Here is a 260,484-nt window from a genome sequence, read left to right as displayed (position 1 = left end):
ATCTTACCTGAGGGCTGGCGGTGGCAGAGCAGGGTCACAAGAGGCATGGTGTCGGCAGAGGTGGGGTGATGCGGTACGGCGTGCACCTGAGCAGGGTCCCTTCCTGCTTAGGTGGGCGACGCCACGGCCTGGTGTCCATGGGAGGGTTGCAGCAGTGGTTACCGGCACAGGTGCTGGGATGAGGAGGAGCAGTGAGAGGTATGGCGTGAGAGGGGTCACTTTCCCCGGTGAGGTGATGCAGCAGCCCGGTAATGCAGCAGAGCCGGGTGAATCCTGTTGTTACCGGTGGTGGCGGCCATCTTCCTGAGGCCGCCCGTGCGCAGATGGAGCGCTCTGCTGCCCGGGGCTTCAGGAAAATGGCCGCGGGATGCCGCGCGTGCGCAGATGGGGATCGCTGCGGCCATTTTCCTTAAGCCGAGTTCGCATCTTGGCTTCAGGAAAATGGCCGCCGCGATCCCCATCTGCGCACGCGCGGCATCCCGCGGCCATTTTCCTGAAGCCCCGGGCAGCAGAGCGCTCCCATCTGCGCACGCGCGGCCTCAGGAAGATGGCCGCCACCACCGGTAACAACAGGATTCACCCGGCTCTGCTGCATTACCGGGCTGCTGCATCACCTCACCGGGGAAAGGGACCCCGCTCACTGCGCCTCCTCATCCCCGCACCTCTGCCGCCGCACCTCTGCCGCCACGGTAAGCCTGCATTGCAACTATTAGACGCACCCCCCATTTTCCCCCCTTTTTTTGGGGGGAAAAAGTGCGTCTTGTAGTCCGAAAAATACGGTAGATTATACTCACCCAGGGGCGGTCCGGTTCTGGTCCGATGGGTGTCGCGGTCCGGGGTCTCCCATCATCTTATGATGACGTCCTCTCCTTGTCTTCAAGCTCTGGCGCAGGTGTACTTTGTCTGCCCTGTTGAGGGCAGAGCAAAGTACTGCAGTGCGCAGGGGCTGGGAAAGGTCGGAGAGGCCCAGTGCCTGCGCACTGCAGTACTTTGCTCTGCCCTCAACAGGGCAGACAAAGTACACCTGCGCCGTAGCCGCAGTGTGAATACAAGAGGACGTCATCGTAATAAGATGGGAGGCCCCGGACCGGACCGTGACGCCTATCAGACCGGGGCCGCCCCTGGGTGAGTATAATCTAACCTCTTTTTCTCATCTTTCAGGATACCTTGGGGGCTTATCTACAGCATTACAGAATGCTGTAGATAAGCCCCTGATGCTGGTGGGCTTAGCTCACCTTCGATTTTGGGGGTGACAGGTTCCCTTTAATATTTGGTACAGAAACCTTTGTTTGCAATTACAGTGGTCAGTTGTCTTCAGTAGTCCTTGACCAAGTTTGCACACACTGCAGTAGGGATTTTTGCCCACTCCTCCATACAGATGTTCTCCAGCTCTTTCAGGTTTCAGGGCTGTCGCTGGGCAACATTGTGTTTCCGCTCCCTCCAAAGATTTTCTAATAGGTTCAGGTCTGGAGACTGGCTAGGCCACTCCAGAACCTTGAAATGCTTCTTAAGGAGCCACTCATTAGTTGTCCTGGCTGTGTGTTTCGGGTCATTGTCATGCTGGAAGATTCAACCATGACCCACCTTCAGTGCTCTTGCTGAAGGATGGAGGTGGTTGGCCAAATTCTTGCAACACATGACCCCATCCATCCTCCCTTCAATACGATGCAGTCGCCCTGCTCCCATTGTAGAAAATAAACCCCCAAAGTATGATGTTTTTCCAACCATCCTTCACGGTTGGGATTGTGTTTTGGTGTTGTACTTATCCTTTTTCTTCCTCCAAACACGTTGAGTGGAGTTGATGCTAAAAAGTTCTATTTTTATCTCATCTAACCACATGACTTTCTCTCATGCCTCCTCTGGATCATTCAGATGGGCATTTGGAACTTCAAACTAGCCTGGACATGTGCTGGCGTGAGCAGGGGGACCTTGTGTGCCCTGCAGGATTTTAATCCAAGAATGCTTAGTGTGTTACTAACAGTAAGGGTACTGTCACACTCTGCAACTTTCCAACGATCACGACCAGCGATACGACCTGGCCGTGATCGTTGGAAAGTCGTTGTGTGGTCGCTGGGGAGCTGTCACACAGACAGCTCTCCAGCGACCAACGATGCCGAGGTCCCGGGTAACCAGGGTAAACATCGGGTTACTAAGCGCAGGGCCGCGCTTAGTAACCCGATGTTTACCGTGGTTACCAGCGTAAAAGTAAAAAAAATCAAACAGTACATACTCACATTCCGGTGTCCTTCAGGTCCCTTGCCGTCTGCTTCCCGCTCTGACTGAGTGCCGCCGTAAAGTGAAAGCAGATCACAGCGGTGACGTCGCCGCTGTGCTCTGCTCTTCTTACTTTCCGGCCGGCAGTCAGTCAGAGCGGGAAGCAGACGGCAAGGGACCTGAAGGACACCGGAATGTGAGTATGTACTGTTTGTTTGTTTTTTACTTTTACGCTGGTAACCACGGTAAACATCGGGTTACAAAGCGCGGCCCTGCGCTTAGTAACCCGATGTTTACCCTGGTTACAAGCGAACGCATAGCTGGATCGCTGTCACACACAACGATCCAGCGATGACAGCGGGAGATCCAGCAACGAAATAAAGTTCCAAACGATCTGCTACGACGTACGATTCTCAGCGGGGTCCCTGATCACAGTAGCGTGTCAGACACTGCGATATCGTATGGATATCGCTGGAACGTCACGGATCGTACCGTCATAGCGACCAAAGTGCCACTGTGTGACAGTACCCTAATGTTTGAGACTGTTGTCCCAGCTCTCTTAAGGTCATTGACCACATCCTCCCATGTAGTGCTGGGCTGATTCCTGGCCTTTCTCAGAATTATCCTTGCCTCACAACAACGCAAGATCTTGCATGGAGCCCCAGAACGAGGAAGATTGACAGTCATCTTGCGTTTCTTCTATTTTGTAATAATTGTGCCAACAGTTGTTGCCTTCTTACCAAGCTCCTTGCCTATTGTCCTGTAGCCCACTCCAGCTTTGTGCAGTTCTACAATTTTGTCCCTGGTGTCCTTAGACACCTTTTTGGTCTTGACCATGTGGATAGGTTGGAGTGTGATTGTGTGTGGATTTCTTTGGCAATGGATGTGCAGCATTGAAAATCTGATTATGCCTGGTGAGATGGAGATAATCTGAAACCATGTAGCGCGGTAGTTTCCAATGCTTAGGATAGGGTGAGTGCCTTTCTTTTCTTAGTTTAAGGGTGTTCTGACTATTGTTATATGTTTTTAGGATAGACCCAAGAAAGTGATAACAAAAATTTAAGAATAAGGAATGTTCCTTCTGCAGGGAAGCGTTAACCCAACTGTTATAGTAGAAAACTTTGCCACTTACATATAGACAAAAGTGTGATGGGAGAGTCCCCTTCTTTTTCAAGAAATTAGAACGGTAATCAAGGATGAAGTTAAGAATATGGTTAAGAGAGAAATTCGTCATACCCGAGGCACTTCCACTTCCTCCGATTTGCATCACATACTTTCAGATGTCCGGGGAAGAAGTCGAGGAGTCCAGAGAATTAGTTGATTCAAATTGCTCAGATTCATACTCTTCTGATGGTGAATATGGTCATACTTTCCGGTGGAAGACACAAGGAACTTACTAAAGATTATCAGGTCTACTATGGGAGTAGAAACTCCTAAAGAGCGTATGTTGGTACAGGATTCCATGATTAGTAACCTGAACCCTGATAAAAAACCAGGTGAATATACCTTTAAATCCCTACAGGGGGTAAAAAACGGAGAAAGATCAGGCACAGATCCCCTACACCAGAATCCAATGACTCCGATAGTAAAGAAGGGGACTCAGATACTTCCAGTTCTTCCTCCACCTCATCTTCCTCCGGAGGTCGTAGCTGCTTTCCCATAGAAGAAACTGATAGCCTTATTAAAGCAGTCAGAAACACTATGGGGCTGACCGACCGTCATCCAAAAAAGTCAGTACAGGACATCATGTTTGGGGGTCTTGAGCAAAAGAGAAGAAGGGCCTTTCCACTTAACAAAAAAATCCAGGCCCTGATTAAAAAAAGAGTGGAAAAAGCCCATAAGGAAAGCTCTACTCACACCAAAAAGGAAGTACCCCTTCGATGACCAATCCTGCTCTTTCTGGGAAAAAGCTCCCAAACTAGATGTCGCTATAGCCAAAGCCTCAAAAAAGTATGCCCTGCCATTAGAGGACATGGGAGTCCTTAAGGATCCCATGGACAAAAAAGCAGACGCATTCCTAAAAAGCTCATGGGAGGCAGCTGGGGGAGGATTAAAACCAGCAGTGGCCGCTGCATGCACTTCCCATTCCCTAATGGTCTGGCTTGACCAACTAGAAAGTGACGTTAAAAATAGATCATCTCGAGACTCCATCCTAAATACCTTACCAGTAATGCCGGGGGCCGCCGCTTTTTTAGCAGATGCGTCTGCAGACTCAATCAGACTAGCAGCTAGATCGGCGGTTTTCTCTAACGTGGCTAGATGGGCTCTCTGGCTAAAGTGTTGGCCAGGGGACCTTCAAACAAAGTCCAAGCTGTGTACCATCCCCTGTGAAGGAGAATTTTTATTTGGGCCCACTCTAGATGACATCCTGGATAAGGCGGGAGATAAGAAGAAATCATTTCCTACCCTCGCTTACCCCTCCTACAGGAGGCCCTTTCGGAATAAGAGGTTTATCCATAGGAAGCGGGAAGAACCAGGATAGGTGGGAAGATAAGAAAAATAAAAATAAGGGGTTCATGTTTAACAAAAGCCCCACTGATAACAAAAAACCCGCCCAATGAACTTTTGCCCCAGGTCGGGGGAAGACTGTCCTTATTCTTCCCAGCCTGGGAAAAAATTACCAGCAGTCCATGGATATTGGACATAATCAAATCAGGACTGAAACTACGTTTTCAAAAAATTCCTCATCCCTCCTACATGGCAACATCTCTCAGATCGTCGGCAGAGGAACATCTCGCGCTAGAGCAGGAAATAATGACACTAGCACAAAGAGCAGTTCTTCTGGAAGTCGTCCCCCCCCCCCCCCCCCCCGGGAAAGAGGGAAAGGATTCTATTCCCCCCTCTTTCTGAGGAAGAAACCAGATGGGTCCTACAGGACGATTATAAATCTGAAAAACCTAAACAAGTACCTAAATGTGCAGACTTTCAAGATGGAAACAGTAGAAACATCAATAAAAATGTTGTTCCCACTTTGTTTTATGGCAGTTCTAGACTTGAGGGATGCATATTACCACGTCCCCTATTCACAAAGACCACAAAAAATTCCTCAGAATTGCGGTCCACATAGGGGGAGGTGGTAGGACACTTCCAATTTGCGGCCCTCCCTGTCGGGCTAGCCATAGCTCCCCGAGTTTTTACCAAACTGATAGCTCACCTAAGGGAGCAGGACACCTTAATCGTGCCATATCTCGACGATTTCCTGGTAATCGGCAACTCCCCCCAACATTGCGAGAGACAGTTAAAAAAGATTATGCAGTCTCTAGAGAACCTGGGCTGGCTGGTGAACTTGGCAAAGTCCAAGTTAATACCATGCCAAGTCCAGGAATATCTGGGCGTCACATTGGACTCCGTCAGGCAGGATTGCCGCCTTCCTTACGCGAAAGTGCAAAAAATTATCAGCCAAATCTCCAGAATGAGGGATCTCCCCTCCATATCCCTGCGTCAAGCAATATCCCTCCTGGGGTCCATGACGGCTTGCATCCCTGCAGTCCAATGGGCTCATCTCCATTCAAGGGATCTTCAATGGCAAATTTTGTCAGAAGAAGTTTCTCTAGGAGGAAATTTAGAAGGTCGGTTCAGTTTGTCTCCAAACACAATACTCTCCCTAGATTGGTGGACGTCATGGGACAATCTGTCATGTGGGGTCCCCTGGGTAACCCCGGTCTCAAAAATAGTTACCACAGATGCAAGTCCCTGTGGGTGGGGGGCCCATCTGGACGATCTCATGACCCAGGGGATATGGCCAGACAACCTAAAGGGGGCATCCTCCAACATGAAGGAACTTCTGGCAGTCAAATTTGCCCTCTTAGAGTTCATAAATCCCCTTCATTCCCATCACGTCAGAGTCATGTCAGACAACAGAGTGGTGGTAGCATATCTGAATCACCAGGGGGGTACCCGTTCCCGATCCCTAATGGAGGTGGCAAAATCAATCTTCCAGATAGGAGAAAAAAACCTTCAGTCCTTGACAGGCCTTCACATAAAAGGAGTAGACAATCACAGAGCGGACTTTCTGAGTCGGTCCTGCCTGAAACAAGGGGAATGGGAACTAAATCCGGCTGTATTCAATTAGATCTCGGAGAGGTGGGGAGTGCCTCATATAGACCTCTTTGCGAACAATCTGAACAAAAAGGTAGACACATTTTGCTCCATAACACCACTGGGGTACCCAGTAGCATTGAACGCATTCCTAATTCCCTGGAACCACCCACTAGCTTATGCTTTTCCCCCACTAGCTCTAATTCCAGCAGTCCTGAGGAAAATTCGGGAAGACAGAGCTCGTGTAATCCTGATAGCTCCATTCTGGCCGAAAAGGCCATGGTTTGCCTGGATGAGGAGGATGTCCATCTCCATCCCCTGGGTACTTCCGGATATTCCCGATCTCCTCCAGGGACCAGTACAACACCCACAGGTTGCAAGTTTACACTTGACAGCCTGGAATTTGAAAGGGGGCTATTAGAACACAGAGGGTTTTCATCAGTACTAGTATCTACCCTACTACAAAGTAGAAAACCTGTAACAACTAAACAATACGGGAAAATCTGGGAAAAATTCCTTTCATCCTCAGGCGCCACAATAAGTGAAGAAATTCCCCTGAATGCCATTCCAGAGTTTCTACAAAAGGGATTAGAAATGGGTCTGGCCACAAGCACCCTAAAAGTACTTATAGCAGCTTTAGGGGCACTGTTTAATTACGACTTGGCAGGGAATCGTTGGGTTTCCATGTTTGTCAGAGCAGCAGGGAGGTCAAGACCTCTAGCCTCATGCAGCACCCCTCAGTGGGATCTAAATCTAGTCCTTACTGCCCTGACTAAACCTCCCTTCGAACCCTTACCAGTTGTCCCATTAAAAACCTTATCTCTTAAAACTTCACTATTGGTCGACCTCACCTCAGCCCGTAGGGTCAGTGACATGTGCAGCGCCCCAGAGTCCTGGTCGTTGCAGTACTGTGGATCCGCCACTATGGGGAGCCATGGTGCGTTCGATGGCACTGAAGGAGTTCATCTGACCAGGTATCACAGACACCAATATGTTTCACAGCAGGGCCTCCGGGGGGAGCTAAGGGTTCTATTCATTAGGCCACTCCCCACCATAGTGGGTAAACTGGGGGTCAGGCAGGAAGTTAGAGGAGAAAGCTGACTGGATTGAACGAAGCAACACCTTGTGGCAGAGGGTGTTGTGGAGGAAGAGACAGTAGGGTCTCTGTCAGGGGTGGGATCCTGACAGAGGCTTGGCATTAGAAAGAACGTAACGGGACCGTGCCTGCTCAGCATAGCGGCGGTGCCCAAGAAAGGACTAGAAGCGAGATAGATTGTGCTGAGTGAGAAACGAGATCAAGCAAAAAGGAGAATACCAGTAGGGGTCATGCTGTAGGACCAGAGCAACATCCTACTGAGGCGCATTACCAGTGGCCGGAACGCCGAGGGAGTGGAATAGCATACAGCTTCAAGCCATACTCCAAACAGCGGCAGGGCAGTCAGTTTAAGGCGGGCTGTCTACCACATATCACCTATGAAGTCTTGGGGGGCAATTGCGGGAGAGGGGCGTCTCTAGGGTCCCGGAAGAACTCCAGGCCTACCTGACAAACGGGTGCCGTTCCAACCTGAATAACAGGGAGGGATGGAATACGAGAAGAACATCAGTGAATCGAGTTGTGAGGGAACTTAAGAAACAGACACAACAGTTGTGGGGTACTTTCCGTGAGCACAGCAGGGAAGGACTACAACACATAGCGCTAAGAAGGAGGGCACTGATTTCCACCTGTGAGGAGAACTCTGGAAGTGCCATCGGACCGACCGGACTTGCGCAGCCTGGTGAACCGTATTCTGGACTGCGGACTGAGAGATCTCCAGTAAAGAGGTAAAGAGACTGCAACCTGGTGTCCTCGTTATTTACCGCGACCTGCACCCCACAACTGCACTGCTACACCACCGTTACTGCACCATCATCATCACTTATTCTACCGGACGTCCCCCACTGACAGACAGGGCCACGGACCGGGTCTAGCCACCGTGACAACCCCAGGACTGAGACCCAGAGGCCCGGCTCCGGGTACCCCTAGGCCCTGCGGCGGTGTGGGGGCGCTCCACATACAAACTTTATCTGTCAACCCCCTTTCACTCAAATCCTGGACGACAGGGTAGTTCTCAAAACCGATCCAGCCTACCTCCCAAAAGTAGCTTCTCGATTCCATAGAGCACAGGAGATATCCCTTCCCTTCTTTTGCCCTAACCCCAAAATCGAACAGGAAAAATCCTTACACACATTGGACGTTAGGAGATGCTTGATACACTATATTGAAGCCACTAGGGAGTGTAGGGAGGATGGATCTCTTTTTGTCTGTTTCCAGGGTCCCCGAAAGGGGAAGAAAGCATCAAAAAGCACCCTAGCAAGATGGATCAGAGATGCCATCAGCCTATCGTATTCATCAAGTGGGGTACCAATCCCGGGAGAAATCAGAGCACACTCAACGAGAGCCGTTGCGACCTCCTGGGCGGAGAGGGCCAGTGCTTCAATTGATCAGATATGTAGAGCTGCTACCTGGTCTTCACCCTCAAAATTCTATAAGCACTATAGATTGGACCTTATCTCTTCCTCAGATCTCACCTTCGGGAAAAGGGTTCTGGAAGCAGTGGTCCCTCCCTAAATGTACAGTCTCTGCAATTCTCTCCTTGGTGCCGTCATGGGAGACAGAGAAAAATGTAGTTACTTACCGATAACGGTATTTCTCAGCCCATGACGGCACTTGTACATTCCCTCCCTTCACATAAGAGTGCGCACATTGATAGCATGTACCTATGCTAAACACCTAAAGTAAATAACCACGTGGTATCTCGGTTAAAGTCTTCAAGTAATGTTGATTTAGATTCTGTTTTAACTTAAGCTCCCATCATGCTCTGTAAACAACTGATGCAGGAGAGAGGTACCGCCTTTTTATCTGTAGGTTTCCTGTCCTTGGTGGGCGGATGCCCTCTCCGTGGTGCCGTCATGGGCTCAGAGAAATACCGTTATCGGTTAGTAACTACATTTTTTTACTACTTGTTGGATTTTCCTGGGATGGCAGCCATGCACAGAGTGGACAGGTGAGCTGAAAAAGACTTTTTTACTTACCCAAGTCACTCAAAGCAAGAGTTCGTTGCCACTTTACGTACCAATGCCCATTTACAGGAGCTACCAGCCTTTGCTAAAAATTAAAAGGTATTCTGGAATCTAGGGAGGCTGTACCAGGAGACTAAAGAAAACAAGAATGCAATGATTTGGAAATCTCTTATAACCATATTTCACAAGAGAGCATAGATCAAAAGTTGGAAGTTGGACAGTTTTCGATTTCATAAAAAAAAAATAAAATTGGTAGCAGTAAATCTTGGGGCTGTAAAAATAATTGGTGCTAATGAAAAACAGCTGAATGGTCAATTTTCAACTAAGTCGCATGACTGTATATATACGTATGTATGTTAGAGAGGCAGAGTCTTTCAGAAGCAAAGTCAGAGGCTCACCAATCTGTGAACAACTGCATGTAAAAATTGTGGAACAATTCCAGAAAAGTATTGAACATAAAATTGCAAAAATTTTGAATATCTCATTATCTACAATACATAATGAATCTACATCACATCATTTACAGTAAACAAATTTACAATGACAGACTGGTACAGAGGGGAGAGGACCCTGTTCTTGCGGACTTGCGTTTTACGGGGGGATAATGGGGAAGAGACAGAAGGTCAGGGATGCGGCAGCTCTGGTGGTGGTGAAGCGGCAGCTCTGGTGGTGGTGAGGCGGCAGCTCGGGTGGTGGTGAGGCGGCAGAATGGTTATTGCAGGCTGTAGGCTTTCCTGAAGAGATGGGTTTTTAGGTTCCATCTGAAGGATCCAAGGGTGGTGGATAATCGGACGTGTTGAGGCGTGGAATTCCAGAGGATGGGGGATATTCGGGAGAAATCTTGGAGGCAGTTGTGTGAGTAACGAATAAGTGTGGAGGAGAGTAGGAGGTCTTGGGAGGATCGAAGATTACATGAGGGAAGATATTGGGAGGTTAGTTCAGAGATATAGGGAGGAGACAGGTTGTGGATGGCTTTGTAGATCAGTGTTAGTTTGAACTGGATTCGTTGGGGAATTGGGAGCCAGTGGAGGGATTTGCAGAGGGGAGAAACAGGGGAGTAGCAAGGAGAGGTGGATTAGCCGGGCAGCAGAGTTGAGGACAGACTGGAGTGGTGCAAGAGAGTTAGCAGGGAGGCCAGAGACGAGGGTGTTGCAGTAGTCGAGGCGGGAGATGATGAAGGCATGCACAAGAGTTTTAGTAGATTGTAGGATGAGGAAGGGACGGATTCTGGAGAAATCCATGTACACAAACAACAATGCAACAGGTCAGTATTGGACTTTCATGATTTACGCACTTCAAAGTGAAACTGCAATAAAAACAGGCATGGATCACTCATGCAGATCACTGGAAGGGCTCCGTAATATATCCAGGAATCATTGTCTGTGAAGGAGCCATATATCAACACAATCCAAAAATGATGTCTTCTTTGGGCCAAAGCTCATTTAAAATTGACTGAGGCAAAAGGGAAAAAATGTTCTGTGGACAGATGAATTAAAATGGGAGATTCTTTATGGACCCCACGTACGCTGTTTCCTGCCAACTCAAGAGGAGAGGGACCATCTAGCTTGTTATCAGCGCACAGTTCCTGCATCTCTGATAGCATTGAGTTCTGTCAGGGGACGCAACTTCTCAGCCTCCAATTGTCAGGGCAATTATGCAATTGACTGACGAGTAATAGACAAAGCCGTGGCTGTTCTCCCTACTAGTACAATTACTGAAGAACTCACAGTGAGCATATGGTACACCTCTGATTCCAATGCATGGAATATATATTTATACCCCAAGAGATTTACTGCTGACTCAACAAAAACTAAAGGAATTAGCTGCCACCACCACTTGTTTATTAAGGCCGATTGGACACCTGTTGAGAGAGCGCATTCCTTTAAGGGTGCGGTTTACAGAACAAGAGGAACAGAGCTATTACATTTTTATATACAGTGGCTTGCAAAACTAATCATCTCCCTTGGCCTTTTTTTATGTTTTGCTACCTCACAACCTGGAATTTCACTTTTTTTTTTTTAGGGTTTGCATCAATTCATATTAAAAAAATGCCTACAACTGTGAACATTTGGTTTTCTTTTTATTGTGAAGCAAACAACAAATAGGATAAAATGATTGAAAAACTTTAATGTGCTGAACTATTCACCCCCCCTTAAGTCAGTACTTTGTAGCTTTCCATTTCTTGCCACTTGGATTTTTGCAAATTCCTCAAGGCAAAACTGCTCCAGCTTATTAAAGTTAGAGGATTTCCTCTGATGAACAGCAATCTTCAAGTCTCATCACAGAATCTCAATCGGATTAAGGTCTGAGCTTTGACTAGGCCACTCGAAAACATTTACACATCTTCCCTTAAACCACTGGACTGTTGCTTTAGCAGTATGCTTTGTGTCATTGTCTTGTTGGAAGGTGAATAGTGATGAGCGAGCATACTCGTTGCTCGGATTTTTCCAGGTGGTCTCCGAGTATTTGTGACTGCTGGGAGATTTAGTTTTTGTTGACACAGCTGCATGATTTACAGCTGCTAGCCAGCCTGAGTACATGTGGGGGTTGCCTGGTTGCTAGGGAATCCCCACATGTAATCAAGCTGTCTAGTAGCCGCAAATCATGCAGCTGCGGCAAGGAAAACTAAATCTCCGAGCAGTCACAAATACTCTGAGACCACCGAGCGTGCTCAGGAAAACCCGAGCAACGAGTATACTCGCTCATTACTAAAGGTGAACCTAATATCTACGGAGCAGTGCTAATTATGGGGCAGCTACCACCAGCCATATCACTCCATCGTGACACTCGCCAGCTCCATGGGACCACCTACTTCACTTGCCCCATGCTTGTTCCCAAAGCTTTGCTTCATAGCCCCGGGATAAAGTAGCGAGTCCACTGGTCATCAGGCAACAGGTACTGTCTGCAGGCCTCTTCAAGCCCCCTCAAAAATTGTCCAGATCCATGTACCTGTCTATGACAGGAAAATGCTCAGGACAAGGTTTAAAAGTGTTGACATTACTGGACTCACTGTTAAATGGGGTAGATTGTTCCTTCTGGAGCCGTATTAACTCCAGCTGGTGGTCTCTGTTAGCCTGTCTCTCTCACACAACTCAATTCGGCCTAGGCCTGTCGCTTGGCTATTTCAGCCGGTTGCTCAGCAAACTCGCATTCTGCTTTGCGTTCTTGTGGCACAAGCTGCATTCACATTTCAGGGTCACATCCTCTCAATTGCTGCAGAATGAGTGGCAAGCAAGAGTCCATTCCACTCTGGGAGCAATGGCTGCTGGCCCTTCTGAGTCGGACAGTTCTGGAACCGGATCCACAACTGGGCATCCTTAAGCTCAATTCATTCTGGGCTCTGGTGCCATATCATGTTGGTGCCTGGCATCATCTTCAACCAAGACACAGATCAACATCTCTTTGGTTTTGTCTGACCAATCGAGACCACACTCCTCACTCAAACAGATCAACATGGCTTTCTCTTGCTTCTTATAACCAGCTGCCATCATAGCAGTTACTCGCCAAATAAAAGATAGAACAGAAAAACAAGAGAGGGGGGAGGCATGTAATTGCTACACATACAATATTGTCCCATGTATAAATAAACACTGAGTCTAACTCGTAAAACTCTGCACATAATCCTCAAAAGGACCATGCAAGTTTAGTGAGAGGAATGATTTCTCAAACCAGATCATTTATGCGCTTATTCCCCACCATTGCCACCAATTTGTCAAGGGATGCAACTCCACTGCCTAGTCCTCCTGCAGCTGCCCGTGGTCTACACACTGCTCGCAGATCCCCGGGCACTGTGTTTAGGGCCTGCACACTCACGGTCCCTTCCTCTTAAAGGGACAGCGTGCCCGCTGTCCTACAGTGTCCCTAGCCAATGGCTTGGGAGCACTTATTATTTAAGGCACCTCCACCCTGTGGGAAGAGCCTGTGTAACACTGTAAGTTTGTTCCTACCACTCTTGTCAGTTCTCAAGTCCCAGTGCTCGTATTCCCTTTTACCTGCCTATCTATCAGCCGTGCCCGACTACCTGTGTATCTGCTGTGACCGCCTGCCTGTCTAACAACCGGTCCAGTTTGCACCTGCTAGTGGCAATGTTCATATTAGCCGGTCTGTCTGCACCCCTGGTATTTGTGTTCTTACAGCGACTGCCTGTATCCACTGAACATTCCTTCAAGATGCCCCAGCTACCCTTTCCTAGGGGGTCAGCTGCCATTTAGCCAAGGTCAGTTGTGGAGTAGCACCTGGACCACCTCCCTTGTCTCTCCTCGGATCTCGGTATCGTATGCTGCTGCGTACCAGAGGTCAGATTGGGTGAGGCTTCTAGTCACGCCCCTCCAGGCCTTCCTTGGGCTTCAGCACAGTGGTTCCACCACCCAGCTGTTACATATTGTTTATGAAAAATATACAAAGATATTACAAAAAGGGAGCAAAACAATACGGTATATACAATCGCATAGAGTAAAAGTGATCACAAAATAAAGTACTAAACCTGTGTCACTGAAATGGCTCAGAACTTTGTGGAGGGAAGCACTACTTAGAGCAACGGACAGGAGCACAGAGCACTTTCTCTTCCAGATCTGACAAATGACAAAAACTCAAACTCTGATTTATATTAGATCAAAATTGCACCCGCATAACTTCCTTTGGTGAGCTCATATTGAGGACTGGTTGTGGGATGTGCTAGGTGTTTATGAGATCCTCAACTTTTAGGATATCTTCGCCACTGGAGGTGCCAGATGTGAGATATTGTTGTTATGTTTCCTATCACAATTTTATCTTTCTATCGAGATGAAACTTGGCATGGATAGCATCTTCCATCTTACCTATATTAAGTTGGATGTGTTAGGCCGGCCTTACGGTGATGTGAGTGAATGCATTATGTTTGTCACTTCGCCATGGCACTGAAAATATATCTCCCATAAAAATCGGATCAATGCAAACCTCAATATTCATCACTGACCACTGTCAGAATGTCAGAGACAATTTCTTTGAGTAGATTGTATAGAAAAAAAGTCTTGAGGGCACGACAAATAGTCAGGGGATCACTGACCACACACTGTTAAATTATTAGAAGGACAAGAAAAAAAGTGTGTATATACTGGTCAAGATCACCCAAAATAGTATGTAAAATACAATCTATATTTTACAACACAAGTGAACAATATGTAGATAAAAACAATTAAAAAAGCCAAAAAATGGCAAAACATAACCACTGGACAGCCCGTATAATGACCATACATTAACCTCCTCCAAAGTGCTAGCTGCAGGCAGACTGAATAAAGTTTTTCTGCTTAATGATGATCTAGGTTAATTATGCCAAAAAAAGGGGGAGGTCATGTTGTCTTATGCTAAAGAGGATATGCACTTGAAATGGTTTTTTCAACAAGACAACGACCCTAAACACACCAGTAAATGAGCAAACTCTTGGTTCCAGCCCAATAAAATTGAGGTAATGGAGTGGCCACTCAATCAGCGGACAATAATCCAATAGAACACTTGTGGGGTGACATCAAAAAGCCGTTTCTGAGGCAAAGCCAACAAAAGCCAAAAAATTGTGGATGTAGTCCAAGCATCCTGGGCTGGAATAACAGTTGACAGGTGCCAGAAGTTGGTTGATTATATGCAACATAGATGTGAAGCAGTTCCAAAAAACTGTGAGTATACAACTAAATATTAGGTTAGTGATTCACAGGAATGCTAAATCGTCATAAAAAATAATACATATTGTGAGTTTGCAAAGACAAATGCAGACACTGCTATTTTTTGAAAAACCCAATTTTCATTTTTTGTTATTTTCTGTAAAGTATTTAAAAATTATATACATTTTTCTTCATGTTTAAATTACAAAACTGTGTGCAATGTTCTAATTGCATGGAAATAAAAACCAGTATAAAGATTTTACGATTAGCTCATGTTTTGACCACACTGCTATTATTTTGAACACTACTGTAAGAGATTTTCAAATCAATACATTATTGTTTTCCTTACATTTTACACAGCGCTCCAACTTTTTTGGAATTGGATTATAGAATACAAGGCATATAATAGGCAGATAGAGTGTTATACCTCATGTACACATACAGGGGTTGGAACAAAATAATGGAAACACCTAACGTTTTGGCATCATAATCTTCGAACATGTGATAAACATGCAAACCGTGACATATGGTAATGTTTTGCAGTTGATTAATTGTGCTATGTGATATGTGTACAGTATGTAAATTAACTGTTTGTTTTGCATAATTGTAAGAACATTGATGAGAACCTGATACCAATGGCAGACCTCTCGGATTTTCAAAGAGGCCAAATTGTTGGTGCTCGTATGGCAGGCACTAGTGTAACAGAAAGTGCCCGAATGCTTAGCGTGTCAAGAGGTACTGTCTCCAAAGTAATGACTGCGTTTGAAAGAGAAGGAAAAACATCCGCAGCAAAGCACAGGTCCGGCCGAAAGTCAAAGTTGACTGAGAGAGACCGTCGGACTCTAAAGCGAATTGTGAGAGAGGATCGCAAGACCACGGCTCCGAAACTCACTGCTGAGCTCAATGAACACCTACAGAACCCAGTTTCCACGAAAACTGTTCGTCAAGAGCTGCTCAAATATGGATTCCAGGGAAGAGCTCCAATTAGAAAACCGCTGCTCTCAATTACAAATGTTTCCTAGCGTTTAGAGTGGTGTAGAAACCTCCAGAATTGGTCCCTCGTGCAGTGGAAACGTGATATTCTCAGACGAATCATCGTTTAGCCTATTTCCGACCTCCGGACGAGTGTATGCTTGGAGACAGCTGAAAGAAGCATTCCATCCAGACTGCCTTCTCCCAACCGTAAAACATGGTGGAGGTTCTGTGATGATCTGGGGTGCTATTTCGTGGATATCCGCCTGGCCAATGATATCCCTTCATGGAAGAATTAACAGCCAAGATTATTTAGGCATTTTGGGTGACCAAGTGCATCCAATGGTTCAAGCACTGTTCCCGGAGGGGAACGCCATCTTTCAAGATGATAATGCACCAATTCATACAGCTAGAATCATTAAAGCATGGCACGAGAAACATTCTGAAGAAGTTGAGCATCTCATCTGGCCCCCACAATCCCCAGACCTCAACATTATTGAGCATTTATGGTCGATTTTCGAGATTCAAGTTAGACGTCGATTTCCGCCGCCATCATCGCTCAAAGAACTGGAGGGCGTTTTAACTGCAGAATGGGCTAAAATTCCTTTGGAAACAATTCACACCTTGTATGAATCCAAACCTTGGAGAATTGAGGCTGTAATCTCTGCAAAAGGTGGACCTACACCATATTAGGCTAACTTTTGTTGATGTTTCCAGGTGTTTCCATTATTTTGTCCAACCCCTGTATGTGACGTAATTGAAGAGAAGATCCAGCTCAGAAAGTATTTAAAGATAAAAAAATTTTATTCCAAAAATTATTAAAAATGGAAACACTGCATGTCAAAATCAGCGAAAAACATTTTTACAGAGGGACATCCATGAAATAGCTGAACGCGTTTCGAACACTCTCGGTGTGCTTAGTTCATAGCAAGTGATCCGAATGAGAAGTTTGTTCATATATCATATCCACCATTACTCCAAAGCAACATGCCCGCTGCCTTGGGGTCATCCTTGATTCCGAGCTTTCATTCACCCCCACATCCGATCACTGGCTCGCTCTTCTTATCTGCATCTCAAAAACATTTCTAGAATTCGCCCTTTTCTTACTTTCGACTCTGCAAAAACTCTTACTGTTTCACTTATTCATTCTCGTCTGGACTATTTAACTTTCTACTAATCGGCCTCCCTCTTACCAAACTCTCCCCACTCCAATTTGTCCTAAATGATGCAGCCAGGATCATATTCCTCACCAAGCGTTACACTGATGCCTCTACCCTGTGCCAGTCATTACACTGGCTACCCATCCATTCCAGAATCCAGTACAAAACTACTACCCTCATCCACAAAGCACTCCATGGCTTAGCACCACCCTACATCTTTCTGGTCTCAGCCTACCACCCTACCCGTGCTCTCCGTTCTGCTAATGACCTGAGGTTAGCATCCTCAATAATCAGAACCTCCCACTCCCGTCTCCAAGACTTTTCACGTGCTGCGCCAATTCTTTGGAATGCACTACCCAGGTTAATACGATTAGTCCCCAATCCCCACAGTTTTAAGCGTGCCCTAAAAACGCATTTGTTCAGATCGGCCTACCGCCTCAACGCATTAACCTAACTATCCCTGTGTGGCCCATTAAAAAAAAAACAAAAAAACAATCAGGTTCCTAGCATCATGTTCTCATACACTTTATGCAGTTAATAGCCCTCTGTGTCTGTACTGCTACATACTTAGGCAGTTAACTGGTTCATGCAGCTTTACATGAACACCCGAGCCTTAGGGTACCGTCACACAATGCCATTTTGATCGCTACGACGGCACGATCCGTGACGTCGCAGCGATCGTATGATTATCGCTCCAGCGTCGTAGACTGCGGTCACACTTTGCAATCACGGCGCTGGAGCGATGCCGAAGTCCCCGGGTAACCAGGGTAAACATCGGGTTACTAAGCGCAGGGCCGCGCTTAGTAACCCGATGTTTACCCTGGTTACCAGCGTAAACGTAAAAAAAACAAACAGTACATACTTACATTCCGGTGTCTGTCCTCCGGCGTCTCAGCTTCCCTGCACTGTGTAAGCACAGCGGCCGGAAAGCAGAGCGGTGACGTCAGACGTCACCGCTGTGCTCGCTTTCCGGCTTGCCGGCGCTCACAGTGCAGAGAAGCTGAGACGCCGGAGGACAGACACCGGAATGTAAGTATGTACTGTTTGTTTTTTTTACTTTTACGCTGGTAACCACGGTAAACATCGGGTTACTAAGCGCGGCCCTGCGCTTAGTTACCCGATGTTTACCCTGGTTACAAGCGAACACATCGCTGGATCGCTGTCACACACACCGATCCAGCGATGACAGCGGGAGATCCAGCGACGAAAGAAAGTTCCATACGATCTGCTACGACGTACGATTCTCAGCAGGATCCCTGATCGCTGCTGCGTGTCAGACACAGCGATATCGCATGGATATCGCTGGAACGTCACGGATCGTACGGTCGTAGCGATCAAAGTGTGACTGTGTGACGGTACCCTTACACTATGGCTGGTCCGAATAACTAAAGCAATTGTTACCATCCACCTCTCGTGTCTCCCCTTTTCCTCATAGTTTGTAAGCTTGCGAGCAGGGCCCTCATTCCTCTTGTATCTATTTTGAACTGTGATTTCTGTTATGCTGTAATGTCTATTGTCTGTACAAGTCCCCTCTATAATTTGTAAAGCGCTGTGGAGTATGTTGGCGCTATATAAATAAAATTATTATTATTATTATTATATCTAAACACCACAAGCAAGTTCCTAATCTGACCCTGATTAAACTCCTAATCTGACCCTAATCTAACCGCAGAAGTTGGCACCCTAAAATTACCATATTTTTCGGACTATAAGGCTGGTTTCACATTTGCGTTTTTTGCCGCTGCGTTTTAGCGCAAAAAAGTGCATGCGGTTTTTTTCCTATATTTAACATTAAAAACGCATGCGTTTTTTTTGTATGCGTTTTGCCGCGTTTGACAGCGCATGCGTCGTTTCTATGCTTGCGTTTTGTTGCAGAAATGCAACATGTAGTAAATTCTAGAGGCGTTTTTTTGCCGCAAAAAAACGCATGCGTTTTTTGCGGCAAAAAAAGTATTGCTGTCTATGTAAACGCATGCTTTTTTAAGCACATGCGTTTGGTTGCGTTTTAAACGCATGCGTTTCAATAGAAAAAAACAAGAATACACACTGATAAGCCACCCCCCACCATCAAGGTGATAAACGGATCCAAACCCTAACCCTACCCCTAACCCTAGGGATCCTAACCCTAACCCTAGGGATCCTAACCCTAACCCTAGGGATCCTAACCCTTACCCTAACCCTACCCCTAACCCTAGGGATCCTAACCCTAACCCTAGTGATCCTAACCCTAACCCTAGGGATCCTAACCCTTACCCTAACCTTAACCCTAACCCTAGGGATCCTAACCGTAACCCTACCCCTAACCCCAACCCTAGCTATTACTATTTATAGTGGGATTTCTAGATGATTTTGATGATTGGCAGCTGTCACACACTTCTCAGCATGCATTTCAAAAACGCAAACGCAGGAAAAAACGCATGTAAACGCGTCAAAACGCCGCATTTTTTTTACCGCATGAGAAAACGCATGCGTCTAAAAAAACGCAGCGTTTGCATGCGTTTACATGTGTTTTTTTCACCACCTGCGTTTACGTTTTAAACGCTGCGTTTTTAAACGAAAATGTGAAACTAGCCTAAGGGCTCATACTCACTTGCGCGAGATTCAGATGAGTCTCGCAGGCAATACCCGGCGCTGCTGCTAGCACTCAGATCGGAGCGTGCGGCCGCATAGGAATAGATGCAGCCGCACGCTCCGCTCCTCTGTGACAGGTTCAGTGCCAGGTATTGCCGTGCGAGACTCATCCGCGTCTCGCGCAAGTGAGTATGAGCCCTTAGATGCACTGGACCATAAGAGGCACCCCAAATTTTCAGAAGGAAAATGGGGGTCTGTCTTACAGTCCTGAATTCAGCTTACCTTCAGGGGATCAGCAACACTGGTGGAGCGGAGTCACAGGGGGTGTTTGGTGGTCCGGTGATGATATGACCCAGACTGGTGCGGCAGGTTTGGTGGTGCTGGGGCTCCGCCGACATTTTGTGAAAGCCCGGAACCCCACGCTTCCATTGCTTCAATTCTGCGGCCTCTGGGAAAATGGCCACCAGACGGAGGCTGTGCATGCGCAGATTGAGATCTCGGCAACGAAATCTCGTCTCCTGAGATCTCCGGACGATATCTCGTTGCCGAAATCTCAATCTGCGCATGCGCCGCCTCTGGCAGCCATTTTCCAGAGGCCACAGCATCAAGGCAATGGAAGTGCGGGGCTTCGTGCCTTCACAAGTTGTTTACAGAATGAGTTATTCCTCCTGTCAGGATAGGATTTGTTCCCGGATGGAAGTTACAAAAATTGCAAAACTCACATTGGTAACTACCTTTTAAAGTGAAATTATTTTAAAATTTTAAGCAATTTTTTACGAGATTATCTTTAAGATTAGAACAAGATCTATACGTGATTAAAGGTCTCATTATAATCTGCTGTGGATTCTATAATTTGCATCATTTCTTTAAGCATCACAATCTATTAGAATCAGTTCACATTGTGCTGCCACCAGGGGCATTAATAGGAATCATGGGGACCCATAGCAAATTTTCTAATTTGACCACCCCCCCCCGAAAAAAAATTGTTGGAGTAGGTAGGATCATATCTCTCAACTTTTATAGACATGGAGATGGATATGTATTATAGCACATACGCAATAATTATGCCCTTCTTGAAGCCACTTAGTGTTTTTACCTATATTACCCCTCTCGTGGCATGATAAGAGTATGATTCTACTAAAATTGACCCCACAACCCACAAGAATATGATATTTTTTCCAGAAAGTACCTTGGAACCGCGGAAGTGCTTGCAGCACGAAACGGCAGTCGTCCTACGTTGTCTCCACTTCTTCTCCCGCACCGTAATGTTTGATGTCCTTATTTAGTATGATATCCCCACAGACCTCCGTACAGTATGATGACCTCTCAGTATGATGCTCCCACAGCCTCTACTCAATATGATGATCCCTCTCTCAGTATGATCGCTACTACTTAATATAATGCCCCCCACACTCACCCACTCAGTATGATGGCCTCCACTGGGAATGAAGGACCCCACAGTCCCCCACTCAGTAGGTTGGCTCCCACAATCCTACATTCAGTATGGTGGCTTCCACAGACAGTATAATGGCTTCCACAGTTCCCCAATCAGTATAATGGCTCCCACAGTCCCGCACTCAGTATTATGGCCTCCACAGTCCCCCACTCAGTATTATGGCCTCCACAGTCCCCCACTCAGTATGATGGCCCCACAGCTGCTCACTCACTAAGATGGCCCACACTGTCCCTCACTCACTACAATGACACCCACAATTCCCTTGTCAGTGTGATGCCCTCAACATCCCACTCCCCTACTCATTATACATCAAGAAAAGAACGGAAGCTTTTTACCAATAAAAACAATTATTTTTTATTAATCACAAAAAAATATAAAATCTTTAACAAGTCCAATAGCAATCAGTGAAGATACATATGACAGAATATACTGTCTGCATAAGGGAAATACACCACAAAGACCTATAGTGATCAAACTATCCAAAAAATGCCTAAACAAGCTCAGCAATATATATGTAAAGCACTTACATGATGTGAATTAACATACCGTACAAAGCCCAACCTCTATCAGTTAGAAAAAAACGGCTAATAAACTAAGGCACATAGCTAGTGTATATATACATCAAATTATACTGTCATAGTATGTCACAGTGGACAAATAGAAGAGTATATATTATATAAAAAGCGCCATAGTGCCATAAGCATGAGGGCCATAGATTATTAATGTGCCTAGAGCATGTTATAAGCAACAGTATACATGAGCTGTAGCCCAAAAGTGAAAATGAAAAATGAAAAGGGTCCATACAATGGGATAAAGTGTATGGCAAAAAAAATGCCTAAAGTGCTTAGCAGGACCCTTTTAATCCTAAATGAACCAGTAAGCACAAATGTGCAACAGCTAGAAAAGTGCATATAGTGCAAAGTGCAAAGCCTAGAGGAGAGGCATGGGTGTATTTACCTAAGAATGCAGGTCAGTAGAAGGACCCCTACTCATCATGTTGCCTCCCACAGCCCACACCTACTCAGTATAATGCCCCCCCCAAACAATCCACCACTCAGAATTATGGCCCCCCAGCCCTTCACTCAGTATGATGGCCCCCACAGTTCCCCACTAAGTATTGTGTTCCCTCCCCACTCAGTATGATGGTCCCTCCCTACTCAGTATGATGGTCCCCTGTTGTGAACTCTGTGTTCAGGCTCCCTCTTGTGGTCACTGGTGGTATGGTGTGACTTTTGCTTTGGGCTCCCCCTGGTGGCTTTGCCTGTTATCCTGCTGGTCTCTGGCTATCAGCTGGTTCGTTATCCTCTGGGAGGTTCCTATATAGCTCTGTTTTACTTCCACTTGTTGCCGGCTGTCGATGTAATCAGTTCTACTCAGATTCCTTCTGACTACCTTGCTCCCAGTCCATCCAGGATAAGCTAAGTTTTGTTTGCTCATTTTTTGATCAGCAGTGTTTTTCATGTTTTCTGTTCCAGCTTGCTAAAATGTAATTCCCTCGCTTGCTGGTTGCTCTAGTGAGCTGAGTTTCTCCCCACACACCGTTAGTTGGTGTGTGGGTTCTTGAAATCTCAGGATGGATATTTTGTAAGGGTTTTTTATTGATCGCATAGACCCCTGATCTATTTTCTGCTTTCTAGTACTAGTGGGCCTCTTTTGCTGAATCTGATTTCATCCCTATGTATGTGCCTTCTTCTTACTTCACCGTTAATATTTGTTGGGGGCTTCTATATCTTTGGGGATTATTTCTCTGGAGGCAAGCGAGGTCTTTCTTTCTCTTTAGGGGTAGCTAGTTCCTCAGGCTGGCTCGAGACGTCTAGGAATTTTTTAGGCACTTTCACCGGCTACCTCTAGTTGTTTTGGATAGGTTCAGATTTGCGATCAGTCCAGTTACCATCTCCCTAGAGCTCGTCCTTAGTTTAATCACTTGCTGATCTATTTGTGATCCTCAGCCACTAGGGATCATAACAGTACAGCCGGCCCGCAAAGTGTTAATTGCATGGCAGAAGCAGGAGAAAAGAAGCCTTGAGAAATTTTTTTTTTTTCTTGTTGTTGCCGTGTGTCTAGCTGCTGTGCTAGCTTCTCTCCTCTTAATCTTGGTGTGGCTCTGAGTTCAGCTGCTGACATGGATGTCCAGAGCTTGGCTTCCAGTCTGGATCATCTTGCTGCTAGAGTTCAGAGTATTCAGGATTTTGTTGTTCACAGTCCTATGTCTGAGCCTAGGATACCTATTCCGGAGTTGTTTTCTGGAGATAGATCTAGGTTCCTAAATTTTAAGAACAATTGTAAGTTGTTTCTTTCTTTGAAACCTCGTTCCTCTGGTGATGCCGTTCAGCAAGTTAGGATTATTATTTCCCTTTTGCGTGGTGACCCTCAAGATTGGGCCTTTGCATTGGCGCCAGGGGATCCTGCATTGCTCAGTGTGGATGCGTTTTTTCTGGCCCTTGGATTGCTCTATGAGGAACCTAATCTTGAGAACCAGGCTGAAAAAGCGTTATTGGCCCTCTCGCAGGGGCAAGATGAAGCAGAGGTGTACTGCCAGAAATTTCGGAAATGGTCGGTGCTTACTCTGGAATGAGTGTGCCCTGGCTGCAAATTTCAGAGAAGGTCTTTCTGAAGCCATTAAGAATGTCATGGTGGGGTTCCCTACGCCTGCAGGTCTGAATGAGTCAATGACTCTGGCCATTCAGATTGATCGGCGGTTGCGGGAGCGCAAACCTGTGCACCATTTGGCGGTGTCTTCTGAACAGACACCTGAATCTATGCAATGTGACAGAATTCTGACCAGAAGTGAACGGCAAAATTATAGACGGCAAAATGGGTTGTGCTTTTACTGTGGTGACTCAGCTCATGTTATCTCAGCATGCTCTAAGCGCAAAAAAAAGGTTGATAAATCTGTCACCATTGGTACTTTACAGCCTAAGTTCATTTTGTCTGTTACCCTGATTTGTTCCCTGTCATCTTACCCGGTTAATGCCTTTGTAGATTCAGGTGCTGCCCTGAGTCTGATGGATTGGTCATTTGCCAGGCGCTGTGGTTTTGATTTGGAGCCTTTAAAATTCCCTATTCCACTAAGGGGAATTGACTCTACGCCATTGGCTACGAATAGACCTCAGTACTGGACACAAGTGACCATGTGCATGACTCCTGTTCATCAGGAGGTGATTCGCTTTCTTGTATTGCATAATTTGCATGATGTTGTCGTGTTGGGTCTACCATGGTTGCAGACTCATAATCCAGTCCTGGATTGGAAAGCTATGTCTGTGTCAAGTTGGGGTTGTCAGGGAATTCATGGTGACGCGCCTGTGGTCTCAATTGCTTCGTCCACTCCTTCTGAAGTCCCTACGTTTTTGTCAGACTACCAGGATGTATTTGAGGAGCCCAAACTCAATTCTCTACCTCCTCATAGGGACTGTGATTGTGCTATAGATTTGATTCCTGGTAGTAAGTTTCCTAAGGGACGACTTTTCAATTTATCTGTGCCGGAGCATGCTGCCATGCGGAGTTATATAAAGGAGTCTTTGGAGAAGGGACATATTCACCCGTCCTCTTCCCCTCTTGGTGCGGGATTCTTTTTTGTGGCTAAGAAGGATGGTTCCCTGAGACCTTGTATTGATTATCGCCTTTTGAATAAAATCACGGTCAAATTTCAGTATCCTTTGCCATTGTTAACTGATTTGTTTGCTCGCATTAGGGGGTCTAGTTGGTTCACCAAGATAGATCTTCGTGGTGCGTATAACCTTGTGCGTATAAAACAGGGTGATGAATGGAAAACTGCATTTAATACGCCTGAAGGCCATTTTGAGTACCTGGTGATGCCTTTTGGACTTTCTAATGCTCCTTCAGTCTTTCAGTCCTTTATGCACGACATCTTCCGTGAATATCTGGATAAGTTTATGATTGTGTATCTGGATGATATTCTGTTTTTTTCGGATGATTGGGAGTCTCATGTTAAGCAGGTCAGGATGGTCTTTCAGGTCCTGCGTGACAATGCTTTATTTGTGAAGGGCTCAAAATGTCTTTTTGGAGTCCAGAAGATTTCTTTTTTGGGTTTCATTTTTTCTCCTTCTACTATTGAGATGGACCCAGTCAAGGTTCAGGCTATTCATGACTGGACGCAGCCTACATCGGTTAAGAGTCTTCAGAAGTTCTTGGGTTTTGCTAATTTTTACTGTCGCTTCATAGCTAATTTTTCTGGTGTTGTTAAGCCTTTGACGGATTTGACCAAGAAAGGTTCTGATGTGACTAATTGGTCCTCTGCGGCTGTGGAGGCCTTTCGGGAGCTGAAGCGCCGGTTTTCTTCGGCTCCGGTCTTATGTCAGCCAGATGTCTCACTTCCCTTCCAGGTGGAGGTTGATGCTTCCGAGATTGGAGCGGGGGCTGTTTTGTCGCAGAGAAGCTCCGATGACTCTGTGATGAAGCCATGTGCTTTCTTTTCAAGAAAGTTTTCGCCTGCCGAGCGGAATTATGATGTCGGTAATCGGGAGTTGTTGGCTATGAAGTGGGCATTTGAGGAGTGGCGACATTGGCTCGAGGGAGCTAAGCATCGTGTGGTGGTCTTGACTGATCACAAGAATTTGATTTATCTCGAGTCGGCCAAGCGGCTGAATCCCAGACAGGCTCGTTGGTCGTTGTTTTTCTCTCGTTTTGATTTCGTGGTTTCGTACCTGCCTGGTTCGAAGAATGTGAAGGCTGATGCTCTTTCTAGGAGTTTTGTGCCTGACTCTCCTGGAGATTCAGAGCCGGCTGGTATTCTTAGAGAAGGGGTGATTTTGTCTGCCATCTCCCCAGATTTGCGACGTGTGCTGCAAGAGTTTCAGGCGGATAGACCTGATCGCTGTCCACCGGAGAGACTGTTTGTCCTGGATAGATGGACCAACAGAGTCATCTCCGAGGTTCATTCTTCGGTGTTGGCGGGCCATCCTGGAATATTTGGTACCAGAGACTTGGTGGCCAGGTCTTTTTGGTGGCCTTCCTTGTCGCGGGATGTGCGTTCCTTTGTGCAGTCTTGTGGAATTTGTGCTCGGGCTAAGCCTTGCTGTTCTCGAGCCAGTGGTTTGCTGTTACCCTTGCCTGTCCCGAAGAGGCCTTGGACGCACATTTCCATGGATTTTATTTCAGATCTCCCTGTCTCTCAGAGAATGTCTGTCATCTGGGTGGTGTGTGATCGTTTTTCTAAGATGGTCCATTTGGTGCCCTTGCCTAAGTTGCCTTCCTCCTCCGAGTTGGTTCCACTGTTTTTTCAAAATGTGGTTCGTTTGCATGGGATTCCTGAGAACATTGTGTTACAGACGCCGCCCTCCTGCGGCGCCGTCCTCACCACTCTGTTCCCGGCGCTGCGCTCCTGCGTTCTCACTCCACCGCTGCACCGCCCGGGTCCCGCCGCTCTCACCGCTCTATTCCTGGCGCTGCGCTCCTGCGTCCTCGCTCGGTCCCGGCACCTGCTTCCGTCTGCTCTGCTCCTGGTCCTGTGATCGCCGGGTCTTCCTTCCCTGCTGCTGCATGTCCCCGGCTATCCATGTCCGGGTCCGCGCGCTCCTCTGCTTCCCTGGCACTTCCGGTGTCCAGGTCCTCAGCAGGTATTCTCTCTTTGCGCAGGCGCTCTAGCTTCCCTCAGGGACGCAGGCTCAGCTTCTCTGTTACCTCTTCCTGAGGTCATGAGGTCATCTGTCTCTCACCCAATCCCGTTCCTGCCTCTACTATAAGAGGTAGGTCTTCCTGCTCTCTGGTGCCTGATTGTTTTAGCATTTCTGCTATTGCGTTTGGCCCTTCACTGTTTCTCTGCTCAGCGTTCGTACTCCGTACTAGTCCGTGCCAACCTTGTCTTCTATTCCGTTCCCTCCTTTGTTTTTACCCCTCAGTTCCTGGTTACCCGTTCCTGTTGTTTACCTATTGTTTTGTTTTGCTTTTTCCCTCAGCGGTCTCTCCGTTCCGGCTTCCCAGTCCTCCTGGTTCTCCCGCTGTTTTCCGTATTTCTCTTCAGTATCCAGCCTTCTTCCTGGAGCCGTCCCTCCTGGTATCTCACCGTGGGTAAGTGACCTCTGGGCTTGCTCCTTGCGGTCCCTGTATAGGGGTCGTTTCTCACCTAGGCCGCTCGCCCAGGGGTAGGTCTCCCCACGGTCCAGAGGGTCCACTCTAGTTTCCTCTAGTCCGCTAAACATTGTTTCTGACAGAGGATCCCAGTTTGTGTCTAGATTTTGGCGGACCTTTTGTGCTAAATTGGGCATTGATTTGTCTTATTCGTCGGCCTTCCATCCTCAGACGAATGGCCAAACCGAGCGAACTAATCAGACCTTGGAGACTTATTTAAGATGTTTTGTTTCTGCTGATCAGGACGACTGGGTTACTTTTTTGCCGTTGGCTGAGTTTGCCCTTAATAATCGGGCTAGTTCTGCTACTTTGGTTTCTCCTTTCTTTTGTAATTCGGGGTTTCATCCTCGTTTTTCCTCGGGTCAGGTGGAGCCTTCTGACTGTCCTGGAGTGGATGTTGTGGTTGATAGGTTGTATCAGATTTGGAATCATGTGGTGGACAATTTGAAGCTGTCTCAAGAGAAGGCTCAGCTCTTTGCCAACCGCCGTCGCTGTGTGGGTCCCCGACTTTGCGTTGGGGACTTGGTGTGGTTGTCTTCTCGCTTCGTTCCTATGAAGGTCTCCTCTCCTAAGTTCAAGCCTCGGTTTATCGGTCCTTATAAGATTCTGGAAGTCCTTGGCCCTGTGTCATTTCGTCTGGACCTCCCAGCATCATTTGCTATTCATAATGTGTTCCATCGCTCGTTGTTGTGGAGGTATGTGGTGCCTGTGGTTCCTCCGGTTGAGCCTCCTGCCCCGGTGCTGGTTGAGGGAGAATTGGAATACGTGGTGGAGAAGATCTTGGATTCTCGTATTTCTAGACGGAGGCTCCAGTATTTGGTTAAATGGAAGGGCTATGGTCAGGAGGATAATTCTTGGGTTGTCGCCTCTGATGTTCATGCAGCCGATTTGGTTCGTGCCTTCCATGTGGCTCATCCTGATCACCCTGGTGGTTTTCATGAGGGTTCGGTGACCCCTCCTCAAGGGGGGGTACTGTTGTGAACTCTGTGTTCAGGCTCCCTCTTGTGGTCACTGGTGGTATGGTGTGACTTTTGCTTTGGGCTCCCCCTGGTGGCTTTGCCTGTTATCCTGCTGGTCTCTGGCTATCAGCTGGTTCGTTATCCTCTGGGAGGTTCCTATATAGCTCTGTTTTACTTCCACTTGTTGCCGGCTGTCGATGTAATCAGTTCTATTCAGATTCCTTCTGACTACCTTGCTCCCAGTCCATCCAGGATAAGCTAAGTTTTGTTTGTTCATTTTTTGATCAGCAGTGTTTTTCATGTTTTCTGTTCCAGCTTGCTAAAATGTAATTCCCTCGCTTGCTGGTTGCTCTAGTGGGCTGAGTTTCTCCCCACACACCGTTAGTTGGTGTGTGGGTTCTTGAAATCTCAGGATGGATATTTTGTAAGGGTTTTTTATTGATCGCATAGACCCCTGCTCTATTTTCTGCTTTCTAGTAGTGTTGAGCGATACCGTCCGATACTTGAAAGTATCGGTATCGGAAAGTATCGGCCAATACCGGCAAAGTATCGGATCTAATCCGATACCGATACCCGATACCAATACAAGTCAATGGGACTCATGTATCGGACGGTATTCCTGATGGTTCCCAGGGTCTGAAGGAGAGGAAACTCTCCTTCAGGCCCTGGGAACCATATTAATGTGTAAAATAAAGAATTAAAATAAAAAATATTGCTAGCAAGCCGTGACGTAATTTTAGGTCCTTCAGGATTTTAAAATTAAGTTCTGGCTTGTGATTGGTCGCGTCGCGGCCACATGGGCGGCACGCGACCAATCACAAGCTGGGACTTCAAGTAAGGAAGTAAACGCGCAAATTTTAAGCAAACAACGCTGCCGGTTCTCTCGCGGACGTCCAGGCTGCGTCGGAGAGGTGAGTATAGCAATATTTTTTATTTTAATTCTTAATTTTACACATTAATGTTGTTTCGATACCGATACCCGATACCACAAAAGTATCGGATCTCGGTATCGGAATTCCGATACCCGCAAGTATCGGCCGATACCCGATACTTGCGGTATCGGAATGCTCAACACTACTTTCTAGTACTAGTGGGCCTCTTTTGCTGAATCTGATTTCATCCCTATGTATGTGCCTTCTTCTTACTTCACCGTTAATATTTGTTGGGGGCTTCTATATCTTTGGGGATTATTTCTCTGGAGGCAAGCGAGGTCTTTCTTTCTCTTTAGGGGTAGCTAGTTCCTCAGGCTGGCTCGAGACGTCTAGGAATTTTTTAGGCACGTTCACCGGCTACCTCTAGTTGTTTTGGATAGGTTCAGATTTGCGATCAGTCCAGTTACCATCTCCCTAGAGCTCGTCCTTAGTTTAATCACTTGCTGATCTATTTGTGATCCTCAGCCACTAGGGATCATAACAGTCCCCACAGCAACTCACTCATATATGATGGCCCCCACACAGTATGAAGCCCCCCACAGGCCACACCTACTCAATATTATACTCCCCACAAACAACCCTTCACTCAATATGCTGGCCCCCACAGCGCTTCACTCAATATGATGGCTCCCACAGTCCCCCATTCAGTATGATGGCCTCACAGCCAGTCACTCACTACGATGGCCCACACAGACCCTCATTCACTGTGATGGCCCCCACAATCGCCCACTCAATGTGATACCCACAACATTCCACCCCCACTCAGCATGATGCCACCCACAAAAAAACCCTCATTCAATAGGATGTTCCTCACTGCCCTTCACTCAGTATGATGGCCCCACACTTCTTCACTCATTTTAATGGCCCACACAGTTCCCTACTAAATATCATGTTTCCTCCCCATTCAGTATGATAGCCTCCACAGCCACTCACTCATATATGATGGTCCCGACTCAGTATGATAGCCACCACAGTCCCTCACTCATTATGATGGCCCCCACAGTTCCCCACTAAATATGATCCCTACCCAATCAGTATGATGGCCCCCACAGCCACTCACTCATATGATGGCCCCCACTCAGCATGATGCCCCCCACAGCACACACCTAGTCAGTATGATGCCCCCACAAACGTCCCGTCATTCAGTATGATGGACCCCACAGCCCTTCACAGTACCTCACTCATGATGGCCCCCACAGTTCCCCACTAAATCTGATGGTTTCTTCCCAGTCATGATAGCCCCCACATCCACCCACTCATTATGATAGTCTCCCTCACTCATTATGATGACACCACAGCCTATCCCCAAGTGCTGAAATTTAAAACAAAATAAAACACTACTTACCTACCCATGTTCCCCTTGTGTGCTTCTCAGGTTTGTGCAGTGTGAGGACTGAGTCTCCACACTGCTGGTGTGATGTAGTCACATCATCACACTTACAGTCTATGATTCATAGATGAAGGCTAAATTTTGGATCAGGGAATTGTTGGCTCCCTGATCCACCATTCCATTAAACAGTATGCACATCCTAAGGATGCAAATACTAATAAAATCGTAACGGCGGATGAGGGGAGAACACAAGGTTCCCTGACTCATGGGCTCCATAGTGGCCATGTGTTCTGCCTCTATGGGTAGTACGCCCCATGTCGCTACCTACTGCTACCTACCTCTGTGTGATGCTGTAAACCGACCATTTCCTCTGCATCTTTCCTCCTGGTTCAGCAGCTTCCGGTGTGTCAAGCTTCGTTGCTGTTTCACATGCTTTTCAGCCTGCTCTATAACTGCTCTGGGTCTGTGTGTTCACCCTGAACTGTGGTTTCAGTTGCAGATGGATATAAAGAATTTTTCTGGACTGGTTTCTACTTGCGGTGAGCGAACAGAAGTTTCTAAGCCCATATGGATGCACTGACTAATACTTCTGCAGTTTCACCACTGGCTTTGCAACAACTGCCATAGTCAAATTATTACCAGGAACATCTCCACAATTACCTACTCTTGGCTCTTAAGATGGAGATCCTAAATCCTATTGGGGTTTTGTGAACCAATGCATCGTACACTTTGAGCTTTGACTCCAGCAATTTTTTCTGACTTTTTCAAAGTGGAATTTATTTTTTTGCTATGTGGAGATGCTTTGGTGTGGGTTGCACCATTAAGGCTGCTTTCACTCATCAGGTTTTTGCGGTCAGGCTCAATCTGGCGAATTTTGAAAAAAGCGGAAACGGCGAATGATGCCGTCTGAACCGTTTTTTTCTCATAGACTTGTATTAGCGCCGGATTGCGCCGGATGGCCTCACGTTGCATCCGGCGAAAATTGTTTGTCCGGCGTCAGGAAAAAACGTACAAAGTAACGTTTTTGTCTGCGGCAAAAAAACAGTGCCAAATCTGGCGCCGTCCAGCTTTTGCTACAATGGAAGCCTATGGGCGCCAGATGCGACACATGACAGAATCCGGCACAGGATTCTGTTTTTTTAATCCCTTTCTGACTTCAGACGGGATAGTACATCTGAGGTCAGATCCCCTGCTTTGTTGCGGGCTCCGGCTGTGAGCCCGCATCAAAGCCGGGACATGTCAGCTGTTTTGAACAGCGGCATTTAACTAGTGCTTCCAGCCATCTGGCCGGAAAGGCGCGCATCGCTGACCTCCGTCACGTGATCGGGGGTCAGCGATGCGTCGACATGACAACCACAGGTCTATTGAAGACCTCTATGGTTGTTGTTGCCGGATTGCTGTGAGTGCCACCCTGTGGTCGGTGCTCATAGCAATGCAACAATTCTACTAGATAGGAGCTATCTGAGCTTCGCTCCTATGTAGCAGAGCCGATCGAGTTGTGCCAGCTTCTAGCCTCCCATGGAGGCTATTGAAGCATGGCAAAAGTTGAAAAAAAATGTTTTAAAAAATATGAAAAAAATAATATAAAAGTTTAAATCACCCCCCTTTCGCCCCATTCAAAATAAAACAATAAAAAAAACAAATGCAGCGCCCCAGAGTCCTGGTCGTTGCAGTACTGTGGCTCCGCCACTATGGGGAGCTATAGTGCATCCGATGGCACTGAAGGAGTTCATCTGATCAGGTATCACAGACACCAATACATTTCACAGCCGGGCCTCCGGGGGGAGCTAAGGGTGCTATTCATTAGGCCACTCCCCACCATAGTGGGTAAACTGGGGGTCAGGCAGGAAGTTAGATCAGAAAGCTGACTGGGTTGGAACCAGGCAACACCTTGTGGCAGAGGGTGTTGTAGGGGAAGATACAGTAGGGTCTCTGTCAGGGGTGGGATCCTGACAGAGGCTTGGCAACGAGAACGAACGTAACGGGACCGTGCCTGCTCCGGGTAGCGGCGGTGCCCAAGAAAGGATTAGAAGAGAGATAGATTGTGCTGAGTGAGAAACGGGATCACGCAAAGGAGAAATACCAGTAGGAGTCGTGCTGTAAGACCGAAGCAACATCCTACTGAGGCGCAATACCGGTGGCCAGAACGCCGAGGGAGTAGAACAACATTCAGCTTCAAGCAATACTCCAAACAGCGGCAGGACAGTCAGTCTCAGGCGGGCTGTCTAACTCAAATCACCTATGAAGTCTTGGGAGGCAACTGCGGGAGAGGGGCGTCTCTAGGGTCCCGGAAGAACTCCAGGCCTACCCGTCAAACGGGTGCCGTTCCTACCCGAACCTCAGGGAGGGACGGAGGATTAGCAGAACATCATCTAGTCGAGTTGTGAGGGAACATCAGAAACAGACACAACAGTTGTGGGGTACTTTCCGTAAGCACAGCAGAGAAGGACTACAACACATAGCGCTAGGGGGAAGGCACAGATTTCCTCCTGTGAAGAGAACTCTGGAAGTGTCATTGGACCGGCCGGACTTGCGCAGCCTGGTGAGCCGTATTCTGGATTGAGGACCCAGAGATCTTCAGTAAAGAGGTAAAGAGACTGCAACCTGGTGTCCTCATTATTTATCGCGACCTGCACCCCACAACTGCACCGTTACAACACCACTTATTGCACCGGACGTCCCCCACTGACAGACAGGGCCACGGACCGGGTCTAGCCACCGTGACAACCCCAGAACTGAGATCCCAGAGGCCCGGCTCCGGGTACCCCTCGGCCCTGCGGCGGTGTGGGGGCGCTCCAAACTTGGCGTCACGAACAGGATCTACTTAAGCCTGAAGAATCAGGTCATGTGTGCCTTGGAACTGTGATTTATCGTGCTTGGACTGTGCTTTATTGCAAGGACTGTGTGTTGCCACTTGCCGCCAGAAGTTCCCGCCAAAACCGCCACCATTACAGCGCTAAGGAGAGCGCAGGAGAAGAAGAAGGGCGTGGAAGTGGGCGTGAACAAGCTGAAGAGCGCGAAAGACAATGGCCGCCCAGTCTAAATATCTCGGCCCCTTGAGGACGTGTCCGTCAGCAGCCGAGATCCGCCTCCTGATCCTTAATGGTGGGCAGAGACAACGAAAACGAAACCGCCCACGAAGAAGAGAGCGGGAAAAGGACCAGGAAGAAGAAGTGAGCGACATGGAGGAAGCCATGGCGAGCCGCCCGGAGCCGGAGCGTGGGGTCGGAGCAGAAGATTCCCCCAGCCACCCGGAGGGGCACCGCAACCAGGCCTCCACCGCTGATGCTGAATTCCTGCAGGCCGGAGTGGACGAGCTCAGCGACCGACCCCGGCGGACGCAGCTGAGCACCGAGGCCGGGTGGAAGAAGGCCATCATCAGGAGCCTCACCGGACATCTGTCGGCAGCCTCATCTGGTCCGGAGCAGGAAAGAAGTTCCAGCGCTCCGAAGCCAGAAAGCAAGGCCCTGCCGGAAAGTGAGATGCTGCGAGCAGAGATGACAACGTCGCAGCACGAGGCCCTGCAGCCAGCATTCCAGACCCCAGCGGAGGCCGAGCAGACCGGCACCGGAGGAACCGCATCTGAAGCAGGTATGAAGGACGACCCTGCCCTGACGACCGACACCCCTCCAGTGACTGCTAGTGCCACAGCTGCTGACTCCGTTCCAGTGACTGATCTTGCAGCAGCCGCTACCTCTGCTGCAGCAGATGCCCATACTCAAGCTGCGCAGACCTCCATCGCTGCGCATGATTTAATCGTACATGAAAGACGGATTAACGGCGTTTGTCCAGCACTGGGTGTAACCCTGGACCTCACTTTGCCCAGGCCAAGAAGGGTTAAGTGCCAGGTGCAGCCCTGGAAGCCGTCCAACTAAGCCTCGGAAACCTGAAACTGTAAATAGTTAACTGTTTATTTCCTTGCTATTTTGCTGCTGAAACCCGTCCTGGGTTAACTCTTAAAGGGATCCCTTTGTTTACCCGGGATCCCTATTGCTTTTTATTTTTGCTTTCACTTTCATTTTTGCTTTTTTGTTCCACAATGTTATAAGAACTGCCGTAATCATGAACAGTGCATGATACAAACTTCCTGTATATAGTTTGCACCTTCTTAAAGGCGCTTCCTACTGGTCTTACTTGGAAAGAGACTCTTTGCGAAGATACCATACCGGAGCCTTTGCTGAGTTTGGACTGGTAGCTAGAGAACAAATGCTACCTCCTAAAGACTTGGTCCCTTCTTAAAGGGGACATCCACGTGTGTATTTGAAGAACCGTATTGCTTTAAGATTGATGGATAGCAATAATGTCTTGATGAGAGAAAAGTGATGATAATGTTGTACGAGAAAGTTATATGTGTTTAATTAGTTAAATGTGAAGAAATACTGATGATGTGCTCTGAGAAGTAAAAAGGTGAAAGGTAGAAGAAGGATGCAGTGGACCCGTAGGGATAGACGTGGAGTCCAGCATGCATGATAGAAAGAAAGATAATGAGAAGGCTTAATGTTCAGAAGAAAATGCTTGATAATGTTGATAGATAGTTAGGATAGAAGGTAAACCCTGAGTCCTCATAGGAGTCATGTAGAGATGGCTCAGTGCTCTTAAACTGAAAGTAATGTTATGTTCTATACTGTGTATAGTAGTTGAAAAGGCAGTAGGTCTGGTGCCGATAGGACAGGCGGTCCTGCAGATTTAAAGAAGGAGAATGAAAAAGTTAAAATACCTTATAATGTGATTATAGGAAGGTCTTTAGTGGACTAAGAGTGTATGTCCTTAAAGGCAAGGTTAAATTATTGTTCAACAAATTTTTGCACTTAGTAGAATACCCGGTTGGGTAAGGAAAGTTAATTATAGCATGTTGCTATGATATTTAACCATGTTTTGTAACGTTCAAGTGTCCTCACCTCCCATAAAGGGAAGCTTGTTCAAGTATACTTATTGTTATTTGCACTCAACAAAAATTGTATGTCTTTTTGCTAAACTTGTATTGTTGTTTTCTTCTCAGTCCCGGAGTACTGTGTTTAACCAGGGGGGAGTGCAGCGCCCCAGAGTCCTGGTCGTTGCAGTACTGTGGCTCCGCCACTATGGGGAGCTATGGTGCGTCCGATGGCACTGAAGGAGTTCATCTGATCAGGTATCACAGACACCAATACATTTCACAGCCGGGCCTCCGGGGGGAGGTAAGGGTGCTATTCATTAGGCCACTCCCCACCATAGTGGGTAAACTGGGGGTCAGGCAGGAAGTTAGATCAGAAAGCTGACTGGGTTGGAACCAGGCAACACCTTGTGGCAGAGGGTGTTGTAGGGGAAGATACAGTAGGGTCTCTGTCAGGGGTGGGATCCTGACAGAGGCTTGGCAACGAGAACGAACGTAACGGGACCGTGCCTGCTCCGGGTAGCGGCGGTGCCCAAGAAAGGATTAGAAGAGAGATAGATTGTGCTGAGTGAGAAACGGGATCACGCAAAGGAGAAATACCAGTAGGAGTTGTGCTGTAAGACCGAAGCAACATCCTACTGAGGCGCAATACCGGTGGCCGGAACGCCGAGGGAGTAGAACAACATTCAGCTTCAAGCAATACTCCAAACAGCGGCAGGACAGTCAGTCTCAGGCGGGCTGTCTAACTCAAATCACCTATGAAGTCTTGGGAGGCAACTGCGGGAGAGGGGCGTCTCTAGGGTCCCGGAAGAACTCCAGGCCTACCCGTCAAACGGGTGCCGTTCCTACCCGAACCTCAGGGAGGGACGGAGGATTAGCAGAACATCATCTAGTCGAGTTGTGAGGGAACATCAGAAACAGACACAACAGTTGTGGGGTACTTTCCGTAAGCACAGCAGGGAAGGACTACAACACATAGCGCTAGGGGGAAGGCACAGATTTCCTTCTGTGAAGAGAACTCTGGAAGTGTCATTGGACCGGCTGGACTTGCGCAGCCTGGTGAGCCGTATTCTGGATTGAGGACCCAGAGATCTTCAGTAAAGAGGTAAAGAGACTGCAACCTGGTGTCCTCATTATTTATCGCGACCTGCACCCCACAACTGCACCGTTACAACACCACTTATTGCACCGGACGTCCCCCACTGACAGACAGGGCCACGGACCGGGTCTAGCCACCGTGACAACCCCAGAACTGAGATCCCAGAGGCCCGGCTCCGGGTACCCCTCGGCCCTGCGGCGGTGTGGGGGCGCTCCACAAATATGCACATATTTGGTATTGACGAGTTCAGAATCGCCCGATCTATCAATAGAAAAAAGGAATAACCTGATGGCTAAATGGCGTAACGGGAAAAAAATTTGAAACGCCATAATTGTTTTTTTGGTCACCACGACATTGCATTAAAATGCAATAACGGTCGATCAAAAGAACGTATCTGCACCAAAATGGTATAACTAAAAAACGTCAGCTCGGCACACAAAAAATAAGCCCTCACCCGACCCCAGATCACAAAAAATGGAGACGCTACGAGTATTGGAAAATGGTGCAAGTTCTTTTTTGTCAGCAAAGTTTGGATTTTTTTTTTCACCACTTAGATAAAAGAGAACCTAGACATGTTTGGTGTCCATGAACTCGTAATGACACAGAGAATCATAATGGCAGGTCAGTTTTAGCATTTAGTGAACCTAGCAAAAAATCCAAACAAAAAAACAGTATGGGATTGCACTTTGTTTGTATTTTCACAGCACTTGGAATTTTTTTCCCATTTTCTAGTACACGACATGCTAAAACCAACGATGTCGTTCAAAAGTACAGCTCATTCCGCAAAAGTAAGCCCTCACATGGCCATATTGATGGAAAAATGAAAAAAGCTATGGCTCTGGGAAGGAGAGGAGCGAAAAACAAAAACGAAAATACCCCAGGTCATGAAGGGGTTAAACTGAGCATGCTCCAATTTTTTTAGGATCCAATTAGCTGGATCAGCTAGTCAGATCATCGCATCAGTTTTTCATAATCTGCGCCGGATCCCTTTTTTTCAACATTCGACGGATTGTGCCTGATGACAAAAACCTGATGTGTGAAAGCAGCCTAAAGGTACCGTCACATTAAGCGACGCTGCAGCGATAGCGACAACGATGCCGATCGCTGCAGCGTCGCTGTTTGATCGCTGGAGAGCTGTCACACAGACCGCTCTCCAGCGACCAACGATGCCGAGGTCCCCGGGTAACCAGGGTAAACATCGGGTTGCTAAGCGCAGGGCCGCGCTTAGTAACCCGATGTTTACCCTGGTTACCAGCGTAAAAGTAAAAAAAACAAACAGTACATGCTCACCTGTGCGTCTCCCAGCGTCTGCTTCCTGACACTGACTGAGCTCCGGCCCTAACAGCAGAGCGGTGACGTCACCGCTGTGCTTTCACTTTCACTTTAGGGCCGGATCTCAGTCAGAGCAGGAAGCAGACGCTGGGAGACGCGCAGGTGAGCATGTACTGTTTGTTTTTTTTACTTTTACACTGGTAACCAGGGTAAACATCGGGTTACTAAGCACGGCCCTGCGCTTAGTAACCCGATGTTTACCCTGGTTACCAGTGTAAAACATCGCTGGTATCGTTGCTTTTGGTGTCAAACACAACGATACACGGCGATCGGACGACCAAATAAAGTTCTGGACTTTATTCAGCGACCAGCGACATCACAGCAGGATCCTGATCGCTGCTGCGTGTCAAACTAAACGATATCGCTAGCGAGGACGCTGCAACGTCACGGATCGCTAGCGATATCGTTTAGTGTGACGGTACCTTAAGGAAGCAGGATGATCCTATGATGCATTATCTACCATCTTTACTGCCTTCCAATCAGGTTGTGGCTACTCAGCTGCTAATTACACAAAAATCTCAAATTTCATCAGTCAGCCCACTCTTCCAATCTTCAGCTTCTTCTGTTGCTATTGCCTCCTCAGACTTCTGTAATTTCTGCAGTGAATTCTATAACTTGCATCTATTCTCCCATCATCTGACACCTACAGCTCCTAATTACAGTGAGAGCAGGAGCAGCGGATTGGGGTATTCATCTGCCGCTCCTGCGCTATAAATATATATTTTTTTAAATGTCGTGGGTTCCCCCGCAGCTCCATGTATTGCTGTGCGGCCGCACGCTCCACTCTGGAGTGCTGGCGCCAGAGCAGGGTTTTTACCTGCGAGACTCGGACTTATTTCTCGCAAGTGAGAAGGAGCCCTAATTTTGATAACCAGCCAGACAAAACTCACAGCTGGGGGCTGCAACCCCCAGTTATAAGCTTCAGCAAGGCTAGTTATCAAGAATAGAGGGGTCCTCACGCTTTTTTAAAAATTATTTAAATAAATAATTTAAAAAAACAGCGTTGGGTCCCCCCCATTTTTGACAACCAGCCTTGCTAAAGCTCACAGCTGGGGGCTGGTCTTCTCAGACTGGTAAGGGGCCATTGATATAGTCCCCCCAGTCTAAAAACAGCAGCCCCCAGCTGCCTAGAAAAGGCGCATCTATTAGATGAACCAATTCTGGCGCTTTTCCCTGCTCTTCCCACTTGCCCTGTAGTGGTGGCAAGCGGGGTAATGAGGGGTTAATGTCACCTTCCTATTGGAAGGTGGCATTAAGCCGGCTTAGTAATGGAGAGGCGTCAATAAGACACCTATCCATTACTAATCCTATAGTAATTAAAGGGTTAAATAAAACACCACACCGTTTTGCAATCTTTTTAGTATTTTGCCATTCCAAGGGAAGCCATCAATCTTCTGTAATAAAAATAAAATAAAAAAGCAAAAGTATACTTCCTGATCCGCCGCAGTCCAATATACCGAGTGTCCCATGCAGTATCTGAGGGAAATAAAGCTTACAACTGGGAGCACTGCTAATGCGACCGCTCCCAGCTGTAAGCTACTGGGGAATGAATGAGACGGAGCGGGCGCAGGCTCAGTAACTAGCGGTGACGTCACTGAGCCTGCGCTCCCTCACAGCCTGACCGGAGGTAACCTCTACACCGTGTGAAAATGCCGGGGAAGAGGATACCGCAGGTAAACTATCTATTCTATTCTATCTTCATTCTATCTATCTATCAATCTATCTATTCATTCTATCTATCTACAGGAAGTTTTGTTTTTTTCTCTGTGTGCACTCAACTTTATTGGCATGCACAAAGAGAAAAAAGCGCATGAAAGAAACGCACCAAAAACACACCTAAAACTGCGTTTTTGGGGCAGTTTCTTTTCTGCCAAGATGATCAGGTTTTGCTGCAGAAAAAAATGCAGCAAAAACCCTGTGTGAACACACTAAGGGGGATGATGAGACAGCAGGTACCTACGTGACGGGTCCGGAACTAGAGAGGCTGCATTCATTGTTCCCGGGGGGAAGCATTAGTAAGGTGGACCTTCCCCTGCTGCCTGAGGGAAGCGCTAGTGATGGGCACCTTCCTGCTGACCGAAGGGGGCGGAGAAAGAGGAAAAAGAAGTGTACGCAGCAGAGCAATTTGGGTGCGAACTGAGGGCAGCGAGCAGTCAGGGGAGCGGTGCGCTCCGCTCCCCTCCCCGTCCCCACACAGAGTACCAGCGCTGTGACAGGCAGTGCTGCAGCAGACCAGAAGAACAGGGACTGCTGCACTGAGGGGAGCAGTGTGCCCTGCAGCAATCCAGAGAGAGGGACCGCTGCAGAGTGTGCAGAGCCACGTGTGCGCAGCAGTAGCCAGGAAAAGACGTGCTCCGTCCCGGGAGCATCAGCATTACACAGGCCTGCGTCCGTACAGCAGCCCCGCCGCCAGCAGTGGGGACCAGAGAGCAAGAGGGAAGTGCAGTGTATGCCAGGTGGCTAATCAGGAGAAAGGTGCCGCACGCTGAGTGTCCATGAGTACTGCACACGCGCCACATAAGAGGGACCGCATACAAGACTGACACTTGCCCGCTGACTTTGATAGCGAATATTTGCCCAGACACTTGTGACCTGACTTCACCTGAAATATAGTTGCAGAGCCACGTTTGGCTCGTACAGTATTGTGGCCTGTACCCTTGTCGGCCACGCCGGACTGGCCATCGGGCACTTCTGGCAAATGCCAGAAGGGCCGGTGCCAGTAGTGGGCCGCTCGATCCGCCTCCCCCCACCGCTGCCGACTCCCCCCCCCCCCCCCCCCGTCTACAGACGCTCCCTCTCCCATCATTCCCAGCTCTGCCTCTGACACTGCGGGTGCACGATGACGTCATATCATCGCGGGCAGACTGCAGCCGCTGAGACAGGAGCAGGAAGCAAAGCGGGGCAAGAGGAGAGGTGAGGAGAGTGTTGTTTTTTTTTACTGGACTGTGGGGCCATTCTCGGGGGGGAGGAGGAGAAGAGATGCGGGCTGTGGTGTATACTACTGTGTGGGCTGTGCTGTATATAGTACTGTGTGGGCAGTGCTGTATATACTACTGTGTGGGCAGTGCTGTATATACTACTGTGTGGGCTGTGCTGTATACTACTGTGTGGGCTGTGCTATATATACTACTGTGTGGGCTGTGCTATATATACTACTGTGTGGGCTGTGCTGTATATACTACTGTGTGGGCTGTGCTGTATATACTACTGTGTGGACTGTGCTGTATATACTACTGTGTGGGCTGTGCTGTATACTACTACTTGGGCTGTGCTGTACACTACTACGCGGGCTGTGCTGTATACTACTATGCGGGCTGTGCTGTATACTACTACGCGGGCTGTGCTGTATACTACTGTGTGGTCTGTGCTGTATACTACTGTGTGGGCTGTGCTGTATACTGCTGTGTGGGCTGTGTTATCTACTACGCGGGCTGTGCTATATTATGCAGGCTGTGCTATACACTATGCGGGTTGTGCTATATACTATGTGGGCTTTGCTATATACTATGGGGAGTATATTATATTCTATGGGGGAGGCCATGTTATGTACTATGTGGCTGTGTTATATACTATTGTGGGGGTATATTATTGATATGGAAATTTGGATTGGATAAATTTATCCCTGTGTGTGCTGCGGCCGCTCCCAATAAGACTGAGTATTTTGAGCACTCAAGGAATGAGACTGCACACCATTGTTGTGTCAATAACATTCCATCAATACTGATACTTTATTGTACATACATAGTTTTATAATTTCATATAAAAAGGAGTGGTTAGGGGTTGTTAGGGGTGGTTAGTTAATTACCATATTGTCTAGCTCCTCTGTCATTATTTATCTAAACATATATGGAATATTGTGATTAATGCACATATGACTGCTGATTAAGCAACTAAAATTGAGCTCTCTGCATCTAGGACAGAGTTGAGAAATCTGATCAGCACTTAATACATCTGACACTGTTGGTCTGCCATTTCAGCAAGATTCAGCGATATTCTAGACATTATTTCAGGACATCTGGCCTAAGTTCCTGTTTTTTATTTTGGAAAACCCCATACAGTTTGGCTTATATCAGTTCATGTCAGCCATTTTAAGCCATTGATTATAATGTACATATTAGCTGTGGATAAATGAGTATATATACAGTAATTATAGAGGAGTATACATGCAAGTGAGATCTACATGATATATATATTTCTATCACATATTCTATGGGGGAGGCTGTGTTATATACTATGGGGGGCTGCATTATATTCTATGGGGGGCTACATTATATATTATGGGGAGGTGAGCTGTATTATAATCTATGGGGGTTACACTATACTCTGGGGTGGCTGCATTATACTCTGTGGGGTGGCTGCATTATACTCTGGGGTGGCTGCATTATACTCTGTGGGGTGACTGCATTATACTCTGGGGTGGCTGCATTATACTCTGTGGGGTGGCTGTATTATACTCTGGGGTGGGTGCATTATACTCTGTAGGGTGGTGGCTGCATTATACTATATGTGGGCTGCATTATACTGTATCGAGGACTATCGGGAATACGTTATGCTATATGAAGAACTATGGGGTGCATTGTACTATGGGAAGTGAATTGTACTACATGGATGACTATGGCGGTGCATTATACTATATGGAGCACTATGAGGCGTGTATTATGTTATATGGAGAACTATGAGGAGTGTATTATACTATGTGGAGGACTGAGCAGTGTATTTTAATATATGGAGGACTATAGGGCGTGTATTATACTATATGGAGGACTGTGGAGCACATTATAATATATGGAGGACTATGGGGTGTATTTTACTAAACAAGTAAAATGCTGCATATTCAGATTGTTTTTGCCGGAACAAAAATCATTGTTCTCAGCAGCACATCGCCGGTGTAAACTGTAGATGTGCTGCTGATAACATGATACTGTATGGTGATCTGTTAGTGATCTATTAGTGATCGTTCTGTCCCATCATTATTCCTCAGCTGGTGGAAAGAGGCCGGTAAACAAGCGTTGAACAACTTCAGTATTGTCGATCAAACTCATTTAGCGGCCTGAACTCAGCACTTGTAAATACAACCGAAATGCTTTTGTGTGATGTGCAATATGTTAGCATTTGGGGACACATTTTATACTTTGTCTAGGGCCCCACTTTGCCTAAAACCGGCCCTGCCTACAAGTGTACAAAGATATTATACAGTCACCATGTGACAAGTGGGCCTGTGTGACTTCAAATGCCAGGGCTGAATTTTAGTCCCAGTCTGGCCCTGCAGCCACGGCAGTTTATGGACTAGGCCCAGTGGAAGGTACCGGAGACCGACCACTGCCGCCAGAAGACGGGGCATTGATGCCCACAGGACTTTTTTGGAAAAGACACCGCGCCAGCCGTTGCCGGCGCCATTGAGTTCTCAGCAGGAGTTACAATTGGCGGAATTCCTGACACAAGTGCTTCACAAGAACTGCCATTATCTGGACCATCGTTCTTCTACTTACAATATCCTTTTGCCATCTAAACTGTTGAATCCCCTTTACCTCCCAACATCCTTTTCCCTTTATACTGTTTAACCCTTTACCTCCCTGCGTGGAGTATTCCCGTTATTAAACTTGTTAACCCTTGCTCTGCCTCCTGTCTGTCACTGCATCCCGCGTTCCTGAGATTCTTACATAAGCATCACAAAGTGTTATTGGTGTCAGTTCACATCACGTTGCCACCTACTGTGACCTTGCTACCTTTATCTGTGTGTTGCTTCAAACAAGCTGTTTTCCTCTGCATCTGACCTTTTGATTACATGCAGAGGCGCAGCTAGGGTTTTGTTTCAGGGGGGGCGAAACTTCTCAGTGGGCCCCTAACCAGGTTACCTTGATTACAACTCGGTGATGCACCCTAATAGTGAAGGAGGACCTCAGCAGATGACCGCACTGTTACTGAAAATAATCTCTATACAAAAACCAACATGGATATCCCTGCCATATGGTCAGTGGTAGATACCAGCCCTGCAGAATATACAGTGCCTTGCGAAAGTATTTGGCTCCCTGGAACTTTTCAACCTTTTCCCACATATCATGCTTCAAACATACAGATACCAAATGTAAATTTTTGGTGAAGAATCAACAACAAGTGGAACACAATTGTGAAGTTTAACAAAATTTATTGGCTATTTTAAATTTTTGTGGAAAATCAAAAACTGAAAAGTGGGGCGCGCAATATTATTCGGCCCCTTTAACTTAATACTTTGTTGCACCACCTTTTACTGCGATTATAGCTGCAAGTCGCTTGGGGTATGTCTCTATCAGTTTTGTACATCGAGAGATTGAAATTTTTGCCCATTCTTCCTTGGCAAACAGCTCGAGCTCAGTGAGGCTTGATGGAGATCGTTTGTGAACAGCAGTTTTCAGCTCTTTCCACAGATTCTCGATTGGATTGAGGTCTGGACTATGACTTGGCCATTCTAACACCTGGATACGTTTATTCGTGAACCATTCCATTGCAGATTTTGCTTTATGTTTGGGATCATTGTCTTTTTGGAAGACAAATCTCCATCCCAGTCTCAAGTCTTTTGCAGACTCCAACAGATTTTCTTCAAGAATGGTCCTGTATTTGGCTCCAACCATCTTCCCATCAATTTTAACCATCTTCCCTGTCCCTGCTGAAGAAAAGCAGGCCCAAACCATGATGTTGCCATCACCATGTTTGACAGTGGGGATGGTGTGTTCAGGGTGATGAGCAGTGTTGCCTTTATGCCAAATGTATCATTTGGCATTGTTGCCAAAAAGTTCGATTTTGGTTTCATTTGACCAGAGCACCTTCTTCCACATGTTTGGTGTGTCTCCCAGGTGGGTTGTTGCAAACTTTAAACAACTCTTTTTATGGATTTCTTTGAGAAATGGCTTTTTTCTTGCCACTCTTCCATAAAGGCCAGATTTGTGCAGTGTATGACTGATTGTTGTCCTATGGACAGACTGTCCCACCTCAGCTGTAGATCTGTGCAGTTCATCCAGAGTGATCAAGGGCCTCTTGGCTGCATCTCTGATCAGTCTTCTCTTTGTTTGAGATGAAAGTTTAGAGGGACGGCCGGGTCTTGGTAGATTTGCAGTGGTATGATACTCCTATTTCAATATGATTGCTTGCACAGTGCTCCTTGGGATGTTTAAAGTTTTGGAAATCATTTTGTATCCAAATCTGGCTTTAAACTTCTCCACAACAGTATCACGGACCTGCCTGTTGTGTTCCTTGGTCTTCATGATGCTCTCTGTGCTTCAAACAGAACCATGAGACTATCACAGAGCAGGTGCATTTAAATGGAGACTTGATTACACACAGGTGGATTATATTCATCATCATTAGGCATTTAGGACAACATTGGATCATTCAGAGATCCACAATGAACTTCTGGAGTGAGTTTGCTGCACTGAAAGTAAAGGGGCCGAATAACATTGTACGCCCCACTTTTCAGTTTTTAATTTTCAACAAAAATTTAAAATAAGCAATACATTTCGTTCACTTTTATAAATGTGTTCCACTTGTTGTTGATTCTTCACCAAAAATTTACATTTGGTATATTTATGTTTGAAGCATGATATGTGGGAAAAGGTTGAAAAGTTCCAGGGAGCCGAATACTTTCGCGAGGCACTGTATAAGTGATCACAGCACAGTTACAAATAGTGACTTACTGCTGACGTTCTTTCTGATGGAATTGGTCATTTTTTCCGTCTTTTCCATCTGGACCAGACCGACTTGACAACTTCTTCCAGCCAGGACTCAGCTGCAGAGAATATAACATAGACACATTTCACTTCTCATATTCCAGCCCCATCACTATCTATTCACAACCTGCACAAACTCCTCATCCTGCTGATATCCCAATACTGAGCCGCTGCTGCCGTATGTGTCCCTATCTGCACCTGCTGTGTGGCTCTCTGCCTTCTAAGTTCTAAAGCACCTCTCTATAATACAGTAATGTCGGGTGCAAGTGCCCTAGAAAACAGCCCACATTTTGCCCCCTAGAAAATAATAATGCCCTCTGTGTGCCCCTTTGATAGTCACAGTAACCTGAGTTCCCCTATAACAATAAGTACACATTTTACATTTAATAATGTCCCAAGTCTCCCCCCTGTACAGTTCCCCTATACACATTATGATGGTCTCTTATACACAGAATAATGCCCACACACTGTATAGTACAACCCACACAGTATACTGCCCCATTAGTAGCCCCCAAACTGTTTGATGGCTCCTACACTGTATGATGGCCCCCTCACTGTAATCTCCACACTGTATGATGGCTCCCTAGATAGCCTTCATATAGTATAATGCACCAGATAGTCCTCAATATAGTATAATGCACTCCCCATAGGCCTCCATATAGTATAATGCACTCCCCATATGCATCCACATAGTATACTGCACCAGATAGTCCTCAATATAGTATAATTCACTCCCCATATGCCTTCATATAGTATAACTAGATGGTGGCCCGATTCTAACGCATCGGGTATTCTAGAATATGTATATAGCAGCCACATAGTATATAGCACAAGCCACATAGTATATAGGAGCCATGTAGTATATACACTCACCGGCCACTTTATTAGGTACACCATGCTAGTAACGGGTTGGACCCCTTTTGCCTTCAGAACTGCCTCAATTCTTCGTGGCATAGATTCAACAAGGTGCTGGAAGCATTCCTCAGAGATTTTGGTCCATATTGACATGATGGCATCACACAGTTGCCGCAGATTTGTCGGCTGCACATCCCAAAGATGCTCCATACAAGGCAGGATAGATCCATGCTTTCATGTTGTTTACGCCAAATTCTGACCCTACCATCCGAATGTCGCAGCAGAAATCGAGACTCATCAGACCAAGCAACGTTTTTCCAATCTTCTACTGTCCAATTTCGATGAGCTTGTACAAATTGTAGCCTCAGTTTCCTGTTCTTAGCTGAAAGGAGTGGTACCCGGTGTGGTCTTCTGCTGCTGTAGCCCATCTGCCTCAAAGTTCGACGCACTGTGCGTTCATAGATGCTCTTAGGCCTACCTTGGTTGTAACGGGTGGCGATTTGAGTCACTGTTGCCTTTCTATCAGCTCGAACCAGTCTGCCCATTCTCCTCTGACCTCTGGCATCAACAAGGCATTTCCGCCCACAGAACTGCCGCTCACTGGATTTTTTTTCTTTTTCGGACCATTCTCTGTAAACCCTAGAGATGGTTGTGCGTGAAAATCCCAGTAGATCAGCAGTTTCTGAAATACTCAGACCAGCCCTTCTGGCACCAACAACCATGCCACGTTCAAAGGCACTCAAATCACCTTTCTTCCCCATACTGATGCTCGGTTTGAACTGCAGGAGATTGTCTTGACCATGTCTACATGCCTAAATGCACTGAGTTGCCGCCATGTGATTGGCTGATTAGAAATTAAGTGTTAACAAGAAGTTGGACAGGTGTACCTAATAAAGTGGCCAGTGAGTGTAGCAGACATGCAGTATATAACACAGCCACGTAGTATATAACACAGCCCACGTAATATATAGCACAGCCCACGCAGTATATAACACAGTATATAACACAGCCCACGCAGTATATAACACAGCCCACGCAGTATATAACACAGGCCACACAGAATATAACAGGCCACGCAGAATATAACAGGCCACGCAGTATATAACACTGCCCACGTATATAACACAGCCCACGCAGTATATAACAGCCCACGTAATATATAGCACAGCCCACACAGTATATAACACAGCCCACGCAGTATATAACACAGGCCATGCAGTATATAACACTGGCCATGCAGTATATAACACAGGCCACGCAGTATATAATACAGGCCACGCAGTATATAACACAGGCCATGCAGTATATAATACAGGCCACGCAGTATATAACACTGCCCACGTAGTATATAACACAGCCCACGCAGTATATAACACAGCCCACGCAGTATATTGTTGTGAATTCTGCTTTTGGGTTCCCTCCGGTGGTAGTAGGTGGTAATGCAGTGGTCCCTGGGTTGCAGTCCTGGTCTGGTGTGTCTGCTGATTGTAGTTCTGACTGGGGTATTTAGGTGTGCAGGATTCATTAGTCCTTGCCAGTTGTCAATTGTTGTTGGGAGGTGTTGGACCTCTGCCTGTTCCTCCTGCCTTTCTGCCATATCAGCAAAGATAAGTGTCTGGGTTTTTTTCTGTGGCACACATGCTGTGTGCTTCATAATTCAGTGCTATTCTTTTGTGTTTTTTTTGTCCAGCTTAGATTGTGTCAGTATTTTCTCAGTCTTGTTGGATTCTCTGGGGTTGCAGATATTCATTCCACATCTTTAGTTAGTTTGTGGAATTTTTTGTATTATCTGCGGTGGATATTTTTGGAAGGGTTTTATTACTGACCGCCTAGTATTCTGTCCTATCCTTTCCTATTTAGCTAGAGTGGCCTCTTTTGCTAAATCCTGTTTTCTACCTGCGTGTGTCTTTTCTTCTCCTACTCACAGTCATTATTCGCGGGGGGCTGCCTATCCTTTGTGGTTCTGCTCTGAGGCAAGGTAGTATTCCTATTTCCATCTATAGGGGTATTTAGTCCTCCGGCTGTGTCGAGGTGTCTAGGGTTTTGTTAGGCACACCCCACGGCTACTTCTAGTTGCGGTGTTAGTTCAGGATTTGCGGTCAGTACAGTTTCCACCTACTCCAGAGAAAGTTTCATGCGGCTCCAAGGTCACCGGATCATAACAGTACAACTGGCCAATAATGAGTTAAATGCATCTCAGAAGAAGGGAAGAAAGGTGTTGAGCCATTTTTTTTTCTGCAGCCTGCTTTGTCTTTCCTTCCCTCTTTATCTATGGGTGGCTGAGGAGTCTTGTGCTAGCATGGATGTTCAGGAATTAGCTTCTCGTGTAGACCAGCTTGCTGCTAGGGTACAGGGTATTTCTGATTATATTGTTCAGACTCCTGTTTTAGAGCCGAAGATTCCTACTCCTGATTTGTTTTTTGGTGACAGGTCCAAATTTTTGAGTTTTAAAAACAATTGTAAACTGTTTTTTACTCTGAGACCTCCATCATCTGGTGATTCCATTCAGCAGGTTAAAATCGTCATCTCCCTGCTGCGTGGCGATCCACAGGATTGGGCATTTTCCCTGGAATCTGGGAATCCGGCCTTGCTTAATGTAGACTCCTTTTTTCAGTCTTTAGGATTATTATATGATGAAACGAATTCTGTGGATCAAGCGGAGAAGACCTTGTTGGCCCTGTCTCAGGGTCAAGAGGCGGCAGAATTGTATTGTCAGAAATTTAGAAAATGGTCTGTGTTGACTAAATGGAATGATGATGCTTTGGCGGCAATTTTCAGAAAGGGTCTTTCTGAATCCGTTAAAGATGTTATGGTGGGGTTTCCCACGCCTTCCGGTCTGAGTGATTCTATGTCTCTAGCCATTCAGATTGATCGGTGCTTGCGGGAGCGTCGAACTGTACGCGCTGTGGCGTCGTCCTTTGAGCAAAGTCCTGAGCCAATGCAGTGTGATAAGATTTTTTCTAGAACGGAACGACAAGGATTCAGACGTCAGAATAGGTTGTGTTATTATTGTGGCGACGCTTCTCATGTCATTTCAGTCTGCCCTAAGCGGACAAAAAGGATCGCTAGTTCATTTACCATCAGTACTGTACAACCTAAATTTCTGTTATCGGTGTCCTTGATCTGCTCATTGTCATCATTTTCTGTCATGGCGTTTGTGGATTCAGGCGCCGCCTTGAACTTAATGGATTTTGAGTTTGCCAGGTGTTGTGGTTTTCCCTTGCAGCCTTTGCAGAACCCTATTCCTTTAAGGGGGATTGATGCTACACCTTTGGCTAAAAATAAGCCCCAGTTTTGGACACAGGTGACCATGCACATGGCGCCAGCCCATCAGGAAGATTGTCGAATTCTGGTGTTGCATAATTTGCATGATGTTATCGTGCTGGGTTTTCCGTGGTTGCAGGTACATAATCCTGTGTTGGATTGAAGTCTATGTCTGTGACTAGTTGGGTTTGTCAGGGGGTTCATAATGATGTTCCTTTGATGTCAATCTCTTCTTCTTCCTCTTCTGAAATTCCAGAGTTTTTGTCTGATTTTCAGGATGTATTCGATGAGCCCAAGTCCAGTTCCCTTCCACCGCACAGGGACTGTGATTGTGCTATTGACTTGATTCCAGGCAGTAAGTTTCCTAAGGGCTGACTTTTCAACCTGTCTGTGTCTGAACATACCGCCATGCGGAGTTATGTTAAGGAGTCTTTGGAGAAAGGGCATATTCGGCCATCTTCTTCACCGTTGGGAGCAGGTTTTTTTTTTGTTGCTAAGAAGGATGGCTCCTTGAGACCTTGTATTGATTATCGCCTCTTGAATAAGATCACGGTCAAGTTTCAATACCCTTTACCTTTGCTTTCCGATTTGTTTGCTAGGATTAAGGGGGCTAGTTGGTTTACGAAGATTGACCTTCGGGGGGCATATAATCTTGTTCGTATTAAGCAGGGTGATGAATGGAAAACTGCGTTTAATACGCCCGAAGGCCATTTTGAATACCTTGTGATGCCATTCGGGCTCACTAATGCTCCATCTGTTTTTCAATCCTTCATGCATGATATCTTCCGGACTTTTATTGATAAATTCTTGATTGTATATTTGGACGATATTTTGATTTTTTCCGATGATTGGGAGTCTCATGTGGAACAGGTCAGGATGGTATTTCAGATCCTTCGTGACAATGCTTTGTTTGTGAAGGGGTCTAAATGTCTCTTTGGGGTGCAGAAGGTTTCTTTTTTGGGCTTTATTTTTTCTCCCTCATCTATGGAGATGGATCCGGTTAAGGTTTAGGCCATTTATGATTGGATTCAACCCACATCCGTGAAGAGCCTTCAGAAATTTTGGGGTTTTGCAAATTTTTATCGCCATTTCATTGCTAACTTCTCCAGCGTGGTTAAACCCTTGACCGATTTGACGAAGAAAGGCGCTGATGTGGCGAATTGGTCCTCTGCGGCTGTCTCTGCCTTTCAGGAGCTTAAACGCCGATTTACTTCTGCTCCGGTGTTGCGTCAACCAGATGTTTCTCTTCCGTTTCAGGTTGAGATTGACGCTTCTGAGATTGGGGCAGGGGCCGTTTTGTCTCAGAGGGATTCTGTTGGTTCCTTGATGAAACCGTGTGCCTTCTTCTCCCGCAAGTTTTCGCCTGCTGAATGCAATTATGATGTCGGCAATCGGGAGTTGTTGGCTATGAAGTGGGCGTTTGAGGAGTGGTGACATTGGCTTGAGGGAGCTAAGCACCGTATTGTGGTCCTGACCGATCATAAGAATCTGATTTACCTCGAGTCTGCCAAACGGCTGAGTCCTAGACAGGCTCGATGGTCCTTGTTTTTTTCCCATTTTGATTTCGTGGTTTCGTATCTTCCGGATTCTAAGAATATTAAGGCTGATGCCCTTTCTAGGAGTTTGCCTGATTCTCCTGAGGTCCTTGAACCGGTCGGCATTCTGAAAGAAGGGGTGGTCCTTTCTGCCATTTCCCCTGATTTACGGCTGGTTCTTCAGGAATTTCAGGCTGATAGACCTGACCGCTGTCCTGTGGGGAAATTGTTTGTTCTTGACAGATGGACTAGTAGAGTGATTTCTGAGGTTCACTGTTCTGTGTTGGCTGGTCATCCTGGTATTTTTGGTACCAGAGATTTGGTTGGTAGGTCCTTTTGGTGGCCTTCTTTGTCACGTGATGTGCGTTCTTTTGTGCAGTCATGTGGGACTTGTGCGCGGGCCAAGCCTTGTTGTTCCCGTGCTAGTGGGTTTCTTTTGCCATTGCCGGTCCCTAAGAGGCCCTGGACGCATATTTCTATGGATTTTATTTCTGATCTTCCGGTTTCCCAGAGGATGTCGGTTATCTGGGTTGTTTGTGACCGGTTTTCTAAGATGGTTCATTTGGTGCCTTTGCCTAAATTGCCTTCCTCTTCAGAGTTGGTTCCGTTGTTTTTTCAGCATGTGGTTCGTTTGCATGGTATTCCGGAGAATATTGTGTCCAACAGAGGTTCCCAGTTTGTTTCTAGGTTTTGGCGGGCCTTTTGTGCTAGGCTGGGCATTGATTTGTCTTTTTCCTCTGCATTTCATCCTCAGACAAATGGCCAGACCGAGCGAACTAATCAGACTTTGGAGACTTATTTGAGATGCTTTGTGTCTGATGATCAGGATGATTGGGTGGCCTTTTTGCCATTGGCCGAGTTTGCCCTTAATAATCGGGCTAGTTCGGCTACTTTGGTTTCGCCTTTTTTTTGTAATTTTGGTTTTCATCCTCGTTTTTCTTCTGGGCAGGTTGAGCCTTCTGACCGTCCTGGTGTGGATTCTGTGGTTGACAGGTTGCAGCAGATTTGGGCTCATGTGGTGGACAATTTGGTGTTGTCTCAGGAGGAGGCCCAACGTTTTGCTAACCGTCGTCGGTGTGTTGGTTCCCGGCTTCGGGTTGGGGATCTGGTTTGGTTGTCTTCCCGTCATGTTCCTATGAAGGTTTCTTCCCCTAAGTTTAAGCCTCGGTTTATTGGTCCTTATAGGATTTCTGGGATTATTAATCCGGTGTCTTTTCGATTGGTGCTTCCGGCCTCTTTTGCTATCCATAATGTCTTCCATAGATCTTTATTGCGGAAATATGTGGTGCCCGTTGTTCCCTCTGTTGATCCTCTGGCCCCTGTGTTGGTTGATGGGGAGTTGGAGTATGTGGTTGAGAAGATTTTGGATTCTCGTTTTTCGAGGCGGAGGCTTCAGTACCTTGTCAAATGGAAGGGTTATGGCCAGGAGGATAATTCTTGGGTTTTTGCTTCTGATGTCCATGCTGCTGATTTGGTCCGTGCCTTTCATCTGGCTCATCCTGATCGGCCTGGGGGCGCTGGTGAGGGTTCGTTGACCCCTCCTCAAAGGGGGGGTACTGTTGTGAATTCTGCCTTTGGGTTCCCTCCGGTGGTAGTAGGTGGTAATGCAGTGGTCCCTGGGTTGCAGTCCTGGTCAGGTGTGTCTGCTGATTGTAGTTCTGACTGGGGTATTTAGGTGTGCAGGATTCATTACTCCTTGCCAGTTGTCAATTGTTGTTGGGAGGTGTTGGACCTCTGCCTGATCCTCCTGCCTTTCTGCCATATCAGCAAAGATAAGTGTCTGGTTTTGTTTCTGTGGCACACATGCTGTGTGCTTCATAATTCAGTGCTATTCTTTTGTGTTTTTTTGTCCAGCTTAGATTGTGTCAGTATTTTCTCAGTCTTGTTGGATTCTCTGGGGTTGCAGATATTCATTCCACATCTTTAGTTAGTTTGTGGAATTTTTTGTATTATCTGCGGTGGATATTTTTGGAAGGGTTTTATTACTGACCGCCTAGTATTCTGTCCTATCCTTTCCTATTTAGCTAGAGTGGCCTCTTTTGCTAAATCCTGTTTTCTACCTGCGTGTGTCTTTTCTTCTCCTACTCACAGTCATTATTCGTGGGGGGCTGCCTATCCTTTGGGGTTCTGCTCTGAGGCAAGGTAGTATTCCTATTTCCATCTATAGGGGTATTTAGTCCTCCGGCTGTGTCGAGGTGTCTAGGGTTTTGTTAGGCACACCCCACGGCTACTTCTAGTTGCGGTGTTAGTTCAGGATTTGCAGTCAGTACAGTTTCCACCTACTCCAGAGAAAGTTTCATGCGGCTCCAAGGTCACCGGATCATAACAGTATATAACACAGCCACATAGTATATAACACAGCCCACACAGTATATAACACAGCCCACGCAGTATATAACACAGCCCACGTAGTATATAGCAGCCATGCAGTATATAACATGGCCCACGTAATATATAGCACAGCCCAAGCAGTATATAACACTGCCCACGTAGTATATAACACAGCCCACGCAGTACATAACACAGCCCACGCAGTATATAACACTGGCCACGTAGTATATAGCAACCACAGTATATAACACAGCCCACGTAGTATATAGCAGTGTGGGCACCATATCCCTGTTAAAAAAAATAATTAAAATAAAAAATAGTTATACTCACCCGCCGGCGTCCAGCGAAGCTGTCCCGATGCGCGTGGCTGCCGCCAGCTTCCATTCCCAGTGATGCATTGCGAAATTACCCAGATGACTTAGCGGTCTCGCGGCAGCCGCGCGCGCTTCTGCGGACGACGGAAGGTGAGAATAGCAGGTTTTTTGTTTTTTTATTATTTTTAACATTAGATCTCTTTACTATTGATGCTGCATAGGCAGGATCAATAGTAAAAAGTTGGTCACACAGGGTTAATAGCAGCGTTAACGGAGTGCGTTACCCGCAGCATAACGCGGTCCTTTAACGCTGCCATTAACCCTGTGTGAGCGCTGACTGGAGGGGAGTATGGAGCGGGCACCGGGCACTGACTGTACGGAAGTAGGGAGGGACTAATTCTCGGCTGGACTGTGCCCGTCGCTGAGTGGTCGCGGCCTGGCGGCCACGACCAACCAGCGACACGGGATTTCCGTTACAGACACAGACAGACGGAAGTACCCCTTAGACAATTATATATATAGATGCACATAGGCTTACTCTATATTGTATAATGCACCCCCATAGGAAGACTATAGCATAAGGCAGCCCTCATAGGCAGACTCTATAGCATAGGGCAGCCCCCATAGGCAGACTCTATAGCATAAGGTAGCCCCCATAGGCAGACTCTATAGCAGAAGGCATCCCCCATAGGCAGACTCTATAGTATAAGGAAGCACCCCAGGCAGACTCTGTAGTATAAAGCAGCCCCCATAAAAATAAATAAATAAAAACTCACCTCTCTTCTTCCTGGTTCCCCCGCTGCTCTGAGCGCCTGCACATCTCCGGACTGTGGGCACCGAATAGTGACGTCATCTCGCCCGCTGTCAGTGTCGGTGACATCAGATGCTGACAGGGGGATGTGTTATGACCCCAATGGCAGAGGGTCTCAGAAATAATTACTAAGTCTGCAAACACTAAAAACCAGCTCATAGGGCAGTGGTAACTGAGCTGACCATATATCTAATCCTAGCACCACAAATAGCAGCAGCCGGGGAACGTGCCTACGTTGGTTCTAGACGTCTCGCGCCAGCCGGAGAACTAACTAACCCTAGAAGGGAAAAGAAAGACCTTTCTTGCCTCCAGAGAAAAGACCCCAAAAGTTGGATACAAGCCCCCAACAAATAATAACGGTGAGGTAAGAGGAAAAGACAAACGTAAGAATGAGCTAGGTATTTAGCAAAGAGAGGCCCACTAGCTAATAGCAGAATATAGTAAGATGACTTATATGGTCAGCAAAAACCCTATCAAAATATCCACGCTGGATATTCAAGAACCCCCGAACCGTCTAACGGCCCGGGGGGAGAACACCAGCCCCCTAGAGCTTCCAGCAAAGTCAGGAATCACATTTAGTACAAGCTGGACAAAAATAAGAGCAAAGCAAATAACCAAAAAACAAAGAAGCAGGACTTAGCTTAATTTTGCACGAACCGGACCAGCAAACAGGAGCAAACAGAAAGGATCTGAATACAACGATGCCAGGCACTGGACTAAGGATCCAGGAAGTTTATATAGCAACACCCCTGGACTAACGACCCAGGTGGGTGCCAAACTGAGGAAAGACAATCCCAGAGTCATATCACAAGTAACCACAAGAGGGAGCCAAAAAGTCTAATTCACAACAGGGATGATGGGAGAAGGAGCGTAGCGCTCCTTCTCTCATCAATGCAGGCAGCTGTATCAGCATGTAGCCGATACAGCTAAACCTGCGATGACAGGCGGGAGGCCCACTACTGGCACCAGGCCCCCTGCCTGCTCACGGGCCCCATAGCGGCTGGAGGCTGAGCAGGGAGATCGATTCTCCCTGCTCTGCTGCAGAATGTAACTGTATCTGCACGCTGTGCGCACACCGATATAGTTACAGTAGCATAGCTCCAGGTGGGCCCCCTCAGAGCACGGGGCCCAGGGTGATGGCCCCGTCTGCCCCCCTGGTAGCTATGCTACTGGTTACATGTCTTTTGGAGTATCCTGCTTTGCTTGTTTAGTTAGATGTAGCATTGTAAGGTGGATTTAATGACACATCATGTATTGTCACGATTCCTCTGCTCAGAGTGTCTGGGCCTCGGTGATGGACAGCTCTGTCATCCTATCCTGTGCTGGGGCATGAGCTGTCGGTGCTTTGATTGACAGTTCGGTTGACCTATCTGAGACTGGAAGGTGCAGAGATTTCCACAGGTGCTCCATGTTCTTGGTAATTGTCCTGCTAATTAGGTGAGCTGTCTGGCCCAGATCACTGCCAATTAAAAGCTTGTGCTAAGCTTGTGCTCCCTGGTGTGTGTTCGTCTGTTCCCTGTGCTGTAAGTTCTGATCTGCTGCTGCTGACCTTTGGACCTGGTTCTGACTACCCATTTGTATTTGCCCCTTTGCATCTGATATTCTGCTGCTGACCTTTGGCCTGTGTTCAGACTGCCCGTTTGTTATTGCCCCTTTGTATCTGATATTGTATTGCTGACCTTTGGCCTGTGTTCAGACTGCCCATTTGTTATTGCCCCTTTGTATCTGATATTGTATTGCTGACCTTTGGACCATATTCTGATTACCCGCTAGTTATTGCCCCTTTGCTTATCCACTATTTCTCTGGTATTCTGACCCTGGCATGTACCTGACTTACGATTTTGTATTTTTCCTCGGTTTACTATGTGATCTTTTAGTATTGACACCGGAACGTCTGACTTCGCTGACTCACGGCCTGTCCGTGGGTTGTGACTTGTCACATGTATGACTACATTTCATGCTACACCAATGTATTGATTGCTTTATATTCAAATGTATAATTTTGCGTTCATTAGGCTGAGATGCAAAATAGCAATGTGGGACATAATGACATACTAAGCATTTGTTGGGGTCTACTATGACAAGTGCTAATGAGGACCCAGAAGAAAACTTATTTCCTCTGTTAAATGCTTTAGATTACATTGTTTCTATGGACCATGGCATCTACAAGATTAAAATGTTGGGATCAAAGTGTTTCCTGCTATTGCAGCATGATTTTGCAGTTATGTTATGTTGTTGTGGACTATAATTTTGCTTTTATTTTTTCATCACAACCTTCTTATAGGCATGACTTCTTTATATTATTCATCAATGAACCTCTATGAGGGCTTGTTTTATACAGGATGAAGTATAGCTTTAATTGGTAACATTTTGGCTGATACACAACTTTTTGAATGCTCTTTATTTCATTTTTTGGGAGGCAAGGTGACCGAAAACCAGCAATTCTGGATGGTTGGAGCTATAATAGTTCAGACTTGATCTTTCTTTTCTTTGATATCTCAATTCTTTTTGTTTTAATATTTAACAAATATGAAAAGGGAGCGAGGGGTGACTTATACAGAGTGGGCCAAGTTGGATCCAAAATGGCATACTTCAAAATGGCCGCCATGGTCACCACTCATCTTGAAAAGTTTTCTCCCTCCCATATACTAATGTGCCATAAGCAGGAAGTTGATATCACCAACCATTCCCATTTTATTTAGGTGTATCCATATACATGGCCCACCCTGTACTTACATTTTGTTTACAAAAATGTTTAAAGGGAACCTGTCACCCCAAAATCGAAGGTGAGCTAAGCCCACCGGCATCAGGGGCTTATCTACAGCATTCTGTAAAGATGAGAAAAAGAGGTTAGATTATACTCACCCAGGGGCGGTCCGATCCGATGGGCGTTGCGGTCCGGTCCGGGGCCTCCCATCTTCTTATGATGACGTCCTCTTCTTGTCTTCACGCTGCGGCTCCAGTGCAGGCTTACTTTGTCTGCCCTGTTGAGGGCAGAGCAAAGTACTGCAGTGCGCAGGCACTGGGCCTCTCTGACCTTACTCGGCGCCTGCGCACTGCAGTACTTTGCTCTGCCCTCAACAGGATAGACAAAGTATGCCTACGCCGGAGCCGCAGCGTGAAAACAAGAAGAGGACGTCATCGTAAGAGGATGGGAGGCCCCGGACCGGACCGCAACACCCATCGGACTGGACCGCAGCGGGACCGCCCCTGGGTGAGTATAATATAACTAGTGATGAGCGAACGTGTTCACTCGAACCTGGTGTTCGATCGGACATTAGGGCGTTCGAAGGTGTTCGGTATTCGGCCGAACATCTCGCGGTACTCGAGTGAAATCTCGTTTTTGTTTTTCTCATTTTTGGCGGTTTTTCAAGGAGCCAATCATGTTAGGTGAGCCTTCTAAGCTACTAGCATGACGTAGGGACATGTACAAGACGAGAGCAGTGAGTGGCTGGCCAGATCAGGTGACCTGACCAGCCAATAGACTGCTTTCATTATGTTCGGCGCTTTCAGCCATTTGCAGTGTGAAAGAGCATAGGGACAGACGTGCTGGGGGGACTGGGAATTGATAGGGACTAGAGCAGGGACAAAGACCAGAATTAATCAGGCAGGCAGGGTGCAGAAATCAACAGCCCTTGTCAGGGCTAATCTACGTTTACTACTACTAGTCCTCTCTTGTATTTGCTGGCTAGCTGTGTGGCAGCTGGGACCAGGAGTGCAGCGGCCGCCATCTTAGCTGCGCACTCACTGTCTCAGTGCCAAGTCTCAATCTCAGTCTCCAAGTCAATCTTTATAGGCATTAGGCATTAGGCAGGGATCGTGTGTGCATTAGGCTGGGCTTTATAGTGCGGCGTCCGCCATTTTGGGCGAACGCCGCACTATTAGAATATCGGCTGCTGGATGTTCCTCAGACTCCATTTAGCCTCCAGCACACGCTGTCTGTAACCTCATTTGTGCTGCTGTCTGGGACTTGTAGTGCCTCAGACTCCAGCACACGCTGTAACCTCATTTGTGCTGCTGTCTGGGACTTGTAGTGCCTCAGACTCCAGCACACGCTGTAACCTCATTTGTGCTGCTGTCTGGGACTTGTAGTGCCTCAGACTCCGTAGAGTGGTACAGCACACGCTGTCACCTCATTTAATAATAATAATATTAATTAATAACAATAATTAATAAATTAAAAAAGGAAATATTTGCGGCCTAAAAATAAAACCGCATAAGATATAAAAATGCATTTTTGAGTGATACAGATATACCACACCTGGCCCAAAAATATTTGTTTAGCGTACACATAAGCGCAGTGTACAGAATACGCAATTCTGCCACATATATAGTATATATATATAGTATAGAATACCCTACATTCTAATCCAAGGTTTTGTGTGTCCAAAAAACCGCATTAGATAAAAATTGCATTTTTATAGCACGCCATATCTAATAGTTAAAGAAATAAAGGGTATTTGATGTGAAGAAATACCACAAATATAAACACAGTTTTATATCTGTTACTGGTACCCAAGTTTTGTGGTTCAAAAATACGCTCTGTATTTAGTGACTAGGCCTGTTGCCAGATTTGTGCACGCCATATCTAATAGTTAAAGAAATAAAGGGTATTTGATGTGAAGAAATACCACAAATATAAACACAGTTTTATATCTGTTACTGGTACCCAAGTTTTGTGGTTCAAAAATACGCTCTGTATTTAGTGACTAGGCCTGTTGCCAGATTTGTGCACGCCATATCTAATAGTTAAAGAAATAAAGGGTATTTGATGTGAAGAAATACCACAAATATAAACACAGTTTTATATCTGTTACTGGTACCCAAGTTTTGTGGTTCAAAAATACGCTCTGTATTTAGTGACTAGGCCTGTTGCCAGATTTGTGCACGCCATATCTAATAGTTAAAGAAATAAAGGGTATTTGATGTGAAGAAATACCACAAATATAAACACAGTTTTATATCTGTTACTGGTACCCAAGTTTTGTGGTCCAAAAATAAGCTCTGTATTTAGTGACTAGGCCTGTGGCCAGTTTTGTGCACGCCATATCTAATAGTTACATAAAGAAGGGGTATTTGATCTGAAGAAATACCACAAATATAAAACACAGTTTTATATCTGTTACTGATACACATCAGTTTGCTGTAAACCAAGGTTTGGTTGCATAAAATACGCTCTTTACCGAATAGTCCTTTTTGCAACACGCAATATATCCTCTGTTTGGACAAATAGAGTGTATTTCACCTTCATAACTAGCTTTTCTAGCATAACCTTTACAATGGTGAACCCCAGGGGTAAGGGACGAGGACGAGGACGTGGTCGTGGGCGTCAAAGTGAGGTTGCAGGCAGAGGCCGTAGTCCTGGGCAGGGTGACACAGTACCTGCTTCTGATGGAGCACTGGAACGCCGCAGAGTACCCTTTTCTAGCTTCCTGTCCCAATTTACAGTGTCACGTGGCACACCCCTATTGGATCCCCAGCAGTGCGAACAGGTGATCAACTGGATAGCGGATAATGCATCCAGTAGTTTATCCACCGCCCAGTCTTCCACGCAGTCCACCAACGCTAGCCAAGGGAGTGGACCTCAGGATCTTTCAGCTCAACCTCCTCCCGCCCAGCCTGGCCCCTCCTTGGAAATTAGTGATTCAAATCCTGCATACTCCCAGGAACTGTTTTCCCAACCCTTCCTAGATTCACAAAGCACTGCTGAGCAGCAACCTGACCAGTGGGTCTGTCCCGATGCCCAAAATAGAGAGCTTTCCCAGTCTGTGGGTGATGAAAGTGGGGATTTACAAATAGTCTGTGGAGAGGTGTCTGAGGATGAGACACGGGTGTCAGACAGTGAGGTGCTTGTCAGTGCAGTAATTCCCAGGGGGGAGCAGGCTGATGAATGGGAGGAGGAGGAGCCGGTGGATGATGAGGTGACTGACCCCAGCTGGGTTGTTAGGCCTAGTCAAGAGAGTGCTTCGGAGGGGGAGGCAAGTGTAACATCAGAAAACGTTGCAAGAGGTAGACGTGCGACCAGAGGGAGAGGCAGGGCCAGAGTAATTTCATCAGACAGAGGTTCAACAAGTGAACCAGTTTGGTCGAGGCCTCGGTGTTCTAAAGTCTGGAGCTTCTTTAAAGAAAGTGAGGAGGACCGACGGACTGTGTTGTGCAACCTGTGCCACACCAAGCTCAGTAGGGGAGCCACCACTAGCAACCTAAGCACTACCAGCATGCGCAGGCATATGAGTGCTAAACACCCAACTCATTGGAATCAAGGCCGTTCACCTCCTTCTGGTCGCACCGCTGCTCCTTCCCCTGTGTCACATGCTGGCTCTGCCAGTAACTCCCCAGCCCAGGAGCCCGGCACCAGCGACTCCCGCCATGCAACCACCCCTGCACCTTCACCATCCCCCCCACAATCCACCAATGTGTCCCAGCGCAGTGTTCAGCTGTCTTTGCATGAAACATTTGAGCGCAAGCGCAAATATGCCTCCACCCACCCACATGCACAGGCCTTAAATGTCCACGTCTCCAAACTCCTGAGTTTGGAGATGCTGCCCTACAGGCTGGTGGAGACGGAGGCATTCCGCAACCTGATGGCGGTGGCTGCCCCTCGCTACTCCGTCCCAAGCCGCCACTATTTTTCTCGATGTGCCGTCCCAGCACTACACCAGCACGTGTCTCAGAACATCAACCGTGCCCTGACCAACGCGGTTACAGAAAAGGTCCACTTAACCACGGACACGTGGACCAGTGCTGGGGGGCAGGGACACTATATCTCCCTGACGGCACATTGGATTAATTTGGTTGAGGCTGGGACAGAGTCTGAACCGGGGTCAGCTCATGTGTTGCCCACACCCAGGATTGCGGGGCCTACCTCGGTGACTGTTTCCCAGGATTACTATACTTCTCCCCCCTCCTCCTCCTCCTCCTCCTCCACAAACACCACTTGTAAATTTCCATCCGTGGACACGCCACCTTCAGTCGGCAGCTGCAGTCGCAGCAGGACCGCAGTGGGCAAGCGCCAGCAGGCGGTGCTAAAACTGCTGAGCTTAGGTAACAAGAGGCACACTGCCCAGGAGCTGTTACAGGGCATGACGGCTCAGACGGATCTTTGGCTGGCGCCGCTGAACCTGAAAGCAGGCATGGTCGTGTGTGACAACGGGCGTAATCTGGTGGCGGCTCTGCAACTGGGCAGACTCACACACGTTCCATGCCTTGCCCACGTGTTCAATCTGGTGGTTCAGCGGTTCCTCAAGACCTACCCCAATCTGTCAGATTTGCTCACCAAGGTGAGACGCATCTGTGCCCATTTCCGCAAATCCACCACTGATGCTGCCACCCTGAGGGCAGTGCAACGGCGCTTACAACTGCCAGCTCACCGACTGTTGTGCGACGTGCCAACGAGATGGAATTCCACCCTACACATGTTAAACAGGGTTTACCAGCAGCGCAGAGCCATTGTAGACTGTCAGATGACCACTTCCACCAGAACCGGTAGTCAAGTTAGTCAGCTTCCTCAAATCTACAATGAGGAGTGGACGTGGATGTCTGATATATGTAAGGTGTTAAGCCACTTTGACGAGTCAACACTGATGGTCAGCGGGGATGACGCCATAATCAGCGTCACCATCCCGCTGCTTTGTCTGCTGAAAAAATCATTGCTCAGCATGAAGTCTGAGGCGCATCGATTGTCACAGGAGATGGGGGAAGAAGAGTTGACTGAGAGCCAGAACACCAGCCAGTCTGTTTCTCAGAGTGTAACTGAGGAGGGGGAGGAGGAAGATGAGGATGAAGAGGAGGAGACTGTGGGCGAGACTGAAGACGGTACCCATTCCCTCTTCTCAGTTCAGCGTGTTTGGGCTGAGGAGGAGGAGTTGGAGGAGGAGGAGGAGGAGGAAATGGAGAGTCGGCCTGTTGCGGAGGGGGAATTCTTACGTGTTGGGACTCTGGCGCACATGGCTGACTTCATGTTAGGCTGCCTTTCCCGTGACCCTCGCGTGAGAAAAATATTTTCCACCAGCGATTACTGGGTGTTCACCCTCTTGGACCCCCGGTACAAGCACAACTTTTCCACTCTAATTCCTATAGAGGAAAGGAGTATGAGACTGCATCAATACCAACTGGCCCTGGTGCACAAGCTGAAAATAGCCTTCCCATCTGACACCGCTAGCGGCAGAGGACGTGGTTCTGAGGGCCAACAAGCGAGGGAGAGGAGGGGAGCAGGCAGCTTGTCAAGCGCTGGCAGAGGATCAATCTCCAAGGCCTTTGCCAGTTTTATGTCACCCATGCAAGAGTATGCCACCAATCCTCAGTCTAGACAGAGTAGAGGCGAGATTTACAGAAAGATGGTGAAGGACTACCTAGGTGACCATACCAACGTCCTGCATGATCACTCTGCTCCATACAACTACTGGGTTTCAAAGCTGGACACGTGGCCAGAACTGGCACTGTACGCCTTGGAGGTGCTGGCTTGCCCTGCCGCTAGCGTGTTGTCAGAGCGGGTCTTCAGTGCAGCTGGTGGCATCATCACCGATAAGCGTACACGCCTGTCAACTGACAGCGCTGACAGGCTGACGCTTATCAAGATGAATAAAGCATGGATTTCTACAGATTTCCACTCGCCACCGTGTTAAAGCAGCTCAAACTGAAGTCTGTCATGTCACCGTGCCACTCTCCGTGCTGACGCTGCTGACGCCTCCACATGCTGGGTCTTCGCTACCTCCAAACTATGTAATTGTGCCACTCTGTGGCCTCAATGTGTAAGGAATGATGCTGCTGCCGCCTCCTCAAGGGTCCGTCACCGTGCCACTCTCCGTGCTGACGCCTCCACATGCTGGGTCTTCGCTACCTCCAAACTATGTAAATGTGCCACTCTGTGGCCTCAATGTGAAAGGAATGATGCTGCTGCCGCCTCCTCAAGGGTCCGTCACCGTGCCACTCTCCGTGCTGACGCCTCCACATGCTGGGTCTTCGCTACCTCCAAACTATGTAATTGTGCCACTCTGTGGCCTCAATGTGTAAGGATTAAGGAATGATGCTGCTGCCGCCTTCTCAAGGGTCCGTCACCGTGCCACTCTCCGTGCTGACGCCTCCACATGCTGGGTCTTCGCTACCTCCAAACTATGTAATTGTGCCACTCTGTGGCCTCAATGTGTAAGGAATGATGCTGCTGCCGCCTCCTCAAGGGTCCGTCACTGTGCCGCTCTCCGGCCTGATGCTGCCTCCGCATGCCGTGCCCATAGCTGCCATGCTGTGTCAGGCTCAATTTCGGTGTGTTTCACCTGCTACCTCATCAAAGTGGGTCACTCTGTCACCACAAAGCTGTTGGCCATAATTTGGCGTAATGGTGCATTTGGGCAGCCTCAGAGGCAACTATGCATGCTGCCCCTGCTGTTTCCTGTCCATTCCAGTGTTGTTTCCATCATTTTCTGAGCTTCCCAGGTTTTTAGGCGACCTTCCCTGTGCAGAGCTTTGGTCCCGCTGAAAAATGTTCGAGTCTCCCATTGACTACAATGGGGTTCGTTATTCGAAACGAACACTCGAACATCGGGAGATGTTCGACTCGAACAACGAGCACCCGAACATTTTAGTGTTCGCTCATCACTAAATATAACCTGTTTTTCTTCCCTTTCAGGATACATCGGGGGCTTATCTACAGCATTCCAGAATCCTGTAGATAAGCCCCTGATGCTGGTGGGCTTAGCTCACCTTCGATTTTGGGGGTGACAGGTTCCTTTAAACTATTTTCTATATTTTTCATCCAAGTAGAAGACTAACCTGTGATCACTTGATTGCTGGCACAATGCACTAAATTACTTCATTATTGCAATGTATTCTCTAGCCAGCGATTTCCTAGTAAGCCATGGTTTTGATGATGAGTTAATCGCTTAGATGCCACAGTCACCGCAGCATCTAAACCTGAGCTGGCTCCAATAGAAGCAGTTACAAAAATGTGCGGTCTGCACATCACAGATGGCTCCTCCAGGTTAAGGAGCTGGCTCATCAGCTGAGCGCCTAATCTAATGGATAGGAGATCGCTTCCAAATCTGAGTTTATTACTTACTTTTTAATGTTTGTTCTCGTCTTCAAAAGTTTTGATTCTCTGTACAAGTTAGTGAATTTTTCTACCTTCTAGAAAGCCTCAAAAATTAGCTGCAGGGCTTAAATCCACATTAGTAAGGACCTATGTCCTACTCTCCAATGGTGCCATTTTGCCAGGAACCACATGGCTCCGTAACCACTGTCAGCTTGCACAAAGTGAAAATAAATTGAAACACTTATTGTTGTTTTCTATTCAGGGACTGAGGCACAGAAATGCTAATGCAAGACTCTAGGGGAAATAAAACTCTCCTGCATATTTGAGAAAATGTGAAGCCCATTCAATGAAATCTAATAAACATAATAATCACAGGTTGCTGACACCAAAGAAAAAGGACCTCATTCGACTTTTCTTTTTTTGCAGCGATTTACTGGTCCCCACTGATTACAAAATTGGATCAGAGCAGTAAATTATCCATACCACTAGCTGGCAACGTAAGTTCAGGGATCCATATTTGTGGAGCGTTGTGCTTAAATCAGCAAAAATGATACATTTGACGGTACAAAATTGGAAATATCAGGGGCTTTCTAGCGTGATTGAGGTAAATATCGGCTTTACTTGCAATTTGGAGTTGCCCTTTTTTGCAGCATTTGCTTTGTATGGTAAATAATATTTCAAGACAAATTAAATTGCTTTGCTTCTGTGCTGGGCAGTTGTACTCAGGATTTATTGATGTGGAGAAAATGAAACTGCTTAATCTAATTTCTGCTCATAATATTTGGGGTGAGTTTATTGAGATTTATTTACTGAGGTTTTTATCTATGTAAAAAGTTAATGCTGACAAGTTAAAAAAAACTCATATGCTTTGAAATATATAATTTGCTATAGTGTTTGTTTTTTTTTTATTTCTACTAGACTTGTGCTCCACATGACAGGTTAACATTAGCTGAAATAATGCATGATGTTACACTGTGATAAAACATTGCAAAGTGCAATAATTGCAGCACTGTGTTAGCACCATGCCGGATCTCTGATCTGACAGGCAGGCTCTTCGGTGTGTTTCTTCACTCACCCATGCTGCAGACAGTTCTTCCCTTCCCCATGCTCATCATGCTTCCTGACGGTTTTCTAGCCATGTCCTTAGGGCATGCACGCATGTGCTCACGCCCTCTTAAAGGGTCAGCGCGTGTACTTTCTATTTCCTCCCCAGCCAATGGCTGTGGGACATTATGTATATATTGCTTCCTCCCCACTGGGGAAGTGCCTGAGCAACTTTCTTGTTTACAGTCTATGTTGTGCAAGGTTGCATACCAGTGCAAGCGCTGCACGCTAGTGCAAATCCTGTCTGCTGCACTCTGATGCAAATCCTGCCTGCTGCACTCTGATGCAATTCCTGCCTGCTGCACTCTGATGCAATTCCTGCCTGCTGCACTCTAGTGCAATTCCTGACTGCTGCACTCTGATGCAGACCCTGTCTGCTGCACTCTGATGCAAACTCTGTCTGCTGCACTCTGACACAAACTTCTGCACTCGGATATGAACATGGTCAGCTGCACGCTGATGCAAGCTCTGCCTACTGCTCCATCCAGTCTGTCCTTCTGGGTCCAGCTGCTGTGGAACCGTTGGTCTGTCCTGGTGTGGCACCTGGCGTTCATCGGTAGCCAAGTCTAACCTCACCATCAGAGGCTCTAGTGAATAGTCAGGTGATCACTTAGTCACGCTGTGGAGAAACGGGGTCAGTGGGTGCTCTCGTCCGCTGGCCCGGCTTTCTTTAGCAAGACTGCATGGACCACGGCTCATACCACTGGACGCCCGCTCTATCTCCCCGTGGGCAATACACTACACAGACAACACAGGGTTAAGGTAAAACAGTGTGGCAATACTTTATTGAACCACAACACACAATAGCAAACAGAACAATCTCACCATGGCTGGAATTGTTTGGTTACATGGGCGCATATAAAATATCACTGCGTCTCTACGTGTTTCCAGTATGACACGATGTCAGGGCTCCCAGGGTCACATAGGCGCATATAAAAGATCACTGCGTCTCCATGTATTTCCAGTATGACATGATGTCAGAGCTCCCAGGGTCGCTACTCCATCTGTGGATGAACGCACAGAGAAGGGGTAACGACAAGCATAGGGAGATGGCCAAGAACTGTCCATAGAGTCCATACAAGGTCCAAAACCAGTTGACACGAGAGTCACCACCTGGCTTATCTGACCATCTCCATGGAACCAGGCGACCAGCGGGTCCCAAACCTGGCTTTCCCCAAACAGATCCATGGTTCAGAGATGGTCACTGGATCAGATCTGTGTCCTTCCAACTGGAGCCGACAACCCCTAGGTTGTTTCCTATAGAATCATAGATCAGTGTCCCTCGTGATGGTGCCATGATGAAATAGTCCTTTCTCTTGTCTGTTGGGTGGTTTGCAGAATGTCTGGCTGGTAACTCTGTATTACTTCAGTCCCCCAGGATGTGAACTCTGAGTCATTTTATACCCAAGGCATGTAAGCTATTTTTAGAATTACCCAGGGTCTTTCAGTCCAACATCAAGATAAGGTAAACAATGGTGATGGGATTAAGTAGCACTATTAGCATATAAGCACACATCAATAAACAAAGCTTAACCCACTCAATGTACAGTCAATATTACAGACTTAAGGTACCGTCACACTAAACGATATCGCTAGCGATCCGTGACGTTGCAGCGTCCTCGCTAGCGATATCGTTTAGTTTGACACGCAGCAGCGATCAGGATCCTGCTGTGATGTCGCTGGTCGCTGAATAAAGTCCAGAACTTTATTTGGTCGTCCGATCGCCGTGTATCGTTGTGTTTGACACCAAAAGCAACGATACCAGCGATGTTTTACACTGGTAACCAGGGTAAACATCGGGTTACTAAGCGCAGGGCCGCGCTTAGTAACCCGATGTTTACCCTGGTTACCAGCGTAAAAGTAAAAAAAACAAACAGTACATGCTCACCTGCGCGTCTTCCAGCGTCTGCTTCCTGCTCTGACTGAGATCCGGCCCTAAAGTGAAAGTGAAAGCACAGCGGTGACGTCACCGCTGTGCTGTTAGGGCCGGAGCTCAGTCAGTGTCAGGAAGCAGAAGCTGGGGGACGCGCAGGTGAGCATGTACTGTTTGTTTTTTTTTACTTTTAAGCTGGTAACCAAGGTAAACATCGGGTTACTAAGCGCGGCCCTGCGCTTAGCAACCCGATGTTTACCCTGGTTACCCGGGACCTCGGCATCGTTGGTCGCTGGAGAGCGGTCTGTGTGACAGCTCTCCAGCGATCAAACAGCGACGCTGCAGCGATCGACATCGTTGTCGCTATCGCTGCAGCGTCGCTTAATGTGACGGTACCTTTACACAGTATGTTAGATAGTATATCGGTGGGCAAGTCTGTCTTCTTGACCCACCAGACATAAACACTTAAATTCAGAAGCCAATATACAGATAAAAAGCCAGTTCTTTTGTTTTTGCAAAACATGGTTGTCTGGGAAATTAAGATACAATCTGGTTTCTTCACACACGCCCCTCCAGGCTCTCCAGGGTTCCTGGCACAGTGGTTCCACAAACCACTTCTGTGACACACTGGAAGTCAACATGGAGTCTAAAATACTAATAATGTCAGTCAGAGGAGAACACCGGGGAGATCCCACAGCTGCCACCAATTTGTCAGGGGTCGCAACTCCGCTGCTTCCAATCGTCAAGACAATTACGCAATTGACTGACAAGTGATGGACTAGACCTCGGCTGTTTCCACTACAGGCCAGTTAGTGGGAAACAGTGAGCATATGGTATATACAACTCCAATTCCAACACATGAAATACATATACCCCGATATGATCAATATCAACTACACAATAACTAAAAGAACAACTAGCTGCCACCGCCAATCATTTATTAAGGCCGATTAGACTCCTGTTACAGGTAGCATATGACTTCATGGGAGCGATTTACAGAGCAAGAGGAACAGAGCTATAAAATGTTATATATTTAATTCGGAATGGTAGGCGGTGTTTATAAAAAAAAATATAGAAATATGTTACAAAATAGGAACAAAACAATACGATATATACTGTACAATCACACAGAATAAAAGGGATAACAAAAGAAAAAGTAATAAATCTGTGTTACAGAAGTAGCTCAGAGCTTAGCGGACGGTGGTACTCCTTTGTGAAACGAACAGAACTACAGCAAGCTGTACCTTCCAGGACTGACAAAATACAATCCTGATCGCCTCCACGCCACGCCGCATTGATGCAGTAATTGATGCAAAAGGAGCCCCCGACCAAGTATCGAGTGCATTTACTGAACATACATTTCAGTAGGCCAACATTTCAGATTTTAAAATCATTTTTCAAGCTTTGAGTTATAAAGTATTCTAATTTACTGAGATAATGACTTTTGGGTTTTCATCGGCTGTAAGCCATAATCATCAACATTAACAGAAATAAACACTAGAAATAGATCACTCTGTTTGTAATGACTCTATATAATATATGAGTTTCACTTTTTTATATTGAAGAACTGAAATAAATTAACTTTTTTATGACATTCTAATTTTGTGAGAAGCACCTGGAAGTGTTTTGCTTTATTCAAGCTAAGCGTTTCAGAGCTGGTCTAGCCCTCAGGCTTATACAGACAAATAATACGGCCTGTTTATATTGTCCACAAAGCAGATTAATTAGTTGCCACATGTAATACAAAATGCTAAAAAAAATCAACAATTAATGTTAGATATATATATCAATAGAAATATAAAATTCATACTCAAAGCATACTATGAACATTTACCGTATATATTCGAGTATAAGCCGACCCCCCTAATTTTGCCACAAAAAACTGGGAAAACTTATTGACTCATTGACTCGAGTATAAGCCTAGGGTGGGAAATGCAGCAGCTACTGGTAAATTTCAACAATAAAAATAGATACCAATAAAAGATAAATTAATTGAGACATCAGTAGTTTAAGTGTTTTTGAATATCCATATTGAATCAGGAGCCCCATATAATGCTCCATACAGTTCATGATGGGCCCTGTTGTGAACTCTGTGTTCAGGCTCCCTCTTGTGGTCACTGGTGGTATGGTGTGACTTTTGCTTTGGACTCCCCCTGGTGGCTTTGCCTGATATCCTGCTAGTCTCTGGCTATCAGCTGGTTCGTTATTCTCTGGGAGGTTCCTATATAGCTCTGTTTTACTTCCACTTGTTGCCGGCTGTCGATGTAATCAGTGCTACTCAGATTCCTTCTGACTACCTTGCTCCCAGTCCATCCAGGATAAGCTAAGTTTTGTTTGCTCATTTTTTGATCAGCAGTGTTTATCATGTTTTCTGTTCCAGCTTGCTAAAATGTAATTCCCTCGCTTGCTGGTTGCTCTAGTGGGCTGAGTTTCTCCCCACACACCGTTAGTTGGTGTGTGGGTTCTTGAAATCTCAGGATGGATATTTTGTAAGGGTTTTTTATTGATCGCATAGACCCCTGCTCTATTTTCTGCTTTCTAGTACTAGTGGGCCTCTTTTGCTGAATCTGATTTCATCCCTATGTATGTGCCTTCTTCTTACTTCACCATTAATATTTGTTGGGGGCTTCTATATCTTTGGGGATTATTTCTCTGGAGGCAAGCGAGGTCTTTCTTTCTCTTTAGGGGTAGCTAGTTCCTCAGGCTGGCTCGAGACGTCAAGGAATTTTTTAGGCACGTTCACCGGCTACCTCTAGTTGTTTTGGATAGGTTCAGATTTGCGATCAGTCCAGTTACCATCTCCCTAGAGCTCGTCCTTAGTTTAATCACTTGCTGATCTATTTGTGATCCTCAGCCACTAGGGATCATAACAGTACAGCCGGCCCGCAAAGTGTTAATTGCATGGCAGAAGCAGGAGAAAAGAAGCCTTGAGAATTTTTTTTTTTTTTTTTTGCCGTGTGTCTAGCTGCTGTGGCTAGCTTCTCTCCTCCTCTTAATCTTGGTGTGGCTCTGAGTTCAGCTGCTGACATGGATGTCCAGAACTTGGCTTCCAGTCTGAATCATCTTGCTGCTAGAGTTCAGAGTATTCAGGATTTTGTTGTTCACAGTCCTATGTCTGAGCCTAGGATACCTATTCCGGAGTTGTTTTCTGGAGATAGATCTAGGTTCCTAAATTTTAAGAACAATTGTAAGTTGTTTCTTTCTTTGAAACCTCGTTCCTCTGGTGATGCCGTTCAGCAAGTTAGGATTATTATTTCCTTTTTGCGTGGTGACCCTCAAGATTGGGCCTTCGCATTGGCGCCAGGGGATCCTGCATTGCTCAGTGTGGATGCGTTTTTTCTGGCCCTTGGATTGCTCTATGAGGAACCTAATCTTGAGAACCAGGCTGAAAAAGCGTTATTGGCCCTCTCGCAGGGGCAAGATGAAGCAGAGGTGTACTGCCAGAAATTTCGGAAATGGTCGGTGCTTACTCAGTGGAATGAGTGTGCCCTGGCTGCAAATTTCAGAGAAGGTCTTTCTGAAGCCATTAAGAATGTCATGGTGGGGTTCCCTACGCCTGCAGGTCTGAATGAGTCAATGACTCTGGCCATTCAGATTGATCGGCGGTTGCGGGAGCGCAAACCTGTGCACCATTTGGCGGTGTCTTCTGAACAGACACCTGAATCTATGCAATGTGACACAATTCTGACCAGAAGTGAACGGCAAAATTATAGACGGCAAAATGGGTTGTGCTTTTACTGTGGTGACTCAGCTCATGTTATCTCAGCATGCTCTAAGCGCAAAAAAAAGGTTGATAAATCTGTCACCATTGGTACTTTACAGCCTAAGTTCATTTTGTCTGTTACCCTGATTTGTTCCCTGTTATGACCCCAATGGCGAGGGTCTCAGAGAAATAGGTAAGTCTGCGAAGTACAAAAATCCAGCTCATAGGGCAGTGGTAACTGGGTTGACCATATATCTACTCCTAACGCCAACACTAGAAGTAGCCGGGGAACATGCCTACGTTGGTCGCTAGATGTCTCGCGCCAGCCGGAGAACTAACTACCCCTAGAAGAGGAAAACAAAGACCTCTCTTGCCTCCAGAGAAAGGACCCCAAAAGTAGGATACAAGCCCCCCACAAATAATAACGGTGAGGTAAGAGGAAATGACAAACATAGAAATGAACTAGGTTTAGCAAAGAGAGGCCCGCTTACTAATAGCAGAATGTAGTAAGATAACTTATATGGTCAACAAAAACCCTATCAAACATCCACGCTGGAAATTCAAGAACCCCCGAACCGTCTAACGGCCCGGGGGGAGAACACCAGCTCCCTAGAGCTTCCAGCAAGGACAGGATACAGATTAAGTACAAGCTGGACAAAAATGCAAACAAAAACAAATAGCAAAAAGCAAGAAAGCAGACTTAGCTTAATCTAGCAGGAACCAGGATCAGTAGACAAGAGCACAACAGATTAGCTCTGATTACAACGTTGCCAGGTATTGAACTGAAGGTCCAGGGAGCTTATATAGCAACACCCCTGAACCCCAGGTGAGCATACAAGGGATGACTGACATACCCAGAGTCAAATCACTAGTAACCACTAGAGGGAGCCAAAAAACAAATTCACAACAGTACCCCCCCCCTTAGTGAGGGGTCACCGAACCCTCACCAAGACCACCAGGGCGATCAGGATGAGCGGCGTGAAAGGCCCGAACTAAATCGGCCGCATGCACATCAGAGGCGACCACCCAGGAATTATCCTCCTGACCATAGCCCTTCCACTTGACCAGGTACTGAAGCCTCCGCCTGGAGAGACGAGAATCTAAGATCTTCTCCACCACGTACTCCAACTCGCCCTCAACCAACACCGGAGCAGGAGGCTCAGCAGAAGGAACCACAGGCACAACGTACTGCCGCAACAAGGACCTATGAAATACGTTGTGAATGGCAAACGACACCGGAAGATCCAGGCGAAAGGACACAGGATTAAGGATTTCCAATATCTTGTACGGACCAATGAAGCGAGGCTTAAATTTGGGAGAGGAGACCTTCATAGGAACAAATCGAGAAGACAGCCATACCAAATCCCCAACACGAAGTCGGGGACCCACACCGCGGCGGCGGTTGGCAAAACGCTGAGCCTTCTCCTGTGACAACTTCAAGTTGTCCACCACATGATTCCAGATCTGCTGCAACCTATCTACCACAGAATCCACCCCAGGACAGTCAGAAGGCTCCACATGTCCCGAGGAAAAACGAGGATGGAAACCAGAGTTGCAGAAAAATGGCGAAACCAAGGTGGCGGAACTAGCCCGATTATTAAGGGCAAATTCAGCCAACGGCAAGAAGGTCACCCAATCATCCTGATCAGAAGAGACAAAACACCTCAAATAAGCCTCCAGAGTCTGATTAGTTCGCTCCGTTTGTCCATTAGTCTGTGGATGAAAAGTGGACGAAAACGACAAATCAATGCCCATCCTACCACAAAAGGATCGCCAGAACCTGGAAACAAACTGGGATCCTCTGTCCGACACAATATTCTCAGGAATGCCGTGTAAACGGACCACGTTCTGGAGGAACACAGGAACCAGATCGGAAGAGGAAGGCAGCTTAGGCAAAGGAACCAAATGGACCATCTTGGAGAAACGATCACATATCACCCAGATGACAGACATGCCCCGAGACACCGGAAGATCAGAAATGAAATCCATAGAGATGTGTGTCCAAGGTCTCTTCGGGACAGGCAAGGGCAAGAGCAACCCGCTGGCACGAGAACAGCAAGGCTTAGCTCGAGCACAAGTCCCACAGGACTGCACAAAAGACCGCACATCCCTTGACAAGGACGGCCACCAAAAGGACCTGGCCACCAGATCCCTGGTGCCAAAAATTCCCGGGTGCCCTGCCAACACCGAGGAATGAACCTCGGAAATGACTCTACTGGTCCACCTAGCAGGCACAAACAATCTGTCAGGTGGACAAGAGTCAGGCCTACCAGCCTGAAATCTCTGCAACACACGTCGCAGATCCGGAGAAATAGCTGACAAGATAACTCCTTCCCTAAGAATACCCACAGGTTCAGCGACTCCAGGAGCATCAGGCACAAAGCTCCTAGACAGAGCATCGGCCTTCACATTCTTCGAACCTGGTAAATACGAGACCACAAAGTCAAAACGGGAGAAAAACAATGACCAGCGGGCCTGTCTAGGATTCAGGCGTTTAGCAGACTCGAGATACATCAGATTTTTGTGATCAGTCAAAACCACCACACGATGCTTAGCACCCTCGAGCCAATGACGCCACTCCTCAAATGCCCACTTCATGGCCAACAACTCCCGATTGCCCACATCATAATTTCGCTCTGCAGGCGAAAACTTCCTAGAGAAAAAGGCACAAGGTCTCATAGTAGAGCAACCAGGACCTCTCTGAGACAAAACGGCCCCTGCCCCAATCTCCGAAGCATCCACCTCAACCTGAAAGGGCAGTGAGACATCAGGCTGGCACAAAACAGGCGCCGAAGTAAACCGGCGTTTCAACTCCTGGAAAGCCTCCACGGCAGCAGGAGCCCAGTTAGCTACATCAGAGCCTTTCTTGGTCATATCCGTCAAAGGTTTAACAACGCTAGAAAAATTAGCGATAAAACGACGGTAAAAGTTAGCAAAACCCAAGAACTTCTGAAGACTCTTAACTGACGAGGGCTGAGTCCAATCATGAATAGCTCGGACCTTGACTGGGTCCATCTCCACAGCAGAAGGGGAAAAAATGAACCCTAAAAAGGGAACCTTCTGTACACCAAAGAGACACTTTGAGCCTTTAACAAACAAAGAATTTTCACGCAAAATCTTGAAAACCATCCTGACCTGTTCTACATGCGAGTCCCAATCATCAGAAAAAAACAGAATATCGTCCAGATAAACGATCAAAAATTTATCCAGATACTTCCGGAAAATGTCATGCATTAAGGACTGAAAAACTGAAGGAGCATTAGAGAGCCCAAAAGGCATCACCAAGTACTCAAAATGACCTTCGGGCGTATTGAATGCGGTTTTCCATTCATCTCCTTGCTTAATGCGCACAAGGTTGTACGCACCACGAAGATCTATCTTGATGAACCACTTGGCACCTTTAATCCGGGCAAACAAGTCTGACAACAGCGGCAAAGGATACTGAAATTTGACAGTGATCTTATTTAAGAGCCGATAGTCAATACAAGGCCTCAAAGATCCGTCCTTTTTGGCCACAAAAAAGAATCCCGCACCAAGAGGGGAAGAAGAAGGACGGATATGCCCCTTCTCCAGAGACTCTCTAATATATGAACGCATAGCGGTATGTTCAGGTACCGACAGGTTAAATAATCTTCCCTTAGGAAACTTACTGCCTGGAATCAACTCTATTGCGCAGTCACACTCCCTATGAGGAGGCAGTGCACTGGACCTGGACTCGCTGAAAACATCCTGATAATCAGACAAATACTCCGGAACTTCCGAAGGCGTAGAAGAAGCAATAGACACGGGCAGGGAATCCCCATGATTTCCACGGCATCCCCAACTTGACACTGACATGGCCTTCCAATCCAAGACTGGATTATGGGTCTGCAACCATGGCAACCCCAAAACAACCAAATCATGCATTTTATGCAAAACAAGAAAACGTATAACCTCCCGATGTTCAGGAGTCATACACATGGTAACCTGTGTCCAAAACTGCGGTTTATTTTCTGCCAACGGCGTAGCATCAATACCCCTAAGAGGGATAGGATTTTCTAATGGCTCAAGAACAAAACCACAGCGCTTGGCAAATGACAGATCCATAAGACTCAGGGCAGCACCTGAATCTACAAACGCCATGGCAGGATAAGATGACAGTGAACAAATCAAAGTTACAGATAGAATAAATTTAGGTTGCAAATTACCAACGGTGACAGGACTAACAACCTTAGTTAGACGTTTAGAGCATGCTGAGATAACATGTGTAGAATCACCACAGTAGTAACACAAGCCATTCTGGCGTCTATGAATTTTCCGCTCATTTCTAGTCAGGATTCTATCACATTGCATTAAATCAGGTGTTTGTTCAGACAGCACCATAGGTGAATTTGCGGTTTTTCTATCACATTGCCTTAAATCAGGTGCCTGTTCAGACAACACCATAAGGGAATTTGCGGTTTTGCGCTCCCGCAACCGCCGGTCAATTTGAATAGCCAGGGCCATGGAATCATTTAGACCTGTGGGAATAGGGAAACCCACCATCACATTCTTAATGGCTTCAGAAAGGCCATTTCTAAAATTTGCGGCCAGTGCACACTCGTTCCACTGAGTCAGCACGGACCATTTCCGAAATTTTTGGCAATACACTTCAGCCTCGTCCTGGCCCTGAGACATAGCCAGCAAGGCTTTTTCTGCCTGAATCTCAAGATTGGGTTCCTCATAAAGTAAACCGAGCGCCAGAAAAAACGCATCAATATCCGCCAATGCCGGATCTCCTGGCGCCAGCGAGAAGGCCCAATCCTGAGGGTCGCCCCGTAAAAAAGAAATAACAATTTTCACTTGCTGAGCGGAGTCTCCAGATGAACAGGGTCTCAGGGACAAAAATAATTTACAATTATTCCTGAAATTTCTAAACTTAAATCGGTCTCCGAAAAACAATTCAGGAATCGGTATCTTAGGTTCTGACATAGGATTTCTGGTAACATAATCTTGTATGCCCTGCACACGAGCAGCAAGCTGGTCCACACTTGTAATCAAGGTCTGGACATTCATGTCTACAGCAAGCTTGAGCCACTCAGAGGTAAAGGGGAAAAGAAAAAAAAAAATGAGAGAGAGGAAAAAAAAAAACTCAGAATTTTCTTTCTTATAATCCCGCTTCTGCAATGCATTTAACATTTAATACTGGCCTGGCAAACTGTTATGACCCCAATGGCGAGGGTCTCAGAGAAATAGGTAAGTCTGCGAAGTACAAAAATCCAGCTCATAGGGCAGTGGTAACTGGGTTGACCATATATCTACTCCTAACGCCAACACTAGAAGTAGCCGGGGAACATGCCTACGTTGGTCGCTAGATGTCTCGCGCCAGCCGGAGAACTAACTACCCCTAGAAGAGGAAAACAAAGACCTCTCTTGCCTCCAGAGAAAGGACCCCAAAAGTAGGATACAAGCCCCCCACAAATAATAACGGTGAGGTAAGAGGAAATGACAAACATAGAAATGAACTAGGTTTAGCAAAGAGAGGCCCGCTTACTAATAGCAGAATGTAGTAAGATAACTTATATGGTCAACAAAAACCCTATCAAACATCCACGCTGGAAATTCAAGAACCCCCGAACCGTCTAACGGCCCGGGGGGAGAACACCAGCTCCCTAGAGCTTCCAGCAAGGACAGGATACAGATTAAGTACAAGCTGGACAAAAATGCAAACAAATTCACAACAGTTCCCTGTCATCTTACCCGGTTATTGCCTTTGTAGATTCAGGTGCTGCCCTGAGTCTGATGGATTGGTCATTTGCCAGGCGCTGTGGTTTTGATTTGGAGCCTTTAAAATTCCCTATTCCACTAAGGGGAATTGACTCTACGCCATTGGCTACGAATAGACCTCAGTACTGGACACAAGTGACCATGTGCATGACTCCTGTTCATCAGGAGGTGATTCGCTTTCTTGTATTGCATAATTTGCATGATGTTGTCGTGTTGGGTCTACCATGGTTGCAGACTCATAATCCAGTCCTGGATTGGAAAGCTATGTCTGTGTCAAGTTGGGGTTGTCAGGGAATTCATGGTGACGCTCCTGTGGTGTCAATTGCTTCGTCCACTCCTTCTGAAGTCCCTACGTTTTTGTCAGACTACCAGGATGTATTTTAGGAGCCCAAACTCAATTCTCTACCTCCTCATAGGGACTGTGATTGTGCTATAAATTTGATTCCTGGTAGTAAGTTTCCTAAGGGACGACTTTTCAATTTATCTGTGCCGGAGCATGCTGCCATGCGGAGTTATATAAAGGAGTCTTTGGAGAAGGGACATATTCGCCCGTCCTCTTCCCCTCTTGGTGCGGGATTCTTTTTTGTGGCTAAGAAGGATGGTTCCCTGAGACCTTGTATTGATTATCGCCTTTTGAATAAAATCACGGTCAAATTTCAGTATCCTTTGCCATTGTTAACTGATTTGTTTGCTCGCATTAGGGGGTCTAGTTGGTTCACCAAGAAAGATCTTCGTGGTGCGTATAACCTTGTGCGTATAAAACAGGGTGATGAATGGAAAACTGCATTTAATACGCCTGAAGGCCATTTTGAGTACCTGGTGATGCCTTTTGGACTTTCTAATGCTCCTTCAGTCTTTCAGTCCTTTATGCACGACATCTTCCATGAATATCTGGATAAGTTTATGATTGTGTATCTGGATGATATTCTGTTTTTTTTGGATGATTGGGAGTCTCATGTTAAGCAGGTCAGGATGGTCTTTCAGGTCCTGCGTGACAATGCTTTATTTGTGAAGGGCTCAAAATGTCTTTTTGGAGTCCAGAAGATTTCTTTTTTGGGTTTCATTTTTTCTCCTTCTACTATTGAGATGGACCCAGTCAAGGTTCAGGCTATTCATGACTGGACGCAGCCTACATCGGTTAAGAGTCTTCAGAAGTTCTTGGGTTTTGCTAATTTTTACCGTCGCTTCATAGCTAATTTTTCTGGTGTTGTTAAGCCTTTGACGGATTTGACCAAGAAAGGTTCTGATGTGACTAATTGGTCCTCTGCGGCTGTGGAGGCCTTTCGGGAGCTGAAGCGCCGGTTTTCTTCGGCTCCGGTCTTATGTCAGCCAGATGTCTCACTTCCCTTTCAGGTGGAGGTTGATGCTTCCGAGATTGGAGCGGGGGCTGTTTTGTCGCAGAGAAGCTCCGATGACTCTGTGATGAAGCCATGTGCTTTCTTTTCAAGAAAGTTTTCGCCTGCCGAGCGGAATTATGATGTCGGTAATCGGGAGTTGTTGGCTATGAAGTGGGCATTTGAGGAGTGGCGACATTGGCTCGAGGGAGCTAAGCATCGTGTGGTGGTCTTGACTGATCACAAGAATTTGATTTATCTCGAGTCGGCCAAGCGGCTGAATCCCAGACAGGCTCGTTGGTCGTTGTTTTTCTCTCGTTTTGATTTCGTGGTTTCGTACCTGCCTGGTTCGAAGAATGTGAAGGCTGATGCTCTTTCTAGGAGTTTTGTGCCTGACTCTCCTGGAGATTCAGAGCCGGCTGGTATTCTTAGAGAAGGGGTGATTTTGTCTGCCATCTCCCCAGATTTGCGACGTGTGCTGCAAGAGTTTCAGGCGGATAGACCTGATCGCTGTCCACCGGAGAGACTGTTTGTCCCGGATAGATGGACCAACAGAGTCATCTCCGAGGTTCATTCTTCGATGTTGGCGGGCCATCCTGGAATATTTGGTACCAGAGACTTGGTGGCCAGGTCTTTTTGGTGGCCTTCCTTGTCACGGGATGTGCGTTCCTTTGTGCAGTCTTGTGGAATTTGTGCTCGGGCTAAGCCTTGCTGTTCTCGAGCCAGTGGTTTGCTGTTACCTTTGCCTGTCCCGAAGAGGCCTTGGACGCACATTTCCATGGATTTTATTTCAGATCTCCTTGTCTCTCAGAGAATGTCTGTCATCTGGGTGGTGTGTGATCGTTTTTCTAAGATGGTCCATTTGGTGCCCTTGCCTAAGTTGCCTTCCTCCTCCGAGTTGGTTCCACTGTTTTTTCAAAATGTGGTTCGTTTGCACGGGATTCCTGAGAACATTGTTTCTGACAGAGGATCCCAGTTTGTGTCTAGATTTTGGCGGACCTTTTGTGCTAAATTGGGCATTGATTTGTCTTTTTCGTCAGCCTTCCATCCTCAGACGAATGGCCAAACCGAGCGAACTAATCAGACCTTGGAGACTTATTTAAGATGTTTTGTTTCTGCTGATCAGGACGACTGGGTTACTTTTTTGCCGTTGGCCGAGTTTGCCCTTAATAATCGGGCTAGTTCTGCTACTTTGGTTTCTCCTTTCTTTTGTAATTCGGGGTTTCATCCTCGATTTTCCTCGGGTCAGGTGGAGCCTTCTGACTGTCCTGGAGTGGATGTTGTGGTTGATAGGTTGTATCAGATTTGGAATCATGTTGTGGACAATTTGAAGCTGTCTCAAGAGAAGGCTCAGCTCTTTGCCAACCGCCGTCGCTGTGTGGGTCCCCGACTTTGCGTTGGGGAATTGGTGTGGTTGTCTTCTCGCTTCGTTCCTATGAAGGTCTCCTCTCCTAAGTTCAAGCCTCGGTTTATCGGTCCTTATAAGATTCTGGAAGTCCTTGGCCCTGTGTCATTTCGTCTGGACCTCCCAGCATCATTTGCTATTCATAATGTGTTCCATCGCTCGTTGTTGCGGAGGTATGTGGTGCCTGTGGTTCCTCCGGTTGAGCCTCCTGCCCCGGTGCTGGCTGAGGGAGAATTGGAATACGTGGTGGAGAAGATCTTGGATTCTCGTATTTCTAGACGGAGGCTCCAGTATTTGGTTAAATGGAAGGGCTATGGTCAGGAGGATAATTCTTGGGTTGTCGCCTCTGATGTTCATGCAGCCGATTTGGTTCGTGCCTTCCATGTGGCTCATCCTGATCGCCCTGGTGGTTTTCATGAGGGTTCGGTGACCCCTCCTCAAGGGGGGGGTACTGTTGTGAACTCTGTGTTCAGGCTCCCTCTTGTGGTCACTGGTGGTATGGTGTGACTTTTGCTTTGGGCTCCCCCTGGTGGCTTTGCCTGTTATCCTGCTGGTCTCTGGCTATCAGCTGGTTCGTTATCCTCTGGGAGGTTCCTATATAGCTCTGTTTTACTTCCACTTGTTGCCGGCTGTCGATGTAATCAGTGCTACTCAGATTCCTTCTGACTACCTTTCTCCCAGTCCATCCAGGATAAGCTAAGTTTTGTTTGCTCATTTTTTGATCAGCAGTGTTTATCATGTTTTCTGTTCCAGCTTGCTAAAATGTAATTCCCTCGCTTGCTAGTTGCTCTAGTGGGCTGAGTTTCTCCCCACACACCGTTAGTTGGTGTGTGGGTTCTTGAAATCTCAGGATGGATATTTTGTAAGGGTTTTTTATTGATCGCATAGACCCCTGCTCTATTTTCTGCTTTCTAGTACTAGTGGGCCTCTTTTGCTGAATCTGATTTCATCCCTATGTATGTGCCTTCTTCTTACTTCACCGTTAATATTTGTTGGGGGCTTCTATATCTTTGGGGATTATTTCTCTGGAGGCAAGCGAGGTCTTTCTTTCTCTTTAGGGGTAGCTAGTTCCTCAGGCTGGCTCGAGACGTCTAGGAATTTTTTAGGCACGTTCACCGGCTACCTCTAGTTGTTTTGGATAGGTTCAGATTTGCGATCAGTCCAGTTACCATCTCCCTAGAGCTCGTCCTTAGTTTAATCACTTGCTGATCTATTTGTGATCCTCAGCCACTAGGGATCATAACAGGGCCCCATAAGATGCTCCATACAAAATACGCCCATATAATGCTCCATACAGTTTATGATGGGTTCCATAAGATGCCCCATATTAAAATATGCCCCATATAATGCTGCACAAATGCTGATTATGGCCCCATAAGATGCTCCATAGACATATTTGCCCCATATAATGCTCCACAAATGTGGATTATGGCCCCATAAGATGCTCCAAAGATATTTGCCCCATATAATGCTGCACATAGCCCCTTAAGATGCTCCATACAGATATTTGCCCCATATAATGCTGCACATAGCCCCATACAGATATTTGCCCCATATAATGCTGCACATAGCCCCATAAGATGCTCCATACTGATATTTGCCCCATATAATGCTGCATATGGCCCCATACAGATATTTGCCCCATATAATGCTGCACATAGCCCCATAAGATGCTCCATACGGATAATTGCCCCATATAGTGCTGCACATGGCCCCATAAGATGCTCCATACAGTTAACTGCCCCATATAATGCTGATTATGCCCCCATAAGTTGCTCCATACAGATATTTGCCCCATATAATGATGCACATGGCCCCATACAGATATTTGTCCCATATAATGCTGCACATGGCCCCATAAGATGCTCCATACAGATATTTGCCCTATATAACGCTGCACATGGCCCCATTAGATGCTCCATACAGATAATTGCCCCATATAATGCTGCACATGGCCCCATAAGATGCTCCATACAGATATTTGCCCAATATGCTGTTGCTGTGATTAAAAAAATAAAAAATCACATACTCACCTCTCAGGCTCCTGGCACTTGCTATATTCACCTGCTCCCCGTTCCACTGCCGAGCATCGCTGTGTCTTCTCCGTCCTGTGCACTGACGCTCAGGCAGAGGGCAGCGCGCACACTAATCATGTCATCGCGCCCTCTGACCTGAGCGTCACTGCAGAGGACGCGGAAGACAGAGCGGCGCCGACGGTGGAACAGGGAGCAGGTGAATATCTGCACTGCATTATACTCACCTGCTCCTGGCGCGGTCCCTGCATGTCTGTTCCCCGGCGCTGGCAGCTTCTTCCTGTAGTGAGCAGTCACATGGTACCGATCATTACAGTAATGAATATGCGGCTCCACCCCTATGGGAGTTGGGTCCATATTCATTACTGTAATAGTAACATAGTTATTAGGGTTGAAGGAGGACTTTAAGTCCATTTAGTTCAACCCATAGCCTAACCTAACATGCCCTAACATATTGATCCAGAGGAAGGCAAAAAAAACCATGTGGCAAAGAGTAAGCTCCACACTGGGGAAAAAAATTCCTTCCCGACTCCACAGACGGCAATCAGACTAGTTCCCTGGATCAACACCCTATCAAGGAGTCTAGTATATATAACCTGTAACACTATACTTTTCAAGAAAGGCATCCAGTCCCCCCTTAAATTTAAGTAATGAATCACTCATTACCACATCATACGGCAGAGAGTTCCATAGTCTCACTGTTCTTACAGTAAAGAATCTGCGTCTGTTATTATGCTTAAACCTTCTTTCCTCCAGACATAGAGGATGCCCCCTTGTCCCTGTCTCAGGTCTATGATTAAAAAGATCATCAGAAAGGTCTTTGTACTGTCCCCTCATATATTTATACATTAAAATAAGATCACCCCTTAGTCTTCGTTTTTCCAAACTAAATAGCCCCAAGTGTAATAATCTATCTTGGTATTGCAGACTTCCCAGTCCTCTAATAACCTTGGTTGCTCTTCTCTGCACCCGCTCCAGTTCAGCTATGTCTTTCTTATACACCGGAGACCAGAACTGTGCACAGTATTCTAAGTGTGGTCGAACTAGTGACTTGTATAGAGGTAAAATTATGTTCTCCTCATGAGCATCTATGCCTCTTTTAAATTCATCCCATTATTTTATTTGCCTTTGTAGCAGCTGCCTGACACTGGCCACAAAATGTGATTTTGTCATCCATCCATACTCCCAGGTCTTTTTCATTGACGGTTTTGCCCGGAGTTTTAGAATTAAGCACATAGTTATACTGTACATCTTATTACTTCTACCCAAGTGCATGACCTTACATTTATCCCCATTAAAGCTCATTTGCCATTTATCAGCCCAAGCTTCTAGTTTACATAAATCATCCTGTAATATAAAATTGTCCTCCTCTGTATTGATTACCCTTCAGAGTTTAGTGTCATCTGCAAATATTGAAATTCTGCTCTGTATGCCCCCTACAAGGTCATTAATAAATATGTTAAAGAAGAAGGCCCAATACTGACCCCTGTGGTACCCCACTGCTAACCGCGACCCAGTCCGAGTGTGCTCCATTAATAACCACCCTTTGTTTCCTATCCCTGAGCCAGCTCTTAACCCACTTACACATATTTTCCCCTATCCCCATTATTCTCATTTTATGTATCAACCTTTTGTGTGGCACCGTATCAAAAGCTTTTGAAAAGTCCATATACACTACATCCACTGGGTTCCCTTGGTCCAGTCCAGAACTTACCTCTTCATAGAAGCTGATCAAATTAGTCTGACATGAACGGTCCCTAGTAAACCCATGCTGATACTGGGTCATGAGGTTATTCCTCTTCAGATACTCCAGTATAGCATCCCTTAGAATACCCTCCAGGATTTTACCCACAGTAGAGGTTAAGCTTACTGGCCTATAATTTCCGAGTTCAGTTTTTGTCCCCTTTTTGAATATTGGCACCACATTTGCTATACGCCAGTCCTGTGGTACAGACCCTGTTATTATGGAGTCTTTGAAGATTAAAAATAATGGTCTATCAATGACTGTACTTAATTCCTGCAGTACTCGGGGGTGGATCCTATCCGGGCCCGGAGATTTGTCAATTTTAGTGATTTTTAGACGCCGCCGTTCTTCCTGCTGGGTTAAGCAGGTGACACTTAATGGGGAATTTTTGTTATCACTGATCATATTGTCTGCCATGGGATTTTCATGTGTAAATACTGATGAAAAAAAGTCATTTAGCATATTGGCTTTTTCCTCATCTTCATCCACCATTTCACCCAGACTATTTTTAAGGGGGCCAACACTATCATTTTTTTAGTTTCTTACTATTTCCATAGTTAAAGAATATTTTGAGATTATTTTTACTCTCTCTGGCAATGAGTCTCTCTGTCTTAATCTTTGCTGCCTTGATTTGCTTTTTACAGAATTTATTTAATTTTCTGTATTTATTTAATGCCTCCTCACTACCTACTTCCTTTAATTCTCTAAATGCTTTCTTTTTGTCACTTATTGCGCCCCTTACAGCTCTATTTAGCCATATTGGTTTCCTCCTATTTCTAGTATGTTTATTCCCATACGATATATACTGTGCACAGGTCCTATCCAGGATGCTAACAAACGTCTCCCATTTTCTTTGTGTATTTTTATGTCTCAGGAATGGATATCATCCCAGTTAATTGCACCAAGATCCTCTCTCATCCATTGGAAATTTGCCCTCCTGAAGTTTAGTGTCCTTGTCACCTCTCTACTACACATCTTATTAAAGGATACATGAAAACTTATTATTTTGTGACCACTATTCCCCAAGTGACCCCCAACTCTTATATTTGATATGCGGTCTGGCCTGTTGGTTAATATTAGGTCTAGCAGTGTTCCCCTTCTTGTTGGGTCCTGAACCAGTTGGGAAAGGTAATTGTCTCTCATAGTTGTCAAAAACCGATTACCTTTGTTGGAACTGCAGGTTTCTGTTCCCCAATCTATTTCAGGGTAGTTGAAGTCCCCCATAATAATGACTTCTCCTTGAGTCGCAGCTTCATCTATTTGCTTTACGAGGATATTCTCCATTGCTTCCATTATTTTTGGAGACTTATAACAAATCCCTATGAGTAATTTATTATTTTTCCCCCTCCCCTTATCTCCACCCTCAGGGACTCTAAATTTTCATTAGATTCACTTATATTATCACGCAGGATGGGTTTTAAGGATGATTTTATATATAGACACACCCCACCCCCTCACTTATCTGTACGGTCATTTCTGAACAGACTATAGCCCTGCAAGTTAACAGCCCAGTCATGGCTCTCATCCAGCCATGTCTCAGATATCCCCACCATGTCATAATTATGCTCCAACAACATTAATTCTAATTCCTCCATTTTGTTGGCGAGGCTTCTGGCATTAGTATACATGCACTTTATGTATCTCTCTGTACCTCTATTCTTTCTTAAATTATTAATTGATCTAACCCCACCCCCCATGCCACCGCCACCCCCAACTTCCTTATCTGTGCCCAGGTCTCTATCTGCACTATCATCCCCTCCTATAAAATGAATACCCTCCCCCCAATCCCTAGTTTAAGCACTCCTCCAACCTTCTAGCCATTTTCTCCCCAGCACAGCTGCACCTTTCCTATTGATTAACAAAATGGAGAAAAATAGAGTCAAAATACCAATAATTGCAAAATTTAGTAGAAACTTTATTAAATAGTTGATACAAACATAAAATCAATATTGTGCACACAATGTGCACACAGCCGTGAGCAAAATAGTAACAATGTAACACCAATAAAGTGATAGAAATGACACTCCAAGGATAAGAGAGCAAACGGTACACCTAGTCAGTATATATGGGTTCTATTGTATATATGGCTTCTGTATATATATGTGTATCGACCTTAAGGCACACAAGATTGATAGGGCGCTACATAGAATTGGTAAATAGTGGTATAAGGGGCAGGCTAAACTGTAAGACAATATACTAATTTGATCACATGTGATGGTAACCTAACACCTGCTGGTAACAGCCAGATGAAAGCACTGGCCACAGATCTACATTCAATACAAGTCGTAGCTGCTGAATAATCCACTGAGTGCCAAGGTTGAACAATGATATACAATAAAGTGAAGTACACACAGCCTAAAGTAAATATTTACCCATGGTAAGTAATGGACCGGCGCGACCGTGCTCTCACCCCTACGCACGTTTCGGTGCGGGATCACCTTCTTCAGGGGGCGTGGTTTTACTTGTAGGAAGTACCCTCCTTATATGTCAGGTGTAATGAATCACCTGACATAACTATACCAGTGGGGAAGAGCCCCTGGCGCAAGCGCTCCTGCCGATGTCCAGATCGCAAAGTCCCCTCCATAGCCCCACCTCCCAGTGATAGTCACGTGACGCAGCCGGCGCCAGCTCACACACGCAGCAAGACACAGCAGGAGGGGCATCGGAACAGGAGCGATCATCTGGTATAACAAGGACACAGGCGCATAAGTAACCCAGAGGGGGAGATGACAAAGCTATAAATATATACAGTGGCATATGCGGATGATACAATATACTTCTAAGAATGGCAAACAACACATTTACAAAAATAATACTCAATGGATAACCAAAAAGTACATAGTACATAGCATACAGGTTTGTGGGCGTAATAGACTCTGCCCAATAGGAAGGATGCCCCTGACATATCTAGGTCCTGCGGTCAATCCAACAGACAGCGGCCGGCGCCAGGTCACCGCTGCAGACAGACCATCAAGACACATGATAGCAAGGGCATACATAAACTATGGGGATATAGATCGCCAAATGCATTAGTGCCTGCACAGTGATTAATATATACAGCCAAAACGTAAACAAATACTACAAAGTGCATTATATAGAGAGCAATCACCGTATAGGCACCAAAACGCACAAATAACATGCACGCAAAATATACACAATCACTACTGTATACATTATGCCAAAAATCAGCAAGTATAAAGTCTTAGACCTGGTCAACATCCACCCAGGAGGGTAGAAAAGATTTTCCATATATGTCACAAAGTCACATTTTTTCTCTCTCTCTTCCTCTTTCTCTGGATGCTGAATATCTTCCATAAAAGTTAAAACGAGGATATGCAGGCAGTTACTTATGGATAGATGCAAGAAGAGCGATAGGCATAGCTCCTCCACACGAGACCACCGGTATAGAAAACGGGGAAGGGTACATCAATATATTACATATAATCACTACAAATGCAAAAAAGAGATAAAAGCAGTAAATAAACAACACTTTAAGACAACAAATAAAACCAACTAAAACATCGGACAGTGATGACAGCTAATCGGGACAGCATGGTACAACTATAAGACGTTCAAGGTCAGAGGAAAGAGGCAAACCCCTGTGACTCATTGAGTCCGTGGGGGGACATAGTGCCCAGGATAGTGATCCATCTACATTCCTTCTGGGCCAGCACCCGCTTAATGTCCCCACCACGGATCCCAAGCTGGATATGCTGGATACCCCTGACCATAAACGTCCTTGGATCATCCTTCATCAACCAATATTTTGACGTCCAAGAAGTCCACCTCGGTCCTGCTGTATTTGTACGTAAGTCTGATGTTAAAATGATTCGAGTTCAACCCATCCATAAAATTCCGGAGCTGATCCTCACTACCCTGCCACACTATGAATAAATCGTCTATGTAGCGCAACCAGCACTGCACATGGTCCGCGGCCTGGGCGCCCTCCCCCCCAAAAATACCCCTCTCCCAGAACCCAAGAAAGAGGTTAGCGAACGAAGGCGCACAGGCCGCGCCAATGGCAGTGCCGCATTGCTGCAGGTAAAAGACGTCTCGAAATACAAAAAAGTTGTGTGTAAGAATGTAATGTAGCAGCTCCAGAATGAACTCACACATAGGGCCATCCCAGTTGCTGTTGGTAAGGAAGAATCGGCAGGCTTCCAATCCGTCACTATGTCGGATGCACGTATACAGCGACTCTATATCTGCTGTCACAAGTATCATCTCCCTATCCAGGGACATGCCATCAATCCTGGCAAGTACATCCATGGTATCTCGCGCATAGGAAGGTAGAGATTCTACTAATGGCTTTAGGTAGTAGTCTATGAATTTGCAAATTGGCTCGCACAATCCACCCAGACCTGACACTATAGGTCGTCCCGGTGGGGTAATTGGGTCTTTATGAATCTTAGGTGTAAAGTAGATTGTAGGGACTTTTGGACTTCTAGTAAGGAGACCATCAACAACTTTCTTGGGAATAATTCCCCTTTCAAGGGCTCGTTGCAGAATCAACTCAAGTTCCGCAGAGAAAGAAATTAGGGGATTACGATCCAGACGGCAGTACGTTTTTTTGTCTCTCAACTGCCTGTATGCCTCCCTCTCATACATCCCCTGAGGCCAAATAACTATATTTCCCCCTTTGTCGGCAGGTTTTATAACTATATCTTTATAGCTCTTAAGATCCCTCAAGGCCATCCGTTGTTTAGCCGTGAGGTTATCATTCACACGGTATGTTGACATCTGTCGGAAATCCTCCATAACCAACCTAGTGAAGATGTCGACCGCAGGGCATACCGACAAAGGGGGAAAACGGGTGGACCTGGGGTATATAGAGCGTGGAAACATACCTGTTACTACTGGATCTTGTTCAGCTAGAAGTTCCTCCAAGGCTCTAAGAGCTTCCATTTCTGCTTGTTCGTTATGTAGTTGTTCATCAGCTCCCTTGTTATGTAGTTTTTTAAGAATTAATTTTCTTGCAAACAAAAACAGGTCTTTTATGGCTGTAAATGAATCAAAATTATTAGTAGGTGCAAACGTTAGACCCTTGGATAGAACTTCCAGCTGAGTTTGAGTGAAGATATATTTAGATAGATTCATTACCTCCAATTGATTAGTCCTATTTTTCTTATCCGGCTTGTTTGAATATGCAACTTTCCGTTTGACTACCTGCATCTCTCTATTGGGGAACATCCTATTAGGCTCCCCAACTCTTTGGCATGATTTTGAAGATTCCTCGCTTGAGGCATGGGAGGTCATAGATGCAGATACAGATGCAGACCTATTCCTTGGTCCCCTCGGTGTCCTACGTGATTTGCGATTCCACCTATACATCGTATTAGACTGCTTGTCCCCAACATCTCGCTGGAATTTAGTGGTCTTAATAGCACAAATCTCTTTCTCCCACTTCTGGAACTCCTTGTCAATCTCATTATTCAGGCATTGTAATTCTGTCTCAGACAAATCTTGCCTGAGTGAATTTTGCACAATTTCAATTTCTTTATCTAGAGAGTCTATAGTATCTTGATTTAATTGAGCTAGTAATTCCATAAACCCTCTAGAGCACACAGTGGCATATTCCTCCCACTTCTGCCGGAATACCACATCAGTCACCTCAAAGGACGGAAATACTTGGACTCTAAGTCCCCTCGGTGTGAGACCTGTCTCAATATATTTAATTAGAAAGGCACGGTTCCACCAAGTACGAGTACGTCTATGTAATAAATCTTTGAGTTTTTTAGTGGTTGCCTCATGCATGTCCCTACTGCCATCTACTGCCGATGACTTGGAGTTGTCATTAAACACTTCATTAATTCGTGTAAGCCAGGATTGCTCACGTGCTTTGTAGTCCATGGCTGCCTTGGAACTAGTAGCTGTGAGAAACACAGAAAGCATCAATTGTACAAATAGTCCCCAAAACATATTTAAAGTACAATAATTAACATACACATAGTTGTATATAAATGCTAAATTGCATTCTAGAATATAGGGCACAAGCGACTCAAATAATGATTAACAAAATGGAGAAAAATAGAGTCAAAATACCAATAATTGCAAAATTTAGTAGAAACTTTATTAAATAGTTGATACAAACATAAAATCAATATTGTGCACACAATGTGCACACAGCCGTGAGCAAAATAGTAACAATGTAACACCAATAAAGTGATAGAAATGACACTCCAAGGATAAGAGAGCAAACGGTACACCTAGTCAGTATATATGGGTTCTATTGTATATATGGCTTCTGTATATATATGTGTATCGACCTTAAGGCACACAAGATTGATAGGGCGCTACATAGAATTGGTAAATAGTGGTATAAGGGGCAGGCTAAACTGTAAGACAATATACTAATTTGATCACATGTGATGGTAACCTAACACCTGCTGGTAACAGCCAGATGAAAGCACTGGCCACAGATCTACATTCAATACAAGTCGTAGCTGCTGAATAATCCCCTGAGTGCCAAGGTTGAACAATGATATACAATAAAGTGAAGTACACACAGCCTAAAGTAAATATTTACCCATGGTAAGTAATGGACCGGCGCGACCGTGCTCTCACCCCTACGCACGTTTCGGTGCGGGATCACCTTCTTCAGGGGGCGTGGTTTTACTTGTAGGAAGTACCCTCCTTATATGTCAGGTGTAATGAATCACCTGACATAACTATACCAGTGGGGAAGAGCCCCTGGCGCAAGCGCTCCTGCCGATGTCCAGATCGCAAAGTCCCCTCCATAGCCCCACCTCCCAGTGATAGTCACGTGACGCAGCCGGCGCCAGCTCACACACGCAGCAAGACACAGCAGGAGGGGCATCGGAACAGGAGCGATCATCTGGTATAACAAGGACACAGGCGCATAAGTAACCCAGAGGGGGAGATGACAAAGCTATAAATATATACAGTGGCATATGCGGATGATACAATATACTTCTAAGAATGGCAAACAACACATTTACAAAAATAATACTCAATGGATAACCAAAAAGTACATAGTACATAGCATACAGGTTTGTGGGCGTAATAGACTCTGCCCAATAGGAAGGATGCCCCTGACATATCTAGGTCCTGCGGTCAATCCAACAGACAGCGGCCGGCGCCAGGTCACCGCTGCAGACAGACCATCAAGACACATGATAGCAAGGGCATACATAAACTATGGGGATATAGATCGCCAAATGCATTAGTGCCTGCACAGTGATTAATATATACAGCCAAAACGTAAACAAATACTACAAAGTGCATTATATAGAGAGCAATCACCGTATAGGCACCAAAACGCACAAATAACATGCACGCAAAATATACACAATCACTACTGTATACATTATGCCAAAAATCAGCAAGTATAAAGTCTTAGACCTGGTCAACATCCACCCAGGAGGGTAGAAAAGATTTTCCATATATGTCACAAAGTCACATTTTTTCTCTCTCTCTTCCTCTTTCTCTGGATGCTGAATATCTTCCATAAAAGTTAAAACGAGGATATGCAGGCAGTTACTTATGGATAGATGCAAGAAGAGCGATAGGCATAGCTCCTCCACACGAGACCACCGGTATAGAAAACGGGGAAGGGTACATCAATATATTACATATAATCACTACAAATGCAAAAAAGAGATAAAAGCAGTAAATAAACAACACTTTAAGACAACAAATAAAACCAACTAAAACATCGGACAGTGATGACAGCTAATCGGGACAGCATGGTACAACTATAAGACGTTCAAGGTCAGAGGAAAGAGGCAAACCCCTGTGACTCATTGAGTCCGTGGGGGGACATAGTGCCCAGGATAGTGATCCATCTACATTCCTTCTGGGCCAGCACCCGCTTAATGTCCCCACCACGGATCCCAAGCTGGATATGCTGGATACCCCTGACCATAAACGTCCTTGGATCACTCTGATGGAATACTCTAAAGTGCCTAGGTATGGTCTTAAGCAAAGACAGGTCTTCCACCGAGGCTGCAGCTAGTATATCCCGCACGTGCTCTCGAGTGCGTATTCTCAGCTGGCGTGATGTCAAGCCTATATAGACTTTATGACAGCCGCAGGTAGCATAATAAATAACCTGTGTAGTTGCACAGGTTATGTATTGCCTGATACTAAAACTACGCATACCGTCCGAGGAGACAAAAGTGGATGTTCTTAGTGTGTTCTTACAGGACAAACACTTCCCACAGGGAAAACAGCCTTGTGGCGGTCCACGGGAGTTAAAGGGATTTTTTATTTCAGGAACGTAATGACTACGCACAAGCATATCTCCCAGGTTTTGACTTCTTCTTGCTGTCATAAGTGGGTCTTTGGGTAGATGTTTTGACAGGGCAGGATCCGTTTGTAGCACATTCCAGTGTCGTTTGAGGACTTCCCTCATCTGTGCCCAACGGCTATTGTAAGTAGAAATAAATCTAATCTGATCACTGCTCTGTCTAATTTTAGCCTGGCCATGTAGCAAAGATGGACGGCTATTGCTCTTTGCCCGCAGATAGCCCCGTTTAATGCAGCGTTTGCTGTATCCGCGCATCCGAAACCTGTCACGGAGGTCCGCCGCCTGAACTTCGAAAAATTCCTCAGAAGAGCAAATGCGCCTCATTCTGAGGAATTGGCCCACTGGGATGGCCCTAATGGTGGATCCAGGATGGCTCGAGCTCGCATGCAGCAGTGCATTGACCGAGGTGGGCTTACGGTAGACGTCCGTCTGTAGATGTAAATTTTCATCAACCAATATTTTGACGTCCAAGAAGTCCACCTCGGTCCTGCTGTATTTGTACGTAAGTCTGATGTTAAAATGATTCGAGTTCAACCCATCCATAAAATTCCGGAGCTGATCCTCACTACCCTGCCACACTATGAATAAATCGTCTATGTAGCGCAACCAGCACTGCACATGGTCCGCGGCCTGGGACGGTATGCGTAGTTTTAGTATCAGGCAATACATAACCTGTGCAACTACACAGGTTATTTATTATGCTACCTGCGGCTGTCATAAAGTCTATATAGGCTTGACATCACGCCAGCTGAGAATACGCACTCGAGAGCACGTGCGGGATATACTAGCTGCAGCCTCGGTGGAAGACCTGTCTTTGCTTAAGACCATACCTAGGCACTTTAGAGTATTCCATCAGAGTGATCCAAGGACGTTTATGGTCAGGGGTATCCAGCATATCCAGCTTGGGATCCGTGGTGGGGACATTAAGCGGGTGCTGGCCCAGAAGGAATGTAGATGGATCACTATCCTGGGCACTATGTCCCCCCACGGACTCAATGAGTCACAGGGGTTTGCCTCTTTCCTCTGACCTTGAACGTCTTATAGTTGTAGCATGCTGTCCCGATTAGCTGTCATCACTGTCCGATGTTTTAGTTGGTTTTATTTGTTGTCTTAAAGTGTTGTTTATTTACTGCTTTTATCTCTTTTTTGCATTTGTAGTGATTATATGTAATATATTGATGTACCCTTCCCCGTTTTCTATACCGGTGGTCTCGTGTGGAGGAGCTATGCCTATCGCTCTTCTTGCATCTATCCATAAGTAACTGCCTGCATATCCTCGTTTTAACTTTTATGGAAGATATTCAGCATCCAGAGAAAGAGGAAGAGAGAGAGAAAAAATGTGACTTTGTGACATATATGGAAAATCTTTTCTACCCTCCTGGGTGGATGTTGACCAGGTCTAAGACTTTATACTTGCTGATTTTTGGCATAATGTATACAGTAGTGATTGTGTATATTTTGCGTGCATGTTATTTGTGCGTTTTGGTGCCTATACGGTGATTGCGCTCTATATAATGCACTTTGTAGTATTTGTTTACGTTTTGGCTGTATATATTAATCACTGTGCAGGCACTAATGCATTTGGCGATCTATATCCCCATAGTTTATGTATGCCCTTGCTATCATGTGTCTTGATGGTCTGTCTGCAGCGGTGACCTGGCGCCGGCCGCTGTCTGTTGGATTGACCGCAGGACCTAGATATGTCAGGGGCATCCTTCCTATTGGGCAGAGTCTATTACGCCCACAAACCTGTATGCTATGTACTATGTACTTTTTGGTTATCCATTGAGTATTATTTTTGTAAATGTGTTGTTTGCCATTCTTAGAAGTATATTGTATCATCCGCATATGCCACTGTATATATTTATAGCTTTGTCATCTCCCCCTCTGGGTTACTTATGCGCCTGTGTCCTTGTTATACCAGATGATCGCTCCTGTTCCGATGCCCCTCCTGCTGTGTCTTGCTGCGTGTGTGAGCTGGCGCCGGCTGCGTCACGTGACTATCACTGGGAGGTGGGGCTATGGAGGGGACTTTGCGATCTGGACATCGGCAGGAGCGCTTGCGCCAGGGGCTCTTCCCCACTGGTATAGTTATGTCAGGTGATTCATTACACCTGACATATAAGGAGGGTACTTCCTACAAGTAAAACCACGCCCCCTGAAGAAGGTGATCCCGCACCGAAACGTGCGTAGGGGTGAGAGCACGGTCGCGCCGGTCCATTACTTACCATGGGTAAATATTTACTTTAGGCTGTGTGTACTTCACTTTATTGTATATCATTGTTCAACCTTGGCACTCAGGGGATTATTCAGCAGCTACGACTTGTATTGAATGTAGATCTGTGGCCAGTGCTTTCATCTGGCTGTTACCAGCAGGTGTTAGGTTACCATCACATGTGATCAAATTAGTATATTGTCTTACAGTTTAGCCTGCCCCTTATACCACTATTTACCAATTCTATGTAGCGCCCTATCAATCTTGTGTGCCTTAAGGTCGATACACATATATATACAGAAGCCATATATACAATAGAACCCATATATACTGACTAGGTGTACCGTTTGCTCTCTTATCCTTGGAGTGTCATTTCTATCACTTTATTGGTGTTACATTGTTACTATTTTGCTCACGGCTGTGTGCACATTGTGTGCACAATATTGATTTTATGTTTGTATCAACTATTTAATAAAGTTTCTACTAAATTTTGCAATTATTGGTATTTTGACTCTATTTTTCTCCATTTTGTTAATCATTATTTGAGTCGCTTGTGCCCTATATTCTAGAATGCAATTTAGCATTTATATACAACTATGTGTATGTTAATTATTGTACTTTAAATATGTTTTGGGGACTATTTGTACAACTCTTCCTATTGAGATGCAGCCTGTCCCTAGCGTAGAGCCTGTAGCCCACTGAGAAGTCGGCCCAGTTCTGCAGGAACCCAAACCCCTCCTTCCTACACCAATTCTTGAGTTACTTATTAACCTCCCTAATCTCCCGTTGTCTCTCTGGCGTGGCACGTGGTACAGGCAGTATTTCGGAAAATACCACGTTGGAGGTCCTTGCTTTCAGCTTGCAGCCTAATTCCCTGAAATCGTCTTTAAGGACCTTCCACCTACCTCTAACTTTGTCATCTGTGCCAATGTGCACCATAACTGCTGGGTCCTCACCAGCCCCTCCCAGTAAGGCTACTTTCACACTAGCGTCGTATGGAATACGTCGCAATGCGTCGTTTAGGAGAAAAAACGCATCCTGCAAAGATGTCTGCAGGATGCGTTTGTTCCCCATAGACTTACATTAGCGACGCATGGCCACACGTCGCATCTGTTGTGCGACGGATGCGTCGTGTTTTGGCGGACCGTCGGCACAAAAAACGTTCCATGTAAAGTTTTTTTGTGCGTCAAGTCCGCCATTTTCGAACGCGCATGCGCGGCCAAAACTCCTCCCCCTCCCCGCTCATCACACTGGGCAACAGATGCGTCGTAAGACTGCATCCGCTGCCCACGTTGTGATTTATTAGCACACTGTCCGTTGGTACGTCGGGCCGACGGTTTCCGATGGCCCGTACCAATGGACTAGTGTGAAAGTAGCCTAATCTGTCAACCGGATCAGCGATGTGTCAAACTCGAGCGCCAGGTAGGCAGCACACCGTTCGACGATCCCTGTCTTTGTGACAGATTGCCCTATCTGTTCCCCTAATAATTGAGTTTCCCACTACCAGCACCTGTCTGGCCTGCCCTGCTCTCCTATTTCCCTCCTTACTGTAGCAGTCACTTCTCCGGCTTTCAGAGGACATGCCTGGCTGCAGCAGTGCTACCCCTGTACTGGCACTCCCTCATCTGCCAACTTAGCAAACTTATTGGGGTGTGCCAGATAAGGACTAGCCTCCCTGGCACTCTTCCCTCTACCCGGCCTTCTAACTGTCATCCAGCTTGCTGCCTCACTGTCCTGTAGCTCCATCCTACCATCCCCCCCCCCTCATCTATCCCATTGAGCGTCTGCTCAGTGAGCAGGAGACTCCTTTCCATGTTGTCAATGGATCTCAGTGTTGCCAGCTGCACATTTAGATTCAGAATCTGGGTTTCCAAATGCACAACGTGCTCACATCTCGCACAGCAGTATGCACCCTCGACCGGCTGATCAAGGACTGCATACATGTGGCAAGATGTGCACTGGATGGCATTAACAATAGTGGAGCACATGTCCTACTGGGGATTGCACCAGACAGAAACGTTAAATAAAAATAAATACAAAATATTAATAAAATACAGACAGCAATTCCTCCCTTGGAAACTCCCTGAACCCAAAGTCACTGAATCACAAGTCACACTTACCGCTGTTCTCACTTACGCTCAGGTCACACTCAGCTCGTTCGCACTCGCTAAGCTGAAGATTTAAAGATTTTTTTTTTCCCCTCAGCAGCAATCCACCTTGCTGTTCAATGCACTTCCAAAAAGGACACCCTCAGCCTAATACTTGGTTGCACAACCTTTAGCCAAAATAACTGCGACCAACCGCTTCCGGTAACCAATGAGTTTCTTACAATGTTCTGCTGGAATTTTAGACCATTCTTCTTTGGCAAACTGCTCCAGGTCCTGATATTTGAAGGGTGCCTTCTCCAAACTGCCATTTTTAGATCTCTCCACAGGTGTTCTATGGGATTCAGGTCTGGACTCATTGCTGGCCACCTTAGAAGTCTCCAGTGCTTTCTCTCAAACCATTTTCTAGTGCTTTTTGAAGTGTGTTTTGGGTCATTGTCCTTCTGGAAGACCCATGACCTCTGAGGGAGACCCAGCTTTCTCACACTGGGCCCTACATTATGCTGCAAAATTTGTTGGTAGTCTTCAGACTTCATAATGCCATACACACGGTCAAGCAGTCCAGTGCCAGAGGCAGCAAAGCAACCCCAAAACATCAGGGAACCTCCGCCATGTTTGACTGTAGGGACCGTGTTCTTTTCTTTGAATGCCTCTTTTTCCTCCTCTAAACTCTATGTTGATGCCTTTGCCCAAAAAGCTCTACTTTTGTCTCATCTGACCAGAGAACATTCTTCCAAAACGTTTTAGGCTTTTTCAGGTATGTTTTGGCAAACTCCAGCCTGGCTTTTTTATGCCTCGGGGTAAGAAGTGGGGTCTTTCTGGGTCTCCTACCATACAGTCCCTTTTCATTCAGATGCCGACGGATAGTACGGGTTGACACTGTTGTACCCTCGGACTGCAGGGCAGATTGAACTTGTTTGGATGTTAGTCGAGGTTCTTTATCCAACATCCGCACAATCTTGCGTTGAAATCTCTTGTCAATTTTTCTTTTCCGTCCACATCTAGGGAGGTTAGCCACAGTGCCATGGGCTTTAAACTTCTTGATGACACTGCGCACGATAGACACAGGAACATTCAGGTCTTTGGAGATGACTTGTAGCCTTGAGATTGCTCATGCTTCCTCACAATTTGGTTTCTCAAGTCCTCAGACAGTTCTTTGGTCTTCTTTCTTTTCTCCATGCTCAATGTGGTACACACAAGGACACAGGACAGAGGTTGAGTCAACTTTAATCCATGTCAACTGGCTGCAAGTGTGATTTAGTTATTGCCAACACCTGTTAGGTGCCACAGGTAAGTTACAGATGCTGTTAATTACACAAATTAGAGAAGCATCACATGATTTTTCGAACAGTGCCAATACTTTTGTAAACCCCCTTTTTTATGTTTGGTGTGGAATTACTGTATATCCAATTTGGCTTTAGGACAATTCTTTTTGTGTTTTTTCATTTAAGACAAATGAAATGAAGATAATAATAACAAAGAATTTGTGTTTGCAATCATTTTCAGGAAGGATCTGAGTATTATCTGACAGAATTGCAGGGGTGTCAATACTTTTGGCCACAACTGTACACTGACACTATATACAGAGCTCCTGGGTATGAAGTCACTGGTGATCCTTATATTATCTGTACACTGAGATTATACACTGTATACTATGTGCAGAGCTCCTGTGTATAATGTCACCGGTGATCACTGTATTACCTGTACACTATACACTATATGCAGATCTCCTATGTATAATGACAATTATTGTAATTTTAGTATTGTGGTTTTTTTTTTTATTAATGATCAGTATTGTAGTATTTGACTATGTGGTGGTAATATGTGATCTGGTGATGGTGTGGTGGTATTTGTCCCTTGTACCTGGTATTATTTGGTCACTATGTGGGGATAATATGTGGTCCGGCCATGGTGTGATGGTATTTGTCCCTTGTATGTGGTATTAAAATACTTTTTTCCCCCACTGTATACAGAAGAAATAACAACCAAATGTTTACAAATTTTCAGTATTAGTATATAAAATGCTGGGTTTTTTTAAAATTTACATTCATAAACATTAAATAAACTGAAAGGTACAGTACATTTACGTTGCCCATCTCTACAGCTTGCGCTGTCTTGCTCAATCACAGTGAAAAAGCATTTTCTATTTCTCACTCAAACACTCAACAAAAACCATATGTTAAAGGAAAATTATAGATTTGGGGTTACAACAGCGATTACAAGTGATTAATTACGCTGATATCGCTTGACTTCGTCATATCTACTGCCATCATAGATGCTCTAAAATACCTCAAAAGTGACAAAGCCAAAAATCAGGAACCCGAGCAGAAGCTAGAGGTATACTCAACAAGCTGCAAAGACTTGAAAAAGAATTCATGATACAGTTTTGGGAAACAATGCTACTCAGATTACACCAAGTGAACAAGTATGAGCAATGAGCAAAACATGGAAATTGATATTTTGGACATCAGCTAACTAACCGACCGGACATTCATTACTGGACCGGACAGATATTTACTAACAAACCGAACGTTCAGTGTCTCCTACTCACACACCACCTTCTCATCTCACCCCCTATCTATTAGTGTCCCCCAAGGTTCAGTTCTAGGACCTGGACTTTCAGTATCATCTCTAAGCTGATGACACACAGATCTACCTCTCTGGACCCATTATCACGTCCTTACTAATCAGAATCCCACAATGTCTCTCAGCTATTTCATCCTCCTTCTCTGCTCGATTTCTAAAATTTAACATGGACAAAACAGAATTCATCATCTTTCCCCTATTACACTCAACCCCCCCAACAGACCTATGCATCAAAGTCAATGGCTGCTCACTCTCCCGAGTTCCACAAGCTCGCTGCCTTGGGGTAATCCTTGACTCTTCTCTCTCCTTCAAACCACATATATCTCACAGTTTCATCATTTACTGTGGTCTAGGGATGCTGTGGGTAACAATTTAGCCGACCTATAGGATCTGGTGTGTGCTGGACTGTCAGTATTGTGAGTGAGAGCCTAGTAGTCCAATCTGATGCTGGGGTGTGCTGGGCTGTCAGCATTTTTATTGACAGCCCTGCTACTCATCTGGCCTAGCCTGCGGGCGTTCCTCCAGGTGCCTCCTGTTCTTGATTATTTGCTAGCTGTAGCTTTGCTCTGTTGGGTGTGTGCTCTGCTCCATGTCTGATTCTCTGATGTTGTTGCTGGACCCTGGATTTGTTGTGTCTATTCGTGTGTATTATACTTTTGGTCTTGATGCTCTCTGACCTCAGGTACCTGATCCTGGACTTGGCCTTTGACTATCCATTTGTCTTTTCCCCTTATCTTGACGTACTCTCCTGGTATTGGACTCTGGACCATTACTTGACCACGCATTTGTTTTGCCCCTCTGCACTATGAGCCCTCCTGGTATCTGACCTCAGACTTCCTGACTACCCTGTCTCACGGCTTGTCCGTGAATAGTGACTCAGCGTCACAATATCCAAGCCCTTTCTATCTCCTACTGACTAACTAAAAAATATTTCCCAGATACGTACATTCCTTAACCCCTTAGTGACAGAGCCAATTTGGTACTTAATGACCAAGCCAATTTTTACAATTCTGACCACTGTCACTTTAAGAGGTTATAACTCTGGAACGCTTAATCGGATCCCGCTGATTCTGAGATTGTTTTTTCGTAACATATTGTACTTCAAGTTAGTGGTAACATTTCTTCGATATTACTTGCGATTATTTATGAAAAAAATGGAAATATAGCGAAAATTTTTACAATTTTTATGCCCTTAAATCAGAGAGATATGTCACGAAAAATAGTTAATAAATAACATTTCCCACATGTCTACTTTACATCAGCACAATTTTGGAAACAAAATTTTTTTTGTTAGGGAGTTATAAGGGTTAAAAGTAGACCAGCAATTTCTCATTTTTACAACACCATCTTTTTTTTAGGGACCACATCACCTTTGAAGTCATTTTGAGGGGTCTATATGATAGAAAATAACCAAATGTGAGACCATTTTAAAAACTGCACCCCTCAAGCTGCTCAAAACCACATTCAAGAAGTTTATTAACCCTTTACGTGCTTCACAGGAACTGAAACAATGTGGAAGAAAAAAATGAACATTTAACTTTTTTTTGCAAACATTTTACTTCAGAACCATTTTTTTTAATTTTCAGAAGTGTAAAAACAGAAATTTAACCACAAATTTTGTTGTGCAATTTCTCCTGAGTACGACGATACCCCATATGTGGAGGTAAACCACTGTTTGAGCGCACTGCAGAGCTTGGAAGTGAAGGAGCACCGTTTGACTTTTTCAATGCAGAATTGGCTGGAATTGAGATCGGACGCCATGTCGCGTTTGGAGAGCCCCTGATGTGCCTAAACAGTGGAAACCCCCCACAAGTGACACCATTTTGGAAACTAGACCCCTTAAGGAACTTATCTAGATGTGTGGTGAGCACTTTGAACCCCCAAGTGCTTCACAGAAGTTTATAACGTAGAGCCGTGAAAATATAAAATCGCATTTGTTTACACAAAAATGATCTTTTCGCCCACAAATTCTTATTTTCACAAGGGTAACAGGAGAAATTAGACCACAAAAGTTGTTGTGCAATTTCTCCTGAGTACGTTGATACCCCATATGTGGGGGTAAACAACTGTTTGGGCGCACCGCAGAGGTTGGAAGAGAAGGAGTGCCATTTTACTTTTTCTATGTAGAATTGGCTGGAATTGAGATCGGACGTCATGTCGCGTTTGGAGAGCCCCTGATGTGTCTAAACAGTGAAAACCCCCCACAAGTGATACCATTTTGGAAACTAGACCCCTTAAGGAACTTATCTAGATGTGTGGTGAGCACTTTGATCCCCCAAGTGCTTCACAGAAGTTTATAACGTAGAGCCGTGAAAATAAAAAATCGCATTTTTTCTACAAAAATGATATTTTTGCCCCCAAATTTTTATTTTCACAAGGGTAACAGGAGAAATTAGACCACAAAAGTTGTTGTGCAATTTCTCCTGAGTATGTCGATACCCCATATGTGGGGGTAAACCACTGTTTGGGCGCACCGCAGAGCTTGGAAGAGAAGGAGTGTCGTTTTACTTTTTCAATGTAGAATTAGCTGGAATTGAGATCGGACGCCATGTCGCGTTTGGAGAGCCCCTGATGTGTCTAAACAGTGGAAACCCCCCACAAGTGATACCATTTTGGAAACTAGACTGTTATGTTTGGCTGGTGGTTAGGAGCACTAGAAATGACCAGATGAGCAAACTAGCAATACGGGACGAGCTCTGGGAAGTGGGAGCTCTGCTGACCGCAACCCCTAATCCTATCACAACTAGAAATAGCCGTGGAGCGTTCCTGACTCTGCCTAGACGCCTCTTCACAGCCTAAGAGCTAACTACCCCTAAAGATAGAAAATGCAGCCTACCTTGCCTCAGAGAAATTCCCCAAAGAAATAGGCAGCCCCCACATATATTGACTGTGAGTTAAGATGGAAGTCACAAACACAGGAATGAAATAGGTTTCAGCATAGGAGGCCAGACTAACTAAACAGACAGAGGATAGAAAAGGTATCTTTGCAGTCAGCATAAAAAACTAACAAAAAACCACGCAGAGTGTGCAAAAGAAACCACCGCACCGACTCACGGCGCGGTGGTGCCACTCTGCATCCCAAAGCTTCCAGCTAACAAGATTAAATCACAATAGCAAGCTGGACAAAAACACAGTGGTAACAAATAAGCTAGCAGGGACTTAGCTTTTGCTGAAATAGACAGGTCAACTGAAAGATCCAAGAGAACTGAACCAGTACTAGGACATTGACAGCTGGCATCAAGTAAAGTTCTGAGTGGAGTTAAATAGAGCATCCAGCCAAGGCCTGAACGAGATCAGCTGGAGAAGGAATCTCAGAACCAGCAGCTCCACTCACAGCCACCAGAGGGAGTCCATGAACAGAACTCACCGAAGTACCATTCATAACCACAGGAGGGAGCTCGAGAACAGAATTCACAACACTAGACCCCCCCATGGAACTTATCTAGATGTGTGGTGAGAACTTTGAATGCCCAAGTGCTTCACAGAAGTTTATAATGCAGAGTCGTGAAAATAAAAAATATTTTTTTTTCCACAAAAAAGATTTTTTAGCCCCCAAGTTTTTATTTTCACAAGAGTAACAAGAGAAATTGGACCCCAAAAGTTGTTGTCCAATTTGTCCTGAGTATGCTGGTACCCCATATGTGGGGGTAAACCACTGTTTGGGCGCATGGCTGAGCTCAGAAGGGAAGGAGCGCAGTTTTGGAATGCAGACTTTGATAGAATTGTCTGCGGGCGTTATGTTGCGTTTGCAGACCCCTAATGTACCTAAACAGTAGAAACCCCCCACAAGTGACCCCATTTTGGAAAATAGACCCCCCAAGGAACGTATCTAGATATGTGGTGAGAACTTTGAATGCCCAAGTGCTTCACAGAAGTTTATAATGCAGAGTAGTGAAAATAGAAAATATTTTTTTTTTTCCACAAAAAAGATTTTTTATCCCCCAAGTTTTTATTTTCACAAGGGTAACAAGAGAAATTGGACACCAATATTTGTTCTCCAATTTGTCCTGAGTATGCTGGTACCCCATATGTGGGGGTAAACCACTGTTTGGGCACACGGCAGAGCTCGGAAGAGAAGGAGCGCCATTTTGGAATGCAGACTTTGATAGAATTGTCTGTGGGTGTTATATTGCGTTTGCAGAGCCCCTGATGTACCTAAACAGTAGAAACCCCCCACAAGTGTTCAAATTTTGGAAACTAGACCCCCTAAGGAACTTATCTAGATATGTGGTGGGAACTTTGAATGCTCAAGTGCTTCACAGAAGTTTATAATGCAGAGTAGTGAAAATAAAAAAATTTTTTTTTTCCACAAAAAAGATTTTTAGCCCCCAAGTTTTTGTTTTCACAAGGGTAACAGGAGAAATTGGACCCCATAAGTTGTTGTCCAATTTATCCCGAGTACGCTGATGCCCCATATGTGGGGGTAAACCACTGTTTGGGCGCACGACAGAGCTCAGAAGGGAGGGAGCACCATTTGACTTTTTTAGCGCAAAATTGGCTGTCGTGTTTAGAGACCCCTGATGTACCTAAACAGTGGAAACCCCCCAATTCTAACTCCAACCCTAACCCCAACACACCCCTAACCCTAATCTCAACCCGATCCATAATCCTAATCACAACCCTAACGATAATCACAACCCTAACCCCAAAACAGCCCTAATCTCAACCCTAACCATAACCGTAATCAAAACCCTAAATCCAACACACCCCTAATCCTAATCTCAACCCTAACCTCAAACCTAACCCTAATCCCAATACACCCTTAACCCTAATCCCAACCCTAACCTTAACCCTAATCCCAACCCTAACCCTAATCCCAACCCTAACCCTAATCCCAACCCTAATCCCAAACGTAACCCTAATCCCAAACGTAACCCTAATACCAACCCTAATCCAAACCCTAACCCTAATCCCAACTCTAACCCTAACTTTAGCCCCAACCCTAACCTTAACTTTAGCCCCAACCCTAACCCTAACTTTAGCCCCAACCCTAACCCTAATTTTAGCCCCAACCTTAGCCCTAACCCTAACTTTAGCCCTAACCCTAACCCTAAATTTAGCCCCAACCCTAACCCTAAATTTAACCCTAACCCTAGCCCTAACTTTAGCCCCAAGCCTAACCCTAGCCCTAAGGCTACTTTCACACTTGCGTCGTGTGGCATCCGTCGCAATCCATTGTTTTGGACAAAAAACGGATCCAGCAAATGTGCCCACAGGATGCCTTCTTTGCCCATAGACTTGTATTGCCAACGGATGGCCACACGTCGCGTCCATCGTGCACTGGATCCATTGTGTTTTGGCGGACCGTCGTCACAAAAAAAGTTCAATGTAACCTTTTTTGTGTACGTCGCGTCCGCCATTTCTGTGCATGCGTGGCCGTAACTCTGCCCCCTCCTCTCCAGGACATAGACTGGGCAGCAGATGCGTTGAAAAACTGCACTGCCCACGTTGTGCACAGTTTTCACAACATGCGTCGGTACGTCGGGCCGACGCATTGCGACCGCCCCGTACCGACGCAAGTGTGAAAGAAGCCTAAGGCTACTTTCACACTAGCGTCGTACTCGGCCCGTCACAGTGTGTCGGGCCGACGTACCGACGCTAGCGTTGTAAGCGCCGCACAACGGGTGCAGCGGATGCTGTTTTTCAACGCATCCGCTGCCCCATTGTGAGGTGCGGGGAGGCGGGGGCGGCGTTCCGGCCGCGCATGCGCGGTCGGAAATGGCGGACACGTCGCACAACAAAAGTTACATGTATCGTTTTTTTGTGCCGACGGTCCGCCAAAGCACGACGAATCCGTCGCACGACGGATGCGACGTGTGGCAATCCATCGCAATGTGTCGCTGATGCGTCAATGGAGGAAAAACGCATCCTGCAAGCACTTTGCAGGATGCGTTTTTTCTCCAAAACGGCGCATTGCGACGGAAGCCAAAAAACGCTAGTGTGAAAGTAGCCTAACCCTAGCCCTAACCCTAGCCCTAGCCCTAAATTTAGCCCCAACCCTAACCCTAAATTTAGCCCCAACCCTAACCCTAATTTTAGCCCCAACTCGTCTCTCCTGCCGGCCGGCAGATGGCAGCAATTGGCGGGCGCACTGCGCATGCGCCCGCCATTTTCTTTCCCGAGGAAGAAGCCGGCCGGCAGGAGGAGACGCAGGAGGACCCAGGGACACCGGTAAGTATGATAGGGTCCCCGAATCCCCCTATTTCTCTGTCCTCTGATGTGCGATCACATCAGAGGACAGAGAATTACAGATCGCTTTTTTTTTTTTTGCGGTCGCCGGTAAACAGTTAATTACCGGCGATCGCAAAACAGGGGTCGGTAGAAACCGACCCCGATCATGTTCTTTGGGGTCTCGGCTACCCCCGGCAGCCGAGACCCCAAAGATCTTCCGGGGGCTGGGCGGCGGGCGCACTGCGCATGCGCCCGCCATTTTTTCCCCGGAAAAAGATGGCGGCACCCATCGGGAGCCACGAGGAGCACCGGGGAAGATAGGTGGGTATTGGGGGGCTATCGGGGGCCATCGGGGACCCTATTTCTCTGTCCTCCGATGTGCGATCACATCGGAGGACAGAGAAATTAAATGGCAAATCGCGTTTTTTTTTTTGTTGTTAATTACCGGCGATCGCAACTTGGGGGTCAGTAAAAACCCCCCGAATCATGTTCTCTGGGGTCTCGGCTACCCTCGGCAACCGAGGGCGGCGCTATTCACTTTTTCCACAGCACCGTTAATTAACGGCGCTGTGGTTTAAGTACCCTTAGCGGCCGCCGTTAAAAGGCGTATCGGCGGTCGTTAAGGGGTTAAGGCTACTTTCACACTAGTGTCGGGTAACGTCGGTCGCAATGCGTCGTTTTGGAGAAAAAACGCATCCTGCAAAGTTGCCCGCAGGATGCGTTTTTTCTCCATAGACTTGCATTAGCGACGCATTGCGACGGATTGCCACACGTCGCATCCGTCGTGCGACGGATGCGTCGTACTTTGGTGGACCGTCGGCACAAAAAAAGTTCCATGTAACTTTTTTGTGCTTCGCGTCCGCCATTTTCGACCGCGCATGCGCGGCCAAAACTCCGCCCCCTCCTCCCCGGAACTCACAATGGGACAGCGGATGCGTTGTAAAACTGCATCCGCTGCCCACATCTTGCAGAAATTTCACAGGTTGCGTCGGTACGTCGGCCCGACGCATTGCGACGGGCCCGTACCGACGCAAGTGTGAAAGTAGCCTAACCAAGAATCTGTGAAAACACTAGTGCATATATTTATCATGTCCCTCCTTGACTACTGCAACCTCCTGCTCTGTGGCCTCCCTTATAACACTCTCACACTCCTCCAATCTATCCTAAACTTTAGGAGAAAAGATGAAAAAACAACAGCGCTTGCTCACACTTCAAAAAGTAATACTAAAAGCAGCAAAGTTGCATTAAACACCACTGGTAGTGTAAGGAGATAAAAAGCCAAGACAGTAAAATATATATATGACACTGCGCTACATTAATATATAACATTAGACACATAAAAAAGAAAAAAATTGTAGACAAATTAAAAATAACAAAAACTAAAAATGAAAGGAGGAACGAACACCAAAAAAAACAAAAAAAAAAAAAAAAAACATAGTGGCTATGTACTATAATATCCTTAAAATTCTTGCTATTCCGTGCTATCATAGGCTATGTGCCCACGTTGCGGATTCGTGTGCAGATTTTTCCGCACCGTTTTTGAAAAATTTGCAGGTAAAACGCACTGCGTTTTACCTGCGGATTTACCGTGGATTTACAGCGGAATTCCTGCGGTTTTTGTACTGATTCCACCTGCGGTTTTACTCCTGCGGATTCCTATTGAGGAGCAGGTATAAACCGCTGCGGAATCCGCACAAAGAATTGGCATGCTGTGGAATACAATGCAGCGTTTCCGCGCGGTATTTTCCGTAGCATGGGCACAGCAGATTTGGTTTTCCATAGGTTTACATGGTACTGTAAACAGCATGGAAAACAGCTGCAAATCCACAGAGGCCAATCCGTGTGCACATAGCTATAAGCTCAGATGATACAGGACTTTCTCATCCATTATTAAATATAAGGGGTGAGGGATTTTAGCCAAGAAAAGTCATACAAATATAGTGCCAGTGCCTGAATATAGTATCACACCTTTGGTAAATGCATCATATCTTTCACATAGGGCTACTTCTATGAGTTCAAGTATCTCAGTGGAGAAAACCCCTGCTGTTCCAAAATAAGTAACAAGTAAGCTCAAAGATGCATAAAACAAAAAGGAAGGTGATCATTCATGGCTCTTACCCATATTCCCCATGTGGACAAGCAGGTCACCAGCCCCAACGCACGTTTCATGTGGGTTTCCTCAGAGGGGCTGTAGATAGCTATGTGTGATTACAAAGCATAAATAAGACTTACCCAGGTGTACGCTATCTGTGATTTTCAACATTGCGCATGCATGATGACGCACGCCACACTGTTCGCATTGCTTCCGGCAGCACACATGATGCCACGGGTAGGGGAATTTTCCTGTGATGTCAATGACCCGCACGCGTCATGCAAAAGGCACCATCGGTAATGCAGTGCGTATCGTCGTCTCACAGAGATGAGCTCTCACAGAACATCACATTGGATACAAGCAACAACAACAGAGCACAATCAAAAACATGAGACAGGTAAGTAATAAGTATGGATCGCTCCCCATAGTTTTGACCTTAGAAAAACCGCTAGATAGACATAACAAATTAAGGATTTTTTATCGGATATCAACTCAGCCACTCATTAGTGCTTCTCACAAAATTAGAATGTCATCAAAAAGTTAATTTATTTCAGTTCTTCAATATAAAAAAAGTGAATCTCATATTTTATAGTCATTACAAGCAGAATGATCTATTTCAAGTGTTTATTTCTGTTAATGTTGATGATTATGACTTACAGCCAATTAAGTCATTATCTCAGTAAATTACAATGATTAAAAAAAAAAAAACACCTGCAAAGGCTTCCCAAGCGTTTAAAAAGGTCCCTTAGTCTATTTCAGTAGGTTCCACAATCATGGGGAAGACTGCTGACTTGACAGATGTCCAGGAGGCAGTCATTGACACACTCCACAAGCAGGGTAAGCCACAAAAGGTCATTGCTAAAGAAGCTGGCTGTTCACAGAGTGCTGTATCCAAGCATATTAATGGAAAGTTGAGTGGAAGGAAAAAGTGTGGTAGAAAAAGATGCACAAGCAACCGGAATAACCGTAGACTTGAAAGGATTGTTAAGAAAAGGCCAAAAATTTGGGGGACATTCAAAAGGAGTGGACTTCTGCTGGAGTCATGCAAGATCTGCCACACAAAGACATATCCAAGACATGGGCTACACGCAGGGCCGGACTGGCCATCGGTCAGTTCAGGCAAATGCCAGAAGGGCCGATGGCAGTAGTGGGCCGCTCGAGTGTGCCGCTGTCGGCACACTCCCCCCGCTGTCGCGGCACACTCCCGGCCCCGCATTCAACTATACCGGCGTCATAAACGCCGGTACAGTTGAATGCAATGATGGAGGAGAGAGCGTCTGCTGACGCCCCCTCTCCCATCATTCCCCGCTCTGCCTGCCGCTGACACTGCGGGTGCGCGATGACGTCATATCATCGCGCACCTGCTGTGTGACCGGGCGGGCAGACTGCGGCTGCTGAGACCGGAGCCAGGAGCAGCGCGGGGCACGAGGAGAGAGGTGAGTAGAGTGTTTGTTTTTTTTTTATCAATGAGTGATGACTGGATTGTGGAGCTATTGAGGGGGGGGGCTGCCTGCCTGCATTACATTCTATGGGGGCTGCCTGCATTACATTCTATGGGGGCTGCCTGCATTACATTCTATGGGGGCTGCCTGCATTACATTCTATGGGGGCTGCCTGCATTACATTCTATGGGGGCTGCCTGCATTACATTCTATGGGGGCTGTGCTGCATTATATTGTATGGTGGCTGCCTGCATTACATTCTATGGGGGCTGCCTGCATTACATTCTATGGGGGCTGCCTGCATTACATTCTATGGGGGCTGCCTGCATTACATTCTATGGGGGCTGTGCTGCATTATATTGTATGGTGGCTGCCTGCATTACATTCTATGGGGGCTGTGCTGCATTATATTGTATGGTGGCTGCCTGCATTACATTCTATGGGGGCTGGCTGCATTCCATTCCATGGGCCTGTGCTGCATTATATTCTATGGGCCTGGCTGCATTCCATTCCATGGGCCTGTGCTGCATTATATTCTATGGGGCTGTGCTGCATTATATTCTATGGGGCTGTGCTGCATTATATTCTATGGGGCTGTGCTGCATTATATTCTATGGGCGTGTGCTGCATTATATTCTATGGGGCTGTGCTGCATTATATTCTATGGGGCTGTGCTGCATTATATTCTATGGGGCTGTGCTGCATTATATTCTATGGGCCTGTGCTGCATTATATTCTATGGGCCTGTGCTGCATTATACTCTATGGGACTGTGCTGCTTTATATTCTATGGGGCTGCGCTGCATAATATTCTATGGGCCTGTGCTGCATTATATTCTATGGGGCTGTGCTGCATTATATTCTATGGGGCTGTGCTGCATTATATTCTATGGGCCTGTGCTGCATTATATTCTATGGGGCTGTGCTGCATTATATTCTATGGGGCTGTGCTGCATTATATTCTATGGGGCTGTGCTGTATTATAGTCTATGGGGGCTGTGCTGTATTACATTCTATGGGGGCTGTGCTGTATTATAGTCTATGGGGGCTGTGCTGTATTATAGTCTATGGGGGCTGTGCTGTATTATAGTCTATGGGGGCGGTGCTGTATTATAGTCTATGGGGGCTGTGCTGTATTTCAGTCTATGGGGGCTGTGCTGTATTACATTCTATGGGGGCTGTGCTGTATTACATTCTATGGGGGCTGTGCTGTATTACATTCTATGGGGGCTGTGCTGCATTACATTCTATGGGGGCTGTGCTGCATTACATTCTATGGGGGCTGTGCTGCATTACATTCTATGGGGGCTGTGCTGTATTACATTCTATGGGGGCTGTGCTGTATTACATTCTATGGGGGCTGAGCTGTATTACATTCTATGGGGGCTGTGCTGTATTACATTCTATGGGGGCTGTGCTGTATTACATTCTATGGGGGCTGTGCTGTATTATAGTCTATGGGGGCTGTGCAGCATTACATTCTATGGGGCTGTTCTGTATTATAGTCTATGGGGGCTGTGCTGCATTACATTCTATGGGGGCTGTGCTGCATTACATTCTATGGGGGCTGTGCTGCATTACATTCTATGGGGGCTGTGCAGCATTACATTCTATGGGGCTGTTCTGTATTATAGTCTATGGGGGCTGTGCTGCATTACATTCTATGGGGGCTGTGCTGCATTACATTCTATGGGGGCTGTGCTGCATTACATTCTATGGGGGCTGTGCTGCATTACATTCTATGGGGGCTGTGCTGTATTACATTCTATGGGGCTGTGCTGTATTACATTCTATGGGGGCTGAGCTGTATTACATTCTATGGGGGCTGTGCTGTATTACATTCTATGGGGGCTGTGCTGTATTACATTCTATGGGGGCTGTGCTGTATTATAGTCTATGGGGGCTGTGCAGCATTACATTCTATGGGGCTGTGCTGTATTATAGTCTATGGGGGCTGTGCTGTATTATATTCTATGGGGACTGAGCTGTAATGCTGGATACAGCTGTAATTATATGTTATATAGTCGTGTTACACTCCCCTCACTTCTTGTAGCCTACAAGTGTACAAAGATATTATACAGTCACCATGTGACAAGTGGGCCTGTGTGACTTCAAATGCCAGGGCTGAATTTTAGTCCCAGTCCGGCCCTGGCTACACGTGTCACATTCCTTGTGTCAAGCCACTCATACCCATAGACAACACCAGAAGTGTCTTACCTGGGCCAAGGAGAAAAAGAACTGGACTGTTGCTCACAGGTCCAAGGTGTTTTCAGATGAAAATAAATTTTGCATTTTATTTGGAAATCAAGGTCCCAGAGTCTGGAAAAAGAGTGGAGAGGCACAAAATCCAAGCTGATGGAGGTCTAGTGTGAAGTTTCCACAATCAGTGATGGTTGGGGAGCCATGTCATCTGCTGGTGTAGGTACACTGTGTTTTATCAAGACCAAAGTTAGCGCAGCTGTCTACCGGGAAATTTTAGAGCCCTTCACGCTTCCCTCTGCCGACAAGCTTTTTGGAGATGGAAATTTCATTCTCCAGCAGGACTCAGCATCTTTCCACACTGCCAAAAGTACCAATACCTGGTTTACAGGGAACCTGTCAGCAGATTTTACCACTATAAGATGCGGCCACCGCCTTTCAGGGCTTATCTACAGCATTCTGTGCGGTCCGGTCCGATGGGTGTCACAGGTCCGGGTCCGGCGCCTCCCATCTTCTTGCGACATGGCTTGAGAAAGGGTTTGTTTTATCCGAAACGTTGCCGCGCCACAGGGCATTAAACTCCTCTTTTTTTACATCTTTTTGTGCCGTTTCCCTTTTTGTTTACTATATGTAGAGAGAGAGAGAGAGATAAAAAATAGAGAAAAAACAAACAACCAGCACTCCTAATGTGAACACGTGCATGCTGCAAACTGCATCATATAGAAAAAAAATCTATATGATGCAGTTTGCAGCGTGCACGTGTTCACATTCGGAGTGCTGGTTGTTTTTTTTCTCTATTTAGTCATTGGATGCTGGCTGCCTCCAGGCTGATCTTGCACTCCTCCCATTGACCGTGCAGGTGGCCGTAATCAGCTCCGCCCATTAATTGTAGGCTTAGCCCTAGAGTGACATGTTTTGTCCATAGTTGTAGGCTGGTGGCCCAAAAGTGGCATGTACGGTAGAGTAGGACCCAGCAGAGGGAGATCACCTTGCCATGGTTGATGGGCACACATGAATTGGCCAATTTATGGGCTAAAAACCTTCATTTTCATCTATTACTGTAAGTTTTATGAAAAAAATATTTTTGAGAAGTATCTATATACTATATATACTATATATCTATATTGAATATTTGTCTGTGTTTTCACGTGGCCTAGATTCATGCACATGTGCTACTGTGTTCTTTTTTTTATCTATCTATCTATCTATATACACAATAAAGATCAGTATATGCAGATATAAGTGCAAATTGCATATAAGACAGAGGTCAATAAATTACCAAGTATGTCTTATTCTCCTAGTGAAAATGCAGCAAAAAGGAGGCAAAAACAATTACTATTAGTTGACAACAGCTAAACATCAAAATGCAAACAAGGTGCATAATACTGTGATTATAGAATGTATGCGATCAAGATGAATTCTACCATAGAATGATTACCAGTAAAAAAAAGTGTATAAATAATACATATAAAGTGATATAACAGGACAATAATCACACATGTAAGGGCATATTAAAATAATGTATCACCTCATAGTTATATTTGAATATCTGGCAGACATTTATCTCATCAAGAAGCGGTTAGCACCTAGAGGAATCACAGAGGATTATTCATGCAGACTCTCATTGTGTAGTATGGTGTCCCATTGCCAGCAATATTTGATCCAATCATAGATTGTTTGAAGGAGAAACAGACCAAATCATCATACTACTCTGGGGTCATCAGACAATTAAAACTGAAATCAAGAGAGACAAACACACCAATTAAATTAAATCCACAGGCACCAAATTAAAGGAAAGGAACAAAATTCTGATGTTCACTTAGGCCAGCTGGTGCCATAGTACAAAAACCGTGATCCACCTACATTCTCTTTGCGCTAAGGCCGGCGTCACACTTAGCGTAGGGAAATACGGTCCGGTTTTTACAGGCGTAATACGCAGAAAAGTTCCTGAACAGTGATCTGTATTCAATGCGAGGATGCAATTTTTTCTCAAAAAATTATCCGTATGGCATCTGTACAGCGAGATTTTCTCGCCGGCTTGCAAAATGGACATAGAATGGATCCAGGGGCTCAAATATTCGTGAAAACATATATACAGTCTATATATATATATAACTCAATTGCCGGCTTTTGCTATCTCCTTATCAAACCCGACAGGATATGAGACATGGTTTACATACAGTAAACCATTTAATATCCCTTATATTTATACATATTCCTCACTAATAATGTTAGTAGTGTCTGTGTGCAAAATTTGTGAGCTCTAGGTGTTAAAATAAAGGGTTAAATCACGGAAAAAAATTGTCATGGGCTCCCGCGCAATTTTCTCCACCAGAGTGGGAAAACCAGTGACTGAGGGCAGATATTAATAGCCTAGAGAGGGTCCATGGTTATTGCCCCCCCCCCCCTGGCTAAAAACATCTGCCCCCAGCCACCCCAGAAAAGGCACATCTGTAAGATGCGCCTATTCTGGCACTTAGCCTGTCTCTTCCCACTCCCGAGTAGCGGTGGGATATGGGGTAATAAAGGGTTAATGTCACCTTGCTAATGTAAGGTGACATTAAGCCTGGTTAATAATGGAGGGGTGTCAATAAAACACCTATCCATTATTAATCTAATATTAATAAACAGTTAAAAAACACACACACATTAGGAAAAAAGTATTTTAATTAAATAAATACACATGGTGTTGTAATAGCTTTATTATACGCTCAATCCAAATGATGACCCTTGTCATCTGAAAAAAGTTAAAATAAAAAAACAACAATATCCCATACCTGTCGTACAGTCATGTCCCATGATGTAAATCCATCTGAAGGGGTTAAATAATTTTATAACTAGGAGCCTCCTAATGCAGCTGTGCTCCTGACTGTAAAAACTGGGGAATGAATGGAATGCAGGGGAAGGTAGCTACCTAGACTTGCGGTGCTGCGCCCCCTGCTGGCATAACCTCATATGAACTCTAGCATGAGAAAATATTCAGAAAAATTCCCTCTCCATTATTAACCTGGCTTAATGTCACCTTACATTAGCAAGGTGACATTAACCCTTTATTACCCCATATCCCACCGCTACTCGGGAGTGGGAAGAGAGTGGCCAAGTGCCAGAATAGGCGCATCTTCCAGATGTGCCTTTTCTGGGGTGACTGGGGGCAGATGTTTCTAGCCAGGGGGGCCAATAACCATGGTCCCTCTCTAGGCTATTAATATCTGCCCTCAGTCACTGGTATTCCCACTCTGGTGGAGAAAATTGGGCGGGAGCCCACAACAGTTTTTTTACTGTATGTAAACCATGTCTCATATCCTGTCGGGTTTGGGAAGGAGATAGGAAAAGGCGGCAATTGAATTACCAGCTTTTCTGCTATCTAGTGCTGTATGAAATATCTACTATATAATTGTCTAAGGGGTACTTCCGTCCTTCTGTCTGTCGGCAACTTCCGTCACGGATATTCATTCGCTGATTGGTCTCGCCAGCTGCCTGTCATGGCTGCCGCGACCAATCAGCGACGGCCACAGTCCTATTAGTCCATCTCTACTCCCCTGCAGTCAGTGCCCCCTCCATACTCCCCGCAGTCACCGCTCACACAGGGTTAATGCCAGCGGTAACGGACCGCGTTATGCCGCGGGTAACTCACTCCGTTACCGCTGCTATTAACCCTGTGTGACCAAGTTTTAACTATTGACTCTGCCTATGCAGCGTCAATAGTAAAAGGATCTAATGTTAAAAATAATAACAAAAATTAAAAAATCATTATATACTCACCTTCCGCCGCCTTTCCTGCTCCTCGCGACCCTCCGGTAACCGCTCCGTGCAAGCGGCAGGTTCCGGTAGCAAGGATCGTATGGGAGAAGGACCTGCCATGACGTCAGGGTCATGTGACCGCGATGTCATCACAGGCCCTGCGCGCCTGCGCGAGAAGGACCTGCCATGATGTCACGGTCATGTGACCGCGACGTCATCACACCCTGGGACCGGAAGCTGCCGCCTGTACCGCGCACAGGCGACAGAACTACAAGTATGGTGAGTATGTTAGAACTACAAGGGGCCCTCGGATCGGAAGGTGAGTATGTTTATTTGTTATTTTTTAACCTGTGACATACGTGGCTGGGCAATATACTACATAGCTAGGCAATATACTAGGTGGCTCTGTGCTGTATACTACGTGGCTCTGTGCTGTATACTACGTTGCTCTGTGCTGTATACTACGTCGCTGTGCAATATACTACGTCACTGGGCAATATACTACGTCACTGGGCAATATACTACGTCACTGGGCAATATACTACGTCACTGGGCAATATACTACGTGGGCTGTGCAATATACTATGTGGACATGCATATTCTAGAATACCCGATGCGTTAGAATCGGGCCACCATCTAGTAAATATATATATGTGTCTCACTGACATATATATATATATATATATATATATATATATATATATATAAATAATACTGTATATATGTTTTCACGAATACTTGAGCCCATGGATCCATTCTATGTCCATTTTGCAAGCCGGGGAGAAAATCTCGCCGTACGGATGCAATACGGATGCCATACGAATGACAGACGGATAATTTTTTGAGAAAAAATCTCATCCTTGCATTGAATACGGATCACTGTTCAGGAACTTTTCTGCGTATTACGCCTGTAAAAAACAGACCGTATTTCCCTAAGCTAAGTGTGACGCCGGCCTAAAACATACAAGGCTGCCATAGCGCAGTCAATGTCTGATTAATGCTGCCATGGTTCAGGCAGCATGACTAAGATGACAGGATCCCTTTAATGCCTATGGATTTAGAATAATAATAATAATTTTTATTTATATAATAATAATAATTTTTATTTATATAGCGCCAACATATTCCACAGCACTTTACAATTAAGCGGGGACATGTACAGACAATAAATTCAGTACAAGTTAAGACAATTTGAAAATTTAAACAGTGACATTAGGAGTGAGGTCCCTGCTCACAAGCTTACAATCTACAAGGAAGTGGGGGGGACACAATAGGTGAAAAGTGCTCGTTATTTCTGGTCTGGAAATTATAATAAATAGGGATTTTCATATAAAAGCTGCATGATCCGGTCATCAGCCCGTGTGTTTAAGTGCAATAGTCAAGTATCAAGTGCAGTTATCATGTGCATGGAGGGTGTGGAGACAGATGAATAGTAGGGTGCAGATTCAGAGTAATATTTGGAAGGAGGGAACAGGGCAAAGTTAGTTTACTGAGTAGTTGATGTGGTAGGCTTGTTTGAAGAGATGGGTTTTTAAAGCGCGCTTGAATAGGTCGGGGCTAGGTATCAGTCTGATTGTCTGGGGAAGTGCATTCCAGAGAGCTGGCGCAGCACGAGAGAAGTCTTGGAGATGGAGGTGCGAGGTTCGGATTATGGGGGATGTTAGTCTTAGGTCGCTTGTAGAACGGAGGGCACGTGTAGGGCGATAGACAGAGATGAGAGAGGAGATATAAGGCGGTGCAGAACTGTGGAGAGCTTTGTGGGTGAGAGAGATGAGTTTATACTGGACCCTGTAGCGAATGGGTAGCCAGTGTAATGACTGGCACAAGATGGAGGCATCGGTGAAGCAGCTGGACAGAAATATGACCCTGGCTGCCGCATTCAAGATGGATTGGAGAGGAGAAAGTTTGGAAAGAGGGAGACCGATCAGAAGAGAGTTGCAGTAGTCCAGACGGGAATGAATAAGAGCGACAATAAGAGTCTTAGCAGTTTCAAATGTGAGAAAAGGTCGGATTCTGGAGATGTTTTTAAGATGCAGGTGACAGGAGCGAGTGAGTGATCGGATGTAGGGAGTAAAGGAAAGTTCGGAGTCGAATATGACCCCAAGACAGCGGGCATGCTGCTTGGGAGTTATGGTTGAACCTTCCAGGGTAATTTCGATGTTGGGTAGAGTCAGGTTCGTAGAAGGGAGAAACACAAGTAGTTCAGTTTTGGAGAGATTTAGTTTCAGATAGAGGGAGGACATGATGTTAGAGACAGCAGACAAACAATACTTGGTATTTTGAATTAGAGTGGGGGTGATGTCAGGGGAAGAAGTGTATAATTGGGTGTCGTCAGCATAGAGATGATACTGGAACCCAAATCTGCTGATTGTTTGTCCAATAGGGGCAGTGTATAGAGAGAAAAGGAGGGGGCCCAGGACTGAGCCCTGCGGAACCCCGATAGTAAGGGGACGAGGAGAGGAAGAGGAGCCGGCAAAAGATACAGTGAAGGAGCAGTCAGAGAGGTAGGAGGAGAACCAGGAGAGGGCTGTGTCCTTGAGGCCTATGGAGCGGAGCATAGTGAGAAGGAGCTGGTGATCCACAATATCAAATGCGGCAGAGAGATCCAGGAGAATCAGCAAAGAGCAATGACCTTTGGATTTAGCTGTTATTAGATCCTTAGAGACTTTAGTGAGGGCAGTTTCAGTGGAGTGTAAAGAGCGGAAACCAGATTGTAAGGGATCAAGAAGAGAGTTATCCGAGAGATAGCGGATTAGACGGGAGTGGACCAAGCGTTCCAGGAGTTTAGAGATGAAGGAAAGGTTAGAGATAGGTCTGTAGTTAGCCGTGCAGTTCTGGTCCAGGGATGGCTTTTTAAGTAAAGGGGTTATGATGGCATGTTTAAATGAGGAGGGAAAGATACCTGAAGAAAGAGAGAGGTTAAATATTTTAGTCAGGTGAGTGGTGACCACTGGTGAGAGAGACTGCAGGAGAGGTGAAGGAATGGGGTCACTATTGCAGGTTGTAGGCCGAGCAGAAGCGAGGAGCTTGGAAACTTCTTCTTCTGAAACAGGCTCAAAGATGTCTAGTGAGCTTGAGGTGCGGCATGGAAGGGGATCCAGGCACTGAGGAGATTGGGCTGAGATATCCTGATGGATGTGGTTGATGAATAGGTAGAATTGGTAGAATGAAGTAACATAAAAGCTCCTGTATGTGCAATGTATAGGTGTCCCCATAATTTTTGGCCATATAGTGTACATACTAGAGCCTTCTGAATTTCCTTGCAGTCACCACTTGGGGGCTCTCACACTTTGTTCTATAGGTATCCTGTATGACGATGTATATATATGTATTTATATGTATTTGGAGGGATTGCTGTGATTTTTATAAAATTATAAAAGTTACAAAAAAAACCCACAGAAAATGCAAGTCCACCTATACTGTATGCAAGCAGTGAATGTCACATACTGATGGCTGCATCCCCCAAAAATATATTATTTATCGAAGGTAGAAAGGAACTGGAGTTTTGTAAATGTAAAATAAATATTCAACTGCAATATGTGAATAAGTCCTAGTGATAAGTGACAAATTCACTGCAGACAGTCTAATCCTTTAACAACCGCCGATACGCCTTTTAATGGCAGCAGTTAAAGGGAAGGTACCGCGTTTGTAGATCATTAATAAATCACTTTAATGTAGCATAACATGCTGCTATAACCAAGTTTTAAATGCATGTGAAACAGATTTTGTGTGTTATATGCTTTTAAAGAAGGCACTGGGGGCTGACATCTTGGTTTCACAGCAGTTCACGACACTATCAGTGTCATATTACGGCACCCCATGGACATAGGAGATAATAGACCGGCGGCGCTGACCCTATCTCTAACATTGCAGCAGCATTAGCAGTGAGCTGGGCACGCCTCTGTGGGCTGCACAATTCACTGCTGTAGGTCTGACTAGCAGCCATTTTATTATAGCCCAGTGCTCTCTGCCAAGCTCCACTTACTCTCTATCGCAGGAGAGAAGCGCTCACTGGAACCGGAGGATGGAGAGTGGGGAGTGCGGGTGATTTACCTCCGTGCTCCTCTGCAGGCACTGCACGTCCTGGGCAGAATATCCTGTACATAATAATATTTTTCATATAGAAATGTTTGCAAACAGTGCAAACATTGCATTAATACATTTTATTTACTATTTAAGCTTAATTTCACAAAAAAACAAACTACAAGAAAACTGGTGGCACCTTCCCTTTAAGGGGCATTATTCCTCAGCGCAGGTTTTTTAACAGTGCTGAGAAATAAATGTATAGAGCCCCCCAGCTTCGGAAAATCTCTGGGTTCTCGCTTACCAGGGGTAGCTGAGACCCCGGAGAACATGATTCAGGTCGGTTTTCATTGTCCCTAGTCTCATGATCGCTGTTATTCACCGAATAACGGTGATTAAAAAATAAAATCCAATTTTCAATTCATTTCTCACTCCTCTGATATGACCTTCATACCAGAGGAGAAATGGGGTCCCCCGAGCCCCCCCCCCCCGCCCCCCGGTACCTCCGCCATCCCCGAGATCTGCCGCCGGTACCCAGCAACAATAAGAGATTTTTCCTATTGGTTCATTTTGATCACTATGAATCAAACCCTCCTTTGTCACTCCCTTAGGTAAAAATAATAAAATATTTTTTTTTCCATTCTTTGCAGTTAGGGCTAGGGTTGGGGCTAGGGATACGGTTGTTTTGGGGTATTGGTTGTAGTATTAGTGTTACAGTTGTGTTGGGGTTAAGGTGGTTGTTAGGGTTGTGTTGGGGTTATGGTTGTGGTTAGGGGTGTGTTGGGGTTAGGGTTGGGGTTAGGGCTGTGTTAGGGTGGGAGATAGAACTGGAGGGTTTTTCACTGTTTAGGTACATCAGAGGGTCTCCAAACGCGACATGGCACCAACATTGATTCCAGCCAATTTTGCATTCAAAAAGTCAAACGGTGCTCCCTCCCTTCTGAGCCCTGTGATGCCCCCAAACAGTGGGTTTCCCCCACATACGGGGTATCGGCGTACTCAGGAGAAATAGCACAATAAATTTTGTGGTCCATTTTCTCTTGATACCCTTATGAAAATAAAAAACTTTGGGTCTAAAATAAATTTTTTGTGAAAAACGCTAAATGTTCATTTTTTCCTTCCACATTGCTTTAGTTCTCGTGAAGCACGTGAAGGGTTAATAAACTTCTTGAATGTGGTTTTGAGCACCTTGACAGCTGCAGTTTTCAGAATGATGTCACTTTTGGGTATTTTCTGTCATATTGACCCCCAAAACTCACTTAAATTTGATGTGGTCCCTAAAAAATGGTTTTGTAAACTTTGTTGGAAAAATTAGAAATTGCTGGTCAACTTTAACCCTTAAAACTCCCTAACGAAAAAAAATTGTTTCCAAAATTGTGCTGATGTAAAGTAGACACGTGGGAAATGTTATTTATTATTTTGTGTGACATATCTCTCTGATTTAAGGGCACAAAAATTAAAAGTTTGAAAATTCCAAAATTTTCAAAATGTTGCCAAATTTCCGTTTTTCTCATTAAAAAACAGAAGTTATATTGAAGAAATTTTAACACTAACATGAAGCACAATATGTCTTGAAAAAACAATCTCAGAATCAGAATCCATTGAAGCGTTCCAGAGTTATAACCACATAAAGTGACAGTGGTCAAAATTGTAAAAATTGGCCCGGTCATTAACCCCTTTCTGTCATCAGACGTACTATTCCGTCCATGTGGGGTGGGCCCTACTTCCCAAGGACGGAATAGTACATCATGCCCTTTAATGCGACACTGCGACTTAAGTCGCAGTGATCGCATTAAAATTCCGACGCCATCTTACCTGGAGGAAGATGGTGTCGGCATCCTAGGGCCTGTCGCCGCCCCCCCGTCCTCCCGATCGCTGTGATTGGCTGCTCAATTCTGAGCAGCCAATCGCAGCCTTTCTCATTGTTTCAGCCAATCAATTTGGCTGAAACAGTGAGGTCCCAGGCTAGGATCGAGTACCGATGTACTCGATCCTAGGCCAGTGCCTGGCAACGCCAGGCATCGGCTACAACCACCCGGATTGGCGCGATCGACGGTCACATCGATCGCGCCAATCGCAGGGCACAGCGGCGGTGTTACCGCTCTGTGCCCTGCCTGTAGCTGCGCGCTCTGCAGCCCCGTGTCTCCTGCCATGGCTCCGGATCCCCTGCCATGGATCTTTCCACTCCGATTGGCGCGATCGATGTGATCGTCGATCGCGCCAATCACAGGGCACAGCAGCGGTGTTACCGCGCTGTGCCCTGCCTGTAACGCGGTCCGCAGCCCCCTCTGCCCCGCCTCCTGTGCTCCGGATCCTCCAGCGCTCCCGTCCGGATCCTCCAGCTCTGATTGGCGCGATCGATATGATCGTCGATCGCGCCAATCACAGGGCACAGCAGCGGTGTGACCGCGCTGTGCCCTGATGGTGACCTGCCGGTGACCTACCGGTCACCTGCTGGTCATCTGCCGGTGACCTGCCTATGATCGGAGCTGTGAGCTCCAATCATAGGCTGGTGCCTAGCAACACCGGCGTCACTAGAGCCCTTCTCTGATTGGTGGGATCGATGTGATCATCGATCCCACCAATCACAGGTCACAGCAGCGGTGTGACCGCTCTGTGACCTGTCTCACCTGCCCCTGACCTGTGTAACTGCTCTGAAGGAATCCTCACACTTGGTGAGGATTCCTTCAGAGCGGTCACGCTGAGAGATCCCCTCCTGTGCTGAGACTTGTGGTGCCACAGTAGCCTGTGACACCATAATTCTCGCTAAAAAAATAAAAGAAAGAAGACAGAAGAAAGAAGAGAGACTGCGAACCGTAAGTGTTGATACCCCGATCCCGGCCCGATCTCTCTTCATCCCCCCCATCCCCCCCTGCCCCATCCCCCCTTCCCCACCTTGCGCCGTATCCGTGCCCAAATTTAGCAGCCGCCGAGCGTTGATTGGTGACGCAGTTCACCTATCAACACTCGTGCTCGCTTTTTTTTCACTCCCTTAGCGTCGCCGAGCGTTGATTGGTGACGCAGTTCACCTATCAACACTCGTGCTCGCTTTTTTTTACCCCATCCCCGTGCGCTCCCCCAGCCGCTGCGTCTAATCTCTGCCTTCCTTTTTCTTTTCTTTTTTTTCCCCCATCCCCGTGCGCTCCCTCAGCCGCTGCGTCTAATCTCTGCCTTCCCTTTTGTTTTGTTTTTTTCCCCCATCCCCGTGCACTCCCTCAGCCGCTGCGTCTAATCTCTGCCTTCCCTTTTCTTTTTTTTTTTTCCCCCATCCCCGTGCGCTCCCTCAGCCGCTGCGTCTAATCTCTGCCTTTTCTTTTTTTTTTCTCCCATCCCTGTGCGCTCCCCCAGCCGCCGCTTCTAATCTCTGCCTTCCCTTTTCTTTTTTTTTTTCCCCCATCCCCGTGCGCTCCCTCAGCCGCTGCGTCTAATCTCTGCCTTCCCTTTTCTTTTTTTTTTTTTCCCCCATCCCCGCGCGCTCCCTCAGCCGCTGCGTCTAATCTCTGCCTTCCCTTTTCTTTTTTTTTTTCCCCCATCCCCGTGCGCTCCCTCAGCCGCTGCGTCTAATCTCTGCCTTTTCTTTTTTTTTTCTCCCATCCCTGTGCGCTCCCCCAGCCGCCGCTTCTAATCTCTGCCTTCCCTTTTCTTTTTTTTTTTCCCCCATCCCCGTGCGCTCCCTCAGCCGCTGCGTCTAATCTCTGCCTTCCCTTTTCTTTTTTTTTTTTCCCCCATCCCCGCGCGCTCCCTCAGCCGCTGCGTCTAATCTCTGCCTTCCCTTTTCTTTTTTTTTTTCCCCCATCCCCGTGCGCTCCCTCAGCCGCTGCGTCTAATCTCTGCCTTCCCTTTTCTTTTTTTTTTTTTTCCCCCATCCCCGTGCGCTCCCTCAGCCGCTGCGTCTAATCTCTGCCTTCCCTTTTCTTTTTTTTTTTTACCCCATCCCCGTGCGCTCCCTCAGCCGCTGCGTCTAATCTCTGCCTTTTCTTTTTTTTTTCTCCCATCCCTGTGCGCTCCCCCAGCCGCCGCGTCTAATCTCTGCCTTCCCTTTTCTTTTTTTTTTTTCCCCATCCCCGTGCGCTCCCTCAGCCGCTGCGTCTAATCTCTGCCTTCCCTTTTCTTTTTTTTTTCCCCCATCCCCGTGCGCTCCCTCAGCCGCTGCGTCTAATCTCTGCCTTCCCTTTTCTTTTTTTTTTCCCCCATCCCCGTGCGCTCCCTCAGCCGCTGCGTCTAATCTCTGCCTTCCCTTTTCTTTTTTTTTCTTCCCCCATCCCCGTGCGCTCCCTCAGCCGCTGCGTCTAATCTCTGCCTTCCCTTTTCTTTTTTTTTTTCCCCCATCCCCGTGCGCTCCCTCAGCCGCTGCGTCTAATCTCTGCCTTTCCTTTTCTTTTTTTTTTCCCCCATCCCCGTGCGCTCCCCCAGCCGCCGCGTCTAATCTGTGCCTTCCCTTTTCACATCCCGATCGCACACCCAGCAGCCGCCGAACTCTGATAAGTGACACGGTTCACTTGTCAGAGCTCTCGTGCCTGGCGTTTTTCCACATCCCCGTTCGCACACCCAGCAGGCGCCGAAATTTGATAAGTGACGCGGTTCACTTATCAGAGCTAGGGCCTGCTGTTTTAGACTTTTCATTTCACAGGTATTTTTTTCTCCCCATTTGCTTTTTTTTTCCTTTAGCTTTTTCTTTTCAGAATAGTTTGCACCAAACACTATCCCCCCCACACGTACACATAGTTTTCAATAAAGTACACAAAAGCACCATTTTCACAAAAAAAATGTCCCGCTCGTCCCGTTCGTCCCAACAGCGCTATTCAGCGGAGGAGGCATATTCTTTCCTTGCCTCCGACACTGATAGCGAGGGAGAGGATCCCACTTTTCTTTATTTTTCTGATTCTTCCTCATCCTCTTACCCCTCCTCATCTTCCTCCTCCGGCCCTGCGGAACCGCCACGCAGACGCCGCAGGACAGAAGCAGTGCCCATCATTCATGAAGATGAAGATGAGGCAGGGCCCACTCCTGAAGATGAACCAGCGCGCCCCTCTTCGGACCCCGTATGGACCTCGCCCCCCGAAAATTACGAGCCACTGATTCCTGATTTTGTGGCAGAATCAGGAATCAGGTTTGACACCACCGGCCTCACAGAAATAGACTTTTTCAAAGTCTTTTTCTCTGAGGATTTTGTTAACCTCATGGTTGAGCAAACTAATTTGTACGCTCGTCAATTTTTGGAGCAAAACACCGGTTCATCATATTCTAACTGGTCTCCTGTAGACGCAGTTGAAATGATGCAGTTTTGGGGCCTGATGCTTCATATGGGGCTCCTGAAGAAGCCAGAAATTCGGCAATATTGGAGCGTTGATATTTTATACAACACTCCAGTGTTCCGAATGGTCATGGTCCGAACGCGTTTTGAGGCCATCCATAAGTTCTTGCATTATTCCGATAATGCACAGTGTCCCGCACGAGATGACCCCAACTTTGACCGTCTGTTCAAAGTTCGGCCGGTCATCGAACACTTCAACAAAAAGTTTGGTGAAGTGTACGTGCCCAAAAGGGACATCTGCGTGGATGAGTCCTTGGTTCATTTTAAGGGGCGGCTCAGATTCCGTCAATACCTGCCCAGCAAAAGGGCCAGGTACGGAATCAAACTCTACAAGCTGTGTGAGAGTACCTCAGGGTACACCTACAGCTTTAGAGTCTACGAAGGGAAGGACACCAGGATTGAACCGCCTGAGTGTCCCCCTGTCCTGGGAGTGAGTGGGAAAATAGTGTGGGATTTGGTGCACCCACTGCTGGATAAAGGTTATCACCTCTACACTGATAACTTTTATTCCAGCATCCCACTCTACAAATCCCTCTCTGCGCGAGGTACCGCAGCCTGCGGTACTGTCCGCAAAAATCAGAGAGGCCTCCCAAAGACGCTACTTGGGCAGATGCTCAGAAAAGGTGAGAACAGAGCCCAATGTAGCGACCACCTGCTGGTGGTCAAGTACAAGGACAAGAGGGATGTCCTTCTCTTGACCACCATACACGGTGATGGCAGTGCCCTCAGCACTGTACGGGGTACCTCTACACAGGTCAGCAAACCTGACTGTGTACTGGGGTACAACAAAAACATGGGGGGCGTTGATCTCTCTGATCAACTCCTCCAACCGTACAGTGCTTTGAGGAAGGCCAAGGTGTGGTACAAAAAGCTGTCGGTGTACATCGTACAAATGGCAATGCTAAACGCTTTCCTGCTGTCACGATGTGCACGCCACACCGATACGTCGTACCTTCAGTTCCAGGAGGTAGTGATTAAGGCCCTGATATTTGGCACGAGGGAACGAGCGGGCCCCAGTACTTCCGGAACTGAAGGTGCTCGTATCGTACCAGGTCAGCATTTCCCGGGGGAGGTCCCGCAAACTGGAAAAAGAGGTAAGTCGCAAAAAAGGTGCCGAGTGTGTTACAAAAGGGGAATACGCAAGGACACCATTTATCAATGCGACACCTGCCCCGAAAAACCTGGCCTGTGTATGAAGGATTGCTTCAAATTGTACCACACCTCCATGCACTACTAATTTACTTTACAGGAAACCGTAGATTAGTTCCAAAAAGGGGGCACATCTATGTAAGTTCATTGGGGGTCTAGTTTACAAAATGTCACTTGTGGGTTTTTTTTTTACTGTTTGGGCACATCAGGGGCTCTGCAAACGGAACATGACGCCTGCAGACCATTCCATCAAAGTCTGCTTTCCAAAACGTCACCACATCCCTTCCGAGCCCCGACGTGTGCCCAAACAGTATTTTTTCCCACATGTGGGGTATCAGCTTTCTCAGGACAAATTGGACAACAACTTTTGGGGTCTAATTTCTCCTGTTACACTTGGGAAAATTAAAAATTGGGGACTAAATGATCATTTTTGTAGGAAAAAATAGGATTTTTTATTTTCACGCCCGGGCATTATAAATTTAAGTGAAACACTTGGGGGTTCCAAATTCTCACCACACACCTAGATAAGTTCCCAATTAGGTCTAGTTTCCAAAATGGGGTCATTTGTGGGGGATTTCTACTGTTCAGGCACATCAGGGGCTCTGCAAACAGAACATGATGCCCGCAGACCATTCCATCAAAGTCTGCTTTTCAAAACGTCACTACGTCCCTTCCGAGCCCCGAAGTGTACCCAAACAGTAGTTTTCTCCCACATGTGGGGTATCAGCGTACTCGGGACAAATTGGACAACAACTTTTGGGGTCCAATTTCTCCGGTTACACTTGGGAAAATTAAAAATTGGGGACTAAATTATTTTTGTGGGAAAAAATAGGATTTTTTATTTTCACGCCCGGGCATTATAAATTTAAGTGAAACACTTGGGGGTTCCAAATTCTCACCACACACCTAGATAAGTTCCCAATTAGGTCTAGTTTCCAAAATGGGGTCATTTGTGGGGGATTTCTACTGTTCAGGCACATCAGGGGCTCTGCAAACGGAACATGATGCCCGCAGACCATTCCATCAAAGTCTGCTTTTCAAAACGTCCTACTTCCCTTCCAAGCCCCGAAGTGTACCCAAACAGTAGTTTTCTCCCACATGTGGGGTATCAGCGTACTCAGGACAAATTGGACAACAACTTTTGGGGTCCAATTTCTCCTGTTACACTTGGGAAAATTAAAAATTGGGGACTAAACGATCATGTTTGTGGAAAAAAAATAGGATTTTTTTTTTTCACGCCCGGGCGTTATAAACTTTTGTGAAGCACTTGGGGGATAAAAGTGCTCACGACACATCTAGATAAGTTCCTTAGGGGGTCTAGTTTCCAAAATGGGGTCACTTGTTGGGGTTTTCCACTGTTTAGGCACATTAGGGGCTCGCCAAACGCGACATGGCGTCCGATCTCAATTCCAGCCAATTTTAGATTGAAAATGTCAAATGGTGCTCCTTTCCTTCTGAGCCCTGCCATGCGCCCAAACAGTGGTTTACCCCCACATATGGGGTATCAGCGTACTCAGGACAAATTGGACAACAACTTTTGTGGTCCAATTTCTCTTGCTACCCTTGAGAAAATAAAAAAATGGGGACTAAACGATCATGTTTGTGGAAAAAATAGGATATTTTTTTTTCACGCCCGGGCGTTATAAACTTTTGTGAAGCACTTGGGGGATAAAAGTGCTCATGACACATCTAGATAAGTTCCTTAGGGGGTCTAGTTTCCAAAATGGGGTCACTTGTGGGGGTTTTCCACTGTTTAGGCACATTAGGGGCTCGCCAAACGCGACATGGCGTCCGATCTCAATTCCAGCCAATTTTAGATTGAAAATGTCAAATGGTGCTCCTTTCCTTCTGAGCCCTGCCATGCGCCCAAACAGTGGTTTACCCCCACATATGGGGTATCAGCGTACTCAGGACAAATTAGACAACAACTTTTGGGGTCCAATTTCTCTTGCTACCCTTGAGAAAATAAAAAATTGGGGACTAAACGATCATGTTTGTGGAAAAAATAGGATATTTTTTTTTCACGCCCGGGCGTTATAAACTTTTGTGAAGCACTTGGGGGATAAAAGTGCTCATGACACATCTAGATAAGTTCCTTAGGGGGTCTAGTTTCCAAAATGGGGTCACTTGTGGGGGTTTTCCACTGTTTAGGCACATCAGGGGCTCGCCAAACGCGACATGGCGTCCGATCTCAATTCCAGCCAATTTTAGATTGAAAATGTCAAATGGTGCTCCTTTCCTTCTGAGCCCTGCCATGCACCCAAACAGTGGTTTACCCCCACATGTGGGGTATCAGCGTACTCAGGACAAATTGGACAACAACTTTTGGGGTCCAATTTCTCTTGCTACCCTTGAGTAAATAAAAAATTGGGGACTAAACGATCATGTTTGTGGAAAAAATAGGATATTTTTTTTCACACCCGGGCGTTATAAACTTTTGTGAAGCACTTGGGGGATAAAAGTGCTCATGACACATCTAGATAAGTTCCTTAGGGGGTCTAGTTTCCAAAATGGGGTCACTTGTGGGGGTTTTCCACTGTTTAGGCACATCAGGGGCTCGCCAAACGCGACATGGCGTCCGATCTCAATTCCAGCCAATTTTAGATTGAAAATGTCAAATGGTGCTCCTTTCCTTCTGAGCCCTGCCATGCGCCCAAACAGTGGTTTACCCCCACATATGGGGTATCAGCGTACTCAGGACAAATTGGACAACAACTTTTGGGGTCCAATTTCTCTTGCTACCCTTGAGAAAATAAAAAATTGGGGACTAAACGATCATGTTTGTGGAAAAAATAGGATTTTTTTTTTCACACCCGGGCGTTATAAACTTTTGTGAAGCACTTGGGGGATAAAAGTGCTCATGACACATCTAGATAAGTTCCTTAGGGGGTCTAGTTTCCAAAATGGGGTCACTTGTGGGGGTTTTCCACTGTTTAGGCACATCAGGGGCTCGCCAAACGCGACATGGCGTCCGATCTCAATTCCAGCCAATTTTAGATTGAAAATGTCAAATGGTGCTCCTTTCCTTCTGAGCCCTGCCATGCGCCCAAACAGTGGTTTACCCCCACATATGGGGTATCAGCGTACTCAGGACAAATTGGACAACAACTTTTGGGGTCCAATTTCTCTTGCTACCCTTGAGAAAATAAAAAATTGGGGACTAAACGATCATGTTTGTGGAAAAAATAGGATTTTTTTTTTTCACACCCGGGCGTTATAAACTTTTGTGAAGCACTTGGGGGATAAAAGTGCTCATGACACATCTAGATAAGTTCCTTAGGGGGTCTAGTTTCCAAAATGGGGTCACTTGTGGGGGTTTTCCACTGTTTAGGCACATCAGGGGCTCGCCAAACGCGACATGGCGTCCGATCTCAATTCCAGCCAATTTTAGATTGAAAATGTCAAATGGTGCTCCTTTCCTTCTGAGCCCTGCGATGTGCCCAAAAAGTAGTTCCCCCTCACATGTGGGGTATCAGCATACTCAGGACAAATTGGACAACAACTTTTGAGGTCCATTTTCTCTTTTTACCCTTGGGAAATTAAAAAAATTATTGCAGAAAGATCATTTTTGTGACTAAAAAGTAAAATGATAATTTTTTCCTTCCATGTTGCTTCTGCTGCTGTGAAACACCTGAAGGATTAATAAACTTCTTAAATGTGGTTTTGAGCACCTTGAGTGGTGCAGTTTTCAGAATGGTGTCACTTTTGGGTATTTTCAGCCATATAGACCCCTCAAAGTGACTTCAAATGTGAGGTGGCCCCTAAAAAAAATGGTTTTGTAAATTTTGTTGTAAAAATGAGAAATTGCTGGTCAACTTTTAACCCTTATAACTTCCTAGGAAAAAAAATTTTGTTTCCAAAATTGTGCTAATGTAAAGTAGACATGTGGGAAATGTTATTTATTAACTATTTTGTGTCACATACCTCTCTGGTTTAACAAAATAAAAATTCAAAGTTGGAAAATTGTGAAATTTTCAACATTTTCGCCAAATTTCCATTTTTTTCACAAATAAACACAAGTTATATCGAAGAAATTTTACCACTATCATGAAGTACAATATGTCACGAGAAAACAAAGTCAGAATCACCGGGATCCGTCGAAGCGTTTCGGAGTTATAACCTCATAAAGGGACAGTGGTCAGAAATGTAAAAATATTAGTATTATTGAAATCCACTGCACTCCCTGTGTGGAATATCTTAGAAACAAAAGGATTTTTTTAAATTTGCTAATTTATTCAAGTGAAAAACAGAAAATCAAATGTGACAGATCAAATAGTAGGCAGTATAAGCGACTGAGTGATTTGACGTTTCGACCCTCCCGGGTCTTACTCTAAAGTCGCACTTAATCCAGGATTTATGAGTGGCTCTTATGGTAGTGAGGATGTTATCCCTGTAGTGTCAAGGGGCAGGTACAGTCTTTTTGATACCAAGTATGGCCTGATAGTTGATTTCTCTCTGAGTATGACCTTGCTGAGGAATAGCAGCGGTGCATCAGCGTCTTGCTGCTGTTTGCATACGCGATTCAAATAGAAAGTTGGTATGTCACTGGAGACAACCTTTCTTGCAGGTGCCAATGTATCAGCCTTAAATTGCTGGTAAGTTGTATGTGGTTTAATGGATTTGCCAGTTCTGGATAAAGCCTTGTAGTGGGGTAACAGCGGCGCAACTGCGTCTTGCTGGTGGACATGCCTTCCCACAGGACGCAGGAGCGCTATCCCCCATCCACTAAGGGTACTAAGCCTACATGTCCACCAGCAAGACGCAGTTGCGCCGCTGTTACCCCACTACAAGGCTTTATCCAGAACTGGCAAATCCATTAAACCACATACAACTTACCAGCAATTTAAGGCTGATACATTGGCACCTGCAAGAAAGGTTGTCTCCAGTGACATACCAACTTTCCATTTGAATCACGTATGCAAACAGCAGCAAGACGCTGATGCACCGCTGCTATTCCTCAGCAAGGTCATACTCAGAGAGAAATCAACTATCAGGCCATACTTGGTATCAAAAAGACTGTACCTGCCCCTTGACACTACAGGGATAACATCCTCACTACCATAAGAGCCACTCATAAATCCTGGATTAAGTGCGACTTTAGAGTAAGACCCGGGAGGGTCGAAACGTCAAATCACTCAGTCGCTTATACTGCCTACTATTTGATCTGTCACATTTGATTTTCTGTTTTTCACTTGAATAAATTAGCAAATTTAAAAAAATCCTTTTGTTTCTAAGATATTCCACACAGGGAGTGCGGTGGATTTCAATAATACTGATACTAGACCTTACGGTCTGTCTCACCAGCACCCCGATCTAAATTTAGAGTGCAGGCCAAATTATATTTACATTAAAGAAATGTAAAAATAGGCCCGGTCCATAACGTGCAAGCCACCCTTGGGGGTAAAGGGGTTAAGGTAAAAATTGGCTCCGTCACTAAGGGGTTAAGGCCGAGTTCAGATGCTGTTGTTGTGAAACAGGCCAGTCCCTTCAGCCAATTGTGGACGTGACGTGTACAGTGCAGACGCATGCTGCAGCCGCCCAAGGCAGAAGTCGCATAGTGACGCCACATAGAGAACGTTCTGGCGGCTCCGACTGTGAATGAACCAAAATTAATCCACAGGTCCCAACTAGAGATGAGCAGGACGCACAGATTATTATTATTATTATTATTATTATTATTATTATTATAGCGCCATTTATTCCATGGCGCTTTACATGTGAGATGATTGGACGCCGGAAGGTGAGAGATTCACGGCCAGTCCCCAGGTACCTGTGCATCACGGTCAGCACCGACACCAGTCATACATGCCTGTGCGCTGAGTGAGCTCTGTTTTTATTTGCAATAGGCAGGAGGATCTGTGAAATTTTTTTTTGCGGATGAGAAAATCACTAACTGAAAAAAAATGAAGCACGGATCACACAATACTGAAACCCTGCTGGGTCTGAATGAGGCCTTATGCTGTCCCTATGATAGCAGATGCACCGCGCTGAGCGCCCTCTAGTGTCCGTGCGTATTGTACGTTCTGCTATAAATAAAGCTGCGCTGTACCAGAATCGCTGCAGCTCCGAGTATCACCGCTAGATGGCGCCAGTACGCATGTGTCGCTCTTTTTCTATGTCACGTACACAAACCCATTGACTTGGAGCAGTTTCCTCTCAGTTGTCTTTCCCGCCATTTTCTTGTAGACTATTAGAATAGAAAGCAACGGGTTGGTCTACAACAAAATGGCCACATAATCAGCGACAAACACCATTACTTCCAAACCGTGCTCTAGTGACAGGATCATTACACAGTCAGCTGAATGAGCCGTGTCTGCTGCCGGAAAGGAGCAGGTCCAGGATTGTAGTATGGCGGGGGCGTCTGCCCGGAGCCGGGGCTGGTCCTCACTCTGCAGGCTGTACCTTCGTGTTTATGCGGTGCCGCCGAGCTGCGTCCGGGCCTGTCATGGTGAGTATGTGAGGAGAGGCCAGACATGGAGACCCCACACAGCACATGACTGCCCTGCTGACCCCGTACTGACAGATGAGGGGCTCCGGTATATATGGGGTATATACCTATGTATATGTCTATGTCTGTCTGTGCAGGTTGTAGCCCCATAGGCGTGCACTGACACATTGGGAGGCATCATAATATGGGCTGTCACATGATCAGTGCTGTCCCCTCCACATATAGACCACCACTGCCCCTAGAGACCCTGGTGTACGGGTGGCGGGCGCCCCTAGGTAGTGACCCTGGTGTGCGGGCGCCCCTAGGTAGTGACCCTGGTGTGCGAGCGCCCCTAGGTAGTGACCCTGGTGTGCGGGCGCCCCTAGGTAGTGACCCTGGTGTGCGGGCGCCCCTAGTGACACTAGTGTACAGGTGACCCTGGTGTACGGGCGCCCCTAGGTAGTGACCCTGGTGTGCGGGCGCCCCTAGGTAGTGACCCTGGTGTGCGGGCGCCCCTAGGTAGTGACCCTGGTGTGCGGGCGCCCCTAGGTAGTGACCCTGGTGTGCGGGCGCCCCTAGGTAGTGACCCTGGTGTGCGGGCGCCCCTAGGTAGTGACCCTGGTGTGCGGGCGCCCCTAGGTAGTGACCCTGGTGTGCGGGCGCCCCTAGGTAGTGACCCTGGTGTGCGGGCGCCCCTAGGTAGTGACCCTGGTGTGCGGGCGCCCCTAGGTAGTGACCCTGGTGTGCGGGCGCCCCTAGGTAGTGACCCTGGTGTGCGGGCGCCCCTAGGTAGTGACCCTGGTGTGCGGGCGCCCCTAGGTAGTGACCCTGGTGTGCGGGCGCCCCTAGGTAGTGACCCTGGTGTGCGGGCGCCCCTAGGTAGTGACCCTGGTGTGCGGGCGCCCCTAGGTAGTGACCCTGGTGTGCGGGCGCCCCTAGGTAGTGACCCTGGTGTGCGGGCGCCCCTAGGTAGTGACCCTGGTGTGCGGGCGCCCCTAGGTAGTGACCCTGGTGTGCGGGCGCCCCTAGGTAGTGACCCTTGTATGCGGGCGCCCCTAATGACCCTAGTGTACTTCTATGGGAGTTTGTACAATGATAATTGATCAGAGTTCCCCAGCTCTATTTAGATGGGGGCGCTTCAAAGCCTTGTTCTTGGGACTGCGGACCCCCACGATCAAATTATCTCCTATGCTATCAATAGGGAATAAGTTGGTACAAACCATTTAACTTGTTCCTGTCTATCGCTATTGATGTACTGACCTAGGCACATACTGACTGCGGCTTTGACCTTTGCTTCTACCAGGAGAAATCACCAGCACCTACATACGTTACACAGACTACATACAAATGTCACCTTACCCTTTGATTTTAATCCCATGATCCATGTGAATGGCTTGTCCTGGACTGATAGTGATCGCCTATACTTCGGGCAGAGCATCCATCCATCCATCCAGCGGTTGTGTGGGTATTGGATCTCCGTTTTCTGATATTGATGAGCGATCCGCTGTTTTCGGCTCCATTGGCCGGATATACACAGTATATGGAGTGAGCACAGTTCGGTGCAGTGTAATGGCCATACAGCTGAGCTGCAGCACCCGAGCACAGTCACTACAGTGTACAGAGCTGGGCTGTTCTGGCGGCATACATTGTGTACATACGGGATGCCTGGGGAGCTGATATCAGGGGATTGTAAAGGTGAGCGATGTTGGATTCACACCAGTCTGATATTGAGGGAATCGGATGTAGGACACTTGTCTGCCACCAGCCACATCAGTAGTCCATGGCTGCTGGACAGGAGGCCTCTCAGCCACCGCTCATCTGCTTGAAATTTCACACCTCATCTGATTCGTAGTCCCGGCATTACGTTGTCGTTGTATGGAAGCAGCTCTTTCATACCACATGGCATCCAGGGATCATGTGATTGCCTGCTCCAATAGAAGAACAGCATTCCTTCTGCGTTTTGTCCATGTACACTTACCGAGTCCTATATACAATAATCTCCAAAATACAAGACAGAATTGCTTTTGTCTTGTCTTTCATGAACCCGCTGACAGACCGCCATACCGCTAACCTGCCTCTTCTATATTAAAGTAGCATTGAAGCAATGATGTCAGAAGAAATCTCTGCCGGCTCCTGATTTGCACCTGCTGTCAAAAGACAGTGGACAGGCATCAAGGAGTTTATCCAGTCTTGAAATCCAGCCCAGAACAAAAATAGATCCAGTGTCGGATTATAGGCATCTGAGGATCTGCTGGATGAATGATCGCATTTGTGTCACAGATGTGGATAATAAGCTGGTGGTGTAGATTTTTTGGGGGGTGGTTACGTTTGAGATGTGTTGTGTATACTCCAGTAATGAGGGCTCAGTGCCAGGACCTCCTTTGGTCGGCTGTTATTTCTCACTAGTAAAATAAAGGCTTATACAGAAATCAATGATCGGCCAAAAGTTGTATCTGCAGACGAATTTGGCTACAGCACAGGTCACGTGGCCAGGTGCGGCTACAGCACAGCATAATGCAGGCGACTGGAATCTCTTTATCACCGGCCAGGTGCAGCGACCAGACAATATCCAACTGGTTCCCGCTTTTTGCCACTTGCACAGCTCTGGTACCTTGCATGTCATGATGCGACTTAATTCACCTGCATTAGGCTGCGATATAGAAGCGGCACACAGCGGTTCTCTGCCACGCAATGTGTTGCGGCTATAGTCGCCATGTGAAATGACTGTTCTTTCTTTTCTGTTTTTGTATCTTCTCGCTTTCTGCCATGTAGTGAACATTCCTGTTTCCCCAGTGAGACTGAAAACCTGTATAGAGAATTGGCATTAAACTAGAAAAGATTGTGTTGCCTGTAGCAACCAATCAGATTTCATATATATCATATCATATACAGCTTGCATCAATGAATGAAAGAGGTGATATTATTGGTTGTTCGGGAATTTAGCCTTCCTCCTGAAAGAAGAAAACGGGCTCTTTAGCGACACCTGTAGCTTCTGGGGGAGGCTAATTTTTTCCGCAAAGTATTGCCTGTAAGACATCTACACCTGCTGAATCTTCACAAGAAGGACCAGCACCTGCCCCGTGATTGCTATGCCCAGCACTGTCACAGAACAGTTTTTATACATCATGTCTGTAGTAGTTTCATCTCTGAGCTGCATACATCAGAGCAAAAAACTCTGTTTGTTGGGCTCTCCATGCATGTGTTGTGACACTCTCCATGCATGTGTTGTGACAGTGAAACAGCCGCGACACATGGAGCTTCATCACTGGACAGCTGATCAGCAGGAGCGATCCAAGTAGCCGGGTTCCCTCTGCAGCTTATTTGGTAAGCGCTATAGCTTGCCAAATAAGGAGGGACCTGAACAGATTCACTCATCTCTATTAACGACAAGCTTAGGAAACTAACCGAGAGCAGTGAGGTATGCAGCCAGGTGACCCGATTGTCCCAACCTGGATTCTTTAAGACGTCTCTGGGGTTTCAGTGATGGTCAATGAAGCAGTCCTTCAGTGTTCAGTAGTGAACACTGCGTGTGTGCTAACAGAGCAAGAAGAAATTAATGAGCTAGTTGTAATCAAAATACACCTCCCTGTTATCCCAATCACTATGCTGTAACATCTGGCCGCTGACGGACGCTGCGGAGGTGTGCAGCGTCCAACCCGCAGCATTTACTGACCATGGGAACATACCCTCAATGTTTGCAAATCAACAAACTTCATGGCCCGGTACAATGCGTAGTCAACAGATCAGTAAGCATCATTATTCAGTTACCCTGCTTTACTGTTTTGCAAAGATAGCATACAATAAACTGTAGGAGCTGATAATAGAGGTAAATATTCGTCCAGCAAGAAGAGTCAATACTTCAGACAGCCGTTTATGATTCTGGGCCTACTGAATTTACGTCTGGCATCATTACGAAGAAATGCTGTGTCGTCACATTATTCCTTTCTTGTCTTGTGCTTTTTGTGGACTATTTAAATGAAGAATAGGTTTAGAAGATTTTCTTGAGTGCTGGACTACACCTGTTATTCTGTTGTCTGCCTGGGAAACCAGCCTTGCCTCCATGCACCAAGACATTTGATCCATTAGCTCCAACATGTATTTAGAATTGGTGGACTGAATAATTTGTGCTTTGGAACCCAATTCAAAGCGCCCCTACCCTCATCACCCATGTCATCATCTGTCGGGGGCTCCCATACACTTTAGGCTGTCATCTGATTTCCTTTATATTGATTCAACCAACTTTCATGTGTGTATGGGGGCTTTAGTCTGGCATTATTAGTATCTCAAAGTTATTAGATGTTCTGAATTGTTGGTCGTCGCACAATGTCCTTGTAAATGTAGAGAGAAATCAGGTTGAAATATCAGCAAAAAAAATGGCATCATTTGATTCGTAGACCCCGGTAGGTAAAGAACCCCTTATTATTGGGTCCAGCATTGATCAGAATGACTTGCTCATTTACAAAGGATGTTGTAATGTACTAATTTTCCATTCTGAGGCCCCATTGTTCGGCTGCTGTACTCCATGTGATTGCAGTGAAGCTGCTGCTTTTGGAATTAGTACTGGTCAGATGATTGTGGGTCATGACTCTAGAGATGCACGCAGTGTGCACAGCGGCCTGGGCTGCCATTTACAGTACTATATTTTATGCAGCACAAGATCTGAATTTTCTCTGGTCCTGCCTGTTGGTTTAGGAGTCTCGCGGTCTATGACCACCACACTCCTGATGGCTCCCATCATTCTTGTGCCCACACGATCCCATCCATGTATGACGTTGTGCCTCAGCTGGCATACAGCATTTACGGATATTCTTGCAATCTATCATGTAAGCTGTCGACTTGCTCAGACACCTTAGATCGCAAATTTTGATTTCCGATATAATCTGTGTGGGGTCTACCGGCACGAGGAGTTAGGGCTTCATTCACATCACACTTCGTTTTTTTAATCAGAAAAATGAGCCAAATTTTCATCAGTTTGATCATTTTTTTTGACTGATGAGGAATAAAAAGTTTTCTACCTTCTCCTATTTGTCAGTGAAAACCGGGCCGCACACGGTTGGCATTTGAATATTGTCAGATTTCTTCTACGGACTCATAGACTTGCATTGCTGATTTTTATTGGACCATCTCCATGATTTTGCACAGGCCGCTCGGTCCGAGGAAAAAAATAGACTTGTAAAGAAGCCCATAGACTGTCATCTGTGGAAAAAAAAACGTATAGCACTCGCATGTTAAATTAAGAAAATAATAATCTGATGTGTGAATGAGCCCTAAGGAGCCGTCTTGTCGGATGTTTTATTATTATTATTATTATTATTAATGTATGGCAGTGGCTTCTGCCCACTTTCAGGTAATGCATACTTATGTGGTCTTGGGTAAGACGTGTGTGCATCGCGATGTGATTGACTCCCGCACTACAATGCTCTCTGGTAACAGGAAATCAGCAAAAGTTTAAATTTAGCGGACGACTTTAATTTTTTGGCTTATAAAATGTACCCAGTGTGATCCGATGCCCTATTTTTTTTTTTTGGGGGGGAGGAATGTTTCTCATCTGCAGGTCATTCAGCAGTGACATTTTAGATTTGTTTGCCTAGAAACAGAAAATAAATAAATAATCCCTTGACCTGACCAGAGGTTCCCTGGTTATTATTGTTCTATCATCCTAGACAAACAGCGGCAACTCTGATTGGCTGTAAGTTCGTTACCGCCATTCAGAGCGCTGCGATTCCTACGCTGTTGTATGACAGCATGAGCCCGCAGCTGTGATTGGTGGTTAAAAGGTTACCGCCGGTCACATTCGTCGGCTGATGAGTACTACTTTCATCGTGTTACATCTGCTCTCTATCAGCGAGAGCAGGTGTTGGATGATGAGAGTAGTGCTCTCATCAGCCGACGCCTGTGACCGGCGGTAACATTTTTACCGCCAATCACAGCTGCTGGCTCATGCTTTCATACCGACAGCATAGGAATTGCAGCGCTCTGACTGTCAGTGATGATCTTACCGCCGATCAAAACCTGTTCCCCACTCTGTCACTCAGATGACAGCGTGGGAAACAGATGTTCGGGTCCCCCATTCATCTGAATGGAGTCTGGGTTCAGGTACCGTTCTGTTACCAGAACCAAACTTTTTTAAAATGTTGAACCGAAACTGCTAGACTCGAACATCCACGAGTTCTCCCATTGCTAAACCTGACCTTTTCGACCCAAATTAAAGGGTATCTGTCACCTAATTTAAGTGTTTTCGCTAATAATTTGGGCATACAGGTTGTACACTATGTTCCAAATTATTATGCAACTGACATTTTTATCGGATTTTCCTAAATGGTTGGTGCAAATGACAGTCAGTCTAATAAAAGTCATCATCCGTTAGATTGTACATCGAATTTTATTGAAGAAACCTCCCAATGATAACAGTATAATCTCCAAAATGAATAAAACCTCAAAATGCACTGTTCCAAATTATTAGGCACAGTAGAATTTCTAAACCTTTGATATGTTTTAAAGAACTGAAAATGCTCATTTGTGGAATTTGCAGCATTAGGAGGTCACATTCACTAAACAAAAAAGCTATTTAATTCCAAAACATCCTAACAGGCCAAGTTACATGGTAACATAGGAACCCTTCTTTGATATCACCTTCACAATTCTTGCATCCATTGAACTTGTAAGTTTTGGAGAGTTTCTGCTTGTATTTCTTTGCATGAAGTCAGAATAGCCTCCCAGAGCTGCTGTTTTGATGTGAACTGCCTCCCAGATCTTTTGCTTGATGATACTCCAAAGGTTCTCTATAGGGTTGAGGTCAGGGGAAGATGGTGGCCACACCATGAGTTTATCTCCTTTTATGCCCATAGCAGCCAATGAGGTATTATTTGCAGCATGAGATGGTGCTTTGTCATGCATGAAGATGATATTGCTCCTGAAGGCATGTTTCTGCTTTTTATACTTGGAGGAAAGTTGTCAGTCAGAAACTCTATACAGTATACTTTGCAGAGGTCATTTTCACACCTTCAGGAACCTTAAAGGGCCCTACCAGCTGTTTCTCCATGATTCCGGCCCAAAATATGACTCTTCCACATCCTTGCTGACGTTGCAGCCTTGTTGGGACATGGTGGCCATCCACCAACCATCCACTACTCCATCCATCTGGACCATCCAGGGTTGCTCGACACTCATCAGTAAACAAGACTGTTTGGAAATTAGTCTTCATCTATGTGTGGGCCCAATGCAACCATTTCTGCTTGTGAACACTGTTTAGGGGTGGCCGAATAGTAGGTTTATGCACCACAGCAAGCCTTTGAAGGATCCTACACCTTGAGGTTCAAGGGACTCCAGAGGCCACCAGCAGCTTCAAATATCTTTTTGCTGCTTTGTAATGGTATTTTGGCAGCTGCTCTCTTAATCCAATGAACTTGCCTGGCAGAAATCTTCCTCATTATGCCTTTATCAGCATAAACACATCTGTGCTCATAAACAGCCCCAAATCTCTTAACACTACAATGATCACGCTTAAGTTTTCGGGAAATATCTAATTTTTTTCATCCCTTCACCAAGACATTGCACTATTTGATGCTTTTCGGCAGCAGAGAGATCCTTTTTCTTTCCCATGTTACTTGAAAACTTTGACCTGCTTAATAATTTGGAACATCATTTTTAAGTAGTTTTCCTTTAATTAGAATCACCTGGAAAACCAATTATCACATGTGTTTAAGATTGATTTCAGTGATCCATTGAGCCCTGAGACACAATACCATCCACGAGTTTATTTGAAAAACAAAACAATTAAATCTTTATGACACTTAAATCCAATTTGCATAATAATTTGGAACACAGTGTATAAAGCTGAAACCAGTCATACCTGTATGCCTCCTTGATGATGGCTTATTCATTCATGCTATGGGTTGTACGTGGCCCAGAATAAAACACTGCCTCCTCTCTCATTATACTAGATTTCTTCCCTGCTTGCCTTTGACGTCAGTTGGCCAGAAATCCCACTGCTGCGCATTCTGCCTGAGTTCTCTCCTGTGCACTGTTCCGCCCTTCTCAGGGCAGTGGCTTCAATTTTCTTATGCGCAGGTTGTGGAGAGTTGCTGTCACTGTGTACAGGTGAAGGAGTCGCTGTCACTTCCGGTCCCGGTGTTCTCTGGCGCTCTGAAAAGTTGCATGACGGGTCAGAAATCATCCAGGAGGTATACAGGCATGACTAGTTTCAGCTTTATACAACCTGTATGCCCATATTATTAAAAAGAAATGCTCAAATGGGGTGACTGACAGTCCTTAACATACGAACTTACGATGTGTCCAAAGTGCTGCTAGATCCGGATTGTGGGCTCCCGGCCTAAGGGTATGTGCATATGACCTTTTTCAGGCAAATTCTGTCTGAAAAAGTGCTATTGAATCCCTGAAAAGGATGAATATTTGCACAGCAATGCCCGAACGACTTGCTGTGCACATGTTCAGTCTTGTATAATTTCTTTTAACTATTTCAGGATTCAAAAGTTGTAAAGTGTGCAAAAGAAGTGACCGTTCCTCCGTTCTTCTAGCGGCCTCTGCTTGGAAGCTGTTACTACGTTATACAGGTCCTTCTCAAAAAATTAGCATATAGTGTTAAATTTCATTATTTACCATAATGTAATGATTACAATTAAACTTTCATATATTATAGATTCATTATCCACCAACTGAAATTTGTCAGGTCTTTTATTGTTTTAATACTGATGATTTTGACATACAACTCCTGATAACCCAAAAAACCTGTCTCAATAAATTAGCATATTTCACCCGTCCAATCAAATAAAAGTGTTTTTTAACAACAAACAAAAAAACCATCAAATAATAATGTTCAGTTATGCACTCAATACTTGTTCGGGAATCCTTTGGCAGAAATGACTGCTTCAATGCGGCGTGGCATGGAGGCAATCAGCCTGTGACACTGCTGAGATGTTATGGAGGCCCAGGATGCTTCAATAGCGGCCTTAAGCTCATCCAGAGTGTTGGGTCTTGCGTCTCTCAACTTTCTCTTCACAATATCCCACAGATTCTCTATGGGGTTCAGGTCAGGAGAGTTGGCAGGCCAATTGAGCACAGTAATACCATGGTCAGTAAACCATTTACCAGTGGTTTTGGCACTGTGAGCAGGTGCCAGGTCGTGCTGAAAAATGAAATCTTCATCTCCATAAAGCATTTCAGCCGATGGAAGCATGAAGTGCTCCAAAATCTCCTGATAGCTAGCTGCATTGACCCTGCCCTTGATGAAACACAGTGGACCAACACCAGCAGCTGACATGGCACCCCACACCATCACTGACTGTGGGTACTTGACACTGGACTTCAGGCATTTTGGCATTTCCTTCTCCCCAGTCTTCCTCCAGACTCTGGCACCTTGATTTCCGAATGACATGTAAAATTTGCTTTCATCAGAAAAAAGTACTTGGGACCACTTAGCAACAGTCCAGTGCTGCTTCTCTGTAGCCCAGGTCAGGCGCTTCTGCCGCTGTTTATGGTTCAAAAGTGGCTTTACCTGGGGAATGCGGCACCTGTAGCCCATTTCCTGCACACGCCTGTGCACGGTGGCTCTGGATGTTTCCACACCAGACTCAGTCCACTGCTTCCTCAGGTTCCCCAAGGTCTGGAATCGGTCCTTCTCCACAATCTTCCTCAGGGTCCGGTCACCTCTTCTCGTTGTACAGCGTTTTCTGCCACATTGTTTCCTTCCAACAGACTTGCCATTGAGGTGCCTTGATACAGCACTCTGGGAACAGCCTATTTGTTGAGAAATTTCTTTCTGGGTCTTACCCTCTTGCTTGAGGGTGTCAATGATGGCCTTCTTGACATCTGTCAGGTCGCTAGTCTTACCCATGATGGGGGTTTTGAGTAATGAACCAGGCAGGGAGTTTTTAAAAGCCTCAGGTATCTTTTGCATGTGTTTAGAGTTAATTAGTTGATTCAGAAGATTAGGGTAATAGGTCGTTTAGAGAACCTTTTCTTGATATGCTAATTTATTGAGACAGGTTTTTTGGGTTATCAGGAGTTGTATGCCAAAATCATCAGTATTAAAACAATAAAAGACCTGACAAATTTCAGTTGGTGGATAATGAATCTATAATATATGAAAGTTTAATTGTAATCATTACATTATGGTAAATAATGAAATTTAACGCTATATGCTAATTTTTTGAGAAGGACCTGTATATGAAATAAAAAAACAAAGGCGGCAGTAAAGCGACGGTAGACACTCGAAAGTAGACGCGTCAGGAAAAACAGTGCCTGCATCTTCCTATAGCAGAAACTATGCGGTTACACCAGTGTCTAAAAGAGGTTGTGTGCACATATCCTAAAGGGTCAGTGCTGCTCAGTCACATAATTGGCCCCCACTGATCAGCCATTGATAGTATATACTATCACTTTGTTTTCCAACTTGGCTCAGAGAAAACAGCGGGTCTACTGAGAACGGAGAAAGACCTGTTCTGTTCACAGTAAGGAAGGGAAACTGACTTCAGCATGCTTTATAAATCAGATTACCCATATAAACCCGATTATAGCACTGGAATTGTAGGGAAGTTCTATCGATTTATAGCCTAATAATTACACAAGGTTACGTAGGTGGCGTTACTGTATCTGGGGGGCCATACCAATGCCCTGAATGATGGCTGCCCTCACGGGTCTCAGTCAGCAGATTACAGCTCAGTTTCTTTGTGCTTTCTGTATATTGCATCAGTTGTTCTCTGTCCTATATCTCCTGAATATACAAGCTTAGGCAGCTTTTCCAGGAGGTGACCGGTCACAGCCAGTGACTGTGGGTTGGGGAGTTTATGAAATGGCTTTTACAATGATCTATTTGATGTTGAACTCTGTTCTAGCTTGTCTTTATTGCTGATTTCTAAAACTGGTTGTCACATAGAACACAAGCATTTAACTGCTGCTGTCAGATTGCTATCAGCATCTGAATAGTTAAAGGGGGTATCTGGGACATTACAAAAAGTCATGTAGTTGCTAAAAGAGGCAACTACCTGGCTGTTATACACGACGTTCCTGCCAGAGATTCAGCTACTCCCCGTCAAATCGAGCAGCAGTTTCTCTTCCTTTTAACAGGGCGGGACTACTTGTGTCATGCTGATTGACAGCCATCTTCCGCTGCCTAATTGGTGGAAGCCAGCTGTCATCAATCATCATGACACCCGTAGTCCCGTCCTGTCAGCAGGAAGAGAAACTGCTGCTCTGTTGACAGGGAGCAGCTGAATCCTCTGGCAGGAGCGGTTAATGACCGGCACCGGATACGACAGGCGGGTAGTTGCCTCTGTTAGCAACTACATGCCTTTTTTTTAAAGTCCCAGATATCCCCTTTAAAGAAGTTTCCCTCCTCCTTTCCAAATGTTGAATCTTAATATATTGCAGTCATCATAGTATATAGCACTGTGTACTTACAATTGCTCATTTTGCCTTTCTACCCAGCTAATTTTGTTTTCCATTAGGTCTATGACATCACATGATTAATAACTGACTAGCTGAATCCCTCTAAGGCTACGTTCACATTTGCGTTGTGCGCCGCAGCGTCGGCGACGCAATGCACAACGCAAACAAAAACGCAGCAAAACGCATGCACAACGCTGCGTTTTGCGACGCATGCGTCCTTTTTTTGGTTGATTTTGGACGCAGCAAAAATGCAACTTGCTGCGTCCTCTGCGCCCGGACGCGTGCGCCGCAGTGACGCATGCGTCGCAAAACGCAAGTGCAACGCATGTCCATGCGCCCCCATGTTAAATATAGGGGCGCATGACGCATGCGGCGACGCTGCTGCGCCCGACGCTGCGGCGCAGACCGCAAATGTGAACGTAGACTAAGCTCTATGTAGAGTCCTTGCATGAGTCATGAGTCACTGCAAAAGTCCCTGTTGGGGAGGAGGGAGCAGCTGGGTCAGAAGACAGAGAGGAATGATATAGGCAGGGACAAGAGACTTCCTGTTTCTACATAGAGCAAAGAGAAGAGGAGAAATAGCTGGGTAGAAAGGCAAAATGAGCAATTGTAAGTACTCAGTGCTATATAGTATGATGACTGCTATATATTAATAAGAAGATAAAACCTTTGATGGGAGTGCTTCTTTAAACAGCAGTATTTTGAGCTAGTTCCTATTGTTGTTGATGGAGGTAGGTGCTGGCTGTGTATGAAGCCGGTTCAGCTCGTGAGCCCACTGGATACAACTGCACCCACCATAGGATCTAATACTACGTCCTATGTTGCCAAGGAAAGTGCCAAACCCTAGCCAAAAGTGGAGTTCATGGGAAGGGTGGTGATATCTTCACATCAGAGCACCACAAAGCGGTGTGTCCCTACTCAGTCGGCAATGATTGGATGGTGTCAGATGTGTAGGGGCGTACTGCCCCCCGCAGACCTGTCAGGAGTGGGGACAGGCCCTTCCCATAGTGGGCACCGTGTGCAAATTTTACTTACCATACCTTGAGATACAAGATTGTTAGCGCCCATGAAGAGAAATCTTATTGACTCATGGCAATCGTGTTGTGACATTGTTTTGTCAGTCTGCTGGTTCCAGAGCCGTGTGCCATGCCACAATGCTCTTACTTGTCAAAGATGATTTTCTACTAATTAAGTGTTAATGTGCAATACATCTGCGGGATGTCACTTAATAGCCGCTTCTCAAAATTGATTTTAGTAACTTGTCATTTACTTATATTGCAAACTGACCGAAGGGAGAACGCCAACTTTATATGCCCTTTCCCTATGCTCTCTTGTTCACAGATGGGCACCAAGTCGCTTCTTTCTTCGTGTGCCACCATTGATGCTTAGGCAAGTGCTGGACATGGGAGAATGTGTCCACATTAGTCACAAGATGGAGCAGCCCTGATTTCTCTCTGATATTCATTCATTATCTGACAAGGAAGCCGCCATGTCTCCATATGATCCGAGAGGTTCAGAGCACAGGCTGCAGCTCTATGGGTTTCCTATACAGCTCCTTATGGATACCCAGAATCCAGCCGTGTATGAGGCCTAACTCTTATTAATGGTCTCTACTCTCTGGGGTCCAGACTGCACACTACTGCGTCACCCGTTGTGACATAATACGAGCTTTAAGGGTATGTGCACACGTCAGGATTTCTTGCAGAAATTTTCCTGACAAAAACCGGACATTTCTGCCAGAAAACCGCATGCGTTTTTTTCGCGTTTTTGATGCGTTTTTTTGTGCGTTTTTTCCAAATACATAGAATTGCGTGAAAAACACAGAAAATCCTCAAAATTAATGAACATGCTGCTTTTTTTATCTGCAAAAACCCTTGTCCATGCCCTCATCATCTCCCGCCTCGACTATTGTAACCTCCTGCTCTGTGGCCTCCCCTCTAACACTCTCGCACCCCTCCAATCTATTCTAAACTCTGCTTCCCGACTAATCCACCTGTCCCCCCGCTATTCCCCGGCCTCTTCCCTCTGTCAATCCCTTCACTGGCTCCCCATTGCCCAGAGACTCCAGTACAAAACCCTAACCATGACATACAAAGCCATCAACAACCTGTGTCCTCTATACATCTGTGACCTCGTCTCCCGGTACTTTACTGCACGCAACCTCCGATCCTCACAAGATCTCCTTCTCTACTCCCCTCTTATCTCCTCTTCCCACAATCGCATACAAGATTTCTCTCGCACATCACCATGAGGGCTTGTTTCCACCTGCGAGAAACACGTCCGTGTCTCGCATGTGGAAACCAAGCTCTGGCGCCGGCACTCCAGAGCGGAGCGTGCGGCCACATAGCAACACATGGAGCTGCACGCTTCGCTCCAATGTGCCGGCGCCAGAGCTTGGTTTCCACATGCGAAACACGGACGTATTTCTCGCAAGTGGAAACAAGCCCTTACTCTGGAACTCTCTACCACAACATATCGTACTCTCGGCTACCATCGAAACCTTCAATAAGAACCAGAAGACCTACCTCTTCCGGCAAGCCTACAACCTGTAGTAACCACCGATCGACCAAACCGCTGCACGACCAGCTCTATCCTCACCTACTGTATCCTCACCCATCCCTTGTAGATTGTGAGCCCTCATTGACAGGGCCCTCTCTCCTTCTGTACCAATTGTGACTTGTATTGATTAATATTATAATACTTGTTTTTATTATGTATACCCCTCCTCACATGTAAAGCACCATGGAATAAATGGCGCAATAATAATAATAATAGGGGAACATGGATAATGGCTGTCCCAATCTGGTCCTATTCTTCGGTAGCGGTGACGTCGCTCCAGAGTTTGTGCTTGGAGCAGGATGTCTTCTGCAGCCTACAGAAAGCTTTTGAGGTGGGTGATGGGCTAATCCAATGTAAAGAGGTTGTCCGCTACTTAATCCGTATGTGTCAGATTGGTAGGGTGATGAGCTTTGTTGGTTTGGCGCCAGACATAGTGTTTACGTTGATAGCCAAAAAAATTAAATTTTGGTCTCCTCTGACAACAGCACCTTCCTCCATACATTTGGGGAATCTTCCACATCTCTTTTGGCAAACTCAAAATGAGCCTTACTATCTTTGTGTGTAAGTAAAGGCTTTTTTCTGTCCACTCATCCTCAAAGGCCACCACTATGGAGTGTACGGCTTATTGTGGTCCTATGGGCAGATACTTCAGTCTCTGCTTGGGATCTCTCCTGCTCTTTCAGGGTAACCTTTGATCTCTGTGCTGCCTCTCTGATTACCGTATATACTCGAGTATAAGCCGAGATTTTCAGCCCAAATTTTTGGGCTGAAAGTGCCACTCTCGGCTTATACTCGAGTCACGGTCGGTGGGTGGAGGGGGAGAGGGCGCTGAGGCATACTCACCTAGTCCCGGCGATCCTGGCGCTCCCCCTGCCTGTCACACTGTCTTCGGGTGCCGCAGCTCTTCCCCTGTTCAGCGGTCACGTGGGACCGCTCATTAGAGAAATGATTATGGACTCCACTCCCATAGGGGTGGAGCCGCATATTCATTTCTCTAATCAGTGGTGCCGGTGACCGCTGACAGAGGAAGAGCTGCGGCACCCGAAGACAGTGTGACAGGCAGGGGGAGCGCCAGGAGCGCCGGGACTAGGTGAGTATTTTATATTCACCTGTCCACGTTCCACACGCCGGGCGCCGCTCTGTCTTCGCGTCCTCTTGTTCTGACTGTTCAGGTCAGAGGGCGCGATGACGTACTAGTGTGCGCGCCGCCCTCTGCCTGATCGGTCAGTGCAGAGAGACGCCGGGACGGGACGCTGAGGAGCTGCAAGCAAGAGAGGTGAGTATGTGTTTTTTTTTTTTTTTTATTGCAGCAGCAGCGTTATATATGGCACAGATTTATGTGGAGTATCTATGGGGCAACGGTGCAGAGCACTATATATGGCACAGATTTATATGGCACATCTATGGGGCAACGGTGCAGAGCACTATATATGGCACATCTATGGGGCAACGGTGCAGAGCATTATATATGGCACAGATTTATATGGCACATCTATGGGGCAACGGTGCAGAGCATTATATATGGCACAGATTTCACAGATTTATATGGCACATCTATGGGGCAACGGTGCAGAGCATTATATATGGCACAGATTTATATGGCACATCTATGGGGCAACGGTGCAGAGCACTATATATGGCACAGATTTATATGGCACATCTATGGGGCAACAATGAACAGTGCAGAGCATATATGGCACTGCTTTATATGGAGCATCTGGGGCCATAATGAACGGTGCAGAGCATTGTATATGGGGCATCTATGGGGCCATAATGAGGGGTGCAAAGCATTATATATGGCACAGCTATATATGGATCATCTATGGGGCAATAATCAACGGTATGGAGCATTATATATGGCACAGCTTTATATGGAACCTCCTTTGGGGCAATAATGAATGGTATGGAGCATCTATTTTTATTTTTGAAATTCACCGGTAGCTGCTGTATTTTCTACCCTAGGCTTATACTCGAGTCAATAAGTTTTCCCAGTTTTTTGTGGCAAAATTAGGGGGGTCGGCTTATACTCGGGTCGGCTTATACTCGAGTATATACGGTAATACCCTCTGTGTCCAGGCTGAGAATTCTGGTGGGCAGCCCTCTCTTGACAGGTTTGTTGTGGTATAATGTTCTTTCCATTTGATGATAATGGATTTGATGGTGCCATGGGGATCATCTGAGATTGGGGTATTTTTTTTATAACCCAACCCTGACTTGTGCTTCTCAACAACTTTGCCCCTGACTTGTTTGGAGATCTCCTTGGTCTTCATGGTGTTTGGTCAGTGGTGCCTCTTGCTTAATGGTGTTGCAGCCTCTGTGGCCTTTCAGAAAAGGTAAAGTATATATACTGACAGACCAGGTGACACTTAGATTGCACACGGGGACGTCCTGTCACTAAGCATGTGACTTATGAGGGTAATTACTTGCACCATACATTTGTAGGGGTGAATACATATGCACATGGTATTTTTTACTTATTTGACAACATAAATTTAATTTGTCTCACTTCACCAACTTATTGCTGATGCATCACACACAAATCAGATTACAAAAATATTCAAACACCAATTATAGGTAAAAAGCCCTGGGGAGTGCGCAAGCCACTGTAACCCCAGCTCTGCTAGTGGACAATATGTGAGTGGACTCATCCAGGATTTTTACACATTCCCATGCGCTTACAGGAAACACCTCTGCATGCCTTCATATAGGATCGGCCTAATTACACTACATTTATGTATATGGAAAGCGTCATTGGAAGACATGTGTGGTCACGATGGCGGGTAAGCCCTGCTTCATCTATCCCTCTTGCAGCATCTTACGGGTACACACAGTTCACACACAGGGCTTTTTGTGATGCCGCCATCTGGTTAGACGCTGCCAGGAGAAACCCGCCTGGCGTTCTGCTTGTGTAGTGCATGCGGTTATTACTTACATGCCTGCGCTTTTCTCTAGGATGGCAGCACCCTGTGAAGAGCAGAGGGCTCCTGTGTGTAATGCCATGTAGCCACCTGCCTGTGCAAGCACAAATCCGGCTTTATTCCAGCGAGCCCAAGGAAGGAGGAGGACCAAGTGAGGCCAATGCCACAGGCTCAGCAGAGAAAGCCACAGCAGGTAACAAGGTTTGGCTATCTACTATACTTTGTGAATAGAAAATGTCTCTGTTTACTGTCACCTTTTTGTGATTACCGTGTTAATAAAATGCAATAAAAACCCATTGTCACCCTATTCCTTCCTTTTTACATGATGAAGTTAAATTAAGGCTGAGTCACACATAACGATATCGTTGCAACGTCACGCTTTTGATGACGTAGCAACGATCCCGCTAACGATCTCGTTATGTGTGACAGCGACCAACGATCAGGCCCCTGCTGGGAGATCATTGGTCGTTGGGGAATGATCAGGACCATTTTTTGGTCGCTGATCACCCGCTGTCATTTCTGGATCGGCGTGTGTGATGCCGATCCAGCGATGTGTTCACTTGTAACCAGGGTAAATATCGGGTTACTAAGCGCAGGGCTGCGCTTAGTAACCCGATATTTACCCTGGTTACCATTGTAAAAGTTAAAAAAAAACCACCACATACTCACATTCTGATGTCTGTCACGTACCCCGGCGTCCACAGGGTTAAAACTGCTTTCGGCAAGAGCGCTGCTAATGCACGCGCTGCTGCCGAGAGCTTCCCTGCACTGACTGTCAGCGCCGGCCGTAAAGCAGAGCACAGCGGTGACGTCACCGCTGTTACTGCCGGCGCTGACACATTCAGTGCAGGGAAGCTCTCGGCAGCAGCGCGTGCATTAGCAGCACTCTTGCCGAAAGCAGTTTTAACCCTGTGGACGCCGGCGGGGGACGTGACAGACATCAGAATGTGTATGTAGTGTTTTTTTTTTACTTTTACAATGGTAACCAGGGTAAATATCGGGTTACTAAGCGCGGCCCTGCACTTAGTAACCCGATGTTTACCCTGTTTACCCGGGTGCTGCAGGGGGACTTCGGCATCGTTGAAGACAGTTTCAACGATGCCGAAGTCGTTCCTCTGATCGTTGGTCGCTGGAGAGAGCGGTCTGTGTGACAGCTCCCCAGCGACCACACAACGACTTACCAATGATCACGGCCAGGTCGTATCGCTGGTCGTGATTGTTGGTAAGTCGTTTAGTGTGACTCCAGCTTAAAGAGGACTGTCAGACTAGCAGCAAACTCTGTAGCCATCCTTCCACCTTTAACTAAGGCTATAGTTAAAGGGAACCTGTCACCAAAAAATATGTATTATATCCACCATCTTTCAGTCATCTTTAAAAAGACTGTCGCCAAATTTTTACCATTTAATCTGAGAGCAGCATAATGCAGATACTGAGACCCTGATTCCAGTGATGTCACTTACTAGGCTTCTTGCTGTAGTTTTGATACAATCACTGTTTTATCATCAGATTATCACTGGAGAACTAGTAAACCTGCTGCCATGTAGTCCTCCATATTCTTGAGCTCTGTATTACCCCCCTGCCTACCACTGATTGGCAGCTTTCTGCCTATGCACAGTGTACACAGAAATATGTCAATCGGTGCTGTGGCTGGGGTATATAGAGCTCACCATTCAGAGATCTGGTGGATCTACAGCAGGAAAAAATGGATTTTATCAAATCTGCAACAAAAAGCCCAGTAAGCGACCCATCACTGGAATCTGGTTATGTGCCTGTACATCATGCTGCTTTTACACAGGGGAGCATAAATCTGGTGTCAGATTCCCTTTAATAACACACCTTCAACTTCTTCATAAGATCACAACTCCCCTGTATACCAAAGAAAATGCCTTTTATAATTGTTCCTCTCCATATGCTGTTTGGCGAGTCCTCTGTCCCCGTAATTGCCATTTCTCCTGCCTTGATTGACATGGCTGACGTCATCCAGCGTCAGATCCTGTGCACCCTATTGTAGCATGCAACGAGAGTCATACAGACTTTGTGGAGGACGTACGAAATGTCTGCCATGTCAATCAAAGCTGGAGAGACTGTGATTTGCATCTATAGGTTGAGTATTAAATCCCTGCCACCGCTGCTGCAGCTGCCATAGTATTGCCATAAATCACTGCCACCGTTGCTGCAGCTGCCACAGTATCGCCAGAAATCACTGCTGCTGCAGCTGCCATAGTATCGCCATAAATCACTGCCACCGCTGCTGCAGCTGCCATAGTATCGCCATAAATCACTGCCACCGCTGCTGCAGCTGCCATAGTATCGCCATAAATCACTGCCACCGTAGCTGCAGCTGCCATAGTATCGCCATAAATCACTGCCACCGCTGCTGCAGCTGCCATAGTATCGCCATAAATCACTGCCACCGCTGCTGCAGCTGCCATAGTATCGCCATAAATCACTGCCACCGCTGCTGCAGCTTCCATAGTATCGCCGTAAATCACTGCCACCGTAGCTGCAGCTGCCATAGTATCGCCATAAATCACTGCCACCGCTGCTGCAGCTGCCATAGTATCCCCATAAATCACTGCCACCGTAGCTGCAGCTGCCATAGTATCGCCATAAATCACTGCTACCGCTGCTGCAGCGGCCATAGTTTTGCCATAAATCACTGCCACCGCTGCTGAAGCTGCCATAGTATCGCCATAAATCACTGCCACCACTGCTGCAGCTGCCATAGTATCGCCATAAATCACTGCCACCCCTGCTGAAGCTGCCATAGTATGGCCATAAATCACTGCCACCACTGCTGCAGCTGCCATAGTATCGCCATAAATCACTGCCACTGCTGCTGCAGCTGCCATGGTATCGCCATAAATCACTTCCACCGCTGCTGCACCGGCCATAGTTTCGCCATAAATCACTGCCACCGCTGCCACAGCTGCCGTAGTATCGCTTTAACCTCCGTCCAGGGATAAACTTTTTAGTACATATACGGAAAATCATTCTCGTGGGCAGATGGGTAGAAGCTACATCTAGTGAATTATTACCGGTGTGCCAAAGTGGAAAACTAAGGGCTGCGGCAATAAAATCTGCATACATTTTAATAAGGTTTAAGGGAGTCAGTGTTAGTAGTCATCTTAAGGTTTTTAGAAAAATATCTAAACCTCCTTCAGCAAAAAAAATAAATGCAATGAGTCTGAGTTTAGTCCCTGTAGAAGCTGTAATACTGGGCTGACACCTGCCGCTTGTGACTTGTCGTGGTTTTTAGCCGAGCATAGGAGGATTCATGGTTTGTGTCCTTCCTATAGGGGCGATTTCTGGCACCAGGACTGATGTGTAAATCTAACAGGGGCATTATCGGTTAACACATGAGTTTTCAATAAAAGGTTTTTAGAAGAGGATGGCAGGAGGTGAAGCTGAGAAGTCCATATAGGCAGATGATGGCGGAGACTGGTTTTCGTAGGTTGACGTCCTCTTAAGTTTTTCTGTAAACAAGTTTACAAAACTAAAACAAAAACTGCCTTGGAGAACATTAGGACTTATGCAGTAAAAAATAATTCTTGAATACATGTCCTCACTCCACAATGTATTATATGTATGTAGAGCTTGATGCCGGTGGAAATCTGGCCATTAGTGACTTTCTTCTCTGTAGGACATGTACATTTTTTTTTATTGAAGCAGAAGCTTCAGGGAGCAGTGACTTTTAGTAGGTTGCACTTCATAGATTTTCTGGGCTCATAACCGTTCCCCTCGGCTCTTGGAAAAAGTTAGTAAGAACATTCTCTGCAGATGAATGGATGTCATTATCTCTCGCAACACAATGGAATAATTTCAGTCCTTAAACTGGGGTTGTGGAAGTCGCGAGGTGCCTGATTCTCTTGCACAAAAAGACTTTCAACTCAAAACACAACTAAGGGCGCATTCAGACATCTGTGCGAATATCGGTCCGAGATCGGATGACAATACACTGACTACAAATAGTAATGTTGCACCACAATATACAAAGAAGGATTACTCTAGAACATTGAAACTGCATTGCTGCCATAGGAAAATGGAAAAGAGTGCTATATAATGTACACTTGAAATATTTATCTGGAAAAATTGCTATGAAAAAAGGAAGGTACTTAGTGTATAGATTGGCCAATGTATGTGAGCCCAATTGCCATGTCAAGGCGTCCTTCGTAAATTGGGTCCCTGTCCTGATATGTCACCTCTCCTGGGCTAAAAAGCCTTCAATTTATGGGACATGAATGGACCAGCTAATCTGCTTAACCCCTTAACGACCGCCGATACGCCTTTTAACGGCGGCAGTTAAGGGTTCTTAAACCACAGCGCCGTTAATTAAGTTGGATTTTCTCTGGGGTCTCGGTTGTCGGGGGTAGCCGAGACCCCAGAGAACATGATTCAGGGTTTTCTTACCGACCCCTGGGTTGCAAAAAAAACCCCCCAAAAATGTGATTTCCCATTTAATTTCTCTGTCCTCCGATGTGATCGCACATCAGAGGACAGAGAAATGGGGTCCCCGATCGCCCCCCGATACTCACCCGTCTCCCCTGGTGCTCCTCGTAGCTCCCGATGGGCGCCGCCAAAGTTCCGGCAGAAAAAATGTCGGGCGCATGCGCAGTGCACCCGCCCGCCGGCACCCGGAAGATCTTTGGGGTCTCAGCTGCCGGGGGTAGCAGAGACCCCTAAGAACATGATCGAGGTCGGTTTTTACCGACCCCTGTTTTGCGATCGCCGGTAATTAACTGTTTACCGGCGGCCGCAAAAAAACCCAAAACAAAATGATGTGTCATTCTCTGTCCTCTGATGTGATTGCACATCAGAGGACAGAGAAATAGAGGGATTTAGGGACCCAGTTATACTTACCGGTGTCCCTGAGTCCTCCTGCGTCCCCTCCTCACCGTCTGCTTCTTCCTCCGGTAAGAAAATGGCGGGCGCATGCGCAGTGCGCCTCCCATGATCTGCCGGCCGGCAACTAGACTTGGGCTAGAGTTAGGGCTGGGGCTAGAGTTAGGGCTGGGGCTAGAGTTAGGGCTGGGGCTAGAGTTAGGGCTGGGGCTAGAGTTAGGGCTGGGGCAAAGTGAAAGCAGAGCACAGCGGTGACGTCACCGCTGTGCTCTGCTCTTACATTCCAGCCGGCAGTCAGTCAGTGCGGGAAGCAGACGGCTAGGGACCTGACGGACACCGGAATGTGAGTATGTACTGTTTTTGTTTTTTTTTACATTTACGACGGTAACCAGGGTAAACATCAGGTTACTAAGCGCGGCCCTGCGCTTAGTAACCCGATGTTTACCCTGGTTACAAGCGAACGCATCGTTGGATCGGTGTCACACACACCGATCCAACGATGACAGCGGGAAATCCAGCGACGAAAGAAAGTTCCAAACGATCTGCTACGACGTACGATTCTCAGCGGGGTCCCTGATCGCTGCTGCGTGTCAGACACAGCGATATCGTATGGATATCGCTGGAACGTCACGGATCGTACCGTTGTAGCGACAAAAGTGCCACTGTGAGATGGTACCCTTAGGGCTGGGGCTAGAGTTAGGGCTGTATTGGGATTAGGGTTAGGTTTGAGGTTAGGGTTAGGGGTGTATTGGGATTAGGGGTGTGTTGGGCTTAGGGTTTTGATTAGGGTTATGGTTAGGGTTGGGATTAGGGTTGGGATTGTGATTAGGGTTATGGTTAAGGTTGTGATTAGGATTATGGATCGGGTTGGGATTAGGGGTGTGTTGGGGTTAGAGTTGGAGTTAGAATTGGGGGGTTTCCACGGTTTAGGTACATCAGGGCGTCTCCAAACACGACAACCAATTTTGCGCTCAAGTCAAATGGTGCTTCCTCCCTTCAGAGCTCTGGCATGCACCCAAACAGTGGTTTACCCCCACATGTGGGGCATCAGCGTACTCAGGACTAATTGGACAACAACTTTTCGGGTCCAGTTTCTCCTGTTACCCTTGCGAAAATAAAAATAAAAATTGGGGGCTAAAAAAAAATCATTTTTGTGGAAAAAAAAAAAAGATTTTTTATTTTCACGGCTTTGCGTCAAATTTCTGTGAAGCACTTGGGCATTCAAAATGCTCAGCACATATCTAGATAAGTTCCTTGGGGGGGTCTAGTTTCCAAAATGGGGTCACTTGTGGGGGGTTTCTACTGTTTAGGCACATCAGGGGCTCTCCAAACGCAACATGGCGTCTGATCTCAATTCCAGCCAATTCTGCATTGAAAAAGTCAAACGGCGCTCCTTCTCTTCCAAGCTCTGCTGTGTGCCCAAGCAGTGGTTTACCCCCACATATGGGGTATCAGCGTATTCAGGAGAAATTGCACAACCAATTTCGTGGTTCATTTTCTCTTTTTACACGTGTTAAAATAAAATAAATAAATTGGTTCTGAATTAAAATGTTTGCAAAAAAAAGTTAAATGTTCATTTTTTCCTTCCACATTGTTTCAGTTCCTGTGAAGCACATAAAGGGTTAATAAACTTCTTAAATGTGATTTTGAGAACCTTGAGGGGTGTAGTTTGGGTATTTTCTGTCATGTACACCCCTCAAAGTGACTTTAAATGTCAGATGGTCCCTAAAAAAATGGTTTTGTACATTTTGTTGTAAAAATGGGAAATCGCTGGTCAACTGTTAAAAGCTGTATAACTTCCTAACAAAAAAAAAAATTTGCTTCCAAAATTGTGCTGATGTAAAGTAGACATGTGGGAAATGTTATTTATTAACTATTTTGTGTGACATATCTCTCTCTGATTTAAGGGCATAAAAATACAAAGTTTCAAAATTGCAAAATTTTAAACATTTTCGCCATATTTAAATTTTTTTCATAAATAATCGCAAGTAATATCGAAGAAATATTACCACTAACATGAAGTACAATATGTCACGAAAAAAACAATCTCAGAATCAGTGGGATCCGTTGAAGCGTTCCAGAGTTATAACCTCATAAAGTGACAGTGGTCAGAATTGTAAAAATTGGCTCGATCATGAAGTACCAAATTGGCTCTGTCACTAAAGGGTTAAAATCACCTGTGGCTAATGGGAGTGAGAGTGCAGATATTTCTCCTATAGCAGCAATACACAGACTGGCCGCCGGTCTTCTGACCCGAGTGTGACCACTTTCTATATTTCTTCATATATTTCTGTTTTCCGATACCAGAGAACCCATTGAATGAATTTGGGAGCTGATTTTTTCATTATGGTTCTAATATTCAGCCATCTCCTTTGATGATAACTTAGAGGTATCTGGGCCCCAGTTTTGGTCTCACAAACCTTTTATATTAACATTAGAGGGGTTGTGTGCTTCCAAGACAGTTTTTTTTTCTGGGCTACCATGTTTCTAAGCGACTATGTGTCTCCGAGGATTAAAGGAACGTGCTGCAGCCTCATAGAGTGATCATCTCCCAGCACATCCTGGATAAGGATTTGGCCCATGAGCTGATAGCTGCCAGTGCAAAGGTCAGATGTCCAGAAAAATAAGGGTCACCACAGTAATTATCGAGTCGTTATATAAACTTGATGTATTTGTTAATAAAAGTTTGAAAACTACTGTAATGCTGATAATCTTCAGTAACCATAGAAACATCTGACTAAAAGAGCTAAAAACACTGAAGCGGCAATCTTTGTGAAAACCCAAATTTGGGGCAATCTCAAGACTGTATAAGTGGCCGGGGACTTAATTTACAGGGACGGTCAGCACAGAATGATTGTTCAGGCCAAGTCCCGCCGCTCGGTGCTTCACGGTGGGGTCATCAGTTTGGTTTGGACAGTCATTCTGTGCTGACTGTCCCTTTAAAACCCCCTTCCTGTCCCATAACACAATCCTGCCCAGGACGCACAGGGCAATATAATGATAAAGTCTCTCGCACACCCATCTCATGTAAGAGAGGGAGAGCCTAATAGTTCCCGGTGTGATCTACTGATCATCTCAGAGCCCCCCGCTCAGGATCAGTCGGACTCATGGATAGGTAGTAAGTTTTAATTTCTAAATCCCCTTTTCTGTATCTGTCCTGTGCGCCCGGCCCCAATCGGTTCACATCATTACATTCACTCCACGTCTAGATGTAGTTTAAGGCAAGAAGCTAGTCACTTATTACAAATCCTGAATATCTAAGCAGCAATACTTCAAGCTCCATCTCCCCCGCATAAGATTTATAAGACAAAAACATCTGCCGTCATTAGCAAAACAAACGGATATTAATTTCCCTGAAATCCATCAGTTGTTTGTATTTTCGGGGAAGTTTTGTTCGCTCTCTGCGATGGTTATGATAAATGTGTGTGCTTACAATTATTCATTGTGTGCTTTGTGTCGCTCAGTATTGTCCTGAGTTATAGGAAGAAGAACAAAATCAGATTTTCAATCTTCGGTGTCGAAAGAGCCAGATTTTCGGTAGCCAATTCTTCTGTCGCTGTCATAATTCCTGATACTTAGGCCCAGATATGCTGCACATATAATACAGAGTCTGGTTTGTGTGGTAAAAGGCTTTTCCAGTTATACATTTACAGTTCATGGGCAGAACTCAAACAAAGAATACGCACCACCAAGAACCATAGGTTAAAAAGTATACAGCTTTATTAAGAGATAAATATGTAAAATTACAAGGGATGTAACAGGGGTTAGCCAAAACATGTGGAGAAACACAGGGAAACCAGGCAACAAGCAGGTATGTATCTTAGGCTACGTTCACATTTGCGTTGTGCGCCGCAGCGTCGTCGCCGCAACGCACAACGCAAACAAAAACGCAGTTAAACGCATGCACAACGCTGCGAAAAACGCTGCGTTTTTGGACAACGCAGTTGCGTTTGTAACAAAAAACGCAGCGTTTTGCGCCGCATGCGTTTTTTTGTGCAGTGAGTCATTCTTCATCCCACCCACAAAAAAAAGTGTCTACACAATAGATAAGGACCACCAATGGCTAGAAGAGGGTTGGTGTTTATGTAATTGTGTATATATACCCTGGCAGAGATGAATTCCTCCCATTTTGCTGGTATTCATGATGGAGCGTCCCATGGACAGTATCTACATGGATATGGAGATAGAATTTGCCTTGGCTCATGCCTATGCTGTCGCCTGTTCTCATCAAAGGGAAAGGGAAAAACGGAGATGGAGTCGTCGCCGCTTTTGGATACACCCTATCTTGGAAGTCCGGGAGAGCCGTGGAGCATACCATAGCTTGTTTGGCGAACTCAATGACAACCTGGAGAAATATTTCCAATATACCAGGATGTCTCAGGACAGCTTCCGGTATCTTCTGCGTCGGGTGGAAGGATCCATTGGCAGGCAGGACACGCAGCTCCGGAGAGGTATTTCCGCAGAGGAGCGGCTGCTGGTGACTATACGGTACGTAGCTGTTTGAATGACTGTGATATGTTCTTCCCTTTTATTTTATTTTTATTTTTATTTTTTTGGGGTTTGGTATGGTCAATGTACTTTTATAAATTACAATGTACTTTTATAAATTATGTACTTTAATGTAATAATTTCTTTCTCTTCTTGGCAGTTTCCTGGCTACCGGAGAGACCTTGAGATCCCTTCATTTTCAGTTCTGGATTGGAGTCTCCACTCTCTCCGGAATTATTGCTGAGACATGCCGCGCTTTGTGGGATAATCTTTGTGAGGAATTTTTACCCGTCCCTACAAGAGAAATCTGGGAGGCCAACGCCGAGAAATTTGAGGAAGTGTGTTCGTTTCCAAACTGTATTGGCGCGGTGGATGGAAAGCACATTCGGATTACCAAGCCAGGGAAAAGTGGATCCCTTTTCTACAACTACAAAAAATACTTTTCCACTGTGCTAATGGCAATTGCCGGTGCCGACTGCTGTTTTCTCGCAGTGGACATTGGTGCGTTTGGCCGTGCAAATGACTCGAGCACATTTAAAGAGTCGGATATGGGCCAAAAATTATATGGGAACAATTTTAATTTCCCACAGCCACGACCTCTTCCCCACACCGAAGGCCCTGCGATGCCCTTGGTTGTTGTTGGGGATGAGGCATTCCAAATGTCTGCCAACCTACTGAAACCCTACTCCAGTCGGGGCTTGGACCATACAAAAAGGGTTTTCAATTATAGACTGTCCAGGGCCAGAAGGACTGTGGAGTGCGCCTTTGGCATCCTTGTCTCCAAATGGCGGATATTAGGATCCGCCATTAATCTGAAAACTGAGACAGTGGATGAGGTGGTGAAGGCGTGTGTGGTTCTCCACAATTATATTCTGACCAAAGAGAGACTGAACATTGAACTGGATGAACCCATAGCCAACCCATTGCCCGATTACCAGGATCATCCTCTGAGGACAAGTGTGAAAATTGCACAGATGAGGGATCGTTTTGCGGCCTATTTTGTGTCAGATGTTGGCCGTGTGTCATGGCAAGATACAATGGTGTAGTGTTTATGTTTTACTCTTGGACTTTATTCTGGATTTAACTACACCAATAAATCCCTGTATTGTTATTGTGCTAAAAATATAATATGGTAATAAACTAATTCTACATTATGTGCAATATCCGTTTTGGTTGGTTTGGTTATGTCAAATTTGGCATCTACCTATAGTTCAATAATGTAATGTGCCTTATCTGAAAAACCCTTTGTTTTTAAAATGTTGTTGTTTAATAAAAAATTTTTCTTCAGTTTTCTACCCTGCTTCAAAGTACAAATTTATACCATACCATATAACATATTTATTGGTTTGTCAGATTGCCGTTTATCGTTGTGTTTGACAGCAAAAACAACGATACCAGCGATGTTTTACAATGGTAACCAGGGTAAACATCGGGTTACCAAGCGCAGGGCCGCGATTAGTAACCCAATGTTTACCATGGTTACCAGTGTTAAATGTAAAAATAAAAATACATATACTCATCTTCGCGTCCCCCGGCGTCCACTTCCTTCACTGACTGAGCGGCGGACGTAAAGTGAATGCACAGCACAGCGTTGATGTGACCGCTTTGCTGTGAGAGACGTCACTCAGTCAGTGCAGGGAAACTGACACCGGGGGATGCGATTATGAGTATATGTTTATTGTTCTTCCTTTAACACTGGTAACCAGGGTAAACATCGCAAGTGCGCCCTGCGCTTAGCAACCCGATGTTTACCATGGTTACCCGGGGACCTCTGCATCGTTGGTCGCTGGAGAGCTGTCCCACAGACAGCTCTCCAGCAAACAAATAGCGATGCTGCAGTGATCTGCATCATTGTCTGTTTCGCTGCAGCATTGTTAAGTGTGAAGGTACCTTTACGGGATGTGTCCACGTTCAGGATTGCATCCGGATTTGCTCAGGTTTTTTCATCAGTATTTGTAAGCCAAAACCAGGAGTGGAACAATTAGAGGAAAAGTAGAATAGAAACATATGCTCCACTTCTGTATTTATCACCCACTCCTAGTTTTGGCTACAAATATTGATTTAAAATCCTGACCAAATCCGGATGCAATCCTGAGCGTGGACACATACCCTTAGTGTTTGAAAACACCTCATACACTTTAGTGTTTGTAAACACCTCATACAGCAATGAGAGACACCCAAAAAAAGGTAAAATTAAAAAAGCAAAAAATAGTGTCTGACATTGCATATATGAGGTGTTTGAAGCACATAATATGTGTAAACGGCGCACGGCGTGAATTGCCGAGAAGTGTACTTGAAAATAAGAACAAATATTGTATTCAAAAAAATAATTTTTATTGGGGGGTAACAGAAAAAAAAGTGGAAACAAATTAGGGGGGATCAATATCCGCTACCAGCGGTGACTGGTATTGGTGTTTTTTTTGACGGGGAGGGGAATAGGTAGAGGAGGAGGAGGAACCATAGTCAAGGAGGCTGGAAGGCAGGTCCAACCCCTCCGTAGGGTATACTGGGGAAACCGGATCATCTGTAGGGGAGGGAGGAGGCAACACAAGACGTTGGTATTTTTTTTTGCCCTGGCTGCTCCTGCTGCGGCTAGAGCCATGGTGAGAAGTTGGAGTCTCTACTGGAGCAGCCAGAGCCTCACTGTGTGCCTCTGTGTGCCTCCTCTTTTTTGTGTGTTTTGTTCCTCCTGCGTCAGCTCCCCCAGATTCACTCCTACGGCCCCCAGAATCACTCCTACGGGTGGATGAGGGCCTGGCAGGAGCAGGAGTCGGCGGCAAACTGGTATGGTGCCTGTGGTGGCGTCGCTCGGCACGTGGACCTCGGTGGGGTGGCTGGAGTGGCTCTGCAGCAGTAGTCGGAGTCATGCTAGCCAGCGACGGTACTACTGGCAGTGTCGCTGACTGCATGCGCCGAGACTGCTGCAGAGCCCTCACGTAGGAATTGTTGCAGTCCTGCATCACCGAAATCTGGAGTTCCGGCGTAAGGTTTTCCACCATGCCTTTAGCAATTGTACTTTAAAAAATGTTTTGCCGGATTTGAGAGCTCGGTTTCCAGCTTTTCAAGGCGCCGTTCGATACTGGACATTTTATCGCTCAACGCCTTGAAACCGTTCTGGAACACCGTGCTCAAGTGCAAAAATTCGGGCATGGCTGGCCTGTCCGAGGCCCGCTGGCGCTGTCGGGAATTCCCGAACGAAGGTGCGCCAGAGGCCTCGGGCAGGGGCAAACCTGATGGCCCGGCTGCCGGTTCTCCAGATGATGGTGGTGCAAGCCTGCTGTCGCTGTGGGAGGGCTGTGACGGGTCAGATGGCGATCCATGAAGTTCCGCTTCACAGGGGGGAGCTCGCTGGAGGGTGCTGCTGTGTGTCCTGTGAAAAGATAAGGAAAAAATTAGTCTTCAATTAATAACCTATCACATACGCCAACTCCTGTAAAAAAAATTACATTTCATGACACAACAATACATTACAATCCCCTGTCTCTCAGTCTGTGCGGCCTATAATAAATTGCTGATTGTTATCGCCAGCTGACCATTAGGGCTCACGATAACAATCATGGACATACCTACGGCAGAAAATGACTGTTCATTTCCGTTGGCAAAGGCAATGCATACCCCTGTCATCGTCAAAAAAAAAATTCTTCATGCTGCCTATGTCGCAAAAATAGTATAAAATTTAAAGTCAAGAAACAAATTTAAAAACCAAAAAAAAAAAAAAAATACCTTTGCTGATCTGATCGCAGGAATGGCCATGACGTTAGGATTATTCCTGCGATCAGTACTACACTGACTCAGAACTTAACCTGTCATGGACTACAAGGACTCACGCTTAACCAAAAAAATGATGGGCTATATACCATTCCACTAGGGAAAAAGGATGGCCAATATGCTACGCTGACTACATGGATGGGCAATACACTATGTTCCTGGCAAATAAAATATGTGGATACGTGGCTAGAACGTGTACTATGTGGCTGCGATATAGTGGCCTGGCAATATACTATGTGTATGCGCAATGTACGTGGCTGGGCAATGTACTATGTGGCTGTGCAATATTATGTGTCTGGGCAATGTACAATGTGGCTGTGCAATATGCTATGTGGATTAAATACTTACTGTCGGCGGGTAAGGACCGGTCTCAGAAATTGTGGTGCCCGGTTATATTTATATGGCACAGACTTGCCCGCAGCAGCACCACTCCGCGATTGCTCCTCCTCATTCCTGAGCCCCTTATTGAAACGGTCCTTCATGGATCGCCATCTGGTCCTCAACTTTTTAACTGTGAATGCAAACAAAAAAAAAAGGTTACATATTTAGACTTTTACAAGGATAAAACAACCGTGTGCGATGCAAAGTTTAGGCGTTGATCGCATCACACAAGGTTGTGTTTATCCTGGCAAGATGGGTCATAACAGCGTCTCAGCAATACTCACTAAAGGTGCCTTTGTCCTTCGCTGAGGCACTGTCAAAGCCATCCCACAGCGACTTTGCCACCTCTGCCCACAAACGTCTCGACACCACCTGGTCCATGTGCCGGGGGTCACGGCTGTCCCACAACGGGCCACGCTCCTGGATGCTGGAAATCAGGAGGTCCACATCGATACTTTCCATGTGGTCCCATTGTGAAACCTAGAAAATTTCGAGAAAAAAAAGGTTACAAATATGCAAATATTAACAAGCACCAGCACCTGGCATGATTTGTACCTTTGCCCTATCCTTGGACATTTGATGTATGTATATTTGTTTTCTACACCTGTATTTTGGAATGTTTGTGTGCAGGGAGTTCAACTTTATGTAAAGCCCCCGTCTCACATAGCGATATCGCTAGCGAGATCGCTGCTGAGTCACAAGTTTTGTGATGCAACAGCGACCTCAGTAGCGATCTCGCTATGTGTGACACGTACCAGCGATCAGGCCCCTGCTGTGAGATCGCTGGTCGTGTTGGAATGGCCTGGACCTTTTTTTGGTCGTTGAGGTACCGCTGACATCGATGAATCGGTGTGTGTGACACCGATCCAGCGATGTCTTCACTGGTAACCAGGGTAAACGTCGGGTTACTATGCAGGGCCGCGCTTAGTAACCCGATGTTTACCCTGGTTACCAGCGTAAATGTAAAAAAAAAACCAGTACATACTCACCATCTGATGTCCGTCAGGTCCCTTGCCGTCTGATTCATGCTCTGACTGTCTGCCGGCCGTAAAGTGAGAGCACAGCACAGCAGTGACGTCACCGCTGCGCTCTGCTATCACTGTTCGGCGGCACTGTCAGAGCAGGAACGCAGACGGCAAGGGACCTGACGGACATCAGAAGGCGAGTATGTACTGTTTTTTTTTTTTTTGGTAACCAGGGTAAACATCGGGTTACTAAGCGTGGACTTGCGCTTAGTAACCCGATGTTTACCATGGTTACCCGGGTGCTGCAGGGGGACTTCGGCATCGTTGAAGACAGTTTCAACGATGCCGAAGTCGGTCCCCTGATCGTTGGTCGCTGGAGAGAGCGGTCTGTGTGACAGCTCCCCAGTGACCACACAACGACTTACCAACAATCACGGCCAGGTCGTATCGCTGCTCGTGATCGTTGGTAAATCGCGACGGGGCCTTTACCTTCCCCCAATACTTGCTGCCCTGAAAAGCTATAATGTAATTAAACTTAGTAAACATCCCTAGTGAAACCAGGATGCTCCTCAAACGTAATGTTCCTCACAGCAGGATGCTACTCAAAAAAAAAAATATCCCCCAAAAAAATATACTCACTCGCCGGCCTGACGCCACATCAAGGCCCCGACCTCTGCTCCCGCTGACTGCCTTCCCCCTCACTTGAAGAAGCCTGTAAAAATTGAATACAAAAATTATTGTCAATGGTACAAATGGCATTGAATATTAAGCAACTGGACATAATTACTCACCGCACTCCCCCTCGCCGATTGCCTACACTCTGACTCACTCGCCATTCTTGCAAGTTTGATCTGCAATGAAAAAATGAGCAAAAATTCATATCCAAAGAACAAAAAATTAAAACAAGCACAATTGACTGTTGACTGATAGATATGGGAATGCAAACTGAAAAAAGCGACACCACAACGCCATACATTGCAAGAGAACACAATAGAAGAAACAATACAAGAATAGACCCAAAACATTTTTTAAAACAAAAGACACCAATGTCCAAATTTTTAAATATTAAAAAACTGTACAGGGAAAAAAAGGCACAATGAAATAGCAAACTGCACGCCATACTTTACAATAGCAACAAGACATGATCCAAAACAACACCATCTGGTGACATCTACCACAGAAATACATCTTGAAAAGGAGAAAAATACCATTCTAGATAATAAGCAATAAACATTACGGGACAACCGCTGTTAAAAATACAGCAACCCAAAATATAAACCATAAAATAGAAAAGAAAACACATGAAATTTTACATAGAAAAATGGCCACACCAAAAAAAAAAAATTTATACTACACACTTGGCAATGAAAAGTCAAGGAAGGAGATATATGCCATACGGAAAATGACGTAAAATCATCCTAGATAAAAAAAAAAAAAAAAAAAAAAAAAAAGGAAAATACAATTGAAAATAGAATGGCATAGCAGCACGGAACAATACAATACAAATGAAACATCATAAATGTAGCCCCCCCACCAGCAAGAAAAGACACTCAAGGAAAGAAAAATAAATGCCAACAGCATAAAAAACACAGCAAGACATGAGCCAAGAAAACGCCATACGGATACCCCCAACAATAGAAACCAGAAAAAGACATGCAACAGAAATTAAACAATAAAAAATCTTGCAAAAAAAAGACATTGAACAAACGCATGACACCAGAACAACCAAAAATCCATTAAAAAACCAAGCAAGGCCGAAAACAAAAAAAATGCCAGCATATAACGCCAGAAGTACATCAAAACCAGATTAAAAACACAATTTTTCAATAACAACACGCAGTGCCATAACCGTAAAATACCACACACCAAACATTGCACAAATTAAATCAAAATCAAGAAAGAAAAAACAGAATAAAAAATATGCAAAGAGAAATATATACTTACAGGTTTGGCAAGCAGATTCTCCTCTCTGTGTCTTTTCTCCTCACAGTCTGGTCAGCACTGAATAGCCTTGTGAAAGACAACGCCAACCCCCTTTTTTTTATATATATATAGTGCTTTTTTTAAGTGTCTAGACAAAGTCTAGACAATGTTTTGCATTTTTTATTGGAAAACGCATGCGTCGTACAACGCACCACGACGCAAGTACTTGCGTCGTCTGTGTTGTCAATGCAAGTCAATGGGAAAAAAGGCGCATCGACGACGCAAACACAACGCAAACACGACGCATGCGTTTTTTAAAAAGTCTGCGCCGCCCAAAAAATGCAACATGTTGCGTTTGCCGCGCCCTGACAGGTGCGCCCTAACGCCGCATGCGGCGTACAACGCACCAAAACGCATGACAACGCATGTACATGCGGCGCCATGCGGCCCCAATGTTAAAGATAGGGACGCACGACGCATGCGTTTTCTTGCGGCGACGACACTGCGGCGCACAACGCAAATGTGAACGTAGCCTTACAGATTAATAAAGTTGCTCCAAAGTATGTCAATTCATAAATATACAACCCAGAATCTAGGTGCACACCACGGAAACAACCAAGGGCAACAGAGGGGCTGTAAACCTCCTCTGAAATCGCCACCAAAAGGTTTAACGTTAGAATCAACCAGTCATGCTGTATTACCTGATGAAGTCTGGAGCCCTGTGTAGCCCACCGTCCCCTACGCGCGTTTCGGCGCTCTAGCCTTCTTCCGCTAAAGGTACCGTCACACTAAGCGACGCTGCAGCGATACAGACAACGATGCCGATCGCTGCAGCGTCGCTGTTTGGTCGCTGGAGAGCTGTCACACAGACCGCTCTCCAGCGACCAACGATGCCGAGGTCCATGGGTAACCAGGGTAAACATCGGGTTGCTAAGCGCAGGGCCGCGCTTAGTAACCCGATGTTTACCCTGGTTACCAGTGTAAAATGTAAAAAAACAAGCACTACATACTCACCTTCGCGTCCCCCGGCGTCCGCTTCCTGCACTGACTGAGTGCCGGCCCTAACAGCAGAGCGGTGACGTCACCGCTGTGCTCTGCTTTCACTTTACGGCCGGCGCTCAGTCAGTGCAGGAAGCGGACGGCGGGGGACGCGAAGGTGAGTATGTAGTGTTTGTTTTTTTACATTTTACACTGGTAACCAGGGTAAACATCGGGTTACTAAGCGCGGCCCTGCGCTTAGTAACCCGATATTTACCCTGGTTACCGTTGTAAAACATCGCTGGTATCGTTGCTTTTGCTGTCAAACACTACGATACACGGCGATCTGACGACCAAATAAAGTTCTGGACTAATCAACGACCAGCGATATCACAGCAGGATCCTGATCACTGCTGCATGTCAAACACAACGATATCGCTATCCAGGACGCTGCAACGTCACGGATCGCTAGCGATATCGTTTAGTGTGACGGTACCTTTAGTGTGAAGGTACCTTTATAGTAATGTTCAGTTCAGCTTGGATCCAATTGTTTTTCTCATTTTTTTTTACATCAGAGATCATCTGGATTTTTAATAAACATCCAAGAAAATCTACTTATATCGACAGGAAATTGGTATTTTTACTGTCAAAACTTACAAAACTTAAAGGGATTTTTCCTCTAAATACAATTCTTGCTGATCCATAAGATAGGGGAGGAATGTAGGACGCATTGGAAAAGTGAGCGTGCTCTACACTGTGTTCCAAATTATTATGCAAATTGGATTTAAGTGTCATAAAGATTTAATTGTTTTGTTTTTCAAATAAACTCGTGGATGGTATTGTGTCTCAGGGCTCAATGGATCACTGAAATCAATCTTAAACACATGGGATAATTAGTTTTCCAGGTGATTCTAATTAAAGGAAAACTACTTAAAAATAATGTTCCACATTATTAAGCAGGTCACAGTTTTCAAGTAACATGGGAAAGAAAAAGGATCTCTCTGCTGCTGAAAAGCATCAAATAGTGCAATGCCTTGGTGAAGGGATGAAAACATTAGAAATTTCCCGAAAAATTAAGCGTGATCATCGTACTGTTAAGAGATTTGTGGCTGAATCTGAGCACAGATGTGTTTGTGCTGATAAAGGCATAATGAGGAAGATTTCTGCCAGGCAAGTTCATCGGATTAAGACAGCAGCTGCTAAAAAGCCATTACAAAGCAGCAAACAGATATTTGAAGCTGCTGGTGCCTCTGGATTCCCTCGAACCTCAAGGTGTAGGCTCCTTCAAAGGCTTGCTGTGGTGCATAAACCTACTATTCGGCCACCCCTAAACAGTGTTCACAAGCAGAAATGGTTGCATTCGGCCCAGACATGCATGAAGACTAATTTCCAAACAGTCTTGTTTACTGATAAGTTTTGAGCAACCCTGGATGGTCCAGATGGATGGAGTAGTGGATGGTTGGTGGATGGCCACCATGTCCCAACAAGGCTGCAACGTCAGCGAGGAGGTGGAGGAGTCATGTTTTGGGACGGAATCATGGAGAAACAGCTGTTAGGGCCCTTTAAGGTTCCTGAAGGTGTGAAAATGGCCTCTGCAAAGTATATAGAGTTTCTTACTGACAACTTTCCTCCATGGTATAAAAAGCAGAAATGTGCCTTCAGGAGCAAAATCATCTTCATGCATGATAACACACCATCTCATGCTGCAAAGAATACCTCATTGGCTGCTATGGGCATAAAAGGAGATAAACTCATGGTGTGGCCACCATCTTCCCCTGACCTCAACCCTATAGAGAACCTTTGGAGAATCATCAAGCAAAAGATCTGTGAGGGTGGGAGGCAGTTCACATCAACACCGCAGCGCTGGGAGGCTATTCTGACTTCATGCAAAGAAATACAAGCAGAAACTCTCCAAAAACTCACAAGTGCAATGGATGCAAGAAATGTGAAGGTGATATCAAGGAAGGGTCAAATGTTAACATGTAACTTGGCCTGTTGGGATGTTTTGGCGTTAAATAGCTTTTTTGTTCAGTGAATGTGACCTCCTAATGCTGCAAATTCCACAAATGAGCATTTTCAGTTCTTTAAAACATATCAAATGTCTAGAAATTCTACTGTGCCTAATAATTTGGAACAGTGCATTTTGAGGTTTTATTCATTTTGGAGATTATACTGTTATCATTGGGAGGTTTCTTCAATAAAATTCGATGTATACTCTAAAGGGTGACGTTTATTAGACTGACTGTCATTTGCACCAACCATTTAGAAAAATCAGAGAAAAATGTCATTTGCATAATAATTTGGAACATAGTGTAGATGGCAGTGAATTGAATAACTCAGCAGTCTGCACTATGCCATGCCTCTAAAGGGGTAGGACACAGACCCGGGCGTAGAGGATCTGGTTACAGGGGCCTAATGCTGTCTATGTAGGACACTACAGGCTATGGCGTGAGTATTCTTAATGTGTTGCCATACTGTGGCATCATTAGCCAGTGAGGAGTATAGTACACATATGTAGTAGCCCACTGCGAATTAGTGTTATCTGCTGTACTTTCATATGCCATAACAAGAAAAAAAAATAGCTGACATCTGTCGGGTATATAAAGAGTAGTGCTGAGCAAATGTGGTCAGATAAGGCGTCATCCGTGCATGCTCGGGGGCTATCCGAGTGACTATGGGATGCTAGAATAATATGTTCGGCATCAACACATGCAGGGCTTACCTAACAAATATGTGATCTCCGCATATGTTACGGCTGTCTATCAGTCACGAGGAATGCAGCCACGGGGACTAGAGCATGTTATTAGCACACCAGCATGCTCAGATAACACCTTATCCGACCACATTCGCTCATCACTAATAGAGACCCATGGCCTCGTTCAGTGCGTTCTCCGGTAGTTTGGTATATTCTTGTACTGCACTGGGACCAGACTAAGGGTTTTCTGTTCATCCACGGAGAAACTTGCCTCCACTAGGTATCGATGGGGTAAAAGACATTGGAGAATAGACGTCTGCTGTGTACTCAACAAGTGGAGAGCTGAGCAATAAAGATTCACAGAACCCTAGTCCCGTGGCCATATCTGGAGCCTGTGGCCACTGGACCGGAGCCCTACGAACCTCTTTCTATGGTCCAGCATCCTCCAGTACCTATTCTGATTATTTCTCATCATCGTGGTGGCCTACTAAACAGAAGAGGAGCTGAGGATCCTAAGGCCACAGACTGACATGGCTGTCCTGCGACTTTGTCCTTAACTTGAATTATTAGTATGAGGAATGTTCCTATTTATACCACTGATATTTTTTATTTAATTTTGCACTTTTACTTTTCTCCTGTGCTGACCTAGTTTTACGTTTAAAGTAATCCATTCTGGATATGCTAAGATGACATCAATCAGGTTAGAGAAATGTGACCCAATAAAGCCGATTCGTAGGAATGATGTAATGTCACCGGTTCCCTCCATGTTCATGATGTCGTTCAAGTATTCATAAAGTTTGGAAGGAACCCGGCGTAGTATCTAGTGTAATCTATAGACAAATGCTCATGCTGTTATTGCCATCATGACTGAATGGTGCAGGGGGCGGGTTATTCGCTGCAGGGGGTGGGTCATTCGCTGCAGGGGGTGGGTCGGTTGCTGCAGGGGGCGGGTCGGTTGCTGCAGGGGGAGGGTCGGTTGCTGCAGGGGGAGGGTCGGTTGCTGCAGGGGGAGGGTCGGTTGCTGCAGGGGGAGGGTCGGTCGCTGCAGGGGGAGGGTCGGTTGCTGCAGGGGGAGGGTCGGTTGCTGCAGGGGGAGGGTCGGTCGCTGCAGGGGGAGGGTCGGTCGCTGCAGGGGGAGGGTCGGTCGCCGCAGGTCATTCCTCCATCATGCCAGCAAGTCTTATCACTCTCCTGGGCAATTACCGGACGTGTAATTCAAGGGTATTCTGTATTATGAGACTCCTGGGGGGAAGGGGGGCTTTTCATGAATTCCTCCATAAATGTCAATCTGATTTAGCTCTAATGATTTTTTTTTTTTTTACCTTTCATATATATATAATTTACAACTATTAGAATTTTAGTTTGGCATTGCTGTTAGTGATGAGTGAGTGTACTCGTTACTTGAGCTTTCTCGAGCACGCTCGGGTGTCCTCCGAGTATTTTTTAGTGTTCGGAGATTGTTTTCATCGCTGCAGCTGAATGATTTACATCTGTTAGCCAGCATAAGTACATGTGGGGATTCCCTAGTGACCAGGCAACCCCCACATGTACTCAGCCTGGCTAACAGATGTAAATCATTCAGCTGCGGCGATGAAAACTAAATCTTCGAGCACTAAAAAATACTCGGAGGACACCAGAGCGTGCTCGGGAAATCTCGAGTAACGAGTATATTCGCTCATCACTAATTGCTGTGTCTATACATGTGCGTATATATGTACGGTATATATGTGTGTATTATTTAAAACAAATTATTTTCCAAGCAAGGGGGAAAAAAATAATGTGGGGTTGTTTTCTGAAAGGACACTATATTCATTTATTATTCTTTGCTCATATAGCGCCATCATATTCCACTGCTCTTTACAGATATTATCATCGCTGTCCCCATTGGGGCTCACATTCTACATTCCTTATTTGGTGTAGGGATGGAAACCCTGGGGAGAACATACAAACTCCTTGCAGATGTTGTCCTTGGTCGGTTTTAAACCCAGTACTCCAGCGCTACAAGACAACAGTGCTAACCACTTAGCCACCACACAGTGCTAACCACTGAGCCACCATGCATGCCCACTTAAGTAATTAAATAAACCGTAGTGGACAATAATGAACCTTCTAATGACCTGTTGCCTGGAAGGTTTGTGTATGTCCTCTGCTTTCCCATATAGCTTCACTGAGCAAAATCAGTTTACGGTATATTGATTGTTTTAGAATTTTGTTTAAAGGACTATCTGGGTGACTTTGTCTCTTTACCTTATTTTCATGTTCTTTAAAGGTTTATTCCCATCTTTTTAAATCGTTCAGGTTGCATTTTTCATTTTTATAGTTTTCTGCTCGTTGCTTATGTTGCTGGTCACCTCTGCATTCAGTGGTGGTTGGTTTCCTAGGCAATAAGCGCACTTGCAAGCTTCTAACTATAGAACTGGACAGACCTTAGGATCCAATGCTGCAGAGACAAAGCGGCCGCGGCCCAGACTGCACACAACTGGGGCCAGTGACACCAGCTATGCTGCCGGTCCAAATTGTCAGTTATTGATAAGCACTATGTTGAGAACACCACTTTAAGGCAACTTTAAATTTATTTTTGAAATCAGTTCAGTGAGCGGCATTATCATATAGCCAGGGTCAAACAACCATAGGAAAAATTCCCAATTTTCATCCAAAAAACTCATGATTTTGTCCATATTGACATCACAATAACACTGTATATTCTTAAAAACTATAATACTTGTGATCCATTTGGAGAAAATTATAAGATTGTGTATTTTCAACAAAGTTTCTTAACAAGTTTCTTGTGTCTTCATCAGGACCGAATCTTGGCAAATCTGAACTTAAAAGCACTTTAGCGCACGACCCTATACAAGTAAAAGGTTTGTGATCAGTTTTACTATATTTTTTGTCCTGTCTCTGTTCACACTAGCAAAAGGGTATGTTACCTTGTGTAAAGCCTTGACTGCTCTGTAAACCCATTTTAACAACGCCTAATATTTCCATTAGCGGTGAGTCGGCCAATCTGAGAAGTCAGAGCACCAGCCTGAACCAATGAGGAGTCAGGGGGCGTGTCTCGGACTACCTCAGTACCCCTGTAGACACTGTAGCTAAACTGTAGTCACGGGTCACAGCCCTGCCCTAATGTAGCCGAGCCAGAAATCGCCAAGACAGTAAGAATCTAAAAAATTACATGGCAAGTAAGCATCACCTGAATATACTGACTGCTGTTATGATCTGGTGGCCTAAGAGCAGCATGAGACGTACTCTGGAGAAGGTGGTACCTGTACTGACCGCAGACCCTGAACCTAACACCACAACTAGAAGTAGCCGTGGAATGTACCTAGCGCTCCCTGGACATCTCGACACAGCCGGAGGACTAATTACCCCTAAAGATAGAAAAGGGAAAACTATCTTGCCTCAGAGAAAATTCCCAAAGGACAGGCAGCCCCCCACAAATATTGACTGTGAGAGGAGAGGGAAAAAACATACACAGACTGAAATCAGAATTTAGCAAAGGAGGCCACTTCTAGCTAAATAGAAAGGATAGGATAGAGTACTATGCGGTCAGTATTAAAACACTAGAAAATATCCACCACAGAAAATACAATAACTCCACAGCTAACTAAAGATATGGAGGGTATATCTGCATCTCCAGAGATACCAGCTTGGCTAAACAAATCCTTATACAGACCAAGCTGGACAAGACAAAAAAACATGGAAAAGAACTGAACAATAAGGCCACAGCATGTGGACAGCAAAAAATCAAGGCCAGAACTTATCTTTGTTGAAAAGAACTGCAAAGCAGGAGAGACCAGGCAGAGATGTGAATCCTCCAGGAACAATGGACAACTGGCACTGACTAAAGGGTGAAGCAAGACTAAATAGCCCAGTCAGATTTGCAAAAAGTGAACACACCTGACAAATGCTGCGACTCAGAGACCGCAGCGCTACCACTTACAACCACCGGAGGGAGCCCAAGAGCAGAATTCACAACAGTACCCCCCCCCCTTGAGGAGGGGTCACCGAACCCTCACCAGAGCCCCCAGGCCGATCCGGATGAGCCAAATGAAAGGCACGAACCAAATCATCAGCATGAACATCGGAGGCAACAACCCAAGAATTATCCTCCTGGCCATAACCCTTCCATTTGACAAGATACTGAAGCTTCCGCCTCGAAAAACGAGAATCCAAAATCTTCTCAACCACATACTCCAACTCCCCATCAATCAACACTGGGGCAGGAGGATCAACAGAGGGAACAACGGGCACCACATATTTCCGCAACAAAGATCTATGAAAAACATGGATGGAAAAAGAGGCTGGAAGGGCCAAACGAAAGGACACTGGATTGATAATCTCAGAAATTCTATAAGGGCCAATAAACCGAGGCTTAAACTTAGGGGAAGAAACCTTCATAGGGACATGACGGGAAGACAACCAGACCAAATCCCCAACCCGAAGCCGGGAACCAACACACCGACGACAGTTAGCAAAACGCTGAGCCCCCTCCTGAGACAACACCAAATTGTCAACAACATGAGCCCAAATTGCTGCAACCTGTCAACTACAGAGTCCACCCCAGGACAATCAGAAGGCTCAACCTGCCCCGAAGAAAAACGAGGATGAAAACCAGAGTTACAAAAGAAGGGTGAAACCAAGGTAGCAGAACTAGCCCGATTATTAAGGGCAAACTCGGCCAATGGCAAGAAAGCCACCCAATCATCCTGATCAGCAGACACAAAGCATCTCAAATAAGTTTCCAAAGTCTGATTAGTTCGCTCGGTTTGGCCATTTGTCTGAGGATGAAATGCTGAAGAAAAAGACAAATCAATGCCCAGCCTAGCACAAAAGGCCTGCCAAAACCTAGAAACAAACTGGGAACCTCTATCGGACACAATATTGTCCGGAATGCCATGCAAACGAAACACATGCTGAAAAAACAACGGAACCAAATCAGAAGAGGAAGGCAACTTAGGCAAAGGTACCAAATGAACCATCTTAGAAAACCGGTCACAAACCACCCAGATAACTGACATCCTCTGGTAAACCGGAAGATCCGAAATAAAATCCATAGAAATATGCGTCCAAGGCCTCTCAGGGACCAGCAAAGGCAAAAGCAACCCACTAGCGCGGGAACAGCAAGGCTTGGCCCGCGCACAAGTCCCACAGGACTGCACAAAAGAACGCACATCCCGTGACAAAGAAGGCCACCAAAAGGACCTACCAACCAAATCTCTGGTACCAAAAATCCCCAGGTGACCAGCTAACACAGAACAATGAACCTCCGAAATCACTTTACTAGTCCATCTGTCAGGAACAAACAATTTCCCCACTGGACAGCGGTCAGGTTTATCAGCCTGAAATTCCTGAAGAACCCGTCGCAAATCAGGGGAGATGGCAGAAAGAATCACCCCCTCCTTCAGAATACCAACCGGCTCAAGAATCCCAGGGGAATCAGGCAAAAAACTCCTAGAGAGGGCATCAGCCTTAACATTCTTAGAACCCAGAAGATACGAGACCACAAAATCAAAACGGGAGAAAAACAGGGACCATCGGGCCTGTCTAGGATTCAGCCGTTTGGCAGACTCGAGGTAAAACAGATTCTTATGATCGGTCAAGACCACAATACGGTGCTTGGCCCCCTCAAGCCAATGTCGCCACTCCTCAAATGCCCACTTCATAGCCAACAACTCACGATTGCCGACATCATAATTGCGTTCCGCAGGCGAAAACGTTCGAGAAAAGAAAGCACACGGTTTCATCAAGGAACCATCAGAATTCCTCTGAGACAAAACGGCCCCTGCCCCAATCTCAGAAGCGTCAACCTCAACCTGAAAAGGAAGAGAAACATCCGGCTGACGCAACACAGGGGCAGAAGTAAATCGGCGCTTAAGCTCCTGAAAGGCAGAAACAGCCTCAGAGGACCAATTAGCTACATCAGCCCCTTCCTCGTCAAATCGGTCAGGGGTTTAACCACACTGGAGAAGTTGGCAATGAAACGGCGATAAAAATTAGCAAAGCCCAAAAATTTCTGAAGGCTCTTCACGGATGTGGGCTGGATCCAATCATGAATGGCCTAAACCTTAACCGGATCCATTTCTATAGATGAGGGAGAAAAAATGAAGCCCAAAAAAGAAATCTTCTGTACTCCAAAGAGGCACTTAGACCCCTTCACAAACAAGGCATTATCACGAAGGATCTGAAATACCATCCTGACTTGTTTCACATGAGACTCCCAATCATCTGAAAAAATCAAAATATCATCCAGATATACAATCATGAATTTATCAAGATAATTCCGAAATATATCATGCATGAAGGACTGAAACACAGATGGAACATTAGAGAGTCCGAATGGCATCACAAGGTATTCAAAATGGCCTTCGGGCGTATTAAACGCAGTTTTCCATTCGTCACCCTGCTTAATACGAACAAGATTATATGCCCCTCGAAGGTCAATCTTAGTAAACCAACTAGCCCCCTTAATCCTAGCAAACAGATCAGAAAGCAAAGGCAAAGGGTATTGGAATTTGACCGTGATCTTATTCAAGAGGCGATAATCAATACAGGGTCTCAAGGAGCCATCTTTTTTGGCAACAAAAAAAAAACCTGCTCCCAATGGTGAAGAAGATGGCCGAATATGCCCCTTCTCCAAGGACTCCTTAACATAGCTCCGCATGGCGGTATGTTCTGGCACAGACAGGTTGAAAAGTCGGCCCTTAGGGAACTTACAGCCTGGAATCAAGTCAATAGCACAATCACAGTCCCTATGCGGTGGAAGGGAACTGGACTTGGGCTCATTGAATACATCCTGGAAATCTGACAAAAACTCAGGAATTTCAGAAGAGGGGGAGGAGGCAATTGACATCAAAGGAACGTCACCATGAACCCCCTGACAACCCCAACTAGTCACAGACATAGATTTCCAATCCAATACCGGATTATGCACCTGTAACCATGGGAAACCCAGCACAATAGCATCATGCAAATTATGCAACACCAGAAAACGACAATCTTCCTGATGGGCTGGCGCCATGCACATGGTCAGCTGTGTCCAAAACTGAGGTTTATTTTTAGCCAACGGTGTAGCATCAATGCCCCTCAAAGGAATAGGACTCTGCAAAGGCTGCAAGGGGGAAACCACAACGTCTGGCAAATTCTAAGTCCATTAAGTTTAGAGCGGCGCCTGAATCCACAAATGCCATGACAGAAAATTACGATAATGAGCAGATCAGGGTCACAGATAACAGAAATTTAGGTTGTACAGTACTGATGGTAACAGAACTAGCGATTCTCTTGGTACGCTTAGGGCAATCAGAAATAACATGAGCAGAATCGCCGCAGTAAAAACACAACCTATTCTGACGTCTGAATCCTTGTCGTTCAGCTCTAGACACAATCCTATCACACTGCATAGGCTCAGGACTCCGCTCGGAAGACAATGCCATAGTGTGCACAACTCTGCGCTCGCGCAAGCGCCGATCAATCTGAATGGCCAGAGACATAGAATCACTCAGACAGCAGGCGTGGGGAACCCCACCATAACATCTTTAATGGATTCAGAAAGACCCTTTCTGAAGATTGCCGCCAAGGCATCCTCATTCCATTTAGTCAGTACAGACCATTTTCTAAACTTCTGGCAATATGATTCTGCCGCTTCTTGACCCTGAGACAGGGCCAACAAGGTCTTCTCAGCACGATCCACTGAATTAGGTTCGTCATACAATAACCCAAGCGCCTGAAAAAAGGTGTCTACATTAAGCAACGCCGGATTCCCAGGTTCCAGGGCAAATGCCCAATCCTGGGGGTCACCACGCAGCAGAGATATAACAATTTTAACCTGCTGGATGGGATCACCAGAGGAACGGGGTTTCAGAGCAAAAAACAGTTTACAGTTATTTTTAAAGCTCAGAAATTTGGACCTATTCCCAAAAAACAAATCAGGAGTTGGAATCCTAGGCTCTAAAACCGGAGTCTGAAGAATATAATCGGAAATACCCTGTACTCTAGCAGCAAGTTGATCCACACGAGAAGCCAATCCCTGAACATCCATACCAGCGCTGAACTCCTGAGCCACCCAGAGGTAAAGAGGGAAGAAAAAAACCCACAACAGACTACAGAAAAAAAAATGGCTCAGCACTTTCCTTCCCTTCTTCTGAGATGCGGTTAACTCATTGTTGGCCAGTTGTACAGTTATGATCTGGTGGCCTAAGAGCAGCATGAGACGTACTCTGGAGAAGGTGGTACCTGTACTGACCGCAGACCCTGAACCTAACACCACAACTAGAAGTAGCCGTGGAATGTACCTAGCACTCCCTGGACATCTCGACACAGCCGGAGGACTAATTACCCCTAAAGATAGAAAAGGGAAAACTATCTTGCCTCAGAGAAAATTCCCAAAGGATAGGCAGCCCCCCACAAATATTGACTGTGAGAGGAGAGGGAAAAAACATACACAGACTGAAATCAGAATTTAGCAAAGAAGGCCACTTCTAGCTAAATAGAAAGGATAGGACAGAGTACTATGCGGTCAGTATTAACCCCTTCCCGACCTTTGACGCATACGCTGCGTCATGAAAGTCGGTGCCAATCCGACCTGTGACACAGCATATGCGTCATTGAGGGATCGCGTCCCTGCAGATCGGGTGAAAGGGTTAACTCCAATTTCACCCGATCTGCAGGGACAGGGGGAGTGGTGCTTCAGCCCAGGGGGGGTGGCTTCACCCCCTCGTGGCTACGATCGCTCTGATTGGCTGTTGAAAGTGAAACTGCCAATCAGAGCGATTTGTAATATTTCACCCAAAAAAACTGTGAAATATTACAATCCAGCCATGGCCGATGCTGCAATATCATCGGCCATGGCTGGAAAACCTAATCTGTACTCCCCCACACCCACCGATCTCCTCCCCAGTCCTCCGTTATGTGGTCCGCCCCCCTAAGTCGTCCTGTCCGCTCCCCCCGTCCTGTCCGCTCCCCCTGTGCTCCGGTCCCCCCCCCCCCCCCCCCCCGTGATCTGATCACCCCCCCCTCATACTTACCGGGCCTCCCAGTGTCGGTCCCTCTTCTCCATGGGCGCCGCCATCTTCCAAAATGGCGGGCGCATGCGCAGTGCGCCCGCCGAATCTGCCGGCTGGCAGATTCGTTTCAGATATATTTTGATCACTGCGATATAGCCTATCACAGTGATCAAAATAAAAAAAATAGTAAATGACCCCCCTTTAACCCCTTTCTGACATCTGACGTACTATCCCGTCGAGGTGGGGTGGGCCCGTATGACCACCGACGGGATAGTACGTCATACGCGATCGGCCGCGCTCACGGGGGGAGCGAAGCCGATCGCGGCCGGGTGTCAGCTGCATATCGCAGCTGACATCCGGCACTATGTGCCAGGAGCAGTCACGGACCGACCCCGGCACATTAACCCCCGGCACACCGCGATCAAACATGATCGCGGTGTACCGGCGGTATAGGGAAGCATCGCGCAGGGAGGGGGCTCCCTGCGGGCTTCCCTGAGACCCCCGGAGCAACGCGATGTGATCGCGTTGCTCCGAGGGTCTCCTACCTCCCTCCTCGCCGCAGGTCCCAGATCCAAGATGGCCGCGGCATCCGGGTCCTGCAGGGAGGGAGGTGGCTTACCGAGTGCCTGCTCAGAGCAGGCGCTGGTAAGCCTGCAGCCCTGCACAGCAGATCGTCGATCTGACAGAGTGCTGTGCACACTGTCAGATCAATGATCTGTAATGTCCCCCCCTGGGACAAAGTAAAAAAGTAAAAAAAAAATTCCCCACATGTGTGTAAAAAAAAAATAAAAAAAATATCCTAAATAAAGGAAAAAAAAAAAAATATTATTCCCATAAATACATTTCTTTAGCTAAATAAAATAAAAAAAACAATAAAAGTACACATATTTAGTATCGCCGCGTCCTTAACGACCCAACCTATAAAACTGCCCCAACCCCTTCAGTAAACACCGTAAGAAAAGAAAAAAAAACGAGGCAAAAAACAACGCTTTATTATCATACCGCCGAACAAAAAGTGGAATAACACGCGATCAAAAAGACTGATATAAATAACCATGGTACCGCTGAAAACGTCATCTTATCCCGCAAAAAACGAGCCGCCATACAGCATCATCAGCAAAAAAATAAAAAAGTTATAGTCCTGAGAATAAAGCGATACCAAAATAATTATTTTTTCTATAAAATAGTTTTTATCGTATAAAAGCGCCAAAACATAAAAAAATGATATAAATGAGATATCTCTGTAATCGTACTGACCCGACGAATAAAACTGCTTTATCAATTTTACCAAACGCGGAACGGTAGAAACGCCTCCCCCAAAAGAAATTCATGAATAGCTGGTTTTTGATCACTCTACCTCACAAAAATCGGAATAAAAAGCGATCAAAAAATGTCACGTGTCCGAAAATGTTACCAATAAAAACGTCAACTCGTCCCGTAAAAAACAAGATCTCACATGACTCTGTGGACTCAAATATGGAAAAATTACAGCTCTCAAAATGTGGTAACGCAAAAAATATTTTTTGCAATGAAAAGCGTCTTTCAGTGTGTGACGGCTGCCAATCATAAAAACCCGCTATAAAAGTAAATCAAACCCCCCTTCATCACCCCCTTAGTTAGGGAGAAATAAAAAAATTAAAAAATGTATTTATTTCCATTTTCCCATTAGGGTTAGGGTTAGGGCTAGAGTTAGGACTAGAGCTAGGGCTAGGGTTAGGGTTAGGGTTAGGGCTAGGGTTGGGGTTAGGGTTAGGGCTAGGGTTGGGGCTAGGGTTAGGGTTAGGGCTAGGGTTAGGGCTAGGGTTAGGGCTAGTGTTACGGCTAGTGTTACGGCTAGTGTTACGGCTAGTGTTAGGGCTAGTGATAGAGCTAGGGTTATTGCTAGGGTTAGGGCTAGGGTTAGGGCTAGGGTTGGGGCTAGGGTTGGGGCTACAGTTAGGGTTGGGGCTAAAGATAGGGTTAGGGTTTGGATTACATTTACGGTTGGGAATAGGGTTGGGTGTGTCTGGGTTAGAGGAGTGGTTAGGGTTACTGTTGGGATTAGGGTAAGGGGTGTGTTTGGATTAGGGTTTCAGTTATAATTGGGGGGTTTCCACTGTTTAGGCACATCAGGGGCTCTCCAAACGGGACATGGCATCCGATCTGAATTCCGGCCAATTCTGCGTTGAAAAAGGAAAACAGTGCTCCTTCCCTTCAGAGCTCTCCCGTGTGCCCAAACAGGGGTTTACCCCAACATATGGGGTATCAGCGTACTCAGGACAAATTGGACATCATCTGTTGGGGTCCAATTTCTCCTGCTACCCTTGGGAAAATACAAAACTGGGGGCCAAAAAATAAGTTTTGTGGGAAAAAAAAGATTTTTTTATTTTCACGGCTCTGCGTTGTAAACTGTAGTGAGACACTTGGGGGTTCAAAGTTCTCACAACACATCTAGATAAGTTCCTTGGGGGGTCTAGTTTCCAATACGGGGTCACTTGTGGGGGGCTTGTACTGTTTGGGTACATCAGGGGCTCTGCAAATGCAACGTGACGCCTGCAGACCAATCCATTTAAGTCTGCATTCCAAATGGCGCTCCTTCCCTTCCAAGCTCTGTCATGCGCCCAAACAGTGGTTCCCTCCCACATATGGGGTATCAGCGTACTCAGGACAAATTGGACAACAACTTTTGGGGTCCAATTTATCCTGATACCCTTGTGAAAATACAAAACTGGGGGCTAAAAAATCATTTTTGTGAAGAAAAAAAAGAATTTTTATTTTCACGGCTCTGCGTTATAAACTGTACTGAAACACTTGGGGTTTCAAAGCTCTCAAAACACATCTAGATAAGTTCCTTAGGGGGTCTACTTTCCAAAATGGTGTCACTTGTGGGGGTTTTTAATGTTTAGGCACATCAGGGGCTCTCCAAACGCAACATGGCATCCCATCTTAATTCCAGTCAATTTTGCATTGAAAAGTCAAATGGCGCTCCTTCCCTTCCGAGCTCTGCCCTGCGCCCAAACAATGGTTTACACCCACATATGGGGTATCAGCGTACTCAGGACAAATTGCACAACAATTTTTGGGGTCCAATTTCTTCTCTTACCCTTGGGAAAATAAAAAATTGGGGGCGAAAAGATCATTTTTGTGAAAAAATATGATTTTTTATTTTTACGGCTCTGCATTATAAACTTCTGTGAAGCACTTGTTGGGTCAAAGTGCTCACCACACATCTAGATAAGATCCTTAGGGGGTCTACTTTCCAAAATGGTGTCACTTGTGGGGGGTTTCAATGTTTAGGCACATCAGGGGCTCTCCAAATGCAACATGGCGTCCCATCTCAATTCCAGTCAATTTTGCATTGAAAAGTCAAATGGCGCTCCTTTCCTTCCGAGCTCTGCCATGCGCCCAAACAGTGGTTTACCCCCACATATGGGGTATCAGCGTACTCAGGACAAATTGTACAACAAATTTTGGGGTCTATTTTCTCCTGTTACCCTTGGTAAAATAAAACAAATTGGAGCTGAAATAAATTTTGTGTGAAAAAAAGTTAAATGTTCATTTTTATTTAAACATTCCAAAAATTCCTGTGAAACACCTGAAGGGTTAATAAACTTCTTGAAAGTGGTTTTGAGTACCTTGAGGGGTGCAGTTTTTAGAATGGTGTCACACTTGGGTATTTTCTATCATATAGACCCCTCAAAATGACTTCAAATGAGATGTGGTCCCTAAAAAAATATGGTGTTGTAAAAATGAGAAATTGCTGGTCAACTTTTAACCCTTATAACTCCGTCACAAAAAAAAATTTTGGTTCCAAAATTGTGCTGATGTAAAGTAAACATGTGGGAAATGTTACTTATTAAGTATTTTGCGTGACATATGTCTGTGATTTAAGGGCATAAAAATTCAAAGTTGGAAAATTGCGAAATTTTCAAAATTTTCGCCAAATATTAGTTTTTTTCACAAATAAACGCAAGTTATATCGAATAAATTTTACCACTATCATGAAGTACAATATGTCACGAGAAAACAGTGTCAGAATCGCCAAGATCCGTTGAAGCGTTCCAGAGTTATAACCTCATAAAGAGACAGTAGTCAGAATTACAAAAATTGGCCCGGTCATTAACGTGCAAACCACCCTTGGGGGGTGAAGGGGTTAATCACCCCCATAGGTAGGGACAATAATAAAAATAAATAAAATATTTTTTTTTCTTTTTCTACTAGGGTTAGGGTTAGAACTAGGGTTAGGGGTAGGGTTAGGGGTAGGGTTAGGGTTATGGATGTGCACACAGTGCGGATTTGGCTGCGGATCCACAGCGGATTGGCCGCGGATCCGCAACGGATTGGCCGCTGCGAATTCGTAGCAGTTTTCCATCAGGTTTACAGTACCATGTACACCTATGGAAAACCAAATCCGCTGTGCCCATGGTGCTGAAAATACCGTGCGGAAACGCTGTTTTGTATTTTCCGCAGCATGTTAATTTTGTGCGGATTCCGCAGCGTTTTACACCTGTTCCTCAATAGGAATCCGCAGATGAAATCCGCACAAAAAAACACTGGAAATCTGCTGTAAATCCGCAGGTAAAACGCAGTGCCTTTTACCTGCGGATTTTTCAAAAATGGTGCGGAAAATCTCACACGAATCCGCAAAGTGGGCACATAGCCTTAGGGTTAGAGTTGGAATTAGAAGTTAGGGTTGGAATTAGGGCTAGGGTTGGAAATAGGGTTAAGATTAGGCTTGTGGTTAGGGTTAAGGATAGGGTTAGGGGTGTTTTGGGGTTACAGTTGTGGTTAGGGTTGGGATTAGGGTTAGGATTAGGGTTAGGGTTGGGATTAGGGTTACGGGTGTGTTGGGGTTAGGGTTGTGGTTAGGGGTGTGTTGGGGTTAGGGTTGTGATTAGGGTTATGGCTACAGTTGAGATTAGGGTTAGGGGTGTGTTGGGGTTAGTGTTGAAGTTAGAATTGATGGGTTTTCACTGTTTAGGCACATCAGGGGTCTCCAAACGCAACATAGCGCCACCATTGATTCCAGCCAATCTTGCGTTCAAAAAGTCAAATGGTGCTCCCTCCCTTCCAAGCCCCGACGTGCGCCCAAACAGTGGTTTACCCCCACATATGGGGTACCAGCGTACTCAGGACAAACTGGGCAACAACCATTGGGGTCCAATTTCTCCTGTTACCCTTGCGAAAATAAAAAATTACTTGCTAAAACATAATTTTTGAGGAAAGAACAATTATTTTTTATTTTCACGGCTCTGCGTTATAAACTTATGTGAAGCACTTGGGGGTTGAAAGTGCTCACCACACATCTAGATAAGTTCCTTGGGGGGGTATAGTTTCCAAAATGGGGTCACTGGTGGGGTGTTTCTACTGTTTAGGCACATCACGGGCTCCGCAAATGCAACGTGACGCCCGCAGACCATTCCATCAAAGTCTGCATTTCAAATGTCACTACTTCCCTTCCGAGCCCTGACGTGCTCCCAAACAGTGGTTTACCCCCACATATGGGGTATCAGTGTACTCACAACAAACTGGGCAACAAATATTGGGGTCCAATTTCTCCTGTTACCCTTGTGAAAATAAAAAATTGCTTGCTAAAACATCTTTTTTGAGGACAGAAAAATTATTTTTTATTTTCACGGCTCTGCGTTGTAAACTTCTGTGAAGCACTTGGGGGTTGAACGTGCTCACCACACATCTAGATAAGTTCCGTGGGGGGTCTAGTTTCCAAAATGGGGTCACTTGTGGGGGGTTTCTACTGTTTAGGCACATCAGGGGCTCTGCAAACGCAACGTGACGCCCGCAGAGCATTCCATCAAAGTCTGCATTTCAAAACATCACTACTTCCCTTCCGAACCCCGACGTGTGCCAAAACAGTGGTTTACCCCCACATATGGGGTATCAGCGTACTCAGGAGAAACTGGACAACAACTTTTGGGGTCCAATTTCTCCTGTTACCGTTGGGAAAATAAAAAATTGTGGGCTAAAAAATCATTTTTGAGAAAAGAAAAATTATTTTTTATTTTCATGGCTCTGCGTTATAAACTTCTGTGAAGCAGTTGGGGGTTCAAAGTGCTCACCACACATCTAGATTAGTTCCTTGGGAGGTCTAGTTTCCAAAATGGGGTCACTTGTGCCGGAGCTCCAATGTTTAGGCACACAGGGGCTCTCCAAACGCGACATGGTGTCCGCTAACGATTGGAGCTAATTTTCCATTCAAAAAGTCAAATGGCGCGCCTTCCCTTCCGAGCCTTGCCGTGCACCCAAACAGTGGTTTACCCCCACATATGAGGTATCGGCGTACTCAGGAGAAATTGCCCAACAAATTTTAGGATCCATTTTATCCTGTTGCCCATGTGAAAATGAAAAAATTGAGGCTAAAAGAAATTGTGTGAAAAAAAAGTACTTTTTCATTTTTACGGATCAATTTGTGAAGCACCTGAGGGTTTAAAGTGCTCACTATGCTTCTAGATAAGTTCCCTGGGGGGTCTAGTTTCCAAAATGGGGTCACTTGTGGGGGAGCTCCAATGTTTAGGCACACAGGGGCTCTCCAAACGTGACATGGTGTCCGCTAGCGATGGAGATAATTTTTCATTCAAAAAGTCAAATGGCGCTCCTTCCCTTCCGAGCCCTGCCGTGCACCCAAACAGTGGTTTACCCCCACATATGAGGTATCAGCGTACTCAGGACAAATTGGACAACAACGTTCGTGGTCCAGTTTCTCCTTTTACCCTTGGGAAAATAAAAAAATTGTTGCGAAAAGATCATTTTTGTGACTAAAAAGTTAAATGTAAATTTTTTCCTTCCATGTTGCTTCTGCTGCTGTGAAACACCTGAAGGGTTATTAAACATCTTGAATGTGGTTTTGATCTCCTTGAGGGGTGCAGTTTTAAGAATGGTGTCACTTTTGGGTATTTTCAGCCATATAGAACCCTCAAACTGACTTCAAATGTGAGGTGGTCCCTAAAAAAAAAGGTTTTGTAAATTTTGTTGTAAAAATGAAAAATCACTGGTCAAATTTTAACCCTTAACTTCCTAGCAAAAAAAAAATTTGTTTCCAAAATTGTGCTGATGTAAAGTAGACATGTGTTAAATGTTATTTATTAACTATTTTGTGTCACATAACTCTCTGGTTTAACAGAATAAAAATTCAAAATGTGAAAATTGCAAAATTTTCAAAATTTTCGCCAAATTTCCGTTTTTTTCACAAATAAACTCAGAAATTATCGACCTAAATTTACCACTAACATGAAGCCCAATATGTCACGAAAAAACAATCTCAGAATCGCTAGGATCCGTTGAAGCGTTCCTGAGTTATTACCTCATAAAGGGACACTGGTCAGAATTGCAAAAAATGGCCAGGTCATTAAGGTCAAAATAGGCTGGGTCATGAAGGGGTTAAAACACTAGAAAATATCCACCACAGAAAATACAAAAACTCCACAGCTAACTAAAGATATGGAGGGTATATCTGCATCTCCAGAGATATCAGCTTGGCTAAACAAATCCTTATACAGACCAAGCTGGACAAGACAAAAAGACATGGAAAAGAACTGAACAATAAGGCCACAGCATGTGGACAGCAAAAAATCAAGGCCAGAACTTATCTTTGTTGAAAAGAACTGCAAAGCAGGAGAGACCAGGCAGAGATGTGAATCCTCCAGGAACAATGGACAACTGGCACTGACTAAAGGGTGAAGCAAGACTAAATAACCCAGTCAGATTTGCAAAAAGTGAACACACCTGACAAATGCTGCGACTCAGAGACAGCAGCGCTACCACTTACAACCACCGGAGGGAGCCCAAGAGCAGAATTCACAACAGACTGCCCTCGGACTAATCACCCCAGCCGCATGGCCTCCGGAGAGCTTTTACATTTTCTTTGAAAAGCTGCAGAGTAAAGCCACAGCCTAAGTCTGACTCATGCAGCCTGAATCTTTTGACAGGTTCTCTGTAATGTAGCTAGTGGGAATTTTTTTTTTTTTTTTTTTTTAATACATAATACTATGAGAATAAATAAGCGGCTGTGCAATGACTACACCTATGTTACCGTTTTCATATATTTCTTGCTATTTACCGAAATAAATAGATGACAACACATTTTTCCTTCAATTACCATATATCATGCACTCAGATATATAAATGAAGACCTAAACTAATGTATTTAATGGGACAGTTTTATAATTTTCCTTGTGCTTCAATATTGCAGTTAAAGCCGTGCTAAAAAAGAGAGAATATGGGAGCAAATACATGAAGAATAACTTTATCACCGGAGTCCGAGCAATGAATGAATTTTGCCTTAAACCCAGGTATTTGTGATGAAATGCCTAATCATAAGGGACACCACGATAGACACGCGTCCCGTGACAGCAAGGGAAGCTGTCTTTGTTTTCCCATTGTAGTCCTTCCCCACCTATTACTAGTGGAGCACTCTGATGGGCATCTTTGGATCTTGCTCTGTGAACAGAAGGTGCGAAAACTCAGTGGAGTCATTGACCACCATTTCCTGCCTTTCTTTAGTTCTGGGAATACTCGCTATGCATACCTTCTACAGAGGGAAAAACAGTATGTAAGCTTGGCCTTAACCACCATTATAGTAACATAATTTTTCCTTGTCTTTCTTATGCAGTATCAGCGCTATTACAAAAAAACCCACCTCCATTGGGGCCTCATCCGAGGGCTGTATACGATTACATTTATAGCGCCAACATACTCCATATCTCTTCACAGAAATAGTAATTTCTCACTGGTCCACATGAGAAATCTATTCAGACCACATTAACTTCTATTTTCTTTATCCCCCATCAGTGACCTGGAGTCATTACGGAAGATTAGACGAAGAAGTCCGCATGACGACACCGAGTCGTTTACTGTGTTCCTGCGATCGGATGTAGAAACAAAGTAAGTTCATATAACAACCAGTTTTACTAAGGTATACATTTCTTGCCCAGAAAATAGAAGAGCTCTCTAATTATTAAAATCTAAATAGTTCATTGAAACAATTTAAAAAAACCTTTAAAAATTGTGTATAGGGAATGCCTCAAAAAAGGGACACAAAAAACTCCAGACATCCATATTCAGGTATATAGCATAGTTAGGGACACACTGCCAGACATCATCCATGCCACATGACTATTTAATTATTAGGTAATCCTTATATATTATTTCTAAACACTCTTTTTTCGGTAATTACTTTGTGTCTCTGTTCTTACTGCACTCACAAACACAAATGATACACCATTTGAAAGGTAAACTTTCCCCCTTTAGCAAGAAAATAGCCTTACAAACCATACATCCACGATGTGATAACAAAATACAGTTTAAACATTCATTTTCATAAACCTGCCGTAAGGAAAAATGACCTGCAGGTGGCACCACACTACCCCAAAGCACTCTACCACAAAGCTGCTTACAGATATCACAAACAAATCCTAACATTTGCCTTGGGGGCTTTCCAGCTTACCGAACTCCTTGCCCAGCCGATTTCGGGCACATTGGAGGATTGCACACTTCACTGCAGGTAAGTCACATATGCAAACACATTTGTAAACATGCACTGCCTATTCAATTGCATGCTTGCTCCGTTTATACTCCACCGACACACACAAATGATACACCATTTCAAAGGTCAAATTACCTGCAGGTGGCATTTGCCTTGGGGTCTTTCCAGTTTGCCGAAGTGGTTGCCCAGCCTATTCAGGCAATTTTGAGGATTGCACACTTCACTGCAGGTGAGTCACATATGAAAACACATTTGTAAACTTGCACTGCTTTTTTGGTGATTACTTCACCCCACACACACAAATACACCATTTGAAAGGTAAACATGCCCCCTTCAGCTAGAAAAGACACAAACAAATTACCCATTCACGATTTGATCAATAAATACAGTTTAAACATTCATTTTCAGAAACCTGCAGAAAAAAACAATAACCTGCAGGTGGCACCACAACCTCAAATTGGTCCGTTTATACTCCACTGACACAAACAAATACACCTTTTCAAAGGTCAAATTACCTGCAGGTGGCATATGCCTTGGGGGGTTTCCAGCTTGCCGAAGTGCTTGCCCAGCCTATTTCAGGCAAATTTGAGGATTGCACACTTCACTGCAGGTGAGTCACATATGCAAACACATTTGTAAACAAGCACTGCTTTTTCGGTGATTACTTCGCCCCACACACATAATACACCATTTGAAAGGTAATCTTACCCCCTTCAGCAAGAAGAGACACAAACAAACCACACATTCACGATTTGATCAATAAATACAGTTTAAACATTAATTTTCAGAAACCTGCAGAAAAAACAATAACCTGCAGGTGGCACCACAACCTCAAGACATTTTTTTAGCCTCTACTTATCAAACCAAATTATTGTATTACCAATCTACATATATAAATACCTCTCTGTGTTCATCATCTTATTAAATATATTAACATTTGACCAGCTTGATTTTCCTGAAATTGCCTGCGCCCCCGACAACCAATGTGTGAAAATTTAGCACGGGCCAACTAGTATTAACCTATTTGTGTTCTATATATACTATGGGCATGATGATCGATCACAATCCTGAGTAATAATCAGGGCTGTGGAGTCAGTAAGCCAAACCACCGACCCCGACTCTGACTCCTCAATTTCCCTAATTCCGACCCCACAGCACTTGTCACTACTGAGCATGTACATAAAGTGCAGCACAGATTCATCTCAACTAAAAGCCGAGATCATTAGATCAGGATCAGGAACAGGACAGACATTTATAGGACATTTCATAACTTTCCCAAATTCTTATGAAAACATTTACAGCACATCCTGCATTGTACTACTGTACCCAATTTATTATATTTTTAGGAGTCTAAATGCGACTCCACCAAAATGGACACCGACTCCAACTCCACAGCCCTACTAACAAGCGTCTGAAAGGGGAACCATAGAACTTACGCATTAATGGATACTTGGTCTGCTATTACAAAACTATCCACTCTGTTTTCACACTGTGCTATAAACCTGAATTTTCACAACATTGTTGATGTCTGACGTTCATTGTGTCCCTTTTTTGAGGCATTGCCCTATACACAGTTTTTAAAGTTTTTTTGTTTTGTTTTGTTTCAATAAACTATTTACATTTTAATCATTATGGCTCTCTTCTATTTTCTGGGTTAAAAATGTATACCTGAGGAAAATTGGTTATGCTATTGATTGAAGTGCCATATTGTAATATAATTTGGATACACATATTAGATATTAACAAACAAAGAACAAAACACGACAAAAAATTCCCATAGCTAAGATGTATAAATATAATATAAATTTTATTAGCATAACCAAATACAAATAACACCAGGAGAAGAGGGGTAGAGAAGAAATTTATGTTTATGATATGGACAAACTCTATTAGTGTGTTATTCTTTTGATATAGACGCTCAATTTATTGATATTGTGCTGTACTTGTTTAATAATATTTGATACTTTGTTAATACTTACACCTTTATATTATTGCATAATATCCTAATATTGATGTCTTGTGAGAGTGTTGTCGATCCCCTTTTTTATAGCTTCCTTATATCTGCCCTTGAATCAAGGATATGGTTATATGTGCCGATATGAGTAAATATCATGACAGCGTGTTGTTGTTTTTACCTATGCAGCCGGGTCTATGTATATCCTCTAACAGCAGCAGTACGCACGCGCGCTATGATCCTGGCTCCCCTTTCGGCTTGTGGCGTCTCTCAGTGCCATGGTGACGGTCATGTGATATGACGTCGCCCGGCACATGCCGCCGTCAGGGCATCCTGTTACCATAGCAGCGCGTGCGTCACAGGAAGCTGCGATGGGACTCTAGGTTACACACTGAACGGTTATAGACGTCGCTAGGTACACCTGGTTTGATTTACTTAATTGCGTACTGGGCATTGATTGGTTCTCGGGGCTTTTTATACTCCCTCTTCCTCTTTCCCTTTCACCCCTTGAGAAAGGCTACAATCGCCGAAACGCGCGTCGGGGAGGACGCCCACAGTGATTCCCAGTTACATCGGTAAATACTGCCAGTTATTGCTGCTACTTTATGTGATATTGTTCTAAGTTTTTTCTGGGATATGTATGCATTAGACCAAATGGGCAAGTATGCAATAGATCAATGTTAATATCTTTATAATATTTACTTGTACTTCTGTTATTCCTGTGGGCTTCCGGTTCTGGACATGTGCGAGCGGGTGTCTTCTCTACCCCTCTCCTCCTGGTGTTATTTGTATTTGGTTATGCTAATAAAATTTATATTATATTGATACATCTTAGCTATGGTAATTTTTTGTCGTGTTTTGTTCTTTGTTTGTTATTGATTTTTGCGACATGCTGTAGTTATGTCCATATATATCACAGTATTTTAAAAGTAGATTTTATGTTATCTTTACTGTGATGTTTTCCTTCATGAGGTGTTCTAAACATATTAGATATTGCTGCATCCGGAACTACCCAACCTATAAAACTGTTTCTTTAGTTAACCCCTTCAGTGAACACCGTAAAGAAAAAAAAAAAAAGGCAAAAAGCTATGCTTTATCACCATACTGTCGAACAAAAAGTGGACTAAAACGTGATCAAAAAGGCCAATCTACGTGAAAATGGTACAGCTGAAAACGTCCCGGAAAAAAGAACCCACCATACAGCTCCGTCAGCAGAAAAATAAAAAAGTTACAGCTCTCAGAATAACGCAATGCAAAAATAATTGTTTTTTCATTAAGATAGTTTTTATTGTGTAAAAGCAACCAAACATAAAAAAAAAATCAATGGGGTAATCGTACTGACCAGAAGAATAACGCTGCCTTATCAATTTGTTCACAAGCGGAACAGCATAACAAAAATAAATACCATATATACTCGAGTATAAGCCGACCCGAGTATAAGCCGAGACCCCTAATTTTGCAACAAAAAACTGGGAAAACTTAATGACTCGAGTATAAGCCTAGGGTGGAAAATGCAGCAGCTACCGGTAAATGTCAAAAATAAAAATAGATACCAATAAAGGTAAAATTGAGACATCAGTAGGTTAAGTGTTTTTGAATATCCATATTGAATCAGGAGCCCCATATAATGCTCCATACAGTTCATGATGGCCCCATGAGATGCTCCATACAAAATAAGCCCCATATAATGCTCCATACAGTTTATGATGGGCTCCATTAGATGCTCCATATTAAAATATGCCCCATATAATGCTGCACAAATGTTGATTATGACCCCATAAGATGCTCCATACAGACATTTGCCCCATACAGTGCTGCACAAATTCTGATTATGGCCCCATAAGATGCTCCATACAGACATTTGCCCCATATAGTGCTGCACAAAATTTGATTATGGCCTCATAAGATGCAATAAAAAAAAAAAAATTACATACTCCCCTCTTGTCTCTTGTTGCTGCCCGCTGCTTCTCAGCGTCCCGTCTCTCTGCAGTGACTGTTCAGGCAGAGGGCGGCGCGCACACTAAGGCTGGTTTCACACTTGCGTTTTGATCTGCAGCGTTTTTTAAAAAAACGCATGTGGTGAAAAAACGCATGTAAACGCGTGCAAACGCTGCGTTTTTTAGACGCATGCGTTTTTGCATGCAAAAAAAACCGCGGCGTTTTGCCGCGTTTACATGCGTTTTTTCCTGCGTTTGCGTTTTTTAAACGCATGCTGAGAAGTGTGTGACAGCTGCCAATCATCAAAATCAACTAGAAAACCCACTATAAACAGAAATAGCTAGGGTTAGGGTTAGGATCCCTAGTAACCCTAAGGATCCTATCCCTAAGGGTTAGGATCCTAACCCTAACCCTAAGGGTTAGGGTTAGGATCCCTAGGGTTAGGGTTATGGTTAGGATCCTTAGTAACCCTAGGGATCCTAACCCTAGGGATCCTAACCCTAGGGATCCTAACCCTAACCCTAGGGATCCTAACCCTAAGGGTTAGGATTCTAACCCTAAGGGTTAGGGTTAGGATCCCTAGGGTTAGGGTTAGGATCCCTAGGGTTACTAGGGATCCTAACCTTAGGGTTAGGATCCCTAGTAACCCTAGGGTTAGGGTTTGGGTTTTTTTGTTTTTTCTTGTGGTTAGGGTTTTCTTGTTTTTTCTTGTGTTTTCTTGTGTTTTTCTATAAAAACGCATGCGTTTTTAACGCAAGCAAACGCATGTGCTTAAAAACGCATGCGTTTACATAGACAGCAATAAATTTTTTTGCCGCGAATAAACGCATGCGTTTTTTGGCGGCAAAAAAACGCCGCTAGAAATTACTACAGGTTGCATTTCTGCAACTAAACGCACGCGTCAAACGCATGCGTTGCCGAAAACGCGTCAAAACGCATGCTAAAAAACGCATGCGTTTTTAATGTTAAGTAAAGAAAAAAAAGCATGCGTTTTTTAGCGCTAAAACGCTGCAGATCAAAACGCAAGTGTGAAACCAGCCTAATATGGCATCGCGCCCTCTGACCTGAACAGTCACTGCAGAGGATGCGGAAGACGGAGCGGCAGTGGAACGAGGAAAGGTGAATATGAAATACTCACCTGCTCCCGGCGCGGTCCCTGGCAGCTTCTCCCGGACAGATGGTCTCCAGCGCCCGCAGCTTCCTCCTCTGTTCAGAAAAATTATAGCTATCAAAATATGGCAATGCAAAAACTATTTTTTGCAATAAAAAAGCATCTTTTTACAGATCTAAATCTGTATCGCTGTAATCGCACCGACCCGAAGAATAAAGTTACCTAATCACTTATACCGCACGAGGAACAGTGTAAAAAAATAAATATAACTAATTTTTCACCTCTGTTGATTTGTTCATTTTGCCTCCCAAAGATCGCAGTAAGGCTCGGCTCACATTTATCCTGCGCTGTGCACTGAGCGCTTAAAAAACCTGGTTCAGATGGAACCCCCAAGAAAGATTCCCTATAATGAGGCAGATGGAGTCACTGTGGATGCTGTCTGGCCGCCTATTATCCGGTGGTATCCCTCTTGCATGAAACTTTTGTGCCCCTCTGAAAAGGACACCGCTGCACAGAGGCCAGACGGAGTCCAGAGTAACTCTGCTGCCACATTATAGTGCGTGAATCCCTCAGGGGTTTCATCTGTTACGTCACTTGGATATTTAGATGGAAACCCCAACGCATCGTAGAGCGCCAGATAAATGTGATCCCAAATGTTATGTAAAATGTTCCCTACAAAAACTTCAAATCAGTTCACAAAAAAAACAAGTCACCACTCAGGTCCTTCATCAGTTAATGGAAATATAGGGGACTTAAATGTTACTGGTACTACAAAGGCTCTGGAAAAGCAAACTGGCCCTCACCCCTCAAAAGAAAATCGGCACATTCTGCACTCCCAAACTAAATGCCCCCTCCCTTGTGATCACCACAGTGTGCCTAAACCACAATTAGCGTCCACATGTTTGGTATTTCTGTAGCAATGACAACCCGCCTAATTTACGGTTGCGTGTCTCCAGAAGCATGAGCTGGGCACTACCACGTGCTGTGGACTACAACATACAGGCACCACAATGGCAGTTTGCAATTTTCACTCCGCAACATCCACTGCTGCTTGTTTCTGGAAAACACCCTTGGAGTGAAAATTATTGCTACACCTGTAGATAAATTCCCAAAGGGGTATAATTTACAAAATGGGGTCACTTTAGTGGAGATTCTGCTCTTCTAGCACTTAGGGATTATCTGTATATCTAGTCCTCAAACTATTTTAGCAAAGGAGAAAATAGCTCTCCGTCCCTGCTGAGTATCGCCGAATGGCTAAGGAATACTGTACAGCCACATATGGGGCATTTCCACATTCAGTAGAAATTGTGGGACAAATTTTGGTGCCATTTTTACCCATTTCCCAGTGTGAAAATGTAAAATCTGGGGCTAAAACTAAATTTGGGTGGTAAAAATATAATTATTTTTTCTTCAATGCCCAATGGTATAAAATTCTGTGACACATGTGTGATGTAAATATGATCACTGCACCCGTAGATTAATTCATTGAGAGGTGTAGTTTGTAAAATGGGGTCACTTATGGGGGATTTTACTATTCTGGCAACTGAGGGTCTCTACCAATGTGACATGGCACCCTCAAACCAGTCCAACAAAATCTGAACTCCACTATGGCACTTTTTTCCTGCTGAGCTTTGCCTCAAAAGTAGTTTTCAGCCACATATGAAGTATTGGTTTACTCAGGAGAAATTGCACAGCAAATTCTGAGGTGCCATTTTCCCTATTAGCCTTGTGAAAATAAAAAAAAAATGGGGGCTGAAAAAACATTTTTGTGGGAATTTTTTTTTTTTTTTTAACTTTCGTACCTCTTCATTATTAACTTCTGTGAAGCACCTGGGGCTTCAAGGTGCTCCCTACACATCTAGATTGTCAATTGAGGGGTCTAGGTTCCAAAATAGGGTCACTTTTTAGGCACATCAGTGGTTCTCCAAATGCAACATGACACCTGCAGAACATTCCATAAAAATCTGCATTCCAAAACGTCACTCCATCCTTTGAGCCCTGCCATGCACTCAAACAGCAGTTTCCCCCCACATATGGGTATCTGCATACTTAGGAGAAATTGCACAACAAATTTGGAGTCTTTTTTTTTTTTTTTTTTTTTTCCTGCTACCGTTGTGAAAATAAAAAAATTGGGGCTAAAAAACATTTTTGTGGGGAATTTTTTTTTGCTGTTTTCACCACACATCTAGATAAGTTCCTAGAGGGGTCTAGTTTCCAAAATGGGGTCACTTGTGGTGGGTTTCCACTGTTTAGGCACATTAGTGGATCTTCAAACTTGACATGGCGTCCGTTAATGATTTCAGCAAATTTTGCATTCAAAAAGTCAAATGGTGCTCCTTCTATTCCGAGCCCTGCTGTACACACACAGTGGTTTTCCTCCACATTTTGGGTATCTGCGTACTCAAGAACAATTGCACAATAAATTTCATGGTGTATTTTCTGTGATTTATTTAGTTTATTTTTTTCACAGCTCAACATAATAAACTTCTGTGAAGCACCTGTGGGTTCATCAGCACACATCTGGATAAGTTCCATGAGGGGTCTATTTTCCAAAATGGTGTCACTTGTGGGGGGTTCAGGCACAATCGGGCTCTCCAAACGCGACATGGCATCCGTTAATTATTCCTGCAAATTTTACATTCAAAAAGTCAAATGTAATTCCTTCCCTTTTGAGCTCTTCTGTGCGCCCAAACGGTAGTATTCCCCCACATATGGGGTATCTGCGTACTCAGGAGAAATTACACAACAAATTTTGGGTCCATTTTTTCCTGTTACCCTTGAAAAAATAAAAATTGGGTCTAAGGTAAATTTTTTGTGAAAAAAAAGTGAAATGTTCATTTTTTTTCATCCACATTCCATTAATTCCTGTGAAGCACTGACTTCAAATGTGAGGTGGTCCCTAAAAAAAAATGGTTTTGTAAATTTTTTTGGAAAAATGAGAAATCGCTGGTCAACTTTTAACCCTTATTACTTCCTAACAAAAGAAAATTGTTTGAAAAAATTGTGCTGATGTAAAGTAGGCATGTGGGAAGTGTAATTTATTACCTATTTTGTGGGACATAACTGATCTAATGGCGGAAAAATAAAAAGTTTGAAAATTTCTAAATTAAAAAAAAAAATTATTTTTCCAAACAAATGCAAGTGATATAGAACAAATTTTACCACTATCATGAAATTCAATTTGTCACGAGAAAACCATGTCAGAATCAGTGTGATTCATTGAAACGTTCCAGTGTTATAACCTCATAAAGTGACACTGGTCAGAATTTAACATTTTTGCCTGGTCACGAAGATGAAAACAGGCTTCAGGGGTTAATGTTACCTGACAAAAATGGATTAAAAAACGCAGCAAAAGTGCGGCAGACATTCAGCAAAACATTGCTTCTTTACTGCCAAGAGAGTAGGTTTTGACTGCAAAAAATAAAGTATCAAAAGCGCAACTTGTGAACATAGCCTTAAAGGGAACCTGTTTTACCCCCTAATTGCGGGCAGCATGAATCAGTGTCTGACTACATTATTGTAGCTGTGTGTGTTATGCTCTGTATCGCTGCATTGTTTCAGAGAAAACATATTTAGAAAAGCTAGCTGGGACTATGCCTCCAAAGTCCATGACTTGTCCCCGGTGGCTTCTCCCTGTTCCAGGTCTCTCCCTTAACACACACACTCGGAGAAAGTTGCAAGGGATCTGCCTCAAACTAGTCCTCCAAGACAAGTAGTTCCCGGTCAGTATTTCAAAAGTCCCGTTTTCTCTAAAATGCCGCAACGTTTCAGAGTTATACCGGATACAATAACGCAGCCAGTGTGGGACTCGTGCTGCCCGGGGTTTGGCCAGCACAACTCCCGTGGCAGGTTACCGGTAAGGTTTTGTATTACAAGACATGGCATTTTTTGGATTACCGAAAGATAGACAATGAGGTCACATTTCAAGTCCTTCATGACTTTGTCTGTATTTGACATTGTTCAATCAGCTCTGACTGTATCACACTGGTGTCTTACAGAGCTTTGGAAGTTTGGGGGAGTCCTGAGGCCATCTTCAGGGAGCGGAAGCTGAGAATAGAAGAGGAGATTGCTTACAAAGAAAGTGAGTGGAAATATAGATTAACTATATGGTGAGCTGGTGACGAGTGCATGAACAGTTATGTTCCTTTCCATTGTGTAATGTTACTATTAGAGGAGGTACACTTACACACTTTAAAAATAAAAAAAATCACCATATTTTAAAACTTTAGGTGGGTTGTTTTTTTTATTTTTTTATTTTTTTGGAATATTCCTGAACATGGATAAATTAGAATGATAAATGTTCTCAAAATGCTACACTTTACACTTCTCACCTCTTCAATATAGGTTAATATGTTTGGGATCTGTAGTAACTTTAGGCTTCAGGACTTTGGTTTATAATGGAGCCATAAAAATTACTATATACCAAATCCACAACCGAAAGGATATCTGCAATTACTATTGACCCCAATTGATATTAATGGGGTTGGTCAGCCGATGGGAAACCCACAAGCAGCCCCTAAAACGTTACCATGAGCGGGTTATATTTTTACTGAATTCATGTTTCTTTTTGGATTATTTTAGATTTATTTAGAAATCAGAAATTATTAAAAGAATACAAGGAATTTCTAGGAAATACAAAGGTATGGATATTTTATTTTCTTAATTCTTTAATCTGTAAAATACAAAAGTTGCTCCATCAGCTCAGCATGGATGGTACAGGGCAACTTTTTTTTTTTTACGTCGCTGAATTTGGGGAAAGTTGAGCGCTCAATCGAAATTCCTTGAAGGCGTGCTATTTTGGCAGCATGGTAATAATAAATGATACCACTTATGGAATTTTTATTGAGTGCAATGCACAGTCATAAATCAAGTTTGCAAACAAATTGTGAAAGCTGCTCCATATATAAATGGTGAAAAAGACAAATGATGTCCGCCTGCGCTACAAATATCACTATTTTCAGTGTGTTTATTTTTTGTGTGAAAAGGCTTCAGATGCTGCGGATTCCTAGCTGCATATCATCGGCAAGCTACAGTACAATATATGTGGATGGGGAAGATGAGCTGCGGGTTTTCAAGTCTGGATCTTTTCCCACAAACCTACAGATCAATTTTCTCAGCTCTTTTTTCTATAAAACTTGGTGCCTGCAGATAGATCTACATTTTCAGCACCATTGATTCCTCTTCAGTTTAATGCCTGGTCTACGTTGCAGTTTTCTCTAGTGCTATTGATCGATTTTAACTATTACTTGGCAGCTGCAATCATAGAATCATAGAATGGTAGGGATGGAAGGGACCTCCAGGATCATCGTGTCCAACCCCCCTGCTCAATGGAGGATTCACTAACCCATCCCAGACAGATGTCTGTCCAGCCTCTGTTTGAAGACTTCCATTGAAGGAGAACTCGCCACTAGTGATGAGCGAGTATACTCGTTGCTCGAGTGGTCTCCGAGTATTTCTGACTGCTCGGAGATTTAGTTTTCTTTGCTGCAGCTGGATGATTTACAGCTTCTAGCCAGGCTGAGTACATGTGGGGGTTGACTGGTTGCTAGGGAATCCCCACATGTAATCAAGCTGGCTAGTAGCTGCAAATCATCCAGCTGCCACAAGGAAAACTAAATCTCCGAGCAGTCATAAATACTCGGAGACCACCCGAGCGTGCTCTGGAAAACCCGAGCAACGAGTACACTCGCTCATCACTAATCACCACCTCTCATGGCTGCCTGTTCCACTCATTGATCACCCTCACTGTCAAAAAGTTTTTTCTAATATCTAATCTGTATCTTCTCCCTTCAGTTTCATTGCATTGCCTCTCGTGTTTCCATGTACAAATGAGAATAAAGCTGATCCCTCTACACTGTGACATCCCTTCAGATATTTGTATACAGCTATTAAGTCTCCTCTTAGCCTTCTTTTTTGCTAAACATTCCCTTTAACTCGTCCTCGTAGGACATAGTTTGCCAACCGCTCACTATCCTGGCAGCTCTTCTCTGAACTTGCTCCATTGTTGTGTTGTATACATGTAACCATAGTCAGGTTTTCTTAAAATCATATCTGTATTTGGTTGCAATTCCCAGGAAAAAAATACAGTGCAAACTTTTTGATCTGAGCTCTGCAAAGCTAAAAGTGATTTTTTACTTCCAGAAAAAACAATAACTGTGATTTATGGCTTCATTATTACACATTATCTCAGGTCATTACCCTAAACTTCTATTACTAAAGACATAGCAATACATTAGACATTTCATTTGTGGCTCTAATAGCCTCCATTACCAACGATTCCGACTCTTTTAAGAGGATCTGGAGCACGCCAGGAAAATGCTGTATAGAACTAGTACCCAAAGTGAGGAGTATAGAGGTGGCAGCAGATGGACAACACCTTAAGAGCTTGGAGTACTTCCCTGTATTCACATACTGTGTAATTAGCATTTGATCTTTGATAGACCACAGGGCACAATGCCATAATGCCTCTACCACATCTTCCCAGGCATTTAGTAATACTAAGGTCGGTGTCGGCATCATAAAGGGCAATTCCAAAGTGATGTGGGCTCGAGAGGACGCTCAAACCACCTTTTGACACTGCTCGAAGATTTCTGGACTGTAGCCTTTGCTTTTCAGACCCTTGTCATTAACACATTAGCAAATGCAGGCAACCGGGAGCAGACTGTGGTAGTGCCGCCCCACAATAGGATGAGGACTATGGCACTCATGGTGTTAATCTCTCCAGGACTGGACACACTGGTAGACCTTTGCAACATTATGATTTTTTATTTTTTACCTTTACATTTTGGGAGTTAATCGAATCTTTACTAAATGCAAATTGAATCAACTTTTGAAATGGTCTTTTTTTAAAGTTGCTACTGCTCAGATGCTATATAGAGGGAGGGAGAAGCAGCGGAGGCAGAGTTTCTTCCTTCCCCTCCCTCCTCCCATTTACTCAACATCTTATCACTAACATCTTCTATCTCCTGTTACAATAATGTAATAATCTGTCTTTCCTGAATACTGATTTTACCCGTGTATTGAGGATTTTGATAATGCTCCATCTAGGAAATGAAAAAAGCAGATTCCTCTGATCAGATATATTACAAAGTTGCTTATTTTCATGTGTACTATTGTTTTATGAAATAAAAATTAAAGCGATGGTTACTCACTTGGCGGGGCCATATTGGCGCTGTCATACTGATTAAAATGATAACTCGTGTGAAGAAATCCATTTGGTAGATTTTCTTAAATCCTAGTTTAAAGTTTCCTTGTATTCATACCTTTGTGTATCGGGGCGGGACTGTGAGTGGGGTCTTCAGCTTTGTTGCGTCCTCTCCGATGTGTCTGGTTGTCTCTTCTTCTTTAAAATGTTGTGCCGACCCATCCTAGCCATAGGCGGCGCTTTTGCAGGTTGAGGTCTTGGAAGTCTTCAGAAAAATGGTGCTGGCAGCTGCACATGCGTAGATTGTACAGTGCCACCGGCGCCATTTTACTGAAGCCCACCATTAGATCGATCTGCGCAGGCACCGCCTGGGGCTAGGACGACTCCTGCACAACATTTTAAATAAATAAGAGACGAGACACAGCGGAGGGGAAGGAACAAAGCTGAAGACTCTTCCCACATTCCCGCCCCCATGGACAAAGATTAAAGAAAATCTACAAAACTGGTTTCTTCTCATGAGGTATCATTTTAATCAGTACAACAGCACCAATGTGGCCCTGTCTGTTCTTTACTTAGTAAGATGCTGCTGACAGGTTCTCTGTAAGAATTCCCACAGGAGTGCTGCACTGTCTGTGTCGCCCCTTCACATAGGGGGCTGTGCTGCTGATTCTCACCCATGTTGACTCTATACCGTGGACCAGTATTAGATGAGTGTATTACAGGGATGGGATGTTCACTGGTCTATAGAACCGAACTGGAGACTCTACAGGGATTTCTGTCATCTCAGTTCCCATGATTTGTGGTCAGACTTGTTTCTACAGTATGGGCCCATAACATGCCTGTCTGCACCGGGCTTAGAGATAAAAGCAGAGAGGGCGTGGAGAGTGTACATGGCAGATTACAGTGTGTACATGAGGGAAAGCCAGAAAATGGTCAGGCATGGTAGATCAGGGAGTGGTTAAGGGGGACAGCGCAGTGAGAAGAAAATCTGCTTCGCATGGGTGTGTAGACAGAGCTGACTATGGGGGTATGTTTAGTGTGGACAGGAGATCCTTCATGAGCTGTGGAAGGTGAAATCACTCCAGGAACAAAGCTGTGCTGATACATGACAGGTAGTGATGGCTGCTAATCCTGAGTGCACAGACCTCAGATCCAGCATGTATTACTGGGAGAAACTCGACCATATAAAAAAAAAAAAAAAAGTCTGAAACAACAAGGTGAAAAATGCATAACGAGGGTCCTAAAATGGATTTCACAATAATTACAGCATGAACCGTTTTTTACTTGCAGTAACTACTCCATTTTTCCTCTATGGCAATGATGTCCTTCGCCTTTACATAGGTTTTCTGTACAGACTATAATAAACTTTGTGATGTCTCCTTTTAGCTTTCTTGTGTTACCTGACTATAGTATATTCTGAATTCTGTATGTCTTTGATTTCAGCCCCGGTTAAGTACAGCATCCATGTTCTTAAAGGGCCCTGGGAAGGTTGTGATGGTAGCCATTTGTATGTAAGTATGGTTCAGTTTACCTGTTTGTTTGAGAAGAGAGTAAATGTTTTTTGGGTTGTAGTAGTTTTATACAGCTGTTTTTCTAAACCTTTGAGGTGCATGAAAGGAGACATTTAAAGAAACACTTCATTTTTTTCTGTTATTCTGTCATTAGTCCTCCAATATAATACAGCTAGTATTACCTTACTGTAGCTCTTTCTTTGGGAATTTTCTTCTTGGTTAGGTCATCTGATCTCATAGTGACTAGCAGGGAATTAGGAAAGATATATATCTTGGTACCGTGTTAGCCAGCAGATAGAAAAATATTTAGAATTGAGAATCCTCAGTGGTTGATACCTTTTAGTGGCTAACTGAAAAGATGGTAACAAGTTGCAAGCTTTCGAGACTACATCGGTCTCTTCATCAGGCATAGACTAATAGAAATTCTGAAGAATCACATAATTATACACAACACAGCACAGAAATAATGCCATAGACAAGACAGGTGACATGAAGCAGAATTACAATTATGTCAGTGATAAACAGTTATGTCCATAAATATTGGAAAAGTTCATAGATAAGGAATGTGAATGTTTTATTGTCCTCTGATTGTGGTCTGTTCTATGTTATGATGCCCCCCTACACAGTCTGAGGAGCAAATTCCTTAATTGATGTAAAAAGACATAAAAACAGTCAGTGCAGGAATGAAAATGACGCATGGATTTATGTCTTTTTACATCAATTAAGGAATTTGCTCCTCAGACTGTGTGGGGGCATCATAACATAGAACCAGACCCCAATCAGAGGACAATAAAACATTCGCACTCCTTATCTATGAACTGTTCCAATATTTATGGACATAACTGTTTATCACTCACATAATGGTAATTCTGCTTCATGTCACCTGTCTTGTCTATGGCATTTTTCTGTGCGGTGTTGTGTATAAATATGTGATTCTTCAGAATTTGCTTTAGTCTATGCCTGATGAATGGACCGAAGTAGTCTCGAAAGCTTGTAATTTACCATCTTTTCAGTTAGCCATTAAAAGGTATCAACCACTGAGGACTCTCAATTCTAAATATTTTTATAGCAGGGAATTAGACTTTGTAGTCTCCCAAGGGGTCGCCATCTCATTCACCAGAACTTCCTGCATGATGAAACTGCATGGAATATAACACATGGGAGAAGAGGGAGGTGGGGTGAAGACAGTGACTTCTATCACAGTTACAGATGATGACTGCATGGTTCCATCCACTTAATTACAATATAGGAGATGACTGTTTAGGAAGATAACAGGGGGTGAGCTGCAGGGAAGTAAGTACACGGTTTATAAACAGATTTGGCTTTTATCCTAAGTCATATTGCACGACTCGTTAAAGGGTTGATTGTGACTTGTAGGATCGCTACTTCCAATAGTTGGCGCTATAGAGTTAAGTCCTCTTTTTTTCAGCAGAGGCAATTTGCATATTTAAACAGAGAATGAGAGGTGTCAGGTGGGTGGTGCACTTACAGGAAAAAAGGGATTTGTTTCTTTAAGTATATTTATTGTTTGTCCGTAACAAGGCATGACTAAATATTCATGGACCCTGAGTAACAGCCTAACTTTTTATTTTTTTTCCTCAAAATACAGAAACGGGTTAAACTTTTTCTTTAAGCTCTTGGCCTGGGTGTACACTGGATCAGCTAGTATGTTTTCTGAAGCTATTCACTCCTTAGCGGACACATGTAACCAGGTAAGAAGCAAAGGTAAAACTGACATAATTATAGCATATCCCTGCTGGTTGCTCTGGGTCCCGTCTGACCATAATATTTTTGTAAGATCGATTGCCTGATAAAAGATATTTTTGCCCAGAAAAAAATATTAATCTCTGTGCTTATCTTACCTCCCTGCACCATCACATGTGTCCTGTGTCACAGACCTGTACTGTGCAGCTGATGTATAGCGACTTCCCAACCCTGATATCAGATCGAGATACTTGATTAAAATGTATCTTTATTAAACAATAATAGACTAACCACAGATAAAAATGCTCCATTGATAAATAGAAAAACATGTAACATACCCTCTCCTGTGTGCCCGCCTGGCATGGGAGGTTATGATACGACAGTGGTGACCTCGCTCCTCGGTGGCTTTCCCTTTATTCCCTATTAAGCTGTATTAAGTTCTATTAAATTCAGTGGGAACTAAATAAGAACAAATAATAGAAACTTTTGAACCTGGTGACAGATTTCCTTTTAAAAGGGGCCCGTCACCTTATTCATGCTGCCTAAACTGCAGGCAGCATAAACCGGAGCCTGGCAGCACGAGGTGTCCGTTTCTCTGACTTTTTAGAGAAGTTATACTTTAATGGTCCGGCCTGAGACGAGACCAGTCCAGCACTGCCCCTGGCCGGCATTTCCCAGCGATGCTCTAGGTGATTGAGAGAGGTAAAGAACCCCTAAATGTAAGGACCATATATTGCCACTAGGTGGCACTGCTTTCCGTCGAGTGTCTGTAGTGAATCATGTCTGTAGATTTGTGCAGATTGTGGTCCTCCTCATCCAGTAATGGAGTAATGGCAAAATTATTCAAACCTGAAAAAGTAATGTCAGAACAGAAATTATATTTACTTTTAAGCCCAAACATGGAGGATTACAAATTTAGAAGACCATTTTTTTATTTTCTGAAATTCCAGAATTAATAGAGTTGGGTTCTGGTCAGATTCCTTATATCTTGGTTGAAGCTAAGAACGTATGTGGCCCCGTAGGATTTACTCTGTATGAGGTTAAGCTCAGACGAGTGCTGAACATTGAGGACCAGTCATACGCAGGTTGCAGAGAGAGGTGACTGACTCCATTTCCAGCTCTGTGTGCACAGTGGCCAAGTGCAGGGGCTGCCATACACGGTACCAGACTAAGCCAACCTGCAAATTTATTTAATTTTTTTCCTCCACTCATCTCCACTAGCACATAGGCCATCATTGGTCCATGCTTGGTCTGTAGCGCACTTAAACGAGAGAAACTGAAAAAATCAGTTGATCTGAACATCCCAACAACCCTGGGATGGGCGCTGTGCAGTTCTTCACGGTAACATCCAGTCTCCATTTTAATAATTAATTTAGAAGCAGTAACGATGGGACAGGACAGTGCGAGACATTCCCCTGTGGGGGGCTGCAGAGGGCCTGAGCACTTATGGCCAGACCGCCCCACTGATTACAGCTGAAGGCTCTGATGACCAGAACTGGATATTTTGCAATAAACTTATCTCCACAGTTTAGGAATCCTCTGTAAGAGGCTCTCCTGTCAGCCTATCGGAGTGCTGACTCCAGAGCATCAGTTTTTCACCACTGTGTTGTGCTGCTCCTCTGTTATTCCTCCTGTCAATGGCGGTGTGTCCTTCCATAATTTCGCATTGGCAGAGTTCTGACAAAAGATGGGACAGACTTGTTTCATGCAGTATACTAGTATTTGTAACATCGGCATGGCATGTCAGGCGAGGTGACCGGTTCTTAATTAAGCTTTCTTTTAGTTACATAGTAACTTTCTTTTAGGTGACTGCTTGTGACCACATGGAAACTTTTCTGTTCTATATTTCAGGCTCTGTTGGCTTTAGGGATTTCACAGTCTGTACGGACGCCGGATCCTGGACACCCGTAAGAACAATTATTTAATACTAAAAATTTGTGCTCATATCACTTATTTTTATTTCTGCTCCGTTATGCACATAAACCCCCCTTAAGGGTGCCCCCTTTAATTAACATTGGAGCTATCCTGTAGGTCCAGGGGTCCTGGTCGATCTTGCGCAGTGTGGTCTTTTTCCACTGGCTTCTTGCCTGCACGGCTGCGTTGTGTGTAGAACGGAGCTTTACCTGTAAGGGATGATGTCCTGGAACGGGGCAGAACTTCCTTCATTGCGGCACTAGTAAGAGGAAGTAATAGTGTGATATGCTGAAAAAGAGAATGGACAGCACCTCCATAAATCATACAGTGATCTAATGCCGCTAGGCAAAAGTATATATAACTGAACATGAGGTTCTTAGCTTAACATTCTGATCAGAGTGTATGACGCCCACTGCCACGTCACGGCAAACCTCTTAGTGGGTCCTATCGCCCTAATGGAGCAGAGCCATGCGCTGACCACCGCCGCAGCGACAATACAGCAGGGCAGTAATAGTGTGCTGGTGATGAAGAAGCCATGTACTACAGGGGACGTGTAGGATCTGTTTTCACACGTGCTGGAAACATGTATCCACACTTGCCTATTAAAACCTATTACGATCCTCACATGTTTGTGGTTTCCCAGCCACACAGATGATAAGGGCCACTGCAAGTGAATGGGTCCATGTAAATACGTACAGCACAGTGATGACATCCATGTGCCGTCCGTGTGACACGTACCAGCATTAAATGCATTCAAGAAATTACTGATTTTTTTGTGTTTAAGATGTGCAAAGATAATAGATATCAATCCGATATCATTTGTGCCTTCCATGTGCAGCTTATTGTACAGTTTTCTGTTAACCTAATATACAGGGTGGACCATTTATAAAGTTGCATCCAAAATGGCCGACTTCAAAATGGCCGCCATGGTTACCACCCATCTTGAAAAGTTTTCTCCCTCCCATATACTAATGTGCCACAAACAGGAAGTTGATATCACCAACCATTCCCATTTTATTTAGGTGTATCCATATACATGGCCCACCCAGGTGTATCCATATAAATGGCCCACCCTGTATAAATGAATGTAAAAAAAAAATGACCTAGGGTCCCCCCATTTTTGGTACCCAGCAAAGGTAAAGCAGACAGCTGCAGGCTTACATTATCAGGCTGGGAAGGTCCATGGTTATCGGGTCCTTTCAGCCTAAACATACCAGCCCTCAGCCATCCCAGAAGTGGCACATCACGTGATGCTCCAATTCTGCCGTTTCGCCCAACTGCTTCAACTCTCGGCTGTCTGCTTTACCTTTGCTGATTACCAAAAATAGGGGAAACCCCACATTTTTTCATTCATTTATACTTTTAATAGCTGTACAATAAGCTCTGTGAAAGACACATGCAAACTATATATCTGCCAGATAGATATGTCTATTGTCTATCTATTGTCTATCTACGATCTCGGTATTGATCTCGGTATTGATCTCGGTATTGATCTCTCTATCTCTCTATCTATTGATCTATCTATCTATCTATCTATCTATTATCTATCTGTTATCTTTGCACACCTTTAAAACCTAAAAAGCAGTAATTTCTTGAATGCATTTTATTCCAGTACACATCACATGGACGCCATACAGATTGCACATGGATCGTACACACGGATGGTGCAAACTGCCCATCTTACTCGTACATTCTGTTACGCGGACGCATGAAGGGGGCCTCAAAGGGTGTCCATTGACACGATTCACACAACACCCCACCTTTCCCCCCATGTTTATATGGTCATGTTGCTTTTTGTAACGCACGCTTATTCTGCTGTAATATATTGCTCCATGGCTTCAGCTGTCAAAGTAAATTGACTTAAGTAACTGCTAGTGGAGTTCCCCTCATTGTTCAGGGGGTTCTAAAATCTAGGTATTTAAAGGGAACCTGTCACCAATTTTGTCATACATCAACTAAAACTATCACCTTATTCAGTGTCTGTGCTGTATTGCATAAATGGTTATATAACACCCTTACTCCCCCTGTATAACACCCAAACACCTTTTAAAGTTCTCCCATGCTGTATGTTAATCATGTCGGTGCAGTCTGATAGGCGTCCTTTCTGTGCTCTCGATCCTTCCTCCCGGCTTCTTCTCACCATCCTTCTGCTGTAATTGACATGGATGATGCCTCCTGCGTCATCCACATTGCCAGGCGAAATCTTGTGCTTGTGTACTATTTGCCCAATTGAGCACATGCGCACTTATATTTTTAGCTCTGCCCGCAGTCAGACAAAGTATAGTGTGCAGGTGCGAGCCGTGATTTCTCTGTAGGTGCAAGATTTCGCCCGTCAATGTGGATGAAGCAGGAGGCGTCCTCCACGCCAATCAAGGCAGGAGGACAGTGAGCAGCAGCCGGGAGGAGAGGTAGAGGGCCCAAAATGGATTCCTATTGGACCGGACCTACAGGATTAACATACAATGCGGGAGAACTTCGAAAGGTTTTTGCACTGATTAAGGTGCTAGTCTTAGTTCAGACATGGAAAAAAATGGTGGTAGATTCTCTTTAAGGGCTTCACTATCCAGGAGACAAGTGGTATGTTGGCCCCGCTGTGGCACTGGCAGATAAGTCTGAGGAAAGGTCTCTCCACTCAATTTATGTATGCTATAATAAATTAGGTACAATACAACGTAATATGACGATATTCTGATATTGGTCTTCAATGTTAAAGCACCACTCCAGAGCTTGTGTGTTTTTCACCTCTGGAGTGGCGCTTTAAATGTAAGCCACCGGCCCCCAGTCATATACTCACCCTACAGTGTCTTCACATTTCTTTCGGTGCTACTCAGGTCCCCCTGCGCCATCTTAAGAGCACATCAGAAATCTCCTGCACACACATTACATTGTCTTTTTTACTGACAAAATTGGAAAACTGCTGTTTTTTATTAAACTGCAGCGTGTCACTTCTTTCAGCATGTTTTGGCAGTGATTTTTTGTTTACCCACAGAAAGCAATGCGTAAGTGTAAAAATGCAGCAGAAAAATGCAGGTATCAGGTTTTGCTGCGTTTTTAGTGAAAAAAAAAAAAGCTGATACTGCAGTATGTGAAACCCATTTATTTTTGTGATTTTTCTCAAGTTTAAACCATAATGTCTTGGTGTTTTCACCTGAGAATGGGACCTAGGATTAGTGCAGTTTAATTAAATGAGTGATGTGTGATAAGGAAACATTGGCCGACCGAGGTGTGAAATGGAACAATACCTGATCAACTCAAAGGATGACCAAAGTGTGAAAGTAAGCAGTGTATTTTCTGTATTTTAATATCCATATATTTTCTCATCTGTATACATGCTTTTAGTGCAATGCTCTGCAGAGGACAGGCGCGCACCTCTGCACCTTACACCTGCCACACAGCCGCCCTCCCACAAAGCATCTTTGCATAGGAAGCACAATCAGCCTGCTCCCAGATAATAATTACCAGCTTTTTGGACTTCTAAATGCTGTAAAATTATAAATATGAAAATGTATTTCATGTATCAAAACATATCTGAAATTACTCCGAAACGACAAGAGGAATTAAATTCAGGATGGTATTCAGCGAATATTTAAACACTACCCTGTTCATTAAACATCTGAATGCATTAAAAAAAGGGATTAAATCAATTTCATCAGCAGCTGTGGTGCATAACATTAAAGTAATAAGATTAGATCTAAATAGCCTATGCCGGGAAAGGATTAGAAAAAATATACAGAATGAAATTACTTTTTTTTTTATTTTTATGAAACACTGAAAAGGGCATGCTACCCTACTGCTCTATTAAATGCTCCTGCCCTGCTCCTAGTTTGTGTACTTTGCTGCACTTAATTCTGCATGTTGTCTTTAGTTATTATGCACAAAACATGTGTGACCATACACAACGGTGTGCAACACTATCAGATGCCGAGAAAAAATAAAAATTGTAATGGTGATTTCATCATAGAAAATCCTTTAAAGTGCATGTGAGACATATAATGACTGACAGTCTGCTCTCCTGATCTACATGTCTCACACTGGTAACTCCTCCTATCATTTATAGTAAGCTCTGGAGGCAGATTTTCATGCAGATCAGTGTTCGTCCCATAGATTTTAACAGCTCATTTACATATAAGAAACACAAGGATTTATCTGGAATAAGACACTGGATCCCAGATGTCAAGGTGTATAGGAGGAGCGATTCTACTGACAGATTGCCTTTTAATATGAGCATTCTATGAGTCCAGTTATGGAATGAAATATCTCATGAGTCCAAGTGTATTCAGTCTCCATACACCCAGCCTGACGAACAGCTGCAGGCTGTACTGAGTAGTGTGAGCTCTCTGCAGGGAGGAGGGACGCTGAGGAATTGACAAGCCAGGCTAGGTGGTTGGTGATTGAGTTGAATGTTATAATGCCTTTCTGACATGGTTTTTCAAAGCAAGTGCACCAGCCCCCTCAGGTGTAATATCTATTTAAGAATGCATGCCATTTATGTTGTGGAATCAGGTGACAGATCCGCTTTAAAGGGCCTTACTCTTACAAGAATTTAACAATTAAAAGTTCTTTATACATGGAGTAATCGCACACTAGGCAGTCACACACATTGAGCTTGCACACTTTACAAGTAGGAGGGAGCTAATAATATAGTAGGAAGTAATGTAAATTCCTGCCATTGCTTTGCAGACGTGTATATACTTCTGAAGCATCTGTCCAGACTGGTGAGACCTCGCTGACCTGCAGAGCTTTTCTGAAATGTCCTTTTCAGTTGAATGCTAGGCACAATATACTATTGCTCCCAAGCTATGCCTCTGGGAGCTGATACAGTAATACACTCATTTATCCTGTTTCAGGAACCCTATAGAAAGCTCCTGTCTGACAACACGGGGTCTTTTAATTCAGAACCAAATAATTGTGACTTTATTAATCCCACAGGTATGGTTTCACCAATATGCGCTACATTGCCTCATTGATCAGCGGCGTTGGCATTTTTATGATGGGTGCCGGACTGTCTTGGTACCATGGCATCATGGGGTTACTTCATCCGCAACCCATGGAGTCTCTTCTCTGGGTAAGTCTGAGGTCTCCTTTCTGTACTCTGACAAAGTCTCTTCCCGGAGAAAGTAAAAGGCTTGTGTTATCGTTACAGGCGTACTGTATCCTGGCAGGATCATTGGTTTCTGAAGGAGGTAAGCAATATTTCACCATGGACCGCCATTATGGGACACAATAAGCTTACTTGTTACCAGTTCTGCTATGGGAGCTGATTTTTTTTTTTGGGTGGGGTTCCTAGAAATATTGTTATTTTTATTGGCTATAACGTGTAATATTCTGGAACATATAAGAGGCAGATCTTTAGCCTGTGACAAATCAGAGCGTGAACCTGTGCTGTGCAGGGGACATCGATCTACGGTCCGGGATTAGGACGCGGCACACACGTGACGTTATAGGAATAATTAGATTTACGCCCAGCCATTACTCAGCTCGCCGATATCTCTCTCATCTCTGACGTCGCCCGTCTGCGCGCTGAAATTCGAGTGTGAATGCATCACTTAGGATGTTCTCATGAGCGCTTGGCTGCAATAACCTTTTCTTTTTTTTCTTTTTTTTTATTATTCCATTTAGCTACACTCCTGGTTGCTGTTAATGAGATTAGGAAAAGCGCAAGAATAAAGGGAATGTCCTTTTATCAGTATGGTATGTTCACAGCACCCGCGCTATACGGATCCGTATCTCTAAAGAGGTCCTCATACTTGTCTACCTTCCAAATTACATCCTTCTCTCAGTGATGGTCAAATTTCAGTTAAAAATAGAGAAAACATATTAAAGGCAATCTGTCACCAGCTTTCTCTTTACAAACTGCATACATTATGAAAAAGATCTTTTAGACCTGATGAGACGGATGTGTTTACTTTGAAAATGCGTGTTAGTGACTGTATAATCCTGATGTCAAAGTAAGCATTTTAGGAATCCAATTATAACATGAAATGGCCCATGAAACCAAGTGTATTCAATCTTTACCACTCAGCCTCACTGACAGCTGCAGCTTGTACTGAGCTGTGTGTGGTCTCAGCAGGGAGGAGGGACACTCAGTAACTGCCAATCAGACTCTGGGGCCTGAAATTAAAGTTAATACACCAGACTCATCTAGTCTAAAAGATCTATTTAGTAATACATGCCGTTTATGTTGTGAAATTTGGTGACCGACCTGGTTTAAGCATGGGCATGCAAAACAAAACTTGACAATAAATATTTTGGGAAATTTGCCAGCCAGCCCAGGGAATGCATAGTTTTGAGTTCATACCCATCACAGATTGGTAGTCTGTCTCTTTTATGAGGGCAGTGGGGCTACTCTGCAAGTACAGACCCAATCCATGAGCAAGAGCGGCGCTGCTTTTGAAAAATAAAAAGAGAAACCCTTAATTCCAACATTATACAACCCCTCTAATGGCATTACATAGTTACATAGTTATTAAGGTTGAAGGAAGACTTTAAGTCCATCTAGTTCAACCCATAGCCTAACCTAACATGCCCTAACATGTTGATCCAGAGGAAGGCAAAAAAAAACCATGTGGCAAAGAGTAAGCTCCACATTGGGGAAAAAAATTCCTTCCCGACTCCACATACGGCAATCAGACTAGTTCCCTGGATCAACGCCCTATCAAGGAATCTAGTGTATATACCCTGTAACATTATACTTTTCCAGAAAGGTATCCAGTCCCCTCTTAAATTTAATTAATGAATCACTCATTACAACATCATACGGCAGAGAGTTCCATAGTCTCACTGCTCTTACAGTAAAGAATCCGCGTCTGTTGTTATGCTTAAACCTTTGTGATGGTCGTTTGGGGAATTAGCGACTCACTAATACTATAATTCTAACTTTCGGCATCAATTTAATAAAAGCTTATACACTTCACCTGCAGACTTATGAATTACCCGCTTACTCTTCCAACTAGTGTTAACCACTCTTATGTTAGTCTCTGGTTAGTCGCCCATTGCCTCAGGGTATGCGGTTGGACTTCAGCGTATTGGATGGGGTACTGCTATTGCTCTTCTGCCTTAGGATTTATAGCTGTTGGAGAATGTTATGGAAAACGTTGTAGAGAAAGTACACGGCAGACATACTTGTGTATTGTTTCCATCCATGTTTTAGGTTCACTCTGTATTCATCAGATTGTTTTATTCTAATCCATAGAGGTGAAATAGTAATTTAAGACTCTTATTAATATTTTGCAGCGAGTTAATCTCTGGCGTTATTCTTCTAGTGATCCAGTCTAAGGATCCGAGTACTAATGTGGTCCTGATGGAGGATGCGGCAGCAGTTTTAGGAGTGGTCATGGCTGCCTCCTGCATGGGTCTGACGTCGCTCACAGGTGATAATTTGCTCAGATTTCCTTCTTTCTGGTAAAACCATTGTCTACAATCCCTGTCTGCTTTCTTGTGTAAGACTTATCTGATCTTGACGGTTATCAGCAATGTTTGATGTTTCCAAACTTTTTCTTTTTTTCATTTTTTTCCCATGAAAATGGGGGACATCGCACTACACTGAACTCCATTGGTGTCTGTTGTGATTCACCAGAACAACCCTTATATATTCCCATACCCCTAAAAATGATAAACTCCTAGATCAGCCCTCTAAAATTCAGACTTCAGATTCCTGTGACCATTATCAGCCTTTTGTCTGAGGAGCATGATTAAGGCCCCTTTCACACATCAGTTTTTTGCCGTCAGTCACAATCCGTTGGCTCAACGGATCCGTCACAGTGTGAGAAAAACTGATGCGATGGATCCGTTTTTTCGCCAGATCCGTCTAGCGGATCTGGCTAAGGCCCCTTTCACACATCAGTTTTTTGCCGTCAGTCACAATCCATCGAATTTTGAAAAAAAACGGATCCAGCAACTGATGCTGTCGGATTCGTTTTTTTTTCTCATAGACTTGTATTAGCGATGGATGGCCTCACGTTTCATCCGTCGTTCGCTGGATCCATCGAACATTGTTTGTCCGGCGTTTTTTGTGTACGTCGAAAAATCGGAGAGCGATGGATCCGTCACCGTCCCTCGTTTGCTAGAATGGAAGCCTAGGGGCGCAGGATCCGTCAAATGATGGAATCCGGCGACGGATTCCATTTTTTTTTAAACTGAGCATGCTCCGATCCAATTAGCCAGATCCGCTAGTCGGATCCGTCGAAAAAACTATTCCAGGGTGGCGCTCATAGCAATACGGCATCAACAACCATAGAGGTCTCAAGGAGACCTCTGGTTTTCATACCTACGCACCGATGACCCCCGATCATGTGACGAGGGTCACCAGTGTGCGCATTTCTGGCCGAATGGCGCTTTTTAAATGCCGCTGTCAGAGTTTGACAGTGACATTTAACTAGTTAATAGGTGCGGGCGAATCGCGATTCCACCCGCTCCTAGTGTGGGCACATGTCAGCTGTTCAAAACAGCTGACATGTCCCGGCTTTGATGCGGGCTCACCTCCGGAGCCCGCATCAAAGCGGGGGTTCTGTCATCAGACGTACTATTCCATCCGATGGCAGAAAAGGGTTCATTGCTGTCCAGAATGGAGAAAGTGGTGGTCATGCCTAAAGCAAGCAGGTTGCACAGGTATCGAAAAATGCAAAACGTGTTCAATCAGTGACTCACGTGTGCAGGCCCAAAATGAACAGTTATTAAAAATGTTACTCAATTATACAGAACAAGGATGATACCTCAAAAAGATAATTAAAATACACAAAGGGATTACTAAAGTAATGTAATCTCCGGTAATGGAAACTTAAAAATAAGGGCAACCAAGGCGAAATACAAAAAATAGCAAAATGAGGCAGAACATTCGCAGAAAAGGAGGAATGTAAGTAATGTGCTGGTGCCGCTGTAGTAAGAAACATCCAATTTCTTGCAGCACAAACTGAAAAACATGAGCAAAGACGTAAAGATTGTTCCATTAATTGTATAATGTCTGTATGAATCGCCATGGGTAGAAATATAGAGGGGAAAAAAAGCAAATAAGAGCAGTAATAAATGACAAGTAAAGCAAAAAAGGAAAGGAGCTGTCCAGGATGCTTACATTGATGGTCTACTCGTAATATAGATTAGGGGTCCTCAGCCAGCGGTTTGTGGGCCCCTTATGTGTGGTTCGCGGCTGTCTGCCAGCTTGGGGAATTAGCACCAGGTCTGGCCGACCATCAGTGAATAGCTGGTCTCCAGATGGTCACTTTTGTGAATAGCTCCTTAGAGAATAGCAGATATGGATGTGCAGATAGATACTGGCCCTTGGGGTCCAGAGATAAATTAAGTATAGTAATCTGGAGAAAATATGATGCTGTCCGGCAGTGGGAGTGCATGATGAATACCAAATCGGGGTGTTGTGGGAACCCCTGGATGTAAGTATGCTTCCTCAGTGTGACTTCTGTGGACTGTCATTATACCAGTAATTGTGGCTCTGGGTGCCACTACTTTGAGGGGGAGGGAGCAGAATGTCACTAATTCAGGGGAAGAGGTTTGGACGTGGCTCGCCGTCCTCTCTGAGCTGAATGTGGCGCTCCAGGTAAGAAAGGAGGGGACCTCTAGTATAGATTATCAGTATCTGATCGGTGAGGGTGCGACACCCTGCACTCCCTCTGATCAGCTGCTCCCGGTACCGGCAGCAGCCAGATGTGCTCAGTTACGGAGCTGCACAACTCCATCAACTCAACTGTATAATGGCCACAGCCAGGTCCTGCACCTCTGCCCCTATTCACATCAATAAGGGGGCATTGGTGCAGCACCCAGCCGTGGCCACTATGCTGCTGATAGGGCTATGTAGCTCCGCAGAGCATATCCGCACCAGCATCGGTAACAGCTGACTGGCAGGGTTGTCTGTGGCCGCTCTCCCACCGATCCGATGTTGATAACCTATTCTAAGGATCGGCAATCAATACAAGTCTCAGACAACCCACTTTCCTGAAAAAATGTGAGCGGATGCACAATGAATAAACATGGAAAGATAATTTGCCCATCTACTACGAGGGAGTCCATGTGTAGAGGCACCTCACAGGAGGAGCACCACGGGTAAACTTCAACATATATTTGGCACTTGGTCGTAGCTTCCTCATGGGTGTCTCTTAATTGATTTGCCATTTTGACAGGTTCACCGTTCTCAAGATCTCTGCTTGCTGTGTCATTCATTATTGACCTCTATTGTTTACTATCAATGGATATAATTGTGTCCGGGGCACAGGTCGGCCATACTCACAGGGATGCCATGACTTGTGCGGGACTTGCAGCTATCCTGCACCGCCACACACATCCAGATGTGCACTACCTGCACCCTACACCTCTCCATACAGAAGTGAGCGGAGCAGGACAGAACTTTTATATCGAATGCACATACATGTCTACACATTTATCGTTCTTACTGCGTACAACATGGGATGCTGGAATGAATGGACACACGAGTATTTGGTGTATATAACCCGCCTGCACTGGTCCCGTTATTAAACTCCATGTTCCTGTGTGATTCGCCTACGTTTCCATTACGCTGCATCTGGCATCAGTTGTTTTTTGACTAATAAATCAGCGTTTGATATAGATGTTGGAAACATTTCGTTGATTGGACACAGGCACCCAAGGCAAATCTCCATGAATTATGTGTGTTCACCCCTGGTTTGTGAACTTTTAATGCTTTCTTTCACCTCGTAAATCTCGGCAGCCACATCTGTTGGTTCTGCCAAGTGCGGGCTGACGTCTGTTTTATTGTGTGTCACCTGTCACAGAGACAGGTTCAGTTTTAGGGTTTCTAATACTCTTATCCGCTCTGCTGCGCTCTAGTGCAGCCGCCAATGACTTTCTACTAGTAAACTTGTGCGGTTATTTGTCTCGCCTCCCTGAGCGCCACCTTTTATCCAGAAGAGCAGACACGGAGGAGTCATTATTCTGTTTGTTTTCTTGTTCCTCTCTTCTCTGATCTAGGAAATCCCTACTATGACAGTGTGGGCTCCCTCGGTGTAGGGACTTTGTTAGGAGCCGTCTCAGCATTCCTTATATACACCAACACCGAGGCCCTAATCGGCCGCTCGATACAACCAGAGCAAGTTCAGAGGCTTACTGAGCTCCTGGAAAGTGACCCTGCTGTAAGGTATGGACGTTGTGCAGATACTGGCTTTAGATCATACGATCTCATGGTTTTTTTCTGTTTCTGCTAATTCTCAGCGCTTCTTCTAATTAGCCGTAGTAGTGGACAACCCCTTTAAGCAGCAGATTAACTTTATATCTGCAGGTTGATAGTGTTTGGGGTCATGACAAGTTAGGGTTCTACATCTCTTTTGCAGGAGTGCACTGCTCATCGCCTGCCAGGAGAAGGGGGATGCGCGTCTCCTTGATTGACAGTTTGGATTATGGGGCGTGGTTATGGCTTTATATGGGCGCGGCGCACAGGATTCTCTGGGGGCGTGTCTTTAGGCTGCCCCTTATTATTACCGTGAGAGCCACGCCCTTTTGTAAAGACCATAAATAATAGCACTAAATATGAAGGGTCATATGTCTGGAACCGCGTTGCAGATTTTAGAAAAATAAAGAGGGGAGCAGCGAAAATAAAATGAGGGCAATAGCTGGCCATTTTTGACCTAGTGACAGGTCCTCTTTTAAATAAAAAATGAGAATTGCCTTTTATGAATTTTTTCTTTTTGGCGTTATAGTTTTTTTTTATATTTTATTCCGTCCCCCCCCTTAGATGTGGGTAAAGTAGGTACAATAGCTTATTGGTATTCAGCCTTTCCTTATATTTTTTATTTTTCTCGTACTTGACATTTCTCAACTGAGAAGAAAGCTAAGGTGAAAGATCTCTATTAGGATCACTAGTAGGAAATGTCCTGAACTTATGTAGAGGAAAGTCACGATGTATTGTTATAACTATAATCCAGAACGAACCGTGAGGACAGAAGGTACAGACCGAATGCAAAGCTTACCGGGGCAGCTTAGGCAGCCTGCGCTTTTCCTGTCATTTCAGGACTTGTATTTACAGGTGAACCTGCATACAATTATTGCTCCACGACATAAGCCATCGGAGGCCAGGATTAATTTGTATCCTATTTATCCAGAGCACATTTCATCTGCAGCACGGTGGTAATTGCAGCCACCGACTGTATAGTAATAGTCATTTCATCTGCACTTTACTCTAATGCTCAGATTGTTCAATCCTTTTAATGATTTCTGTAATGAAAAAGTGCAGAAAACCAGGATATATGTCCGACACATGTTCAGATGCTCACTGTCATATGTGTATTTCCAGGGCCATTCATGATGTAAAAGCCACAGACATGGGAATGAGTAAAGTACGATTTAAAGCAGAGGTGGATTTTGATGGACGTGTAGTGACCAGGTCATACTTGGAGAAGCAGGATATCGACCAGGTGTTGAATGTAAGTGTGTTGCCTCCAAATCTCGTTATTATTAATAAAATGCATGCATTCCAGTGTGAAAAGTTCTCCCGCTTGTGTGTCTGACAAAAGCAAACACTTAAGGTACCGTCACACTCAGCGACGCTGCGGCGATATAGACAACGAGCCGACCTAAACTAGATCGCTGGAGCGCCGCTGTTTAGGTCGCTGTAGAGACGTCAAACACAGCAACTCCAGAACGATGCAGGAGCGATCCAGTGACGTAACGGCGACTCACTTCTCGTTCTCGCTGGTTGTTAGCTCCATGTCAAACATTGCTGGCGTAGTTGCTTTTGATGTCAAACATGGCGATACAAGCCGACCTGGCGACGAAATGAAGTTCTGGACTTCTAGCTCCGACCAGCGATGGCACAGCGGGATCCAGATCGCTGCTGCGTGTCAAACACAACGAGATCGCTATCCAGGACGCTGCAACGTCACGGATTGTTGTCGTTCTCGTTGCAAAGTTGCTGAGTGTGAAGGTACCTTTATACCCGCACCATTCTAGAGAAGTATAAGACTATTAAGTGCTGATAAGGTAAGAGAGAAGCCCCAGTGGGGACCAGTCAGTCCATCATCTCTCACTACTCGGGAAAGGACCATCGGAGAAACTCCAGATTGGACATAGACAAAGTCCAACTTTGCATTGGAAGGTCTACAAAATTGGGCTTCAGCTCTGGTAAAGTACAGTGGCCTAAACAGCGTTTATGTCCCGAATAGCAAAATAGCTGGGTGCATTCTCCATGTTTGATGCTGATATGTAAAGACTACACTGTGATTATATACACCAGGGACTGGAAGTTATGAAATACTACTTTTTTAGCAACTTAAAGTTTTGCACCCATTTTTATAAAGTAAGACCATTTAGTTCAGGGCGCTGGTTTTTCCTTTCCTCTTCAGAAGAGGCCATAAACATCATACACTACTCACACAAACATGGAGGGGGTTCAGCTATCCCAGAACTCTGCTAGGCTTAGTCCTATTACTCCCACCTTCCTATTAAAAGGATTGTCACGGGCAAACATTTGATTTTGCCAGTGAAGGATTCAGCTGGCTTAGGGATGGGTTGTATGGTGGCCATTCTAATTTTTTTTGGTTCTTGTAATGCCTACAACTCTTCATTCTGGCTCATGAACAGATTCTCACGTAAGGCAATCCCTAGGACGTCCAATTGCCAAGTTATTGCTTGATGTAACTTCTATAAAGGGTCATCCTCATCTTGCTGTTCAGGATCTCACCGCTCGCCTGTCTCCCAGCTTTCTGATTGTCGGGGGCTGGTGCAACCCTGATGATTGGCAGTTTGGACCAGGGGCATGGTTGCGTTGCTGGTCCAAATTAAGCTCTCTCCCATGCTGCAAGCAGTGAAAACCTTGCCTCTGTAGCGTTGAATTAGCGTAGGGGGACTACTTCAGATCACTTACCAATTAGCAAGAATTCTGGCTCTCTGACCTGTTAGTTTTTCTTTAAGAAGCACTTCTTCTCTGCACTCATTACCTGTATTAATTGCACCTGTTTGAACTTGTTACCCAGGGCCGGCTCCAGGTTTTTGAGGGCCCCGGGCGAAAGAGTCTCAGTGGGCCCCCCCTTTAACACATACCACGATTCATGATCGCATATAAACACAGCCATGTAGTATATAACACAGCCCATGTAGTATATAACACAGCCACGTAGCATATAACACAGCCATGTAGTATATAACAGCCCACGTAGCATATAACACAGCCATGTAGTATATAGCACAGCCCACGTAGCATATAACAGCCCATATAGTATATAGCACAGCCACATATTATGTAACACAGCCCATATAGTATATAGCACAGCCACATATTATATAACACAGCCCACGTAGTATATAGAACAGCCATGTAGTATATAGCACAGCCCCCCTCCCCCCAAAAATGGCCCCATAGTCCAGTACTCACTGTTAGTTACAGGAAAAAAAAAAAACACTCCTCACCTCTCAACGTTCCCGCGCCGCGCTGCTCCCTCCCTCCCTGCTCCGGTCTCGGCGGCTGCCGCTGCACTGCCTGACACACAGCGAGTGCGCGATGACGTCATCGCGCACCCGCAGTGGCAGTGTCAGAGGCAGAGTGGGGAATGATGGGAGAGGGAGCGTCAGGTGACGCTCTCTCCTCCATCATTTGCTTTGAAAGTTCAAAGCGGCGGTGGGGGAGTTGGCGCTTGCGACAAAAGGCGCCCCCCCCTGCCTCACAGGGGCCCCATAGCAGCTGCGTGATGTGCCGCTAGCTGAGGGCCCTTGGGGGAGCGGGGGCCCTAGGCACTGGCAGCTGCCCGCCCCTAACGCCGGCCCTGAATGGGCCCCACTGTCTCGCCAGGGCCCCGGCACTTCCCCGGGTACGCCAGGTGCTGATGCCGGCCCTGTAATGTTACCTGTATAAAAGACACCTGTCCTCACAATCGATCACACTCCAACCTCTCCACCATGGCCAAGACCAAAGAACTTTCTAAGGACACCAGGGACAAAATTGTAGGCCTGCACTAGGCTGGGAAGGGCTACAGGACAATAGGCAAGGAGCTTGGTGAGAAGGCAATAACAGTTGGTACAATTGTTAGAAAATGGAAGAAGCACAAGATGACTGTCAATCTTCCTCAATGTGGGACTCCATGCAAGATCTCGCCTCTTGAGGTATGGATGATACTGAGAAAGTTCAGGAATCAGCCCAGAACTACACTGGGAGAGCTGAGACCACAGTCACAAACATTAAGGTTACTAATACATTACGCCGTCATGGATTAAAATCCTGCAGGGCACGCAATGTCTCTCTGCTCACACCAGCACATGTCCAGGCCCATTTGAAGTTTGCTAAAGATCATCTTGATGATCTAGAGGAGGCATGGGAGAAGTTGATGTGGGTAGAGACCAAAATAGAACTTTTTGATATCAACTCCACTGGCCGTGTTTGGAGTAAGAAGGAAGAGTACAACCCCAAGAACACCGTTCCAACTGTGAGGCATGGTGGAGGGAACATCATACTGTGGGGGTGCTTTTCTGCAAAGGGGACAGGACAACTGCATTGTATTGAAGAGAGGATGGAGTCATATTTCGCAAGATTTTGGCCAACAACCTCCTTTCCTGAGTAAGACCATTGAAGATGGGTCATGGCTGGGTCTTCCAGCATGACAATGACCCGAAACACACAGGCAGGGCAACTAAGTGTCTCTGTAAGAAGCATTTCAAGGTCCTGGAGTGGTCTAGCGAGTCTCCAGACCTGAACCCAGTAGAAATCTTTGGAGGGAGCTAAACCTCAATGTTGCCCAGTGACAGCCCTTACATGTGAAACATCTGTATGGAGGAATGGGCCAAAATCCCTTCTGCAGTGTGTGTAAACTTGGTTAAGAACTACAGGAAACGTCTGACCTCTGTAATTGCAACCAAAGGTTTCTGTACCAAAAATTATGTTCTGTTTTTCTATTATATCAAATACTTATTTTATGCAGTCAAATGCAAATTAATTATGTAAAAATCTTACAATGTGTTTTTCTGGATATTTGTTTTTAAGATTTTGTCTCTCGCAGTTGGTGTACCTATGATAAAAATTCCAGACCTCTCCATTCTTTGTAGGTGGGAAAACTTACAAAATCAGCAGTGTATCAAATACTTAATTTCCCCACTGTATATATCCCCCATCCTGGTATATATGCCCCTTATTCTTGGCCCAGTCCTGCTATATATAGCCTCCATCCTGGTATAAATATCTCCTATCCTGGTATATATGTCCCTTATCCTGCCTGGACTTCATCCTGGTATATAAATCGTCCATCCTGGTATACATGTGACTTATCCTGGGTTCCATCCTGGTTTATGTTCCCATTCTGCCCCGTGAATGCATAGAAAAAAAATAAACAATTATTATCCCCTTCCCTCCACTCCCTCGCCACGTGGTGTCCACTCCTGAAGCCAGAAGCTGACTTAAGGGTGCAAGCAATGGGCGTGCATAACGTCACAGCCACATGCCCCCAGTCACAGGCACGTCAATGTCAGTTGCTGGCCTCTGATTGGCTGGCAGCTTGTATTGCCGCACACTCACCTGAACGGTGTCTGTACCGCAATACACTGTGCGTCCGAGGCTGCATATCCAGTTGAAGTTTGTGCTGGTGTCGGCGGGGCCCCCAATCACACGGGCCTTGGTCACAGTCTCTGCGACCACAATCATTGCACCCCTGGTGATTACTAGCTGTCTAGCTTGTGAGCACAGTGATCCTTGCCTAGCAAACCTGCCGCCATTGATAAACTGCAGAAGTAACCAGAAAATTAGGTATAGCTGTACACTATAGAATTAAAAATGCCTCCCTTCTTGAACATGGAGTTTTTTAAATAACAAGTGAATTGCATTATTTGTTTTCACAAGCCTATTGCAATTTTACCCACAAGAACTTGAGAATAGTACTTTAAAGGGGGCCTTTTCCTTGTGTGCCGGGTCCACTCTCCCCCTGTAACTGTTGAATTGTATGTGACTCTGTATTCTTGTTATCTGTTCAAACCCCCTCTTAATTGTAAAGTGCTGCGGAATATGTTGGCGCTATATAAATAAAATTATTATTCTCATATACAGCCAGTATTACAGTTCTGTTCTTTCTCATTTTGACTTAATTGCAGAGGTGTTAGGATCAAAGTATTTGGCACCTAATGAGTTAACTTTTATTAAATGCCAAATACCGTATATACTCGAGTATAAGCCGAGACCCCTAATTTTGCCACAAAAAACTGGGAAAATGACTCGAATATAAGCCTAGGGTGGGAAATGCAGCAGCTACTGGTAAATTTAAAAAATAAAAAGATACCTATAAAAGTAAAATTGAGACATCAGTAGGTTGTGTTTTTGAATATCCATGTTGAATCAGGAGCCCCATATAATGCTCCATACAAAATACACCCCATATATTGCTCCATAAAGTTTATGATGGGTCCCATAAGATGCTCCATACAAAAAATATGCCCCATATAATTCTCCATAAAGTTTATGATGGGCCCAATAGGATGCTCCATAGAAAATATGCCCCATATAGTGCTTCACAAAGGTTGATTATGGCCCCATAAGATGCTCCATCATAAAAAAAAAAAAATGACATGCTCACTTCTTGTCCTGAGCAGGCGGGGACACCCGCACTTGCGATATTCACCGCCGCTTGCCCCTGTGTCTTCCTGGTCTCTGCAGTGATTGTTCAGGCAGAGGGCACGCACTAAACATGTCATCGCGCCCTCTGACCTGAACATCACGGCCAGAGGATGCGGAAGCCCAGCGGTGGAACGGGGACAGGTGAATATTGCAATGCTCACCCTCCCCCGTTATACTCACCCACCCGATGCGGTTACTGGCAGCTTCACCGATGCGATGGTTTCAGGCACCGGCAGCTTGTTACTGTGTTCAGGGGTCACTGGTACCGCTCATTAAAGTAATGAATATGCACTCCACCCCTACGGAAGTGGAGTCACGTCCATATTCATTACATTAATGAGCGGTACCACATGACCACTGAACTCAGGAAGAGCTGCTGGCGCCGGAGACCATTGGAGTAGTAGGGACTGCGCCAGAAGCAGGTGAGTATGCGACTCCTGCCGCACCCCCTCCCCTGCCGACCTCCTGGGAAAATTGCTCGAGTATAAGCCGAGAGGGGCACTTTCAGCCTAAAAAATGGTCTGAAAATCTCGGCTTGTACTTGAGTACATAGGGTACTTTAATTACTAATATCTTCACAACAAAGAGACAAAATAAAAAAGAGAGGAATTCATAGTAGCTGCAGAGCGGAATAAAACTTTGTGTCCAGTTCAGCATGAAAAATTTGGTGAAAGATTCTGTTTATGGGAAATGGCCCCAGATTGGGGCCAAATACTAAATGAGACGGTCTACTGAGGCTGCACGCGGCTATAAGGGGCTTTGCTTAGTTGGTAGAACAAATTAAGAGGAAGATAATAAAGTAGTTACCGATCTAATGAACAAATATTTGACGATTGTTCGCCAAGCCTGCTCTTTGCGCCAATTTGTGGGCAATGACCCAGCTTCAGAGTTTAAAGTCTCCCAAAATCTGTTCTCCCACATTGCTCTAGTTACAAATCCTTCTCTTTATGACCTCAAACTTCTCAGCTTCCCTTCTCTGGTCAGGATCCTTGTTATGCCTTCAAGATAGTTTTCCATGTGATCTGTGAACTTTAATTTTATATCGGAAGGAGGCGTTTGATAAACCCGTCAGCCTGCTGTCCCCAGTATGGGGGACTTGGCGCGTGTGAATGTACACAGCTACTGTTCATCTCATTGGGAGTTGTGGAGGTCTCCGCCTGAAGCGTCACCTACAAGCCCCTCTACAGAAGTGGCGGACAGCGCTGTATGGTTGCCTAAGCCGCCAGACCACACATTCTCCCTGGCGTGTCTCCATTGTCACTTCTGGCGGGAGACGTGTCCAGCCTCCTCTCGTAGGGAACCTTTTAATCTTACAAATAACATGATGGCGGTGTTATAGATTTAGTATTTATGCAGGGCTTGTGTAATATATCACCTACACTGATATTTGATGATGATTTTCTCATTTGTGATGTAGGAAATTCGACAGGTGATGACTCCAGAAGACTTGGAAGCTTTTATGCTTAAGCATGGGGAGAACATCATAGACACACTAGGAGCAGAAGTGGACAGACTTGAAAAAGAGCTGAAAGTAAGTGGCAATGGGATTTATAGTTTTCTTTGACACAATTTTATTTCTGCAAAGGGCCCAAAAAATATGATGGACCCTATGTATTTTGAGTTAATAAAAAATGGCAACCAAACAGCTGTCATTGTTGTTCATACTAACCAGTCAGTTTGCAAGAAATGTAAGAGATCTTAATGGTTACCAAGGGCAGCATGGCAGTATTCTTGCGGTGATAATTGAGGCCCAATGGGGCAGTTATAGTTATGTAGAAAACTAGGAGTTGAGTCTTTGACATTTTATAAACTTACATTAATGTGCAATGTGCAAGACATGGGGTAACCGCACAGGAGCAAAAAAAATTGTGAATTATTATCTGCAGGTCTGGAGTCCTTGGATTTTGTATATGGACTCTCAGGACTTTCAATCCCTCTTTTCTAAGCCATAAGGAAGATAGATTGAACAATGCGGATTAGATGGACATCATTATAGGGGTGCAAGTTGCCTCCTTCTATTTCAAGCTCCATGGTTCCTCCCCCTCCCCCCTTTTTTTCATCCTCTCTCCTCCCCCATATTCCTCTTCTTAGTCTCATTCTTTCCATTCGTGTTTATAACCATTATTACTTGGAGTGACCTAGCTCCTCTTGTTTGGGTCGCTCTCTTTCACAGGTTACCTCTTGTGTATCACCAAAGGTCATACAGTCTCCCTGGATAGGGGATATCTACATCCGCCATGGATTTTTTTTTTTTTTCTTTTCAGATCTTGTTGGACTTGATTGAAAATTATTTTGACCTGAAAGTTATACTATTTCGGGACTTGTTGATTACAGGTCTTGATATACCGTTGTATATGAGATTTCTTTTTGTACTCAATACTTTTTATGTTGTTGAATCCTTTGTTCCTTGTTTGTTTTGAAGTTCTTTTCAATAAAAACCAGATTAGACATAAATTGTGAATTATGGCAGCCCTGTATGTGTTCAGGGATAGCAAAAAGATGAGACGTCCCCCTGGAATCACAAAGATTTCTGAAATATTTGTTGGGTGCAGATTGTTACGGAACATAATTGTCTGAACCCCCTCATTTAATGCTCACTCTTCCCCCAAAAGATGTCATTGGAAGGAACAATTGGACATTCAGTGGTCCCAAGGTGGATAATTGCGTTACCCTCTGGTCTAAGGACATCAACATCCAGAAGAGGCGTCACATCACCTCTGCAGCCAACTGATTGGCTGCAGCTTGCACATTACTTCTGCTCTGGCGGATTGTAAAAGCTGAATCTAATCCCTGGCTACGTGATGCCCCTTCCAAATATTGATGGCCTGGGACGCAGTAGCGAGTGTGGAGGACCAGTGGCGCTTCAGGACTTAAGGCCCCGTCTCACATAGCGATTTACCAACGATCACGACCAGCGATACGACCTGGCCGTGATCGTTGGTAAGTCGTTGTGTGGTCGCTGGGGAGCTGTCACACAGACAGCTCTCTCCAGCGACCAACGATCAGGGGAACGACTTCGGCATCGTTGAAACTGTCTTCAACGATGCCGAAGTCCCCCTGCAGCACCCGGGTAACCAGGGTAAACATCGGGTTACTAAGCGCAGGGCCGCGCTTAGTAACCCGATGTTTACCCTGGTTACCAAAAAAAACAAACACTACATACTCTCCTTTCGGTGTCCGTCAGGTCCCTTGCCGTCTGCTTCCTGCTCTGACTGAGCCGCCGTACAGTGAGAGCAGAGCGCAGCGGTGACGTCACTGCTGCGCTCTGCTCTCACTGTACGGCCGGCAGTCAGTCAGAGCGGGAAGCAGACGGCAAGGGACCTGACGGACATCAGATGGTGAGTATGTACTGTTTTTTTTTTTTTACATTTACGCTGGTAACCACGGTAAACATCGGGTTACTAAGCGCGGCCCTGCGCTTAGTAACCCGATGTTTACCCTGGTTAGCAGTGAAGACATCGCTGGATCGGTGTCACACACACCGATTCAGCGATGTCAGCGGGACCTCAACGACCAAAAAAAGGTCCAGGCCATTCCGACATGACCAGCGATCTCGCAGCAGGGGCCTGGTCGCTGGTACGTGTCACACATAGCGAGATCGCTACTGAGGTCGCTGTTGCGTCACAAAACTAGTGACTCAGCAGCGATCTCGCTAGCGATCTCGCTATGTGAGACGGGGCCTTTAAGTATAGGATTTTTCTTTTTGTTACCTCTCCTTTGACCCATTGATAACTCTTAAAGTAGGGGAAATCTCGGGGATAAGGTGTTGGCAGCGGCTTTTTAAGGCCCCCATACACATTAGACTGTCGGCTGATCCCATCGATATCGTTGTTTTCAGCCATTGTTAGTCTGTGTATGAGGGCCTTCATTTTTCTCTGCCCGTCGGGTGGGAAGACGAGCATTCAGCCATCCGCTCTGGAAGGTGTAGGGCAGGCATAACTGTGACTCCAGTTACAGGGTATTTTCATTTCCCAAGTACAGTTGATTAAATGCATTTTAAGGTCCATGGTAATGCAGTCGGTCGGGGAGCACAGGGCCCGCGGTCACCAAACCCCGCACTAAATGAACCCATTAGTTTCCTGACATTTAGTCCTCTGTTTCTGCCCTTGCTGCTGCTAATTTATAGTTGCAAATTTCTTGACTATTCAACTTGTCAGTTCCCCGGAGAGTTTATTTTCAGTTTTATGCACATGTCTTTTGCCATGCTGTGCTCCCACCACGCTCTGGAAGAAACCTACGGGGGTTTTTTTTTTTCAGACATTTGCACTATTTCAGTGTTTGGAGTCTAGCCTGATGAACTGGGAAAATAGAACTTTCATCTTCTGAATCTCTACATTGGCACCTGTCCTGTGTCTAAAAAAGCTGTGAAATAATTTTTGAAATTTAAATTAAGCTACTTGCGTTTTAGTTTTTTTTTTTTTGTGAAGCGGAATACTTGTAGACTAGTACGGTAAATATAAAACATTCTTAATTTCACAAATTTTTCAAGCTCACAACAAAATATGAACTAATTTGGTTTTCTAATTCTAGGCCATCAAAATATTTTCCCAGTTTTCTTATCAACTTATATGAAATGTGTACTGTCATCTTTTGATTATAAGAGGATCGGTCAGCTCTCCTCATATGTCTGTTTTAATTCATTTGTTTTAATAGGACAACCCCTTTATCTCCTATCCATAGGATAGCTGATAGATTACTGACCGGCGGGTGTCTGGCCACCAGGACACACACTGATCAGCAGAGAGGATATATTTTATCCCCGTTACAAAGTGGCACAACAGCTCTGATGCCTGACCCCAACTGCACCCCACGGCAGCCCCATAGGGAATGAATGGGGCGGAGGTCGAGCATGCTCACTACTAGAGTTGAGCGACTTTTACTTTTTTAGGATTGAGTCGGGTTTCGCGAAACCCGACTTAGTCAAAAGTCGGGTCGGGTGAAATCGGCCGATTATTGCAAAAAGTCGGGGGCCGACTGAAACACGAAACCCAATGCAAGTCAATGGGGAATCAAAGTCGGCAGAGAGTGGAGGACAGGAAAACACCTATTTTAATGCCAAAAACATCAATTCTTATTACTGAAGCTTGTCAATCTTAATTTACTTTATAATAATAGTTAGGCCTTGAAAATTGGGGGTCATTTGGCTAAAGTTGTGGGGGGGGGGTAGGGCTGGTTCAAGTTTTTCGTGGACCCAGGAAACGCGGACTACATCACGACGGTGGAGCAGGGAGAGGTAAGTATTTCAACTTTGCAAGTGCTGTGAACCTGAGCAAGCAGGGGGGGCCCACTCGTTCGCATTGGCACTGGCACAGGGCCCCTCAAAGTACGGCGGTGTGTTTGACGGCGGGGGCGCCTCCCACCGGCGGAGACACTTTTGCGTACTATGAGGGGCCCTGTGCCAGTGACGTTGCCAATGAGTATGCCCCCCCACCTGATGAAGGAACCTGCACTTTCATCTGCACCTTCCTGTTTGTCCCTGTCTAAGGTGGTATAGTATGCGGGAAGGGGAACCTGACTCTCAGCAGGGTCAGATTCTGGCTGTGTAGCGTGTAAGGGGAATGTAGCGGTCTGGGTCAATGTACCAGCAGACTCATCTAGCAGTGGCTGGGCAATGGGCAGGATGAGGAGGAAACACAAATATAGGCCCAAATAATAAAGTGGGCTAAATGCAGTTCAAAATTGGTAACAGGAGTAAACTGGCGGCATAGCTTTGTTCAGCTGAGGACAATTGTAAGGAGTGGCAGACAGTTAGTAGGCCCAAAAAAGTACGTAGGCTAAATGCAGTTCAAAATTGGTAACAGGAGTAAACTGGCGGCATCGCTTTGTTCAGCGGAGGACAACTGTAAGGAGTGGCAGACACAGTTAGTAGGGCCAACCAAACAAGTAGGCCAAATGCAGTTTAATATGTGATATAGGCTGAAAATTGAAGCTCAGCTTTGTTCAGTGGAGGAGAAAAGCAAGGAGCGGCAGACACCGTTAGTAGGCCCAACCAAACAAGTAGGCCAAATGCAGTTTAATATGTGATATAGGCTGAAAATTGAAGCTCAGCTTTGTTCAGTGGAGGAGAAAAGCAAGGAGCGGCAGACACCATTAGTAGGCCCAACCAAACAAGTAGGCCAAATGCAGTTTAATATGTGATATAGGCTGAAAATTGAAGCTCAGCTTTGTTCAGTGGAGAAAAGCAAGGAGCGGCAGACACCGTTAGTAGGCCCAACCAAACAAGTAGGCTAAATGCAGTTTAATATTTGATATAGGCTGAAAATTGAAGCTCAGCTTTGTTCAGTGGAGGAGAAAAGCAAGGAGCGGCTGACACCCTTAGTAGGCCCAACCAAACAAGTAGGCCAAATGCAGTTTAAAATTGGTTACAGGGGTACACAGGCGGCATAGCGTTGTTCAGAGGAGAACAATTGTAAGGAGTGGCGCAGACAGACACAGGTAGTAGGCCTAAAATAAAAAAGTATGCTCAATGCAGTTCAAAACGGGTTACAGGAGTGAACTGGCGGCATAGCGTTGTTCAGCGGAGGACAATTGTAAGGAGTGGCACAGACAGACTTAGTAGGCCTAAATTAAGAAAGTATGTAGAAAAACCGCGGAGACACCATCACGTGTTTCTCAACGCAAGCAATGAATAGCTAGGTCTTTCACCGGGAAGGAACAACCACGGGAAGGGCAGCATCCAATAAAGGAAAACCACCTATGCCAAAACATGGTATCCATCCACAGACAGCTGTTTCGGGGTATTTGCCCCTCATCAGTGTGGAGTAGGAAACTGGCTATTAGGAGCAGTGCCTAGTGAAAAGACTATAAATATAAGGATGAATGACCTCGGGGAGATCAAAACATCCAACACCGCGGAGACACCATCACGTGTTTCTCAACGCAGTGATCTAGAACACTGCCCCCATCCCTAAAGGGAAATATGCAAATGCATGTAGAAAAGCCGCGGAGACACCATCACGTGTTTCTCAACGCAAGCAATGAATAGCCAAGTCTTTCACCGGGAAGGGCAGCATCCAATAAAGGAAAACCACCTATGCTAAAACATGGTATCCATCCACAGACCGCTATTTTGGGGTATTTGCCCCTCATCAGTGTGGAGTAGGAATTTAAAAAGTAGGCTCAATGCAGTTTAAAATTGCACCACCACTGTCAGAGACACTTCATTGTACTATGAGGGACCCTGTGCCAGTGCAGTCACCCAAGAGTGGGCACACCCACCTGTCCAGGCAAACGGCACTCGCAATGGTGCTTGCGCTAGGTGGTGACCACGGCCCTGTGGGGGGAGTCAGCCCATTTAGGGAGGTAAAAAAATGGCCTATGGTGGACATTCAGCATCTGCAAATGGAGGAATTGGAGCAGTCAGTAAGAGTAGGCCAAAAGCAAGACATTTTTCAGGCAAGCTACGTGTCAGCAGGGGAAGGTGGGGCAAAATAATTAGAAATCCATGATTGGTTCATTTTAATGAAGGTTAGATCATCAACATTTTGGGTAGCCAGACGTGTCCTTTTTTCGGTCAGTATTGAACTAGCAGCACTGAAGACTCTTTCTGATAGCACACTAGCTGCTGGGCAAGCGAGCTCCTGTAATGCATATTCTGTCAATTCAGGCCAGGTGTCTATTTTAGATGCCCAGTAATCAAAGGGGAATGACGTGTGAGGGAGAACATCGATAAGGGAGGAAAAATAGTTCGTAACCATACTGGACAAATGTTGTCTCCTGTCACTTTGAATTGATGCAGCAGTACCTGTCGTGTCTGCGGTCATTGCGAAATCACTCCACAACCTGGTCATAAAACCCCTCTGTTCAACGCCACTTCTGATTTGTGCACCTCTAACACCTCTGCCATGTTTCCCCCTGCAGCTCGTGTGAGAACCATCACTGTCGCTGTGTGCTGGGAATGCCTGAACCAAACTGTCTACAAGAGTTGCTTGTTTGGTAGCCAATATTTGCTCAAGGTTCTCATGTGGCATGATATTTTGTAATTTCCCTTTGTAGCGTGGATCCAGGAGGCAGGCCAACCAGTAATCGTCATCGGTCATCATTTTTATAATGCTGGGGTCCCTTTTTAGGATACGCAAGGCATAATCAGCCATGTGGGCCAATGTTCCAGGTGTCAATTCACTGCTTGTGCTGGGTTGAGGAGCACTTTCTTGCAAATCAACATCACTTGTCTCTCGCAAAAACCCAGTACCTGACCTTGCAACGCCACCAGTTTCTATTGCCCCCTGAGAAGCATCCTCCTCCCATAAATATTCATCCCCATCTTCCTCCTCCTCCTCCTCCTCTTCGTCCGCCACCTCGTCCAGGAGAGTTCCCTGAGCAGACAATGGCTGACTGTCATCAAGGCTTCCCTCATCCTCGGCTGCAGACGCCTGCTCCTTAATGTGCGTCAAACTTTGCATCAGCAGACGCATTAGTGGGATGCTCATATGCTCATGCTTATGATGGCGTCGTCTGCACTTACCAGCCGTGTGCATTCCTCAAAACACTGAAGGACTTGACAGAGGTCTTGTAGCTTCGACCTACACACCTGACAACTCCATGTCTGCCATCCAACTGCCTGCCCGTGTATGTGTATCCTCCCACAAATGCATTACAGCACGCCTCTGTTCGCACAGCCTCTGAAGCATGTGCAGTGTGGAGTTCCACCTTGTTGCAGCATCGATTATTAGGCGGTGCTGGGGAAGCTTCAGCGATCGCTGATGGTTCTGCATACGTCTGGAGTGTACGGGCGACCGGCGGATGTGCGAGCAAAGTCTTCGCACCTTCAGGAGCAGGGCTGGTAACCCCGGATAACTTTTCAGGAAGCACTGCACCACCAGGTTCAAGGTGTGAGCCAGGCAAGGTATGTGTTTCAGTTCTGAAAGGGCTATGGCAGCCATAAAACTCCTTCCGTTATCACTGACTACCTTGCCTGCCTCAAGATGTACACTGCCCAGCCATGACTGAGTTTCTTGCTGCAAGTACTCTGCCAGTACTTCCGCGGTGTGTCTGTTGTCGCCCAAACACTTCATTTCCAACACAGCCTGCTGACGCTTACCACTAGCTGTTCCATAATGGGACACCTCGTGTGCAACACTGTCAGCTGCGGATGGAGTGGTAGGGCGACTGTGCTCTGTGGACGAGCTATCGCTTCTGGAGGAGCAGGAGGAGGAGGAGGAGGGGTGTCGAACGCCTACTGCCAACTGTTTCCTAGACCGTGGGCTAGGCAGAACTGTCCCACTATGGCTGTCCCCTGTGGACCCTGCATCCACTACATTAACCCAGTGCGCCGTGATGGACACGTAACATCCCTGGCCATGCCTACTGGTCCATGCATCTGTTGTGAGGTGCACCTTTCTACTGATTGCCTGAGTGCATGGACAATGCGGTCTTTGACATGCTGGTGGAGGGCTGGGATGGCTTTTCTCGCAAAGAAGTGTCGACTGGGTAGGTCATAGCGTGGTACTGCGTAGGCCATCAGGGCTTTGAAAGCTTCGCTTTCAACCAACCGGTAGGGCATCATCTCTAACGAGATTAGTCTAGCAATGTGGGCATTCAAACCCTGTGTACGCGGATGAGAGGATGAGTACTTCCTTTTCCTAACGAGAGTCTCTTGTAGGGTGAGCTGGACTGGAGAGCTGCATCGGACAAATTGAAAAATCGCCGACTTTTGGCAAAGTCGGGTTTCATGAAACCCGACCCGATCCCAGTGTGGGATCGGCCATGCTGTCGGCGATCTTCGCGCCAAAGTCGCGTTTCGTATGACACTTAAAGCGCCATTTCTCAGCCAATGAAGGAGGACGCAGAGTGTGGGCAGCGTGATGACATAGGTCTCTGTCCCCACCATCTTAGAGAAGGGCATGACAGTGATTGGCTTGCTTTCTGCGGCGTCACAGGGGCTATAAAGGGGCGTGCACGCCGACCTCCATCTTACTTCTGCCGATCTGAGCATAAGGAGAGGTTGCTGCAGCTTCGTCAGAAGAAGGGATATAGTTAGGGAGGGAAGATTAACCCCCAAACCGCTTGTGCTGTAGCGATTTCCACTGTCCAACACCACCTTTTCTTTGCAGGGACAGTGGAGGCTAGATTTCTGTGCATCAGCTCTGTAGCTTATAAGGCTCCCTGATAGCTGCATTGCGGTTTGTATGCTGCTGTGCAAACCAACTGCTTTTTTAAAAGCAAAAATCCTATTGCTCTTTTCTGCACAGTTCTATTTGTCCACACTTTTGTATGCAGCGGTCCTTTTTATTGCTGCCATACTTGTCCTGAGATCATTGTAGGGAGATTTATTGTAGTACAGTCCCTTTTTTTTTTATATATCTATATATATATATATATATATATCTTCCAGCCACGTTCTGCCACTTACATTGTGTAGTGTAATACAGTGGGCCTGGTTTTTGCAGCAGTCTCCCACACAAAAAAGGGAGATTTAAATTGCCGACAAGTTTATATACACCTTCTACCTTGTTTTACAGTACCATATAACGGTTGTTAGTTTGGTTACATTTTCCCAAAAATGAGGAAGTCTGGTGGAAGAGGCCGTGGGCGGTCATTGCCAGCTGGTAATGATGGTGGTGGTGGGAAAAGCAAAATAGCACCTAAGGCTGGAGTTGTTCAGACAGCGTCATCGTCTGGCTACACAAGGTCTCGAAGGCTCCCTTATCTGGGAGTAGGAAAACCGCTTTTAAAGTCGGAGCAGCAGGAACAAGTTTTGTCTTTCATTGCTGACTCAGCCTCTAGCTTTTTCGCCTGCTCTTCAGAAAGTTCGAAATATAAAAGCAGCGAGTCGTCAGTGGATGCTCCCGGTCAGGAACAAGTCGCTTCCTTGTGTCCTTCACCCAAAGCAAAAGTGAAGGATGCGGCAGGCAACACTACAGTTTACTCCATGGAGCTCTTTACACATACCGTGCCTGGGTTAGAAAGGGAAATTGTTAACTGCCCATTACAAGATGAATCGGACATGGAGTGCACAGATGCACAGCCACAGCTAGATTATTATGCTGTTCCATTGACTCAGATCACAACATTGCCCTCGCAGTGTACTGAGCCAGAATCTGACCCTGATGAGACTATGGTGCCCAGTCCCGAACGCTATAGCACCGGCTTACACGGTGACACAGAGGAAGGTGCACATGACATTGAAGAGGAGGTGATTGTTGACCCAGATTGGCAGCCATTGGGGGAACAGGGTGCCGCTGGCAGTAGCTCTGAAGCGGAGGAGAATGATCCGCAGCAGGCATCAACATCGCAACAGCTTTCATCTGGCAGGCCCGTATCAGGCCAAAAACGTGTGTCTAAAACAAAAACAGTTTTAGGACAGCGTGGCCATCCGGTGAAAGTAGCACAGCGTGCAATGCCTGAAAAGGTATTCGATAGTAGGAAGAGTGCAGTGTGGCAATTTTTTAACCAAGATCCGAATGATCAGTCAAAAGTTATCTGTAAGAAATGCTCAAAGACCTTTAGCAGAGGGAAGAATCCCCTAAATTTAAATACAACGTGCATGCGTAGACATTTAACCAGCATGCACTTGCAAGCCTGGACTAACTACCAAACGTCCCGTAACGTTGGTGCACCCGCTCAAAATGAAGGTAGTCAGCAACGCTACATTGCTTCCCTCACTGTAAGCCCACCGTTTAGGACACCACCTGCAGCAAATGTGGAGGTATCGTCGCGAGGCCAAGGCAGTCAGGGAATCACCAGGTTATTGGTAGGAAACACTATATGTAGGCCAATATCTAGAATACCATCACCAACCCTCTCTCAATCTGCCATGTCCAACACCCCCAACCCCCCCCCCCGCTAGTTCCACCATATGCAGCTCTCCAGTCCAGCTCACCCTACAAGAGACTCTCGTTAGGAAAAGAGGAAAAGGAAGCACTCATCCACGTACACAGGGTTTGAACGCCCACATTGCTAGACTAATCTCGTTAGAGATGATGCCCTACCGGTTGGTTGAAAGCGAAGCTTTCAAAGCCCTGATGGCCTACGCAGTACCACGCTATGACCTACCCAGTCGACACTTCTTTGCGAGAAAAGCCATCCCAGCCCTCCACCAGCATGTCAAAGACCGCATTGTCCATGCACTCAGGCAATCAGTAGAAAGGTGCACCTCACAACAGATGCATGGACCAGTAGGCATGGCCAGGGACGTTACGTGTCCATCACGGCGCACTGGGTTAATGTGGTGGATGCAGGGTCCACAGGGGACAGCCATAGTGGGACAGTTCTGCCTAGCCCACGGTCTAGGAAACAGTTGGCAGTAGGCGTTCGACTCCCCTCCTCCTCCTCCTCCAGAAGCGAAAGCTCGTCCACAGAGCGCAGTCGCACGACCACTCCATCCGCAGCTGCCAGTGTTGCACACGAGGTGTCCCATTATGGAACAGCTAGTGGTAAGCGTCAGCAGGCTTTGTTGGAAATTACACACAGCCAGCCACACAGCACCCACTATGGGGGCACAATGTCTCTAACCACTCACTTTCTGTTGATGGAGGTCCGGTGAGAGGAGTGATAAAGCAGTCCATGACTGTTCACCTCAGCTGTGATGAACGTTTTTTTTTGGTTGATTAAATTAATTTATTTCAGTAATATTATATTTATTGAATTGTTTGGAGTGCCATTTTTTATCATAGGCTATATATTTAGCATCTCCTGAATACCCTCTGATGAAGGAGATCACTCCATCTCCGAAACACGTAAGGGAAGTGTTGCCCCTTGAGGTTGCCGTACCAAGGAGTGTGAAGTCACTGCCACTTGCTTCCACTCGCGGTCCAGCAGAAGCACCAGGTGAGCCTCCAGCCGGGACTCTCTGGCAGCTTTTACCGCGCTACATGCCACTTTTGCTCCAGCCTTGCACCGCTCCTTCCATAGGACCATCACAGCTTCGGTGAACTCATGGACTGCTTTATTGCAGGTCAACTAACAACTGTACGTAGACCTATCACTTTTTTCTAGCGGTTTCTGTTATCAGTTGCCTGTTTGCCTTTGGTGTCCTCATCCATACATATACCGTATATACTCGAGTATAAGCCGAGATTTTCAGCCCAAATTTTTGGGCTGAAAGTGCCCCCTCGGCTTATACTCGAGTCACGGTCGGCGGGTGAGGGGGAGAGGGCGCTGAGGCATACTTACCTGCTTCCGGGGCTCCTGGCGCCCACCCTGCCCGTCCCACGGTCTTCGGTGCCGCAGCTCTTCCCCTGTTCAGCGGTCACATGGGACCGCTCATTAGAGAAATGAATAGGCTGCTCCACCTCCCATAAGGGCGGAGCCGCATAATTCATTTCTCTAATCAGCGGTGCCGGTGACCGCTGACAGAGGAAGAGCTGCGGCACCGAAGACCAGCTGTCCGGGGGAAGGAGCGGGACGCCGGGAGCAGGTAAGTATTACATATTTACCTTCCCTCGTTCCACACGCCGGGCGCTGCTCTGTCTTCGCGTCCTCTTGCTCTGACTGTGCAGGTCAGAAGGCGCGATGACGCATATAGTGTGCGCGCCGCCCTCTGCCTGATCAGTCAGTGCAGAGAGACGCCGGGACGGGACGCTGAGGAGCTGCAAGCAAGAGAGGTGAGTATGTGTTTTGTTTTTTTTTATTGCAGCAGCAATGGCACAGATTTATGTGGAGTTTCTATGGGGCAATGGTGCAGAGCATTATATATATGGCACAGCTTTATGTGGAGCATCTATGGGGCAACGGTGCAGAGCACTATATATAAGGCACAGCTTTATGTGGAGCATCTATGGGGCCATAATCAAAGGTGCAGAGCATTATACACTCACCGGCCACTTTATTAGGTACACCATGCTAGTAACGAGTTGGACCCCCTTTTGCCTTCAGAACTGCCTCAATTCTTCGTGGCATAGATTCAACAAGGTGCTGGAAGCATTCCTCAGAGATTTTGGTCCATATTGACATGATGGCATCACACAGTTGCCGCAGATTTGTCGGCTGCACATCCCAAAGATGCTCCATACAAGGCAGGATGGATCCATGCTTTCATGTTGTTTACGCCAAATTCTGACCCTACCATCCGAATGTCGCAGCAGAAATCGAGACTCATCAGACCAAGCAACGTTTTTCCAATCTTCTACTGTCCAATTTCGATGAGCTTGTACAAATTGTAGCCTCAGTTTCCTGTTCTTAGCTGAAAGGAGTGGTACCCGGTGTGGTCTTCTGCTGCTGTAGCCCATCTGCCTCAAAGTTTGACGCACTGTGCGTTCAGAGATGCTCTTAGGCCTACCTTGGTTGTAACGGGTGGCGATTTGAGTCACTGTTGCCTTTCTATCAGCTCGAACCAGTCTGCCCATTCTCCTCTGACCTCTGGCATCAACAAGGCATTTCCGCCCACAGAACTGCCGCTCACTGGATTTTTTTTCTTTTTCGGACCATTCTCTGTAAACCCTAGAGATGGTTGTGCGTGAAAATCCCAGTAGATCAGCAGTTTCTGAAATACTCAGACCAGCCCTTCTGGCACCAACAACCATGCCACGTTCAAAGGCACTCAAATCACCTTTCTTCCCCATACTGATGCTCGGTTTGAACTGCAGGAGATTGTCTTGACCATGTCTACATGCCTAAATGCACTGAGTTGCCGCCATGTGATTGGCTGATTAGAAATTAAGTGTTAACAAGAAGTTGGACAGGTGTACCTAATAAAGTGGCCGGTGAGTGTATATGGCACAGCTATCTATGGGGCCATAATCAAAGGTGCAGAGCATTATATATGGCACAGCTATCTATGGGGCCATAATCAAAGGTGCAGAGCATTATATATGGCACAGCTATCTATGGGTCCATAATCAAAGGTGCAGAGCATTATATATGGCACAGCTATCTATGGGGCCATAATCAAAGGTGCAGAGCATTATATATGGCACAGCTATCTATGGGGCCATAATCAAAGGTGCAGAGCATTATATATGGCACAGCTATCTATGGGGCCATAATCAAAGGTGCAGAGCATTATATATGGCACAGCTATCTATGGGGCCATAATCAAAGGTGCAGAGCATTATATATGGCACAGCTATCTATGGGGCCATAATCAAAGGTGCAGAGCATTGTATATGGCACAGCTATCTATGGGGCCATAATCAAAGGTGCAGGGCATTATATATGGCACAGCTATCTATGGGGCCATAATCAAAGGTGCAGAGGTAATATATAGCACAGCTATCTATGGGGCCATAATCAAAGGTGCAGAGCATTGTATATGGCACAGCTTTCTATGGAGCATCTATGGGGCCATAATGAACGGTGCAGAGCATTATATATGGCACAGCTTTATGTGGAGCATCTATGGGGGCCATAATGAACGGTATGGAGCATCTATTTTTAATTTTGAAATTCACCGGTAGCTGCTGCATTTTCCACCCTAGGCTTATACTCGAGTCAATAAGTTTTCCCAGTTTTTTGTGGCAAAATTAGGGGGGTTGGCTTATACTCGGGTCGGCTTATACTCGAGTATATACGGTATATGATTTCCTTTGTGTCATATATTGTATATTTCCACTTAGCAAAAAATGTAAGATTGTACTTTTTAACAGCATGTTTAAAGGAAACCTGTCACCAGTTATGGCCAATTAGAGATACAGCCATCACCTTTCAGGGCTTATACAGCGTTCTATAATGCTGTATATCTGACCTGTAAGAGAAGAAAAATAACTTTTATTATACTCATCTGCGGAGCAGTCCGATGGGTGTTGCTCTTCTTGGTTCGGCACTTCCCTTCTTCTTGCGATACCGCACTCCTGCTTGCTTAGTGTGGATGATGGGTCTCCTCAGCGCCGCGCTCCTGCACAAGTGTACTTCTCGGCCCGTTAGAGCAAAGTATTGCAGTGCGCAGGGGCCGGGAAAGGTCAGAGAGGCCCAGCACCTGCACACTGCAGTACTTTACACTGCCCTCAACAGGGCAGAGAAGTGCGCCTGTGCATGAGCGCTGGGCTGAGGAGACTGTGGGGATGACGAAAGGGCCGCATCATGCACACAAAGCAAGCAGGAGGACGGGCATCGTGAGAAGATGGGAGGCGCCGGACCAAGAGCAGTGACGCCCACCGAACCGCCCCACAAGTGAGTATAATAAGTTATTTTTCTTCTCTTGCAGGTCAGGCTGGGGGCAGATATACAGCATTGTAGAATGTTGTATATCCGCCCTGAAAGGTGATGGCCATATCTCTTATTGGCCAAACCTGGTGACAGGTTCCCTTTAAACGTAGAGTGGGCTTTGGGTTTTCATGTATTCACATCCACTTTGCTTGCAACAGATTTTCTGCAGCGTTTAGGCTACATGACTGGTGTAGCGATCCCAGCCGACCACACTTTGTGACTGTACACCCCATGGATAGAGCGCCATTCCACTAAGACCCCTCACTTATAAAGGTTGGCAATCCCCTTTGATTATGGGAATGCCCCTTTAAACAAGAACTTGTTCCGTGCATGTGATTAGTTCTGATTAGTGCTATTACAATGTTATCCACTGATCGTGCAACTAAAATAGCCGCTTCACAGCTGTCCTGTGTGTGTATATAACGTGAGTGTATAATGTATATGCGTGTCTGTCTGTCCTGCATGTAAAGTAATATTCTATCACACAGACATACATTTTGGATTATCAGTCTCACCTTTTATAACATCTCAGTGAATTTTAATGGCCTCACATAATTAATTGCCTGTATGCCATTTAACAGAATAATATATCATGTTTTGGCATAACGATAATTAAAGATTAATTATGTGATTATTGCTGAAATGCTTTATAATTTTATGAAATATGAGCTCTTGTCTTTTAATAAAATTGCTATTTAAATGGTTATCGGCATATACACATCAAGGCATTGTAGTTGTTAGTGCAGAGTGGACACGTGGCCGGGGCCCGTTCTGCTCTGTGTACAGCTCTTGTAATCTGCAGATTTAATTGCTATGTTTTGTTGGGTTTCTTTATGTAAAAAACAAAGGAAATGAAGACATATGTCTTTGTGGTAATAATCCTGATGAAGGGGTCAGATAGACCTTGAAACGCGTTTAATAAGCCACCAGAATTCTTCAATATGTCTGAATTTGTATCATTGTGGCAGCGCGGATTTAATCCACAAATTATCCTTTACAAATGGCTCCAAAGGATGTCAGAAAAATCACTTAATAAAGCAAAAAAAAATGGTAAAACCACTTTGCTCTTCTCTTGTTCAGTCTTTTGAGTGTTTTTCCTCCACTTCAGGTTTTGAATGATACTTGGAGGGGGGATGGTATGAGTGCACTTTACTTTGAGGCGTCTCTTTTGAAAACGCTCCAAACTAGGCACTGTCCAATCAGAAGGATGCAAAAAAACAACTGTTCAGGAAATAAAGCGCTTTAAATATGCTTGAAAGGAACTTTAAAACTGCTTCACGAAATAAGAAACTGCTCCAAAACTCCTCGAAGGAGCATTTCCAGAAGCAGTTTCCACTACAAAACTCATCATTTTTGACCACCTCAAAAAACAAACCATGAGAACGCAAACCTTCATAGTGAGATGGAAGCTGAATGGTAGCATTACTTATCTACCTGCTCCAGCTTTCCTTAAAGGGGTAGTCTCATCTCCAAGATCCTATCCCAATATGTTGTAGGTGTAGTAGTAATAATAATAGCAAATACCTCCAATTAGAAATGTGGTATAGTTCTTCTGATTCACTATGTCACTTAACCCATGTGCAGGGCACTGCAGTAACTTAAGTATCCATGGTTACAACCAATAACAACTAGCTGTCACTATATCAGTGTTGGTCGCCATGAATACCTAAACTACTGCAAAATGATTACACCTACTGCATATTGGGATATGATCTTGGAGATGTGAATACCCCTCTAAAGGGGCTGTCCGGAATAAACAAGTCATCACCTATCGACTTGCTGATGAGTGAGGGTCCGACTGTTGGGACCTCCACCGATAACCAGAAGGGGAACTTTTATACCCATTAGAATAAAGCAGCAGTGCGCATGTTAAACCCCCGCGCCATTCACTCTGTATGGGGTTGCCAAGCCGAAAAGGGATTAGAATTTCTTGTTCTGCCGATCGTTACAAGTCTCAGTGGTCATACCCCCACTGATCAGCAACTTATTGCCCATCCAGTGGATAGATGATAAGGGGTCTTTATTGGACAGTCCCTTTTAAAGTCGCTTCTATACCATATGACTTATTATAAAAGCTCACCAGCCTTGCCTGGATCTTACAAGTGATATTGAAGCTTTGGGATCAGAGATATTACATTAATATAGTCAATCGTGCCAATAAATGGTATCTAGAGGGCACAGCAAGCATTGCAGAACGGTGTATGGTATCGGGGACCATTATAAATGTACAAAGAGCGTGGATGCCTCCGATACCGGCAAGAACCAAGCGTCAGATTAACCGCGCTGCGCAGTGTTACTAATTATTGGTAATGAGCGTGTAGTCATTGTTATCTTCTGGATTTCCTGGCTCTTATTTCCCATAGTTCTCACTTTATATCTATTCTCCTGAGCTCGCAGTATTGTTTCTTGTTTGCTTATCTATTGTACGCACATTTTATAATGTAGTCATGTAGCGGAGCATAATCCGGGCAGAGCATGTCTGCTGGTGCATGTACTGAAGAGATGAGATCTGTCACATTAAGTTATGCATCATTAGATGATGTAAGAATACAGTGATATGTGCCGTACACAATGCCGGCTCATACTGCTGCTGGGGTGGTACCTAAGGAACAGAGAAGCCGCGCATCAGTCGTTGGAGATTACTCTTATATCAGAGGACATCCAAGCTCTAAGATGTTATGTTTTTAATGATATTCAGAGCTACAGTACATGTGTCCTTTCTTAAATGGAATCTGTCAACAGGTTTTTGCTATGTAATCTGACAGCAGCACGATGTACAGGCCGAGAGCCTGATACCTCTTACCCGACAGGTGAGGGAGGGTTCTGGCTAGAGGCCAAGGAAGAGACCCCATCGCACGTTTCGCATGTGTTGTACGTTGCTTTTTCAAGGGGAAGGCTTATTTTTTATAGTGTTTACACACTTGGCTCCCATACACTTTTTTACTTTATAGAGAGGTACCTCGGTTCTCACCCTGTTATACCTACTTGTTACTATATCAGGGCTGATGGGATGACTTATGGCTGGTGTTATATCTATCTTAACTAATCACAACATTTTATAAAGTGTCAAAATGGTATTCGGGACAAAATGTTAACAACGAAAAAGTTAATGTAAGGGTAGGTTGGCAAAGAGGTTCTTGTCTTGAATTTTGGGCTGGACTCCGTTCTAAAATATGCATTAACAAATGCTTAAATTACTCTTTCAATAAGCATGATATTGATTTCAAGTGGAAAACATGTCTATTGTGCACATGAAGCTGAAAGCAAAGTTCACAGACTTATTGACTTGTAAATCTTTTTTTTATTACGACTTTAGTCTTTTATTAACATGTTCAGAGCCACAGCACCGACGACCCCCAACTAAGAATATGAAGGAAAGAGGCAACTAGGACAAGTTTCATGTCGGTGACTAAACCTTTTTATATTATTTCTCACTTAAGCCCCGGGGTAAAGCATACAGCTGATTTCTAGGAATGAGCGAGCACTAAAATGCTCAGTGGCTCGAACAGAGCAATTCCTAATACTCGCACGCTCGAATAACGAGTATAATGGTTGTCAGTGGAAAATCCAAGCATTTTTCCGGCAGACCCTACAAGGAGTTTTGGGGGTCTGTGAAAATGTTTAAAATGGCTGGAAAAAGTCCTGAATGGAAGGAAAACAGCATGGGGGAAGACCCTTAGAAGCATCTCTGACTCCCAGATCGCTTCTGAGAACAATGGTGTAACACTTTTACTCCATTTTAAGGAGTGACAATAAAACATTCAAAATTGATGAGAAATTGAAGTTTATAGTAAAAAATAATGTTAAGAACCATGCTTTCCTGGATAATAGCTTGTAAATAAGGCAACATTTAAAGGGGATTTAAAAATAAAATCATATTTTAAATAAACCAAAGTTTTAATCTTTACTAAAAAAAATTGGAAATGTCTGTGTAATTTATGAAATAACCAAGAACTGCCAAAAATTAGATGGAAGAGGGACTGATACACCCTGTATTAGATATAAAGGAGGGCCTCATACACATTCTGTTGAAATTGTCACATGTAGTTCTACTCCTAGACTCATTAAGGCAATGAACTAAGTGCAAAGGCTGGCAGAATTACTAGCAGGGTTATCTATGCACACATGAAGGCACCAACTGTAGTATCGCATTCAAATATTGTGAACAAAGTGTAGCTGTGGTACTCCCCGATGCCATAAATTACAAGCAGGGTCATCCATACTCCCTTGAAGGTACCAAATGTAGTGCTTCTTTCAAATACTAAGTGTAGTTTTGGAACTTATACATTTTTATAACCGCTTTGCACACAATGCAAAGCCAGGAAAAAAAATCACGGTCATCCAGTTATCCATAGACCCTTGAAGTCAACAACTGGTGGGTATCATAAAATATTTTGAAAGTGTAGTTGATGTACTCCTACGCTCACCAGGAAAAAATGGACATTGAGGGTCATCCATAAACCCTTGATGGCAACAATGGTGGGCCTCACTCAGTATTGAAGATTAAAAACAATTTATTTGCTGTTTTCATCTGGTGGTGTGGAAAAGTCGGGCTAATCCAGGCTTTGTTCATTTTTAGAAGAGTGAGCCTGTTGACAGCTGAAAGCGCCTGTCTGTTACGACCCTTCCCCTGCAGCACTGAAAACCTGCTCAGACAAGATGCTAGCGGCAGGATAGCACAGCACCTCCAAGGCATAGAAGGACAGCTCATGCCGGGTGTCCAGCTTTGAGACCCAATAGTTGAACGTCGCAGAGGAATTTGAGAGTACTTTGGTTTTGGTGGCCAGATATTGCTTGACAATCTTTAAAAACTTTCCCTTCTTGTCAAAAATACCCTGTCGTCAAGAAATGGACGTTAGGACGGTGTCATGAAATTGGCCCAGGCATTTGACAGTGTACCCCTGCCTCTGCTGTACCAGGTGTGTCTCCCTTGCCTCTCCTCCTTGGTTGAGCAAAGAAGCTTGTTGCCCGCTTTTTTGTTTGTTTTTGTTTTTTTTTTTGTTAAGATGAATGTAATACGAGGGTCCCGGGAAAGGCATCTGTGCGCAAAGTCGGCCATATGTGCCAAGCTCCCTAAAACCGATGCCTCCCTGTCTACACCGTGATGACTACTGTCCATCTCCTCTTCCTCCATCTCTGCCACCTCATTCCCCTCCTCAGCCCATCCACAAAGGAGAGACGGGACAAAGCTTGTGTGGGTACTAGCCTCTGCTGCGCTATCAACCAGCTCCTTCTCCACTTCCTCATTGTTACACAATCCATGCTGAGCAGATGAGATGAGGCTTGGCTGAGTAGTATCTTCTTGTCTCATGTGTTCCTCCATCTCCACCTGGCCTGCATGCAAAGCTTCAGCTTTAATTGTAAGCAGCGACTGTTTAAGCAGGCACAGAAGCGGGATCTTTGCGCTGATTATGGTGTTATCGCTGCTCACCAGCCTGACGAAGACCGGCGAAACGTGCGTTGAGTCGACAGGTCGGGGATCATCTTGCCTACAGTACAGACCAAAAGTTTGGACACACCTTCTCATTTAAAGATTTTTCTGTATTTTCATGACTATGAAAATTGTACATTCACACTGAAGTAATCAAAACTGTGAATTAACACGTGGAATTATATACTTAGCAAAAATGTGTGAAACAACTGAAATTATGTCTTATATTCTAGGTTCTTCAAAGTAGCCACCTTTTTTGCTTTGACTGCTTTACACACTCTTGGCATTCTCTTGATGAGCTTCAAGAGGTAGTCACCGGGAATGGTCTTCCAACAATCTTGAAGGAGTTCCCAGAGATGCTTAGCACTTGTTGACCCTTTTGCCTTCACTCTGCGGTCCAGCTCACCCCAAACCAGGCCAGGTCATCTGGCGTAGCACCCCATCACTCTCCTTCTTGGTCAAATAGCCCTTACACAGCCTGGAGGTGTGTTTGGGGTCATTGTCCTGTTGAAAAATAAATGATGGTCCAACTAAACGCAAACCGGATGGAATAGAATGCTGCTGCAAGATGCTGTGGTAGCCATGCTAGTTCAGTATGCCTTCAATTTTGAATAAATACCCAACAGTGTCACCAGCAAAGCACCCCCACACCATCACACCTCCTCCTCCCTGCTTCATGGTGGGAACCAGGCATGTAGAGTCCATCCGTTCACCTTTTCTGTGTCGCACAAACACACGGTGGTTAGAACCAAAGATCTCAAATTTGGACTCATGAGACAAAAGCACAGATTTCCACTGGTCTAATGTCCATTCCTTGTGATCTTTAGCACAAACAAGTCTCTTCTGCTTGTTGCCTGTCCTTAGCAGTGGTTTCCTAGCAGCTATTTTACCATAAAGGCCTGCTGCACAAAGTCTCCTCTTAACAGTTGTTGTAGAGATGTGTCTGCTGCTAGAACTCTGTGTGGCATTGACCTGGTCTCTAATCTGAGCTGCTGTTGACCTGCGATTTCTGAGGCTGGTGACTCTTATAAGCTTATGCTCAGAAGCAGAGGTGACTTGGTCTTCCTTTCCTGGGGCGGCCCTCACGTGAGCCAGTTTCTTTGTAGCGCTTGATGGCTTTTGCCACTTTTCTTGGGGACACTTTCAAAGTTTTCCCAAATTTTCAGACTGACTGACCTTCATTTCTTAAAGTAATGATGGCCACTCATTTTTCTTTACTTAGCTGCTTTTTTCTTGCCATAATGCAAATTCTAACAGTCTTTTCAGTAGGACTATCAGCTGTGTATCCACCAGACTTCTGCACAACACAACTGATGGTCCCAACCCCATTTATAAGGCAAGAAATCCCACTTATTAAACCTGACAGGGCACACCTGTGAAGTGAAAACCATTCCCGGTGACTACCTCTTGAAGCTCATCAAGAGAATGCCAAGAGTGTGCAAAGCAGTCATCAAAGCAAAAGGTGGCTACTTTGAAGAACCTAGAATATAAGACATAATTTCAGTTGTTTCACACTTTTTTGTTAAGTATATAATTCCACATGTGTTAATTCACAGTTTTGATGCCTTCAGTGTGAATGTACAATTTTCATAGTCATGAAAATACAGAAAAATCTTTAAATGAGAAGGTGTGTCCAAACTTTTGGTCTGTACTGTATATTATGTGAGTTATAGCTTTTGCACACGCACTTTAATTTCTCCTTTGCTAAATTGCAAATCACGTATTATAGCACCTCTTTGAATTGCCGCTGCTGCATTTTCAGGGTTCCATCTTATTTAAGTATGACCTTTTATGGGACTGTATGGTACGCTGATGCAATTGTGGTTCCTATATGAATTGTTTATGGTGCCTGATATATAAATTCTGATACTAGTTCTCAGTGTGCAATCCCACTTGGGTAAATTATTTATTTAGCTGTACTCCTGGTTTAATATTCCCCAATTTTCCTGCTTCAATAAGTGTTACTCTGATTTGGTACTATTTTTATATTTTGAATTAATAAACGTAATATTTTATATGAATATACTCTGACTTTTTTCTGTGATTCTCACATTCAGAAGGATTTTTGTGTTAGTTGATTAATTTAGAGTTAACTCAACGAATCTTTTGACACCTATTTTGGGAAAATGTATGCTTAATTATATTTTTTTTATGAATCAAAAAATGTGGTCACTGTAGCAGACCAAGTGTTTTTTTTTTTTTTCATGTACATGGATGGATCAGTCGTCCTGGTCCCTTTGCAGAGAAACAGCCCCAAAGCATGATGTTGCCACCCCCATACTTCACAGTAGGTATGGTGTTCTTTGGATGCAACTCAGCATGCGGTCTCCTCCAAATACGACTGGTTTTGTTTCTACAAAACAGTTCTACTTTGGTTTCATCAGACCATATGACATTCTCCCAATACTCTTCTAGATAATCCAAATGCTCTCTAGCAAACTTCAGATGGGCCCAGACATGTACTGGCTTAAGCAGGGAGACACGTCTGGCACTGCAGGATCTGAGTCCCTGGCGGCGTAATGTGTTACTGATGGTAGCCTTTGTTATGGTGGTCCCAGCTCTATGCAGGTCAGTCACTAGGTCCTCCCGTGTGGTTCTGGGATTTTTGCTCACCGTTCTTGGGATCATTTTGACCCCACGGGATGAGATATTGCATTTAGCCCCAGACCGAGGGAGATTATCAGTGGTCTTGTATGTCTTCCATTTTCTTATTATTGCTCCCACAGTTAATTTCATCACACCAAGCTGCTTGCCTATTGCAGATTCAGTCTTCCCAGCCTGGTGCAGGGCTACAATTTTGTTTCTGGTGTCCGTCGACAGCTCTTTGGTCTTCACCACAGTGGAGTTTGGAGTCAGACTGTTTGAGGTTGTGGACTGGTGTCTTTTATATTGATAACAAGTTCAAACAGGTGCCATTACTACAGGTAATGAGTAGAGGACAGAGGAGCCTCTTAAAGAAGAAGTTACAGGTCTGTGAGAGCCAGAAATATTGCATGTTTTTAGGTACCCGAATACTTATTTTCCACCATATTTTGCAAAATAAATCTTGCCAAATCAGACAAGGTGATTTTCTGGATTTGTTTTCTCATTTTGCCATAGTTGCGGTCTACCTATGATGTCAATTACAGGCCTCTCTCATCTTTTTAAGTGTGAGAACTTGCACAATTGGTGGCTGACTAAATACTTTTTTTCCCCACTGTACCACTGCAATGTAACACTATGCACGTTAAACTGTATGGATGACAATGTAGTACATTTTTTAAGAATGTGGTCACGTTCAGCAGCTATATATTTAGTAATGGACTGCAAAGCCCTGCCTAGAGTCTGGATTCTGCCACTCACCCTGTGCCTACAACTGTCCCTAGGCTAAATGTAGAATGTGTCTGATACAAACATCATAGCACAGGATTATCCTGGAAGGAAGGACTGTTAGTTTGATGGTCCAGCATCAGCACCAGTATCAACACTACAGGACTCTAATTAAACTGTGCACACACAGTCCTGGATAACTGCTCTCTCCCTCCAATCAGAACTGTCCCTGAGCTGTGCAATGGCGTTAGTGTGCCGAGCGTGGCGGTGCCTGTCCATTTACCGTATTTTCCGCTTTGTAAGACGCACTTTATTTCCCCCAAATTTGGGGGGGAAATGGGGGTGCGTCTTACAAAGCAGATATACCGCTTACCGTTACAGGCTGGGATGAGGGGGCGTCCGCTGCCGCCCGCTGCTGCTGCCGCCCACCACCGCTGCTGCTGCTGCCGCCCACCACCGCTGCTGCTGCTGCCGCCCGCCACCGCTGCTGCTGCCGCCCGCCACCGCTGTCGCCCGCCACCGCGGTTGTCCGCTGCTACTCCGGTGCTGCGGGGGCTCTGGCGACATTTTGTGAAAGACCAGAGCCCCCCGGCAGTTCGTCCATGCGTTCCTTCCTGTGTTCGTCCATGCGTTCCTTCCTGTATGACTGACTCCGGGAAAATGGCCGCCGAAATCTCGGGAGATGAGATTTCAGGGCTGAGATCTCATCTCTCGAGATTCCGGCGGCCATTTTCCCGGAGTCAGTCATACAGGAATACATGGACGAACTGCCAGGGGGCTCTGGCCTTTCACAATATGTCGGCAGAGCCCCCGCAGCACTGGAAACGGCCCTGAAGCCCCGAAGCCCCCAAGCCCCCCTGCAGCACAGGAGCCCCCCCGCAGCACAGGAGCCCCCCCGCAGACCGCCTCATCCCAGCCTGCAGCACAGGAGCCCCCCTGCAGACCCCCTCATCCCAGCCTGCAGCACAGGAGCCCCCCTGCAGACTGCCTCATCCCAGCCTGCAGCACAGGAGCCCCCCTGCAGACTCCCTCATCCCAGCCTGCAGCACAGGAGCCCCCCTGCAGACTCCCTCATCCCAGCCTGCAGCACAGGAGCCCCCCTGCAGCACAGGAGCCCCCCTGCAGCACAGGAGCCCCCCTGCAGACCCCCTCATCCCAGCCTGCTGCACAGGAGCCCCCCTGCAGACCCCCTCATCCCAGCCTGCTGCATAGGAGCCCCCCTGCAGACCTCCTCATCCCAGCCTGCAGCAATGATCCACTCCTGCCTCCAGCATCGACTCTGGGACCCTGATCCACCGCAGCCACAACCCCTGGTAAGTAATAAGACGCATGGATTATAAGACGCCCCACCAATTTATTAAAAAAAGTTTTTTCCTATTTTTCTCCTCAAAATTTGGGGTGCGTCTTATAATCCGGAGCGTCTTACAAAGCGAAAAATACGGTATAACCTCTGACGACTTAATGCGGCCAGCCAATCACAATAATGCCATTACCAAGATGGCTATGGCATTACAGTTGCTTGCATGCAGTCCCTGTATGCTTATTGGCTGTATAACAGGCTCCAAACATGCAGGGAGTTGGGATTTGAGTTTCAAATCCAAGCACCTGTGAGTGGCAGCCAAGGCCGTAGTCATGGCCCGCACAGAAGATGTCTGCTTTAGCGTGTCCTGGCCACCTGCACTACATACACACAGCTCCACTGTCTCACTTGCCTGATTTTCAGAGGCCTCCCTTAGACACAGAGCCATTTCTTCATATAAAGAGACAGTGTCCAATTCCATCTTTAAACGTAGAACTTTACTTGTTTTCAAACACCGCACGTCCACATCAGTTACAGCATCAACAAAGCGTTCTCCACAGTTCACATGCTTCGCTTTCCCTGTGCTCTTCCTTATGTCCTTCCGTTGGTACTCGGGTCATTCCATCTTGACTGGTACCCCAGCGTCCTCCCTGTTCAGCTTCACTATGTTCAGGGGTTCCCTTGTCTGTTTCGCTCCAGACATGAGGGCATCTGCCCAAGTAGTATGCTGCCACATTTTAGAGCGACCTGCCTTCCTATGCTGCTGTACTTCTGGCCCCAATGGCCGTGGACAGCTGGGCTTCCCAACGTTACAGTCACCTGTCCGGGCTCTATAGCCCTTCTGTCTGTAAAAAAGAAAAACCCTCTATCTTAACCATGGTTGGCTCCTCCTAAATAACTATATACACTAATGTACCCACATCTAGTATCATAACTGAGGTACTGTACTTTCCCCATCAATAATGTACAAATATCAGCACTAGATACGGCATGTTAAATACAACAATAAATACACGGCTTAACAACATTACAAGGCAGCAATATACATACAGTTAACCGAGACGTGTTTGGGGCACAAGACTGTTTTTATGACCCCCTTACACACCATCCAATGCTCATCAAGATCCAAGCACCCAGATATTCGAGTGATATCTGAGTATTACCGAGCATGTTCGCTCATCCCTGCAATCATCCTGGCTGGACTCTGGTTCCCTTTTCTGAACTCATTGCAGATACATCATTGTTACACTTTCCCTAATAAGCGCTCCTTGTATGAAGGTGAAATAGTCTTTCTGAGCAAACCGATGATTTTCCATGTTAAATTTGGCTTTCATAAGAGCAACACTGAATTTTATATTGAAAGTTTGATGTGTACAGAATGCAGAAACTTACAATCTCCGGAGCTCAGTAATTGCCTTTTTTATTGCTGTTATTTTTTTTAGATCGCCATAATGTTCTACTTTCACACACAAGCAATGTCCATGTATACTTTGACTGAGGAAGAGTATAGCATCTGTTGTGAGGCCAAGCAGTGTGTGCCATGGTTGAACTTGATTGCACAAGTGTTGAGGTGTACCAGTGTCTTCTGCGAACCACTATGCATCTGTGCTACTCATTAATAGTGATGAGCGAGTGTAATCCTTGCTCAGGTTTTCCCAAGCACTCTCGGGTGCCCTCCAAGTATTTATGACTGCTCGGAGATTTAGTTTTCATCGGGCACCTGAATGATTTACAGCTACTAGCCAGCTTGATTACATGTGGGGATTCCCTAGCAACCAGGCAACCCCCACATGTACTCAGCCTGGCTAGTAGCTGTAAATCATTCAGCTGCCGTGATGAAAACTAAATCTCCGAGCACTAACAAATACTCGGAGGTCACCCGAGCGTGCTTGGGGAAAACCCAAGCAACGAGTACACCACTCGCTCATCACTAGTCATTAACCTTTCGACTTGGCCATTTTTCTCCAACGTGATTATTCTGAATCATAAAAGTATGTTCACCCAATTTAATTTTTTGTTCTATTTTTCACATAGGTTTTAAATTGACCGTATTGACTTTAGCCATATTTTTGTAGAACGTTCTCTGCAGTAACCAATAATCTGACCCCTATTCACTAAGACGGCCATTTTGTACTCTAGTCTTAATAAAGGCAATGCTGGAGTAAGATTCTTCAAATTCATTGCGAAGCATGTGCCACCCCAGAAATGTTGATGTACTTTTACTGTTGGATTATACAACTCTTTTGTGGCATAATTTTCAACAGTATTTTGTTGGCTAAAAGAATAGAGCAGCCTCTGTAAGCGCGAAGATGTTTGCAAACATTGAATATATGATATTAAGAACGGCATTACAGCTATATAGAATATATTCTAAAATGAAGGTAGTTGGCGTATAAATTGGTCAATACATCAGAGCCCACCAGTTACTGGTCTCGGAAAATGGTGACATAATCAAAAAATTTATTTTATCTTTTTTAAAAAAAATTCAGATTTTTGTTTCACCACTAAACTTATTATAAAAACTAGACCAGTTTACGATTGCCGTAATTGTACTGATGAGATTCGTTAAGCCGGGTCTTTTTTACCACACAATGTACACCATAAAAACAATTCCCCCCCCAAAAAAGCAATTTCAGAATTGCACGTATAATCTATTAAAGCACTAGCACCTTTAAAAGAAAAAAAGGGGGAGGGGATCGGGTGTGCCGAAAGCCGCTGACAGTTTTGTTTGAAAACCAATAATAGATAAATAGATAGAAATTAAATGATAGATACTTTCACGCTAAACAGATGGTGAGCACCGTGGAATAAGGAATATGCAAAGATAAAGCTTTAAAAAATTGATAAGTATAAGTAAATGACAATAAGCCCAAAATAAATTGCCTACCTGATACCGATACAGTGGCATGAGAAAGTATTCACCCCCTTTGGCATTTTTCGTGTTTTGCTACCGTACAACCTGGAATTTCACAGTTTTTTTTTGTTTTTGGAGGGTTTGCATCAGTTCAGATAAAGGGCATGCTTACAACTTTTTGGTTTTCTTTTTAGTGTGAAGCAAACAACAAATAAGACAAAATAACTGAAAACTTCTGTGCAAAACTATTTACACCCCTAAAGTCGGTACATTGTAGAGCCTCCTTTTGCGACAATTACAGCTGCAATTTGCTTAGGAGAAGTCTCTGGGCTTTCTACATTTTGCCACTGGGATTTTTATCCAGTCCTGAAGGCAAAATTGCTCAGCTCCTTCAAGTTAGATGGTTTCCTCTGATGAACAGCAATCTTCAAGTCTGATCACAGATTCTCAATTGGATTAAAATCTGGGCTTTTACTAGGCCACTCCAAAACATTTTCACGTTTCCCCTTAAATCACTCAAGTGTTGCTTTAGCAGTTTGCTTTGGGTCATTGTCTTGTTGGAAGGTCAACCTCCGTCCCAGTCTCAAATCACTGACCGATTGAAACCGCTTTTGCTCAAGAATATCCCTGTATTTTGCACCATCCATCTTCCCCTCAACACAGACCATTTCCCCTGTCCCTGCTGCCGAAAAACATCTGCACAGCATGATGCTGCCACCACCACCATATTTCTTGTAGGAATGGTGTTCTTGGACTGTTGAACGGTGTTGGTTTGGCACCAGACATAGCAATTTAACTTGGTGTACAAAATTTTGATCTCATCTGACCACTGCACCTTCCTCCATACATTTGGGGAGTCTCCCACATGTTTTTTGGCAAACTCAAAACCAGCATTACATTATTGCCCACTCTTCCTCAAAGGTCACCTCTATGGAGTGTACAGCTTTTTTGTTTTCTTATGGACATATAATCCAGTCTACTTTGGAACTCTGCAGCTTCTTCAGGGTTACCTTTGGTCTTTGTTCTGCCTCTCTGGTTAATGCCCTCCTTACCCGGGCTGAGCGTTTTGGTGGGCGGTCGTCTCTTGGCAGGTTTGTTGTGGTGCCATGTTCTTTCCATTTGATGAAAATGGATTTGATGGTGCTCTGGAGATCATCAGAGATTGGGGTATTTTATTTTAACGCAACCCTGACGTGTACTTCTCAACAACTTTGTCCCTGACTTGTTTGGAGATCTCCTTGGTTTTCATGGTGTTGTTTGGTTAGTGGTGTCTTTTGCTTAATAGTGTTGCAGCCAATGTGGCCAATTTGTAGATATTTGATCACATAAATTTACTTTATACCTTTTTTTCACTTCACCAACTTGGACTATCTAGTGCTGATGCATCAGAGAAAAATCGGGTTACAAAAATATTTAAACACAGGTTGTAATGCAATAAAATAGGTAAAACACCAAGATGGGTGAATATTTTCGCAAGCCTCTGTAGATCATGCAGCTTGAGGTTAGAATAGATAGGCAAGATAGTATATGATGGTTGCATGTAACTAAGGGTCAGAATCTCATACAATTTCACATCAAGTGGAATTTTTTTGTTTCCCTGTTTTCTTGTACACTTTGTGGTGAAACAAATGGTATCATTCAAAAGTACAACTCGGCCTGCAAAAGACAAGTCTTCATACATGTAAGTGGCTTGAAATGAAAAAGTTATGGCTCTGAAAATAAATATTTATTGTGCATCAGAATAGTTCTCCTAACTTTCCAAATGTGGGTCACAAATACATGGTTACACTCAAATTACACAGGAATTGTAAAACTGCAGTGGATAGTGCTTGATCATGTTCCAATGCAATTAGGTTATCAGTTTTTATTTATTTTGCTTATACAGCACTTTCATATTCTGCAGCGCTTTAGACATTATCACTGTCCCCATTGAGGCTCACAATCTAAATTCCCCATCAATATGTCTTTGGAGCGTGAGAGGAACTGTAGAACCCAGAGGAAATTCATGCAAATGGGATTTGAACTCAGGACCCCTATGCTGTAAGGCTGCAGTGCTAACCACTGAGCCACCGTGCTGTGCTAGTTATTACTATTATTGGTTTATATCGAGTGTCGTCCATCCTCATAAATCTTTTTTGTGTTCACTATTTATAAAAAATGGACGAAGAAGATTAATGCTACTAGGATGTATAATTTGGGGAGATTACAACCTTATTGAGTATATATGGGTCAGAGATAAGTGAATTGCTACAATGCAAATCAAATTGACAGTAGGACATAATTTTGCTGGATTCAAAAGAAAAACTAATGCTTGCTCGACCGTCACCTGTTGTAACCAGTGCTATCTTTGGTGTGTTCTGCTCTGACGTGGCCGCAGCGTGATGTTGTCAGCGCATAGTCGGCACAGCTGACGACGAACATAGCCTAATTAAGACAGGAGTGAGATTGCGGAGCCGCAGCAGATAATTTATATATAATTATTATTATTATTTTATTTTATTTTTTTTACTCATTGTTTATTATGCTCTGGGGTCTGGAGAGATTTTTGGGCATAATACTGTGCATTTGATTATTTGTTTTACATTAAATAGATTCCTGGTCAAGTTTAAGCAAACCTCAGTCCAGTCATGGCCGAAAGAGTTAGCACCTTTTGAAACTGTTCCAGAAATAGTATTTCTTCCGGAAAATTATTGCAATTACACATGTTTTGTTATACACATGTTTATTTCATATGTGTGTATTGAAACAACACAAAGAAAACAGAAAAAAAAGGCAAATTGGACAGAGTTTCACACACAACCCCCAAAATGGGCTGGGCAAAATTGTTGACACCTTTCCAAAATTGTGGGTAAACAACTTGGCTTCAAGCATGTATGCTTGTTCAAACTCACCTGTGGCAAGTAACAGGAGTGGGCAATATGAAAATCACACCTGAACCAGGTAAAGAGAAGTTGACTCAATCTTTGCATTGTGTGTGCAACACTAAGCATGAAGAACAGAAAGAGCAAAAGAGAACTATCTGAGGACTCGAGAACCTAAATTGTTGAAAAATATCAACAATCTCAAGGATACAAATCCATCTCCAGAGATTTTATTGTTCCTCTGTCCACAGTGTGCAACATAATAAAGAATTTTACAACCCATGGCACTGTAGCTGATTTCCCTGGACGTGGAGAAAAATTGATGAAAGGTTGCAAGGCCGGATAGTCTGGATGGTGGATAAGCAGCCACAATCAAGTTCCAAAGTAATTCCAACTGTTCTGCAAGGTGAGGGTGCATCAGTGTCAGCGTTGACTATCCATTGACATTTGAATGGAATCAAATGCTATGGCAGCAGACCCAGGAGGACCCCACTGCTGTCACAGAAACATTAGAAAGCTAGACTGCAGTGTGGCAAAATGTACTTGGGTAAGCCACATTCTTTCTGGGAAAGCATCTTGTAAACAGATGAGACCAAGATAGAGCTTTTTGGTAAAGAGCTCCTACTGTTTATAGAAAATGGGAGGCCTACAAGGAAAAGAACACCGTGCCAATAGTTAAATAAGGTGGAGGTTCAAAAATGTTTTGCTGCCTCTGGCACTGGGTGACTTGACTGTGTGAAAGGCCTCATGAAACCTGAAGATTATTATAGGATTTTGGGTTGCAATGTAGTGCCCAGTGTTAGGAAGCTGGATTTGCGTCCTAGGACATGGGTCTTCCAGCAGGACAATGACCCCAAACATACTTCAAGAACCACCCAGAAATGGATGAAAACAAAGCACTAGAGAGTTCTGAAGTGGCAGCAATGAGTCCCGATCTAAATCCCATTGAACACCTGTGGAGAGATCTTGAAATTGTTAAAATTGGGAGAAGGCGCCCTTCAAATATGAGAGACTTGGAGAAGTTTGCAAAAGAAGAATGGTCCAAAACTCCAGCTTAGAGGTGTAAAAAGCTTGTTGATGGTGATAGGAAGCGATTGATTCCAGTTATTTATTCCAAAGGGTGTGCAACCAAATATTAAGCTGAGTGTGTCAACAATTTTTTCCTGAACATTTTTGGTGTTTTGTGTGAAATTGTCCAATTTGCCTTTTTGTCTCGGTTTCCTTTGTGTCGTTCCAATGCACAGAAAGGAAATAAACCTGTGTCTAACAAAAGATGTAATTACAATACCTGATTTTCTGGAGCAATTACGCCAAGACTTTTGGCTATGACTGTAGGTGTTTAACCCCTTTCTGCCAGCTGACGGAATAGTACGTCAGCTGGCAGAACCCCCGCTTTGAGGTGGCCTCCGGCGGTGAGCCCACCTCAAAGCCGCGACATGTCAGCTGTTTTGTACAGCTGACATGCGCACAATGAGCGCGAGCGGAATCGCGATCCGCCCGCGCCCATTAACTAGTTCAATGCTGGTATTTAGCGCTCCCGGCCGCGCGGCCTGAAGTGCTCGCACCGCTGACCCTCGTCACATGATCGGGGGTCATCGGTGCATTGCCATAACAACCAGAGGTCTCCTGGAGACCTCTATGGTTGTTGATGGCCGGTTGCTTTGAGCGCCACCCTGTGGTCGGCGTTCAAAGCAACCCTGCATTTTTGCTACATAGAGGTGATCTGTGCTTCACCTCTATGTACCAGAGGCGATCGAGTTGTGCATGCTTCTAGCCTCCTATAGAGGCTATTGAAGCATGCCAAAATTTAAAAAAAAAAAAGTGTTTAAAAATAAAATAAAAAATATATAAAAGTTCAAATCGCCCCCCTTTCGCCCCAATCAAAATAAAACAAAAAAAAATAAATAAAACCTACACATATTTGGTATCGCCGCGTTCAGAATCGCCCGATCTAACAGGGAAAACAAAGGATTAACCAGATCGCTAAATGGCGTAGTGAGAAAAAAAATCAAAACACCAAAATTACATTTTTTGGTCGCCGCAACATTGCATTAGAATGCAATAACGGGCGATCAAAAGAACGTATCTGCATCAAAATAGAATCATTAAAAATGTCAGCTCGGCACGCAAAAAAATAAGCCCTCACCCGACCTCAGATCAGATTTTTTTCTAGCAAACGTTTGAAATTTTTTTACCACTTACATAAAAGAGAACCTAGACATGTTTGGTGTCTATGAACTCATAATGACCTGGAGAATCATAATATCAGGTCAGTTTTAGCATTTAGTGAACCTAGCAAAAAAGCCAAACAAAAAACAAGTGTGAGATTGCAATTTTTTTTGCAATTTCATGGCACTTGGAAATTTTTTCCCGTTTTCTGTTACACGACATGGTAAAACCAATAGTATCGTTCAAAAGTAGAACTTGTCCCGCAAAAGATAAGCCCTCACATGGCCATATTGACGGAAAAATAAAAAAGTTATGGCTCTGGAAATAAGGGGAGCGAAAAACCGAAAAAAGCTCCAGGGGTGAAGGGGTTAAGGAAAATGTGGCCCCCACTAGCAGAGCTTCTCAATAGCGACAACCTGAGAGGACAACCTGAGAGCGCAGCTCTGGAGTAAGGCCTGCTGTCTGCACCTGCTCAGTCGTTCGTACACATAACCGGGAGCAGGGGAAGAGGACTCTCCAGTGTTAATTGTGGCCATTAAGCCTCACTTATGATGCGAGCAGATTGAGGTTGCGGAGCACGTCTGCTCTTCTGCAGGCAGGGGGCATTTCTCCCCCCGTTATCTCTCATCGGAGATATCTAGAACAGATCCCATTTTTCTATTGCAGAAGACAGAGTAATGCGGGCAGGATGCAAATGTTTCCTTGTGTCATTAATTATGTCTCTGCTTTGTTACAGCAACGCAATCCTGATGTTCGACACGTCGACTTGGAAATCTTATAGGAGACGACGAATTTCCTATTCATGCAATTCATGGAGGAAGAGGAGAGGAGAAGGCCGTGCGAGAAGCTTCATTTCATTTTCCAGGGTGCATGCTCCATGACTAAATTGTAAATGAGTGCTGATCGCACCGCAATGCAAATGCCTCCCATAATAAGTCATGTTTACAAGAGCATCTCCGCGGCTCTAACATTATCGCACTCGGCGTGCAGACAGAGGAAAGCTCACCTTATTTATTTGTACATCTGCCGCACTTCAGTAAACCACATTGTTTTATTCCATTCCATTGGCATGAAAAATCGCTTTTAGTTTTTTGGGGTTTTTTTTTGCTTTATTCTTATTTTATTTTGTTCCTTTTTCATCAGGAAAAAACAGATTTCCCTTTCAGTTTTTTTTTCTTTGCAAATGTTAAAAGTAAATGAAACCCTTTTACACTCCTGTAATCGTTGAGGCCATTCCATCATCATATTTTTATGCGCATCAGATAAATTGTCTCCTTTTAAAATGATAGTTTACTGAAAGTGGTTAAGATTTTTTTTTTTGGAGGGGGGGGGGGGGGAGAGGAGGTTTCTTAGGTTTTTATTTAAAAAGCTGCTATATAAAATAGAGCCATGAGCTCCACACTACATGACGACAGGCCTGGGGTAGGTTGCTCAGTCATAGCCAGGGATCATACAAGTTTTTGCTTTATAGATGCTAATAGTGATGAGCGACCATGCTCCGGTGCGAACCGAGTCTTCGGCGTGCTCGAAAAGTGTGTTTGAGTACCTGCGGCTGCTTATCTCTCGGCTGTTCGACAGCCGCAACACAGGCAGGGATTGATTAATAAACTGGCAATCCCTGCAAGTGTTGCAGCTGTCGTACAGCCACGAAACTTGCAGACGCAGGGACTCGAACATATTTTTGTAGCCCGCTGAAGACACTCAGTTAGCACTCGAACATGCTCAGATAACACCTTACCTGAGCACGCTCGCTCACTAGTTGTCAACATTTTCATTTTTTTACTTGCCTTTTTGAATAATACTTTAATGCTCATTACATTGTCAGAAATGAGAAATTTAAGTGGGACTTGGTAGTTGTGGCCCCTTTCTTTTCAAGATCTCTGCTTGCTGTCATTCAGTGTTTACTCCTAATAGACAGGAAAAGAATCTGTCCTCATCATCCGAAGGTTGCGGAGCTCCATTATAAGACACTGTTCTGATGACCGTGACCATCACATCAGCATTGGAAGTAAAACATTATCCTATTCAATTCCTGCCAGCTGAATTGATCCAGAAGGCATATAGAAAAATTGTTAAACTTGTGCTTTGCTCACATGTTCAGTTGGGATCGGTTTTATAATGAATCCATTTGATTAAAAAAAATGGATGCAAGTGGAAACCAAAGTTCAAGAGACTAAACTTTTGGTTTCTGTTTTGTATCTGTTCTTGTTAGTTTTGAACAGATCCGTCTATTGTCCTGGGCATATGCTCAGTGCTGAAAAAAAAACAGATCCACTGTGCAGATGACATAAGGGATGACCATTCAGACCATTCATTATGATCCCTTCTCCGTTCCCTCTTTTATCCATTTATTTTTCTATTTATTTTTTTTTCCGAATGGATGTAAAATGTTGTACATGCCAGGTTCTTTTGTCTTATCCGTTGAAAAAATGGACAGTGATCGAAACATATACAAACTAAAACATTTTAGGAAAAATAAAAACCCATTTGCATGGGATCCGTAACTAAACATTTTTACTTTTATGCTCACAAATAAGGATCAAAAGAAAGGAAATAAAAAATGACGCTGACGTGTGAACACAGCCTTGTTATACAAAGAGTGGCAATTATTATTATTCACAAAAGGCGTTTTTGCTGCTTTTTTTTTTTCTGCTGACAATTTGCATTTTACAATCCAGCAAAAGCTGAGATTTTGGAATTCTCGTGAACTCAGATTTTTTTTTTTTTTTAAATCTTTTCCTGACTTAATTTAAGCACTGCTTCGTTTTTGAAGGTCTTCAATATGTCAATTCTTTTAGCGTTTTTTTTAACCCATAGGAGTGAAAGTGCAAAAAAAGGAGCATAATGCTTGTGCTTCACTTTTGCAGCGTTTTTGATGAAAAGAAACTTTATTGACATGTACTTTGGACAAATCACACATGTAATCCTTCTGAAAAATGTAGCCGTTTATATGCAGCGTTTTTAATGCCAAGATTGAAGGTTTTGACCTCAGAAAAAAAGCTACAAAAATGCCTAACACTCCATGATAGATGATGTCAGAGTAACACAACGTTGTACCTTGCCCCTGGGGAATATCGTACACTGAGGCTAGCCTTGGACTGTTAACCATTATGTTACTTATACAATTAGGACGTTATTTCTGTACTTGAAGTGAATGTCCAGACTAAAGTCGAAAAAGTAGTTTATCAGCATCCCTTGTGGGTGATGTCCCAAGTTTGAAAGTTATCTGAAGAGCTCGTGCAATGGACCTCCGGAGATGGCCAAGCGCTGCTGCGTTCAGCTGATCTTCGGCACTCCCATAAGAATGAATGGAGCTGAAGTGCACATGATTGACCACCTCTCCATACACATGCTTCTTTGGATTGGTGGGGGTCCCAACGTTCGGACCCCAGCGATCAAGAAATGAGCCCCTGTACCAAGGATCGGAGATAACTTCCAAACTTGGGAATACCCTTTTAAACTTCACTAGTGACCATGTGTCACGTGGACATCCTATGGTTTCGTCCTACCTGCCTCCACTAAATCGTAGCACTCTGGGCACCTATCTTTATGAAGAAATATGCAATCGTGTAACATGAAACTGTATAGACGATAATGGTGCTGCCAGTGGGTCCATCACCTGGTACTGGTAATACCACTACTGTTCCTGGCCCTTACCTTCTCCATGATCTCTACTCATGGCTCTATAGATGGCCAGCAGTGCCATTAAGGAGCGCCTGGATATTCTTCTTGGATCCCCAGAAGGAAATCACCGGCCTCACTTTCTGGCTGTGCACTTTAGTGTGTTGTATATTTACCAGTGGATACACCACTACTGCCTTGTGCATACGGTGCCATGATCTGGAGGAATCGGGGCAGAAAGTTTCTTGATCAACACACAGAGATCCGTGCTGTTTCACCACAGATACTACATCATTAATATTTGCTTTTGTTCTCTATTCTCTATTTTTTCCTGTATTTTTTGAAAGGGATGTTAAAATTCTCTTCATAATTTTACATCTAGAAATATTTATTAATAAAGAATGGGCATTCATTCCTTGGCCGTCTGAATTCAGTTTGTGAAATATTGCTCCTTGTCATAGAAGCCTATTCCTTCAAGTGAAAGCGTTATTTGTTATTCGATCTGTAGATAATCCGGTGTGTAAACCCAAAAAGTGGAAGAAAGGAAATCCAAGGAGGTAGTGATGGAGTGGAATGTAAAGTTAGGCTGCTCCTACATTAATATATTAGGCAATTGCATAAATAACCATTCCCCAATATATTATCAGATGCAGAAGTTCTGTTCTCTGCAAATGTCTTATGTTTGCAACACTAAGATTAGTAGTGAGTGATTATACATAACAAACTGTGGAATCGCTGAGAGATTTCCCATTTGTCTTATCCCGGTTTAGATTGGCAAACAAATCAGAGATTGCACTGATGTTTTTCAGGTACTAGATTAGGTACAGTGAAGGAAATAATTATTTGATCCCTTGCTGATTTTGTAAGTTTGCCCACTGACAAAGACATGAACAATCTATAATTTTAATGTAGGTTAATTTTAACATTGAGAGAGAGAATATCAAAAATAAAATCCAGAAAATCACATTGTATAAATTATATACATTTATTAGCATTTTGCAGTGAGAAATAAGTATTTGATCCCCTACTAACCTTTAAGAGTTCTGGCTCCTATAGACTAGTTAGATGCTCCTAATCAACTTGTTACCTGCATTAAGACAGCTGTCTTACATAGTCACCTTTATAAAAGACTCCTGTCCACAGACTCAATCAGTCAGACTCTATCCTCTGCACAAAGCTGGAATGGGCTACAAAACCAAAAGTAAGACGCTGGGTGGGAAGGAGACAACTGTTGGTGCATTTGTAAGAAAATGGAAGAAATGCAAAATGACTGTCGGTCGACATCGATCTGGAGCACCATGTAAAATCTCACCTCGTGACACTACACTGTAAAAGTTTAAAATCCTGCAGTCCCCACAAGGTCCCCCTGCTCAAGAAGGCACATGTTCAGGCCC

At 45.1% G+C, this 260,484-nt stretch overlaps 1 protein-coding gene across 2 annotated transcripts; it reads left to right on the top strand.

Moving 5' to 3' along the window:
• The first annotated feature begins 131,028 nt into the window (after positions 1 to 131,028).
• SLC30A9 (solute carrier family 30 member 9) lies at positions 131,029 to 259,502 on the top strand. 2 transcript variants are annotated; one of them, XM_077279840.1, is made up of 18 exons: positions 131,029 to 131,244; positions 148,141 to 148,299; positions 170,948 to 171,010; positions 185,334 to 185,433; positions 185,933 to 186,025; positions 195,628 to 195,710; positions 196,211 to 196,269; positions 200,217 to 200,284; positions 201,894 to 201,996; positions 203,840 to 203,895; positions 208,832 to 208,967; positions 209,046 to 209,085; positions 209,522 to 209,593; positions 211,165 to 211,272; positions 214,853 to 215,018; positions 216,171 to 216,300; positions 222,880 to 222,993; positions 256,206 to 259,502. In XM_077279840.1, the coding sequence occupies exons 1-18, from the start codon at positions 131,145 to 131,147 to the stop codon at positions 256,248 to 256,250; spliced, it is 1,695 nt and encodes a 564-aa protein (XP_077135955.1). In that variant the 5' UTR covers positions 131,029 to 131,144; the 3' UTR covers positions 256,251 to 259,502. The 2 variants fall into 2 exon arrangements, with proteins under 2 accessions (XP_077135955.1, XP_077135956.1); XM_077279841.1 differs by lacking the exon at positions 148,141 to 148,299 and having other exon boundaries at positions 256,206 to 256,755.
• Positions 259,503 to 260,484: the final 982 nt, after the last annotated feature.

Source organism: Ranitomeya variabilis, chromosome 1 (genome assembly GCF_051348905.1).
Source record: "Ranitomeya variabilis isolate aRanVar5 chromosome 1, aRanVar5.hap1, whole genome shotgun sequence".
Classification (NCBI taxonomy): Eukaryota; Metazoa; Chordata; class Amphibia; order Anura; family Dendrobatidae; genus Ranitomeya; species Ranitomeya variabilis.
This window is presented reverse-complemented; position numbering and strand designations above follow the sequence as displayed.

Coding starts and splice junctions, on each gene's coding strand:
- SLC30A9 (XM_077279840.1), top strand. CDS start 131,145: ATGGCGGGGGCGTCTGCCCGGAGCCGGGGCTGGTCCTCACTCTGCAGG. Junction 208,968..209,045: donor CCATGGAGTCTCTTCTCTGG/GTAAGTCTGAGG, acceptor TTATCGTTACAG/GCGTACTGTATCCTGGCAGG. Junction 222,994..256,205: donor GACTTGAAAAAGAGCTGAAA/GTAAGTGGCAAT, acceptor GCTTTGTTACAG/CAACGCAATCCTGATGTTCG.